Source organism: Mytilus trossulus, chromosome 3, assembly GCF_036588685.1.
Source record: "Mytilus trossulus isolate FHL-02 chromosome 3, PNRI_Mtr1.1.1.hap1, whole genome shotgun sequence".
NCBI lineage: Eukaryota > Metazoa > Mollusca > Bivalvia > Mytilida > Mytilidae > Mytilus > Mytilus trossulus.
The window spans coordinates 90,472,392-90,760,749 of NC_086375.1; the positions used below are offsets into that span (position 1 = coordinate 90,472,392).

Here is a 288,358-nt window from a genome sequence, read left to right on the forward strand (position 1 = left end):
TTAGTGCAAATGCTATAAATATTAGTGCAAATGCTATACTTGTTAGTCCAAATGCTAAAACTATTAGTGCAAATGCTATACTTATAAGTCCAAATGCTACATTTGTGATGGCAAATGCACCATTATATACTTTTGAGCCTTTTGATACGTAAGTATACAGCATTTGCTACAAATACAGGTAAAATACCTTTTGCTATAATAATTACAGCATTTGCAGTATTTATTATAGCATTTGCACTAATTATATAGCATTTGCAGTATTTAATATAGCATTTGCAATTGAAGATATAGCTTTTGCAACAAAATATACTTTTGACCCTTATGATACGCCATACATTTCCTATACAAAATAATTTTGACCTTTTGCATACAGTATTTGAAAATATAAACATAACCATGAATGTTTATATTGACTGATGAACATGTCTGGCAGGATTCATCAGTCAGGCATGTACACCTTTTAATCATTCCATACACTAAATAAACTTTTGCTTATATTATCTTAGAAACCAGACATAAAAAAATATTTCTGTACTCCATGTACTCCTTAAACATTATATTTACCTGTGTATGTGTATTTTATTTAACACCATGGTGTCCAAGGTTATAGGGTAGTTGTCTTTCTGATATTGTTTTACATCCACTCCCATTTTTATCAATATCTATTTTTAGTGTCATAGATCATTGTATCTTTACCTGTATTTGATTGAGTAAGCCATATTAATTAATATTTTAAAGATTGTCTTTCTATATTGTAACTTTACACCACTGTTTTAGGTTAGGGTGAAGGTTGGCACCTGTTAAAACATTCAAGCCCACTGCATTTGTTTGCACCGGTCCTAAGTCGTGAAGCTGTTCAGTGAATGTGGTTTGTTTATGTGGTTCATAAGTGTTTCTAGTTTTTAATTTTTCATATACCTTAGACTGTTGGTTTTCTTGTTTGAAAAGTTTTACACATGTCATTTTGGGGGCTCTTTATAGCTTGCTGTTTGGTTTGAGCCAAGGCTCTGTGTTGAAGGCAGTACTTTGACCTTTAATGGTTTACTTTTTTACAAATTGTCACTTGGATGGAGAGATGTCTCATTGGCTCTCATTCCAAATCTTCTTATAACTATAGTCTGTGTAAACTTAACCTTAATCACTGACCCATGATATGAAGTCAAGGTCTAGTGAACCCTATCTGATGAACATATAGATCTTCCAAGTTAGCAATAATATACCAGATATAGTTATCCTATTGATCATAGTGAGAAATTCATGACAAACAAAAATTGTGAAAATGAGGTCATGGATAAACGACATATAACGGACAGAAAGATCATAACATTAGGCATCTGTATACAAGATATAAAGCATCTAGGTCTTTTGAAATATAAAGCTTTTAACAATGGTTGATGCCATCTCTGCCAGATTGAAATTCCTATGTATTGCATTCTACAATTTTCATCCCAGGTGGGACAATCAAAAATACATGCCAAATCAGAAACTTATACTAAGATTTACAACAATAGTTGACCTTTTGTTCACTACAGTATTTGAATTCATCTTTCTCATCGTTATGTTCCTCAAATCCATTCCTACTGTGTCTATATGTCCCTTATCTTTGTCCATGTCTATATGTCCCTTATCTTTGCCCATGTCTATCTGTCACTTACCTTTGCCTGTGTCTGTGTCCCTTAACTTTGCCTGTGTCTGTGTTCCTTAACTTTGCCTGTGTCTGTGTCCCTTAACTTTACCTGTGTTTGTCTGTCCCTTATCTTTGCCTGTGTCTATATGTCCCTTATATTTACCTGTGTCTGTCTGTCCCTTATCTTTGCCCATGTCTATCTGTCCCTTATCTTTGCCTGTCTATATGTCCCTTATATTTGCCTGTCTAAATGTCCCTTATATTTGCCTGTCTAAATGTCCCTTATATTTGCCTGTCTAAATGTCCCTTATATTTGCCTGTCTAAATGTCCCTTAAATTTGCCTGTGTCTATATGTCCCTAATATTTGCCTGTCTAAATGTCCCTTATATTTGCCTGTCTAAATGTCCCTTATATTTGCCTGTCTAAATGTCCCTTATATTTGCCTGTGTCTGTCTGTCCCTTATATTTGCCTGTGTCTATATGTCCCTTATATTTGCCTGTCTAAATGTCCCTCATCTTTACCTGTGTCTGTCTGTCCCTTATATTTGCCTGTGTCTATATGTCCCTTATCTTTGCCTGTTTCTATATGTCCCTAATCTTTGCCTGTGTCTATATGTCCCTTATCTTTGCCTGTGTCTAAATGTCCCTTATCTTTGCCTGTGTTTATATGTCCCTTATCTTTGACTGTGTCTATATGTCCCTTATATTTGCCTGTCTAAATGTCCCTTAAATTTGCCTGTGTCTATATGTCCCTAATATTTGCCTGTCTAAATGTCCCTTATATTTGCCTGTCTAAATGTCCCTTATATTTGCCTGTCTAAATGTCCCTTATATTTGCCTGTGTCTGTCTGTCCCTTATATTTGCCTGTGTCTATATGTCCCTTATATTTGCCTGTCTAAATGTCCCTCATCTTTACCTGTGTCTGTCTGTCCCTTATATTTGCCTGTGTCTATATGTCCCTTATCTTTGCCTGTTTCTATATGTCCCTTATCTTTGCCTGTTTCTATATGTCCCTAATCTTTGCCTGTGTCTATATGTTCCTGATCTATGCCTGTGTCTATATGTCCCTTATCTTTGCCTGTTTCTATATGTCCCTTATATTTGCCTGTGTCTATATGTTCCTGATCTATGCCTGTGTCTATATGTCCCTTATCTTTGCCTGTTTCTATATGTCCCTAATCTTTGACTGTGTCTATATGTCCCTTATCTTTGCCTGTGTCTAAATGTCCCTTATCTTTGCCTGTTTCTATATGTCCCTTATCTTTGACTGTGTCTATATGTCCCTTATCGTTGCCTGTGTCTATATGTCCCTTATCTTTGCCTGTTTCTATATGTCCCTAATCTTTGCCTGTGTCTATATGTCCCTTATCTTTGCCTGTGTCTAAATGTCCCTTATCTTTGCCTGTGTTTATATGTCCCTTATCTTTGCCTGTTTCTATATGTCCCTTATCTTTGACTGTGTCTATATGTCCCTTATCGTTGCCTGTGTCTATATGTTCCTGATCTATGCCTGTGTCTATATGTCCCTTATCTTTGCCTGTTTCTATATGTCCCTAATCTTTGACTGTGTCTATATGTCCCTTATCTTTGCCTGTGTCTAAATGTCCCTTATCTTTGCCTGTGTTTATATGTCCCTTATATTTGCCTGTCTAAATGTCCCTTATCTTTGCCTGTGTATATATGTCCCTTATCTTTGCCTGTGTCTATATGTCCCTTATAAAATTGAGAATGGAAATGGGGAATGTGTCAAAGAGACAACAACCCGACCAAATAAAAAACAACAGCAGAAGGTCACCAACAGGTCTTCAATGTAGCGAGAAATTCCCACACCTGGAGGCGTCCTTCAGCTGGCCCCTAAACAAATATATACTAGTTCAGTGATAATGAACGCCATACTAATTTCCAAATTGTACACAAGAAACTTATATAAAAATAATACAAGACTAACAAAGGCCAGAGGCTCCTGACTTGGGACAGGCGCAAAAATTGGGCGGGGTTAACAAGTTTGTGAGATCTAAACCCTCCCCCTATACCTCTAACCAATGTAGAAAAATAAACGCATAACAATACGCACATTAAAATTCAGTTCAAGAGAAGTCCGAATCTGATGTTAGAAGATGTAACTAAAGAAAATAAACAAAATGACAATAATACATAAATAACAACAGACTACTAGCAGTTAACTGACATGCCAGCTCCAGACTTCAATTAAACTGACTGAAAGATTATGATTTCATCATATGAACATCAGGCACAATCCTTCCCTTTAGGGGTTTAGTATCATACCATCATAACATATATGAGAAGAACATAACCCGTGTCATGCCAACAACTGTTTTTAGAATAAATGTCTTTAGTTCCGACGCAAAGACCTTATCAGTGACTCAATATTAACGCCAAAATATGCAATCTTTAATGACTTGACAACAGTATCGTAATTATATCTTATATTTGCCTGGGTCTATATGTCCCTTATATTTGCCTGTCTAAATGTCCCTTATATTTGCCTGTGTCTATATGTCCCTTATCTTTGCCTGTTTCTATATGTCCCTAATCTTTGCCTGTGTCTATATGTCCCTTATATTTGCCTGTCTAAATGTCCCTTATATTTGCCTGTGTCTATATGTCCCTTATATTTGCCTGTCTAAATGTCCCTTATATTTGCCTGTGTCTATATGTCCCTTATCTTTGCCTGTTTCTATATGTCCCTAATCTTTGCCTGTGTCTATATGTCCCTTATATTTGCCTGTCTAAATGTCCCTTATATTTGCCTGTGTCTATATGTCCCTTATATTTACCTGTCTAAATGTCCCTTATATTTGCCTGTGTCTATATGTCCCTTATCTTTGCCTGTTTCTATATGTCCCTAATCTTTGACTGTGTCTATATGTGCCTTATCTTTGCCTGTGTCTATATGTTCCTGATCTATGCCTGTGTCTATATGTCCCTTATCTTTGCCTGTGTCTATATGTCCCTTATCTTTGCCTGTCTAAATGTCCCTTATCTTTGCCTGTGTCTATATGTCCCTTATCTTTGCCTGTTTCTATATGTCCCTTATATTTGCCTGTGTCTATATGTCCCTCATCTTTGACTGTGTCTATATGTCCCTTATCTTTGACTGTGTCTATATGTCCCTTATCTTTGCCTGTGTCTATATGTCCCTTATCTTTGACTGTGTCTATATGTCCCTTATCTTTGCCTGTGTCTATATGTCCCTCATCTTTGCCTGTGTCTATATGTCCCTTATCTTTGCCTGTGTCTATATGTCCCTTATCTTTGCCTGTCTAAATGTCCCTTATCTTTGCCTGTTTCTATATGTCCCTTATATTTGCCTGTGTCTATATGTCCCTCATCTTTGACTGTGTCTATATGTCCCTCATCTTTGACTGTGTCTATATGTCCCTCATCTTTGACTGTGTCTATATGTCCCTTATATTTGCCTGTGTCTATATGTCCCTCATCTTTGACTGTGTCTAAATGTCCCTCATCTTTGACTGTGTCTATATGTCCCTCATCTTTGACTGTGTCTATATGTCCCTCATCTTTGACTGTGTCTATATGTCCCTTATATTTGCCTGTGTCTATATGTCCCTCATCTTTGACTGTGTCTAAATGTCCCTCATCTTTGACTGTGTCTATATGTCCCTCATCTTTGACTGTGTCTATATGTCCCTTATATTTGCCTGTGTCTATATGTCCCTTATCTTTGCCTGTCTAAATGTCCCTTACATTTGCCCGTGTCTATATGTCCCTTATCTTTGCCTGTGTCTATATGTCCTTCATCTTTGACTGTGTCTATATGTCCCTCATCTTTGACTGTGTCTATATGTCCCTTATATTTGCCTGTGTCTATATGTCCCTTATCTTTGCCTGTCTAAATGTCCCTTATCGTTGCCTGTGTCTATATGTTCCTGATCTATGCCTGTGTCTATATGTCCCTTATCTTTGCCTGTGTCTATATGTTCCTGATCTATGCCTGTGTCTATATGTCCCTTATCTTTGCCTGTGTCTATATGTCCCTTATCTTTGCCTGTCTAAATGTCCCTTATCTTTGCCTGTGTCTATATGTCCCTTATCTTTGCCTGTTTCTATATGTCCCTTATATTTGCCTGTGTCTATATGTCCCTCATCTTTGACTGTGTCTATATGTCCCTTATCTTTGACTGTGTCTATATGTCCCTTATCTTTGCCTGTGTCTATATGTCCCTTATCTTTGACTGTGTCTATATGTCCCTTATCTTTGCCTGTGTCTATATGTCCCTCATCTTTGCCTGTGTCTATATGTCCCTTATCTTTGCCTGTGTCTATATGTCCCTTATCTTTGCCTGTCTAAATGTCCCTTATCTTTGCCTGTTTCTATATGTCCCTTATATTTGCCTGTGTCTATATGTCCCTCATCTTTGACTGTGTCTATATGTCCCTCATCTTTGACTGTGTCTATATGTCCCTCATCTTTGACTGTGTCTATATGTCCCTTATATTTGCCTGTGTCTATATGTCCCTCATCTTTGACTGTGTCTAAATGTCCCTCATCTTTGACTGTGTCTATATGTCCCTCATCTTTGACTGTGTCTATATGTCCCTCATCTTTGACTGTGTCTATATGTCCCTTATATTTGCCTGTGTCTATATGTCCCTTATCTTTGACTGTGTCTATATGTCCCTTATCTTTGCCTGTCTAAATGTCCCTAATATTTGCCTGTGTCTATATGTCCCTTATATTTACCTGTCTAAATGTCCCTTATATTTGCCTGTGTCTATATGTCCCTTATCTATGCCTGTGTCTATATGTCCCTTATATTTGCCTGTGTCTATATGTCCCTTATATTTGCCTGTGTCTATATGTCCCTCATCTTTGACTGTGTCTAAATGTCCCTCATCTTTGACTGTGTCTATATGTTCCTGATCTATGCCTGTGTCTATATGTCCCTTATCTTTGCCTGTCTAAATGTCCCTTATCTTTGCCTGTTTCTATATGTCCCTTATATTTGCCTGTGTCTATATGTCCCTCATCTTTGACTGTGTCTATATGTCCCTCATCTTTGACTGTGTCTATATGTCCCTCATCTTTGACTGTGTCTATATGTCCCTTATATTTGCCTGTGTCTATATGTCCCTCATCTTTGCCTGTCTAAATGTCCCTTATCTTTGCCTGTTTCTATATGTCCCTTATATTTGCCTGTGTCTATATGTCCCTCATCTTTGCCTGTGTCTATATGTCCCTTATCTTTGCCTGTGTCTATATGTCCCTTATCTTTGCCTGTCTAAATGTCCCTTATCTTTGCCTGTTTCTATATGTCCCTTATATTTGCCTGTGTCTATATGTCCCTCATCTTTGACTGTGTCTATATGTCCCTCATCTTTGACTGTGTCTATATGTCCCTCATCTTTGACTGTGTCTATATGTCCCTTATATTTGCCTGTGTCTATATGTCCCTCATCTTTGACTGTGTCTAAATGTCCCTCATCTTTGACTGTGTCTATATGTCCCTTATCTTTGCCTGTTTCTATATGTCCCTTATATTTGCCTGTGTCTATATGTCCCTCATCTTTGACTGTGTCTATATGTCCCTTATCTTTGCCTGTGTCTATATGTCCCTTATATTTGCCTGTGTCTATATGTCCCTTATCTTTGACTGTGTCTATATGTCCCTTATCTTTGCCTGTCTAAATGTCCCTAATATTTGCCTGTGTCTATATGTCCCTTATATTTACCTGTCTAAATGTCCCTTATATTTGCCTGTGTCTATATGTCCCTTATATTTGCCTGTGTCTATATGTCCCTTATATTTGCCTGTGTCTATATGTCCCTTATATTTGCCTGTGTCTATATGTCCCTCATCTTTGACTGTGTCTAAATGTCCCTCATCTTTGACTGTGTCTATATGTTCCTGATCTATGCCTGTGTCTATATGTCCCTTATCTTTGCCCGTGTCTATATGTCCCTTATCTTTGCCTGTGTCTATATGTCCCTCATCTTTGACTGTGTCTATATGTCCCTCATCTTTGACTGTGTCTATATGTCCCTTATATTTGCCTGTGTCTATATGTCCCTTATCTTTGCCTGTCTAAATGTCCCTTATCGTTGCCTGTGTCTATATGTTCCTGATCTATGCCTGTGTCTATATGTCCCTTATCTTTGCCTGTGTCTATATGTCCCTAATCTTTGACTGTGTCTATATGTCCCTTATCTTTGCCTGTGTCTATATGTCCCTTATCTTTGCCTGTGTCTATATGTCCCTTATCTTTGACTGTGTCTATATGTCCCTAATCTTTGCCTGTGTCTATATGTCCCTTATCTTTGCCTGTGTCTATATGTCCCTTATCTTTGCCTGTGTCTATATGTCCCTTATCTTTGCCTGTGTCTATATGTCCCTTATCTTTGCCTGTGTCTATATGTCCCTTATCTTTGCCTGTGTCTATATGTCCCTAATCTTTGCCTGTGTCTATATGTCCCTTATATTTGCCTGTGTCTATATGTCCCTTATCTTTGCCTGTGTCTATATGTCCCTTATCTTTGACTGTGTCTATATGTCCCTAATCTTTGCCTGTGTCTATATGTCCCTTATCTTTGCCTGTGTCTATATGTCCCTAATCTTTGCCTGTGTCTATATGTCCCTAATCTTTGACTGTGTCTATATGTCCCTTATCTTTCCTTGTCTTACAAAGATCAACAAGAATGTGTCCAAAGTACACGGACTTCAACTTCATCAAAAACTACCTTGACCAAAAACTTTAACCTGAAGCGGGATGGACGAAGGAATGGACCCACAGACTAGAAAACATAATGCTCCTCCGTAGGTATAATAAAAATTAAATGTTGGTCCAGATGACATTCATTATTTTTTAAGCTGAGTTTGACTTAAGGTGGCTCGTGGGTACAAAAATTTTAGCAAAAAATTAAACCTTTATTTTTTCATTACAAATTTTATTTATTACACTGTTAGTTGTTACTTTATGATATGGTACTAAAAGCAACCCCAAAAAATGATTTGGTTTGGCCCCAGATGACTTTAAAAATTGAAAAAGCTCCAAATTATCTCCCTTAGGTGCAAAAATGCCATTTTTTGGCCTTAAATTTGAAATATCTTTTTTAACTCATCGGGGACCTATATTTTTTAATATTGTTTTCAAATAAGCTGTACATTAATTAAAAAATTGTAAAATTTAAGAGATTTCTTATATTAGGTTATTTTTTTATTTTTTTATTTCCTCTTTTTCTCCTATTAGTTCAACAGAAAAAAAGGACATTAACAAAAATGTATGCTTCTTCCAGAGGCAGATTTTAGCTTAAATGAACGGTGACCCCATTTTTTTATTTCATTTTTCTTTTAAGTATATGATAAAGTTCATTTATGAAAAAATATAGCGAAATCCTATATTAGAAAAAAAAAATCATTTATACCCAGGAGCCCCCTTAATGACAATTTAGCGAAAATAGAAGGCGCAAAATGTGCAAGCTTTATTAAATTCTGTGACTCAGCTTTAAAGAATTGCCAAGAAAAACAGAAGTGATGCAAGAATCAAATGACCACATTCAAGTTTAAAATGAGAAGAGATGCATATCCCCAAATTATAACTGAAATTGCAAATGTTCTCTGGTCATCAACAAGCAGATAAGACAATGACCATAGCTGGAAAACATTTGGTGTTTAAAGATGTAAAACAATAACAAAGATTGTAAAATTTCATTGTTCTTTATCTAATTATCATCAGATAACAATTGCAACATAATGCATATAAAAATAACCATCTATACATGCTAACCTAGTATCAATACAATGTCATCAGACAATACAATTTCATGTTATTTAGTTACCAAATGCTCTGGATGAATTAAAAAAAGCTGTAATTAGTGGTGTAAAATGAAAAGCATTCATAAATTGATTTGATGTTTTCAATGACATTGCTTTCTTCATTAAGATCTGGTGACTAATAAGTTTTAATTATGAAATGGTAAAGATACATATTCATTAACAATATAGTTCTGTCAAACTAAATACTACCCTTGCTTGTATATGATTGGTTACTGTGATATCATACTGCACTGTAAAGAATGTTTATTGTAACTTGTGAGTTCAAGCTTATCATTGTATTATTAGGTCTAGCAATATACCGAGAAAACTGAATGATATTTACTTTCACAATTCTTGTGTTAGATTCAGCTCGTAAACATTGCCATTTAATCCCTTAACACCGGTCATCTATAATAGCACTGATGTTGCACTTAATAAAAACATCAACAAACAAATAAAAGTATATGGCATCAAGAGACTGGAAGATTGTAAACCTGTCACATGATACAAACAAATGTCATCACATAACTATCATGTTACATTGCTTCTGTCACATGATACAAACAAATGTTGTCACATTACTATCATGTTACATTGCTTCTGTCACATGATACAAACAAATGTTGTCACATTACTATCATGTGACATTGCTTCTGTCACATGATACAAACAAATGTCAGCACATTACTATAATGTGACCCTGTACAATATCTCCTTCTTTATTGAATGCACATATTTATCTCTCATGACATGATTAGTTCTGATGCAATAACAGGTTTACATGATAGAAGATCATATAAGCTATAGATCTAATAAATGTATTTCATTCTGTAATTATTCTTCCATCAATTTAAAATGTTGTAAAAGATTCAAACTGTTATCTGCTTTCCATCATTCTCTCAACTAACAACATATGAACACAATGTGTATATCTAATATAAAAACACAAGACTATTGCTATGATCTCTCTTTCTTTTTGATTGGTCGTTTACTCATATGTTTGTTTATAATCTCAAATATTTTGGTTTTATGGTCCAGCACTTTTAACATTGAAGTCTTTGCTTCGTCTAACTGATCCGCTATTAATTTGCTTCTCTGCAAGTTTGCCTGAAAAAAAGAGGAAATACTTAAGTTTGATTACACTAAGCAATAAGTAAGCTATAATGACAAACTTTGTTTTAAAACTGCTTTATATAATATTAAATGTCAATTGTCAGAAGTGTTTCATTCTAGTTTATTAAGATGAAATGAATGAATAACTTAAAAGATTTTTCAGGTATAAAGCACAAATATATCAAAAGATTATTTCTGTAAATTTTGAATGAAATTTGAGTCTTTTGTCTCACCTGAGTTAATTCGTGTAAGAGTCCTGAGTCATCCTCTGGAGCATGTTGTCGGACTGGTTGTGGAGCTATTGACTCTTGCAGTGACAGCACTTTCTGATGTAATGTTTTTTCTAGTCCTGTCTGAAAATGAGGAATTCTTAAAGATGTAAATAAGATTGCATTACTGTCATAAGTTTTAGAACTGAAATTTCATAAAATCTGGTTTTGTTTTAATTTGTGCAAGAGTGAATTAAATTGAGAATGGAAATGGGGAATGTGTCAAAGAGACAACAACCCGACCAAATAAAAAACAACAGCAGAAGGTCACCAACAGGTCTTCAATGTAGTGAGAAATTCATGCACCCGGTACATATTTAGCAAAGTTTGGTATTTTTCTGTGTTTTCCTATTGCTGAGATCAACTTCTGCCCAAGCAATCTTAACATTAATTCAAGTGGTTGGAGCTGTGTTTCTAAACTGGGTTATCAAGTTTAAAGACAAATTAGTAATATTAATAGTCCTTGCTTCTGCTGATGGAACACAAATCAATTATCATCTTCAGTGAAGCCCACATGCTATTCTTAGGAGTATTGATGACCATGTGATAAATAATTCTACATTAGATGGAATGGTATTGTTCATTCTTTTGCTATTGGAACAAATCAATTGTTTAAATCAAATAAAATAAGATTGCCAACTTCATATTTTTTGTATATTATCTTGTTTTTTAGAACCAATGACATAGAAACAATTGTTCCAATCTTTCGAAAACTATGTTTACCAGATCTTCCATCTGTGCAGCCATATGATATAACTTCCATCCACTGGCCTTTTGTGTCACCGCTCTTTGATTTGATAGCTCATTTACAGTAGGTCGCCTTTCATCTGAAAAAGATAAAACAAATTTCACTTATTATTATGATTTACTTCTGCAAAAACAAAGTTAGAGAAGTCATTATCGACAAATTGAATTGACTACGATGTCTATCATCTATATTAATTGAACCATAGTTTCATTGGATTTGAAAAGCATACTAATATCACTAAAATACAGAAGTACTTCACAATATATTAAATTTGTTATGGATTTGCTATAGAATATGTGTTTTCATGATTTAATATTATGCCTAGTAGATCGTAAGGGCTAATAATCATGTTTTTCTTGTCAACCAATATTAGTTTGTAATAATTTTACATGTTTAAATTGTTGCATATTTTAGTTAATTTCCTGGCAATTGAACAATTTGATCACTGTTAGTTTGGGTAAAATTAAGATAACATTCCTATCCAAATTGCTGGTAAAATAATTGATATTCATATGTCTAATATTAAATGTATAACCACTAAGGAAATATCTAGGTGAATTATTATCACAATAACTAATCCCTACATTTCACTGACATTTATCTATGCTAATCTACTGTTTCTCTCTTGTTCTCTTGGATTGTTATTTATTCATATAATGACTAAAATTTACCTTTTGGTTTAACATCAGTATATCTTTGGAAATGATTATTCCGAGACTTCCATGTAAAATTATAAAAGTTCAATAAAGAAATATTTGGTCTATTTTTTTCCAACGTCCACCGGACACCTTCATCATCCACATATTCTGAAAAAAAATCCAAATAAAAACTTAAATGATAAATCTTAATTTTATAAAGATTTTTAGACCAATTCAAGCCTTTGGATTTCTCATTAGAATTGTTGCACATTTTTTCATACCACAGCCTTTTTATAGCTTGCTATGCAGTATGGGCTTTGCTCATTGTTGAAGGCTGTAAGTCGACATAGAGGTTCTAACATCTGCATCATTTAGTCTATGGTGGATAGGTGTCCAATTGGCAATCATGCTACTGTACATTTCCTAATTTTAAATTGCGATTACAATTTTTGAATCATATTGGTGTTGGATCAACATCAAAGTTCTAGGCTGACATCAATATTTTTCAATTTATTGCTGAAACTTGAACTTTTAAAATTGAAATACATTTCCTGTTACTACACATTGAGATATTTGTATGTTGTTTGCCCCACTCTCTGCATGTGAAAGAAAACCTGTCTGAAGGGTTTATAGGTGCCCAGTCTGTTGCAAGGATAAATGTCTGTCCCTTAATAATTTACTAGAAGCAGTGCAAACAGCCTCCTTTCATTACAGTTGACCCCTTCCTTGCAAAAGCTTTTTTTTAAATTTATTATAGACTTCTGCAGAACATGCATAAAATTCTTGCCTCTAGACATAAAGCTCACAATAATCAATCAACGGTCTGTTTTTTTAGTTAAAACTATTTTACATGTTTTCTTTCTGTCTGTTACATTTCCATGAAAAATAAAAATATGTCGATTCATTATAAGTTGGTGTAAAGGAAGTTTTTTTATTGAAGACAAAAACTGTTTAAAATACAATGATAGTTACCATCTCTGAATTCTAAATCTTCCTCTCTTATGTCTATTTTATCTTCCTCAAAGTCATCATCTTCTGATGTTGAACTGTCTTTTAATTCTTCATTCACATGTCTATTTACATAGAAAGAATATGAAATGTAATGATATGCTTAAATCTTCAAAGAGGAAGAATATAAATTGGCTAAAATAACATCCCAGTAAACCATTGATTTTGATAACAAGAGATCACTAAGTTCACTAAGGACCCTATTATTAAGTTCAATGTTTGAAGAATAAAATATTCAATTTAATGTAAAGGCATATGAGAAAGTTAAATAGAACTATTTTTGAACTTCCTGAATAGAAATCAAGAATGTAAATTTTCAACAAAAAAGACATATTTCCTATCTAGTCATTGTATAAGCTATGAATCATTTTGATATTGGCCAATACATCCTAATTTGAAATTAGTTAGAACTAGGGCTTATTTAGGGACTTATTGAACCTACTCCTTTACAATGCTTTGAGAGTGTCCTGGTTACTATTAAAGGCTTCAAAGGGATATTCTGTAATATTACAGGGAATTAAAAATTTGTTTAAAAAATAACAGTTTTTTGTAATTTTAGTCCTATCATTACTGGTTTTTAAAATTTTAAATCAAATTTTAGGTTACATAATTTTATCTCATTGAACCTTGAAAAATGTTTTCTCTTAAAAAACAATGCAAAAAAAAAAGTTGTCTTTTTGAATTTTTAATTGAATTGTAATATTAAGTTACTTACAAAAGTTGTTTTCTAGGTTTCTTTCTAGGTGAAGTTTCTGTACTATTTGGTAATGAAGAGCTATTTGGAAAACCTGAAAAATAATCTTATGAATGAGAGATAATGCAATACTACAACCCTGTATGGAAGGCAGTAATTTAATAAAGTTAATGTAAGAAATTACTTTGTATTTTTGAAAAAAAATAAAACATAAAGAAGGCCAGGGTGTTTTAATTTGTTTTCCATCCATTTATATAATGGTATACTTATACAAGTTGTGACTTGGATGGAGTGATGTCTAATTGGCACTCATACCACATCTTCTTTCATCTTTAAATAAAGAAGAACTGTCATTCACCTAGGTCTATGTGAATCTTCAACAATATAAACTCTCCAACATTGTGGACTAGAATAGAATTAATGACAATAATCTCTTTTTCGTTGATCTTATATTGCTGATAATTATTTTCTGTTTAGTGTCTTCCTATCTTCTTTAATTTTTGCCCAAATCACAAAAAAAAATCCAATAAGGGTTGTGATAATTCCATTTCATGTAGGATAAATTCAATTTAATAAAAATCTTTACTAAACATATCTTTTAATCTTTTTAAGTTTACCATTTTCTATTGTATCTGGTGGTTCTTGTTTTATTCGTAAATCAGATAATGCATTCTGGGTAGGTGTGGTTGCTTCACTAGATAAAGCTGTATCTGTTGAAGACTGGCTTTCACTGAAAAATAAGAATAACCGGAACTTGAATAGTGGTATTTTTCATTTCCTTTTCATATCTCAATTTATATTACAGACAGATATGGACCATGATTCAAAAGAGTCTGAATACCTAACTTATCACAAGATTGCACATGATGAAATCTCTCCCCTTCTTTACTACTAATCATTGATATGATAGTCCTAATTATATTTTTTTTTACAACTGTCAAATAAACTTAACATTAACCAAGAAAAACTAAACATTGATCAATGAACCATGAAAATGAGGTCATGGTCAGACGAACCATGCAAGGCAGGCATGTACAGCTAACAATTCTTACATACAACAAATATAGTTGACCTATAGTATAGTTTTAAAAAAACAGACCAAAACACAAAAACTTAACACTGAGCAATGAACTGTGAAAATGAGGTCAAGGTCATATAAAACCTGCCAACTAGACATGTACACCTTTCAATCATTCCATACACAAAAAATAAAGAAAACCTATTGCATACAGTATAAGAAAAACAGATCAAAACACAAAAACTTAAACTATAACCACTGAACCATGAAAATGAGGTCATGGTCAAATGACACCTGCCAGTTGGACATGTCCACCTTACAGTCCTTCCATACACCGAATATATTAGACCTATTGCTTAAAGTATCTGAGATATGGACTTGACCACCAAATTTTAACTTTATTTACTGATCCATGAAATAAGGTCGAGGTTGAGGACCTTGCAAGGTATGAACATACCAAATATAGTGATCCTATTACTTATATTAAGAGAGAATTTAACATTACCAAAAATTTTAACACTGAACCATGAAAATGAGGTCAAGGTCATTAGACATGTGACTGACCGAAATCTCAAAACATGAGGCATCCATATACAAAGTATTAAGCATCCAGGTCTTCCACCTTCCTTGATAAAAAGCTTTTAAGAAGTTAGCTAACACCGCCACCAGATCACTATCCCTATGTCGAGCTTTCTGCAACAAAAGTTGCAGGCTCAACAAATCAAAGTGATGGATATCACTCATGGGAAGATTAGAAGAATAGTTTGAATTATTTCATATTAAGGTATGGTGGGGGGAAATGAACATTTATAAAGCACTATTGCTGAAAAATGCATTACAGCAGGTCTTTAGAAGGAAACTTGCTTTTCCAGTGTGAGGATAAAATGAGCTCAAATTAAATAATATGAGTCTCTAAATTTGCACAATTTTATTTAAACTGCAGTTTATATCTAATTATGTTGCTGATTCAGAACATGTTTAAAAAAAACCAAAAAAATGCAAAAATTCTTCTAGTAAATGTTGTCAACTATATCCTTGTATTAAAGACATAAATTTAGACCAACAGCTAAAAGCTTTAAAGTGCCATTGAACAAATATAATCTAAAAATGTTGTTTTGGGGCATTTTGTTCGTTGAAAGAGAGTGATATGGCATTGAAAATTAAAAGTTTTAGAGTGCCTTTTGATCAAATTTTAAAGTATTTTCAAACACAGGGCATTTTCAATTTTATTTTTCAACATAAACCAATTAAAAAAACCGATTTTATTGAAATGTGGATTCTTTCTTGATTGCAAAAATATATATTTACTTTTAGTAAAAATTTAAATGACTAAAATAGACACAATGTTTGATGGGAAATAAACTAATAAACAAAGGTTTTATATAATTAAAGTTTATAAATTTTAAAACTGTTTCAAGCCAATTCCTGATAAAAAAAATTGTTGATTAATTACAGATGATTATTGGGAATTTATCAAGTAAAACATAGGCCATACTTGAATACCTTTTATATATTCATATTTATATTCATATTTCATTTTTGTAAGATCTTGTTAATCCATTAATCATTTATCTTTCAGATATAATTTACAGAATCACTTTATGTAATGTAGATCAAAAGTAATTGGCAATAAATAAATCTAGCTATCATCCTTATAAATAGCAAACATCTAATATACACAATTGTATATTCAATTATGAGGTCAAATGCTTGTGTATTAAGAATTAGATGCATATTGGAGTGGTCTGTAAAATTATGTAAGACTGAGGTTGATAGGTAATGTGGTCAATTTGATTGGCAGTTTAGGAGGTGGGGCATTGTAATTAAAGGTCCACCTTGTCTCTGATTGTTTAGTGATAATGACAGTTGTCAATCATACTAGTGGAATCAATACCCTCATACCTAATCAAAATGTTTTTAAAAAAGCCTGCACATCAACACAACTTAATTACATACATTCTTGAATGAACTGCTGCAATAATATACCCAGTTTTTTCAATTTATTTGTGTATTATGTGCACATTCATGAGAACCATAGGGAACTATATTTTAGTGTGACTACATTTAGTAACAGTAGCTAACCTGTCCTGTTGTTAGGGAGGGTGGTGCCTAAGTAAAGATTTAGAACAAGTTCTAATCTTTCTAAAAACTGAAATAATAGGCAAACACTTAAAAACTAATATAAACCAATCCTCTAGTTTAATAACATATGTATATATCCAATGGGTTAGATAATATAAGCTTTTATTTATAGATCTTGTATTACTGATAATTTTTGACTGTTTCCACTTTCTACATGCATGACATGTATGGGCTGTAAGCGATTCATCTGTTCGTATATATTGGCATTTTTTTAGATCATTTTTCAAAGATAACAAGATAATATATGGTTTATTTAAGATCTACAAAATTCCTTAACTACTGTGGATTCATTGTTATTTGTTAAATACCAATTTTCATGGATATTGAGGGTACAGATGAACCACCAAATTAAATGTTCAACAAATAAGAAATTTTATATAGATTTGTATGCAGAGTTGGGAAAAAACACAAAGTTAAAAATCTACTATGATAGTTTTCCTTATTGGACGTAAATTGGTACCCGATAAAATAAATGAATCCACAGTATCTCTTTGAATAAGTTGTGTCTGCAACAGTCATCAAAACAAAATTATAATCTACTATTTTAAAATCTGACTGAAGACTTACCCTGCAGGTGTAGCTGGTGTTTTAGGAGAACTTGTATTTGATTGAGGGGCTGAGTCTGTCCGAGAATCAGGCCGAGGACTGTTATTGTCTGGTAACTTTTCTTGTACTGTATTTAAACCACACACTGGTTTCTTTACCACTGTCATACTGAAATAAGATTACACTTTATTTTTTGTTTTTGCAGCTATCAAAATACAATGAGTTAGAGACCTAACATTTAGACTTTTTCTTCCACCTAAATATACTTTGTTTTGATTGTCATTTAGACCCATTTCCCATTTCCATTACCTTTTCTATTTGGTTCACAAAATCTATATTGTTCAATATGATGTTAACGGTATATAAAATAGTTTCTTTAAAATGGCAATTCCTTGATAACAGTCTTATTTTTAGCCTACCCTTCGTTTGTGCGTTTCCTCAGTATACTTGGTCTGGGTGAAGAGTTGGCATTAGTTACAGGTATGTTTGTTGGTTGACTACTCTGAAACTGTGGAACATTTGTAGCCTGTGCTGCATTTATATACAAATTACTGGACGCTGTAGCTAAACTGTGAATATTACTGCTGGCTATGGCCATTGCTGATAAAGCTGGAACATTGACCGGTATTGATGCTGTTGCCATGACAACAGAGGTAGATGGGATAGATCCAGATGAGGAATCTTTTGGAGTTGTAGGCCTTATCACATTTCCTGAAATATCAAAACACAAATATTGTAATACAGGAGACAGTTAGAGGGATAGCCCATTTACCTCCAAATTTACTTTTGTTTTGGAATAGACAGACAAGGGATCAGATTTAATTTTTGACCTATGAATTTGATTTTAACTGCAACTTAAAACAACAGAACATAACAATAAATCAATTAAACTGTTAAAACATGCCTGAATTTTGAATTCACTATCCAGCTAATCTTAATATCTATGTATTATTTGTTTTGGTCTATCTAACCTGTAATAGGTTCCTTGTTTTAGACAAACTTTATAATAGTTCACCATAATTTCATCAAGAATATTTTTATTTTCTAAAAGCCATTTTGAATATGTTTCTTTTTATTAAATTCATAAGTATTGTTTATTTTGGAAATTTAAAAATTAAAAAAACTACAATTGGACTTACCATCAGAAGATGTAGTATAAGAAGTACCAGCAGAATGTGGAGTAAACAGAGAAAGAGGTCCCTGTCTCATTAACATTGTATTGTGGTCCACTAGAGGCTGGGTTGTTGACACTAAACCATGGACTGCTGCTTGTAATGTGGCAGATAAGTTTGGTGTTTGATTAACTGTAAATAAAGAAATAAAACATTGTCCGCAGAACTCTACATACTGGTAATGAGACAATAACATAACTTTTTCTTATGACATAGCATGAGTATATCAAAGTGAAAATTGCTCAGATGGTTTTTCCCTTGTTTGTTTTTCCTTTAGGACACTTGAAAAAGTAAACTAAAATAATTCATTAAGCTTAACCTTTGTTTTTATAAGAATTATTTGTTAGTATACTATTTTATGAGACCATTGTTAAATTTTGAAGGCCAATAGTTGTTATTTTCTGTGTTCATTTGGTCTCTTGTGGAGAGTTGTATCATTGGCAATCATACCACATCTTTTTTACTTTTATTTTGTTCATAAATTAAGCTGTTAGTTTTCTCATTTAAATTGTTTAACATTTAATAATTCTGGGCTTTTTAAAGCTGACTATGCGATTTAGGCTTTGCTTATTGTTGAAGGCTGTATGGTAACCTATAGATGTTAGTTTCTGTGTCATTTGTTCTTGTGGAGAGTTGTCTCATTGGCAATTATACGAAACATATCATCTTTTATATATAACTATATTTAAACATATATCTTCTTATTAATCAAAGGAAAATAAACTTACTGAGACCCGGTCTGACTGATGAAGCTGATGATATGGGTAATCCTGTTGCTTGTGCTGCAGCAGCTGCTGCCATCTGTTGGTACATTAATTGATGATATTCAGGGGAGATCATATACTGTAGCTGTAACTGTGACAAGTTCATTCCTGCTCCTTGCCTGTATACAATTATGTATCATTATTGGTAACTATTCCTCATAGACATTGTGACACTAGGGGAATTAATCATATCATCAAAGAAAAATAATAATAGTATAAAATGTGAACATATGTCAAACTTGGATCTTTTCTAAAATGAAAACAACAACAAAGTTAAAACAAATATATTGAAGTCAAAAAGAAAGAGCCAAATGCATTTAAAGTATCTGTGAAAATAAGTTGGTTTACAGAATAATGTCATCTTCTGTTCCTATAAATAAATAACCTCTCTCACCTTGTATCAACTCCAGTGACTGAACCTGGCAATGTCATTGTTGAAGTAATAGGTCGATGAGGTTGAGGCATGAACATTGCAGTAGATTGCACCTGTGTTAAAGGTTCTGTTCTGTCGTGTGTTGTCGTCACTGGACGTGAGGGTAAATGTGATGATATAGATGATGGTTGTTGTTGCCTAACAGGATTCACTTTAGCTAAAAATAAATACTCAAAATTTTAAAATGCTAAAATCTAAAGGTGGTCAAACCCTAAAATGGCAATGATTGTTAATGTAAAAGATCTAAATCATCTCTATTTGAAAACCAGCATAATTATGTGCAATTGAGATGCAGTACAATATCATACTTTGACATTACGTCTCATTCAATTAATTCTTTCTGTTTTGAACAAACTGATTTTTGTTTCACTTATAGGAAGATGCATTATGGTCTAACACGGTATGTTAAAACAAAGTGTATAACAGAAAGAGGAATAGAATTGCATCATCTTGTTGTCTATATAAATTAACTGAAACTGGTATTTCTTTTAAACATAAGTTGTTTTTATTGTCCTGATAGGAATACCAAATAAAGAGTAATCTCTAAACTGAGCTCTATTATTATATTTCTATTCTACTAACCAACTGGAATGATTGATGATGCTGCACTTAAAGAATTTATTGAAGATATAGGAGCAGACGTCAGATTACTAAGGGTAACTGCTGATGCTGGAAATGTGGCTATAGATGATACTGGGACTGTTGCTGAAATACAATAACAAATAAAAATAATAAGAACTGAGCAAAAACAATAAGTCTCCAAACTTTGTTTGGGAGACTTAATAATTGTAAATGTGATAGAGAGGTTAAAATATACAGAAAACATGCAGTGTAAAAACTGGACTATAATGGAAGATGGTTTTACATTTTTATATGGTTCAAAACTTTGTTATGTTGAAATGCATTGCTTGACTCCTAGTGACCTTTTCAGATGCTTGTTTTGCATATATGAAAATTGTGGTCTTGTGCAATGATTAGCAAATACTGGATAAATTCTCTGAAATTCTTACCACAAGTATCACATAAAATAACCCGTTTCAGCAACCAAATACAGTGTAAAAATGACTTAACATAGCATATTCCACAGAAACTGATCATACCTTTGTCTTATAACAGCAAATTTCCTGTTTATCATAAATTACAAAAGAATGCATATTTACATGTACAATATAGGCTACTTCTGAATATTTTAAATGGTAGGAAAATCTAAGGATTTTTAAAAACAGATGGATTTTTGATTTTATTCAACTGAATATTTTAGATTCAGATTCAACATTTTATTAAGATATAGATTATCATAGACGTTTTTTTTATATAAGGAAGTACATTGTTTGAATCTGATCAAAATATTGTTATTCTGCCAGGTATTACTATTAGTGATTAGCTTAATATCACCATGTGGTATTAAAATAAATCAATCAATCAAACAATCAATAAGTTTTATAGAACTTCTACAGTACATTAATTTTTACTTTTCATGTCTAAAAACTGAAAAATGCCATATGTTGAAAATATGTATTTACAATGAAACTCACACTTGTTAGTTTTGGATATGTTTGACAATACAGAATGCTGGGTAACGGAGGGTTGAGACATCAAAATTTTAGGGGATGATAATGCCATGCCATGTGACAGGTGAACTGGTTTCTGAACTGGTTGCTGATGAGTGATCATTTGTTTCTGGGTAATGTCAGGTCTGTTTGCTGTCTGTAGTGTTATCTGTATACTGGGAGCAGTGTTCATAGCTGTAGTACTTGGCAATGCTTTCATTTGTCTACAAAAGAAATCAAACATTTTGGAACATTGATACTATTTCTAGAATTCACTTAAAATTTTCCTATCTTCTATATTTTGTAGATACATTATCATTTGTTAAGACTCCAATTTTGGAGGTTTTCATACATGCAGGTAGATCACAAATGTCGAGAAGACCGCAGGACCTGAAACGTATCGGAAGTCACATTGTATCCAAGGTAGATGTCACACGGCGACGTCACCTTATCTTTTTCTTAGTAACTAGTAAATGTCAATCTACAAAGCTGTTGTGTATCAGAGTTATATTATAAGATATTGTCCCCACAGCAAATTTAAATGTTTGATGGATTACAAATTTTTAATAGAGTTATACACAGACTTTGGCAAATTTACAATATCAAACATCCATGAATATGCAAGTTTTATCATCAAAGAAAATTGATACCAACAAAAATAAACCCACTGTACATCTCATTGTGATCTAAAGGTACGTAAAAATAAAAGTAAAGGGCTGCGCTTTAGCGCATGATACGCCCGTTGCTCTTTTAACTTGTCTTTTATGCTTTAAATTAATTTATATGATCAACAAGAAATAGTGTGAGCCCTGTCAAATACCCCCCCCAAAAAATAAATAAATAAATAAATAAAAATGCACAAAAAAATTGGCACTATTAAGGTCAATAGATATAAACAATTTATCAAAGTGGCATAAAATTTTGTGAAAGTGTTAGTTATTGTCCCAAAATTGGAAAATCCCCCCTTTTCTAAGCATAAAAATTCATAACACGGAAATGTAAAATCTGAAATTTATAAAAATTGAAAGGGAGCTTACATCAATAGATATAAACAATTCACCAAAGTTTCATGGACATTGGTGAAAGCCTTTTTGAGTTATTGTCTGAAGTGTTGAAAATCTCCCCTTTTTTTATGAATAAAGCCCCATAAATCCAAAACTTAAAATCTGAAATTTATAAAAATTGAAACAGAGCTTACATCAATAGATATAAACAATTCACCAAAGTTTCATGGACATTGGTGAAAGCCTTTTTGAGTTATTGTCCGAAGTGTTGAAAATCCCCCCTTTTTTTATGAATAAAGCCCCATAAATCCAAAACTTCAGATCTGAAATTAAAAAAAACCGAAAGGGAGCTTACGTCAATAGATATAAACAATTCACTTAAGTTTCATGGAAATTGGTGAAAGCGTTTTTGAGTTATTGTCCGAAGTGTGGACGACGGACGGACGGACAACGGTATACCATAATACGCCCCGTCTAAAAGACGACGGGCGTATAATTACAAAAAAAACTGTAAATTCAGAAATTATTGTGTGCATTTATCATGTTTATAACTTAAATGCAATTTTAATTTTTACAATTTTCAGAGAAATCCTGTTGAATTTATATAAAATATTTGAAAATGTGAGTTTAAATTATTGCGATTACAACTCTGTTGCATTTTTCACAATAATAAAAACCTGGCAATAATTTCGGAATTTACAGTACTAATAAAAGAATTACATTATTCATTGAATACAATGCACTAGTAACCAAACTGTCAATATATGAAAGAAATAATCTTTTATCAATTGTGTAGGCATAGTGAAGTGTTTATCAAGAGTGTAGTCACAGTAAAGTGTTTAATGTCGAGTAGACTGTATCGGAAGTCACATTGTATCCAAGGTAGACATCACACAGCGACGTCACCTTATCTTTTTCTTAGTACTAGTAAACTAATAAACAATAATTAGTTTTACCTGTGGGTTTCCGAAAGTGTAGTTGCTACTGAAATGGCGGGAGAGATTGGTCTAGTTAATGGTGGGGTAGTTGTCCTTAGTGGAGTTGTAGTAATCAATGAGCCTCTAGCGCCATGGATTCCTGTGGCAGAACTTGATGTTGGCACAGCATGTTGACTGGGTCGTAACATTGGAACAGCTGTGTTAGACTTTGGTGCTGCTAAAACAGAGGCTGCTGCTGCGGCACCTAGAATAATAATAAATACAAAAGATATTATAGGGTTATTGCATGAATATTGGGGAATATTGTCCCGAGTAGAATTTTATATTGCATGAGCTTGCGAGTGCAATATATGTTCTACGAGGGACAATATTCCCCAATATTCATGCAATAATCCTTTTATTGTATAGCTATATAATATTTAAAAATAAAATTGGTTAACTTAGATTTTGTCGTTGATGACGTCATGAATTTTGATGATTTATTGCACTAGTGCAATATTAGAATTTATTGCACGCTAACTTTTGGTTGCATTCTGTGGGAAATTTTATATTGCTATGCAATAAATAAATTTACTGAATAACATGTATTATTCCATATCGATAAACTATTAGTAGGTTTTTCTATATGAATTGGATTTTGAATAAATAAGCATATTCACATGCGAAAAAGGATATTCACCCGGCGAAAAATGTCGCGTGCTTTTACGTGTATAATTTTGGTAAAAAACGTTTGATGTACAATTGGTTTTGGTCAATATTTTCCTTTACATTAATTTCTCTCGGAATATGGAATAAAACATTTACTGTCTTTTTTTTCGGTAAATATGTGGTTTTTATTGACTTTTGAAAAACTGATATTCACTTCGGCCGTTGGCCTCAGTGAATATCAGTTTTTCAAAAGTCAATAAAACCACACATTTACCTCACCAAAAGACAGTAATTGTATAATATTTGTTTTACTGTTTAACACATTTTGATGTAAACAAAAGGCTGTAATCTCCCTAAATATTTTTTGTAGTAAAACATTGAAACAAAGATACTAGCTTTTTAACATAAACAAGCTTCTGTCCAGATTGGTACAAATTCAGGATAGTTTAAGAAAGTTATTAAAATTTTAAAACTTTAGGCCAAATAAAACTATACGTGTGGTTCCAGTTACATCTTTAGAAGAAATAGGATCGGTAGGTCAACAAATGTTTTTATTTAATTTTTTATTTGTATTGTAAAAATCCGGGAAAAAAATCATGATTTCACCTAGTTAGATTTCGGTATTTTGCACATCCCAACCGGAAGTTCACCATTTTTCGTGTGTTTGGTTGTTAAATAAAAAAATATGTTGTATTTTTAGATAACTTTGTTGCATTTTAGCAATAGTGGATACTTCTGATAAAAATGCAGATTGCAGAAGTATGTGAATTTAATTATTTGGGTAAGACTGGAAATTCAGATTTTTTTAAAAGAATATTATGCAATTTTGATAATTGATGGCATACCTCTAGGAAGATGAGATGGATAAGCTGTATGGATATGTGGTTTTAGGATGGATCCATCTGTTCCATGTTGTGATGTTGATGTGACAGAGGTTGGAGCACTAATTTGTACAATACTAGGCTGTGACGTTCCTGGAGTGGCCACTCTTACAATCTGTGTTGAGGGCATCATAGTCGTGGGGGTTGTTGAGGCTGGGGTCAAAGTTGAAAAGTTAATAGGGTTTGCAGTAAGTGATGGTTTGTTCACATCAATATTTCCAGCCAGAAGACCTGCAGTTACAGAAGACATGTTATTATAAAACTATCTGAAATCAAAACTTTATACATAAACAAATAAAACATGATGTACATGTACATGTAACTTGAACAGATCAAAAATTATATTGGGTTCTCTTTGTATTGACTTGTATTGGATTTGCTACATACATTGACATCTCTTTATGCTTAAACGAGAGCCTGCAAAGCAAATAAACATGTAATTGATTCTGTACTTGAAGAAATGGGCTATGTTATTCATTTCTAACTGTGTAAGAAATGAACATGTAAAATAAATTAACAAAATTTACCCTGAGGAAGTCCTGCTGCTGCTGGCAAAAAAGATTGCAGAGATTGGGCTGAATGAGCAGGGGGAATAACTCCACCAACATTCTGCATCTGTAAAACTGGTCTGTTTAGTGTTTTAGATAATGTCTGCAATAGAAATACATGTACATACAATAACCATGATAACCTTGGAATTAATATATGAATGACTGAATTACCTTAAGTGATTCAACATTTAAACAAATTTGCATCTGCTTTTAAAATTGTAATCTAATTTACAAGATAAGAACTCATGAAATGTAGTGCTTTAAACTTTTTGTTGTTATCAGTTTTCTTTTTGACTCATATTAACTCAAGGAAAACTCTTGTATACAACATTTCTAGGTTCCTAGGTAAATGTTTTTATGTTCACCAAAATGAAAGTGCAATAAGTTGATACAAATGTATTTGTTACCTGGTATCATTGGTATGGTGAGTTACTTTTGGTATGGATAAATTAATGAATCAGTAAACAAAGATGTTACCTGGCATGGTGCTTTACTTTGGGGACTGGAGTATGGATAATGAGCCAGTAAAAAAGATGTTAACTGGCATTGTGCTTTACTTTGGAGACTGGAGTATGGATAATGAGCCAGTAAAAAAGAAATGATACCTGCTATGGCAGTCTTCACGCTGAATAGCAGCCCAGGCTTGTAAAATTGTTCACGGGCCTGTAAAAATCATATCCACAGGCCAACATGATCTAACTAAAAATTTCCAAAAATTGAACTGCTATGGTGCTTTACTTTGGGGACTGGAGTATTGATAATGAGCCAGTAAACAAAGAGTATTTTACCTGGTATGGTGCTTTACTTTGGGGACTGGAGTATGGATAATGAGCCAGTAAACAAAGAGCATTTTACCTGGTATGGTGCGTTACTTTGGGATGGTTTACTAGATGGAATTCTCAGTGGTTGACCAGCCTTCCCAGAATCATCTGGAGGTTTTTCACCACTACTCTGACTGCTCATCCTATCTGCAACATAAATCACCTTTTAGTTATTTGATTTCATGCTGGAAATTATAACATAAACAATACATATGCAGAATTAAGGCTATTTCATTAACCTTCACACTGGAAAGCCCATCTGTTCTTAATTTGAACAAATAGATTTTTAATCATTTTTTTTTAATCTATTACACATGTATTATTACACTGATGTTCATAAAACTAACCCATACAACATATGGGTGCAATCAACAGTTTTTTTCAATGACGTCATATTTTGAGGGACCATGCATATGTGACCAGTACTGGTGGACTGATAAATAAAGATACTTGTATAAAACTAGATATCACTGGAATCAGAATAATCTCTAGTTTATAATGACATAAAAAGAATGTGTACTTTTAATATATTATAAAAATTTCATCCAATAAACATGGGGGAAAAAAGGTATAATTTTAACATAAAAAACTTGAAATCAGGTCATGTGCACACCCATGAAGACATGATCCATGCACATTTTTCATAATCAAAACTGTATGAATTTTGTAGGTTTTTACCTGGCCTTTCATTGCTTTCAAAAAAATCTTGTTTCAGGGTACGGTCTCCTGCTCCGAAAAGAGTTACATTGGCTGCAAATAAGTTTTCAATTTTCACTGCTAAAAAACAGTCTGTTTACAGTGTTGTCTCCCCTTGAAACATGTAAATTTAATATAATTTTTAAAATTATTTCAATCATTCAACCTGTTTTAATTGAAAGCTAATTAACTAATTTTTACAATCAAATACCAAAAACATGATACTTTTTCACCAAGTAAGGAAATAAACAGGGGTTTCCCTCCATGGTTATTTCTAGTCGGGGAATAACCCCTAGTTTTTTATACGAAACTGTTTATAGCACCCTTATGATACAATGTACACATAAATTCATAATTTTGCTAGTGCAACAATCTGTAGCTTCCGCAAATATAAAAATAATCTTCCAGAAATAACAACAGAGAGAAACTTAGAATACTATCAAGTAAAACAACTGTAGAGAAGGATTTGTTCTATCCTAGAAAAACAATCAGAGAGTGGAACACCTTGCCCAACTTTACTGTCTGCACCCTGAGTCCTGAATCTTTCAAGGCTCAGCTCCGTCATTAGATTTAATAAGATTAACAATACCAATTTTCCTGCACCAGATGGGCATTTCGACAATACATGTCTCTTCAGTGATGCTTGTGGCCAAAATATTTCAAATACAAAGCTTATATAAAAGATGAAGAGCTATAATCCAAAAAGTCCAAAAAGTATAAGCCAAATCCATGAAAGGAATCTGAGCTTTGCATGAGGGAGATACGTTCCTTACTTTATAATAATTTCTTAAATTTTGTAACAGCAAATTTTAATAACACAAATAGTCCATATTTTCATGCCAATATAACAAAGTACTGGCTACTGGGCTGGTTATACCCTCAGGTACTAACAGTCCACCAGCAGAGGCATCAACCCAGTGGTAGTAATAACATTAACTGTTCCAATTTTCCGGCACCAGATGCGCATTGAGATTAAATGTAAATGACATGTTTTTAATTGCACCTGTATATACATTAAATTGCACACATTCTTTTAATTAAATTTCAAAAATATTTCATGCACTCGCTTCATAATGTTGCAGAATAGGCAATCAGTTGATAGTGGCCGCTTACCAGAAGAAGAGAAGTAGCACTGAATGACTAGTAGGCATTAATGTTTCTGGTCTAGTAGACAGCACTGAATTGACAAGTTTCTATTATTAAGTCTGTGGACTCAGCATGTTAGACAAGAGCTTTGCAAAGACTTCAACATACCACATTTTGAGATTGTCCCCCATTTAAATACCGACCACAACAACGTTTTCACCAAATGCCATAAACTACATTGCATTTGCCGTAATCATAGTAGTCATTCTGGGATACAACTTATTAACAGTATGTAAATAAAAATTTCAAGTATAAATCAGATAATTTATGTTATTCTGTATAAGTGAAAGAAATCTCATGTAAAAAAAAATCCTACCTATGTCTATACCTGTGGTTAATAATCACAAATATCTAATCTAGCACACTGTAAATAAAGCTATTCCAGTCTTCAAAAGTGTTCAATATGAACACGTTTGAAATTTACTTCTAATTAATGAAAATATCGTCAAATTTGGAGTCGTATTTGCCTCAATATTCTCAGGTCAACTGCTGCTCAAAATGTTTTGTAAGCAGCAATCTGATTGGTTGATCGACTCCATATGATCTAAATGCGCTTCCGGAATGCTGTAAGTTATAGTCTATTTCAAAGAGTACGCCTCAATCACGTGATTCAATCTACGCTAAAAATAACTATGCAATAATGCAGTTCGATAGTACAAGGGAAGTAATCAAAAGTAAAATCACAAAAAACTGAACTCCTAAGAAAATTCAAAACGGAAAGTCTCTAATCAATTGGCAACTCAAACACATCAAACAAATGGATAACAACTGACATATTTCTGACTTGGTGCAGGAATTTTTTATGTCGAAAATTGTGAATTGAATCTGGTTTTAAAGCTAGATAAACCTCTCACTTGTATGACAGTCGCACCAAATTCAATCATATTGACCAAGTATCGTAGCTCATTGCTAAAAAGTACAAATTACATTTTGAAACCAAATAGTAAAAATTCAATTCAACTCATTTCTCAATTATCAATTCAATTCTCAATCATCACTTCAATTCTCAATTCAATTCAATTCAATTCAATTCAATTCAATTCAATGTTGCCTTTATCTCAGTCAAATGCATATTTATGTCATGTTTAAATTATTTTGCGTTTCTACGAAATGTTGATGATTTCAAAAGTTGAAATAGCTATTTCCCTCTAACGGTTATTGAGAGGAAATCTCTACGAAGTGTATAATCACAAAGCTGAGACAGCTCTGTCCCTCTTACAGTTACTGATAGGTAATATATATCAAAGGGATAGTCAAGCTAAGAAGTTAAAAACGAACTGACGATGTCATGAACTATACGAAAAAAAATACTGAAAGGCAAACAACTTTCTTCCGATTGCGGGAGTTTCCGCTGCTTTGAAGATCCATTGGTGGTCGTAGGCTATTGTCTGCTCTTTGGCCGGGTAATTGTTTTCTCTTTGACACATTTCCCATTTTTATTCTGAATTTTATTCTCGACAATGAATCAAATACAACCCATTCCCAACTGATATTTACACGTTGCTCTTGTGTTGTTACATCAATGTACGGGTTTATTAGAGGGTTGAGCTCTCACAACATGTCTAGCCTCGCCCATATTCTAAATGAGCCTGCTTTTGGTGGTGCTGTAGTTCAGTGGTTGACGTTGGTTGCTGTCGTTGTCATATTTGCTTGGTTTGGTTTCTAGAGTTTTGTAACAAACTATTAAATATTGTATTTGTTTATCCTCTCAATGCAATATGGTTAACGACTAGTAAACATACAATAAGCCAATTATTTAGTACTGATACTATTATACTAAACTTAATAACTACTAACCGTATCTGTTATAATAGTATCAGTTAGAATTACAGCCGATTACATTGAGTGTGTAGGCAAAGGTAATATCTTTGGTGTTAGTTTGCTAGCTAGCTGAACCGTGAAGTGATTATAAGTTAGGTATACTACCCTTCTTTTGAAGTAGCCTAGTCCCACAGAGAGATAGATTGGTTATCGGTCGGAATAGTCTACTCTTAAATGAGGGGAGTTTACAGAACATAATAATAACTTCACGGTTCAGCCAGCAATCAAGCAAACCAAATATATTACCTTTGTCTACACACTCAATGTAATTGGCTGTAAAGAAATATTTATCTAATCTCGGTTACACTATATGTCTCTGCATCAACAATGTAAATTATTACACAACTTCCCTATATATTTGCCGACTTTACTTTACTGATACCACAGAAACAATGCGCCGAAACTTTTTTTTTTATATCTGCAGCAGACTGATATTTGCTGTATATTGCAGTATGCATGATCATAATCTATCCCTGTGTCACCAGCAAGTTAACGCACATTTAAAATTCAGTTCAAGAGAAGTCCGAGTCTGATGTCAGAAGATGTAACCAATGAAAATAAACAAAATGACAATAATAAATAGCAACAGACTACTAGCAGTTAACTGACATGCCAGCTCCAGATTTCAATTACACTGATTGAAAGATTATGATTTCATCATATGAATATCAGTCACAATCCTTTCCTATTCCGTTAGGGGCTTAGTAACAAATCATCATAACATATATGAGAAGAACATAACCCGTGTCATGCCAACAACAGGTTTTTGAATAAATGTGTTTAGTTCCGATGCAAAGACCCTATAAGTGAATCAATATTAACGCAAACATATGCAATCTTTAATGACCTTAACAGTATCGTAACTATATCCCTTCTTAATAAGTCTATTTAAAGGTTTTGTTAGTTTCTTTACAATACTGACATTTTTGTGCTTTATAAAGAATATTTCCATAAAAAAAATGGATGTGAAATACCTGAACGTATCAAAAGTCTGCATGTTGAGCTATATTTACGAATGATGTCCTTATACGATGATAAAATTTAGTAAATGTTTTGACTAGTTTGTGATATCGAAAACCCTGGTGTAATAACTTTTTCAGTAATACATGAATTTCTCTCGTTAAAATCTAAAAAAGTGTTACATACACGAGCGAATCGCACAGGTTGAGATATATAAACACTGTAAGATGGTGACAAGGAACGTCACCGACTAAAAATGGATAATTAACGATAGGAAATGAAAAATCATCTCTTTTATCATAAAATTTAGTATTACGCTTTCCGTTTATAGTGAAATAGATATCAAGATCAAGGAAAGGGCAGTGGTCATTGTTAGTCATTAGCTTTATTTAAAGTAATTTCAACAGGATAAATTTCTTTAGTTTACATACTGAAGTTGTCATTATTGAGAGCCAAAATATCATCCAAATAAAGATATTATTAAATTAATTTGTTTATCAGATGTTGTTTCGATGGGTCCTTGCTGATTTTTGTCATCAATTGTAACTGCATTCGCATATATTTGTATCAGATTCCCCCCCCCCCCCCCTTATATACCTTTATATAACAAAAAGGTGTATAAGAAAGAAAAAATCTGAGACAAGTGCCTGTGAGTCTTATCTATAGTCGTATAATCTCTTATATAACAAGGAGGTGTGGTTTGGTTGCGAATGAGACAACTATCCACCAAAGTCCAAAATGAAATAACGATTAGTGAAAGCAACATTTTAAAAGTAAAAAAAATAAGCAAGGTGCATTTTTTTATGAACTGTTCGATTAATATGTTTTATGTTTTATCAAAACTAAAAACTTTAATTACTGACTGTCACTGTTGAATTTTCTATTTTCCAATGTGTAAATAAGGTGTAGGCCCTATAGTTATGATAAAATTTGAAGGCAATTGTTTATAAAAGATACAACGTTTAAACAAATGTTTTTAACAATGATTCTAAAAGTATAACCAGGGACATATACAATTATATGTCTCTTATGGCTCTGCAAGGATTCGTATAGTATGTCTTGCTATACAAATTCTTGGTCTCTGCCTGGTAACACAAATGCACTAAACATCATAAAAAAATGTTTAGAAAAAAGTTGTTTTCCCACATCGTTCGAGACAACTACACTACAATCATTATTCCTTGATTTAGAGTGGAAAGCGGAAACGTAACAACTATATAAGATACCCTTATTTTTTAGTGTAGGTAGTAATCATGGATTTGATTGGGATTTGGAAGTTATGTAGTTTGAGAACGCCCAAATGTTTATCTGACCCCATAATTCGTCGCGCACCTGGTACTTCCGCTATGGAGTAAAGAATCACATCAATACACATCACCTGCTATTTAACGATTAATTACTTGATTAAGCAGTTAATTAAAACCTGCACGGTCTATTAACTCTGAAGGCAGTTAAAGGGAAGCCTACCTGACATGACACTGGCCATCAAATAACTTGTAAGTTTAAGTTTATGCAATGATAATGACAATACCAACTGTTAGGAGCATGCTAAACTTAACAATGTTTTGCACTTTTCATTAAGTGGAAAGACTGCCACTTGTTCCTGGTAAAACAATAGACTCCCTTTGAAAATTCCTAAAATTTAATTTTGTATACATTTGTTTTGTTACAGAACTTAAGCAAGTGCCTGTGAGTGAAAATTTTGATAGGCAAGTTGTTATACTAGTATTAAAAGTAAATACTGATCATAGCCTAGATTTCATTATTTTGTAGTTAGTACATACATTTGCATAAATAACATTTCTTGATTCTCTTCGTGTGAAAAGATTTTCCCTTTAGATACAATAAAGTGAGGTGATAATGAAGAAGAAATTTATAAATTTAAAATCCAAGCAATATGTCATGTAAATGTAATATAAAGAAAATAATTAAAACATTGACTCAATTTTATTTTAAATGTTAAGGGATATCAACATGCCTTCTCCCAAATCAGCAATAACATTATTATGATAAGACAAACTTAATGATTTCAACTTTCCAAGTGTCAACTCCCCATTTCTCAGAACCAACATAACCTCTGCTCCATCACAATATGTTTATTATACATCTCAGTTAATATGTTAAGCCTGTGCCTGTTCACACTATATGGACTTTATTAATCTCATGTGTGTACTCCTTACACAAAAACTGCTACAACAGTGTAAATAGCTTTGTAGACAGCCTATAGTCATTTGATTATAATTTTGAAAAGTGTTATATATGTAACTCTCTCATCACTTAACATCAGTCGTCCTTGTTAATTATTAATTTAACATTTTAAAAAATCTTCACCATTCAAACTACATTGCCAAATTTAAATAAAACTTGGCCACAATTGTCATTGGGGTATCTAATTTTAAACTTTCCAATGATCCTCCCTTCCAACCAAGGTGGCCAACATGGTTAAAAATAGAACAACAGAGTAAAATGCAAGTTTTTGCTATTGTATTGAAAACCTGCTATCAATAAAGACAATATGATTGGTCAAAAATGTTCAGAGTGTCAAGCTTTACCTATTGTCCATTCATGTCAAAACTGCCAGACAACTTAATACCCTTAATGACAAATTTACAAATAAGTCATCAGTATCAATTTGTCAGAAGACTTTTTATAAGAGTTATTGCCCTCTAATGATGTTTTTAGCGTGGCCGAGTGAGCTTTTCTCATCACTTGGCGTTCGTCAATGTCCTGCGTTCTTCGTGCCTGGCATTCGTCGTCGTCCAACGTCGTAGTTAACTTTTATAAAAATCTTTTCCTCTGAAACTACTGGAACAAATTTAACCAAACTTGGACACAATCATCATTGGGGTATCTAGTTAAGAAAATGTGTGGCGTGACCCGGCCAATCAACCAAGATGGCCTCCATGGCTAAAAATAAAACATAGGGGTAAAATGTAGATTTTGGCTTAGAATTCTGAAACCTAAGCATTTAGAGCAATTCAGACATGTGGTTAAATTGATTTGCAAGTCAAGATCTATCTGCCCTGAAATTTTCAGATGAATCAGACAACCAGTTGTTGGGTTGCTGTCCCTGAATTGGTAATTTTTAAGGAAATTTTGCTGTTTTTGATATTTATCTTGAATATTATTATAGATAAAGAAAAATTGTAAACAGCAATAATGTGCAGCAAAGTAGGATCCACGAATGTGCTTTGAATTGAATTGTTTGCCTATTATCTTGAAAACTTTAATAGATAAATACATGTAGAAACTTTGAAAAATGATCGGCAGGTAAGATCTACTACAAGTGAGTGACACAGACTCGTTTCAGTCTCTAGTTTATTTTCATACAGATTAATTTCAGCATCTAAAATTGAGAATGGAAATGGGGAATGTGTCAAAGAGACAACAACCCGACCAAATAAAAAAACAACAGCAGAAGGTCACCAACAGGTCTTCAATGTAGCGAGAAATTCCCGCACCTGGAGGCGTCCTTCAGCTGGCCCCTAAACAAATATATACTAGTTCAGTGATAATGAACGCCATACTAATTTCCAAATTTTACACAAGAAACTAAAATTTAAATAATACAAGACTAACAAAGGCCAGAGGCTCCTGACTTGGGACAGGCGCAAAAATGCATGTTTTCTAGTTGACAGGACATCTTCCATCTTTTATGAGGAATCTTTTGCTATCACTTCTTGTACAACAAGATTAAATTTATTAATTAATATGACAGTCTGTTCTAGATCTGTATAAAAATATGTAGGCTGTATGCAAAGCTTTATCCTTAATTATGATTATTCCACTTAGGATACAACCAAGACTGTATTCATTTGGAAAATTAAAGGAATTCTGATCCTATTTTCATCAGATATATACTAAATATTGATTAACCTACTTTTAGAACCATTTGAAGGAAACCACAAAAAATTCTAGACAGCAATGCACAAAAACATACATAAATAGATCATGTTTGATCGAGAAAAAAAAACCACCAATTGAGATGGGTTTTTTAAAAAACAAGAGAGGCAAAAGACACTTAAGAGATCATGAAATTTGTAAGTAAAAAATTACCTGACATGCCATTGCAAAAAACTAAAATATTACCAAAAGATAACAGTGAACAAAGCACAAAATAGAAAACTAAAGACTGAGCAATAGGAACCACACCAAAAAACAGGATCATGAAGGATCAGCAGATTCTGCTCAACATGTTGCACCTTTCATATCAACACAAAATTGTGCCCTTAGAAGAATTAATAACTGAATCAAAGTTCCCGAGTGCAGCATAATTGAAATAAAAAGAATAAAATAAAATTTATCTTAAAATCTACCAAGTAAGTGACTGAGAGATGAAGCATGGGGATTAACTGACATGACATGTCTCAGATAAACTAGAACAAATTTTAAATGCCTACAGTCATTTGCCTATTAAAAAAAGAAAAAAGAAGCTAAAATTAAAAAAAATAAAAAATTTTGTCTTGTAAGTTCACAAATTTTAGGTGCACTATATGCCTTGTTAGAACAAGGATTTGATCCTTGTTTAGAATTAGAAATTGATTCCTATTGACTGCATATAAAAGTCTTCGAATATAAAAAAGATGATGTGATATGATTGACAATGAGACAACTCTCCGAAAGAGACCAAATGACACAGAAACTTTTAATTTAAATTTAGTTTCTTGTGTACAATTTGGAGTTTAGTATGGCGTTCATTATTACTGAACTAGTATATATTTGTTTAGGGGCCAGCTGAAAGACGCCCTGGGTGAGGGAATTTCTTGCTACATAAAAGACCTGGTGGTGACCTACTGCTGTTGTCTTTTCTATGGTCGGGTTGTTGTCTCTTTGGCACATTCCCCATTTCCATTCTTAATTTTAACTATACATGTAGGTCACCTTACGGCTTTCAACATTGAGCAAAGTCCAAACTGCATAGCAAGCTAAAAAAGACCCTGAAATGACAAACGTAAAACAATTCAGAAGAGAAAACTAACAGCCTAATTTATGTATCAAAAATGAATGAGAAACAAATATGTAACACATCAACAAATGGCAACCATTGAATTATAGACTCCTGACTTGGGACGGGCACATACACTCAGAATGTGGCTTGGTTGAAAATGTTAGCAGGATTCCAACCACCCCTCTAATCTGGGACAGTGGTGTAACAGTACAATAAGAACAAACTATTAAAATCAGTTGAAGTTTTTTTTAAACTTTAAAGGAAATATTTAAAAAAAACAATGTTTTGTAGAAATAAGAATTTAAAATCTCTACTGTGCAGACAATAGGGAAGATGTTCTAATGTTTTAAATATATTTGTGTTAATTTCCCTTTAAATATGGTAGGCAGTCAAATTTGGTCTTGTAATTTATCAAATAGGATAAGTTTTACAGCTGTCATTTCTGATCTGTCAGTCCTTTTGTTCAATGATTAGATTAGTTGATTAATTCGGAACTGTGTTTCATTTTCCTAAGCTGAAGCTTTTTGTTGTGGTGGTCCAGAATTGATTAGAAGATCTGGTAAAATAGCAGGGTTGGTTCTATTTATAGTAATAACTATATAAGGAGAATGTAAAGGCCAGATTGAAAAAAAGGAAGGTTTCAAAATTTCCCTAATTTGCAAAATAAAAAAATTGAATCTATGTACATTGTACATTTAATAACACTTTGGAGTTATGGTTTTAAATTAAGCTTTAAAAATAGATAAGGCCTCACTTTCAGGAAGTATGTTATAAATCATTACAGTGACAAAAGAACTATCTACCTTTCTAATACTCTGAAGAAGGTTCTTAAGAAAAGTTCATAACACTAGTGGCTGATTCAGGGGTTTCAGGGAGTTTGACTCTTCTTTTTTGATGATGAATACTTTTGAATGGGTACATATGGTTGGAGCCCCCTTTATCCTGGATTGGTGCCCCCGTTATCATGAGTTGGAACCCCCTTTTAAATATGGCTAGATCTGCCACTGAAATCTGCATCAACAGTATTTTTTTTATTATCTTCAATCAGTTATTTATGTTCAATAAATTGAATAATGTGGCCTAAATATAGTAACTGAAAGCCTCTTGTTATCCAGACTTGAAAATCCTAAATAAACTCCATAAAACAAAGTACAATCAATCATTTAGATTTGGAGTAAATTAAATCTGAACCAGTAGAAAACGTCTCATAGGATTAATGTATTTGGGTTTTTGATTTAGAAATTTCATATTCCAAGACAATTCATTTCTCATTTAGATGAAAATAAATGAGCCAATTGAAATGTTTGAAGAAGGTTAAATAGGGTTTGTATTACTTTGTACTAAATTCAGCCCGATCTTCATTGTTACTGTCATTTTGTGTGTAAACTGTTTCTATATTGTCATTCCTATCATGGAATTAATCTTGTTACTCAGGTTCCTGGGAGGATTATTCTATAACTTCATTCAATTATTTCTCTCTTGACAACATGCAGAAGTAAAATCTATCAATTTCTACAGGAAACCATGGATCATTATAAGAAATGTTTGAGTTATTTTTGACACCAGTGAGAGGTAAGGTGTTTTACTTGTGTTGGCACTCAGTTATGTAATAGTTCACTCATGTAATACTATTTTTATTTTGTCAATCTTTTTACATGTATTTTTGTATTGCCATGGCTGGGAGATGTCATTGCATGAAATTTATGGTGTTGAAAAGCATGATAGGAGGAATAGAACAATTCTAAATATTTGACAAGTCATTAAATGCTTACTCCATCATACATAAGTCCAGAACTGAGGGAGGTTATTCCTAATGTTTTTCTTTCTTCAGATTTATACTGTGAAAATGAATGACTTGATAGAACTGTTAAGCAATCCAAAGATCTGATTTGATGATGGAACATTATATCATACTTTCAAGATTTACTTTGGGAGATGAATTCCAAGATTTGAGTTAGTGTGTGCGACATTGATAATGATGACTGTTTATTGGAGGTGGCAAGCTAAATGTCGCCCATCTTGAATTATTGTTTTAATACTATGAGTATAACAATAGTCAGATATATAAGAGAACAGATGGACTAGCAGGGTTTGAGAGGAGCTTGGTGTTTACCTTATATATCAGATGTAGGAAGCTCTGGTTTGGAGTTCAGGGGAGGGTTCAGCCATTTTAAAAAGGGGGTGGTTCCCAACCCAGGACAAAAGGGGGGGGGTCCAACTCTATGTCCCCATTCAAATGCATTGATCGTCCAAAAAAAAGGGGGGTTCCAACCCCGGAACCCTCCCTCTGGATCCGCCACTAGAGTTGTTGTAGTCTAGTAAAATTGATTCTGAATGTATTTTGATTTGTGTTTGTTCTTCTTCTAAAGAATGATGTAAATGTATAAAGGTCAAATTCACATTATACTCCTCTCTAATTTGGGGTTCATCTGAATCTGATAATAGAACTATAATCTGGAACTGATTTGTATAAAAAGTATTAATATAGAACTATGTTTTTTACACTTTCACTTAATGACCATTTATCATCCTAATGGTCAATCATTTGACAGTTATTGACGGATTAAATTTCAGTCTATTAGGAATATACCAATTACTTGTGCTTGTTTACTCTGTATAACATGTATAATATACAATAATTGTATAACATTTTTCATATCAAGTTATATCATTTATTTGTCTACTTTACACTTTAAAACTCAATTATTGGTTAAACTTGTACAGTAACCTGTATAATTTTTGTTAGTTGATCAGCAATCAAATGTCTCCATTGTATCAAAACTGTAATTATCACATGTTAAAAATGTCCCTAGTGTATTCAAAATCACAGGGAAAAATGACAGTTTGTGATATGATTCGAAAATAATAAGAGCAATATTGGTACGTTTTATTGAATGCATTTCATCGAGGAAGTAAAGATCAGTGTGTTAGGTTATTAGCTATATAATGAAACCATCTCTATGTTGGACATTCAGTGTTTGGACAAATCAATGATGGTCTCTATTTGTGACGGAAAGTAAATTTACTTAGTGCAAATACACCCAATTCTTGTGTACACTTGGGTAAGTCTGTATTAATTTAGCAATGTCATCTAATTGTTTTCTTTAATCCTTTAAAGTTGTGAAAAAATGTATATCTATCGCAATAATTTTGTGGTCAAACAATAGTATAGTTTTGTTTTTTATCTGTCTGCCTCTATCAGTAATAGTGAGGTATGTGATAACTTTTCATCTAAATGATTCTCACCACTTAATTAAGAAGAACTTTGATTGCAAAATGCATTCTGGCCCAACCTTTATACATGTACTCACAAATGTGGTCACTTCTATTGGTACTTTAGGGGGGATGTGTGCTGTCCTATTCTATTTGCAATGCATCAAACAAACTATGGCTTAGCTTTGGAATCAATTTTGTAGAAGCTTTGAGTAATCTTTCATAGTTCATACAGTTTCGGAAATAAGGAGTTACTATAAACAGAAAAGCAGGGTGACGGCTGCCGATGAAACTTTTCTATTTATGATACAGCTATTATATGTAGTCACATGGATTATAAGCCTGCCCCTTCCACTTGACCCTTTAAAATTAAAAGAAATAGAGTAAATTGAAGTAATAAGTTTAACAGTATACTCCAACATTGGTCCTTAGAATTATTTCAGATAGGTGTTATATTTTTGTTTATATAGATTAGACCGTTGGTTTTCCCGTTTGAATGGTTTTACACTAGTTATTTTGGGGCCCTTTATAGCTTGTTGTTCGGTGTGAGCCAAGGCTCCGTGTTGAAGGCCGTACTTTAACCTATAATGGTTTAATTTTTGAATTGTTGTTTGGATGGAGAGTTGTCTCATTGGCACTCACACCACATCTTCCTATATCTATATAGAAAAAATACAAATTTAGAGACAAGAGCCTGTCTGTTAAAGAGCCGAAACATCCAAATAACCTGAAGCATCTTCCTGTTATGGATCCTGTTCTGCAGTTCTGTATCATTAGTGTTTTACAACTTCTGGTGTATATAATTTATATTATTTCAATAATAATAATATAATAATAAATTCTTAATTTAAAGAGGGTAAACTCAGTTAGTTACAATAAACTAATCTTCCCTGAGGCCCTCACATACAAATTACAATACAATCAAAACAGATATTTACACATAGTTAATTTACAGTCATGTAGTTCAATGTATTGTTATTAACATAAGATATTATGCTGTTTAAGAAGTATACATGTAGTCAAAAAAATCAAATGAAAATAAAAAATATACATTACAAATGCATTGTCATGATTGTAGCAAACATTTCTTATCAGGATTGTGTTAGGTACTTCTTGATACTTTGCTTAAAAGTAAAAGTGTTTTGAGCCTTACGCATTTTGTGTGGTAGTCCATTCCATAATACTGATCCAGAATAAGCAAAGGATTTCTGAAATAGTTCAGCTTTTGGCTTAGGAACTATCAGATTACCTTGATTGACACCTCTTAAGGAGTAAGGATTATTATCTGATTTCAGTTTAAACTTTTGAACTAGGTACATTGGTGCTTCCATAGCATACATTTATATAGAAGTAAATATTTGTGGTAATTAATTCTATTGTCAACTGTCATCCACCCAAGTTTTTTAAATAAGGGGCTGAGGGGGATAAAGGATCTGCATCTAGAATTAATCTTGCTGCTCTTTTTTGGAGTTTTAAAATTCTTGTTTTCCCTTCATTTTTACATTCACCCCAAATAATACAGCAGTAGTCAATTAAGGGAAGAATATACCCATTGTAATATGTTTTCCTTGCATTTATATCTAAAAACTTCTTTATTTTAGAAAGAAGGTATATTCTGGATGATATATTAGCACAAACTTGGTCAATTTGATTTAACCATGGACATTCATTTTGAATAAATAGCTTTAAATTTACAAGTAAAATTAAGCATATGTAAGCTGCAGATGAAATCTTTAAGTATGTGAAAAATGCTCTATACAAATAACCAGTATCTTTGGTCTTTGACTGTCACATCAATGAGAGGGTGTTTAGAATCAAATTCTCTATTTTAATTTGATATTTTATTCAAAAATGTATTATCCAGTTGTAAAATAACAATGATGTTTTGATAACGATGTTTATTTTGAGATTACATTTCACTTTTTTCTTTCCCATGGATGAGAAACATGTTGCCAAATTAAAAGATGATTTGCTTAGCAGTATTAATTAAGTCAGTTAGTGTGTGAAGACTGGCTAAGAATTCAGCTAACCCCAAACTTAAATCTGAATGTACGAATAAGATTTCGTTCAATCTTGAACATGATAAAACTTTGTTTTAAGGTAACATCTGCATTTTAGAAAAATTACCTGAGCAAATACCAGTTTAAAAAATCTCTCTTAGTTTCGACAAGATTTTCTTTTTGTCACTAAGCTTATGATGTGACAGAAATCCAAATAACTTTGTAAAGCTATATATATAGAATGTTTAATCAATGAAACAGCAACCCCAAATCACTAACAAAGGGACATCTAGAGGTCAATATGTCATCTTCATTGTTACAATGTCTGTATTACATGTAAAGCTCATATTAGCTTTAGTAAGGCAATGATGGATCATTAAGGATTTTTATGATCATTCATAGAAACTGAAATACCTCAAGTCACAGTGACTTAGATATCTATTAAAAAGGTTGATTTTTGGTGTTTTAACGCCACTTTTAAGCACTGCATTTCGGCTATTTAGTGGCGGTCAGTTTTTTTTGGTGGAGGAAGCTAGAGTGCCTGGAGAAAACCACCAACCTTCCATAGGAAAACTGACCAATCAATTTAGATTGGAGTTGAGTACACCCCCACGAGCAGGGTTCGAACTCACAACCTCAGTGTTGACTGGCTAGTGATTACAGTAGTAACTACTTACACCACTTGGCCCCTGAGGCCCCCTCTTTTGAAAAGGAAAAGAAAAGATCGTCTGTAATTGGTTCATGATCCCCACAAAATAAATCTTACATGACAAAAATAAAGGAACATGTCTTTTATTGATATTATTAAGATGTCATTAGGTGATTGAATAGTTAAATGATTTTAAAGCACAGTCATAACCTCAAATCAGACCCAGTAACAGAAAACTAAGTAACTTTGTTAATTCTCTTTGCAGGAATAAGAAAGATGTCGTCTGATGATGAAGTATTGTTTGATGATGTTTATGAATTGTTTGAAACAATAGGAAAGTAAGTACATGTATTTTTGTCTATGCAGAAATAAGTGAGACATATCTATATTATTTTTTGGAATGATGATGCACTCAGTGGCATCTATACACATATATAAACAAGAGGCAGAAGACACCAAAGTTGTATTTGAACTCAATGACAAAATGACAATGTTGATTTCAGGTTGTCAGACAAAAAACAGATCCTGCTCCACATATAGGGCATTGACTTGTTGCTCATGCAAGTAAAATTAAACTTGGTGATGTCACATTTGAGGAAAGGAGTTTCAGATGATAAATTATCTCGACCATTGATGTTTACTTAACTATACCTTTACCATTTATGCACCTATCTAGCCCACTATACTGTGGGTCTCATTAGGGTCTAAGCATGCCGATTTTTTGTAAGCGTGACAAGTGAAAGTCAAATTATTGTGTAGTGAAAATGGGAAATAAGGTCTAGCTGGACCCGGAAATTGACAAAAAATATGAGAACTGCTTAAGAACATAGTGTAAGTGGGATACGGGAATCTGACAAAACAGTAAGCGGGATCTGGGATGGGAACCCCAAATGAGACCCCCTATACTGTATGGGTTTTATTTATTGATGAAGGCCATTAGGTGACTTATATTTGCATATATCTATGTCATTTGGTCTCTGGTGGATAGTTGTCAGATTGACAATCATACCACATCTTCTTTTTAAACAAAGGATCTACTTAGTTTGCTTTTTCACAAATTCAACATAAGCTGCCGTTAAGTGAGCAGTGCAAAATCTGACAACTCAACAGTCAGATTGAGGTGTCATTATTTAGTAATGGAGGTGTCATTATTTACTGGTAGTAGGATTATATCTTTCTGTGAACTGTTAGTTTGTGAGGCAGTACCCAGCTATTTACACTTCATAACTGTGAGCCAATGGGATATTCTAATGTACCAACAAGATATCCTTCAATCAGCTTAACATGGTATGGTCCTGTAAGGCTGTAAATGCATGTTATATATGCTACAGTAAGAGAAGCAGCTATCAATCAATAAGTTATATCTATGGAGTAGCACTTGTGATAGACCAAATGATATTTAGGAAGCTGGTACAGTATATAAACATTTATCATATGTTTAGTAGTAAATACAGTAGTTTTGCATATGTGATAAATAGGCTGCTGTTTAATCCATATCGCGCAACTTTGATGCGTACCCTTTATCGCATACCCTTTATCACACCCCTACCCTTTATCGCATACCCTTTATCGCACCCCTACCCTTTATCACACCCCTACTTTTTTTTTTTTTTTTTTTTTTTTACATAAAGTCCATTTTAATTTTTTTTAGCTCAAGAAAAATTTTCCTCAAAATTTTATTTAATGACGTCATAGTTTTGGTATGTGACGTCACGAACGTCGTTTTTACATTGTATGTGATGTCACGAACGTCAAATTTTCATAGTTTTTGGCACACTAAATGCAACTTTAAAAAACTTACAAAAATAAACAAAATATTTTTAAAACAACAGCACGCAAATTGTAAGGTAACCAAGGTGCTTCGGATTAGTAAATGAGCAGTTCTTTTAAGGCCTTTGAAACAAGACAAAAGTAGAACTGAAGGTAACCCAGTGCTATGGATCAGAAAACAGTTCATATAATACTCTTCTGTTGAAACATATGATAAAGCGTATAATACATGGCAAAATCCGTATCACATGTCGTATCACCCTCGACCAATATCATCCCTCGGACCTAAAGGCCCTTGGGCTGATATTGATGTCTCGGGATGATACGACATATGATACGGATTTTGCCATGTATTATTCTCTATTTATCAGTCGCAGGTCAAGCCTAAATACGAGGCTCTTACATCTATGTCATGCATCTATATTTTGGAATTATAAATTAATCAAATGCTATGTTCATTTATTAAGTGTGGGACTTTTAGTATTTTAATTATTTTAAATTCTACTTTATTGAAACCAAAAACTTTCAGAATCTTTCAAAGTTTAACTGTATAAGATCTCCTTTACTCCTCAATTGATTATCTTTTATTTATAAGCATTATAAATTTTTGCCCAAACATGGTCCGCCCAGACCAGATGGAAAAATGGTCCATCCAAATCAGACCATCTCTAGACTACAATGAATCTGAATCTGTAAGATTAGTAGGAAACTTTTGTTGTCAGCCTCATGAAACAATTTTTGTATTACAAATGTAATAGTAATATTTTTTTAATAGTTTTGAGGATTGGTTTTTGACTGATTTCAATTTTTCTATCAAATGTCATTTAATCCAGAAATCGTGTTGGTTTTGAGTAATTGATAAAATAGCAATCATAATTTGTATTCATGAAAATTTTGTGTAAAGTAAAATCTCGTCTTTCAAACATCAAGTAATTTTTTCTAAATGACATTGATTTTTTAGCAATTTTCACTCTTAATTGCGTTTTAAATTGTCATTTTCTAACCATTTTGATAGCAGCCAATTATTGTTATAGTTGGGCTGTGAAGATTAAAAAAACTATAGGCATAGTAAGCTTATGAAGCATGAAATATCCTAATAGGTCCTATAGTTATTGTAATTGCTGATGAAATATATTAATGTAAGCTTATTTAGTCACACTTTATCTAATAAAAGAATCTATTTTAGAGGTAGAAAGTCATATAAAAATGGAAGTAACATTAATTTTAATGCTCGCATACAATAATGTATAATGGAGAGCAATTATGAACTATAAAAATCCCATAAACTTGTGATATGTATGAAAGGATCGAGAGCACATGCTGTAATTACTTTAAATATTTTTATATACTGTAAACCAACGTATTTTCACGGGTACTTAATTTCGCGTTTGGTCCTATCTAGGTCACTTCGCGGCTATTTAATTTCGTGATTTTCTAATTTACTTGAGGTAGTTAAATAAGAAAAGATCCAAGTGATACATATTCGCGACAATTTAAAATCGCGTTATTTTTCAAATCGCGAAAGTCGTGAAAATAAGTTGGTTTACAGTATTAAACATGGGACTTCTGTTTGAAATTATTATAGAAAATCTTTATTTCAATAGAAACAAGAGTGCACATGCTGAAATATTGCCTTCTTTACTTGTCATTGATATCTATATTGTGTTTAGAGTCTTAAAAAATAAAATTTTACTACAACTATCACATAAATTTAATATTGTCAAAGAAAATGAGGTCAAGGTTAGATAAACCAAACTGGAAATACATGTTCACCTTACAAACTTTCCATACTTCAAATATGCTTAAAATATAAATGACCCATTGCACTTTGAAGAATCATATTTAACCAGAAAAACTTAACATTGATCAATGAACCATGAAAATGAAGTCAAGGTCAGATGAACTTTGTGGACAGTTGTCTCATTGGCAATCATACCACATCTTCTTTTTTATACTTGCCAGAGAGTCATGTACACCTCACAATCATTATATGCTTTAACTTAACTTTGTTCACTGATCCATGAGATGAGGTTGAGGTCAAATGAATATTGTCTGACAGCCATGAGTACATTGCAAGGTATGCAAAGACTAAATTTAGTTATCCTATAAGTCATAATAAATGAGAATACTAGAAATCTCAACTTTTTTCAAGCAGTCACTGAACCATAAAAATGTAGGTCAAGGACAATGGACATTAGACAGACGGAAACTTCATAACATAAGGCTTTTTTTTGCAAAGTATGAAGGATCCAGGTTTTCTACCTTCTAAAATATTTTAAAGCTTTAAAGAGTTGAGCTAACACTGCTGTCACCGCCACTGGATCACTATTCCTATGTCAAATTTTCTGAGAAAGAAGTTGCAGGCGCAGCGCGACAAAAACTATGCCATCAGGACAATATAAGCTTTACTCTTTTACTTGGCAGGTGTGGAGTTTGTGTGCTTGCTCAATGAAGTTTTAAAAGGGAAACTATCATTAACTTGGCCAATAAAAATAAATAAGCCAAACTATTTCAAAGTAATTTGAAATATAGTGGTATATCTCAGTTAATTTTATATAGAAGTTATGTAAAAAGATAGAATGCATTAATGCGCAATAGTGTCATTTAAATACTTGGGAATACTTGAGTACTTATGTTTTACATTGAAATAAGAAACAACTCCTTTAGGTAATTTTTTTTTTTAACGAGAGTTATGTCATGTAGATTATTTTGGGACATCATCCAAGATCACTTGTACAATGTATACTTTTAAAAGTAGAAGTCTTAAAGAGTTGTGATGTGAAAAATCAATGTTGAAAACTTTACAACACACTCCGTATACATGTTCACCCAAAATGAAATCGAATGCCAGCATACAACTGATCATAAAGATCATTTAGATCATTCATCAAATTAAAAATTACAAACTCTCATAAGTCAACAAATGTTCCCTCAATTTCAGTAAAAATGTACTGGATATTGTTGCCACATATTTCGGATTTTTCCAGTGCTATCAACAGACAATGATTTCAATGTAATGTGTCAGGAAATCTAGTCTTGTGTAACATTCCAATTACTTAATCTAGTAAACAAGTGTTTAGAATCACCATGAACGTTATAATCAATTAATCAGGATAATCAGACAGCATTATCTAATCTTTCTGTAATTATAATAAGTTTTTAGTAATCTCACGGTCACCTTCTTGGAAACTTAACTAGGACAATTCAAACAAAATTTGGTCATAGTAGTCATTGAAATATCTAGTTAAAAATTGTGTCTGCTGATCCAGCCTTCCAACCAATATGGCAGTCATGGCTAAACATTGGGGTGGATTTCAAGTTTTGTCTATATAGAAAATCACTATACTTAAGGCAGAAATGTTCAGAATGTTGAGCTCTATCTACTTGCCACTTTATACATCAATATTGTCGTATTTTCTGAAAGGAAGCAATATTTCACCTTTAAATTCAATAATGCTATTTTAATAAAAAAAGAGAAAAAAAAAATGGCTACTGTATGCCTTATATTTTGTGAAGGATTTATTAAACCTGAAATTCAAAGAGAAAAAATGATGAAAGTATCTGATCGATGATTACAGGATATTGTTATTACATTGTATGGTTGTCAGCCCTTACAAGAATATATAAGTGTAATTAAGTTCAAGTTTAGTGCCTGCTCTGGGTAATATAAGGAAGACAAGTATTCCTTCCTTAATTTTAAGTATGAAGTCATCTTATAATGACATTAACAAAATATTGAAAGTATCAAAAAAGACGAGTTGTGTACTTAAATTTTAGTAGAAAATTCAAATGACTAAATATTAGATGTAGAAAAACATATCAGCTTGTGTATAAAGATATATGATTCCAATGTTGATAATAATGTTAAGCATCAGGTAAACAGATATTCAAAGCCATAGATAACAATAAAGATCATGGGCATCACAGGCAGTTAATAATTTCTTTTTTAGTATTGAGTTATTCCCCTTTAACCATATATTAAGACTATCAATGCAAAAATCTTCAATAATTATTGTTTTAAAATCCACTGCAAAGGAAAAAAAAGATACTAAAAACATTATTTTTTGTTTAAAAAGGCCGATCCTACAGGGAAGCAATAGTTTCCATATAAGAAAAGAAGCTATGCATTCATATTTTTGATGTTTTGAAAGAACAGATGTTTCTTTTGGAATCTTGTACCTACACGCTAGCCATTTTAATCCTTTGTTTACCTTTGGAGCATATATTGATCCATCTGTCAGAGAGAAAGAAGAAATCAAAACAAAAATGATTATTTGTTCAATTAATCTTATGTAATATAAGTTATTCTAAATAAACTGATTTAACAGTAAAATCAGGATTGCAAATGAACGGAATTGACCCTTTGTGTCACATGGCTTTGTTTTCAATATTTAGATACTGTCCACTTTGATAATTAAATAAAACACCTTTAGACAAATATTTGACTCTATGATTTAACATTTTAATTAGCTTATTAGTCAATCAATTTAGTTTACTCTTACAATAAGGTAATGAAAGAAAAGGCGTTAAAGTTTAGAAAAAGAATGCTTCACAGTAATTCAGTTTTCTGGTTGGTTCATTGTTGTCTCTGAAATAAAGCAGTAAGCTTTACCAAAAAAAAAGGGTCAATAATTGTGAATTAAATTCTTCTGCATAGAGAACAATTAGTTTCTGTTGCCATATGGATTTTATAATAAATATAAAGTTATATAATGGAATAAGTAAATGTTTCTATAAAAGATTATTTACATTGGATATGCCATTTAACTTTGGAAGTACCTTGCTGTGGAAAGTGTCTTTCAAGTTTTATTTGTTCATATTGTGAAAAGATACTTAAAATAAAATACAGAAGAAAAATCATGAAGTTCATAGTGCCTCATTTGGAAAGTGTAGTAAATGATGGACATACACGGTGTAGATGTACAGAGCATCTATACACATGTCTTGGGTATGTATAAACATATGTACAGAGCATCTATACACATGTCTTGGGTATGTATTAGCATATGTACAGAGCATCTATACAAATGTCTGGGGTATGTTTAAACATATGTACAGAGCATCTATACACATGTCTGGGGTATGTATAAACATATGTACAGAGCATCTATACACATGTCTGGGGTATGTATAAACATATGTACAGAGCATCTATACACATGTCTGGGGTATGTATAAACATATGTACAGAGCATCTATACACATGTCTGGGGTATGTATAAACATATGTACAGAGCATCTATACACATGTCTTGGGTATGTATAAACATATGTACAGAACATCTATACACATGTCTTCGGTATGTATAAACATATGTACAGAGCATCTATACACATGTCTGGGGTATGTATAAACATATATTACGGATTACAAATGTGTAGGGGCTTGTGATTGGATAACAACACAGAGATGTCAGTGTATATTCAGGAAACTGCCGGGGTATATACGACGTTTTTATCCCCAATTGGAACCTCAAAAACGTCATCATAACACTGGTTACTATGTGACGTAGTCAAAAGCTATCAGATTGTCAGAGGCTCACAGAGGGAAAATAATGACGTGCTTCAGTCATTAATACATTTCTGATACAAAAACACGCAATTTACACTTTTAATACTTAAATTTAATGTTAAAAGTGTTATTATAAATTATTATATACTGCAGCTGTCCTATTTGAGCAGTCAAATTGCATTGACTGTATATTTATATGTCATATACAGTCATTGACTGTATATCACCTTGTTTATGACGTTGACAATGTGTTTCCGTAGAGTTTTATTTATGACGTCAATAAAACATACAGGTTCGCGGAAATTTTACGTCGTTCGCTCCAAATTTAAAAATGATTGTTTTTACACTAAATACTTCATTTAAAACACTTAAATGAGTTGCAGTATATTAAGGATAACCATACATTGTCTCGAAATATCAATCGGTTATTTGTACTCGGCTCGAAACAGGTAGAAATGCTCGGCACAGCCTCGCTTTCTATCTGTTTCTAAGCCTTGTACAAATAACATTGATATTTCGAGACAATGTATGGTTATTCTATATATATACACGATAAAATTATAATCACAGCAAATTATAAAATCTTTCACGTATGCCGAACATATTAGGGGTTTCAACTTATATATGTGTTGTGAACAAAAACCTTCACTGAAAAATAACATTAAGTCAGGGGTAATCCGTAATATATGTGTAATTCAGGTCTCAGAAAGGGTATATACTGTGACATTCCCGGCTTAGGGCTTATATCCCCTTCGCCTTCGGCTCAGGGGATATAAACTCTAAGCCGGGAATGTCACAGTATATACCCTGTCTGAGACCTGAATAACATATAATGTACAGGTTAAACTGCAGGTCTCTGAGGTCAAGTTTTTTTTCTTGGACACACACTGTGGCGGATCCAGAAATTTTCATAAGTGGGAGCCCACTGACTGCCTAAGAGGGGGCTCGCTCCAGTCACGCTTCAGTGATTCCCTATATAAGCAACAAAATTTTTTCCCAAAAAGGGGGTGCGGGGCCCCTGCCCCCCTTAAATCCACCTCTGACACATAGAAATCTGTTTTAAGCTGTTTCATTGCAAAGAGACTTTTAATTATATATCTTACGGTTGTGTTATATAAGTATAACAAGAGGTGCATATGAATGTGACAACATAACAACATAAATACTTCTTTGTTCTTCCCTTGCCGTAATGGGCCATTCCAGTTAATATCTGATAATGGGGGATGGATGGTCCTTTCTGGGGGGTGTAAAATTTATACATCTTAGGGGTGAAATTTTGGGTTTTTTCATCTGACAGGTACACTTTTACGCAACAATTTCTGAGGGGTCTTGCAACAGTAAATAATTAAATATAATTACATCTTAGGGGTTACAAAAAATTCCTATTTCATATCTTAGGGGTGCTTTGGAATGTAGACAGTTTCGTATTATGCATTACCTGGTATTGGATTTAAAATTCTGATGGGTACAATTCTTGCAGTAAAATTTCTGATAGGTCAATTTTTCCCATGAAAGCCCATCCACCCAATATGAACAGAAACTCTACATCTGATAGGTCTTAATTTATAGATCTGATAGGTAGTTTTTCATCATGTTAGTTTCTGATAGGTATGAACAAAAATCTCCCCATCCATCCCCATCTGTCAGAAATTAACTGGAATGGTCCAATGTGAACTCGTGCTGCTGAGATATCATTTCACCAAATCGCCTTGCACTATACCCGATGCGCTAAACCACTTGACCACCTAGGCTCCACAATAATAAAGCTTTCAGTGGCCAGGAGCTACCTTTTCTGTCAGTTTTAATCTAGCATTGTAATACAGTACATGATATATAAGGCATGAAGATGGAATTGTTAGGCAGCAACCATTTGATTTTCTGGGGGGGCTTTTTTTTTCTGGACAAATTTTTTTTTCGCCTTCAGCTAAAGACAATCTATTTTTTGGCCACAAGACGAAAACAATTATTTTCTTTCAATTTTAGCATAACATATAGTGGCAGCTGAGGGTGAAACAAACAATTTTTTTTTCTCTCCAAAAACTTGAAACAAACTTTTTTTTCCAAAAAAATCCATACCCCCTCAAAAATCAAATGGTTGCTGCCTTACAGATCAGATGAAATATCCATTGTAAAGAATCCTACAAATTAATGCAAGATGCAGTCACTTATATATAATAGGGTTAATTGTCATTATTTTGTGAACATCTATTTGAATTGAAATTGTGAGTTAATTTGTTGAGTGTTATAAATTTGAATCATTATTGAGAAGTTATTGCCCTTTGATGAGAAAATAACTGTTTTGTCAGCGCCATATTAGAGTATTAATCCTCTGTTGAGAGATAATATCATCATTTTACAAATTAAAGGCTATCTTTTACCTTTGTTAAGAAACGCCAGATAGATGCCTGCATGCAATTCATCTCCCTTGAGAGGATGTTATTGGTTCTATTCAATAAATAATCATGTTTGGGGTCAATCTCAGGGGTTATTTACTAGCATCAACAGTGAATGATCTTGAATCAATATTCAATACCAGGTATATACATATAAGTTTATGAAGATATTTTGTTTCTAAATGATTGGTGATGCAGTGAGTGAACTCGTCATGGTTCTATACCCTTCTGGAGCCTCTACAAACAGAAGGATTTGGACATTACATAATTTGTTTATAATAGTAAACACTGACCAAGTGTGATGATGATAGGTGATAATTAGATCTACATGATTATGAGGTTTTATCAGGTCAGATGTCACACCTGGATTATTATACATGTTTTGGGACTAATCTTAGTGTATTGATTACTTTCTTGTTTCTACTTTGGGGAATTTATTTTCTTGCAAATATGCACAAAACTAATTTTCTTAGGGGAAAATACATTGATATATGTTGGTATAAGTTTTGATGTCGGTGGATGTTCTTTAAAGTGTTATTGAATTTCATATATATTGTAATAGTGGATTTTGTCTTCATACAAAATTAAGGATATGTTGTAAATTCATATTTCAATTTGAACTGTTGTGAAGAAACATGATAGAAAAATGTCCTGTTTTGATTGTCGGATTGATGTCTTGGATTATAAAAAGCCACCTGCACCGTGCTCCTGTTCAGAACATTTACAGAGCTCACTGGGGTAAGCTGTTCTATCCATTTGGTAAAATTGAATTAGAAAGGCAAATACAGCTTTGAACTTTGAGCTTTTTTTATTTAAAAGTTCAGGACTTGTGAATGATAAGTACTAGTTTATATGACCGCAAAATTTTGTGGTCGTATATTGGTATCATGTCGTCGTCTTCAGTGTTGTTGTTTTCAGCGTCGTCGTCTTCAGCGTCGTAGTCGTCAGCATCATCCTAAGACAGATGGTTTCCAGATAATAGTATTAGTAAATAAAAATCAATAAAATTTTAACACAATGTTAATAACCACAAAAGGAAGTTTGGAATTGATTTTGGTGGTCATGATCTCTAAGGTTTAGGAATAAGGGTCCCAAAGGGTCCCAAAACAAGCATTTATCTAGCGTCAGTACAAAAAGTTGTGTATATGTATTTCAATTGTTCTGAAATTGTATCACAAAGTTTATTACCAGAAGTAGGAGGTTGGGATATATTTTGTGGGTTATGGGGCAAACAGTGTAGGGAAAAAGTGCCAAAAACAAGCGTTTTTGTAGAATCAAGACATTAAATTGGAGTTATCTTTCTTTGTCCAGAATGGTTGTTGAATCACCTAAAACCATTGCTTTATGAAATCTTTGAAAATTGGAGTTATCTTTCTTTGTCCAGAATAGTAGTTAAATCAACTTAAATTAATGCTATATACAATATATACAATGTAATATACACTTTACTACCAACTGATGAATTAAAGAGATCACCCCTAATTTTGGTGGGGTTCGTGTTGTTTATTCTTGAGTTTTCTATGTTGTGTCATGTGAACTATTGTTTCAGTGTCTGTTTCATTTTTAGCCATGGCGTTTTCAGTTTCTTTTGGATTCATGAGTTTGACTGTCCCTTTGGTATCTTTTGTCTCTCTTTAAAGCAGTCTTTATATATATAATTACCATTCAGGGATTATAAGCACTTTGATTACCATTCTAGGGTTATTAGATATAGGAAGATGTGGTGTAAGTGCCAATGAGACAACTCTCCATCCAAATAACAATTTAAAAAAAAGTTAAACCATTATCGGTTGGGTCAATGTACGGCCTTCAACACTGAGCCTTGGTTCACACCGAATAACAAGCTATAAACATGAAAAAGGGCCCCAAAATTACTAGTGTAAAACCATTCAAACAGGAAAACCAACGGTTTAATCTATTTAAAAATATATACTTCATACCAAGAACTCAACTCAATCAAGTAAAGGAAAATGTGTACAAGGAAATACAAGTGCCCTTGTGATTAATATCAATTTTGAAGCGGCACCTGATGTTATAAGAACAAAAGAAAAAAATATTGTTTTCAGTTTTTGGGAGCAAAGTTCTGCTCTTGAACACATTGTGAGCAATGTTTGGATTTATTTTATAGGTGTAGCTATAGAAATGATGTATATTTCCTATTAATGTCACCCTGCATTGAAGATGGTGGATCTATATGTTTTCACTTTGCCCCCTGTTTAATTCATTAAAAGATTATTTTCATATTAAGGACTTTTGACTCAATGTTCTATATATTTTTTTCGACAGGTTAACTTCTCTCTTACTTATTGCTGTTAAATGCAGTTTGATTTGACAATGTTGTTACTTTTGTGTGCACAAAATCTTTTGAGAAAGTTATTGACATCCAACTGCCCAATCAAGTCAGGGTTTTCTTCATTCATGACACAATTGATGACCACATTTTGAGAATATTTCCTAAATATAAAAAAAGAAGATGTGGTATGATTAAGTCTATTTTATAAATCTTATATTGTAGTTGATCCCTTTGCTTCTGTTGTTTTTACATCAAATTGCAACTTTTGACTGCTAAAAATGTACAAATTTGTCCGTCTGTCTGTATTGAAGTGGGGAAGTATGAATATCTCCAATGAATCAAATCACCATAAGATTGCATGAAAGTATCAGCTCAAATTAACAATGTATTAACGATTTAAAACTGCTTTCCATACTATATTTCTGATGAATCTTCTCTTTTATTTCCAGAGGTCCATACAGTGTAGTAAAGAGATGTCTGCACAAAGAAACCGGTCAGCAGTTTGCTGTAAAGATTGTAGATGTGGCCAAGTTTACGTCCAGTCCTGGCCTCAGCACAGAAGGTTTGACATGTTTATTCCCTTGTCACTAAGTGGCCATGACTGACCATCCATTTTCCCATCTTTCCAATGTTATTCAAAACAACTATAGAATTTTTTAAGGGTAGCTAATATTGACCAGATTTTTTATTCATAAGTGAGGACTTACAGATCCATATTGCTATACTGTTATTTTTTCCAATTTACTGGCACCTTACACTAAGAAAATTTCACACAGATTGTATATTTTCTCACTTTTTTAAAATTTGCATATATTCATAGGGATTAGGAAAAGTTTGCACTTTATTCTGGTTGACTGTCATTTCAGTAAGTCTGCAGACATTGATGGACAACATCACTTAGTCATTTATTATTGAAGTTTTGCATTGTGGATTCAGCCAGGTTCCTCATTTCAAATCTAATTTCATATTTATGTAAAAAAGAAAAAAGAAAAAAAAAGGGATAAATGGAGTGTTTAATTTTACTCTTAAAATATTTTATTTCTTTTTGAAGTTAGCCCCGCAATTACAAGTGAATAGTGTAACTGTATTTATTATAGATATCACACCATTTGTTTATCAATGGTCAGTTTTGTTTATTAACCTAATAGACTGGCATTCTGTTCTTATTGTTACAGACATAGATATATAACTATGTTTACAATAAAGTTGTCTGTTCTGGATACTTAAATATCCTATATGTAAATATTCCAAGACCAAGATGACATTCCCTTTAGGTCAATTAAAAGTATAGTTGGTTTGAGGGTTGCCTTACCTCCCCTGATGTTGAACTAGATGTAACACCTTATCAATTTAATGTATTTGTACTACTATAATTTATTATATCAAAATGCACAAAAGAATTGATTTAAGCTTATATACATATACATGTAAAAAAAAACACAGTCTATTGGTCCATCCAGGACACAAAATCAGCACATGCACAAAAAAAACACATAAAAAACAAAATACAATGCCTGTTTGCCCTATCATACCACTTTATTTTTTTCTATAAATTTTCAACCTTTTCAGTTGGTATTGTGACTTGGTAAAGCCTGTTGTAACAAATTTCAGTGCAGTTAGGCATGAAACGCCAGGTCACCTTTTTTGAGTAGATGATGTCTACTATCTATTCCAAGCTGGATGATCACAGTAGTGGTTTAAATGATATTTCATATATCTTATATTGAACATTTAAAGTGTATTGCATTATAATAGGAATAACAGTACTGTATTTGCCTGTAACAATATTAGAATTGACGGTCACAAATATCGATTTTACTAGTCCTGCTAGTATGGGTATCAATTAAACTGCATTTGCCACCATCAATTACCATTTGATGGTAGCAACTTTGCAAATACAGTTGCTTAGTTTACCGAAAAATCATCAGATTGACAATTGATGCTAAAGGGCATTCCTACCCTCAAGTAACAGCCTAAATTCTATAAGAACAAGGAATTATTTAGATCTGGAATAATTTTGAATTCTGGAAAATTAATTAGAAATATATGATGAAAACTAACACAGCTAAATAGGATTAGCCATGCACGCATGGCTAAGGTTCATTTTACTTTCCAATCATTTCAGTATGAACTAACTAACCCCCCTTAGCCATGTGTGGATGGCTTACCCTATTTAGTTGGGTTAGTTTTCATCATAAATATCTCATCAATTTTCCAGAATTCAAAACTATTCCAGATTCAAATAATTCCTTTTTTAAACCCTTTTTACAGTCACAGTCAATAATTTAGTGAAAACAACTGTTGTCACAGGTTCATTCAATTTATATACTGAATAAGTGGAGAATTGTTAAAAATTGATTTCAACTGAAAAATAAATTGCACAATGAATAAAACCTTGGTTAATATTAATGATAATGTTATATTATGGTTCTATTTCAGACTTGAAGAGAGAGGCTAGTATATGCCATCTACTAAAACACCAACACATTGTAGAGTTATTAGAGACCTACAGTTCAGAGGGCATGCTGTATATGGTGTTTGAGTAGTAAGTACATAGTAAAATTGTTAGATACTTACAGTTCAGAGGTCATGATTTAAATAATATTTGAATAATATGTATTGACAGAAAAAGTATCGCATGAGACTGAAATAAACATAATCAAGATGAACAATCTGTCATGAGCTTACATTATTTTGTTGATGTAGATATAAATGTCTCAGTAATTACCAAGTCTGGAATATTAATACCATATTACAAAGATATGTTTAAATGGGTATCTTAGTCTGTTTGTTATTTTATTTTATGTCTGCAGTTGGCTACAATATTTTGTCTTCATGGTCCTATCAGTGTCATTTTAGTGAGAAAAAAAAGTGCTGAGAAAAATGCCAAGTGAGAAAAGTGAATTATCTCCCTTTGTGCATAAATGAAAAGAATTTCCAGGTTTGAATGTTGTAAGAAATAACAGAACTATGATTAAAACTTGTAAGCTGACCGTATGAGGTCTGTAAAGCCAGTCAAGGTCGTTTAACACTTCCATCATCATGATATTAAGTCAAATTTAACAACAATTTAGGATTAGATGCCTGTAAGAAACGTCTTTCTTTCATTTGGTGAGACGAGTAATGAGTCTTTACCTTATACATGCAATTCCAGACAGTTTGGTTTGAAATTGTGGTTGAAATATAAAGTAGAAATGTAGAAAAATATTTCATTTAGTACTTGATGTGAAAAACTGTTGATGTCAAGAGAAATTTCTATGAAAGTAAGGACCATAACACTGTTTAAACTCATTGTATATTTCTAATAAGATATTTGTGGGGTACTTAAAGACATCAGATTTGGGTCAGGGATCTCTTTGAATATATTGACTTTTGAAGAAATAAAACATTCTGCTTTGCTAAATGGTTGTTTGAATTTAAATTTTGAGCACATAACACTGATGAATTTTGATTCTGAATTCAATTGCTAAGTGAATACCAAACATTTTCAGGCATTTTTTTCTATTTTCTGTGGTACAAGTTTGATGAATATAATATGATATAATTCCAATAGATTTTCCTTTTTATCTCTCGACCCACCTATTTTTCTGTATTGTATAAAAGGACCTAGAAGGTCTTTTTACTGTCATTATAAAGGTACAGTCGGTGAAAGATTTTAAAACTTGAATAACTTTGTCCATTCTTTATTAAATTTAACAAAACTAAAAAACTTTTCTAAAAAAAAAAAGAAATTGTCTGTAAAATAATGAAAAAAAATATTAGTTTATTTATGAAACTAGCGTATCCCTTGCTTTAGTTGAATAAATTTTATACAGCCGAAAAGATATAAGGAAGGGGAGAGAATTTTAATTTTGGGGTCAATAGGTAAAAGGTCCAGGTAATTGTTACTAAAACAGAATCAATGGTTTACTGATGGTAGATTCAGTTTTCATTGCTTGATTGAAATGAAGTTTTTACAGATAACTCCTTCTATAGGAAAGGAGTAAGTCTATTCATTTCAAGGTCAATTGGTCAGAGTTCAAGGTCAATGTTACGGTACATAATCAAAAATAAATGGGTACTTGAGTGTCTTGGTTGATTGGAATAAATATAATGCAGATTAGATATAAGACAGGCCTTTTGAATTGGGTTCAACTGGTAAAAGTCAAGGTCACTAAGTGAAAAATATTGTATTCCCGATATATCACCATGAACTGTTACTCTGTTTTAACAAAAAAATAACAATTTAAGTCCATGTTTATTTGTAGTTTTTGGTAAAATCTGTTTGCAGTGCCAGCCTTATTTATACTCACTTTTAGAAGTTAACAAGCAAACTAGATCAATTCTGATGTTTGCTTTAGGGCTTTGGAAACAAGTTCACAATTTTAATTGAAAATTTTCAATTGTTATTATGTAATACATATATCTGATACTGTCTTTATTCCATAAACAAGATTATGTGGTTATCTTTCTTCTATAATTGTGGTAACAAATACCACAAAAGAACTATCGTTTGTTTGGTGCACGGAATACATTTACTAAAGGATGTAACTATCTACATCAAAGAAACTTTTAGCTTAAACAGCATATGGTGATTTAAATATAACTGAAAATTGATCTCCATTTACTGGAATTTATTGATCAATTGGTTTGAAATTAACTGAAAAAGTGGTTGAGTTTGTAGGAAAAAGATCAGCTATGATTCAATGAGTGGAACTTAAGTTATTTCATGCATCGTAAGAAACTTTTATTGAATCTTTAAAATATTTATACAATGGAAAAGACAAATTATGAATGTAAATTATCAATTTAAATTAGTCTGAAATTAAGAACATAAAATGTACATTACAACATAATCTAACAATTCTGTTAGAATTTACATTTTGATGTTGTACTTATTTGGAGCATGTAATACAAGTTTGAGTTAAATCGTACCATAATCCATTTTATATCAAATATAAGAGTTGTTATGGTTTATAGGCCTTAATCTGCATCAACTTGAAGGTTTCATTTCCCTTCAAAACATGACTTCACAGATTTCACATGGGCTTTTTAACCTTTTATATCATTGACAAACTGCTAATTTTACTGAAGGTATTATGTTACCAACAGTCCCATAGCCAGGATGTGTCTTAAAAGGGTGGATTTATTTGGTCATGACACCTCTTCTTCATAGGCAAACTTCATCAGAATCTACTTAAATAGAATATTGTGTTTTTCGAGAGAGGGTATCGTATGAACCCCTGAACTTCTGGCTATGTACAGGCTTAATCAATATGATTTCCAAGGTACTAAATGTAATAGTAAATTCTATAAACCATCATTTATATTGGTTTCCATAGATTGGTTAATTCACCTGATTGTCATGCCCAATGATTCATATGTGGTCACTGACCCCTGACCTCAATGGTTCCATAAAAAATGTCTTCTGTAATATTCAACTAAGTTGAGGCTGTCAGTAGCATCTCATCATTTTTTCTAGAATCTGCATTAAAAAGTAAGGTTGAATGAGATGTGCAATTGTAAACGTTGATATAATAAATGAAATTCCAAATATTTTGATTTTTTCAAAGAATGAAAAAAAGGACTTTATTAGTTGTAAATAACTGGATATTTTATTGACTTTAGAGATGTAAGAGTATCTTGGAATAATGTAACTGTACAATTGTTTATAACGATCCATGATTTTTTTAGGGGGGATCTGATGGTTTCTAAATGATAATTTGAGTATCCCTTCATTCAAAGGACAGGAATGAATGAAACTTATACACATATGCAAGATATTTTAGGACAATAGAAGAGGCATATATATGATTTTTGGGTCAATCATTCAAAGGTCGAGGCCATGTATTATTTCTGGATGGTACTTGAGTTTCCCTTTTCTTTGATTGGAATGAAACGTATACCTATCAAAGAAAAGGGAAGACTTATTGATTTGGGTTCAATAAGTCAATTGTCAATGTCACTGTTTTTAGAAACGGAAAAAAATGTGGAAAATAGTTTCTGGATGTTAACTTGTGTTTCCTTCTTAATTAGAGGACACTTATACAGATCTAAGATAAAGGGACAGGGATTAAACCTTTTAGGGCCAATAGTTTAAAGAAAAAGTTCACTTAAACTAAAAATGGAAAATGTATTTTGATTTTCCCTTGCTTGATTGGTATATCAAAATCTTATGATTTTGCAATCAATAGGTCAAAGGTTTAGGTCACTGTTTAATAAGAATAGAAAAAAAACCCATGAAGAATGGTACTAGAATTGTATCTTGTTATCCTCACTTGATAGTGGGTCTCATTGGGGTCTAAGTGTGACGCAGGATTGCCAATTTTTTTGTAAGCGTGATACCTGAAAGTCAAATTATTGTGTGGTGAAAACGGGAAATGAGGTCTAGCGCGACTTGGACAATGACAAAAAAATGAAAATTGCTTACGTACATAGTGTAAGCGGGATACAGGAATCTGACAAATCAGTAAGCGGGATCCAGAATTGGAACCCACCAATGAGACCCCCTTGATAGGAATGAAATAGATTAAAAGTCAAAGGCCTTCTTACTAAAAGTTTTAAAAAAATGATTAAGTTGGTCAGAATTTTACAGGTGAATTACAATAGTGATAACAATGATTTTTATTTGTCCCTGCATACTGTAGGGCAAACAATATTTTTTCATCTTTTAGTTCAATAATTTAAGTAATTGTATCAAACCTAATATTTACAGATATCATGAAAATATATGGATTTGTGGCCAAAAAACATTAGCAGTTATTTCAGTGGCTCCAAAAAATGAAATATTTTAAATTCAGTGAAATTTTCACATTTTGTGTAACAATCATTGTTTAATAATTTCTATCTTTTCCAATAAAATTCTATTGTAAGATGATGAATTGATGCCAATCTACAGATGGGTAACTTGAACCAAACATTATCTGTAGAATTGTCTTACAAAATTTTTATCCCAAAATAATGAGATATTAAACAAGTAATTTTAATTGTTTTCTGTTAAAAAAAATTTAAAACATGTGATTAATGCAGTGATATGTGAAATAACACTATCTTTTCAAATATCATATTTGGAGTAATAATTATTTCATGAATATCTGATCTACCATAGAATCAATTTCACATGGAATAAAACTTCCAATGGAATGCATATGATCAGCTAAGGAAAGAGAATTGTATTAACAATGTACAGAATTGTTACGACAGAGGCATGAATATTAAAGTTTAATTTGAGTAACAGAGCTGGTACGATGGAGGCATGAATATTAAAGTTTAATTTGAGTAACAGAGCTGGTATGATGGAGATATGAATATTAAAGTTTAATTTGAGTAACAGAGCTGTTATGATGGAGGCATGAATATTAAAGTTTAATCTGGATTAGTGTACCGGTAAATTCCTGACAATAAGGAGACGTTCTTTAGACCACCATTATTAGTGTTCTATCCTGCTTTAATATTGTTTTTAGTAAACCCCATGAGTGCTATCTGTTGTAATGTATCTCATACAATTTATCAAATTTACACTTTCCACATCACACCAAACAAATTGTGTTTTGTTCCTGACAGAACTGATATCCTAGTAGACCATCAGTTTTTGTCCAATTTCAGTGCTATTATTTGCCAATCATCAACAATTACATAGATATAAATTGTACGTTGATTCTGATCACATTTATAACTATATTAAGTCTTGTACGATTGCTATACAGTTAATGTTAGTGTCGGCAGTTGATGCATGGCACAATTAAGTTTCCATTGTTAAATCGGAAGAATTTACAATATGTATGTTAGAGAAAAATGTGTTGAGTTTCAATGCTTAATAGAAGTGAGCATTAAGTGAGGAATAGGCTGTCATTCACAAATTATCATCCAGGAATAATTAAAGATGGAAAGGTAAGACTCAAGTATTTACTCTTTTAAAAATTGAAGATAAACTATAAAATTCATACAATGAGAATTGTAAGGCATCAATTTGATTGGTCTGTACACTGTACTAATGATATTGTTAATAGTTTTTAATCAATTTGAAATTAATTTTAAAGTCCAAAAGTACAGGTAAATTGAAAGGGCTTTTTACAGCAGAGAAAAGAAAAGCTAAGCTAGAAATTGAATCCATGTATTTTTTAGGGAGGAAAATGTATGATCTTTCTGACCCTATTAAATTTTAGCATGTCATTCCCGTTATAATCACAAAATTAAACCAATGGTTGTCACACAAATTAGTTTACCTGTGTCAAATATTAACTTGAAACTTATACAGACCAATAGTATATTATAGGAAATGGCTAACAATCTAAACACGAATATTTGATGAGAAGAAGAACACATGGAACATGTTTGTGAGCTCTCATAATCCACCCTACACCCTCCCCCTCTCCATTTTAGCTCAATGATTCATTTTAACCAAATATTTAAAGGCCTTTCTGTTATTTGGCTACTCATATTGATGAGAAAAGGGAATCCACATTTTAAGATTATAGAAGGATGTTTTCCTAATTCAGATAAGACTGCTATGTAACGTTAGAGGGACAAATTGTTGGTGTATTTGCATGATTAGAACTTTAGGTAATAACTCACACGACTGCACTGTATCATTTTGTCCAATTAACATTTACATAAATGGTAATTCATTTTTATCATGCAGTTTTAAATCTTGGGGACATTTTGCACAAAATCATGATAAAATGATTAAAACCATTATCATCTTCTCTTCTTTCTGAAATTCTAAAAATAAGCAGTTAACAACACCATCATTAAGAGTGTTACTTGAATTGGATAGTTATATAACTCATCTTGCCTCAGGTCCTCGTCAAAGAGGAGCATCAACAAAAAACTGTGGAAAAACAAAAATGCAAACATGTTCATACCATACATTAATATTAAAGTCAATGACTTAGGATACTTTTCAATAAAACTGAATATAATGTTATAATATAATAAACTTCATGTTATAATTCTGAGGTATGACAGCTAATGAGACCAGCAGTCAGATGTAAACAACTTTAGATAAGACTTTGCTTGCCTGTAAATTGAATGCAGGCAGATGTAAAAAAAAAAGTTGTGCTTTCACAATTTGGTTCCATTTTAAGACCTATCAGTTGTTTATGTATATCAGCGAGCACCATTTCAATGCAATCTGGAACATGTATTTAAGATACTGTAAGGGGTGAGCTGTTTAAAAAAAAAAAAGGAGATGTGGTATGATTGCCACTTAGACAACTATCCACCAGTTAAAACGAAGTGGATGTAAGAAATTATAAGCAATCTTATATGTCCTCCTACAATGAATAAAACCCATACTGTATAGTTTGTATAAAAATATGGAGACATGGTATGATTGCAAATGAGACAATTATCCACCAGAGGTGAGATGATTTGGATGTAAGAAATAATAGGCATCTGTGAGTCCTTAAACAATTGAGTAAAACCCATACTGTATCATCAACTATAAAAAGCCCTAATATGAAAAATGTTAAACAATTCACACAAAAAACTTGCGATCTAATTTGCAGCAAAAATATTTATGAAAAGCAAACTTTGACAGACATGAAAAACCACAACCACAAGACTCCTGACTTTGGACAAACCCATAAAGAATGTGGTATGCTTCAGCATGTTAGTTCATCATGGAAGCAGCTTTCAATATGACTAGAAAAATAGATTTGTTCTTCATTTGATATATGGGTTATTTGTAATTTATATTGTGTTAGTGACTCCCATGTAAATTTGACCCTGATATCAATTTTTAGTCATGATATTTGACGCCTCTCTTCAAAATCTCATCCCACCTCTTGGAAATTTCACACATTACTTTGTATCAAATGGGTCAATATGTGCAATTTATTTCAGGTAATAATTATAAGAAAAAGAAGATGTGGTATGATTGCCAATGAGACAACTCTCCACAAAAGACCAAAATGACACAGCAATTTTAAATAACTATAGGTCACTATGGCTGTCAACAATGAGCAAAGCCCATATAAGTAGGCTTTAAAATGACAATGTTCATGATGTAAAAGAATTCAAACGACAAATCAGCTTGCTTCTACAACACTAATGCAAAATAATTATAAAATGATAAATATGTACTATTTTAGTTTACATTCAAAAAGATGTTATTTATTTAGTGATAGTTTTAAATCACTTATGGCATAACCTGAAGTAGGAGGGTGTTTTCTCCTAGGTATTTATGATAAAAACCTGAAATTTAAATTTCCATTTGTATTTCAAGCCATAATGCATGTTTGAAATGATTTGAAATATTGTGATAACTGTTTGTACAAGACTAGTTGTAAATTGTTATTAAATGGATTTTAAATGGTTTAAGCAGTATGTTGATATCGTGGTAAATTTTGCTTAAAACAAATATATTGCTGTAACCGGTAATATTGTTTTATTTTGAATAGAAAACAGCATCATTTCAAAGCTAAACTAATTCAATAAGAGACATAAAATTTTATAATTTGTGCTTTTCAAGTATAATATCATATTATAGATTTTACAATTCCCTGTACATTTGAATATAAAATTTTCTCTGAATTTAAGAAAAATCTGCAATATTTGCTGTCTTACCTAGCCACAACTGTTGTATATTAATGACCATTATAAGTAATTATGTCTTAAGCTGGCCTGGACCAGGGCTCCCCATATAAGAAGTAACTTTGTCTTAAGCTAGCCTGGACCAGGGGTACACATATATTATATATAGGATTGGCTGGAGACTTAGCTTAAGATCTTTAATGAACGTAAACTACTTGAGAAGATGTCCGAATTAATACAATTATCTTACGGCTGCCCCTTTATTTACCAGTATATAGTAAACATCCACTTAGATTTTAAAAGAAACCTTGATGTCCAGTAGATAATTGAATGCATTACCATTATAATTAGTCCCCTAATGATGTAATGATTAGATGAAAGGTTGTACACAGACAGGTAATTATATTTCCAGAAGAAAAAGAAACTAGAAGATAACATGAACTGAATCTACCCAATATAAATATTTTTTAAAATGATGACTTGAGAAGGCAATGCATGTATAATAACAAGGAATTGTCAATACGATAAAGTATATATTAAGTTTTAACAAGATTATATGTAATCCTTACTGGAAGATAAATAGTTATGATTAATAGTATAGGTACAGTATAACATAGAGCAGTATAATTTGTCACTAATATCACAATTATCAGTCTGGTTCATTCTATATATACAGCAGTCTTCTGAAATAACCACAGTGGCCAAACACATCAGTTATATCACAGTTATATGTCTGGTTCATTCTATATATACAGTTTACTGATTCACATTTTTCAGTTCCATGTCTTTTAAGATGACTTTACATTATTGCTTTTATCTATTGTCGAAGGTTATATGATTGCCTATAATTTTTTGCATCCAAAAGGACCATTTATTTGAACTCAGTCAGTCAGTCAGTCAGGATTGTCAGTTTTCCTATCAAAGGTCTGGTTTTCTCTGGGCACTCCAGCTTACTCCACCAATAAAAACTGGTCCCCACGAAAAAGCCCAAAAATGGCATTTAAAAGTGGTGTTAAAACACAAACAATCAATCAATCTATTTGCTACTGAACATGAGTATCAAATATTTCATGTGCATTGAGCAAGTTAACATACTCTGACATGATATGGTAATGAAACATAATTTGTTCTAAACTGGGACACTTTGCCATATGTTAACAACCAAGAAGAAGTGTCACACATCATTATGATTCACAGGCAACCAGCTTCTGCTGTCCCTCCCAAATGAAGAAGCAGCAAAGACCTCTTTTTATATGTGAGTGAATAATGCCATAGATGTAATCATGGCAGTTTGTTACATAACTGAGGTAACAATTTAAAATCATCTTTTTCACCAATTGGTCGACTTTTAGAATATAATGTAGAATAAATACAAATATGGTAGCTATTAAACAGAAGGAATGTGAGGCATTATCACTTCTAATGTGAATAAAGTACAGAGGAATATCATCACCCAGAACCTATAGAATTATTGATCTATCTTATAGCTTTATAACCATGATAACAGTAGACATGAATGTATTCAAGTAGAAGCAATGATTCTTTATATTCAAACCATCATCATCTTCATGATCTTCCATTTTACAACTGATTGCATTGAGTGTGTAGGTAAAGGTAATATCTTTGGTTAGCTTGCTTGCTACGCTGAACCGTGAAGTCATTATTAGGAAAGTTGTACTACCCTCCTTTCGAAGTAGTCTAGTCCTACAGACAGATAGATTTGTATTCTGTCAGACAAGTCTACTCTTAAAGGAGTAACCTAATAATGAGTTCATTGTTCAGCTAGCAACGAGGCTAACCGAAGATATTACCTTTACCTACACACTTAAGGATGTTCCCTGCTCAGTTTCAAAATAAATAACTTTTCATAAAACTAGTATGTATTCATAGGGAATAAATTGAGGAATCAAAATAGCCAAAAAAATATAGGGGTCCATCTGCTTGTTTTCATGATATTAGCCATTGGAATTTTGGTGGGAAAATGTTCTCTCTTGATTTTTCATAGCTTTAACATTGACCAGTTAAAGTTCTCAAATACTATTAAAAAATAAATAAAATTTCATAAGACTTTTACAAATGACTTATAATTATACATGTAAAAGATTTATAAAAAGAAAAATTGGGGTTCATGGGCATTTTTTTTTTTTAAGGCATTCAAATGGATAAAACCAGGGGATCCGAAAAATCTGACAAAAAATCCAAAACATGACAAGCAGACATCCTTAATGAAATCTACTGTAAGCATCAATTGGCATCTTTTGATTTTTTTAAAATATGAAATTATTGCCCTTAGATAATTACATGTCAATAATGAAATTAAGATGTGGGAGGTGTCACTGAGTTTACAACTCTTAATACAAAAATAACCATAAGACAACAGTTTATTTTGGAACAAAGAAACTCCCGATATATTGATAATCTCCCTTGAGTAATTTATCATTGATTTGACCTTAATGAGAAACCAGACCTCTGTCAACAGCTTGCTGTTCTCCATGGTGATTCTCTCTTTGTTTGTATGTAACATAATATATTGTCAGTAGTATAAAAAGGTTTATGTCTCAAAACATGTTTTTGACCACTGAGAATGAAATTGCATTATTTTTTACACAAATGAAATTCAAATTCTAGTTTTATTTGAAGTTCCTATCAGCTTTCAAGTATTTAAAAGCTTTGCAAGAAATCCTATAGTTCGTTAATGACTATAATGTCATTTAGAAGATTTTCATTTGTGGCAGGAAGAGATTTTTTCTGAGATTACAGATATTTTCATGAAAAGGCTTCCTGTCTGGAAGTTTTTGTTCTGAAATTAATTAGGTTGTTATTAAAACCTTTGGTTTATATTGAGTCCATTGAAATTTAAGTGATCAGCTGAAAAAGACAGATGAAATTGGATAAAGCTGAAGATATTTTTCTCTTTGGGACAATCATTTGAGCTTTAGCTGTCACATAGAGCTATGCTTACTTCAAAGAACTCTATAAATAGTAACAGAGGATTGCTTAAATGCTTCAATTGTTGGTCTTGGTTATCAGAAAATACTGATCACTTTTTTTCTAATCAAACAAATAATGCAATGATGAAGGAACTTGTAGGAGGTTGGATAAAAATGTGTTTACATTTAGAATTGTCAAATAGCAACAAGTATGAGTGCCAATGAGACAACTCTCTTTCCAAAAGTAAACTATTATAGGTCATAGTAAAAGATTTATATATATATATAAAGTGAAATTTTGAACCTTAAATTCGTTGTTCTATGAGTGGTTTGAGTTTGATAAATTCCTAGGCAGTTTTAATTTCTGCCCTTACCTCTTTTTACACAATTACATGATGCTTTATGATTTTGATTACCATATGAATTAATTATTTGCAATTTCATGTAAGACTGTCTTTCCAATAATATTTCTATACTTTTTTAGAGCAACAATTACATTAATTTGCATGCTTGCAATATGGAAGTACATGGGTATACATTTATCCAAGCATTTCTATAATGATAATGATTTTCTGTAAGATGTCTTTAAATGAGGAAACAGTCAAACACTATTACAATAAGTTTCCAGTCATCAAATTCTATTAAGATCAGCTAATTCACAGCTTGAATTTATTTGGATGCCTTATGGTATATCATGGCAAAACATCATAATTTCTCCTGTAAAATCGATTGCTGTAATTAATTTACCTGAAGCTTATGATGAAATGTTTAATATTGTCATAAAAATCTCACTTTCTTTCCTGACTAAAAAAAACCCAACAATTGAAGATCAATTATATTTTGCTTGTTTTAAACAAATTACTACATTTTGATAGTGTAATAAAATGTTTATGTTGCTATCGCATGCTATATTTTAATTAAATCTTTTTACAGGAAGGAAAATAATGAGTTAGATACTGCCATAAATTTGAGTAGGAAATTCCATTTTTACAGATATGCATATTTTAAGTTTGTTGTATAATTTGTGAAAACAAATACTGATGAAAGAAGGTGTCTCTAAGATACTGTCAGTTAATATACAGAGAAAATTTCAAACATCCAAACCTTTAGAAAATTCATCATTGACATTGATCATTTAATTTGGTGGTTTAACTGTACCCACGAAATCCATGAAAATGGGTATCCAAAGAATATTATCGAAAACACAGTACTATTGAACATTTGAGCTCTGATATATAATAAAATTGAGTTTGGATTAATCCATTCCCTTGAGTACTCAGTAGGTTGAAGTGTAAAATATTCCATAACTAGCGTATGAAAAGATGAATATATATAGTTCTTGTCTTACATATGTCATTTATCATTGACCTTATTGAGTGTTTTGGCTGTGAACAAATTACTGGGCTTTTCTTATAAAAAGCAATGGGAACTTTATCTACCTTTTCATGTATTTCTGATCATTTTCCCCACCCATTCACAGTTTTTAAGGTGGAAAATGTAACTGAATTCCTTATGCCATATGTATATAAGAATTGATCCTCCCTGAAAATCCCCTCTTGTGTGTGTCCGTTAATTATTTGTACACAAGTTGCTTTTCAAAAAATCCTTTCAGTCAGCCAGGAAATTAAAATTGTGAATGAAAATGGGGAAGGTGTCAATGAGACAACAACTCGACAAACGAGCAGATATCAGCAGAAAGGCCACCAACGGGTCTTCAATGCAGTGAGAAAATAGTAAAATAAATGATTTTTCATCAATAAGCTGTTCTTTCATCTTCACCTCAATAAATGTAATAAGTCACTTTCTTTGATCTCTCCTCAGTGACTTTAGTTTTTTTATGTTTCCTTCAATACCAAGTTTTTAAAATTTTATATGTTAAACTAAAGGGAAATGTTTGTTTGGGAAGCTAATAAACTATGCAGTTGCATGAAAAAAAACTTTTTTCTCTACATCCGCCATAATGAATATTTGATAACCAATAATTGAGCAATCTTAAGTCTTGATAGTTATATTCTGTAATTATTGTGTGTTTATTAATTTATTGCCCTACAATAACCATAGAAAATGATGTCCGACCTGTTTAGGTGTTTTATAATGAAGATGAAAAGAGAATAGAAAAAGCAATTACTGACATGAAGTAAAGTCAAAGAACTGGGATATTGGATCCAAGCAATATTAATTAATACATTACTACACATTGGACTTGGTTAATTGAACTTTCATCAAAATGAAAAAAACAATCCATGTTTATTTCCTTAGAAGGATGGTTTGAAGGATATGAAATAAGATAAAATGAATAATGGTTTAAAGAGATGATATTTAGTATAGAAATTAACAAAAAATGTATTGCAAAAGTGCATTGATATAGCTGCCAATTATCAATGTCATTAGTAAGAAAACTATGTTTTGAACAGTTTTTCAAAACTTGCTATAATTCAATGAAAACTCATTGAATGAATATTGTTGAAAGTAAAAACTTTCGTAGAATTAATGTTGCTTGGGGTTGCAAATGCAACATATATAAGAGGGTTTCAACTCGATAATCTTATCCTCACCCACAGTTATGGGGGACAAAAAATTTCTAAAGATTCAGGTTTTTTTTTCAGTTAATCTGCCATTGTTATGATAGAAAATAACACTTGAATTAATCTGCTATTTTGCAAATGCTAATAACATAGAAAATAAGGCATGAAATATGGAGGTTATTGAAATCATGTTTTCCCTGAATGATAGAATTAATTTCATCTCTAGTGTTATCTATCTTGATAGAGCTATCTTTTAAGCTATTGTTATACATCACCGATTAATGTAATTGGAGAAATGTCCATTTGTGTCAGAGGCTTATCTGTAGATATGCTAATTCAGATCCTCTTTGGAAATTGACACCTTATATTAGTACCAAGCTTGGCAAAACAGTTCTCAGTGGTGTATTTTTCTAAAGTCTTAGATAGGTAATTATTTGAAACAGATATACAAACTAAATACAATCATTCACACTCCAATGATTGCCGGTTCTGCCTATTGGAACAGTAAAGACAATAAACGAGAGTTTAATCATGCAAACAAGATGGCATTTTTAGAAGGAGTTATAGAGTGGTGAAAAATTATTGAAAACCGTTTTCTTGTGCTAGCTATATTGATCTTTATAAATAAACTGTGATTTTGTAAAAGATTGGCAGTCGTAACGGGTTGTCATTAACACTTATAGTTTATGATATAATTGGTGGTTCTATGCTTTCATTATGTTTTTATTTTGGAACATTTTGTCATGTAATGGGACACATTAATTTGGTCCATTATGGTTTGGAATATTTATCTTAGGTTATTGGACATGTTTGTGAACTGTTCTGATATAGACATCTGAATATTTGGACATTTTTACCTTGCTGGAATCAGATTTCAGATTGTTTATATTTCTCCAGGTTAGCGACTTTTATATTATATTATTGTTATAAGGGGTATAGATGGGGATTTCTGTAAATATTCAACACAGAACTGCAAAAAAGAAATATTTTTTTTAATGAATACCTCTAGGTGCATTTTGATATTTTTATTTTTTAGGTCTGTTAACAGGACATATCACTGTTGTCCCTCCATCTGTCATCAGTACATTTGATTTCAGACAATAACTCCAAAATGATTTAACAAATTTGCATCAGACTTTTTTGAATTGTTTATATCTATTGATTTGTCAGCCTTTCAATTTTTATAAATTTTAGATTCTATGTTTCTGAGTTATGCGTTTTTTTTAATTAAAAAAGGGATATTTTCAAATTTTCCAGGGATTTTAGCAGTTTTCATGAAACTTTGGTGACTGCTTGACAGTAACGGCTCCCTTTAGTTTTTCATAAATATCTGATATGACATTGAGGAGTTACAGTATTTTATTCTTTGAGAAAGTGAAGGGTGTATCATCCTGCTCATGACACAGCTCTTTATTACTTTTTTTTCAAAAAAAGTGCAACATACCAAATTTGAGTTGTAATAAAAAGGTAAAACATGTAATAGATAGGCAAAAAGCTTTTACAAAATCACTTTCATATAATAAATACCTTTTAATTAAAGAACATAGAACCATATATTGAAAGGAGTATTTCGGTTTGGGTAATTGATGAAAAAAGTTATTTCAATTAGGTCAGTTCAGAAAGGAAATTGTCATACATCTAATGGCTTGTGTAAGGATTATCAAAATATCATATTTTGTTAAGTAAAAAGTATTTTATTATGTTATGTTAGTGATACTCAAACCAATGTCTTTAAACATCTTATTGACATTTAATTTTCCATTTTTTTCTTTTATCAATTTTGTCTTGCCTGCATGGCTTTCTTGGACTGGTTTCTGGTGGCATAAACAATTTGCAGAAAGGTTTTAGATAGTTCAAGGCCTGGATGCTTCATAACTTATATGCAGATAACTTTTTGAAGTTTCTCACTGTCATATGTTTATTGTCATGGAGTTATTTTTTTTGTATTAACCTTTTAGACATACCATTCTATCTGTGCTAAAAGAACTCTCAGCATTTTTCCAACTCTCATTATGTTACAGGGGAATCAGACATGTTGAACATTGAATTAAAAGTACACTGTGACATTCTTCAAGCTCACACTAATAACTCATTGTAACTTTTTGGCACATATTTTGTCAAATAAGTTAATTGCTATGTTTCTTTGGTGTTGCATAACGTAATGAAATATTGAACATTTGTAGATGAATGGATTGACCTTACTGACAATGTTCATCTGTTAAAATGACAGCAGAACATATAAGGTTGCAATTAACTAATGTACTGAAAATATGTCTTCATGTTTGTTTCCTTGTAAAGATGCTTTACTCTCATTTTAAGTCAGAGAGAGAGAGATGTCAAAAGGAAAATATAGTTCAACAATTCAATTTTTGAAATACCTTAATAATGGTATTTCAGAAAACATTTAAAGATCACTAATAATAATGTTAACTGTTTAATCCTGTAACAGAGGGTACATTGTGGTTCTCTTTTGTCACATGGTCAGGTCATACATGACCGGTTTACAGTGTATTGTATGTAGGTTTGGTGTAAGGATAATGTATATGTCTATCCTATAAGCTTCTTTCTTTTCAGATTTAATTTGTTTAGAGAAGTTCTTCAGCATCATATATGGTCAATATTTAGTTGTGTTTATCTTGCAAATCTCTGACCAAAACATGTCCATCTTATATGTGACATCAAAATTATGATCAAGCACCATCAGTCAAGTCCAGGGTTGACCATTAACAGATTTGAATGTCACTTATCTAACCTTTGGAACAGTTAGTTAAATTGATATGCAGCCTAAATATTCATGTTTATTCAGAAAAGTGAAAAATCATCTACTTGAATACCCCAGAGGCCTACCATTCTTATATTTTGAAGTTTAAAATTAAATCTGCCTTGACATGCAATTATTCTTCTGTATATTTATGGGACTATGGAGTGTGTGTAAAATTTAAATCTTTTTATCTGAAGCTGGAGTAGACTCCCTTGAGAGATTATATGTCATTTGTAACTAGAACAAGTCAAAACATTATAACCATAACATAACTATCTAGGACAACTCACACAGTTACCATAAGAATGATATGCTGTACTGATTCCAGTTTATTATTCTGTTTTTATTCCATGATGATGGCTTTTCTTTTATGAAGTAAGAGATGACTATTGACTAAGAAATGAGATATGTAAAATTTAAATTAGATTTCTAATTGGATGTATGACTCTTCATTCATTTTAAGCCGTTTCTTACAGAATTGAAGGAAGTCTACTGGATGTTTTAATGCATAATGGTGTTGTTAATAACCTCTGGTCAAAGTAGGTCACTCTGACCCAAATTAGATTCAGTTTTGTCTTGGATTAAGTTTATCTCCAAGTTTCATTCTATGATACTAAATAACCTTTTAAATGAATTCTTGTGCAGATACAAATAGTGAAGTATAATTTCCTTCAAAAACTAGGTCAATTTGACCTACTTACTACTCTGGCCTTTCCTGACTTAATTCAGCCTACTTACTACTCATTGACCTTTCTTAAAGTACATTAAAGTGATTGCTTACACAAGTAGATACCATAACATTATGTTTTATTTACATTGTATTTATAAAATAAAATTTCTATTTTGAGAATCTCCATTGTCTTGTAATTAAGTGGGTCACAGGCGGTAAGTAGTCTTAAGTAGTTATCACTACCCTGTCAACGCTAAGGAGAGGGAGTAGAGGGGTCCTGATCCTGAAATCCCAAGCTTTAAAACACCAGATCCCGAAATCTCGGGCTTAAAATCACGAAATTCCAAGGTCTCGAAATTGGAAAAAAGAATTCCAAGATCCTGAAAGGGTCAATCCCAAAATTCCGAGCCGAAAAACACCTCATTCTGGAGTCCAAATAAAGGTCCTATCCCCCTCACTAAGGTTGTGAGTTTGAACCACTCTGTGGCAAGAGGTATAACTCCAATCTTAATTGCCATCCAATAGGCCGTTTCTATGTACATTGGTGTTTGTTTTTGAAGCAGTCCAGTGTTTCTGTTGTTAGTTGTTTTCCTCCTATAGTTGATATGCTTCTCTTGGCTTTGGTTTGTGATCCTGATTTGTTTTTCTTTTGATTGGTTTATGACTATTGAAAAGCGGTATACTACTGTTGCCTTTATTTAATTGACTAGGATTGGCAGTTTTTCTGTGGAGTGCCCGTGGTTGACTCTATAATGGATACTCGGGCTTCCTCTACCAATAAAATCTGGTGGCCATGTTTTCGCAAAAGGGCTGGTGTTTAAACACCATCGTCCAATCAGTCAATCCTGTGATTAAGGTTCTTCGATTGTATTCCAAAGGTCTAAATTTTAATCCTGGTTTTTACTGTGAAAATTTTAAAGATAACTTTTAAATGTAAAATAGAACTTTTTGTAGAAAAGCAAATAAATGTAAAGTAGGAAAGTTTTAGAGGATAATCTATCATACACTACTCCTAATATTAGCAGTTTCGACGTAATACCATTTACATTTACACTCCTTTTTACATTGTGACCTTGTCATTGATCATGTTATATTGGTCTGTCATATAACGTAACCTTTGTTGTACGATTCCTACCTTGTTAACATGTTACAGTAAAGCTTTTATCTCCTATTGAAAAAAAGTTGTATCAATTAATTTATCTGTCCGTATTCTGCCTACAATAGAGTGTTACTATTCGTGGCTTCCTGGATTAATTTATTGAGTACCAGTCTCATAACATTGTCCACTGTTTTCCTTGACAGTATTCACATCATATATCTTTCAATGTATTGGTTGTGTCTTGAATGTAACTTCTGCTATTAGTCCTCTGGGACTAAATTTGCCAGTAAATTGATTAAAAGTAGAGAAAATGTGATTCCTGCTTGATTTGTATAAGGCCAATGAAAGTTGAAAAACCTCCTGAAAATTCTCCCTTACTACTTTTGAACAATGGGTTTATGGTTTCTTGGAATCATATTACTGATAATTATATTAAAGATTGCTAGTAAAAATAGTGTCATGGTAGTACTGTTTTAATTATTAGGGAATTCCAATTTGAGGGGGAAAGCCCTGGAGCTTTAGACTGTTTTCAAAGTAAGCATTTTTGCAAGTAATCATGTGTTTCACTTATTACACTCAGTAATCACTAGACAGCATTGTTTCTCTATTTTTTCGTATTTGATAAAATAGTTCTCAGTGGATTTATGTTAGAGCTTATAATATTAAGATGTTGCCCAACTCATTTATAAACTCTGGAGGTTGATAAGTTACTTTTAATTGGAAACTCCTCCCCCTATTGATGTTGATGAGGACTTTTATAGAAAGGACAGTGTAAGGTAAGATTGTGTAATTATTGTGTTCTTTCAAATAAATTATATTTTGATATAAATTTATATTTATGTAGATATGACACATGATTTGGGGGGAAATTTAGCCGTGTTTCATTATAATCCTACCTGTTTTGCTAATGAATTTAACTGTAAAGTGTTGTATTTGAGTGAATGGCTGAAAATTTGTGATGTTTGCATGTTTGTTTGCAAATTTTATAAAAAAAATGTTGAAGCCCTTGCCCATTTGTAAGTAATTTTTCAGTGGGCTCCTTCTTGGTCTTCTGTGTACTCACAGTCTAATTTTCTTTCTATTAAGATTGTTCATTGCATCTCCAAATTATATTATCTTTAATTCAAGTCATCTAAAACTTTATTTTTAAAGAATTGATTTGGCTTATTTCTGGAGGGAAAAATGTATTTCCATGTTGATTTACTATATAGGGGTTTATAGTAGCCTTTTCAAGATACAGACCTTTGAAAGTTAAATTTTCAAAACAAAACCTTGCTAGAATCAAGAAAAATTATATGAATAGAATTTTACATGCCCTCACCGTAGCATAGGGGGGGCATTAAGTTTTACCCTTGTCTGTCTGTAGGTTTGTATGGCCTGAAATTGGTTTCCTTTCTTTTATTTTATAAAAAAGAAGATGTGGTATGATTGCCAATGAGACAACTATCCACAAAAGACCAAAATGACACAAACATTAACAATTGTAGGTCACCTTACGGCCTTCAACAGTTTGCTTTAACCAAATGATATAAAACTTATACAAAATGCTTAATTACCACAAAACACAGATCAACTTTGAATTTGGAAGACACCACTTTTACTGTTCTAGAATTATGCCTCTTTACAAATGAAAAAAAATGCTAATTTTTTTTATTCCAATCTCTTTACTTTACTTTGCCTTAACTAAAAGTTATGAATCTTACTCATAATGCTTATTTTACCACAATACAATAGATCAAGTTGGAAATTTACTTTAACTGTTTTAGAATTATGTCCCTTTACAATTGGAAATCTTTCATTCTCTAACTTAAGTTTTTGTCACATAAACATTCAAGTTTATGAAACTTATACACACTTTTTATTACCACATAACTCTGATCAAGTTTGAATTTGGGTAGAGTCACTGTTACTGTTCTTCCCTTTATAATGTTGTATGCATGCTGTGACATCATATGGACACATTCTTCGTGTATTTAGTCCAAAAAATAAGTCCCCATTGTTTTACATATCACAGTTTGTATTTACTCTCTTAACTGTTACTTCTACACAACATGTGTATCATCACAGCATTTGATTTTCTTAGGGCTGTAAAGGGGAAGAACTCTGTAGTTTGTCACAATTCTTTTAAAATTATTCAAGTGTAATTTGATGAAATCTTACAAACATGTTCACTTTACAATCATTTCATACACCCTATAGTTGACTTACTGCTTACAATAATCCTTTAATACCTATAAAATAGATGGACATTTTTTTGTACAGTTGTGAAAACATATAATATCTGCTAATCAATAGAGACAAAATAGACTGACCAATATATTGATGATCTGCCGTTACTTATTATGATTTTGTGGTGTGATATCGTTTATAATTCCCCTATCTTTATTTTATTTGCTGTATAAATACCAAACTATCAACATTACTGCTTACTTTTATTTCTTACATTTAAGATTTTCTTGATCCCTTGGCTGTACCATGTACAATGGTTCTGATGTGATTTGACTGGATTATGTTGTAAGATATTGGAGTTAAGTGGTCACTTTTCTACATTCGATTAATGATGATACTTATAAATCAATATGCCTTACCACTGGCTTTCTGTCATACAGTTTTGTGAAGTGTGGATGTGTGCACTAAATCAGATAAAATATAAATTTGTATTATCCCTTCTCATTCAGTATGAATTAATTTCATCATTTTATAACAGAACAGATTTTCCTAAACTTTATTGAATTTTAGTTTATAAAAATAAATCACAAGTACTAAAGTAATATGAAAACTATACTTCGGAAATGGAATGATTTTTTACAGTGTAACATATCAGTTTGGCAGATTTCATTTGACCTTGACCTCATTTCCACTTTATATTATTCAAGATAAGTTTTATTGTTTTGGTCTGTATTGCTAACACTGAAAGCAATCGGTCAAAAAATTTATATTTGGTGGATGAAATGATTTTAATGGGTGCATGTCTGTCTGGCTTGGTTTATCTGACTTTGACCTCATTTTCATGGCTTACTGATAATGTTAAGTTTTTGTTATACTTGTACAAGTTGTAGTAATACATCCTTTTTAGGACTATCAACATAAAATTAATCATGGTTAGTAAAGCAGGCCGCATTTTTGCGCCTGTCCCAAGTCAGGAGCCCTTGGTCTTTGTTAGTCTTGTATTATTTTAAATTTAGTTTCTTGTGTACAATTTGTAAATTAGTATGGCGTTCATTATCAGTGAACTAGTATTTATTTGTTTAGGGGCCAGCTGAAGGACACCTCCGGGTGCGGGAATTTCTCGTAACATTGAAGACCTGTTTGTGACCTTCTGCTGTTTTTTTCTATGGTCAGGTTGTTGTCTCTTTGATACATTCCTCGTTTCCATTCTCAATTTAAAAGTTATTAGCTTTTGTGTACTCTTATTTTTTTCTCTCCAACAATTGAGAAAAGAGATAAGTTATGTTATTATATAAGTTGGAGGAATAATTAGAATAATTGAGTTGACAGTGAACTTACTAATGAATATCTTTTGTAAGCATAGCAATTGTTTATTAAGTAATGAAATGAGAAATGAGTGCAGACGTTTATAGCTTCTCTTGTATAAATGAAAAGTTAGACATATTTCTTCAAGTTTTACTATTATTTTTATTGGTTGTAACTCAGGAGTTTCCTGGTATGAGTTTAGTCAGTGTAATAAACTCTATGCAGGAGGTCTAGATATTTGTTTTAGTACAGAATTTGTTTGTGGATGAAGAATAGGTTGTAAGACATCCTAATGTTGATCTAATACAATTTACTTTTGTTAACAGCCTACTGTGTAGGTAATTGTTACTGCTGATACTAATGTCCCTGAAGGTCATCAAAATATTAATAATCATTAACTACCTCCAGCTAAAACATCTACTAAAAATCAAATCTTACACAAGGTTAGTGACTTTGTTTTCTTGGTGCGTTATTGGGAACAGCACTGAATTCCATTTCTCATTCCTTTTTTCTTGTGAAGAGCAAATATTTTATAAAATATTATAAAATTGCATAGTTGAAAAAGTTCTGTTCTGACTTGTGTAGCTATGTTTTCTTTCTCAAGTTGGTTTTTCAGATACTGTAAGCATGGAATAAATCCGAATGATGTACTTGTCTATCTTGCAATGTTCCACTGATCATGGGTCATGGTTGATTTTAAGTTTTGAGGATAGATCAGTAGATCAGCTGTATTTGATAGGGTTCTTCTGACCTTGACCTCATTTACATGGATCATTGATGCTAAAAACTAAATTTTCTGATACTTGCAGAAAACAACATAAATTCAATGATGAACCACAAAGAAAGCAAGACATTTCACAGTGTCCACTTTTGTTTGTATCTTTTTAATCAGTATCTAAGAACAACTCATATGGTTTATAATAGAGAAATAACTTGAATGTGACAGAAATTAAGTAACACAATTGATAAGCATGATATGTAATAATTTGTTTGTCTATTTCTTTTTTTTTAACAACAAATATAGTCTTTATTCTAAAGATATCTTGTTACAATTATACTTCACTGTCCAAGCGCCAGTGGAGTATTCCTGTGAAAAAACTTCTGAGTTGCCAGGAACATACTCAGAATATAATAAACAATATTACATAAACTATTACAATATTTTCAACTTATTCTATTAAATCAATTTCTTCAAATTTATGAAAAATACATTTTGAGAAATTATTTTGCTTTCCTTCATAACCCTTCTTAATTCCTTTATAAACAATTCATACACATCTATATATTTCAATTTTTGCTCTGAAACATAGTATGACTTGAAAATGCAAAAACCTAAAACTGTCAAAAAATAGTTAAAACCATAATAACCTTTATCTGATATTTTGTATCCAAATACTAATTGTTTAACTGATATCTTATTGTTTGTCTATTTCAGCATGTTCAGTATGGATGGAGCTGACCATTGATAAGCATGATATGTAATAATTTGTTTGTTTATTTCAGTATGGATGGAGCTGACCATTGATAAGCATGATATGTAATAATGTGTTTGTTTATTTCAGTATGGATGGAGCTGACCTTTGTTTTGAGATAGTTAAAAGAGCATCGCTTGGTTTTGTATACAGTGAAGCAGTTTCCAGGTAAAATTACATTTCCTGTCATAATCATAAATTATTCTAAGAAATATCGATTTTCATGTATGTTGTGGGTAGAAACAAACCAACAAAACACTGTAGAAAAAGACCAACAGCAGTCTTCAAAATACTATATAAAAACAAAAGGCTTAAAACGCCAACCCACCCTAAAAGTGGTGATGATTTATTGTGTTCAAGAAGGGTAGACAGATCCTGCTCCAGTTGTTGTATCTATCACGATGATCTGGTGAGAACAGAATTCTATTTAGTCTCATTTAGTGATTGCAAATTCAAAAGGCCAATAAAAACACCATGAAAAGAAACTACTAAAACACAAACAACAATAACAAAACATTAAACATTAAACATAAGGCAACTGGACATGGGATGAGGTAGGAAGGGATTAGTGGACTTTGTTTAGACTCAAAACAATAACCAAACATTAAACATAAGATCAGGCAACTGCACATGGGATGAGGTAGGAAGGGATGAGTGGACTTTGTTTTGACGCAAATTCAACTATCTAATGAAAGAAAAATGTCTCTTAGTAATAAACTTCCTTCTACAATTACTAACATATTTGGATTTGTTTACAGGACATATTATGACATATCGTTGTCCCGTCGTCTGTCCATCCATTTTCAACATTTAAAAAAATAACTGAAAAATGCTTTAACCAATTTGCTTTAAGGTCTATATTTATTGAGATGAGCTCCCTTTGGATTATGTATTTTGAATTTAATGTTAACTTGTTTTGGGGTCTTTAATCGTAAAAAGGGGGATTTTTCCAGTTTTCAGACAATAACTCAAATATGCTTTGTGCAGTTTTCATGTGTGGATGTCCATTGATTTTAGATTGTACTTTTCAGAGTTATTGAGGTTTTATTCATTTATTTAATTTTACAATACAATGAAATGTCAAAAAACACTTTTATATTGTAATGAAACACATTAAAATCCTTTTTATACGAAAAAGAAAGAAGATATTGACAATGATTTTAGAATATGTGTTTCTCATCATATGCTATTGTGATTATTGAAATGTGATTTTACTACAAATAAGCATGAGTATAGTATTGGAGTTATCTAAGATGCAAAGCCTAAGATCCCAATAAACTTTACAGTTAACCTTTTAGTTCTTTGCATTTGTAACCAGTATTTATCATGATTGAAATCTTTTAGCTGCCACAAACAAACAAACAAACTCTCAATTTGTAAGATTTTATGATACTATGTTGACAGAACCTTTTAGAGGAACTTGACTTGGCCTTTTAAGAATTTGAAATTTCTCCATTGATTTGATGTGAAGTTACAACAGAGAGAGAATAAGCATTAACAGACATCAGGAGATGTCATCTTACTAATGAGTTCATACAAATATCTCGTAAATAGAAACAGAAAACAAATGTACAATTAACCCTTTTTTTGGAAAAGCAGTTGTTGATGGATATAGTATATTAATGATCCTGTCCATGGACTTATATCTGGTGGCTCCTCTTTTAATTAACTCCATTTGTGTATTCATTTGGTCACCTGACTTGTGATATTGAATTGAATCTATCTCAGGTCTCATTTTATTCACATCAAATGATTTTTTACAGTGTATTCCATAATGTCATGAACCATCATGCATTTTGAAATGATTCACAATCACAAATGAGACCTAGATACAAACACAAATGATATCTTAGGTCATTATCTGACAGTCCATACAGAACATTGGAATTATTAATCTAGGAGATGATCTGAAATCGTTTGACTGTTTTGGTGTGTGGTAGTTAAAGATAAAATCAGGTCAAATTAAAAAAAAATAAAAAAAAAATTAATATAACCTTTCTAGAAAAGATGAACATTATTTATTTAACTGAATCTGTCTTTTGTAAATAAAAATGTACCAATGTTATAATATCCGTATGTTAGACTTCAACAACAGTAGGGCTATACGTTACAGTAACAACAAGACAAATGACTTTGGAGTATGAGCTATTAAGGTTACATGAAACAATTATTGACTTATGATGTCCAATCATACAATAGATGATTTTTCAGGCATTGATAAAGCTTAAAACCAACAAAACAGCAAACTTCTATAATTGCTTTATATTTGTTTAGTCGCTTAGGTCAAATCAAAGGACAAAATCACAGACAAAATCAAAATGAGGTTTACTGCTTTTCTTGCTAAATTTGGTAGTCCTGATAACCGATTTCAGATTAAAAAATATATATATTAGGTCAAAACTTCTAAATGTACTTATGTTTTTCTATATTATTTTGAAGTCACTAAGAACAATTGAATTCTTATTCCTTTCATTTCCAATTTTACTGGAATCTATTAATTGACAGCAGTTTCTTAATTTGAAGCCATCAAACCATAAATTGATGATCCTAATAGTTACATGTATATTGCTGATATTAACATTGAAATACAACTAATGATATCATTTATAATGTTAAAGTATCTTTAGATGAAGATATTATTTTCATTCTGATCAATTGTGAATTATGTGTCACTAAGTTCTTGAAATAATCCAATTGAAACTTATATAATGTTACAATTTATCTTGTAATAGCAGTTTTATTTCTTAAGAGCAGTGTAAGACCGTTAGAAACTGAAGTGATTATAACTTGGATGAGAATGCATTTATCATTTAATTCATTAATGATGCAGAGGAGCTTGGAGGTGTAAGCCATCTACTGCAAAGGATGGTAGCAAAAATGTTTTGATGAAGTGAACTAAAATCAAACTGATTACATTTTGTATTACAAAATAGTAAGATGACATATTTTAAAGTCTTTTTTATAGAACATAGCCCTTCTGTAACTTTCTGTCCTTTCATTTGTTTTAAAAGAATTAAAACTCGCCCTAGGGCTTTCTAAAGATGAATGCACATTAAAAAAACTCCAGATAATCTTAAGAAAGTACATGTAGAACAGATAGTTTTAACCAAGTCCTTAAGGCTATCTTAATTAGCATCTGTAAAGACAAACACTTCTCTCACTAAGCAAAACAACTACTGTTTATAATGGATTAGAAAACTAACATTGAGGCTATTCTTACGTAATTATTGAAACTGATTATTTTGTATATGCTTGTCTATTGTAGTCATTATCTGCGTCAGATACTGGAAGCCGTAAGATACTGCCATGCTAACAACATCATTCATCGGGACCTCAAGCCACATTGTGTGTTGTTGGCATCCAAAGAAAACTCAGCGCCAGTTAAACTCGGTGGTTTTGGTGTTGCTATACAGATACCAGAATCTGGAGAGCTATCAGGAGGTATATAAGAATGAAACTTTAGTTAAAGTTCAATCAGAGTCAAGGAATTCAGGTTTCTTTGAATCAAATTTGATAGAAATCCACCTGATAATCATGGTTCCTGAAAAAGGATACATGATAGAATAAGAAAGTACCAGAAAACCTGACTAACTTTGATCTCCTTGATAGAAATGTCAACTCCTGTCCATAGTGGTATTGCATTATATAATAAGTAGATTTGAAGAAACTGAAATTTTAAAAATTAATTACATATTGTAGAAAAGTAAACAATGTACCACAACAAAATAAATAGATGACATCATTATTTAGAATAGTAGTGACGTTAAAAAAAAAAAAAAAAAAAAAAAAAAAGAATAGTAGTGACGTTATGAACCCCATATGAAATTTACTACCCCTTAAGGATCCATAGGGGGTCACCACTTGGTGGTGTTAAACCAGTCACAATGGGATAATTTATCTGTGGTTTCGATGAAGTAGAGTAAAAGAGAGTGACAAAAGATACCAAAGAGATAATCAAACTCATAAATTGAAAATAAACTGACCATGCCATTGCTGAAAATGAAAAAGACAAACAGACAAACAATAGTACACATGACACAACATAGAAAACTAAAGAGTAAGCAACACGACCCCCACTAAAAACTGGAGGTGATCTCAGGTGCTCCGGAAGGGTAAGCAGATCCTGCTCCACATGTGGCACCCGTCTTGTTGCTAATGTGATAACAAATCCGTAAATAGTCTTATTCGGTAGGTCACATTCATGAAAGGGAAGGGGATTGAAGTTATGACGTAAAAACATATATCCGATATCATTTGTGAAACTGTTATTCCATAAAGGTCAATCAACTTGTGATGGTGTCCGTAAAATATATGAAGGGATGATTTCAACTGCACCATTTGGAACTCTTGCCTTGGTTCTATAGCTTCCTTGTGAGCAGCAACCCTTTATCAAGAAAATCATGATAGGAAATGCAAGCACAGGAATATTGTATCAATTGGGAGATATATACCCCGTATGAAGGTGCTGCTTGAATGTTGCTACTTAGAAATGGAAAGTTCACAATTGGAAAACTGAAATCATCTGTTTTGTCCTAAAGTATTTTTTTCACCCCAAAAAAATATGAGGTTATTGCCAGTACTGTTGCCAGGAGCATACAGTTTAAAAAGAAATTTATTTTTCCAAATTTCTCTTGGCATAGAGAAGATAAGTAAATAATTTATAATTAGAGAAAAAAAAAGAAAGGAAAAACTGAATTTTTAGAATATGGATTATGTCTTGCATGGTGCTTTCTTTTCCTGTTCATAATAATTTTAACATTAGCATGGTGTTTACTTTCACGAACTAACAATTGAAACATTTCTCTGCAGGGCTTTTAAAACCTTGAAACATACATTGAGAAAACAGCAGTTTGAAGTAGCAAGCAACAGCAGTTTGAAGTAATTAAGATTGCTTTCATCTGTTTGCATTAGCTTTAATATGGATTCTGGTTAATGTCCACATCTATTACAGCATCATTTTTATTTTTAAAACAAGATTAGAGATGGGTGAGGCAGTTGGGCCTTGTTTTGTTGAAATCTGTCATAAAAGATACCAAGTTCTTTTTGTGTGAATATTATATACTTAGGAGATAACTGTATTCTATTTTAAGCTCCGACGGCATCAATTGGGGATTTGATGGTCGCAAATTAAGATTAAGTTTACTGGCGACGCCTTAGCGGAGACAGTAAACGGGTATTTGCGACCATCAAATCCCAAATTGATGCCGTCGGAGCTCAAAATATAATATTGTTATCTCCATTCTAAAAAAACAGAGAGAAAACAACGTTAAAACATGTATTTAAAATCTGTCATATGCCGTCTGTGCTTGCACGTACGTCCCATAGCATCAATTGTCAATTGATGCCATGTAAGAAAGTGACGTTATCCAATCAAAATGAACATAACAAACTTTGTTGCATTAGAATATAGAATTATGGTGTTAAAAAGTGTCTATATGTTTTGTGCAGTTCTTGTCATTTATGTAAGGTGTACATGTCAGTCTAGAATGTATCATCTTACCTTGACCTCTTTTTCATGGTTCATTGGTCAATGTTAGATTTTTGTGTTTTGGTTGGTCTTCTTAATAATAATAATAATAGGTCAGGTATGTTTGATGTTTGGGATAATTATACGATGTACATGTCTGTCTGACAGGTATTATCTGACCTTGACATCCTTTTCATGGTTCATTGGTCAATGATAAATTGTTTTGTAATTTTGTCATTTCATCAGATGCAAATTTTCTGAAACTTATACACAATGCTTATTACCACAAACTTCTATGGTTCTTGAGTTATGTCCCTATATATCTTTGTATGCAAGTAGGGGCATCTTGTGTTTCCCATGAACACATTCCCAATTTATTTTCCTTTAAAAATTATACAGAGATTGAAATAAATGTTTTTTAACTTCTTACACTGGTCAAAAGACATTTTCAAAGTCATATATTTTGAAAAATTTGAAGAATTTAATAGGTTTGATATAGTTTTAGCATTTGCTATTTGGCCCTCACCTGATTTTGAATTAGGTTTATATCACTGAAATTTAGGCCAATAATGTAGAAAACTAGAATCTATTATAATCAGGAGATGTCTATATGTTAACAGTTCCTTGACTTTTGAAATAGTTGTTGTATATTAGTATTCATGCCTTGCTGTTAGGGGAGACATTTTAGTGGATCAACTCCTTCTTTTGGCTTCATGAAAGTAAAACATTAAGTCTGAGTGAGTGAGTAGTGCATTGTATGATAGACAGTTTATTGGGCCATTTAACTTTATAATGATGATTGAAGTCTTGAAACAGACAATAAGGAAAATAAACCTTGATTTTCAGCCAATATTAAGACACTGTATTTATCCTCTAAGACAAGAGAGCTTGTATTATGTTGGTTTGTCTGGAATACAAATTAATTTGACTATCCAAGCAGGTAGCTTTAGATCTAGTTTTTACTTAGTGGCTATGTAATTAAGTCCCTCGGGTCCAAATAATGCAATCTGGATTGAGAAGAAATAGGATGGAAAGATAATTCACCATTAAACACAGAAAATCATTTCATTCATGTTACTTAAAAAACTAAGAACAGATTAATAGAATAACAATATAAGTTTTTGTTGGGAAATATTACAATGAATAGTAATGGCAAATGGATGTTTGAAGGCTAAGATTTATAATGATTTAGAGTATAATTACTTTAGTTTTAAATGTTAATTTGCGAGTGTATATATAACTTAAGTGTTTGGTGTTGTCCTCTTTGTTGTAAAATAATATTTTTATATTTGAGTAAATTCCTTATTTTGTACTTTGAACCATTCTTGCGAGATCACATTTAAGTATTATTTATATAAAAAAAGGAGATGTTGTATGATTGCCAATGAGACAATTATCCACCAATAAATCAATGTAATCAATCTGAGGCAACCATCTGGCCTTCAACAATGAGAAAACCCATACTGTATAATGGGCTATAAAAAAGGCCCAACATGAAAAATGTAAAACAATTCATAAGAGAAAACCAACAGCCTGATTTATAACAAAACAATTTATTTTTATTTTTATAACATATATGACAGACATGAACTAGCAACAAGCACTTAACTACAGGCTCCTGACTTGGGACAGGCACATAACCAATGTGGTTGGGGAAAACATGTTTGTGAGGGCTCAACCCCTTCCCTGAATGGGGATCATTAGTTCAAATCAAATGGGTTTAGTGCAAATAGGCAATAGACAATCTGTGGAACACATGACCTTGTGCATTGCCAAAATATGAGTAAACAGTATCTGTATGTTCAGGAGTACTCCATAACTAAACATGTATAGCAGTATATATGAAGTTATGTTTTAATTTTTTAATTATATACATGATAACCTGTTTATCACTATTTTCTATTGCAATCTCAATAAAGTTGGCATACTACATCATAGTGTTCTCACTCTTCTCAACTTTATTAAATATTTGGATATATTACTGATGAAAGGACTTAGTTTTCTTTTTGCATTCAGTTTGTGGTTTTTAGATATTTAGTACCGGTAGTTATTTTATTTTACATTATTTAAAATTTAATGACTGGCAGAAGCCTTTTTTTTACGAATTGCAGGTAAATCCAGGGGTTGAACCTGTATTGATTTACCTGTTGATTTTATTGAGCCTATATATAATTGGACATAATTCTGTCACGATATTTAGAATGAAACAATTTGTTTTATCAACCCTCCCCTCCCACAGCAAAAGATGAATGGTTAATATGTTAGTTTTAGGATTCACTTATTTTAGAAATGCACACCATATAATCTGTTATAATTTCTAGATATGTTTTGCCATTTTGTTGTTTCTTTGCTTGTTATTTGTTTGATGTTGTAAAAGCATGTTATTGTGTTACAGAGGAGCCTATTCTTTATGGATTGGATCCTTGGGTTGATTTGAGACCTGATTATGTCGGTAAGACCTAACATTACTAACTGTATAGATCATTTTATATGGCATGGCTTATACTTTGGGTTAGGCAATAATGGCTCAATTGAACACAAAACTTTACTCAATGTTTTAAAAAATTAAATTTTTTTTTTTGGGGGGGAGGTTAGGGTTTTGGAATGTATTGGGCTGGAAAGACTGATGAGTAACTATAGACTAAGTATAGAAAACGCGTTAAGAGTGATTCCAACATTGACTTGTTTAATAATTATTTTCCTCTTTAACTGCTATTGTGAAAATTAATGAAGATCTAAAAGTCAGTTACATTTATGATCAACCCATTTTGAAACTGGTGCATAAATAGTTTGTGTAGTTATACAGTTCTTTTTCTAGTATTTGCATGCCAGTCTCCTTTGATTAAACAAATATGCTTGTATTTTTAACCATTAGTTTTATCACATAGTTTGTCACATACTAATGAATAGCACGTTTTATACAGCTCCTAGAAAATTTAATATCTTTCCTTACTAATACTCAGCAATGATAAAATACGATTGCTGTTTTTGGACCATTCTGCAATATGACATAAGTGCACTATGTGGCATTGTACATGTATTTGAGTATGTCTTTCAGGGCCATTATTATAATAATTATTGATAACTTATATATTAAATATCCTTTTCAAAGTCAGAATTCAGTTTGATTTACCCCTTAAAGAAATATCATGGTTGACTTATCTTTTCATCAAAATAGCTGACAACATTACCTGATGATGATTAATTGGTGTTTAAGGTTCAGGTACACATATAACATGCACATCAGAACAGGAGTATGGAAATGTGTTATGAATTATGAACTCTCCTTTGTACAAGAAGACCAGCTCAGGTTCGCTAGGTAATCTTTCCCAGACACGTTATTCTGACTGAGGCAACCAATCATTGCTCTTGAAACTAAATGCTGTGTGCTCAGTTTAAAAGCAGCAAATACTAATTGTGAAGTGTTTGGATTCACTCAGCCAGTAATCAAACCCACACCCAAGGGGAGCATACTACCATAAGACAATAGACCATATTAAAAAAAATCATTAACTGCCCATCCCTGGTTTTCAAATTATTGAAACAGATATTTTTTATATATTATTGTATTTTCTATCATTTTTACTTTATTATTAAGGTTGAAATTGCATTGCTAACTTTACTTCTTTTAGGATAGATTTGGGGAGTGTTACAAAAATTGAATTGACATATTTTTTATTTGTTTTTTCATAAATTGTAAATCAATTTTCTCCTGTAAGAATAGAATGGAACTCTGACAGAAATTTACATGAATTCAGTTATAAAATAAGTACAATGTTTAAGGATTGAAATTGAACAACTTGAATAAAAAGACCATCTCTAAATATAGTACATTGATATGATATGGTAGATATTAGATTATCTTATAAAAGTCATATATTTTTCATATTCCATACTATAAATCAATGGCAATTAGATTACGAACATGATACTTAATATATTGTACAGTGCAAAAAAGTATCAAAAGGAAATGGAAAAATGTTATCCTCCCAACTCTAATAAACTTTTGCAGAAATACCCTAAGGACATCAAAGCTGAAAATTTTGACTTGTGATCAGAAATAGAAAGCAAACCATTGAAAATGATTGAGAAGGGAAATGGGGTATGTGTCAAAGAGACAACAACCCAACCATAGAGCAGAAAACAACCTAAGATCACCAATGGGTCTTCAACACAGCGAGGAAATCCAGCACCAAGAGGTTGGCTTCAGCTAGCCCCTAAACAGATGATATAATTACACCCAAAAGTACCTGGTCGCTTGACTCAGACGATACATCACATAATTATAGTCCCTCTGATGGACAAAAGATCCCATCTTCCTTTAAACCATCGGTAAATTGTTCTAGAGGGAAGTGAAAAGTGTTGATGGACAGAAGATCCCATCTTCCTTTAAACCATCAGTAAATTGTTCTAGAGGGAAGTGAAAAGTGTTTTCCTGAGTATTGTAAACACAGGACTTCAAGAAAGTTGGGAGAGCTAACAAGTTTGCTAGAGTCGGCAACTACCTATATGGCGTTATTTTATTGTGATGTTATATTTTACTCTTTTCCAGCAAAATTGCATAATTCCTTAATCTGTAATAGATGAGGAGAAAACAAAAATCTGCCATAGCTTTTATTTGTTTGGCATTTGAAACGTCATGTTTGCCATAGATTAGGAATCAGGGGTAGGCTTCACAAAAAATAATTACGACTAAAATTGATCCTAAATCATGTACAATTCAGTTTATGATCGATCTTAGTAATAAGATTTTTTGTGAACCCGACCCCTGACATAGATTTAAGTCCTACAAATATAAAAAGGGTACACAGAGTTCTTGGTTTCGTATAATGCCATCACTTGGCTTCCACTTTCATTGTCATAAATGTGTTCTAGATCTTCTCTTCTAAAACTACTTAACTGATTTCAATTTCAATTTTGGGATGAATGATCCTAATGGTATCCAGTATAAGTATTGTGACCTAAATTGTCAATCAACTCTTTATAGAGTTATTGCCCTTTCAATGATATATTTTTTTTACAAAAAAAAGGTTATTGTTGAAGAAGCAGATGAGTTACACAGTCTCTTTATCTATATTATTATTCATACCTTATTTGTACCTTAAATTGAATTTCATATTTGTGCTTTCCTTGTTATAAATAAGAGTTGACTATCGTTCAAGTCTACTTATCCCTCTATAAATACTTATTTTAGTAATAAAGACAATCAGTTCTCAGACAATTGCTTTGTTTAAGAGTGCATTACTAATAAATGCCTTAAAGCATTGAAGATTTGATTTGGACTTTCAGACAGCTCAAGTAGTATATTTCTATAAAATACGACATCTGTAAAAGAAGGTAAAATGCATTTTATTACAGACTTTGTTGATGGGAAGAAAAGGAGAGTACTTTTGAGTAGCACAGTGAAGTGGTCGCCAAATTTCTACACGAATGAACAATTCTATCATGTTTGCAATATCCGGCATCCATCACGATTTGGAGTATCCAATTTTCTCACGATTACCCAATAAAACGTGTAATAACCGTCAGTCTTAACAAGCAGCATGAAGTGTTCATTACATAGTCCAACTGAAATGAACGATATATTTGATGATTTTTCTGAAAATCTAATTTCTAAGAGGATTTAATTGGAAAATAACAATATTTAGGTACTGCCAGCAGTTACAAAATACAATTATTGTAATTAATTGATATTACAACTGCTGACAGTTAGGATGATTTGGGGAAGATGTGTGTAGGATATCAGTCAGGCAGTATAACTTATCTCATAACCAATTATACAAGTTTCAGCTAGGGAAATTTATTAATTAAATTCTGCATGAAAAATTTATAATATGTAAATATGAATAAAGAGTTTAAGGTGTTGATAGCTCTAATAGATATGAATTATTAATATACACGACCTAAAACCTAATGGGATTTATATAGATAAGAAATAAAAGTACAAACTTTGTAAAATCTTGTTTTATTGTCTGGGACAGTTTGATTTATTTTGTCTGTAAATATTGTCCCTAGTGTGAATAATCTTTTGATGAGCCTGCGACTTTTGTCGTAGAGCCTGCGACTTTTGTCGTAGAACTTCATGACCAATGAAATACCAAATAGCCAATAGGAATATCACAAGGACAAACAACACCATGACCATCAGAAGACAGACATCTAAAAATAAGCTGCTCCTGTTCCAATGGTGGTGTTCCACTGATGGTGCTGACCACTGACGGTGCTGACCACTGACGGTGCTGACCACTGGTGGCAGCAATATTTTCCATAATTTTTAAATGAAAGTTATGAACATAGCTTAAATCAGTGAAACCCAGTAATTGTATGTCATGTAGATGTGATTTTGTTAATGATTCCTTACCTTATTATTTATTTAAACATGCCCTGAAATGATATAGATCAAATACAACACAATGATATAGATCAAATACAACACAATGATATAGATCAAATACAACACAATGATATAGATCAAATACAACACAATGATATAGATCAAATACAACACAATGATATAGATCAAATACAACACAATGATATAGATCAAATACAACACAATGATATAGATCAAATACAACACAATGATATAGATCAAAGGCAACACAATGATATAGATCAAATACAACACAATGATATAGATCAAATACAACACATTGATATAGATCAAATACAACACAATGATATAGATCAAATACAACACAATGGTATAGATCAAATACAACACAATGATAGAGATCAAATACAACACAATGATAAAGATCAAATACAACACAATGATAGAGATCAAATACAACACAATGATATAGATCAAATACAACACTTTGATATAGATCAAATACAACACAATGATATAGATCAAATACAACACAATGGTATAGATCAAATACAACACAATGATAGAGATCAAATACAACACAATGATAAAGATCAAATACAACACAATGATATAGATCAAATACAACACAATGATATAGATCAAATACAACACAATGATATAGATCAAATACAACACAATGATATAGATCAAATACAACACAATGATAAAGATCAAATACAACACAATGATATAGATCAAATACAACACAATGATATAGATCAAATACAACACAATGATATAGATCAAATACAACACAATGATATATATCAAATACAACACAATGATATAGATCAAATACAACACAATGATATAGATCAAATACAACACAATGATATAGATCAAATGCAACACAATGATATAGATCAAAAACAACACAATGATATAGATCAAATACAACACGATGATAGAGATCAAATACAACACAATGATAGAGATCAAATACAACACAAGGATATACACAATGATAGAGATCAAATACAACACAATGATAAAGATCAAATACAACACAATGATAAAGATCAAATACAACACAAGGATATAGATCAAATACAACACAATGATATAGATCAAATACAACACAATGATATAGATCAAATACAACACAATGATATAGATCAAATACAACACAATGATAAAGATCAAATACAACACAATGATATAGATCAAATACAACACAATGATAGAGATCAAATACAACACAATGATAAAGATCAAATACAACACAATGATATAGATCAAATACAACACAATGATATAGATCAAATACAACACAATGATATAGATCAAAAACAACACAATGATATAGATCAAATACAACACGATGCTATAGATCAAATACAACACAATGATAAAGAGCAAATACAACACAATGATATAGATCAAATACAACACAATGATATAGATCAAATACAACACAATTGTATTTTATATTCAAATTTAGCAAAATTGAAACCCCTTGTTTTAAATATATCAAGTATCACACAAGTTTTAGCAGAGTTTGATAGATGGCTTAATCTATTTTCTACCATATGAGTTGATGTATACCATTTAAGCCCAAATTCTGTAGATTTTAATAAAAACTTGCATTACTGAGTTTACCATTTAATGATGTTCATAAATATTGTTTTTTGAGGGTTGACAAAATGTATAATGGAAATTCATTTAGCTATTTTTTATACAAAAAACAGCTGTTTTTCTTGTCCTCTTACATCTAAACTGCTGCTATGGTATCTCTTCAATAAAACATAACTTTCAAATGTTTTTGAATATTCCAACATCGTTGAACTCTCCTGTTCACAATATTCCTTCATTTATCAATTTAAATTTAAAGATATCATAACCTTTTTGTCTCATTAACATCCATCCCATAGATTTCCTATTTCAGTATTGTATTTTTTTAACATTTATTAAAAGTTTGTACTGTGAAATAAGAGCAGAAATGTGAATGTACTAATGTAATACAAAGGTATAGCTGTTTGCTTTATATATCAATTTGGAAAGATTTCATGTATACAAAGGGCAAGAACAAATGAAGTGTATCAGTTAAGTATGTTTTCAACACTGTGTTATAATATTATGAATGAAATGGCTGCCAATAGAACATAAGTTTAAAGAAGAGGGGTACCTGCCTAAAACTTAAAGATTTTATTGACGAGGTCATGAAAAAAGTTTTTTAGCGCAGAGAAAGAAATCTGATGTATTACATGTATTAACAGTTAATGTCTCAGATAAGTGATTGAAATATCCTGTTTATTGTTTTCCAGGTTAGGTTGTTCATCAGAGGACTATTTATAATCTTCTAATATTCATGCATTATCTTTGTAATATTAATTATGAACAAAATTGACATACATATGACTTATTTTGCAGGTAGAATAGGCACACCCCAGTTTATGGCTCCAGAGATTGTGAACCGACAGCCGTATGGAAAACCAGTAGATATGTGGGGGTGTGGCATCATGATGTTCATACTGCTGGGTGGCTATCCACCATATGTAGGAACCAAAGACAATCTATTTCATCAAATTGTTCAGGGAAAATATCATGTAAGTTCTTTCTTAGGATCTTGAATAGACCATTGCACAACTTAAAGATTTTTCGAGAATTTTTCAATCTAGAAATACAACTGATCCCAAGGATTGGTGATTGTACAAATTTGAAAATGAAAAATAACAAAAATGAAAAAACAAAAATACAAAAAAAATGCTGTGTAAAATATTCAATCACAATTCAAACTCATAGCTGTTGTGTTTATACTTGCTCAACTGTTCCTGGTTTCAACCTCTGCTGGAAATTCTGGTTTGCTGTCACTCTGACAGCCTTTTGTTCAATATTTATATCAGTTCCACTTACTAAATATCATGACATGGATAAACTTGCCATTTATGTACCAATTGCTTGTACCATCTTTTGTCCATCACTTATTGTTCTCTCATTTCTTATGACTCATATTTCAACTTTTTTCATTTATTTATGCCTTCTATTTCAGCTAAGAAAACATTGGATGACAATATCCAATCCCGCCAAAGATTTGCTCAGTAAATTGTTGGATGTCAACCCTAACGACAGAATTACAATAGAGGAAGCTTTACAACATCCTTGGATAAAGGTAGAGGTTATACAATGTATTCAACACTTCATGTGGGATGGTGGGGGGGGGGGGGGGGGGGAAGTCATGTAAATACTTACAATAGAGGAAGCTTTACAACATCCTTGGATATAGGTAGAGGTGATACAATGTATTCAACACTTCAGGTGGGATGGTGGGGGGGGGGGGGAAGTCATGTAAATACTTACAATAGAGGAAGCTTTACAACATCCTTGGATAAAGGTAAAGGTTATACAATGTATTCAACACTTCAGGTGGGATGGTGGGGGGGGGGGGGGATAATTAATTACAATAGAGAAAGCTTTACAACATCCTTGGATAAAGGTAGAGGTGATACAATGTATTCAACACTTCAGGTGGGATGGTGGGGGGGGGGGGATAATTAATTACAATAGAGAAAGCTTTACAACATCCTTGGATAAAGGTAGAGGTTATACAATGTATTCAACACTTCAGGTGGGATGGTGGTGGTGGTTGGGGTGGGGGGGGGGAGGTCATGTAAATACTTACAATAGAGGAAGCTTTACAACATCCTTGGATAAAGGTAGCGGTTATACAATGTATTCAAAATGTCATTTATTGGGAGTGGAGGTTTTACGCTGTATTCAAAACATTGGCTGACCCGTGTTAAAAGAGATCTCTTGCACGTTAAAGACACCCTTGTAGATTTTGTTAAGAGCAGGTTATGCCGCTACAAGACAGCATTTCCACTCGCATGTTGGAAACGGATAAATATAAGTTGCGAAACTTGTTTCCTAATCCACTATATATAAATATGTTTAAATTAAAACGTTGGTGATTAGAAAGGGGGTATCAACACTGGTACTGTATTCATAATGTTGGTAAATATTAGAAGGGAGAGTTTACACAATGTATAACATCGTTGGAATGGAGGTGGAAAGTTATACACCTCAATAATTACATTAGATGTATGTTTCATTATAATACGTTATTCTGATTGGCTTATTGCACATCACATGTTATTCCGTGAGAAATTGCATCAGACAATAACATTTATCATTCATGATGACACGAGGTCCCACAATAAAGTGCACAGGTGAAATAAATAAAACTTCATAAAAATCGTGTTTTTATAATCCTAGCTAAAAAAATGTAATTATAAGAATTGAATGCTTCTTTTTGTAACTTTATAGGGTTGTAAAAGCGTTGACCGTGCGTACATACAAAATGTACTTCGGTCAACGCTTTTACACCCCAATAAATTTACAAAAAGAAGCATTCAATTCTTAATTGAATAATTTCATTTTGTCACAATAAGGCTATAAAACCTGTTACAACAAAAAGGAGTCATAAGTCTGATTTTGATATCAATTGTTACAAGGACCAGATACTGTCACACATGAATGTACACTTATTGACTAATTTATAAAAATTGTCCCTGAAAACAGACTTTAATGTTATACTTTTGCTGTTTTATAGCAAGAAGGTTATAAAACATGTGTGATGATCTAGGGAACTCATTATCACTCTGTCCTTAAATTCTGAAGACTGTCTTTCTTCTATATATCTAAATTTTTCTAGCAATAAATTACTTGAATATTTGCTGTACACTTAAAGTTTAAGTTTCAAATGTAGTACAAATGTAATTTTATTGTTTTTAAATTACTGTGTTAGGAAACAAGCTTAAATGATGCATACACATGAGCCACAATGGTGTATTTTATACTTATTATTCATTTTCACCCTTCATGATACATAAAAAAAACCCAGGAATTTCCAATAAATATTGGACAATACAACATAACATATTACACATGTGTAGAAACCTCCATTTTACTTGTTGTTAGACTAAAACACAGTGTTACACTAAAAATACAAACATGTAGTTAACATGAAATATTATATACTTTATAACTAGTAAACTGCTGCATGATATGTCAAACTATTTAGATTTAACATCAAGTTTATATTTTGTTTTATAGGATAGAAGTAGAATTCCAAAAGTTCACTTGCAAGAAACAGTAGAAGAATTAAAAAAGTTTAATGCAAGAAGAAAATTAAAGGTAACTGGTATCCCTGGGGTTGAAGTCATAAGACTTTGCTCAGAGTGTGGAGCACAAAAATCTTGATAGAAACATGAAATCCAGCACTTTAATTGGTTGGTTTTAGAGTTTGAGTACAAAAATCTGACTTGAAAGTGTTATGACTTCCAGGCCTGATATTGTTCAGTAAACCTTATAGACTTAATAAGGTGATTTTTTCCAAACTAAGTATTTTATATGCATATAACATAAGCTGAACATACTAACAATCAGTAGATCATCTTACAACTAAAAACAATACTGAAATGTTTATGATTCGTAGTATTTTTTTCTTGAACATCTTTTTTAAATTGATTTTAGATGAGTTTAGAAAGGAAAACTTTTTTTAGCCAGTCAATCTGGCTCCAAGTCAACAAATGGGTCAGAATTTTGAATTGAATTGAAAGCTTATAATCTATAACTATAGGAGATCTGTAGTCTCAGAGAAAGTATATAAAATTACTATTTTCAGCAACACACTTTACAAAGATGCACCAGTTATTTGTAATCAACTTGTACTATTTTTAACCTAGATCCATGAAATTTCACAGAAAGATTGCAAAGCACCTGCCATTATTGAATTGCTTGAAGAATTTGTACATACCTTTCAAGACTTGGGATCTTAGTGTATTTTGTTAAATAGGCATAATATCAATGGTAATTTGATTGAAATTTCACCATTCTAGAGTTATGCCTATTTACAAATAGAAAATTGCTGATTTTTTTGTTTCCATTCTCTAAATTTAGATGGTCTCAACCAAATGTCATTACACTTATACACAACGCTCATTTCCACAAAATACAGATCAAGTTTGAATTTTACCTTTCTAGAGTTATGTCTCTTTTTAAATGATCAATTGCCTAATTTTTCAATTCCTTTCTCTAAATTTAGTTTGCCTTATCTAAATGTTATAAGATTTATACACAATGCTTGTTACCACAAAACACAGATCAAGTTAGAATTTTGGTGGCATCACTTTTACTGTCCTAGTTTAATGCCCCTTTACAAATATTTTTTGTGAACACAGAATGTTTTTGGGAGGGAGAGAGGCTGAGCTGCACAACAGGCCTAACTTTCTAATTCTGTGGTAATATTTTGTGGAGAAGGGGGTGATGACCTATTTTGTGTAATGCTAGATTGATATTATATAAATGCTATGATGGCGTGTTTGAGGAGCATGTTCCCATTTTAGCTCACCTTGCTAAAAGGCAATTTGAGCTTTTGCAAACAATTGACATCTTAAATACTTTTTTTATGCCCCACCTACAATAGTAGAGGGGCATTATGTTTTCTGGTCTGTGCTTCCATTCGTTTGTTTGTCTGTTCGTCTGTCCATTGGTACCACTTCAGGTTAAAGTTTTTGGTCAAGGTAGTTTTGAATGAAGTTGAAGTCCAATCAATTTGAAACTTAGTATTTATGTTCCCTATGATATGATCTTTCTAATTTTAATGCCAAATTAGAGTTTTCACCCCAATTTCATGGTTCACTGAACATAGAAAACAAAAGTGCAAGTTTCAGGTTAAAGTTTTTTGTCAAGGTAGTTTTGGATGAAGTTGAAGTCCAATCAATTTGAAACTTAGTATTTATGTTCCCTATGATATGATCTTTCTAATTTTAATGCCAAATTAGAGTTTTCACCCCTATTTCATGGTTCACTGAACATAGAAAACAAAAGTGCAAGTTTCAGGTTAAAGTTTTTTGTCAAGGTAGTTTTGGATGAAGTTGAAGTCCAATCAACTTGAAACTTACTATACATGTTCCCTATGATATGATCTTTTCTAATTTTAATGCCAAATTAGAGTTTTCACCCCAATTTCATGGTCCACTAAACGTAGGAAATGATAGTGGGAGTGGGGTATCCCTGTCCTATGGACACATTCTTGTTTCCTGGTCTTTCAAAAACTAAAATGATTAGTACAAATTTGATATGGTGAAAAATAACAAACAGGTCAAGTCCTAATTCTTTTTGTTAAGATAACCCACTATGGAGTTGTTGTCCCTGTAATCAACTAATCCTGCAGTTTTATACCAAGATTCTTGACACTTTACAGACTGTTTTCACACTTATTGAAGTTTTACAGTTCCCTGTATGGAGGTGTTAAAAGAATTATTTTCCAAATTTTCAAATGATATTTCTATATTATTAAATGTTCATTATAGACTGTTTTACATTATGACATTTTTTGTAGCGTGGCAAATTGAGTCTTTAGTCCTTTTTATCCCTATTTTGTCTAAAATTTATTAGAATTGAAATTTTGATATATATTATGCCTAGTTGATGTCAACTTCAAAATATTATCATTTACCTTTTTACTTCTATTTTTAACTTATATTGACATAGTTTGTCTTATCTCTTAGAAAATTTCCTGTTACTAAATTTGAACAGAATGAGTCATTTTTGTGTTAAATGATTTCCTTTTATAGAACTACAAAGTATATTGGTTGTTTGTATGACAGTTTGTTTGTATTTCAGGGTGCTATAATGGCAGCTGTTTCCAGTTCTAAATGGAACACATTTTATAACGATCCTCCAGATATGGCGGAGGATGATATAACCTCAGCTGGTAAATATTTTTATCTTCATGTGTGTTTTATTTTCATGTGTGTTTTATTGTTTATCTATTTATGAGCAATTTATTTACCATATTATATTCAAGGTAGTATTATTTTCTTACCTTAACTTCTAAATCTTGGTATGTAATACATAAAACCAAAGCAGAAATTATTATTTTTTTTCAAAAGATAATTTTTAAATAAAAAACAAGAAAAATGTTATTCCTACACATTTAGACTAAAAATGTAATACAATTCTTCAGTTAATTCAAGAAGTTTTAATTAGTATATAATAAAACAAAATAAACACAGATTTCCTAAATTGGTCTCCAAGATAATGGTAATGGGTGTTAGTATCGGCACTACCCATCTGGTTTTTATACGACCGCAAATTTTGAAAAAATTTTCGTCGTATATTGCTATCACGTTGGCGTCGTCGTCGTCGTCGTCGTCGTCGTCGTCGTCGTCGTCCGAATACTTTTAGTTTTCGCACTCTAACTTTAGTAAAAGTGAATAGAAATCTATGAAATTTTAACACAAGGTTTATGACCATAAAAGGAAGGTTGGTATTGATTTTGGGAGTTTTGGTCCCAACATTTTAGGAATTAGGGGCCAAAAAGGGCCCAAATAAGCATTTTCTTGGTTTTCGCACTATAACTTTAGTTTAAGTTAATAGAAATCTATGAAATTTTGACACAAGGTTGATGACCACAAAAGAAAGGTTGGGGTTGATTTTGTGAGTTTTGGTTTCAACAGTTTAGGAATTAGGGGCCAAAAAAGGGCCCAAATAAGCATTATTCTGGGTTTTCGCACAATAACTTTAGTTTAAGTAAATAGAAATCAATGAAATTTAAACATAATGTTTATGACCACAAAAGGAAGATTGGTATTGATTTTGGGAGTTTAGGTCCCAACAGTTTAGGAATTAGGGGCCAAAAAGGGACCCAAATAAGCATTTTTCTTGGTTTTGGCACCATAACGTTAGTATAAGTAAATAGAAATCTATGAAATTTAAACACAAGGTTAATGACCATAAAAGGAAAGTTGGTATTGATTTTGGGAGTTTTGGTCCCAACAGTTTAGGAAAAAGGGGCCCAAAGGGTCCAAAATTAAACTTTGTTTGATTTCATCAAAATTGAATAATTGGGGTTCTTTGATATGCTGAATCTAACTGTGTATTTAGATTCTTAACTTTTGGTCCCGTTTTCAAATTGGTCTACATTAAGGTCCAAAGGGTCCAAAATTAAACTTAGTTTGATTTTAACAAAAATTGAATCCTTGGGGTTCTTTGATATGCTGAATCTTAAAATGAACTTAGATTTTTTATTATTGGCCCAGTTTTCAAGTTGGCCCAAATCGGGGTCCAAAATTAAACTTTTTTGATTTCATCAAAAATTGAATAAATGAGGTTCTTTGATATGCCAAATCTAACTGTGTATGTAGATTCTTCATTTTTGGTCCCGTTTTCAAATTGGCCTACATTAAGGTCCAAAGAGTCCAAAATTAAACTAAGTTTGATTTTAACAAAAATTAAATTCTTGGGCCTCTTTGATATGCTGAATCTAAACATGTACTTAGATTTTTGATTATGGGCCCAGTTTTCAAGTTGGTCCAAATCAGGATCTAAAATTATTATATTAAGTATTGTGGAATAGCAAGTCTTTTCAATTGCACAGTATTGTGCAATGGCAAGAAATATCTAATTTCACAAAATTGTGAAATAGCAAATTTTTTTTAATTAGAGTTATCTTTCTTTGTCCAAAATAGTAAGCAAGAAATATCTTATTGCAAGAATTTTTTTAATTGGAGTTATCTTTCTTTGTCCAGAATCAACTTAAATCTTTGTTATATACAATATACAATGTATATTCACTTTTTACTACCAACTGATAAATTTAAATAATCTTTACCATTCAGTGATAACAAGCAGTTTTTTTACATCTTAATATTTTATGATGTATTTAAATGAGTAGTTATTGTTGCAAACTCCATTAGAATATTTTAATTGAGATTAGTTTTGGAATAAGGGAAAGGGGGATGTGATTAAAAAATTGGGTTCAATTTTTCTCATTTGAAATTTCATAAATAAATAGAAAATTTCTTTAAACATTTTTTTGAGAGGATTAATATTGAACAGCATAGTGAATTGCTCTAAGAGAAAACAAAAATTTTAAGTTCATTAGAACACATTCATTCTGTGTCAGAAACCTATGCTGTGTCAACTATTTAATCACAATCCAAATTTAGAGCTGAATCCAGCTTGAATGTTGTGTCCATACTTGCCCCAACCGTTCAGGGTTCAACCTCTGCGGTCGTATAAAGCTACGCCCTGCGAAGCATCTGGTTAACAAATGATACATGTAGGTTGTACAGTCAGATATATAAAAAGTGTAAAGTAGGCATATAAATACTGTTTCTATTTTTGCATTACACTAAAATGTTCCAAGGCTAAAAAAAATGCATTTAATATGTTGAGTTTCACTTAATAATAGGTTATAAATGCAGTAATTTTATGGGTTAAACTAAGCATACAGTTCAAATTTTGTATACAATATTATTTGTAACTAAAAGGAATTAGTATTGTCATAATTGATAGGTTTACTCTATTGCTTTAAATTTGACAATTGAAAAAAATCATCTATCATAGGTTCTTTTTTTTATTATTTATTTATTAGCTAATGCTGAAATATAAAAACAAACAAAAATAAATGAAGGGGGAAATCCTCTGTTCAAAGGGAAATAACTTAAATTCTTTTTTTGCTTAAAGTTGCTGATAATCATGTTTTATTATAAAGTTATTACTTGATAATAATTAATTAAATATACCTGACACAACAACAATTACATAGTCATAAAAGTAAGCTTAAAATTTGTATAATTTGTATGATCACAAATAATAAAACTTATATACACACTCTTTAATACTAATACTTATAGTGTAAAATTGAGAATGGAAATGGGGAATGTGTCAAAGAGACAACAACCGGATCATAGAAAAAAACAACAGCAGAAGGTCACCACCAGGTCTTCAATGTAGGGAGAAATAATAGTAATGAAATAAATAATAATTACATAGTCATAATGGTAAACTTATAATTACAATACACCATGGTTTGTTAGGAGCCATGTCCTGCCATACATGCTAAAGTCTCATAGGAACACAGAAGATCCTGTTTTATTTGATGTTAATACCTGCATCTCAAGTAGTCTTATTTTACCTAAAAATTTGTGAAATACTGTGACTATGTAATGAGTCCTGTTTTATTTTGTGTAAGGAGCTGTGTCTCAGGTGCTAGACTCATTAGAAGAGATACAGTGTCTCACAGATTGTTCCGAACAAGAAAAAGACCTCATCGAAAAAGTTTTCCAAGATACCAAACTACATGCCTTATTAAATGTAAGTATTTTCATTACTGTTGTTGTAGACTAGTAGAAATGTTCCATATCATATAGAGTATTGGTGGTATTTAATCATTTCAGCCATTACTGTTGACAGTTATTTCAATGCTGATGTTTGATACAGATATTTGCTTATAAAATACTTTCAGTTTAGAATTACCTGTTATATATCCTTAAAATGTATCACAATTCACATTGTTTAGTGTAAATGACGTTTTATGGAATCTAAACATTAATCCAAATTCAGATGCTAAATACTTCAATATTCAAAATTATTTGAGTAATGTATTAAAAAAGATGCCAATAATTTTGATATACTCAGGATGACTTTGTATCTTTCTTCAGATCAGAAAGATGTACAATATTTCATTTGCTGAAAAGACAGAAATTAATAGTGTTAAAAATGTTCAATTTATTTAAATGATAAAATGATGACTTGATTTGTCTCCCTTTTCTCATACGATAAATTGTATTGATGTGTAAACTGCACCATTTTATTTGTAAATTTTACCTAAACGTCTGTTATGTTTTTCAGTACATTTTTGTAATTGGAATGATTATGTTAAATACACATTTGAATTTGCACTTCCATAAATGAAATGAAAGAAACATGTGACATGTATTTAGAATTGGTACAAGAAACAAAGATAGAAACATGGATTAGTTTACAAATATATACTGTAAATTCAGAAATTATTGCATGCAATTATTATTGTGATTTTGTCATTTTAGACTAAAATGCAATTTTAATTATTTGCGATAGTGAGATAATCCTGTTTAATTCATATACAAAATTCAAAGTGCAAGTTTAAATTATTGCGGTTATAAAACTGTCAATTCAATTCAATTCAATTTCAATTCAAAGCTTTATTTATAGTTGGCATGTCACATAACAAATAAACATAAGCTCTCTGAGCTTGTCGCATTTTTATATACCACTGAATGGAAAATTTGATTGTTTTTTATATTCAATGTGAAAATTATATATTGAAGTTCAATTAAAGTGCCATTTTGTAAAGATTTTCAAAATTAAAATGTTTTTGTGACTTCCTACTATATGGGAGACAACTCCATAAACAGCTGATTTTCACTTGTTGCAAAAAGCACTTTTATTTGTCAGGTAAGATAGTGCCTCTCGGAGCAGGAAAGCGTACCCTGAAACTTCATTATCTAAAATCAGCTGAACAAGCTCTTCGAAATGCACCTTATTGGAAAACTCAAATATGTGCACAGGTTATTGATCCATGAGCCCAAAGGTCGTATGTTATTAAGGTTTTTTACGGGGAAAATGCCTCATTTGCAGCTTATAACTTGTACCAATATGCATTTTCAACCCAAAAATTTTGGATATATTTTTATTTATTTGAAAAATTCATTGAATCATCTTTCCGTTGATGTATAGAAATCTATATAACTATGAATACTTGGCTACTATATGATCGGTCCAATATTTCATGCCCTGTTACGTAATGACATCACGAAAAAAACTATTGATAGCACCCTTATATAACTTGCTCTACAATATAGGTTTTGCTCATTGTTGAAGGCTGTGTAATCACCAATACATATATTGTAGTTGTAATTCTTCATCATTATATTCCCACTTTAAAAGTGGAGGGTATACTGTTTAACCTCTGTCTGTCCATCTGTCAGTTCCTCCCATCTCATCTTCTCAGGAACTACATTACAAGGACTTCTGAAATTTGGTTTTGGGTTTATATGAAGGAGCTATACTGTTTGATGGGTTACAGATTTATCATTCAACAACTTCCTGTTTATAGAACACTTACATCATTTTAAACATGACATACAAGGTGAAACTGTCATCACTTTTTTCTCAGGACCTACATTACAAGGATTGATGCAATGTTTTAGTCTGTAGTGCAGAGTTGTCTTGTAGGCAATCATACCACATCTTATTTTTACATGTGATATGATTACCAATTAGATATCTATCCATATTTCAATACTTTAAAATTGTTTATAAACTGCATCGAACAGGCTATTATTTGAACTTTGAATTATTTTGAATTATGTTATTTGTATTATTTCTTGTGCTTGAAATTGTTAATAGATTCCATATTTATTTGGTATTATAATGTTTTGAGTGGTTCATAACACTTTTTGTACAATTTATTTTGTAAAGATAGTGTTTAGAGCAGCAAAGCATATTCTATTGAAAATGTACTATCTTCTATGTAATAGAAAGTGTTGTTTGCAGTACAGAACATTAAAGTACAGAATAAATGTGGAATTAATTAAAAATTTCAAGCACAAAAAATTGTACAAATTCCTTAATTAAAAATAATTCCAAGTTTGAATAATAGCCTGTGTTACAACTGTTCACAAGATACCAAAATGACACAGATATTAACAACTATAGGTTAACGTACATCCTTCAAGAATAAATGTGGAATTAATTAAAAATTTAAAGCACAAGAAATTGTACAAATTCCTTAATTACAAATAATTCCAAGTTTAAATAATAGCCTGTGTTACAACTGTTCACATGATACCAAAATGACACAGACATTAACAACTATAGGTCAACGTACAGACTTCAACAATGAGCATAGGCCATACCGCATATTCAGCTATAAAAGGCCCTGATATAACAATGTAAAACAATTCAAACAAGAAAATTAACGGCCTTATTTATATGAAAAAAATGAACAAAAAACAAATATGTTACACATAAACAAACAACAACCACTGAATTACAGGCTCCTGACTTGTATATTGTTTCGTTATTCAAACAAACATTTGAGAAAAACATGGCATGGAATTAAAGCAAGATGGGAGAACTAAATTAGTTTGAAAGTTTTTAAAAGTTTTGTGAAAAACTTTTGATTTGACATATAGATTAAACCTGAATTATTAGAAAACAGATAGAAGTGAGCATATCTTGGACAGATACAATTTTATAACAATATTTCATTAATACAAAATATACCGAAGTGCCAAAGTTGATTAAAGATGTCAAAAGTTGAGAAGAAATCAATGATTTTAATTTGAATATTGACAAGGATAGATAGTTGTGGCTCTTTTCAATTCTTTGTAGGAATTGTTTGCAAATTAAACTTGCTATGCATTAACAGAAGAAAAAAGTAAATTAGTTGTATAGCTTTTAAAATTAAGAATTAAGGCTGATCTTTTGGGATTGACATGATATCTGATGCTGTTATAAAGTTAACAAAACAGTTTGAATGAGTGATGTACAGACCTTGAAACAGAAATGTTTTTTCTCAAATGATATTTATGGTAAAAAATGTTTTATTTAGATAGCAATATACAATAACCGAAAAGACACAAAGAATAAGGATATTGTGTATATGATTATGACTGCATTTTGAGTGTTAGTTTATAATCTTTTCACACTCAACAAATAAAAGCTGTAACATATCTGAATTCATTAACTATAACACATCTTAAAAAAAAGTAGTATCTCATCTAAAAGACAATTTCTAAATAGATTTTGTTTTTCTCGTTGCTTCATAAATGATGTAAATGAATAAATATTTGAAAATATATTATTTATATATGATATGATCTGTATACTAACTAAACCTGCTCTATAATCCCAAATAGTGAGTGAGTGTAAAAATAAGTAGCAGGAGAATAAACAATTTATCACAATAACACCTTACCATAGACCATAATTATTGTTTTCAAGAAAATTGGAAATGTCAAATCAAGGCTCTGAACCATAGATTACAAGATGTTATACTGGACTGAAACAAACATCTTATGTTTAAAGATAAACTAAGCGTACTAGACTGAAAAATGAGTCGATCTGTAAAATTTATCAATTTGTTGTAGAGATTGTTTAAACCACTGATTAGACCGGTTTAATTGATCATTTTATCCTGATGACTAATTACTGGTGAAGTGTAAAGGGTCACATCTCTTTTCTTTGATGAGAAGGTTTCACGTCTTTAGCTTTCCGATTGACTTCCCAATTAATTCAGATAAATGTAAAAATGTTACAGACTGCTTAAGTGTAGTCATGTAGAATACTAAAAGCTTTTTGGAATATTGAACATAATTTAATTTTAATTTTAACCAAATTCTGTCCTTTAATTTGTTTATGGGATAATTTGATTGTAAAAATGGCTTCAAACCAGTCAACACATTGTGGTTAGTTTGGTAATGCTGCTTTAATTGGCTTTAAAGATGCTCACATGGCTTTACCACCAGCATTTCTAATATTTGACATGGCATTATACAAAATTTTAAAAGTGTGTGGTTTCTTTTCTCTTTTAAGATAATTGTTCATATAGATCTTTTTGTAGAACGCAGTGATATTTCTAATTGTTAGAACATTGTAGTCTGTGCCAAATTGCTAAAGGGTTTATTTGGCCGAAAAAGAAATTTGACATTTTTTCACTGTATATTCAACTAACAAATCTGTAAATTTGTGTCTGTCCGAAAGACTTTTGTCTGACATTTTGTCTTTTTGTCTGACATCTTGTCGGTCAGAAAGACTTTTTGTCTAACATCATGTCGGTTAGAAAGACTTTTTGTCTGACATCTTGTCGGTCAGAAATACTTTTTGTCTGACATTTTGTTGGTCAGAAAGACTTTTTGTCTGACATTTTGTCGGTCAGAAAGACATCTTGTCAGACAGAGTTCGGGATACACTGTCATTAAAAAAATATGAGAATTAGAAAATCAAGGAAAAAATTGATACATATATGTTAGTTGTTACTGGGGTGAGAGAAAAAATGTCAATGCAAATTGTGATTAAAAGATAGGCGAAAAATATAAAATGGACAGTCAAACTCATAAATTGAAAATAAACTGACAAGGCCATGAGTAAAAAAGGAAAAGCTGTTTACATGACCTAGTCACCTTGTAACCTAATAACACTTGATGTGTTAGTTTGACCCTAAACTTTCATGTGAAACTCAGAATAACTCATTTTCTCTGTTATACTGCTTACATTAGAAGAAATCGCATTCAGTTATGGATGTTAACAAGATGCACATTAAGGGACTTCCTAATGAATTCAAGACACAATTTTATAATGTTCCATTGAAGCCTATAAATGCTTATTTGCATGCTAAGTATTGATATATACAGTAAGAAAAAACATAACCTTCTTGCTCCCATTGAGCACTGAGTAGGTTAAAGAATGATTTATATTTAAGGAGCCAGAGGTAGTGGTAGTGGTCAGACTGACCATAATTGACTTGACCCTTATGTGACATTATTGGAAGTTGTTAATGCTGAATAAATCTTGTTCATGATTGATTTTTCTGTATATGTAATGAACATGAATTATTTCTTAATTCTGGAGATATAAGATCATATAAGAAAAGATAAAAACAGTCCAATCGAATTTATCATATCTGATTTGATGCTGTTGGCCTGATCTAAATTTGTATCTTGTATTAGTATTTTCATTTAACTGAACAAAAGTGATCACTCTTTAATATAAAGGTGAAAGGTCAAGACCACACGTGACTTTGAAGTACAGTGTATTTGTATCCTGTATAAGTATTTTTATTTAACTAAACGAAAGTGATCCTTCTTTATTATTAAGGTGAAAATTCAAGGCCACACACGACTTTGAAGTATTTGTATCCTAAATAAGTTTTTTCATTTAACTAAACAAAAGTGATCACTATTTTATAATATTAAGTTAAAAGTTCAAGGCCACACATGACTTTGAAGTATTTGTGTCCAGTATTAGTTTTTTTCATTTAACTAAACAAAAGTGATCACTATTTTATAATATAAAGGTTAAAGTTCAAGGCCACACTAGACTGAAGTATTTGTATCCTGTATACCCGGTACATATTTTTCATTTAACTAAAGGAAAGTGATCACTCTTTGATATAAAGGTGAAAGGTCAAGACCACACATGTCTGAAGTATAAGTATATTTATTTAACTAAACAAAAGGGGTACTTCTTTAATATAAAGGTAAAATTTAAGGCCACAATGACCTGGAAGTTTTACTTTGTTGACAGTCAACACTTTTGGGGCTTTTACCAAAATCTTCTGTTTTTTCATGAAGTTATTATTCAGGCCCGGCTTTTAACCAAATTAATTAACATGTTTTATTAGTTTTTATTGTACAGCTTGTGGAATATTGATAATATTTAGCTGAGACTCCTAAGTTTAGTTATAACTGAATTTCTAGTAATATTAATATGAATTAACTAGATAATCACAGAATATAACAATCTATTGATTTCCGTGTTTTTCACCTGTAAATGACTTTCCTTAATTAGTGTTTAGGTGGAAGACTGCTGATGATGAGAGAAATTGAATCCTGTAGGAAAATTAGTTAGAAATAATATGATGCTGTTTTCCGTGATTTTGTTTGTGGGAGCTTAAATGGTTTCCTTTTCTTAGAAAGTTGAGTTTGTCAATAATGGCTTATGAATTTTGTTGCTTAGCAACACAATACAATCATCTTTAAAATAAGAGACAACATTAGTTAGCTGATGATCTAATGTAATAAATTCAGTGAAAAAATACAAATAAAATAAAATAGACAAAACTGAGGGAATCACCTGAAATCCAAAAGTACTAAAAAGTAGTGAAACTGTGTGCTTAAAGAGAGTAAGCACTTCCTGTCTACCCAGATTAGTAATAATCGTCAAGACCATTATTATCAGATTTCATTAATATAGATATATATATGTGTTTTCAATGAAATTTTAAGTGTTACTGTTATGCCAGCTCCAGACCTCAATTAAACTGATTGAAAGATTATGTCTTTGTCATATCATTTCTGAGTAAATATGGGAACACCCTGATGTAAATACAGCAATAGTTATTTCAACAAATATATTGGGCTCTGCTGCCTTACTTTGCCTTTGGGTATTTTCCCCCTAAAACTATTGGGCCCTGCTTACCTTACTTTGAATTTAGTTGTTGAACAAAAGTATAGGGCTTTGCTGTCTTTCTTTGCCTTTGGATTTATTCATTTGACCGAAAATAAAGTTATGTTTCAGTTAATCTTACAAAACTTGGATTTCAATGCATGCATGATGTAAGAAATAATAGAATTGAGCACAAGATTATCTGACCGTATATTTAACATGCTTCTTAGAATTAATTGCCATTTTAATCATTGACCAGTCTCAGAATCCATAATACATGGAAGTATTTGTTTAAAGGATTGGAAAAGCTTAATTATTATTTACTGGACATGATAATGTTTTATAGTTATGTTTGGGAGAAAAGGCTACAGCACTTAAACCTATGTGACCAAACTTGGTATTAAATCAAATTTTGTTGGTAGTATAATATGTCTGAGTAAATATGGGAATGCCCTGATGTAAATACAGCAAAAATAAATTACATTTGTGTGTCCACATATTAGTATAAATTTACATTAGGGAAGTTATAAATTATCAGGATTCTGCACATATTTCAATATTAGTGGTAATTTATTACAGTAATAATGTAAAGTTTCTGGAAAGGAGAGAATGGATGTCACTATTCGATACCCTCATAGTTGTTGTTAATTAGATTTAGATTTTGAAGAAGTCAGCACTTGTGAGGATATTTATATTGTAATCATTAAGCATACTGGTATTTACAAATTAGAGAATTCTAAACACTGGTTTTCACCAACAAAACAATCTTATAAGATTTGTATAGACTAGGATTCAGTGTGAAAGCATAAAAGTATACACATGATTAACAGCCCTTGATGATGTTTCATAGCCTGTCCAGTTTCTGTCCAAAAGGAACCTGAGTTTTCCTAGTTAAGTCATTTTCTTATAAACTATAAGCAATCGGTCAGCTTTATTTGGTGCATGGATTGATTGTAAGATTTACTTGTCTGCTTTGCAGGCTTTGTCTGACTTTGACATAATTTTCATGGTTCTTTGGTTATTATAACATTTTCATAGTTTGGTCTGTTTCTTCCATACCATGAGGGATTGTTCTACTATATGAGTTCAAGTCTGTCTGGCTTGATTTATATGATCTGGACCTCGTTTTCATGGATTTTATATTGTTAAGTTGATGTGATACTTTTTAAGTAAAACTTAAGGACTATTTACATAAATTTATTATAGTTAGTATAACACTCTTATTTAGTTTTACTTTAGATGCTTCTCCTTATTTCAATTTATAGAATAACAAAAGCTGCATAGATGAAAGTACAGATCAATTATTTGCCCTCAGATTTTCTGATAAATGTCTGTTATATTTCTATTTATTTAGTATTGTATTTACATGCCCTTCTTTGACCATGCATATTGAACTTATCTGCATTAAAACAAATATCACATAGTAGAACATCTTGTTACCAATCATAGAAACAAATAAGAACATTCACATTGGTAAACATCACGATTAATAGAAACACCAGTTTGTGCAGTTATCATTAGACTATATGCAGTTTTGACCTTTTCATGATACCAAATTTAATAGTTTATTTAGGATAAAGAAATTGGACATGTCACCAACAAAATAGATAGGTGAAGAATTAGTTCTTGGGAAGATATTCTTACGAAATTGGACTTGTCACAGAGTGTTGGAATAAATTACGATTGAACAATTTTAGAGGGAAAATTAATCAGGTTTTTGACATCTTGAAGGAAATGTTAGTCTTGATATTGGCTGGCTGGTCTAGACAAATGGTTCTTATATTGTATGAGTGATTGAATTTTAGTATGGTTTCTAGGCTCTAACGGAAGAGGCAATTGTCAGGCTGTTTTAAAGGATCAGTTCACAGAAAATTAACTATTATTTGGAACAATGAATTAACAGGGTGTAATTTGATCTGATACTTGGCAGCAGTAAATTTATATTAGAAGATTATTAGGATTGGTACTCATAAAACAGTATTGGTTTCCTTTATAGATAATTATGTAATAGTTATTGTTTACCTTCAATCCAAACATATTCATTGATGTTTTATAGTGCAGCTTTTTCTTATAATCATACATTTTATACAGCAGAATGTTTATGTTAAAGTAGGCTATCAGAATGGTACAAAGTTCTCTAAGCAGTCTTATAAGAATAAGGAAATGTGGTCATATAAGTATGTTAACATTGATGAGGCTATAATAAATTCTTTATTTAAAGAGGGTAAACTCAGTTAGTTATAATAAACTAATCTTCCCTGAGGCCCTCACATACAAATTACAATACAATCAAAACAGATATTTACACATAGTTAATTTACAGTCATGTAGTTCAATGTATTGTTATTAACATAAGATATAATGCTGTTTAAGAAGTATACATGTAGTCAAAAAAATCAAATGAAAATAAAAAAAAATATACATTACAAATGCATTGTCATGATTGTAGCAAATATTTTTATCAGGATTGTGTTAGGTACTTCTTGATACTTTGCTTAAAAGTAAAAGTGTTTTGAGCCTTACGCATTTTGTGTGGTAGTCCATTCCATAATACTGATCCAGAATAAGCAAAGGATTTCTTAAATAGTTCAGCTTTTGGCTTAGGAACTATCAGATTACCTTGAGTGACACCTCTTAAGGAGTAAGGATTATTATCTGATTTCAGTTTAAACTTTTGAACTAGGTACATTGGTGCTTCCATACGCATACATTTATATAGAAGTAAATATTTGTGGTAATTTATTCTATTGTCAACTGTCATCCACCCAAGTTTTTTAAATAAGGGGGCTGAGGGGGATAAAGGATCTGCATCTAGAATTAATCTTGCTGCTCTTTTTTGGAGTTTTAAAATTCTTGTTTTCCCTTCATTTTTACATTCACCCCAAATAATACAGCAGTAGTCAATTAAGGGAAGAATATACCCATTGTAATATGTTTTCCTTGCATTTATATCTAAAAACTTCTTTATTTTAGAAAGAAGGTATATTCTGGATGATATATTAGCACAAACTTGGTCAATTTGATTTTTCCAGTTAAGTGTGTTGTCAATTTTAACACCTAATAATTTTTCACATGAAGAGTTTTGGAAAACTTTTGAATTTATTATCAAGTTTGGTTGATAAGTCTGAATTGATAGTTTCTGTTTTGTTCCAGTAACCAAACATTTTGTTTTATTTGCATTAATGAACATGTTGTTCATTTTACACCACTCTTCAACCCTGTATAAATCTTCTTGAACATCATCATGTATGTTTTCTATGTTTTTCCCAGATTTATGAAGAGTGGTGTCATCAGCATATAGGTCTGTTTCACAATTTTCAATACATAAGGGAAGGTCGTTTATAAATAGTACAAACAATAGGGGACCAAGTATAGAACCTTGGGGGACACCAAATTTTATATGTTGTTGTTCAGAATAAACATTACAAATGTTTACCTGCTGTTTTCTGTTATTGAGGTATGACTTAAAAAAACTAACAGTAGCCTCACTAAATCCATAAATTTCAAGCTTTAAACAAAGAATAATAAGATCTACCAATCATCAGAATGGTACAAAGTTCTCTAAGCAGTCTTATAAGAATAAGGAAATGTGGTCATATAAGTATGTTAACATTGATGAGGCTATCAGAATGGTACAAAGTTCTCTAAGCAGTCTTATAAGAATAAGGAAATGTGGTCATATAAGTATGTTAACATTGATGAGGCTATCAGAATGGTACAAAGTTCTCTAAGCAGTCTTATAAGAATAAGGAAATGTGGTCATATAAGTATGTTAACATTGATGAGGCTATCAGAATGGTACAAAGTTCTCTAAGCAGTCTTATAAGAATAAGGAAATGTGGTCATATAAGTATGTTAACATTGATGAGGCTATCAGAATGGTACAAAGTTCTCTAAGCAGTCTTATAAGAATAAGGAAATGTGGTCATATAAGTATGTTAACATTGATGAGGCTATCAGAATGGTACAAAGTTCTCTAAGCAGTCTTATAAGAATAAGGAAATGTGGTCATATAAGTATGTTAACACTTGATGAGGCTATCAGAATTGTACAAAGTTCTCTAAGCAGTCTTATAAGAATAAGGAAATGTGGTCATATAAGTATGTTAACATTGATGAGGCTATCAGAATGGTACAAAGTTCTCTAAGCAGTCTTATAAGAATAAGGAAATGTGGTCATATAAGTATGTTAACATTGATGAGGCTATCAGAATGGTACAAAGTTCTCTAAGCAGTCTTATAAGAATAAGGAAATGTGGTCATATAAGTATGTTAACATTGATGAGGCTATCAGAATGGTACAAAGTTCTCTAAGCAGTCTTATAAGAATAAGGAAATGTGGTCATATAAGTATGTTAACATTGATGAGGCTATCAGAATGGTACAAAGTTCTCTAAGCAGTCTTATAAGAATAAGGAAATGTGGTCATATAAGTATGTTAACACTTGATGAGGCTATCAGAATTGTACAAAGTTCTCTAAGCAGTCTTATAAGAATAAGGAAATGTGGTCATATAAGTATGTTAACATTGATGAGGCTATCAGAATGGTACAAAGTTCTCTAAGCAGTCTTATAAGAATAAGGAAATGTGGTCATATAAGTATATTAACACTTGAGTAGCTAGGAATTGTATATTTTTATATATGTTTTTTTTTAATGTAAGACCATGTAAGTCATTTAAAGGAAGATTTGCAAGTGTTAGGAAATATATTTTTAGGAATTTTAGTGTTTTCTGTTATACATCACTTTATTTTTAGTGATATCCTGTTCTACTTGTTTTATGGTCAATTTAAGTAAGAACATTAGCAACAAATTTTGCTTTTTATGTAACAATACATTAAAACCAAGAATGAATAATGATGAAGGAAACACTTATAGACTGATAGAAAGTGGAACACAAAATGTTCACATTTATAAAAACTTTTGACAACAATTTAGAACATAGTAGAACACATTCCCCATTTCCATTTTCAATTTTAACTTAGTTTATATACTATAAATTCAGAAATTGTCCACCAACTCTTTATTGGAATTGTTGCCCTTTCATGATGATTGTAAACATTGTTTTGCATTTTGCCTTATTGGATTAAAATTTTAGCCATGACATTGTTATTTGACTGTGATAGGTTAACTCCTTTTCAAAATATTTAATTCTTAAAAAAATGCCTGATTCAGACTTTTACCTTATTTTTGTACTGGTAATATTTTGGTCTCAAATCAAAGATAAGAAATTTAGATAAAAATAAGAAGATATGGTATATATGCCAATGAGACAACTCTCCATCCAAATCTAGATTCTGCTTCAATTTCGGATATGACCTTTCGTGAGCTATTGAAGTTTTGTATGAAAAGAAAAATGGGTGTTATGGGTCAAAATATTTTACCCTGACTGGTAGGAAAAAACCAAGGAGTCCAAACATCTTCTTACAACAATTCTTCAACTTGACCTAAGTATATCCTTAAGATATGACCTAAATGGCTTAATATCAATTCAGAATTTTCTATAAATTATTCACAATTATAGCAAGTTATAGTAGTTGTTTGTTTTGTAATTAAAGCCATATGTTTTTGTTTAGAATTATAACCATTAGTATCATCTGTACCATTTACCAGTATTCCCACCCAAGGGCACACACAACACCTCAAACACCCCAAAGTGTTGAAAATGCTATACATTATTTATAACTTTGCACTTTCCAAGAAATATGCTGGGCAAAATTAGAAAACTTATAACCCTATGGAGAGAAGTAAAATTATTAATGTAAAAAGTAATTTTGGAGCCTGATGATTCTGAGTTATTTAATGATAACCAATAGCCAGGAGATTTCAGGCATTAAGAGAACAGCTTCGTGGATTTTTCCCTTAATATCAACTGTATCAGGGAATCAATACTGTCAAATTAGTCTGCTAATAAAAAAAATTAATGTAATTTGAAAATTTGTGTTGGATAGACAGAAATGAAGGTTTTGAAAGTTGAAGAAGCCTTTGATGACATGAGATGATATATTGGACCATACAATTAATAAATAGGAGATTGACAGAACTTCAAATTGAATCGCTGGATACTAAGTGTTGCTTGTAGAATTATTATATACTCTCAAGAACATCAAATTGCAGAGATTCAACTGTTGTGAAAAATATATATTTATATCCAATAAGATTTATAAAGCATAAAAATAATAAGCATTTCTGGGCACTGGAATATTTCATGTAACAAAATTAACTTAAATTGGAGCAATTGTTAGAAAAAATATATATAACCCTAAATTATGGATTAAAATATTTTGAAAAAGTTAACTTGACGAAAAAAATATAGATTTTAAACTTTATATTGAATTGAACTCTGAGAAAAAAGTTTTGAAGTGATCTTGCTTTGATCAAAGGCCATTGATTGGATGGGTCACATAATCAATATCTGAAGTAAGACAGGATAAACAATTCACAGATTATTCAGTGTTTCAAGTCAGTATCTTCAACGAATTACAAGTAATTAAAGATGATGGTCTTCAAGAAAGTCAAAAAAGTGTTTAAAAAATGTGTCTTTGGTATGAGATTATCTCCCCTGAAGGTCAAGCTACCTAAGATATCATTTCCCAAGAAAAAGAAGGTAAGGGCATTTTATTATTTAAGTAAAATTTTGTTTTAAAGAAACTTTGAAAAATCTAGTCTATTAAATTAAACTGTATGCAGAAATTGTTTTCATTGACTGAATAATAAAGCCAAAATCATAAGAGTTACTGAAACAAATCTTATTTTCTGGTCAATATATTGTGCAGTTTGAAAGATATAAGATTTAATAAGGCCAAATGTTTTATCCTTAATGTTTTATCTTTTGTTTTTGAAATCACATTTAGGATCAAATGTATATGAAATAGCATCAATTTGGATCATATTCACAAGACAATGGATTGTCAGGTTTCAGTTTGGTATATTTGAAGCTTTGTATGAAGTTTTGAAATTTTCTTCAAAGTGATAAATTTCTTTTTCTTTGAAGAACTGTCATCTGATGCAACCTGATTTTCTAGAGCAATTTAAGTTTAAGTTTATCAGTACTGACTGAAATACAGAAGTACTAAGAATTTGGGCAGAGTATAACTGTTGCTCAGATTAGTACCGGTTTGCTCATTGTTTAAGGCTGTACTGTGATTTTTAGTTCCTGAAATATGAGTCATTTTGTCTCTGTTGGATAGTTGTCTCTGAAAATCATACCATGTTTCCTAATATTATTAAAAACTTAGTTGAATGTGTCTTGGTGACAGCCTTATTATGTCACATAGACGTTGGACAATTTTATGCTTTAGTACTAAGACTGTCATTCTATTCATATATTAACAAAATGAACCTTATTTGGAAAATTATGAGAATTATTGTTTTCTAAGAAATTCAGCTGAATAGTTTGATTATTATCACCATGATCATCTTAACGTTATTCCAATGTCCAGATTCTGATATCTAATTGTGAATCTGCAGGTTCTGTTTAATAGAAACTGTGATTCCCAATAAGTTACCCTTCTACACCACAAACTGTGCAATTTATGTCCATTAGGTCTCCCTTCTACACCTTAAACCATGCCACTTTACAATACATTTTTAATAAGAAATCATATACTGGAGGGGAATTTTCAAATGTATCACATTTTTTAGAATGGGCAAAAGTAGAACTTTTTCCACATTTATTGCACCTGATTCCTATAAGTTACTATAAATATGTACTACCCTCCCTTTAGGTGTGTTTCTAATAGATGAAACATGAATACCAATTATATGGTTGATTGGTTTGATTTTTGGTGTTTTAACGCCACTTTTAAGCAACGCATTTAAACAATTTTGTATTTATTCAGTGGTGGAGGAGGCCAGAGTGCCCGGAGTATACCACTGACCTTCGATAGGAAAACTGACAATCCTAGTCAATGACACAAGTCAGAATATTGTACTTATACAGATTGAGAATGATTCAATGACACATGTCAGAATATTGTACTTATACCGATTGAGAATGATTCAATGACACATGTCAGAATATCATACTTATACCAATTAAGAATGATTCAATTACACATGTCAGAATATCATACATATACCAATTAAGAATGATTCAATGACACACGTCAGAATATCGTACCCATACCAATTGAGAATGATTCAATGACATATGTCCGAATATCATACATATATCAATTAAGAATGATTCAATGACACATGTCAGAATATCATACATAGAATGATTCAATGACACATGTCAGAATATTGAACTTATACCAATTGAGAATGATTCAATGACACATTTCAGAATATCATATATATACCAACTAAGAATGATTCAATGACACAAGTCAGAATATTGTACTTATATCGATTGAGAATGATTCGATGACACATGTCAGAATATCATACATATACCAATTAAGAATGATTCAATTACACATGTCAGAATATCATACATATACCAATTAAGAATGATTCAATGACACAAGTCAGAATATCGTACCCATACCAATTGAGAATGATTCAATGACACATGTCCGAGTATCAAACATATACCAATTGAGAATGATTCAATGACACATGTCAGAAAATCATACATATACCAATTGAGAATAATTCAATGACACATGTCAGAATATCATACATAAACCAATTGAGAATGATTCAATGACACATGTCAGAATATCATACTTTTACCAATTGAGAATGATTCAATGACACATGTCAGAATATCATACATATACCAATTGAGAATGATTCAATGACCAAAATCAGAATATACATATACCAATTAAGAATGATTCAATGACACATGTCAGAATATCATACTTATACCAATTGAGAATAATTCAATGACACATGTCAGAATATCATACATAAACCAATTGAGAATGATTCAATGACACATGTCAGAATATCGTACTTTTACCAATTGAGAATGATTCAATGACACATGTCAGAATATCATACATATACCAATTGAGAATGATTCAATGACCAAAATCAGAATATACATATACCAATTAAGAATGATTCAATGACACATGTCAGAATATCATACTTATACCAATAGAGAACAATTCATTGACACATGTCAGAATATCATACATATACCAATTAAGAATGATTCAATGACACATGTCAGAATATCATACATATACCAATTAAGAATGATTCAATGACACAAGTCAGAATATCATACTTATACCAATTGAGAATGATTCAATGACACATGTCCGAGTATCAAACATATACCAATTGAGAATGATCCAATGACACATGTCAGAAAATCATACATTTACCAATTGAGAATAATTCAATGACACATGTCAGAATATCATACATAAACCAATTGAGAATGATTCAATGACACATGTCCGAGTATCAAACATATACCAATTGAGAATGATTCAATGACACATGTCAGAATATCATACATATACCAATTGAGAATGATTCAATGACCAAAATCAGAATATACATATACCAATTAAGAATGATTCAATGACACATGTCAGAATATCATACTTTTACCAATAGAGAACAATTCATTGACACATGTCAGAATATCATACATATACCAATTAAGAATGATTCAATGACACATGTCAGAATATCATACATATACCAATTAAGAATGATTCAATGACACAAGTCAGAATATCATACTTATACCAATAGAGAACAATTCATTGACACATGTCATAATATCATACTTATACCAATAGAGAACAATTCATTGACACATGTCAGACTAAAATACTTACACCGAGAGAATGATTCAATGACACATGTCAGAATATCATACATATACCAATTAAGAATGATTCAATGACACAAGTCAGAATATCATACTTATACCAATAGAGAACAATTCATTGACACATGTCATAATATCATACTTATACCAATAGAGAACAATTCATTGACACATGTCAGACTAAAATACTTACACCGAGAGAATGATTCAATGACACATGTCAGAATATCATACTTATACCAATAGAGAACAATTCATTGACACATGTCAGACTAAAATACTTACACTGAGAGAATGATTCAATGACACATGTCAGAATATCATACTTATACCAATAGAGAACAATTCATTGACACATGTCAGACTAAAATACTTATACCAATAGAGAACAATTCATTGACACATGTCAGACTAAAATACTTATACCAATAGAGAACAATTCATTGACACATGTCAGACTAAAATACTTATACCCATAGAGAACAATTCATTGACACATGTCAGACTAAAATACTTATACCCATAGAGAACAATTCATTGACACATGTCAGACTAAAATACTTATACCCATAGAGAACAATTCATTGACACATGTCAGACTAAAATACTTATACCCATAGAGAACAATTCATTGACACATGTCAGACTAAAATACTTATACCCATAGAGAACAATTCATTGACACATGTCAGACTAAAATACTTATACCCATAGAGAACAATTCATTGACACATGTCAGACTAAAATACTTATACCCATAGAGAACAAATCATTGACACATGTCAGACTAAAATACTTATACCAATAGAGAACAAATCATTGACACATGTCAGACTAAAATACTTACACCGAGAGAATGATTACAGTGACACTTGTTAGATTGAAACAATCACATATCGGCAATTTGTTAATTTAAGTTTGAATTTCAATGGCAATGTAGCTGACATGTGCAGAACTGCTACTAACCAATCATATATGTGTTGAGTACATGTGTCCAGGCTAGCATGTGAATTAAAACCAAACAGCCTCAGCCAATCATAGTCTCAGGTGTCCACACATTATTTTAAAGCTTGTATGGAATTGAATTGTAAAGACAATTGATGCTGACTGTCTTATAACTAGTCATTAGGACCCATAAATGTCTTAATTGGTATGGCCACTAATTAGTTTTGTCTGCACAATTCTGTTTTTAATTAAATTACTTGCTTATAAGTATTACCTCTGGTCCATTGAGCATCAAATTATGTAATAAATTGGTCTGGAAATATCTGTATAAATGCTCAATATGGTAATTTGTTTAACTGTGGAGAAATGTTTTCTATTCTGTTATTTTCAGGTTTATGTGTTTTTATCACACAGATAGACAATTGACATTTGTAATGCCCTGCCAGAGTTTTACCCTTGTCTGTCTACGTCCATCTGTACGTCCTAAAGTTGCTTTCTGTTCTCTAACTTTTAGTTTGCTTCAACCAAATGTTATGAAACTTGTACACAATGCTTTTTACCACAAAAGACAGATCAGGATGGAATTTTGGTGTCATCACTATACCTGTTTCAGAGTAATAAAATTGAAAATGGAAATGGGGAATGTGTCAATGAGACAGCAACCCAACCATATAAAAAAAAAAAAACAACAGCAGAAGGTCACCAACAGGTCTTCAGTGTAGCGAGAAATTCCCGCACCCGGAAGCGTCCTTCAGCTGGCCCCTAAACAAATATATACTAGTTCAGTGATAATAAACGCCATACTTATTTCCAAATTGTACTCAAGAAACTAAAATTAAAAAATCCCCGTTTATAAAAAGAAAAATGGGTAAATTTTTTGTTTCTGTTCTCTGACTTCAATTGCCTCAACCAAATGTTATGAAACTTATCCACAAATAAAATTGAGAATGGAAATGGGGAATGTGTCAAAGAGACAACAACCAGACCTTAGAAAAAACGTGGTGAAACGTAAATTAATGCTAACCTATGAAATGTATAGAAGCAATGATGGTTAATGTGTCAGATCTTCTCACCTCTGTCAGAATCATATTAACACAATAAATCCTAGAAAGAATTTCTATTGTGATATTATTAAATTACCAGGATCTTTTGTGAATCACATAAACAAGAGAGGGAGATATTCTTTCAGGCAAAATAATTTGTTGACAAGTTTATACGAGACATAAGGATAAACAGGAGTTTTGTTCTGTTCTGACATGAGCTTTTGTAGTTGATTAGTTTACTATCAAGCGAGATGTACCGGATTAAGTTGATTAAGATATATTGGATTAATTCCTTATTCTTAATGCTCTACAGTGTTTGTCCAATGGACTCAATCTTCAATATAAGGTTTAGAATAATCTACCTTTTAAGAAGTGATTTATATTTTACAGCTCTTTATGATAATCTTGAAATGTGCAAGTATTTGACAAAAGCCTGTTGGCTGAACAATTAGAATGAAACGTCTACAATTATATTTTACATAATCCAACGATAATTGACTGAAACTTGAGTCTGAGTGATTTATCCCTCAATTCTGCACAAGATCATTGTAGACGTCTCACTCCAATTGTAAAACCCTCAAGTATAGGTCATATATATATATATATTGCTTTTTTATAGAGTTTTAGTCTAAAAAGCAATATATGATCTAGTGTTGATAGCATGCAAAAGTAAATTAGAATGACATAGTTACATTAAAATAACTATATTTGTGCCTGTCAACAGTTTCTAATTTGTTAATAACTAATATTAGATTGATATAAGGTATACACATCTGTACTATTCCAAAGAATTTTGTTTTTACTTCAAAGGGTTTGCTTGCTTACATTTTACTGTACACATATTTTTAATGATCTTCAAAAATATTCAGTACTACAGAAAGAAATTGAGTTATCCCTCTTTGATCGATTCTTTCAACTCATATCAATGTGCAGTTTTTGGAAGGTTTTCTTTTTCTGGAAGCACAGTTTATATACTCAATAGCAGAACACTTATGTGTTTTTCCATTGTTCTTAGCTTCTATATACATTGTAATTTAAAATAAAATTGTGAACAGATTCATTCTTTTATATCAAGATATTTAATGGAGTATTGAATTTTAATGATTTTCCATGCTATCAAGATTGTATGAGAGAACACCTGTTGCCAATGGGGGGAAATGTCAAAACATTATAATTTGTATGCATATTGGAATGTTAATATGCTGTAGCATCATAAAAATGGAAATAGTGACTCATAGTTAGATGTAGATCTTATATATTATGCTTACTCTTCTATAATCTAACATCATTTATGGATGGCATGTTGTAATCCAAAAGAGACGACACTCTATGGAATCTACTCTGACTTGGAATGTTGGGAATCTTCAAATTATTTAAAAACGGATATAAGTGAACATCTATCATGTTATGGAAATTATTTTAAATTAAGGAATGTATCTCCCTCATGCAAAGCTCTGATTCCTTTAACTGATTTGGCTATACTTTTTGGACCTTTTGGATTATAGCTCTTCATCTTTTATATAAGCTTTGGATTTCAAATATTTTGGCCACGAGCATCACTGAGAAACATGTATTGTCGAAATGCGCATCTGGTGCAAGAAAATTGGTACCGTTAATTTTATTATGGCAGTTATCTCTTACAATTGATGTACATGTATCTTCAAATTCTGTGCAACAGTGTAAAAGATTTAACAGTGTTGGAATAAACATTTTTCTCAAAATGATTTTCAAAATTTACTCTTTAATTGCGTAGCTTAAATGTTTTTACTCTATATAATTTTAATGCAGTATATTCATCTTTATAGCCATATTTAACTGTAGAGATATTTCTTTCCTTCTTCTAATTTTCCTCAAATATTTATATCAACAGATATCTAATATATATTTTTATTTCATCAAACTTGGGACTAGCTCCAAACAATCAGAGATTTTGAGTTGATACCTTATAGTAGTCTTAAACAAGATCAAACTCAATCAAAACAGAGATTTTGAGTAAATGGTTCCATTAAAGGGAAATCACACTATTGTTTATACGCATCGCTCTCGGCGCCGCTATAGTGTCGTAACAGTATTATGACGTCGCCGTTTTCGTACCCTCTCGGACAATTTTCTCGAAAACGAAGTTGGTGACAAATACTTTTCTTTGGCAGCGTATCGTTGCGATGCGGTATGTCGAGTTCATGGTATATTTTCGGGAGGAGGGGGAGGGGGTACAAATAGACCAAGAGTAGCAGCATGTAAGCGTACACCTTCCGGAATCTGTAGTTTTCAGTCGAACAGAGAGTTGTAAATAGGAACAATGAGTTTCTACAGTTTTCTCATAGCACATGCATGAAACGTCATAACTACAGTTTTTTATACTACATCTATAAATAATTCATCAAAAATCTCATTTCATATTTATATTTAGCCGGCGCAGCCTGTCGGGTCAATACAAAGCAGGGTCAAAATTAATATGTTGTAGTTATGAATACTTGTATGAACTAAACTTGCCACTGGACGTAAATAGTGTTTGAAGTGCTATTTGATCTCGTTTTTTAACGTGTGACGACAGAAATTATTCAAGTGTTGTCCATCTTTCCCGAATGTTTCCTTGGCATCTTATGTCTCTCACTTTTTTATTTATTTTTTTATGGGGGGGGGGGGGGGGGGGGGGGGGGCATGAAAACAAGTGATTTGTAGGGTAATCATATTTATTGAAATATTCAATTAAAAACTTTAACAAAATAACGAAAATCATCCAAAATTTTACATCGGTTGCTGGCTGTCGAAATCAAAGAAAATTTAGCACCGTATTGTGTGGTACATGATACTCAATCTCTCTTAAATGCTTTGTTCATGCTAACATTTGGGCACACAAAAATCATCTTCTTCTTCTTTTATTACAGAGTCGGACTCTTCTTGAGTGTATAAATGACTCTTGCTCGTGAATTCATGAACAAGCATTCATATTTTGTTGTATTTCTTCAAACTGTCGTTAGCGAACTGTAGGACCAGCAAGTTAGAAATAAGGCCACTAGACGTCAAATAATCTTGGAATATCAAACACTGTGCATAGTTATATATTTTGGTACTATTGATGACCTACACCAACAACAATAAAATGCTACACTGAGCGCAGCCTGATACGCCCGCAGAGGTTGAACAGTTTTGGCACGTTTGGCCACAATATCCAAGCTTGATATATATACTGAATTTGGACTGTGACCAAATTTTGACATAATATAGGTTTCTGACACAAAATAGATATAGTCGAAGGTCTTAAAAAACTATTGTGCAATTGGAGATTTCTTCTTTCTTCAGAAAAATATTATGACCTCCCCCCATTCCTTTTGTAGTAACCCTCCAAATTCAATCCCAGCCTTCCCTTTTTGGTGTGGAACCTTGTAGTACAATTTTAGATAGATCCATACACTCAAACACAGGTTGATGTAAAATAGTAAAACTAGTAAAATGCTTGTTTTTGAAACCTAATTCCTGAACGTTTAGAGCAATTACATGTACCCCAACCTAAATTTGTGATATGAAACCTTGTGGTACAATTTCAGAGAGATTCAATACTTCTCAATGTCATATAAGACATTAATGAAAATCAAAACGGAATTTACATCAACAAATTTAAACAATTTATCAAAGTTGTATGAAAATTGGAAAAAGAATCTTAGAGTTAGGCGTACGAAAATAAGAAAAGTCCCCCTTGTTAATGAATAAAACCCCATATCTCAGAATCGTACAATCGAAAATCTATAAAATTGAGCCTACACCAATCGATATGAACAATGCACTAAAGTTTCATGAGAACTGCTGAAACTTTGCACTTATTGAGTTATGTCCGAAAACTTAAAAAGACCTTTTTTAAAAGTAAAACCGTATAACTCTGACACGTAAAATCTAAAATTTATAAAAGACGAAAGGAAGCTCACGCCAATAGATACAAAAATTTCACCAAAGTTTTTTGCCAATTGGTTGAAGCGTCCGACATGTTGACGGACAACGGTATACCATAATACATGTATGTCCCGTAAATGGGCGTATAAAAATTTCTTAACACGTACTATACATTTGGCGTTAAAAGTCTCCATCAAGAGAAACATTCAACACACACACACATGCATGTATTTATGTAGAGTTACATTAGAGTTACATGTCTTACAGAGTACTGCTTATCATAACCAACACATTAATGGTCCGTCTGGAGAAGGAATATTCCACTCATATAGACAAAAGTTTTGTTCTGATGATCATGAAATATTCGCCACTGAAAAATTTGCAAAATTCATGAAAACAATAAAAGAAAACTAGTTATGCTAGTTCAAATCACGTGCCTGTCGACAGTGCCGGTACAGTCAGATTGTCGTATCATGATTGAAAAGGACAACTAGTTTTTTTAATACAAAGGTAGCAAATTAACCTCTCATTCTTTGGCTCTTTTAAAAAAAGAAGGCCAGTATGATATAGCAGAGAGTGCTTAAATTGACACACCGATTCGATCAGTTATTTTCAAATTAACTATCATTAATCAGTATTGGCAAATAAAAAGTACATATACCATCATAAAAGATGTGATTAAAGAATATACATTCAAAGAAAGAGAGTTGCACCAACGGAAAATAGAAACTGCAATATTTCTTACTCTTAATTTCATCGGATCTCAAAATATGTATGTACTCTTTCCAAAATTTTTACTCTATCTAACAGTATAACTCGAAAGTTTCTAAGTGTAACTCTAGCTTTGACTAAAAATCTTACTCGATTGATTGATTGATTGTTGGTTGCTTAACGTCCAGTGGCAAATCTTACTCGAATAAATGTTCGAAATCAAAATAAAACTCGAACTCAAAATTTACCTGGAAGTCGAACTTAATTTGGTTCGATTATATATACATGTATATTTTAGAGCTTGGCGTAATTACGGAAATTTTAACCAATTTCAAATTTCTTCCGAAAATGGTGTCATTAAGGACTTTTTTTTTTTTAAATGCCCAGTTTGTGGATTTTTAAACACGGCATATCTTCCCGGTGCGAATATATACAAGTTAGTGATTTTATTCTGTTTGTAGTCTACTGGAACGTGTTACTTTTCAGTCCGGATACCACCAGTCTTCTAAAGTAGAAGATTCTTTATCTGCAAGCTGTAAATTATTTCTTTAATACGGCATGAGGCAGACAATCGTTTACCCTATACAATGAATGCAATTAAAAAATGCAGATGATTTCAAGTTTGACAATTACTTTATAATAACTGTTACTGTATTTAATGTTTAACGTTTCGATAGATTGATAAAAATATCAATAAATAATCAAAATACCCTGAAAAAATGTTGTTATATTTTGTAGTGACAAGTTTAAGTCCAACCCGATAGTTCCAAGCTTTGCCAGAAATGCTCCTATGCTAGCAACGTCGTTCTATAACGTTAGCTATAAATAATTCCCGCCAAAAATCGATAATAAGATTGTTTCCGTTTTAGCGGATTAAAAATATCGGTGACCCCCTATTTTTATTTATGGTTTTAAAATCTTCCCTGAAGCTGCAACTTATGCAGAAGTTTGAAGGAAAAATCATTAGTAGATTTTTTTTATTTCAAGAACAATCTATAATAAATCGAAATTAAAAACGGCGGGAAATGTCCAAAGGCCTTGAAAAATAAGAAAACTGCGAAAAATAAATGTGTATAAGGTAAAAGTTACAATTGACTGTTATAGTTTTACCAATAAAACATCGTTTTTCAATAATTTTGCCTTCAATTAGCAATTTAGAGCGCTATTTCTATATTTCGGTATAACGCGATTCTTTACTTTTTGATGACGTCATATCTCGAAAATAACATCGGTGACCCCAATTTTTTTTTCGCCTAAAATATTGTAAAAAGTATGATCTGTCTACATGCAAAATTTCAATGAATTATTATTAGTAGTTTAAATAGTGTGATTTCCCTTTAAGTGGTTTAAAACAGGGAATGAGATAATCAACAAGAAAGGTCTAGGGGTTCCAATTTTCTAAATTTTTTAGATATAATCCTTATCTTTTTTTCTTTGGAGAAGCACACACACATAAATATGCAAGTCCTTAACTGTAAGTCATTATATAGCCCTTGATTTTTTATGAAGATGTTTTACAATGGAATTTTTAGAGAGGGTAAATATTCTGAGATCTTCCCTAAGAAAATGATATCAGCCCTGATAATCTGTGAGAGGAGTGCATTAATACATCATTTTTTGCACGATCTAAATTGGAAATTGTAACATAATGCAGATAAATTAAAATATGTTCATAGGTAAGAAAATAATCAACAAAAGTTTCCATATCTTGTTTCATTCTGGATGTATTTCAGTCTAAAAAGCTAATTTCTGCAATCTTTGGCACAACTTTGAACATCAGCTGTTGTCAAACTTTGAGGGTGTTTTGGCAAATTAAATGTGTTTCCTTTGATTTTGTACAGTGATTCAGGAGTTTGTTTATTTTGTTGATTATGTTGCGTAATTAGGGATAGGATAATTTATTTTACATGGGGACTGGTAAAACAATGGAAATGAAATATAACCAACAGCTATATGCCTCACTTTGGATTCTAGGACTCAAATGTGGGGTAAGTGACAAACTTCAAATATACAGTGCAAAACTTACTTAAATCATTTTTTGAAGTCATTGAATATTTAGTTTTGTGTGTTGAGAATTCAAAACTGAATGATGTAGTAATATCACATTTAGCATACAAATCTACCATTATGTATCTGTTGGATTGGGCTTTGAGCTCAACTGGTACAAAAGAACAATAAGTTTTCTCTCAATGGTGTCTGTCAGTGTCTGTCGTAATCTGTTAACTTTTAAAAGGGTAGAAAATTTTAATGTGATCTCCATTATGAGAATTCTTTTACTTAAAAGCAGTTTAAAATCCCTAAACTAGGGTATAGGTTGAGTATAATAATAAGGAAAATTGAGTATTCTAGCTAAAGTCTTTTATAATGAATATTTTATGTAAGCTTTTAGTTATTTGTGGTTTCAAAATAAATTCAAGTATAAAATGGTGTGATCTTAACACAATATTATCACATTTTAGTTGGATGTTTTATTAACTTCCCCTCAAATAAGTAATTTACTTTATCTGGTTGATACCATCTAGTAAAACATCTTAAGTAGAAGATTTGAACTGTTTATTATTGTTGTAGAGTGTTTAGTATATCTAATTGTTCCCCTGCTACCACTTTAAACAATTTTCACATTTGTTGCTAGTCAAATCCTTACTTTAACAGTTTCCTTGTTTTGTAAACCTAATATCTAAAGTAATGTTGCTTGTAATTTGGCACAAAACTTCATCTGGCAACACCATGTTTTGTATATTTATTTTCATCTTTTGAAATCTAATCCTTGTGATATTGTATGTATAAAAAAGAAGATGTGGTATTATAGCTAATGAGACAATTCTCCACAAGAGACCAAATGACACAGAAATTAAAAACTATTGGTCATTGTAGGGCCTTCAACAATGTGCAAAGTCCATACTGCATAGTCAGCTATAAAAGGCCCGGAAATGAAAAATGTACAACAATTAAACGAGAAAACTGACAGCCTAATTTAAGTACTAAAAGGAACGAAAAATACATAACACAGCAGCAAACAACAACCATTTAATTACAGTTTCCTGACTTGAGACAGGCACATACATATAGAATGTAGCAGGGTTAAACATGTTAGCAGATCCCTGCTATCCCCCTAACCTTGGATAGTGGTATAACAGTACAACAGGGATGGACCTCTGGGTCGTATCCAGCTGCACCTGCGGAAGCTATTTATTTAATGACAGTATTTGTCCTATTAAAATCAAAATTCTTGGAAGCCATAGATTTGTTGTTAATTTTCACATGTCCTGGGCTTTGATAATTGTTAATTGTATCCTGTGCTACCTCTCAGAATAAAATTCAAATATGTGTAAATTTCCAACAAATCTATGGCTTCCATGAATTATTTCTTAAATTGAACTTTTCATGCAATAACATATGCTACTGACTTAAGTGACACATGTTTCTGTAATATTATATTTGGTGTTTAATCCTTTTGTATTGTGAAGAAGAGTTATAATGTAATTATCTATATAACTTAATGAGGTAATTGATTCATAAATAAGTATTGGCTTGAGATTCTGTGTCTGGACAAAGATAGATAATAGACACAATAAATATGGAAATGTGATATTAAAACAGATAAGTTATAGCAAATTTTTCTTGTTTTCTTTGGTATTTTATATCAAACAAATGTTTTTTTCTGGAAGTTTAAGATAATCATTGTTTTTGGCATCTTCCATGTCTGACCTAATTTGTCCATCGTTTGTCTGTAAACATCTTACCAGTCTCATTGGAACCATGGAATTCTCTACTAAATTATTTTTTTCTGTCTATATAATGAAGAAATAGCCTTAAAAATGCAGTGCACGGTGAGTAACACATGTAGCAGGTTATTTAAAAGTGTGTACCACATTTTTAAGGTTATTTCTGGTAGTCACAAAAATATTAGGTCTTTATTTAAAATTTAATTCTAAATTCTATTTTAAGGAGTAAATCATTAAAAAAAAACGTTAATGATGTCATGAAAACATGAAAAAAATATGTCTATGAGCTGATAGACAAAACTTTCATCCAATCAGAAGAAGTTTTACAATCAATATTAAATTATTAACACATGGGCTCAGAAAAGAAAGATAACTCTGTTTAACTTGGGTTATGATTCCTAATTGTAAGGAATTTATGTTATTTAGATCAATCTACTCCCAATAATCATGTATTATAAAAAAGAAGATTTCATTCAACAGCAAAAATTACTTTTATATGAAGTCTAACATTGTTGATGTTGGTTTTTTTTTTAATTTATTGTGTGGGAGAAATATATTGAAATCATGTTTGGGTTTTGTTGCTGGTTAAAAAAGTTTTATTTGAAAAGATAGTACATTCATACTTGATAGATTTCTTTCAAACTTCATTTGGCTGACATTTAAAAGACATGACTAATTTTGTTTTAAAGTACAAAGATTGAAAACTACAAACCTCATCATCAAATTAGAAAGGATTACAGATCATTACAAAGTGCTTATATATTGGATATTCTTTTCAAACTATTTATAAAAGTAAAAATTGATTTTATGTAACAGCTTGTCAGTACAAGTTGTGAACATATATTTGTTCCGCATAATACTTGTTCCCCCTGGAACAAAACTATGGATAATAAAAGTTCTTGGGAACAAACATTACATAATATTAGTTCCACCTTCATAAGGTATTTTCCTGGAACTAAAATATCATATGGTGTCAAAATATTTGTTCCTTTAAAGAAAGAGTGTCATTTGATTTTTTTACACCTGATTAAATCTTAATTAATGTTCACCTCACATGATATTTACCTGTACATGTAGTACATACAAAGATGGAATCTGAGGAATACAACAAAACTTTTACATATTTAAACGATGGCTCTCATTCTAAGCAAGGTTAGGATATATATTTTTAATATTTTATCACTGCATGTCCCACTGTGACTTAACTAAATGGTCCTTTAGTCTGTACCAATGAAGAAAGATATGCTCAAACTTTAGTCAAGCATGAAGTTAGCCACAAATTTCAGGTGAAAATGTCTACTTTATTATTGGAAATTTAATTCCATACATTTGTAGCTAGAAATGATTTATGATATTGTAGTATATATTTCTAAAACTTTGATCATACAATAAATACTTCAAGAACTTTCATTATCTAATAATCATGATAACTATCCCTGGAACATTTATAATATAGCCAATATTCCAAATATGACTGGAACTTTTAAAATATATCAAATATTCCTAGAACTTTTATAATATAACAAATATTCCCAGAACTTTTATAATATAACAAATATTCCCAGAACTTTTATAATATAACAAATATTCCCAGAACTTTTATAATATAACAAATGTTCCTGGAACTTTCATTATACTATCATGAATATATAAAACATTGTCCATAATATTTATTCTAAGAACTTTTAGCATATAACAAAAGTTCCATTGGGAACTTTCCTTATGTAATATTTTATCCTTTGTGAAGGAAATTTTCTTATAGCATTGGATAAAATATTATACAAGTAAAGTTCCCAATGGAACTTTTGTTATATGCTAAAAGTTCTTTGGAACAAATATTATGCGGGAACTTATATTCTGTCACAAACTAACTTTCAAACTAACTAACATCCAAACTAACTTTTGTCCCTTCTGAGCTTAATCTAAGAGTAACATAGTTGAAGTCAGTCCCTACTGAGCTCAATCTAAGAGCAACATAGGTGAAGTCAGTCCCTACTGAGCTCAATCTAAAAGTAACATGGCTGAAGTCAGTCCCTACTGAGCTCAATCTAAGAGTAACATAGGTGAAGTGACAGTCCCTACTGAGCTCAATCTAAGAGTAACATAGCTGAAGTCATAATAAATTTCCTACTGAGCTCAATCTAAGAATAATTTGTACATGAAATAGCATTTTAACATTTTTTTGTTTTAAAACCACATAATAATTCATTAAATGTTTTCAATTTGCGAAGTATTTTGAGATATAAGTATCTTTTGAAAAATACTTACTCTGCAGAAAATATTATGAAGTTATCAAATTAATAGTCAGTTTTAAGTATTGTGGCAACATCCATATATACATACAACATAGTTTTTATTCCAAATGTAACTTTAGCAATAAACATCAAAAAGGCATTTGTCATTGTATTGGATCTGAACCTGGTGACATTTTACATGGCTATGAGTAGAAAAAAACTTTGCATTTTTCTGGACAATGTATAAACAATTTATTTCTAAAGTCTGATATTTATATAAATATTTTGATGGATAAAGTTTTTCATTTGGTTATTATTATTAATAAAACTAAAAGGATAAACTAATAAAAATTGAACATGTTTGAGACTTTGAGTGCTAAAATAAAAGTTCTTTTGAATTCAAAGACCATGCAAAAATTAAACTGTCCCTAAACATTTTAACTACTGGTTATGGGAGAAATGATGCACACTATAAAACTTTGATTTTTCAAATTTGCTGATAAGACAATTTTTCGGATACATATTTTCATCTAATCAATTAGAAATGAATCAGAATGCCTGAAATCACGTATGTACACAGATCTGAATACAAATTTATAATGGCAAAAACTATTGAAAATCCATGCTGTACTTTAACCAGAAATTCCAGCAGATTCTTTCTCTACAATCGGATCAAAATTAAAAGTAGATTTTTATAATTATTACATACCTAAGAATCTTTTTGTCAATATTGCTCCTGTAATTAATTGCCCCGTTATCTTTATTTAGAAGATATATGAGTAGATTAAGTATGTGATAAGGATGTTATTATTGATTTCATTGCCTTGAAAACTGATATTGATGAGCGTAGTTTGCTGTCAATTTTGTCTTACCTGTCTAAGGTTTTATAAAACAATGCATTTGTCAATAATATTAAAAACATTCTTTTAGTCATAACATTTCCTTCTTGATTCTTAACGGGCTGAGAATAGTATGTTAATTCATTTAATATGTAACAAAAGTTAATAAAGTACTAATAAGTTTGAGAAATTAATTTCAATTTTCCGTTATGTGTGATTGGCACCTGTGGTTCTTTGGATTTTTTCTGTAATTTCAAAATGATTAGATTGGAAAGGATTACTGCAGATGAAGACAAAATAATTAGTCAGTGGAAAATTACATGATGGAATTCGAAAGTATTCCGTCAGAAATTCAAACCACTGTAACTCAATACGGTTATGATGAATGAGTTTTTGAATCAGTTATTCATTGTTGGATATAGATAAAAATAAAAATTTAATTAAATTGGCACCATGGGGTTTAGGTGGGAAAAGAGGAAATTAGAACGTGTTCAAAATTTTATAAGGCAAACATACTATATGAGTATGATAAATATCTGTGAAATCTACTGCAGGTTTAAGTGTTGATTTTTTGGCTTTATTTAACTAATGGTATATGGTTATGTAACAAATCAATGAAGGACCTTTCTAATTGAACTCTTGATGATAAACGCATGGCAGTGTTTGGATGAAGAAACCAAGATTTTATTCCATTGATAGCAAATATGCTGTTATGAATTATGCTGTACTATATCACACAGTAGGCAGAAGAAAACAATACTTAGGGAATTGTCCGGAAACATTCATAAGAGCAGTTTGGACTTAATAAGCTTTATATGGCAGCTTCTAATGAAACACTCTTGGAAAGAACCATTTGTTTAAGGAACTAGGACCTTTTAAAAGGTGTCTTTATTGGACAATTATGTATTGAGTTACAAATGTTGAATGTTCGCAGAGGGACTTTGGACTTATAAACTTGTTATTTCACACATTTGCATAATGGTTTTTTCCATTTGCAATTAGAATCGTTACTTGGAATCGTAACTACTAGTTTATGTGAAAGGTCTTTTATTAAAAGATTTATATCCAATTTACAAGAATTACAACTTATATCTCTACTTGAAAAAGAACAGTGGATTTCTAGACTAATTTGTGATTATTTTTGCACAAGCACTGAAATGACTACAAGTTTAACTCGAAAATCAAATTCAGGGGATCGATCTACTGTTTCTTCATCTACTGGTTCTTCCAGTAAATTTCATAGAAGTGTGAAAGCTTTAGCTTCTTTCAAATCAGCAACATCAAAAAGAATCAGGTTCCATGGGCATGGAAATGAGAAACAAACTGCTCCATCTGTGAATAGTAAAGCTCGCCAAGGGTGGATAATCCCTGCCAATCCACGTCGTTTATTCCACTATGATGATCATGGCTGGGAGTGTTGGGTAGGTATTATATCATTCAGGCTATCTTTCTATTCTACATCTAATAAAAGTATAAAATTAGAAGTTTAATGGACTCGTTGGTGATTTAGCAAGTTGTGTTACTGGTTTTTTCGGTTCGTATAATGCTATGATGTCGTTGTCTGAAGACAACATTTCGTTTACGACAATAACTTAAGTTTAAGTGAAAGAATTTGATAAGAAGGTTCAATACCACAAAAGGAAGTTTTGGATTGATTTTTTGGGTTAGGGTACCAGCAGTTATGGAATTCTAAGGGGCCATAGTTTCAAGACAATAACTTGTGTGTAAGTGTATGGATCTGTTTGACAATTTTCCACAAGGTTCCATATCACAAAGGGAAGATGAGGATTGAATTTGGGGTAACTGCCCCAAACAAGCAGGAATAAGGGGCAAAAAAGGGACCAAAACCAAGCATTTTTCTAGTTTCCAAACAATAACTTTTGTTTAGGTGTATGGATCTCTCTACAATTGTACTACAAGATTCAGTACTACAAAGGAATGGCTGGGGTTGAGTTTGAGAGTAATTGCTACATTAGGGAAAGGCGGGAAGGGGGTCAAAAAGTTTGGTTGGTGATTTTTTCATGGGGTTAATTTTTTCCAATTTCAATTTTTTTAAAGTTTCAAGAAGGCATCTTCAAAACCACTGTATTACACAATAGATTTTTATGATCTTTGTCTGACCGTATTTATTTTGTGTCAAGAAACCTATATTATACCAAATATTTGATCACTATCCAAATTCAGACAGTATCAAGCTTGAGTATTGTGTCTTAATTGCCCCAACTGTTCATGGTTTGACCTCTGCGATCCTATCAGGCTGCGCTCAGAGAAGCATTTTTTTTTAAATATTTTATAAATGATTTAGAAATTTATATTGAGTATGTTTTCACTTTGTTTATTCTAAGATGAATAACAGGTTAAATCTGCTTAATTAATTTACAGAATGAAATTTATTTCATGGAATAGATTAAGCTAATTGATTGATAGTTGCTATAATTAAGATTTATTGGTTTTTAAAATTAATTAGAAAGATGCAGATCGGAAACAAAGTGATTTTTGTGACTCCATTAAGATCATATTTAAAGAAGTATATTTATTTATATTAATTATATTTATCAGTTTTAAAAGGAGTCTATCTAATCGACCATTGTGTTTCACCCAACCTTTTCTGAATTTGGAATTTGAACCCAAATTCCAGAAATGATGCATGGATTGGTTTTAAATATTATATTCCTCATTTGTTCCAATCTAATGACACTGGGTTCCTCAGTAAAATGTTATGTAATACACTCTGACTGTATGAGGTTTTGGGTTGACTATTGGCACACATTTACATATTCACAGTCATTCCTCAGAAGCAATAAAACAAATACAACTGGTGGCTTTGGTGTTGATATACATCTTGGAGACATTGACCATGTTCCAAAAGATGGAGGGAAATGTAATTAGTACATATAGTGAATTCTTGATATCAAAGTCTTTGAAAATTGTTGATAACTAATTTACGGATTGACATAATATGTAGCCATGTGTCTATTGTTTCAGACAATATCTTCATCAAATAGATGTGATATGGATTCTGTGTTTGTGTTACCGTCTCAATATTGTATACCCCACATCTCCTTTCTTACATATTCTTTTTTTTTTGGGGGGGAGGGGATTAAATTGCAAATACATGATAGGTTTTATGGTACATAAAGTCTGCATCTGAACTCTGATCCCCATTTTGACAAGGTGTGTACAGAGACTTTACCAACTGTTTGTCTCTGAATGGTATTCATAAAGAATAAGTTAGCTCACACCATTGTATAATGCGCGAATGGATAGTATATTAAATATTGGACAGGACTACACAAAAATCTTCTTTTGTGTGTTCAGAAGGGTTAGCAGTCCCTTATTTTAGTTAGACCATTCATGAGAAGTTGGAATGCCAGGCGTCAAACTGTTTGGGTTAAATTAGTTAACAATTAATAAGGATTCTTCAGAAATCTCAAGTAATTGTCCTTAACCATAATTTTTGGAAAAAATTTAACTTGATTTGTCAAAATAAGCCGATTTAAAAAAAAATATCTGTACTGTTTAAGTAACATTTATAAAATGATATATTTCACAGCCGGGAATATTATTGCAGAGTATTTGTTAATAAATTACCATAGCGGAATTCTAGCCTGAAGAATATTACAAAGTGCTAATTAAAAACTACAAAGCTCTAAGGGAAATCTTTTTCAATGCAAATATTATTGTCAGTTTGAGATCATAAAGCTATAATGATGGTCACAGGTTTTTTGCTCATAAAATATTAAATAATGGTGTATACAAATAACGTCAATAATTGTGAATATTCGCACTTCCATTATAACTTTAAAATTGAATTACTACATAGATTTTCCATTGGGAATTTATGGTTGGGTACAATAATAGTATAAATGAAAAAACTAGATTGAATACGTGATTACATGAACTTTCCTACAACCCAAACTTTTCCCTTCATTCCTATTCTCTTTCCAGTGGTCAATTCTGTCTCAGCAAATTATTAAAACATTATATTAAAAATATGAATCCTAGTTCAGCAAAAATAGACATCACACTAAACTCTAAAAAATTGTAAATGAAAAAAGGTATTTTGATTCTTATTTGGCAAACTGTAAACAATGGTAAAGGAAAAAAATTGTAGAATCAATTTCTATTTTCTTTATCCGTCTTCTCTACATAATTTCTTCTTGACATTATTTAGATTTGCTGTATATTTCATTTAATTATTAATAATGCTGTAGAAACAAATGTATAACTTGTATGCATAATGTATCATTCATTCTGATAGTGTTAGGTATAACATCGATAAATAAAAGATTTGTTCCTACTGGAATAACAATACTTGACCTTATGTAGAACTATTTCTATTGAAGCAGCCATGGTATGTGTTATATATAATGAGGAATAGATATCTTCAATGTATTGGAATCAGATTCTTGTTCCCAGGGTTCCATTCAATTACCATACATAAGCAATTTCATTCAATTGCTAATCTTTGCTGTATTGAAAAAGGATGGGTTTATGTATCAAATACTTATTGTTTTATTCCATAAATATTCTTAATCGAATGAAACTAGTGAAAGAATTTGTATGACTCCGCCGTGGCAGAGTGGGCATTAAGTTGTAACCCTTGCCTATCTGTATGCCCTGAAAATTGGTAACCTGATGATTCTTTTAACTTTATTTTGCCTCAATCAAATGTTGTGAAAGTTATGCACGATGCTTTTTAACACATAACACAGATTAAGATATAATTTTGGTGGTGTCACTTTTACTGTTTTAGAGTTACGCCATTTTACAGATGGAAAAATTGCGGAATTGTACATATCAGTTCTCTTACTTAAATTTGCCTAATTCAAATGTTATGAATTTAAACACAATGCTTATTACCACAAAACACAGATCAAGTTTGAATTTTGGTGGTGTCACTTTTACTATTCTAGGGTTATGCCATAAGATGAGTTTTCTTGGTTCCATTCTAAACATTAGTTTGCCTCAACTTAATGTTATGATTACCACAATGCACAGATCAAGTTTGACATTTTGTAGTCACTTTTACCATTCTTGAGTTATGTCCCTTTATAATGTGGTATGTAAGTAGGGGCATTATCTTTGTGCATTGGTCACATTCCCCATTTATTAATTTTAAGTTTTTGCAGTTTTAATTTCTAGAAATGATTTGTTCCAATCAACAGGCTAAGCAATAAAATAACTTAAAGTCCCTTTGAATGTTACTTATAAATATATCTGGGTTATGAAAACTGTTGAAACTGCCAAAATCCTGCATGAACATTTATCAGCTGTTAATGTAAGAGGCTCAATTGACATTGAAAAAAAATTGTCCTCAGAAAATTTTAATCAGATTAATGTAACGAAGAATACATATGCATGTGACTGACTTTGAGATGAAGAACAGCAATAAAAAGCAAGGTTCCTATGGTTTTTGTGTATTTTTGCTGTGGATGTAATTATAATTTGTCATTGATACCCCAATATCCTTTGTTTTTCTATTATATGGTGTAATGATATAGAGTTTTGTCAACTGCAGTATTGACAGCCCTGATAAATCTGAATTCAATCCAAAGTAAACTATATTGTTGTTGATAGGCAAATTATTATTTGTACTGTGTCTCTGATAAAATGTGCTTTTCCACATTATGTCATTTGTCTCTTTGATCAGATTTTACAATGATTGATATAGCTGCTACTTTACCAGACAATTTGTTCTGAACAATCCATCAGTGGTCAGTTGACCAGGATCGATGGCTGTGAGTGAGTGTCCTTTGAAATTATGTTTAAACAGTTAGTATACAAGAGAAAATCAATAGTTGCTACTCTTCATTTTGGTGCAATTGCCAATTTAGAATATTTTGTTCTTAATTTGAACTTTTTGTTTTCAATCTTTTCTGTATTTTGATATTTAACTTAACAGTTACAGATTGTCAAGTAGATGTCAGTCTGGAAGTTGAAAATTGTTTCATGCTTATTTAAGATCATACAGGAGTTCCACTTATTGTCATATTTATATGACACTTGAAAATCCAAAATTAAATGAAATAATTTTTGTTCTGCTCAGTGGTATTTCTGAATGAAGCCGAGAGATAAAGAAATAAAATCTTACACATTTTTAAGGGAATGATGTTATCAGATTTCTAGAAATGTTCTCTTAAAATGAAAAAATTATAAATGCTAGTATAATAATTTTATAATTAGCAACTCCTATCATATTACCAATAAACAATATTTGACTTTTCAGGAAATATTATCTGAGCCATTCTTTGAAGTGAATGAACAAACATAATTTGAGGCTAATTTCCAGCTGACATATTATCAATAGGTTTCTTCTTTCAAGTAGGAGATGTGACTTTTATAGCTTCATCAAGAAGAAAGGTTTACCTCAGGATTCTTACTGAATGACTATAGTTGGTTTATTGTAAATCAAACCTTATTTGGACAATAAGCATCTTTGCCATTTTCATTACTGCTAGTGACAACCTTCAAGTGAATAATTAGTTGTATCCTTATGTGAAGTGTTCATGTCACTTATATATTATTGCACTCAAAGGTTTTCAACATTTATATTTTGTGATACCATAGAAATACAGACAGGTTTTTTATATTGGGGTAAATTATATGTACTTGATATGCACCAGACATTTTCAGGAAATATAGGGATAATATCTACATGGCTTTTTCTTTTCTCTTCATTTTAAAGGACGGGTATAGTATATTGTAGCCAGTCTATCTTTGTCCAACTGTCCATATCTTCAGCTCTCTCAACAACACCATTTGCGAGTATGGTCTTGAGAAACAATTATAGTCGTGGAAGGGGACGATAAATGACTGACCGGTGTTAAGAGAGATATAGAATATCCATACATTGTTTCAAAATATAAATGTTATGTGTACAAAACTTAGAAACAGGTAGAAAAGGAGACTGTGCTGAACATTTCTGCCTGTTTCAAGCCGAGAACAAATATGCTAAATGAAATATTAGGAGTAAAAACCATCATTTTTGTCGAGCCTTCGACTTTAGTCGAAAAAGCGAGACATAGCGATCCTACATTCCGTCGGCGGCGTCGGCGTCGTCGGCGGCGTCAACAAATATTCACTCTGTGGTTAAAGTTTTTGAAATTTTAATAACTTTCTTAAACTAAACTGGATTTCTACCAAACTTAGACAGAAGCTTGTTTATGTTCATAAGATAGTATGCAGAAGTAAATTTTGTAAAAATAAAATTCCATTTTTTCCGTATTTTACTTATAAATGGACTTAGTTTTTCTGACATACCATTACATTCACTCTGTGGTTAAAGTTTTTGAAATTTTAATAACTTTCTTAAACTGTACTGTATTTGTACCAAACTTATACAGAAGCTTGTTTATGATCATAAGATAGTATCCAGAAGGAAATTTTGGAAAAATAAAATTCCATTTTTTCCATATTTTACTTAAAAATGGACTTAGATTTTCTGCCAGGAAACAATGCATTCACTCTGTGGTTAAATTTTTTAAAATTTTAATAACTTTCTTATACTATTTTGGACCTGTACCAAACTTTGACAGAAGCTTGTTTATGATCAAAAGCTAGTATCTGTATTTTACTTATAAATGGACTTTTTAAAAAAGTTTTTGAAACATACTGTATTTTTACCAAACTTGGACAGAAGCTTCTTAGAATCATAAGACAGTATCAAGAGGAATATTTTTATTGATTTTATTCCTCTTTTGTTGAGCCTGCAATTAACAGCATAAGTAGGCGAGACACTGGGTTCCGCGGAACCCTTAAGAATTTTTAATTGGGAGCGGATGGCGTAAAATTTCTGTGAACCTGTTTGTTTTATTGACGTCATAAATAAAACTCAAGCGAACCTGTATGTTTTATTGACGTCATAAATAAAACTCAACACAAGCGCATTGTTTTATGTAACATCATAAACAAGGCTATGTACGGGTCATTGACTGCATATCACATATGAATATACCGTCAATGCAATTTGACTGCTCAAATAGCACAGTTGCAGTATATAATTTTGAAAATTTGCAAATATTTAAGTTTCTGAATTGGTTTCACAAAAAAACTTATGTCTTAGATTCATTGTTAGTCATGAACATTTCAGTATGCTTAAGATCAATGTTATTCGTAAGGTTTTTTGTGAAACCAACTCCTGTTCTATAACTTAAGTTTACCTCACTCTACCAAACATTATGAAACCTATACAAAATACTTATTACCACATTAAATTGGCACAAAACTCAGATCAAGTACAAAATTGGGTAGTGTCACTTTTATTGTTCTTGAGTAATGTCCCTTTATAATGTTGTATGCAAGCAGGGGCATCATCTATGTCCATAGGGACACATTCTCCAGTTATTATGTTGCATATAACTCACTTATTATAGTAGGCTTTGATTGATTGGCACCAAATTATTCTATGAAACAAGAAAATTTGGTTACCACATTTTACCTGTATGCTGATAACTTATTTTAATCATGTCCCACAAAGCGTCATAGAAATCTATTGCTTCACATACAGCCATTGTAGGAATTTAAAAGTTGGTCTTTGATTTTTACGTCAATAAAGTTACAGGCAGATCACTGACATCTGTACCTTAATATTTAAAACATGCCCCCTTTATCCTGTAAGCCTCTGAACAGAAAGTCATGACATCAGCCTAATATGTGTGACATTGTATTGTCACTTTTGATAGTTTTGTGGTGACCTTATTCTGTTGTATAACCATTAAAACACTTTAACACTTTTAAATCTTGGTGGAAATTAGTTGTGATTTTCCATTAATTATCATTTGCTATTTCGTAAGCTGTTATAGTTCAATATATATTGACATTGATCCTTCACACATTTTTTATTCGTAATTGCAAAGAGATGTATTTCCTGTCATGTGTGATTTAAAGGAATAAGATTTCTTATTGAAAAATATGCTAAAACTATGGATTTGTTTTCTGACTCTATATTGGAAACGTTGGGATTTACTCTTCGACAATACTATGCCCTGTCAGTAATATTTAAATAGACGGGATCAATCAAGTTTGTTGAATAGTTGTGCTTATATATGGAAAAACAGATCTATCCCGTCATAGATGATTATTTTTGAGTGTTCTCTAATTGCGCTGAGGTACAAAGTCATGTGATGTATTTGTCTGCCGAGCAACAACATTGAAAAGGTTAGCGATTTCTTCCCAATAACTAAATCATATATTTATTGACAATTGCCAAGCAAAGGAACTCTATGGTGTTGGTAATTGTTTTTGGTCAGTTAAGAACGACTTCTTATGGAATTGGTTTTTCTATAGTTCAAGGTTGGCGATGGATATTGTTTGATATAATCCTAATGTCACTAATAGACAACTTTAAGACATATAAACATTGTGCTGTTGTTATCAACTGTCAAGCGGTGTGTTAACATGTATTTGTTGGATCTTATTTTATCCAAACTGACATTTCTCTCAGAAAATTTCACTTGCTGTCAACCAATAGAAGTTTCAAATACCATGTCAAACTTTCATAATACTGACCCTATTGACCATTACCATAACTCAAGACACGAACGATCTATAATAAGAATGTGTGCGTTGTTATGGGTTTTAAAAGTGCATGAGGATAATAATAAAAGGAGGGAATCACAACAGAGACCAAACTCGCGTACACAAAGTTCACATGTCACAAATACGGTAAGATTTATTTTACACATCATAATAGCAATCCAATAATATGAAGATGAAGATAATTTTGAATTTCATTTACTCTTTTCATATTGTTCTGGATTTTGAAATTAATGAAAAGTCTGATACCTATTCATTTAGTCATAAGAATATGAGAAAAGTTAAAAACGGATATTAAATTTAAGTTGATTGTGCAACATGTGTATTCTGAAAAGAAATATTTGACCAGATTTCTTAAGACTTAAATAAACTAACATTAAAAACTATTTAAGAAATATCATTCGAAGACAGCAGCATGATGATCAATCAATGTCTCTTTATTCTACCTTATGAAATCATAAAGACTTATTGTAATTAGCTTTGCTAATCACCTCCCCACCAGTGGCGGATCTAGAAATTGTCATAAGTGGGGGCCCACTGACTGCTTAAGAGGGGGCCCGCTTCAGTCATGCCTCAGTGATTCCCTATATATAATCAACCAAATTTTTCACAGAAAAAAATTAAATCCACCTCTGCCCACTCAGGTACAGCCCAGTCTGATATGTCCTTTTACCAAGTGCTACAAATTTGAGGGCTAGTATTTCATTGGCTAATGGAATAGATGGATCAGGGAATACTTGATAACTTTTAAACAGCTGAAAAGATATAATTCTGAGCTTTAAACCATACATTTTGTGTATACATGTGTGAGGCAGTTTACACTGGTGTTAATTTTAATCTCAACTAAGTTCATACTTGTATTGCAGTAGATTTTATCACAACTGACTTTACATCAATAGTAATGTTTAACCACATTTAAATTTACTCAGTTGTGACAGGTTTTATCACATTTCAGTTTACTCAGTAGTTAGGTTTAACCACAATTCTGTTTATATAGGTGTTAGGTTTTATCTTAACTCAGTTTACACTGGTGTTGTTTTTTTACCACAACTCAGTTAAACAGGTTTTAACTTATGTTATTGCTAATGTAACACAGGAACCATAACTCTGTTTACACAGTTATTTTGTGTTATCATCCCTCTGATTACAGGGGTAAATTCAGTAAAAAATCTCCCATTGACTTTAATGCTAATCTATGTGTGGAAATAAATTAATACCTGATTTACCTTTAGAAATTAAAATCTTTCATATATCATTCATGAAAGTACAAATGTAGCCCTATCTTTTGCAACAATAAAAACATAGGGTCATGAGGCATTTTTGGGCATTCACATGGCCTTGCTTACAAACAATGTAGATTCGCACTGAATTCCTGACCCCCATTACTTTTCAACTCCGAAGGGAAAAAAATTAGTACATTCAGCATTTATTTTTTTATTTTTTTCAACTCTAGTTTTGATCCATCTACCAAAAAATATTTATTACAAACATTATCTGCCAATCATATAACTTCAGTGTTATACAGAAAGCTCTCCCCTAAATGGGCGGTCCCTGATGACGTATATTTATTTACTGAATTTACCCCTACACATGCTGTTATTTGGTTTTCCGATCTCAGTTGTAATGTTTTAGAAAAAGGCTGTTAAAGGATTGAGAAGTTTTACAGGATCATATCTAATTTTCCTGGCTCAGTAAACAACATTGCTGTAAAAATTAGGATCAGCTATCCTGTTTGCAATGTATGATTATGATAAAAGATTTGACATATTGTTATGCTAATTTGCAGGTCTGTAATTTCTATGAAAATGTCTGTGAATAAGATGGTAATTTTTCTGTTGTGCTTATTTCCAATACTTTAATAATTGTGAAATTAGAATGAACATTGTATGCTGAGTCTGTATATTGATAAATGTATATCTGATTTGAAAGGAGTATTGATTGGGAATAAATACAGTAAAATGATCATTTAAGGAAATATGATGGTTTTCTGTTTGTACATGTCATGCTTAATGCCTTGTATATTCTAGTTATTCTTCATTAATAACCATCAATAGAACATATATTACTGTTTAGTGTTTGGTATCTATACCTGACCCTTTAGATATATGTGAACTAGAACAGAATTAAAGCTTGTTTAGTAAAACTGAATTAATTTCTGTAAGTGTGTTTTTTATATTAGGTTAAATTGGATGCAATTTTTCCATGTTATAGAATAAGGAGTTGTGATATGATTGCCAATCAAACTACTACACACCAGAGACCAAATGATGCAAATGTTTATCATCTTAATTTTTGGTGAATATGTTTTCCTGTGTTTAAGATTTGTTATAGCTCTTACCACTTTTAGAGATGCACAGACCTAAAATTTGGAATTATACTTCAGATTTAGATTTTAATAGCCCTAAACAGTTTGGGTTTTTTTTCTTACAAAATTGTTTTTAGAAAATAGTGAGGCAACGGAAATCAAATGCATAAAAGGGGATGTTACTGCAAATTTGATCCAGAAAGTATTTTGTTATCTTAAAAGTTTATTTTGTTAACAATAAAATTTGAAGATTTTAGCTGTTGTTGAAGAAACATACTTCTTTATTGATATTAAAACCAATCAATCACATCAATTGCATGGAATAGTAAATTGGTACCACAAAGATCCAACCCACATAATGCTATTAGTTCTGATTTCCAGCATGTTTTTTATACAAATCGTATCGATTCTGTAATAGAGTCAATAGCACCTTTTAGACATTCTATACAGTATTAAGATTGATTTGAGAGGCCAATTGAATTTTCACTTGGTTCTCATAATTTACAGTTAGTCTGGGCTGAGCAATAGAAACATGAAGAGAGAGCTGTATAAAATTACTTTAAGTAATTTTGAGGGTAATTTGTCAGGATAATGTGTTTTCTTTATTTAACATTGAAACATCAGTATGCAGCCTTGAATTGAAAACAATCAGAAACTCTTGAGATGTTTATCTCATGTTTACTTAGTAGTCTGAAAGATTTTGGTTTGTAAATTGATAGAGCTGTTGTTTCTAATATTAAAGGCCAAAAGTACAATATCCATACAGTCAAAATTTGGAAAACAGTTTTTTTTTGTTTTGGTTAATGGACAGAAAAACATGCTTTAAATATTTTTGTTTATGAGTGGTTACAATAGTTTTATTATACCACATATAATAACTAGCATCACCCCTTTAGCTCTTGTTTTTTTTGTCCAGAAATTTGTTGTGCCCAAAAAAAAACAGGATTTCAGTGCTTTGACATTTATAAATAAGTGAGATTTGATGTAACTAAAGTTCAATTTAACTGGATTGTGGTTGATAATTAAATAATCAATACGTTTGCCTCTAATTCAGCTTCAGTGTACCACACCTAACACAGTAGGAGAATTATGTTAGCTTAAGATCTGGTTTCTGTTGAGATGTTTCATTAATGTGTCTGTGTCAAGGCTAACAAACAAGTCCTGTCAAGTCAGAGTTAAGTGAGGAATAAACTACCAGTTTCTTCTTTTAACAAGAATTAATTGAGTTAAAAATTTGTAGATGTTTGTTTCTTTTTCAATACCAAGCCTCATACTTTAATTTGAGTGTCAAGCAATTTATTATATTCGTAACCAGTAAAGGTGTGTGAATTAAAGTTGGTAGGACTATCCAAACCAATCATTTCATCAGAGTTATCTCTCTTGCTGTTAGTTGAAGATATAAGGAAAACAAGACCTGCTTTGGGGAATGATATGTCATGTTTAATTAAAAAAACAAAAAATGTAGCTATGATCTATATAAAATTTTATGTCTATGGAAGAAATTTAAACAATTTATTTTAGGTTTTTGCTGTATTTTTATAAGTAATCCTATCTTTACTTAGAAGTTATATTTATATTCTGTTCTTTTCCCTTACATAAATCTTGTGAGGTAATCAATCTAATTTGGTATTATAGTTAACATTACCAGCTCTCTAAGGATTTGTCCTATTCTACTGAACCTAATTAACTGCTTAAAAGAATCAAGACGACTTTGATGAATTGGTAGAAAATGGAATGTTTGAATATTGAGTAACAAATTAGCCAATATTTCATATTTGTAACGAGCAACCACTAAAGATGTTTCTGCATATAATTTGTTAAGTGCAACATACATTCTTTCTGTTACATCATAATTGATTTCATTATAAAGTTTAGACGTACTGAATATTATCAGTTGAAAACATTCTTTTTATGTGTTATTGAAAAATTCATTCTTTATAATTGAATAAATACAATACATGTATTGTAATTTTGATTGCCAGACACGATCCTGTGGAACTCCCAATATCATATTTTATTTTGATCAGCTGACAGCAATTGTGAGGAACTCCCAATATCATATTTTATTTTGATCAGCTGACGGTAATTTTGAGGAACTCCCAATATCATATTTTATTTTGTTCAGCTGACAGCAATCGTGAGGAACTCCAATATCATATTTTATTATACCCCCACTTTAAAAAAGGGTGGGGGTATACTGTTTTACCTCTGTCTGTCTGTCTGTCCGTCCGTCCGTCAGTCCATCCGTCAGTCAGTCCGTCCCATGAAACTTTCGTCACATTTTTCTCAGGAACTACAATACAAAGATTTCTGAAAATTAGTTTCAGGGTTTATCTAAGTCAGCTATACCGTGTGATGTGTTTTCAGATTGATCACTTGACAACTTCCTGTTTACCGAACACTTGTATGATTTTACACATGATAGCCAAGTTAAAAAATTTCGTCACATTTTTCTCAGGAACTACAATACAAGGATTTCTGAAATTTGATTTCAGGGTTTATCTAAGTCAGTTATACCGTGTGATGCGTTTTCAGATTGATCACTTTACAACTTCCTGTTTACCGAACACTTGTATGATTTTACACATGATAGCCAAGTTGAAAATTTTCGTCTCATTTTTCTCAGGAACTACAATACAAGGATTTCTGAAATTTGGTTTCGGGATTTATATAAGTCAGCTATACCGTATGATGCGTTTTCAGATTCATCACTCAATAACTTCCTGTTTACCGAACACTTGCATATTTTTACACTATTAATATTATCCACTTGCCGCGGGGGTATCATCAGTGAGCAGTAGCTCGCAGTTTCACCTGTTTTGATCAGCTGACAGTAATTGTGAGGAACTCCCAATATCATATTTTATTTTTGATCAGCTGACAGCAATCGTGAGGAACTCCCAATGTCATATTTTATTTTGATCAGCTGACAGCAATCGTGTGGAACTCCCAATGTCATATTTTATTTTGATCAGCTGACAGCAATCGTGAGGAACTCACATTATCATATTATATTTTGATCAGCTGACGGCAATCATGAGGAACTCCCAATATCATATTTTATTTTGATCAGCTGACAGTAATCGTAAGGAACTCCCAATATCATATTTTATTTTGTTCAGCTGACAGCAATCGTGAGGAACTCCCAATATCATATTTTATTTTGATCAGCTGACAGCAATTGTGAGGAACTCGGAATATCCTATTTTATTTTGATCAGCTGACAGCAATCCTGAGGAACTCCCAATATCATATTATATTTTCCTATGAAATACAACAGCTTTGACTGACTAGGCTTTCCTTGACTATGTTAAAATAATGTTACGGTTAACAAACAAAAACTTGATGCAACTCTTTAATTTCATGGTTGAAGCATAAAATGTAATTTTAAGAATTGTATGCTTTTTTTTATAATTTTATAGGAATTTTATAGCATTGATAACAATTCTGCTACAAAATGTGCTTTGATCAACACTTTTAGGACGCAATAACATTATAAAATTCTGAGTAAATGTTATTATTTTTGGGGGTTTGAATATTTGTGAAGATTTAGGTTTCCTAAGGGAGTGGTGTGATTAGATGATATAGCTGCATTAAAATAGTTTTATAGGTTAAAGTATGGTCTTCTACATGGAGCCTTGGTTCATACTGAACAGCAAGTTATAAAGGGCCCCAAAATAACTAGTGTAAGACCATTCTAATGGGAATACAAACTGTCTTATCAATATAAAAAAAAAAAAAAAAAAACTTCTGAACATCAGATTCCTGACATAGGACAGATGCAAACAAATGCAGGGGGTTTAAACATTTGAATAGGTACCAACCTTCACCCTTATCTGAAACAAAAATGTAACATTACAACATAAAAAAGAAACACTAAAAAATATCAATTGAAATGGCTTAACTCAGTCAAAAGAAATATGTATATGAGACTCTATAGGTTTGTTGCATGTAATGAAGTAATTACATGAAACTATATGGATTTGATACAGTTACATGACACTATATAGTTTTGATACAATGTTATGAAGTAATTACATGACACTGTACATACCCGTAGCCAGGGGGGGTTCGGGGGGTTCGGACGAACCCCCCCTTGAAAACAAATAAGCACTGTTAAAGTCAATGTTCTGTTCGAATTGTGACTGTTAAAGTCGAGTTTATGAGTCCAACGAACCCCCCTTTGGAAATTCCTGGCTACAGGCCTGCTGTATAGTTTTGATACAATGTTATGAAGTAATTGCATGACACTATATAGCTTTGATACAATGTTATGAAGTAATTACATGACACTATATAGCTTTGATACAATGTTATGAAGTAATTACATGACACTTTATAAATTTGATACAATGTTATGAAGTAATTACATGACACTATATAGTTTTGATACAATGTTATGAAGTAATTACATGACACTATATAGCTTTGATACAATGTTATGAAGTAATTACATGACACTATATAGTTTTGATACAATGTTATGAAGTAATTACATGACACTATATAGCTTTGATACAATGTTATGAAGTAATTACATGTCACTATATAGCTTTGATACAATGTTATGAAGTAATTATATGACACTATATAGTTTTGATACAATGTTATGAAGTAATTACATGACACTATATAGCTTTGATACAATGTTATGAAGTAATTACATGACACTATATAGCTTTGATACAATGTTATGAAGTAATTACATGACACTTTATAAATTTGATACAATGTATGACACTAGATAAAGGAGTAGGTCTAGTAAGACCCCTTTTTGGCCCCAAAATATAGCAGTTTTACAAAATTGTTAAAATGTAAACTTTTAGTCATTTATTGGATAGTAGAATGGTTCTGCTACATAAATATGGGCTGTTTTTGATAATACAATGCACACATATTGAGCACTAGCACCATTAAGTCATGCTAAATTACTGAATACGGTTTCCGTGTAAAACGAAAGTGGCCGCATTCGTGTTCATCCAAAATATTGAAATGGAAGTTGTATTTGATAATAATACATTACATGTATAAAGATTGTGGATGAACACGGCCACTTTCGTTTTTGACAAAAACCATCTGAAAAGTGACATTTTTTCACATATTTGTTAGATTTTTCATATTTGAGCCTGCATCAGATCGTTTTTAATGACTAAATAAGTTAAAATCTTTCACATAAATTAATTAAATCATATGAAATAGACACTTAAGTGTTGAAATTTGAGGCCATAATCGGTCCTTACCGGACCTACTCCTTTGATACAATGTACATTATTGAATCTACATCCATTAAGCCTAGTTTATTGAAAAGATTATGCTATGGTAGACAATGGACATTTAAGAAAGTTATTTTATTAGCATTTGAAAATTTCTTTTTAAAAAAAGAAATGGGAACTGGCAGTCACTTGCTTGTAAGTCTCCTGATAATTTGAATTGATGTCATGTTTGTGATCAGTTGAGTTTTGAAAGTATTTCCCTGAGATAATCAGTCATAGCTAGATGCAGTGAGTTTATTTTCCCTCAGTTTCTTCAATTTTTGCTATGATGCAAAGCAGTTGTTTATCTATGGAAAATGTTTTAGATAAAATTTTACTTCAGTAATGACCATAATGTTTTTCTATTTCAGTTATACGATAAAATCAACACTCAAACAGCTACTCCAGTCCGCCCTCCACCCTCCGATTCTGTCCATAAAACAGTGGAGGTAAGTGGTGACCACAAAACAGCTATTCCAGTCCGCCCTACACCCTATGATGCAGTTAAACAATCAAGGGAGGTAAGTTAGAGTTCTCTCCCTTATTCCTATTCCTGCAACAGATTTTATGTTGTGTATGGTGCAAGTTAGAAGTTTTAGTTGTTTTGAGAATGTCTTAGAGCATTTGGTATAGTTTTAAAACTAGTATTGGTGTTTGAAAATGAAGACGTTTTCTGGCTAACAGTTGATTTAGATTGTGTACTGCATATGCATTGTTGCATGGAGAGAACTGAAAACTTGTGTAGTCAAAATTGGAAAATGGCATCTAATGAAGTTACCTGCCAACTAAACCTCACTTTCATTTTTGGATATTTTCAGATTGTAGTTTCAGAGTTACAGGACTTGAACTGTTAGATTTAAGTCAGGTTTTCTTGAAGTGGGATAAATATAGGTTAGCTCCCTTCTGATTTAGAAATTTTCAGTTCTTTCCAGAGTTGAATGGTATAATTCTTAGCGACAAAAAAATGTGTTTTTACCATTGGAGAATAAAATGTGGAAAAACTTCAGTTTACATAAACATCTAAAAATTTTAAGGAACATTTTTTTCCTACGAATCAATAAATGTTGATATTTTGGTACACTATTCTATTTAAAATGATTCCTGGTTTCAAATTTGGAGTAAAAGCTTCATTGTTTTTAGCTCTCCTGGCCCGAAGGGTCAAGTGAGCTTTTCCCACCTCTTTGTGTCTGGCGTCTGGCGTTGTCTTTGTCCGTCGTCGTTAACTTTTTTAAAAATCTTCTCCTCTGAAAATACTGGGCCAAACTAAACCAAACTTGGCCATAATCTTCATTGGGGTATCTTATTTAAAAAATGTGTCCGGTGACCCGGCCAAACAACCAAGATGGCCACCATATCTAAAAATAGAACATAGGGGTAAAATGCAGTTTTTGGCTTATAACTCAAAAACCAAAGCATTTAGAGCAAATCTTAAAAGAAGTAAATTTGTTAATCAGGTCAAGATCTATCTGCCCTGAAATTTTCACAATCGGACAACTTGTTGTTGGGTTGCTGCCCCTGAATTGATAATTTTAAAGAAATTTCTGTTTTTGATTATTATCTTGAATATTATTATAGATAGAGATAAACTGTAAACAGCATTAATGTTCAGCACAGTAAGATTTACAAATAAGTCAACATGATTGAAATGGTCAGTTGACCCCTTTAGGAGTTATTGCCCTTTATAGTCAATTTTTAACCATTTTCAAAAAAAAAATTCAAAAAAATTTTTAAATTTTTATTAACATTTTACACTGAAACTACTGGGCCAAGTTCATTATAGATAGAGATTATTGTAAGCAGCAAGAATTTTTAGTAAAGTAAGATGTACAAACACATCACCATCACCAAAACACAATTTTGTAATGAATCCATCTGCTTCCTTTGTTAAATATTCACATAGACTAAGGTGAGTGACACAGGCTCTTAAGAGCCTCTAGTTTAATTAATCTCAAATTGTGGAAACATCTTATTGTGGAAGGATTTAAATCAATATTAATATGTAGGTATAGCTTGTTATTCCAGGTTCCTCACTTAGCACAGCCTTTTTGTTTTTTTTAATTATCTGAATTAAGTTTTGTTAATGTGCATTACACAAACATATACCAGCAGGCCTGTTCTAACATCTTTTGTTTTCTAGTTTACTCTTTTTGTCAGTAAATATGTATATTAGCTAGGAAGGATACTTCTACTATTTAGATTTGTTGAAATTGAATCCCAAATTTAACAAATCACCCTATTAAAGGAGGTCATAAATTTGAAAAGCAAGCACCAGATTAAATAACTTCCTGGACTCATCTAGGTAAGTAAAAAAAGCATGACCAAAGAATATACATAGAATCATTTTCATAATAGCGTGGACAACAGCAATATATATGTTGGTAATAATACTGAATCATTTACCTTGTTTGTCATCGGCTATCGATAACAATGATTATACCCTCAACCAGTCTGTCAGAGGCCTTCAAATGGGGATTTAAATAGTATAAAAGAGGAAAGTACACACAAGGTTTAGTCCTCTTCTAGTTATTCATATTATTTGATTTAGAAATTAAGAACCTTTGGCGACCCCACAGTTTAAATGTCTAAAATACGTACTATATGACAGGAGAGCGTTACAGACGAAAGTTAACCTAATCTGACCCAGTCAATTGTAAACCTGAGCACGCCAAGAAATGGTCTTGTCCACACTGTTATGAAAATGATTCCAATACTTGCTTTCAGTTAAAGCACACTACCATTTTTAAAACAACAATCATTTAGTAAAATTGGTAAGTTACCTTTCCTACCTTTCAAAAGTACTTACAAAAATGATATGTACTGTTAAAGACTAACAGAATGATAGCTCTTAGTGTACATGTACTGACTATTTTTGCATTTTGATCAAGCTACAGTAAAATAAACCTATCCTATGAATGTGGAGGAAAGCACTTAAATTATCCATATTAAGTTTTATTACGGATCAGAAAAAATCATAAAGGCAGTTCAGAGAAGGGTTAATTATTTCTCTTTAGAAATGGTCAAGTTACTGTCTTTGAAATTGATGCTAATGTATTAGGCTTTATTGCATTGATTTTGTGGAAAATATTGAATACTATTCATTAATTCTAGAGTTACTTCTTTTTGAATGATTCCAGTGAAAATCTATAAATAATATTGAATCTTAAACATTTAATGTAGATGTTTTTGTTAAGTATTTTCTTTTTTGTATCACATAACCTTAAAGTAAGCAATTGCCTTTTTTTTTTTATCAAAACATAATTAATCATAGCTCAGCATTCAACCTTTAAGTTAAATTTAATTACAGGTTTTGGAAACAATCAAGAAACGTCCATCAGAATATGCAACAGTCTGTGAAGAATTATCACAAATCTTATCCAAGCCACATATCACGGTAAGTCATGGTTCTTATCCAAGCCACATATCACAGTGAGTCATGGTTCTTAGTCAAGCCACATATCACGGTAAGTCATAGTTCTAAGTTAAGCTATATATCACAGTAAGTCATCTTCTTGACAACTGTCTGTGAAGAATTATCACAAATCTTATCTAAGCCACATATCACGGTAAGTCATAGTTCTTAGTCAAGCTACATATCATGGTAGGTCACAGATCAAGTCGGGTTTTATAGTATGGTAAGTCACAAGATTGTCTAAGATCTTATTTATCACATGTTGTTGGTCACCAGATTGTCACATATCTTAGTCAAGTCCCATAATATTGTTATGTCCCCATACTGTCGAGGATCTGAGTAAAGTCTCAAAGCATGGAAAGTCATCAGATTCTCACATCATGGTAAGTCTTAATATTGTCAAGGATCTAAGTCAAGTCACATATCATTATAAAATCATCAGATTATCAAGGATCTTAGTCAAGTCACATATCAGGGTATGATAAAATTTTCTTCTATAAGCATGAAGGAAATGTACTACAGGCATGACAAATAAGTTTTTATAAGCCCAAAAATATCAAGTCTATGTACTCAAGGAAAAATGAATGAGTTATTTCTTTTTTTCTTGCTATGTTGAAGATCCATTTGTGGCCTTAGACTGAAATCTGCTATCTGGTAGGGTTGCTGTCTTTTTGACACATTCCCCATTTCCATTCTCAATTTTATTACTATTAGTCAGGAAGTATCGAGTACATGTATCCCACGTAGGATAAATTAGTTTCTGTAAGACATAATACATAAAGTCTGTGTACCTCCACCAGGATGAATAAGTTTTTTCTATGCGTAATAAAGTATGAAGTTTATGTACCTCAGGCATGATAAACAAGTTATTCTTTAAGAGCCATGATTTGTATCAAGCGTATGCACCCAATGCAGTATAACTAAATATCTAGAGATATGGTATATGAGCCGTGAAGTAGCAATAGAAATTGGTCCCTATATGGCTGTAACTTCTTAAGGGAAATTAGTCATGGTCATTCTTTAGAATTACTTAACTTTAAAAGAGATAGAAATATTTTATATCAGATATTGGATTAATCTTACTAAAGATAAACATTAGAGTTGTTCCCCTTGCACCATACTTGGTCCTGCTGTTAGAAAATTTTCATATTTCAGTGAAACTAACTCCACACTCTTTATTGATCAAATTTAATGTAGGGGTCATAAGTGGTTAAAACATTAGTGGGTATAATATCCACAGCATGAGATATTCAAAAGTCAAAAAAATTGATGGACTGAGTAAAGGTCAACAATTTATAATCATAAAACTATATAAGTAAATATAAATGATCACTTTGTATTGGAATTATATTTTTAGAGTTGATAAACATAATCTGATTGGACTTTGTTTGGTGAGTTTGTACTTTGTAGGATCAAATATCTTAACATATGTCTTAAATCAGTATTCTATATATTGGAAGTCTGTTTGATTTCTCATGTCTTTTATCTGTTTGTACAGTTGTAGTTGAATGTTGAAGTGGTATTGATGTGTGTTTATTTAGGCTCTATATTTGATCAAATAGAAATTAGATGGTTTATTATCTCCATAAAAAGAATACTTTGTTGTGGATTATCTCCATAAAAAGAATACTTTGTTGTGGATTATCTCCATAAAAAGAATACTTTGTTGTGGATTATCTCCATAAAAAGAATGCTTTGTTGTGGATTATCTCCATAAAAAGAATGCTTTGTTGTGGATTATCTCCATAAAAAGAATGCTTTGTTGTGGATTATTTGTGTAAAAAGATAATGTTTGATATTTTGTGTAAAAAGATAATGTTTGATATTTTGTCATGTTTTGCTGAGTTGTATGTTTTTGTTTATGTAACACTGAGAATCACGTCAGAAACAGTTGCAGAATAAAGGATGCAATCTGATAGGAAAGGGATTTAGGAATAATTTCTTTATTAGTAAAAAGTCAGATGTATTGTCCTTGAGACCACATCCACTTTCCAGACCTGCAAGAGAATCTATAGTTCCTATCTTTTCTGATGTCCCTACTATTTGTATCATCAAGGTGAAACAAAGTTATATTTTGTGCATGAGAGACAATAAAGGCCCCCCGAGGATGGAATTGGGGTTATGACAATTGGAATAAATCCACGGTCATCTTTCAAACAGATAGTACATGACAAATATATCTATATACTAATGGGTGATGGCATCTATAAATTCTTAGAAAGGATGACTTGAACTTTATCATTTAGAACCCTTTGTGTAATAGCTTCCTTGTAAGCAGTAAACCTCTATAGCATTTCAACAGCAGATCACGCTTTAATAGATTATTATGTAACCAATAGGTTTTCCACTTAGTTTTTAAATGTGTTGCATATCTTGGTAATAAAGCTAATTAGAGAAGACTGTTTTATGCAGATGCTATAGCTGTATAATTAATATTTTAGAAGCACAGACAATTTGTTTTCTTTCGCTATAGAAAATAACTTCCCTAAGCCAACAGAGTTACCGAAACATAACATAAAAAGCGTGAATGAATTGATTATATAGTCCGTGTTTCTCGCCATCGTTTGATGAATCTTGACATAATTCCCATCATTCCCCATTAATTAAATCAACATCATCATCTTTGAGCTTTTGTTCGTACCTTTAAACTGTATCATCTGTCAATGATAAAAAACCTGTTGATAAAAACTCATCTTCTGTTGCACATGAAAACAACACTATTATCTTGTGTAATGTTTGCACCATTTCATAGGAGGTTGTTTTCTGTTTGGTATAAGCAGCAGATTGGTGATTTTTAGGAAAAACTATTAGATATCCTTGCTAACCTATGAGGAGTATAATAATTGTTGGCTCAGGTGTTCAGATATAGATTTTATTTAAATCCCTTTATTGTGAGATTTAAACAATCAATGGCAGATGCTATAGAAGACAACTTTAGGAATCAGCAGGTGAGATCATTGCATGCTCTTTATTAATATTTTAAAAATTTCATCCAAAGATTTATCCAAACTCATATTTTGAAGATTTTTTTTAAGAAACCATGTTAGATCCCATTTCCAAACATAACTTTCTTGCATTATTCCTGCATACATGTATCAAAGTCTCTATAGATAAGCTTCAAGATAATTTCAGGAAAGTTCTGTTCACCTGATAGTCTACACTTTTTAGACAACTTTCAACTTCAATGCATTTCTGTCAAAAACTTATGTTTTAGTAAACATCATTTAGGGGCTTCAACACTTTCAATGTTATAATGCTAGTGGTTGGAAAAATATGATCCTATATTGCATGAATTATTCTGGGAATCAAAGTCTTAAAATTGACATACAGTGTGATAGGTGAAATGTAATTTCATGCAAGAAATAGTTAACAGGGGCCTCAACCATAAGAGTAGAGATAATATATGATAGAAATGATTTTTCGTTCTGAAGGTTGTGTTCTTTCAAAATCTTTAAACTATCAAATGACAAAAACAAGCTTTCTATGAAGTCTATGGTCTACCAGAGCTGCTATTAGATCTGATGAGCCATTGTGATCCTCATATCAATGATAAGACCTATCTTATTTGAAACCAATTATAGTCTTGATTCAGAATAAGATGTATGTAATGAACCATTATGGAGTAAAATTGGACCTTAAGATGTATGGATCTGTATGAAATGGGAGGTTTATTGTAATTTGGGTTGCAATCAAAAGCCTTGATAGTTATCAATTTTCCAGACTTTATCTCTACTGTTGCGATTTTTCTACTGTTCTTTGTTATTACAATGCATATTTGATTTGTTGTCTGGTCTCATCTTTGTGTTCACACTTTAGACCGTTGACCACATTTAATTTCCCTATCAGTTCATTAAAATATTTTGTCATATTAAAAAAAAAATGGAACTTTGTTATTTTTCCCAATCTAAAATGCACGACTGGTTTAACAATATCTTTTATTCCTTATTTTTGTCGGATGGTATATTAGGGTTTTCCTTATGATGTTTTGTCAGTCTTTAAGTGTAGAACTGTTACACCTGGCCCTCATCAATTTACATAACTGATTGTATTTACATGAAACTTAATTAATATTGTTGATATTTTGTTCCACTGTTATGGCATTCTAACTCATTTCAGTAACAACATTTGTCATTGCTATTTTGATGTTGTCAAGGCTTAGAGAATGGCCCAGTTTCTGAAGGTTTTCTGGAATAGGATTAAGTAGGGTTTAGTCTTGCCTAATGGTCAGTCCCTAATTAATATAGAGAAATATTATACTGTTTTCATCTAAATCCTTTTTAAGACTGCATGAAATTAAGTCTGTTTAGATGAGGAAGTAATATATATTTTTTAAGATCATAAGTATTACTTAATGATAACAGATGATGAAGCCATTTAAAGGCTGCAAATTGAGGGTGTAAATGGGGGCAGATTTTGTTTTTGTCCATTGAAAATATATATACTGAGGTATTGCTTCTCCACTCATAACTGTGACTTGACATGTTCGAAAATTATGTCAATCATTAAAAATTAATGTTAATGCTGTCTTTTTCAAGTAACAATTTTATTACACTATTTATTTACTGAAGAAAGGATTTAAATTTTATTTGTTTTTTACCAGCTGTATTATGTGATCTTTCTATACCCTCTGCCATTCTCTGTTGTTTTCTCAGAGAAAATCTATCAGTACCAAGAAATGGATTTGTAAAGATATATAATTATTTTCTATTGATCTTTGTGGCACAAAAGAATTCAGCGTAACTATATTTCAAAATTATTTATCTTCATATTTATATTGCTTTATTCCCTCAAGTATTTTAGACAGTAATTGCTAAAGAATAGCTAAAGTGCTATGTTTTTCTTAGGAAATGTCAGCTCCACTATTTCCATCATTTTCTTCAAAGCAATCATACTAAATATGAACTCCATACTTCTTCTGTAAACAATAACTGTTTTTAAAAAAAAAAATTGACAATTTATTTTCATGTTGATTATAAATCACTAATTTGAACTATTGTTTTTTCTTTTCTTTCAATTGGATTTAGTATTATGTCCATTTGATTACTCTGAAATTTTATTTTTATAAACAGATTGGCAGGCAGTTTCTATAAGTTATAAGATTGAAACCAGGTAACAAGGGACTCTCAATTTTTGAGTCACATAACTAATTCTTTGTGGGAAAAGGAAGGGTATCAAATGTTATTTTCTATGAAAATGTTTATGACAACTTTTGGTAATAACTTCTAGAAATTGGATGATTTGATTATTTATCATTAATTTAGCCTCTCCTTGATTGGAACATTTTGTTCAGTTGATTAGCTTTATTTCAAGAATTACTTAAAGAATACAGGAATTGATAAATAAATCAAATTATTGGAACCAAACAGAGTAAATTGCTATTTAGTGAGGCCAAGTCACGTTTCTGTAAGAGACAGGATCAAATCAACAAATTCCTTAATTGCAACTGGTTCCTTGTTGTTATTGCTGCATTTTACGATAACCTCCCTACTGACACTTGAAGTGGGTTTTTTTCTGGGTTTTTTTTTGTGGAGTCTGTGACTTTTGTTGAGCCTCTGACTCCTTTAGAGCCTACGACTTTTGTTGCAGAAAGCTTGACTTAGGGATAGTGATCAGGCAGCTACGGTGGTGGCGGCAGCTTTGGTAGCAATAAACAGTTAGGAAAAAATACTAAAATTTGCCCTTATGAATTTTACCATTCCCTTTTCATTGCTGTCATATATGGGCATATGCATGTTATCAGAATCTTCCATAGATTTTATTTCCAGTATATAAAATGGTAAAATATAATTTCTTTTTGGTGTATCCATGGCAACAATCTGCATTTATTTGTTATGAAAAATTGCAAAAAGGGGGGGAAAGATGTCACATATTTCCCCAAAATTTGGCTAAAAGTAGAATTTCAATCATTTGAAGAAATACCTTTTCTGAAACTGTGTACACATATCATTCAGCAAATCCAGTGAAAATCATATGTCTTTCGTCTCATTTTTTAGATAAATTGCGTCAAAAACTTCGTGTAGAAAAAAAGTGTTTGTAAACAGTACCTTAATTTCTGGACCGATGGCCGGTCTAGCTATGAAAATACAGACTGTCAAACAGAAAACAGCCCATAAAACATGTAAAAAATAATCTTGATGCTCTTATAAGCCATCTTTGAAGGCTAAATTAGCACTCATCTGTCTAAAAATGAATTTTATTACACAATAACTTTCCTATTTGAAAAATCCACAGGGGCCATAATGCGAAACTAAACTCCTAACTGTGTATTGCTACCTTTATCTAACTTTTTAAAAGCTTTATATTTTAAAAGGTGGAAAACCTGGATGCTTCAGACTTTGTATATAGATACCTCATGTTCCGAAATTTCTGTCAGTCACATGTCCAATGTCCTTTACCTCATTTTCATGGTTCAGTGGCTACTTGAAAAAACAAGTTAAGATTTTTTGTAATGTTAAATTTTCTTTTATTATTAGTAATAGGATAACTTTATTTGGTATGTGCGTACCTTGCAAGGTCCTCATGCTCGTCAGACAGTTTTACCTTGACCTTGACCTCATTTCATGGATCAGTGAACAAGGTTAAGTTTTTGTGGTCAAGTCCATATCTTAGAGACTGTAAGCAATAGGTCTAGTATATGTGGTGTATGGAAGGACTGTAAGTTGAACATGTCCAACTGGCAGGTGTCATCTGACCTAGACCTCATTTTCATTGTTCAGTGGTTATAGTTAAGTTTTTGAGTTATGGTCTTTTTTTTAAATACTATATGCAATAGGTCAATTATATTTGTTGTATGGACATATTTTTTTATCTATATGTGAGTTGTACAGGTTTTATTTGACCTTGACATCATTTTCACGGTTCATTGCTTAGTGTTAGGTTTTTGTGTTTAAGTCTTTTTTTCTTAATCTATAAGCAAACAATAAACAAAAACAAATAAGAGAAAAGAAAAAAACTTAACCACAACCTCTTAGTGACAGGCTCTCAACTTTGGACAAAGACAATTTCTAAACCTTTCTATGTACTAGTAGCAATATAGCAGTTTATTAATGTACCGATGATTTTGGTTTAAGTTTTGTGTCAAAGCAAACTAGACCTGTCTATTTTGTAACCACTTTATTGTGACATTTTACTGGGAAAAATTAAGAACTGTTTAACCCCATATTTCACTTGTGCGACATAAGATTCTGTTGTCACACGTCAGCCAATCAAACCACAGATAACTAGAGTGGCTTTTCCTCCACTTGACTTCCTCTTCTGAGATTTTTTTCTATATATTATTAGAAAGCCCATAAAGATAATTTTTTGAATGTCGGTAAGATTCATTACTAGTGAGATATCACCCAGTATTGATCTGATCATTGCTAGGCAAGATGTGTAGATTTTTGTGTGATTTCTGCTGAAGTTTATGATATTTCACTGTAAAGGACAATTGATATAAGGTGATTAGGGTTGATGGGAATTTAATTAAGGCTGTAACAGTTTAATTAGAGGATGGTTAGGAGGTAGACTTGTATAATATACTTAACAGGTAAATATTGGTTATTTTTCTTGTGATTAAGACAAAGATGACTTAATTGTTTACTTTAAATTGGTAAATTAGACTTTCCTTTAATGCATCTTTAGATCTGTAAGTAAGTCTTCTCTTGAAGGCAATATTAAAATGCTGTGAAATATGTCAGGATAATATTTGTATTCACTTGTTATGTTTTATAAGTAAGCTTGGTGCATTGTGGATTCTCTCAACAGACAATAAGGCATGTTTGTTAGTCATGCTGCTTTCTTAAGATTTGTTGATTTACTAACATACAGACCTTGATGCATTGTAGCTTTAGGTTTGTATAGATGCACTACAGACACTTGATAATAGACTTCAACTTTATTTCTTTCTCTAAATCTTTATTTGGTAATGAGAAAATTTATGTTCACTCATAATCTCTGAACAGACTAACAGTTGACAAAACCTTATTCAGGTATTGAGTATTGAATTAGAACAAACACTTGAAAGCTAGTTTACAAAATTTGTACAGATATTGTCAGACAGTGGACAAAAGTTGTGTATGGATGCTTGACAGATAGTCTACCTATAATAAATATGTGTAGAATTTTGATGGACAGTTGATAAACTGGTTTAGATTCTTAGTGGTCAGTGAACAAAAATGTGTGCAGATACTTAATGGAAAGTCGACAGTCTACAATGTTTGAACACATAATTTGTAAGAGTGACAGATTCAACAAGATTTATACAGATACATGACAGATTCAACAAGTTTTGGAACAGATAGTTGACAGATTCAACAAGTTTTGGAACAGATAGTTGACAGATTCAACAAGGTTTGTACAGATAAAAGACAGATTCAACAAGTTTTGGAACAGATAATTGAAAGATTCAAAAAAGATTTGTACTAACAATAGAGTTATTCAACAAGATTTGTACATATTCTCATAATAGATGACTAATTCAACAAGATTTAAACAGATACATGACAGATTCATCAAGGTTTGTACAGATTAATGACAGATTCAACAAGATTTGTACAGATTGATGACCAATTCAACAAGATTTGGACAGATACTCAACAGATTTAACAAGATATGTACAGATAGTTGACAGATTTGACAATATTTGTACAGATACATGACAGATTCCACAAGATTTGTACAGATAGATGACAGATTCCACAAGATTTGTACATGACAGATTCAACAAGATTTGTACAGATACCACAAGATTTATAATGTACAGATACTTATAATTGATGACAGATTCAACAAGATTTGTACATATGCTCATAATAGATGACCCATTCAATAGGATTTGTGCAGAAACATGACTGGTTCCATAAGATGTGTACAGATACTCATCAGATTCAACAAGATTTATACAGATACTCAACAGATCCAATAAGATTTATATAGATAGTTGACAGATTCTACACGATTTGAACAGATACTCATAATAGCTGACCCATTCAATAAGATTTATACAGATACATAACAGATTCCACAAGAATTGTACAGAGAGATGAGACAGATTCCACAAGATTTGTACAGATAGATGACAGATTCCACAAGATTTGTACAGACAGATGACAGATTCCACAAGATTTGTACAGACAGATGACAGATTCCACAAGATGTGTACGGATACATAACAGATTCCACAAGATTTGTACAGAGAGATGACAGATTCCACAAGATTTGTACAGACAGATGACAGATTCCACAAGATGTGTACCGATACATAACAGATTCCACAAGATTTGTACAGATAGATGACAGATTCCACAAGATTTGTACAGACTGATGACAGATTCCACAAGATGTGTACAGATACATAACAGATTCCACAAGATTTGTACAGAGATGACAGATTCCACAAGATTTGTACAGAGAGATGACAGATTCCACAAGATGTGTACTGATAGATGACAGATTCCACAAGATGTGTACCGATGCATAACAGATTCCACAAGATTTGTACAGAGAGATGACAGATTCCACAAGATGTGTACCGATACATAACAGGTTCCACAAGATATGAATAGATGACAGATTCCACAAGATTTGTACAGACAGATGACAGATTCCACAAGATGTGTACCCATACATAACAGATTCCACAAGATTTGTACAGAGAGATGACAGATTCCACAAGATTTGTACAGATACTCATAATAGCTGACCCATTCAATAAGATTTATACAGATACATAACAGATTCCACAAGAATTGTACAGAGAGATGAGACAGATTCCACAAGATTTGTACATACAGATGACAGATTCCACAAGATTTGTACAGATAGATGACAGATTCCACAAGATTTGTACAGACAGATGACAGATTCCACAAGATTTGTACAGACAGATGACAGATTCCACAAGATGTGTACGGATACATAACAGATTCCACAAGATTTGTACAGAGAGATGACAGATTCCACAAGATTTGTACAGACAGATGACAGATTCCACAAGATTTGTACAGATAGATGACAGATTCCACAAGATTTGTACAGACAGATGACAGATTCCACAAGATTTGTACAGACAGATGACAGATTCCACAAGATGTGTACGGATACATAACAGATTCCACAAGATTTGTACAGAGAGATGACAGATTCCACAAGATTTGTACAGACAGATGACAGATTTCACAAGATGTGTACCGATACATGACAGATTCCACAAGATTTGTACAGAGATGACAGATTCCACAAGATTTGTACAGAGAGATGACAGATTCCACAAGATTTGTACTGATAGATGACAGATTCCACAAGATGTGTACCGATGCATAACAGATTCCACAAGATTTGTACAGAGAGATGACAGATTCCACAAGATGTGTACCGATACATAACAGATTCCACAAGATTTGTACAGATAGATGACAGATTCCACAAGATTTGTACAGATACTCATAATAGCTGACCCATTCAATAAGATTTATACAGATACATAACAGATTCCACAAGAATTGTACAGAGAGATGAGACAGATTCCACAAGATTTGTACATACAGATGACAGATTCCACAAGATTTGTACAGATAGATGACAGATTCCACAAGATTTGTACAGACAGATGACAGATTCCACAAGATTTGTACAGACAGATGACAGATTCCACAAGATGTGTACGGATACATAACAGATTCCACAAGATTTGTACAGAGAGATGACAGATTCCACAAGATTTGTATAGACAGATGACAGATTCCACAAGATGTGTACCGATGCATAACAGATTCCACAAGATTTGTACAGAGAGATGACAGATTCCACAAGATTTGTACAGACAGATGACAGATTCCACAAGATTTGTACAGATAGATGACAGATTCCACAAGATTTGTACAGACAGATGACAGATTCCACAAGATTTGTACAGACAGATGACAGATTCCACAAGATGTGTACGGATACATAACAGATTCCACAAGATTTGTACAGAGAGATGACAGATTCCACAAGATTTGTACAGACAGATGACAGATTTCACAAGATGTGTACCGATACATAACAGATTCCACAAGATTTGTACAGAGATGACAGATTCCACAAGATTTGTACAGAGAGATGACAGATTCCACAAGATTTGTACTGATAGATGACAGATTCCACAAGATGTGTACCGATGCATAACAGATTCCACAAGATTTGTACAGAGAGATGACAGATTCCACAAGATGTGTACCGATACATAACAGATTCCACAAGATTTGTACAGATAGATGACAGATTCCACAAGATTTGTACAGATACTCATAATAGCTGACCCATTCAATAAGATTTATACAGATACATAACAGATTCCACAAGAATTGTACAGAGAGATGAGACAGATTCCACAAGATTTGTACATACAGATGACAGATTCCACAAGATTTGTACAGATAGATGACAGATTCCACAAGATTTGTACAGACAGATGACAGATTCCACAAGATTTGTACAGACAGATGACAGATTCCACAAGATGTGTACGGATACATAACAGATTCCACAAGATTTGTACAGAGAGATGACAGATTCCACAAGATTTGTATAGACAGATGACAGATTCCACAAGATGTGTACCGATGCATAACAGATTCCACAAGATTTGTACAGAGAGATGACAGATTCCACAAGATGTGTAACGATACATAACAGATTCCACAAGATTTGTACAGAGAGATGACAGATTCCACAAGATTTGTACTGATAGATGACAGATTCCACAAGATGTGTACCGATACATAACAGATTCCACAAGATTTGTACAGAGAGATGACAGATTCCACAAGATGTGTACCGATACATAACAGATTCCACAAGATTTGTACAGATAGATGACAGATTCCACAAGATTTGTACAGACAGATGACAGATTCCACAAGATGTGTACCGATGCATAACAGGTTCCACAAGATTTGTACAGAGAGATGACAAATTCCACAAGATTTGTACAGAGAGATGACAGATTTCACAAGATTTGTACAGAGAGATGACAGATTCCACAAGATTTGTACAGAGAGATGACCGATTCCACAAGATTGGTAAAGAGAGATGACAGATTTCACAAGATTTGTACAGAGAGATAACAGATTCTACAAGATGTGTACAGATACATAACAGATTCCACAAGATTTGTACAAAGAGATGACAGATTCCACAAGATTTGTACAGAGAGATGATAGATTCCACAAGATTTGTACAGAGAGATGACAGATTCTACAAGATGTGTACCGATACATAACAGATTCCACAAGATTTGTACAGAGAGATGACAGATTCCACAAGATGTGTACCGATACATAACAGATTCCACAAGATTTGTACAGAGAGATAACAGATTCCACAAGATTTGTACAGAGAGATGACAGATTCCAAAAGATTTGTACAGACAGATGAAAGATTCAACTAGTATATTATTGCATGAAGGTTTCTTCAAAAAGTTATAGGTCAAATTGTCACATGTCATTGCATGATGATTTCTTTGGAAAGTCCTGAGAAGAAAAGAACTAATGTTGTTTATTTTGGTATGATTATGTATACTGGCAGAAGTCTTGGTATTTTACATTTATTTTATTACATTTCTATTAAGAAAAGACAAAAATACTAAGATTTAAAATTAATTTGGATTTAGATTGAAAGTAAAAAAAAATCACTTTCAATCTTATATTTCTATCTATGTAGACATTTCTCTTGATTCATTTAATTTTGGTGTATTGTTCCCATAGAAATTGATTGACACACCAATCTTGTAATGGAAAGAAATTGACATTGATATCTGCTGCAGTAATATGAAAGACAATTTTATGTGTCTGCAAACTTTCAACAGAGTTAAATGTCATAGAATGTTCAATTCTTTTTCTGGTTGATTTTATCCCTGATTGTAAGAGCTGGTTACTGATTAGTCTGATCTAGATTGGTGCAGTCCTTATGTTCTTTATATACTTTCCTTTGCTTGCAAATGGCAGAGGGGTGAAGGCCTTTATGGTCCACATTAAAGATATGTGACTCATATAGGTTTCGATTTGGCAGTTTGCTTGTAAACCTACTATATCATTTGATCTCTGGTGAAGAGTTGTCTTATTGACAATTGGTTTTTTTTTAAATTAACGTATCAATATCTTTATTGCATATATACTGTAACCATTTACTATGTGTACAGCTCATTGGCAATTAAACCACATCTTCCTTTTTTGTTTAAAATAAACTTCAAAAGTAGGACTCAGATGACAATGTGGAGGACTTGGAAATCCTGGCTGTCCATCTGTTTATAGGCTTTTAATGCTTATATTTATGGTCTAAGATGGGTTTGAAAACATGTACTGATCCATTGTTTTTGAAGGAGTTAAAATTGGCAATAATTTAAACACACATTATGTCTAAGAAATAAACAGGATTTTGCTCAATATTGCACGAAATAAAATTGCATCTTAGTCTAAAAGGACAAAATCGCAAGAATAAATGCACACAATAATTTCTGAATTTGTTTATATGTATGGTATAAAGATATGTCATATGGGCTAGACCCCTTGTTTATGCTTCAATAAGCCTGTCCCAGTTTTAGATAAGTATAAGTTCTGTTTATTCTTCAATAAGCCTGTCCCAGTTTGGGATAAGTATTAGTTCTGTTTATTCAATCTGAATAAAATAAAATGGAAGATTGATGTTTTCCCGTAACAGCAGAGAATAAACGATAATTGCTTGACAGATGATGAAAATAAAATTTCTCAAACATTTAATGATGTAAAATTGTGTTTTATTTTAGCATTGATTGCTGAAAGGATCTATATGTCTGTCTGTAAAGAATATGATTAACTACGTAATTACATTGTTCCTATGATTATATTCCAGTAAATGTATTTATTAGATCTGGTCATTGGTTGAATCAATATTTATTAGACTTCTAAAGACTTGAGGGATGTAAAAACTCTATCCATTATTACAATGAATAAGTATATCATTTGATTATGGATTACATATTTCATGTGTAAATAATGATTAATTGTCTCTCTAGAAGAGGCTGAACTTATATACAACAAGTATTTTATACAGAAAAAAACGGGAATTCTTCCTATTTTTTACTAATTACGTGGATAAAAAAGTTCTGAGAACGAAAATCTAGCAATAAGATTACACTATGTTCATCCAAGTTTGTTGTAAAGAATGACAGTTGTTAATTATGTAGACCTTTTGTCAATGCAATAAACAGGCGACTTGTCACGTTAAAAGATCTTGTTAAGAACAAAGAAGACGCAGGGGAATATAAAGACGATTGGGAAAGTGATTATTTTGAGATTGTATGATTTTGTATCTGTAAAGGAATCTCGTTCTTTTATTCAACTGTAAGGTATGTTTTTAATTAGTTATTTCAAATGGAATGGATGATTGGATAACAAATGGTACAAATTCAACTGAGACAATTTAATTTTGCCGATAGAGAGAGGATAAAAATAGATGTCTTCACTTACTGTTTTTTCAATATGACCTATATTTTCCTTCAATTAAAGAAAAAGTTAATACAGGATTTTCAAGAGAGCACTATTTCTCATTTACCATATAAGAATCTTATTCATATTTTCGTATATATCAAAATATCCTTTAGCTACGAAATAGCTCATATTTTAACCAAAAAATGGCTATCCCCTTCAATGTTTTGTTCCTTTGAAGTTATGGTGACAATTTGTTATATGCTAACAGTTTTATTGGTGAGTTAATCCACTGATTAAGGCATATTTCATATTATATGTTAACAGTTTTGTTGGTGAGTAAAAGCATTGACTAAGACATTTGTCAAATATGTTAACAGTTTTGTTGGTGAGTAAAAGCATTGACTAAGACATTTATCAAATATGTTAACAGTTTTGTTGGTGAGTAAAAGCATTGACTAAGACATTTATCAAATATGTTAACAGTTTTATTGGTGAGTAAAAGCATTGACTAAGACATTTATCAAATATGTTAACAGTTTTATTTGTGAGTAAAAGCATTGACTAAGACATTTATCAAATATGTTAACAGTTTTATTGGTGAGTAAAAGCATTGACTAAGACATTTATCAAATATGTTAACAGTTTTATTTGTGAGTAAAAGAAATGACTGAGACACATTATGTATGAATTGTTATATTGTTGAGTTAAAGCATTGACAAATGCACATTTTGTATGAAAAGAGAACATTTTTTTATTCTGACAGATTTTATTACAAACTAGAATTTTTACCTAATTTTTTTATGACCCACTTCAGGGCATTTTAATATTTTGGTCTGTTCATCAGTTTGTTCCTCCATCTGTTCCACTTCAGGTTAAAGTATCTAGAAAAGTTAGTTTTTGATGAAATTGAAGTCCAATCATTTTGAAAATTAGTACACACGTTCCCTATGATGTGATCTTTCTAATTTTAATGCCAAGTTAGTGTTTTTACCCAAAAAGTCCACTAAACATAGTAAATGATAGTTTTGGTGGGCCATCCCACCCATCCATGTACTGTGGACATATTTTTGTTTTATTCTGTAATGGTTTCATGGAACAATATAACCCTGTCACTAATATTTATTTTATAGACTTCATTACAAGCAAGTGTTTGTATTTCTAATATGAAGTCAATCATTTTAATATTTTCATTGTTTTATTACATGAACTGTTTCACAAATTTATAAGCTAAAGTTTGCTTCACTTTAAGTGTTATCATTATTTCATTTGCAGGCTTTATTACAAGCCCATGATGTTGTGGCCCATGAAGTCTACAGTGAGGACGCTGTACGTGTAACTCCCCCACCGCTTCAGCCTTATCTTAACGGGGACTCTCAACCGGAAACCCCTGTGTCAGAAATGGAGTCTTCCAATGTCACACGTGTAAGAATGGTACAGTTTCAAAAAAACACAGATGAACCTATGGTAAGAGATTAACCTTTTTGAAAAAAATATTGTAAAATTGAGAATGGAAATGGGAAATGAGTCAAAGAGAAAACAACCCGACCAAAGAGCAGAAAACAGCTGGAAGGCAACAAATGGATCTTTAATAAAGCAAACAAAATCCTGCACCCAGAGGTGTGTTTAAGCTGGCCCAAAAACATAAATATGTACTTGTTCAGTGAAAATGGACGTCATTTACTTAACTTAAAAATCTTACAGGACTAACAAACGCCAGAGGCGACTGACTTTGGACCAGTGCAAAAAAGAGGCAGGGTTTAACATATTTTTTTGAGATCTGAGATCATCTCAGGTGTACACTAATTTTCGTCATATTTCTTCTTGACATCCACCTTTGATTTTGATGCTTTTAGTTAATTTGATCATTTCATAAATTTTCCCTGTTTAGAGCTATTTTCCTATTGCTTGTGCTTGTAAACTTAAGGTTTGGTTGGCTGGCTTGCTTTGGTTGTATTAGTGTTTGTTCTAGCATTGACTGAGTGTAATTAAGATTGACATCTGCAATCCATAGATAGGTGGTGCTTCAGCTTGTATACATTATACTCGGCATTATACTTTACATCCAAAAACATTTAAGTATAACGTATACAAGATTGAAGCCCCACCTATCTTTTGATTGCAGATACCAAATATTTAAACGGATAGTAGCTACTATTTTCATTAATATTATTTTTTAATCTATATGCAGAATTTGTACAAAAATTTTAATAAATATGATCAAAACCACTACTGGTTACTTCCATTTAGCATTTAGACGCTTTTCAACATTTTTAAACACCTGATTTTATTTTTTGTCTATAGACAATAACTTGATGTTAAGCCAACCCTCGTTCATATGTCCTATATTGACTTTCATTTTTTTACCTAAACAAGGCCGTTAGTTTTCTCGTTTGAATTGTTATACATTGTCTTATCGGGGCCTGTTATAGCTGACTATGTGGTATGGGCTTTGCTCATTGTTGAAGGCTGTACTGTGACCTATAGTTGTTAAAGTTTGTGCCATTTTGGTCTTTTGTGGATAGTTGTCTCATTGGCAATCATACCACATCTTCTTTTATATCTTAACTCCTCAGTTCCAATGTGCCATCACACATTGTACCTCGAAGGGAAAATTGTCGATCAGAGGAATGTTATCGCGGGATTTAACAAAATCGTAGCTACTATCCCTTTAAACTACAAGCATTAGGAAAATAGCTCAAAGGATTATGATTAAATTACATGTATGTTTTATACGAAACTACTTTCGATTGACTGACAATAAGGCATTTCAAAAATGCTTTTATTTCCCAATAAAACACATAATTTATGACAGCACATGCTTCTCATGAATTTTTCATTCTGATAGTTTTTGCAGTTTCTCAAAAAAGAGGTCTTGTTGATAAAATTATCAGTTAGATGATGGATGTCCAATAAATAATTCTTCTTGTACAATTATATTCAGCATTACAAAGTTATTTTGATAAATCTGATAACTATAGTATTCTTGGTTATCAGATTTTTAAAACCTTACTTAAGATTTATCCCAATGGACCCTCAAACAGTTTTATTTCATAGCATTGTGATGTTGTATTCTATATTTAACTTCATCATCTATTGATCACTCCTGATCATTCCGTAAACTTATTTATATTAAGTTAAATATATCATTCTGGATTATTTGTGCTTTTAACGACTCTTATTTTTCTGTAAATGTAAAATTTATAGTGTGGTTTAATGGAAAGTTTTCCCCAAATAAGTCAAGGATTGGTTAATAGGTTTGTTTAAAGACAGATTAATTCACACAAGAGGATCATCTTCCTTCAGAACATACTTATAAATATTATAAAATGGACTTATTTGATTTTGATTTATATTTAGAGATTTAACGTTATTTTTACAATTGATGTGTTTTAGGGAATAACATTAAAGGTGACAGAGCAAGGAAAATGTTTGGTTGCTAGGATTCTGCATGGAGGCATGATTCATCGTCAAGGTAATAGTCTGGTTCCTTGTTTAACTGGAAGTCTCAAGAGCAATGCAATCAGCAAACACTTTGACATATCAATTGATTTCAACAAAGCTAAATGACATCTGTTTTGTTTTGTTCAAATATTAATTTTATTGATATGACACATGTACTACAATATTAAATGTTGTGTCAGAGTAAAATTTAAAAAATATTTTTTTGAAGTGTTTCAAAATTTGAATATTAAAATTTTCTTGTTAAAAACATTTTGCTGCACGTTTGGTAAGCAAAAGAAACATAGCAGAAAACTTAAAAAGCCAAAATAAGAATATTAGCCATGTAGATAAAAAAGATAACAGAGAAGCTGAAGAAAGTTAATGTCTGAAGCGTCTAAAATAAATTGTTAGATTATTACAGTGAAATAAGATAAACAAAACTAATGGTGAGCCTAGCAAGTTAAGAACCTTAATTTTACTGCATATGAATGAAACAAAAAATATTTATATTTCTAATTAATTTCAGAAGTGCAACAAGAAACAGCTAAGATACTGTGGATTCATTTATTTTCATGGGTACCAATTTTCGTGGATTGAGGAAAACTTGCATTTTCGTGAATATTTGATTTCGTGGTTTTCAAAAAGTCTGCATTTAATCATACAGAAAATTTGCAATTCGTTGAACATTTAAATAAGTGGTTTCTCTGTACCCACGAGGTCCACGAAAATTGGTAATCAACGAATTTAATGAATCCACAGTAGAAGAAAAGATGCTTAGATTAATTTGATCCAAATGAAATTAATTTCCCAGAAAGTAAAAACATTTCTGATTTTTCTTCATTTGTGAACATGTATACAAAATACAATTTATTTATCTGATTTAATTTTTTGTTATTTTTTATAGGAACACTTCATGTTGGTGATGAAATACGAGAAATAAATGGTGTAAATGTATCCAATCAGACAGTAGACAACTTACAACGACTATTGGTAAGACATAAACAGGTCATAATCACAATCATACAGTGAAATAGTTAGTAATGAGTTAAACCTCAAATTTTGATGGGTTTCTGTTTTGTCTTCTATGAGAGTTTGAGAATATGAGACAGGGATAACTATCTGGCAGCCTAAATATCAGAAGGTAAAAGACCTTGATGCAGGTACCTTATGTTCCTGTCTGTCCTATGTTAATTGTCCTTGACCTCATTTTCATGGTTCATAGTATTTTTTGATCATGTGAATCCCTCACTTATGATGAGTAATAGGATAACTATTTGTTACATCAGGGTCACTTTGAGGTTTTAACGTCTGTCAGACAGGATTCACCAGACCATGACCTCATTTCATTGATCAGGGTTATCAAGATCAAAGTTACATGATTACATCCATTTCTCAGATCCGACCCAAATCAAATTAAATGGTGAAAGAACTATACATGGGAGGTCCCAAATAAATATTATTTTATTGAAAAGAAAACATGGCTTCTAGAGACATTTTATTATTGAGGTTTGTCACACTGATTATTGCGAGATATTAGCAAAGATTGCTTTCATTATGTTTAATGTGTTTTACACCTTTGGCAACAATATTAAAACAGACCAAACAAGACCCTTGTACTTGTTGGACATGTAAACCAAACTGTTGCCTAAAAATCTGTTCTTTGTTTCATATTGTAGAAGTAAAAACAATATCTACAGGGCTTTGTTATATCTGTCTGTAGATCGAAAATACAACTCTTAAGCTCTTTAACTTCGGGTATTAAATCAAAATATTAATGAAAAATGCGCTCATGAGCAAATTCAAGATTCAAATAAATAAGTGTCAGAGATATTTGTTCTCATTGTATATGCAAATATTTAAGTTACAAAAGCATAAATGTTGATCTTTCTGTTGTTATTCAATGGAAAGAATAAAATCTGATATTATTGCTCACCACAGAAAACCTTAAAAGGACATGTGACCTTTAAAGTACAACCACATGCAACCTCTGGCTTGTTTGCTCAACAGCACATGAATAATAATCATAAAAAGGTATTTAATTGGTTGATGTTGTTGTATAATATAATCAGACATTTTCATTGGTTGGTGCTAATGTTGTCATAGACTTTTCATTGGTTGATGTTGTCACATAAATTCTATTTCTTACTTTTTACTGATTTATCATTGGTTGATGTTGTCATTTATTTTTATTACTGGCAAATAAATTTTAAATGTCTAATACCATAAAAAGGTATTTTGCATTTTGTTTAATTTCAACGTTTACCAAAAATTTGCAATCTAATTTAAAATTTATTTGCCATTTTTACTTGTTTATTTATTTTGACACTACAAATGTTGTTTATAATCCTTATAAAACACTTAAGCCTTTTTACCAGTTGTTGTCACAATATATTTTGCACCATTGGCACATTTTCAGAGAGAAGCCAGGGGGAACGTCAGCTTGAAGATTGTCCCCAGTCATAGAAATAGCCCAGCCCAGTGCGAGGTTTGTAATTATTATAGGGTGAAGGCATTGTTAAATATGTAATTGTGTCTTCTTGTATAGTGCCAAATATTACTAATTTAAAAATTTAAATGTTGAATAAATACAGAATCTGTAAATTATATAATATTTGGCACAATACAACCTGATTGCATTTAAACAGGAGAATTTTCCAAATATCTTAAACAACAAACATTTCAGACATGTTTAAATTATTTCCTATTTAAATGCAATATGTTGATGCTTTGACAAACTGAAAGTAGATGTTTATTTCCTCTGTCTGTGTTTACATGTGAAGCTTTTAAGAAATATAAACAGAACATCTTATATACTGTGTTGTCTATTGTGATAGTAAGTAAAGCTAATTTGCATAAGTTTTCATATGAGCATCGATTAAATAGCTGCAATAGTTAAATTACATTTAAGGAATAACAGTGCTGTAGTTGAAAAGTTGGGCCTGTCTATTGTTGATTTGAAGTTTAATCGACTACAGGAAGCAGAGCCAGTAAATTAGATTTTGTGACACTCAAAATCAAATTGTCTGCAGCAACACTTTTCAACTACAGTACTGTTACTTAGATTCTAATGCATTACAAAAAAAATTGACATGTTAGATCTTGCAAAAATCTCAAAATTTGATATCATGCCAAAAGTTCATAAATCTCATGGCTAAACATGACTAACACAAAAGAGAACTTTCAAACTGAAATTTATTCCATAATTTGTGTGATACAAATTTGATTAAAATCTCATGAAACACTGTTTGTGAGGTGTTGTGGAACAAAAATCTTATGAAACACTGTTCCTGAGGTGTTGTGGAATAAAATCTCATGAAACACTGTTTGTTAGGTGTTGTTGAATAAAATCTCATGAAACACTGTTTGTTAGGTGTTGTTGAATAAAATCTCATGAAACACTGTTTGTGAGGTGTCGTTTATTGACAATTGTGTAGAAATGGAATCTTATGAAACAGTTTGTGAGGTGTTGTTGAATAAAATGTCATAAAACACTGTTTGTGAGGTGTTGTTTATTGACAGTTGTGTAGGAATGGATTCCCATGAAACATGAAGATTGATACATAAAGATTGCCTGTTTTATTTCGAAGTTATGTTTAACCTTTAACTAACCAATTCCAAATTTTCTGTATCACATTTTCATCAGTTTTACAAAGAAAATAAATCATAAAATAGGGTTTCTTTTGAATCAATAGAATAAAAACTTTAATAAAGATTAAAATGTAGAAAAATGTTTTTTATTAATTTCTGATAGGGAAATGCTCATATCTAAACTGTGTATAATAATGCATGTATATTCAATTTGCTAGATTTAGTTTGTTTGGTTAAAGATGTTGTTTTTATTTTTAAGGATAAATAATGTACATGCATATGTTTAAAACTGTGACATTTATTCAAAGTCAAGCAATGTTCAGTTTAGTAGAACCAATTTGTTTTGTAAGGAGGGAACAAGTTGGTATACTGAAGATTAACTATTATAAAAAAATTTGGAAGTGGATACAAAATTTAAGTAACATGGTAGGACTAAGTTGCAGGATCGTAACAATATTTTGACATGACATTCAATATTTCTCCTCCTTTATTTATCTCATTTGACTTTTTTGAGATAATGCCGGTTTATTATTACAGTCAAACCTTGTTGTGTCCAAGTGGAAAGGGCAGTCAATATCTCTTAGAATTAACCAGGTTTTTGACTTACAAGAGGTTACTAATCTTTTTGTAAGTATGCTAGCATGTTCTCATTAACAAGGTTTGATTGGCTTTAAACATGTCTTAACAGTGTTACAACCACTTGTTGGTGTGCTCTTATATGTACAATTTTCAGTCTTTTAAAAGTAGTGAAAACACTCCAAATAGAGTGAGGAAGGAATATTTCAATGTACAGTGCTTGAAAAATTATGAATGGCTCCAAAATTTATGAAATTGTGAATATTATTAAAGGGTCAGATGAGTTACAATTTTAGATTACGATTGTTAGTTAGCATTAATTTGTGTTATTTGTTTTGTCACGAAATTGTAATAGATTTTCAAGTTGTTTTTTTATTTTTAAATACAGTGTTTACAATTGCTTTACATGTGTTATAATAAGTCTTAAATGTTTTTATGGTATGTGCTTGAATATTACTATTTTCTCTCAGTGACAAGCTCTAAGTTCTGACATGCAGCACACTAAATCATTCACAAGCATGTCACCTTAGACTGACACATATTTATATTTTATTGTCATAATTATACATAGATTTCTAGTGAAGCAATGCTATATCACATAGTAAAATACTTTCAAAACTTGTACATTCTGAAGTAATTGCTTTCATTATCCTCTTCTTTAAATTACAAGACTGAAATGTTTTTTTAGAACTCATTATTGTTGATTCAGTATAAAAATCAACATATTTCATTGTTTATGGATGCATCTTGCTGTCAAATACATAACTTTTGCTGTCATCTGTTGTTTTTTAACAGCAATCACATTGTCTTAATTTTTACAAAAATCTACTCATCTGAAAACATAAGCAAATTGGAACCAAACTTGTTCATTATTAGCTTAAGAGTATCTAGTTGAAATATATGTACTATGAACCCAACATGCAAAGCTTAAAATAGAACATAGGTGTAAAATGATATGTCTATTAGCATGTCAACTGTTATATATATGTAAAAAAAATGAAGGACTGAGAATGTGCATAATGTTGTGTATTACCAGTAAAACCAAATCTTATCACAGCAAAAGTTATCAGTAAGTCACGATCAACAAAAAAGTCAACATGGCTGAAATTATCAGTCAACTCCTTATCTCAAGAATTCATTGCCCCTCGTGACAATTTAGAGGTAAATATTCCATGAAAAAAAAGGTTTGACTATAAGGCCACACCAATTTGATTCCTTGTTCGACGGACCCGCCCGCACCTATTTTTTTCAAAACAGATTTTTTTTTTTTTTATTATATTCCCGCTTCCCGCATCCGGAAATGAAATCATGTCCATTTCCCGCACCGTTTTTTTGTAAATATTATATAAAGATCTCAACATTTGTTTTTTAAAATCACAGTCTAGCCTTTATATAACGATTTTAAACCTATCAGCACCCCACAACACTGTAAATATCTGCGAGAATATTTGTTTCAGCATGAAACCAATTTATTCCAAGCGGGAGTGCTCCGATATAAATAGAAATACCAGTACAGAACAAAACGTTGGTTTCTTTCCCCCTAACTTATATTCCCTATAAATAAATGTTCGTTGTTAAAATAAAGTACAAAGAACTTCTGAAAGGATTTGCCTTCAACTGCAATTATAATGTATGGTTATGGTCATACCCGCTGCAGGTTTGTGCACCTGTCATTGTTGATTCACGGACCTGTCGTTCAGCAGTTATCGTTTGTTGATGTGGTTCATTGGTATTTTCCCGTTTGGAAATATAATTTAGATCGTTGGTTTTCCTGTTCGAATTGTGTACAATACTAAGTTGTGGTTCCTTATAGCTTGCTGGTTGGTCTTGATCAAAGCTCTGTGTAAAAGGCCGTACTTTGACATATGTTTGTTATTATCATGTTAGGACCAACCCTCCCTCATACAAGGGCCTTGAAGGGGTCATTTTACCATGTTTACTGTTGTAGAAAAGAAAATAGAAATACTAAGGTTTTGTACAGTGCTACTATACAAAACCTTTGACAACTTAGAATTTTTTACTCAAAAAGAGGAGAAATACATTATATATAAACAACTTTTCTAAAGGAGGGATGGGTCCACTTATTTTGAATAATATTAAACTGTTAAAGTAAATGTGTTAACATGGTTAAAGTCCAGGAATATTACAAAATTCTGGGACATGTTTTGACAATTTAATACCAAATATTATAGTTCTTTGGGAAAATATAAGCCCCTTTGTACTTGAAGTGTTTTTACAAAAAAAATATATTATAACTTATAACCCCTCATAAAAGGGATATTCATAACATTAAGGGGTTGTTCTGAACCTGATTATGACTTGGATGGAGAATTGTCTCATTGTCAGTCACACATACATAGACCAGATTTAATTATTCAATTATTTCTTGTGGAACAGGGAAAAAATACTTCATAAATTAAAGAAATGTCAAGGTATAAGTGATAAATCAAGTTTCAATATAGTCAAAACCTACTATTTTATGTTTACAAAAAAAAATTATAACGCTCGCCTTTACTTTTTACGCTATGCCTCAAAAATTTGCAAATTAAATATTTTTTTATCAAAATTTTCAAATCGCTCGCTCGCCCCAATTTTTGGAGTCCAAAAATCCGTAGAACAAGAAATAAAATTGGTGTGGCCTAAGGGGTGGATATAAGTTTTAAAAATTCAAAGATAGTCAAAAACAAGAAATAAGCAACTGTATAAAGCAGTGGTCCTTTCCTTCAATGGTTACAAAACTCTTCTTCTGAAAATTCAGCAATTACTTTTTATTCAAACCTAAAAAACAATCATTTATTTTTAAATCTATAGGAACTATTCCATACATTCTGGCAATTTTGTTTAATAATAAAGTTCAAAGCTATCTTGCAATGACATGAAGGATGTTATTTTTCCAGATATATGTCCGAGCATTATTTGATTATAACCCAGAGGATGATGATTTGATTCCCTGTTCACAAGCTGGTGTTTCTTTTAGAGTTGGAGATGTTTTACAGGTAAGACGTCAGTAAGGTCAACTTGTACAGGATATAATTACAGGTAGTAGTGAGATCAACTTGTACAGGTTACACTTACAGGTAAAAAGTCATTTCCATAAGTCAAGTGAAGTGAAGTTAATAATATGGGAGACAACTCTGACTGTAAATGCAAACAAAAGTCTTGTTATTATATTTATTTATAAGTAATATTTCATTAATGAAATGAATTGCCTATACATTTGTATGTTTCTTTTGCAATTTTGATTAAAATCTGTTACGCTTTGATTGAAGAAAGTATTTAATTATGTAAAAGCATTTAACTACTTTTAAAATAACATGTTAATATTTGATAACCCCCAAAACACCTGTTACATTTTATAGTAATTGCTGTTCCTGACCTGTTTGTTGACAAGTATTTCTATGTGAGGGTAATGTTTAACACTTTTAACCTAATGCTAAATAAAAAAATAGATATTTCCTTCTAGATTATTAGTAAAGATGATTCCAATTGGTGGCAAGCCAAAAAAGTTGGTACCTCCCCGAACTCTACTGACCCTGCAGGGTTAATTCCTTCTCCAGAACTCCAAGAATGGAGGACAACAGTTTCTAGTCGAGAAAAACTCAAAGAAAATGCAGGTAAGACTGAATAATTCAATGTTTTAAAAGACAGTGAGGAGAATTGTTGAAGTTATCTCTCCTGTTTATGTCTATTGTTGAAAAGGAGTGGGGTCCCATTAGGGGAAAACAGTCTTCAACTCTTGCCATAGTTCATTATAAAGGTTAGTGTTAATACATGAATTCCTAATAAGGTTCATTTATTGGAACCAAAAGTTCTTGATATTTACTTATTAATGTGGTTTCCCTGAAATGTAGTTCAAAATGATAGAATGGGATAGTATTGAGTTTTTAAAATATATTATCTGACAAATACATCAAAAGTTGAACAGCTTGTACATTTTTGATGTTGTGAATTGTAACACAATCCTGATATTGATGCATCAGGTTTAAAATTCCAATAAAAAGGGAAAACAACAATACCATGTAATATAAATTACAAAGCTGATATCATTTATTTCTGTCAAGTTTTGAAATTTTTCTGAGAAAAATAAATAAATTTCCAAATAAGGTAAAAGGCAACATGAAAGATGTACACACACCAGATGTGGTACAAAAGCCAATGTGAAATCTATCCAACAATGAATAAACTATCCAAATATGTTTTAAATTAGATATGCATCTAGCTGGTCTGATCTTTGTAAAAATCACAACTGTGTAGAAAAAAGATTTGTTGATTAAATACAGTTGACTTTTATGCACAAGGTACCATCTTCATCTCATCTGGAGGGGAGTCCATTTGTCCCATTCAAAAAACGAAATCAATTTAACTGCCTTTTTGCAGAGAGAACAAAGGGAGGATAATTTAAAACTTTTCATGTCTTGTCTTCCACAACTAAGTAAAGGAAGATAATTCAATAATGTTCTTATTTCCGCAATAATTCCCTTAAAAGTCTCACAGAAAAACCTACTGCTGTCTGTCTTTTGAGTCATGAAAACATTCAAATAGTAAGATTTGAATCTTAAAGTGATAATTTGATCATATTATATTTGTTTTGTATTTCAGTACATTGTTCTTGGTTTGGAAAGAAGAAAAAAGACAAATATTTAGCAAAACATAATTCCATATTTGACCAATTAGATTTAGTAACATATGAAGAAGTAGTTAAATTACCTGCCTTTATGAGGAAAACATTAGTATTATTGGGTAGGTATTTAGATTACCTGCCTTTATGAGGAAAACATTAGTATTATTGGGTAGGTATTTAAATTACCTGCCTTTATGAAGAAAACGTTAGTATTATTGGGTAGGTATTTAGATTACCTGCCTTTATGAGTAAAACATTAGTATTATTGGGTAGATATTTAGATTACCTGCCTTTATGAGGAAAACATTAGTATTATTGGATAGGTAGTTAAATTACCTGCCTTTATGATGAAAACATTAGTATTATTGGGTAGGTAGTTAACTTACCTGCCTTTATGAGGAAAACATTAGTATTATTGGGTAGGTATTTATATTACCTGCCTTTATGAGGAAAACATTAGTATTATTGGGTAGATATTTAGATTACATGCCTTTATGAGGAAAACATTAGTATTATTGGGTAGGTATTTAGATTACCTGCCTTTATGAGTAAAACATTAGTATTATTGGGTAGATATTTAGATTACATGCCTTTATGAGGAAAACATTAGTATTATTGGGTAGGTAGTTAAATTACCTGCCTTTATGATGAAAACATTAGTATTATTGGGTAGGTAGTTAACTTACCTGCCTTTATGAGGAAAACATTAGTATTATTGGGTAGGTATTTATATTACCTGCCTTTATGAGGAAAACATTAGTATTATTGGGTAGATATTTAGATTACATGCCTTTATGAGGAAAACATTAGTATTATTGGGTAGGTATTTAGATTACCTGCCTTTATGAGTAAAACATTAGTATTATTGGGTAGATATTTAGATTACATGCCTTTATGAGGAAAACATTAGTATTATTGGGTAGGTAGTTAAATTACCTGCCTTTATGAGGAAAACATTAGTATTATTGGGTAGATATTTAGATTACCTGCCTTTATGAGTAAAACATTAGTATTATTGGGTAGATATTTAGATTACATGCCTTTATGAGGAAAACATTAGTTTTATTGGGTATGTATTTAAATACCTGCCTTTATGAGGAAAACATTAGTATTATTGGGTTAGCTTCCTAGTTAGTTACCTGCTTTTATGAGGAAAACCTTTACATAATAGAATAAAGTTTCTAGTAAAATAAACCTACCTTTATGAGGAAAACATAAGTATTATTGGGAAAGGTTTTTAGTTCTATGTATTGAGGAATTTTCTGGAAACATTAGTGTAGCCTGCTTAATTTCTTTAGCAAATAGTACATGCCTATTCAGTCTAGTATGCTTGGCCAATGAGAAAACTACAGTTTGTTTCACATACAATGATATGATACAAAGTTGCATTGCAAAACGTAATTGATATCAATCAATTGTTAACAATATAAACATTGAATTTGTAATGACGCTTTGATTGATATTTAAGTAAACTAAAATTATTAACTTATATTTGATAGGTGCTCATGGTGTTGGAAGAAGACATATAAAAAATACATTAATAACAAGTCATCCTGAGCGATTTGCATATCCTATACCACGTAAGTTGTGTGCATATACTTTACGATTTATCTTCATTTAGTAAGCTATAAATGAAACTCTATATGAGCTATGAAATAAAAAGATAAAAAAATAAATCCTTATCATAGTTGTTTAATGGTTATGTCAAAACAAATGCTTTTTGAGAGATTAGTATTTAACATATATACTTTATAGATATATTGAAGTCAAGCTATATTGAGCATGAATTTGATATTTACTTTTAAGAAAAAAAGCCAGAGAAGAAGAAAGTTACTTTATATCAATACAAAACAAGCATTCAAATCATTATGGAATAAATCCTATCTTCATGTGTTAAACATAAACATTCCATTTTTGTTTCCAGATACAACAAGAGCGCCAAAGGAAAACGAAACAAATGGCAAAAACTATTTTTTTGTGACACATGAACAAATGATGAAAGACATTGCTAATAATGAATATTTAGAATATGGTACACATGATGATGCCATGTATGGAACAAAATTAGAAACAATTAGGCAAATTCATGTTCGGTCACAAATGGCAATTCTAGATGTGGAACCACAGGTACATAACTTAATTAAAAACAATTAGACAAATTCACTTACGGTCACAAATGGCTATTTTAGACGTGGAACTACAGGTACATAACTTATTGAGAAACAATTGTTTGTTAAGAAATCATTAGATGGCTTGGACTTTTTAAGCAGACATCTTTTGAAAGATTTTTTTTACCCAGAAACTGATGATTTGATACTTGATTTGAGTTCATACTTTGCATATGACAACAGTAGCTTCAAGTATTTAAATATCTAGTTATTAAAGTTATATGTAACAAGTTTCATGCAATTATTATGTTATTGAACTTTGAACTAAGTCCATGTACACATGTTTTATAGTAAAAGTTAGCCGTTCAAGTATATTAAAATCATATTCAACTTTTTTTTTAATTTGGAGTATCTTTTGGCTTTAAGACTGAAACAATGATCAAGAATGTTGAATTGTTTACATGAATTTGCACTTGTGATCATCATTAATTGCCTTTATAGATGATTTCACTACAGTTCTATGAATGCTACCTTTATGACAAAAACTGGGATTGTAAAACAGTTTGATTCCTATACATATAGAATAATAGGTAGTTTCGTTTTTGATACTGACTATATCATGTGAAATATCTAGACGAGCCCGTTAGGGCGAGTAAAGATATTCCACATGATATAGTCAGTATCAAAAACGAAACTACCTATTATTCTGTTTATCGATAATTATGACATCACACAATGTATTGCCTAATATTTTCAGTAATACAGCCAATACGTTGATACTCGAAAATATTAGGCAGTAAGATCAAAGGGAAAATATATGAATTGCCAATAAAAACAATTAGAAGATGGGTAAGGCTCCAAAGTAAACAAATAAATATGTACTGTGTTCTTTATAAACCTTTACTGTTGTGAAAATAGAGTAAAACTGTTCTATCATCGTTCTACTCCTTTATATCTACTGATTGCACAGCTGAAACACTGTGTTATGCTTTGGAAAAATGTACTTCCGAAACCATGAAAGAAGTTGTTGAAATCAGTCAGTCATTTTGTACCTTAGAAACTTGAACTTATATTCATATGCAAAGAAGGCTACAGGTGTTAACGTATAAATAGAGAGCCAGACAACTCTGCAAAAACATCTTGAACACTGACAACTTATAAAATTAATTATGAATATTGTTTTGAAATCTATAATGACACTTTACAGGCAATAAGAGTATTAAGAACGGGTGATTTTGCTCCAATTGTGGTGTTTGTAGCAGCACCTACAATAGCTGCAATACATGAGGTAAACATTTATTTGGTGGTGTCATGTGACCATGACAAACAACGGTGTTTTATTTGTAGATGTATATCCATTCATTCAGTTTAATATGTGATTAGTTTTTCTAACAAAAACATAAATATTTTTTTATCATCTATAAAAGTATTTCGACAGTTTTCACGAAATTCCACTAAAGTTTTTAACAGAGATCTGTTATGTGTGGACTTTCAGATTGTTTAAATGTATATTTTTTTAGCTGGAATGAAGGTTACATGTACTTTTATCTTTGTTTAAATTGAATGATTGGATTTTTCACTAATATGTAGTATTTTTCAGTCCTTTGTTTACTTTTGATGTCATTACACATTTTATTTCAGTGCATGACGATATATTGTTTTTTCACTAATACCATTTAAAAATTCTGCAAATTATCTTCTGTGCATATTGTCAATATCTTTTTGATTTATATATAAATGCATTTTAGAATGCCATTGTCATAAAAAGAAAAAAATGAAAGTTAAACTGTAACAGAAGGATTTGCAGAATTTTGACCTTGATAAATATATTTATTGTCAATCATTGCATGCATTTTTATTGTCTTTTGTCATTGAAGGCTTTGAAAATATTGCGCACTGCTGAATTTGCCCCATATGTTGTGTTCATAGCAGCACCGAGGATTTTTGAAATTTTACCACATCATAAATCCAAAGATGTCAATGTAAGTGCTTGTAGAAGATTTGTCTTGTCTTGTAGATTTGTCTTGTCTGCTTTATTGTAGTGATAGGTACCAGTAAGTCTTCAGACTCCAAAGACCTGGCATGTCAGCACACAAAACTTTGAAGTAGTGTGTTGTAATTGGGTAAAGTTTACATGAAATGCAATCAAACCTTATGTTATTGACTTGATATCTAAATCTTCCAAGGTTTATGACTATCTTTTTGATACAAAAAATATAGTGCATTGATCATAACATTCTACACATCCTATCCATAAATAATTCCTGAAATTTATCAATGTAATATATGCTAAGATATTCAAGTCACAAAACAATGTTACACCTTTCAAGAAATTACATAACTTTTGAGGAATCTTATATCTGTTCTTAAAATATAAATGATATAATTGTTAAAAGTTGTTGTTAGAAATTGGAGTTATCTCCCATTGTCCAGAACTTTAGCTGAACTAAATACAACCAATGCTTTATTCAATGAAACATTTAATTTTACTTCACACTGATAATTTAATGGAATCTTTATCCATTTATGCTAACAAGCAATTTGATTACAGTTGTTGTGAAAGATGTTTTTTATTCATATAGTGGTGTGCCAATAATGACTGTCCATTTGTTTACAGTGGCTAAAAAATAATGCCAATGTAAATTTTATGCTTCTCATGTCAAAATTTAAGTTTGTGTTTAAATTGGAACATACTACAGAATATACCTTATAATTTAAAAGAAAACATGATTTAATTCTTACCATGAAGTTGACTTTCAGCACAAAACTATACTCATGGAAATTTACAAGTTAGCATGAGGTTTCTGGTATCAGCTTTCTTTTCTTTTTTACAAGATAGACTAACGCTGTTAATTTTGGTTTTATTTCTTATACCATATCTTTACTTTTAATGTATTGTTCACTTAACCCTTGAATATTGAAACATAATATAGACTTTCAAATGAATACATGTTTTGTTTTAATTGTTATCTAAGTAATCAGAATGGCTTGCTGGACAGAAAAATACATACTAGAAAATAATAAAGAGATGGATCATAACACCTAATTAATGATTAAGGATTGATACACATTCAGGAAAATTATTTAGGGGCATCTTGAGACAGAATAACACCAAAATATAGTTGGTGCTGAAACACAAGACAGAACACCACCAAAATATAGTTGGTGATGAAACACAAGACAGAACACCACGAGGGGGAATCATGAAACAATGAAATATAACAGAGAACCATGAGAGGGAATCATGAACCAAAAAAATATAACAGAGAACCATGAGGGGGAATCATGAAACAAAAAAATATAACAGAGAACCATGAGGGGGAATCATGAGACAATAAAATATGTAGGATTACAACTAGGGAGTTCCATTAAGGTATCCCCTTTAGGTCTCAGGGTCATGTTTTTGTTTGGATTTGATCATTTTTAAAGGTCCAAGGTCCATTTAATTTGGACATCCGGTTGCAAGATTGCAGGTCAAATTTGAAAATGATGTATCCACTGTAAGGGGAAATCAGTAAGACAAGAAACATGAGAGCAAGTCAATAATATTAAAAAATAAAAAGCAAAAGTACTTTACATCAAATAATGATTTTGCATAAGAATAATCAATACATTTCCATTATTCCCTTAAGCATAAGAATAATCAATACACTTCCATTATTCCTTTAAGCATAAGTATAATCAATACATTTCCATTATTCCTTTAAGCATAAGTATAATCAATACATTTCCATTATTCCTTTAAGAACAAGCATAAGCAATACAATTCCATTATTCCCTCAAGTATTAGTATAATCAATACATTTCCATTATTCCCTTAAGCATAAGCATAATCAATACATTTCCATTATTCCTTTGAGAACAAGCATAAGCAATACAATTCCATTATTCCCTCAAGCATAAGAATAATCAATATATTTCCATTATTCTCTCAAGCATAAGGATAATCAAGATATTTCCATTATTCTCTCAGGCATAAGTATAATCAATACATTTCCATTATTCTCTCAAGCATAAGAATAATCAAGATATTTCCGAGAAACTAGAAAGACTTATGGACCACATAAACAATTGACAACCACTAAACATCAGGTTCCTGACTTGGTATAGGTGCAAACAAATGCAGTGGGTTTGAACTTTTCGAAGACTACATGATTTTGAGTTATAAAATAAAAATTATTTTAAGATATAGACTAATTATTCTTATCATAATTTTATTATGAACGTTTTTTGTTTTTTTTGTGAGAATAATATCTTTTGTAGGTTTTTCCTCTTATATATATACATTGTTGATATAAATGTTTTGGATTTTATTTCAGGATGTCAGTTTGGAAAAATTAGCAACAGAAAGTGATCTCTTAGAAAAGGCCTATGGACATTATTTTGACTTGAAAATAGTGAACAATGACATTGAAGAAACAATTAGAACTTTAGAACAAGCTATAGATGAAGTGTGTTCATCGCCACAATGGGTGCCTGTAAGCTGGGTTTATTGAAACAGATTATAGTTAATAATAATGCCAAAATATTTATATATCAAAAACCAAATTTTTATAAAAAGTGCTTTTTGTTCAAGGTATGCAAAAATGAAGGAAGTGTTATAATTGTTGATAATACTGTTAACTGTTGACTTATTATACACGTTAATTAATGTTCACAGAGTTACAGGAACAAAAATTGACTTATTATACACGTTAATTAATGTTCACAGAATTACAGGGAAATGTACATGGTGCCATAATAAGGAGCTATAGCCGAGAAATCAAGAATCCATATTTGTGATATGTACATGGAAATTGTATATAAAAGTATCAGTAATTGAACACTGAGTTAATTTGTATACAATAAAACAAACTAATATTCAAAGGAAAAAAGTGTCTTTTAATGGTATAATATTTTAAGATGATAGTTTTTTTAAGACTTATGAAAAATTCATTGTAATTTCGAAATAAGATATCTTTACTCAAGTTTTACAATTTATTTAATTTAAAATTGAAACATTTTCTATCTGCTTGGCAGCATTAGTCAGGCTAAAGTATTCTATTATATTAACAGAAATTATGTATGAAATCAGAATGTTGGTTCAAGTTATCAGATGTCAGTTACTTGTAGAAACTATACCTAGATATACATTTTTAATTGTTTTGTCAGTTAAAATATTTTATTAGGAGAAAAAAGAATTATGAAATATCAATTTTTATTATGTTCAAATTTGTGTAACTAGTTTATTATTTTACATTTTAAGTTATTCTTATCTATATATAGTTCACTATGTGTATTTCTATACATAGAAAAACACATATTTTCTTTAGCTGTCTAATTTTGGCTTTAACTTATTTTGTCTAAGTCATTCTGCTTACACAAATTATTATTTGTTTATTTATTTATGTCAATCACCAGATATCAAACCCTTAAGCTGGGCCCTTAAGGCTACTTTTCAAATAATACAATTACACTAGTCGTTTTTGGGCCCTTTAAATCCTGCTGTTCGATGTGAGCTAAGGCTGAAGGTTGAAGGTCATACTTTGATCTACAATTGCTAATTTTTTATACATTGTGATTTGGATGGAGAGTTGTCTCATTGACACTCATACCACACCTTCTCATTTATAATTACATGTACTTTAAAATGATTCAATGCCAAATCTGCCTCTTTCGCATTGAATTTTAAGCTGAAGAACAAAGATTTCATGGAAAGACAGGATTCATCATTTCATGGACCACTGATCAACATTAGGTTTTCATTGTCAAGTCTATTACTTGGATACTATGGAATGATTGTGTAGCATATATGCCCGTTTGGTTGGGTTAATATGACCTTGACTTCATAATCATGGTTTAAAGGTCAATGTTAAGTGTTTATGTGTTCCAAGTCAGACACTATAAGCAGTAGGTCAACAATATGACCTTGACTTATCATGGATAATTGATGATGTTAAGTTTATCTGATGCCTGTAAAAAAACCTTGATCTTAAAGAGTTTCCACAGAAAATTCTATCAATATCATTTTAGCAGGCAATACATTTCAGCATGAACACTCTTATTGTGTTTTAAAACTTTAAACATGGATATTGTTTGGCCCTGTACCTTCTGTCATGGTTCTTTAACTGATTATTTTGCCTCTTTAAATGTTAAAGTATTGCTATAGTAATTTCAACATTAGTACAAAATTACTATCAAAATAACTAAAAGACAACACATATCTCTGTGTTAACAATACTTTCATCTTATTATAAACAAGTGTTAAAAGTTTATTATATTTTCATCTTATTATAAACAAGTGTTAAAAGTTTATTATATTTTCATCTTATTATAAACAAAGAGTACTTCTAAATTCTGATAAAGCTATACAGATAGAATAGGGTTTGAGATAAACATGGCCTTCTAAGGTACCATTTGATATAAAGAATATAATTTACTAAAAAGAGGGTGAGGGTTATGTAATAAACTAAACAAGAATTTTATTTGAAATGGCTGTCCGAAAGAATTTTAAGATTAGCCTTAAAATCCTATATATCATTTCATTTAATATTCAAATAGTCATTTCACATATGATTTTAATTTGTTTCAATTTCAACATAGAAAAACCCATCCACTGCCCTTTACCTTATTCCAATGTGATGAAATATATAATATAGAATAATGTGATTTTTCAATTTCAGAATATAATTGACATGGAAGAAAGTTGTCACAATTAATAATGTACAATTTTTACATTTACGCACACAAACACACACTGAAATTAATAAAGTGTGTTTGTGTACCTGTAATGTTTTCTTTGTTGAACCAGAAAACAAGTTTTGGTCAAATGAATATAGAATGAATTATCTGATTATATGTGATAGTTATATAGAGACAGTGAGTTGTAACAGATTAGTTAATAAAGGTTGTTATATATTTACTGCTGATATACAATAAAAATATAAAGTATTCTTGTTATTTCTGAGGTTGTCCTACCTTTATTATTCTCAAAACAAACTATGGAACATATGTACATGGATAGATGTAAGAAGATGTGGAATGAGTGCCAATGCAAAAACTCTTCATCCAAGTCACAATTTGTAAAAGCAAACCATTATAGGTGAAAGTACAGTCTTCAGCACTAAGCCTTGGCTCACACCAAACAGCAAGCTACAAAGGGCCCCAAAATTGACTAGTGTAAAACCATTCAAACAGTAAAACTAGCAGTCTAATGTTTATAAAAAACAGTATGCTTAGGGATATTAGATGTGGCTAATTGCTTGGAACCCCCCTGGATCTGCCACTGAAAAGATAACAAAGTCATCAAGGAAAAAAATCTCAGCATACCTGAAATACAATAAAATCTTAAACATAAACTTCAAATGGAAAGGAAAGTTATAAACTATGTACAGATACAGCCCTTTACAGAATATAACCATAAAATTGAAAATGGAAATGAGGAACATACCCGTAGCCAGAGGGGGTTCGGGGGGTTCGGACGAACCCCCCTTTGAAAACAAATAAGCACTGTTAAAGTCAATGTTCTGTTTGTATTGTGACTGTTAAAGTCGAGTTTGTGAGTCCAACGAACCCCCCTTTGGAAATTCCTGGCTACGGGCCTGAGGAATGTGTCGAGACAACAACCCAATCATAGAGCAGACAACAGCGGAAGGTCGCCAACAGGTCTTCAATGCAGGGAGAAATTCCTACACCCGGAGGCGTCCTTCAGCTGGCCCCTAAACAAATGTATACTTAGTAGTTCAGGGATAATGGACATCATACTAAACTCCGAAATTGTACACAAAAACTAAAATAAAAAATATACAAGACTAACAAAGGTCAGAGGCTCAAGACTTGGACATACATATAAATTAAAAAATTACATCACCTTTTCTTAACATATTAAAGAGATACCTGCCTCAGTCAAGTCTGGTGAACTCTATCATGCATACATTTCTTGTTACATATTCAGTATTAAAAAGTATTTTGTATACTGCAATATGTTACAAGAAATGTATTTTGAAGTTATTGCCATAAAACAGATAAGTTGGCACTATCCAACACTGAATAGGAACTGATTTTATGTAAAAGTTGAACAAAAAAAAACGGTTGCATTACCGTCTTGTAGATAAAGGCTTTTCACTAAAATGGTACAAGATAGTCAACAGAGAAATTACCTTGTTTGGAAGATAGAGCCTTTTTTACTATAATGGTACAAGATAGCCAACAGAGAAATAAACTTGTTTGGAAGATTTAAATAGAGCCTTTTCACTATTATGGTACACACTGACCAACAGAGAAATTACCTTTTTAGCTCACCTGGCCCTAAATTAAACCAAACTTGGCCACAATCCTCATTGGGGTATCAAGTTTTAAAAATGTGGCGTGACCCACCAAACCAACCAAGATGGCCGCCATGGCTAAAAATAGAACATAGGGGTAAAATGCAGTTTTTGGCTTATAACTCAAAAACCAAAGCATTTAGAGCAAATCTGACATGAGTTATATTTGTTTATCAGGTCAAGATCTATCTGCCCTGAAATTTTCAGATGAATCAGAAAACCCATTGTTCGGTTGCTGCCCCTGAATTGGTAATTTTAGGGAAATTTTACTGTTTTTGGTTATTATCTTGAATATTATTATAGATAGAGATAAACTGTAAACAGCAATAATGTTCAGCAAAGTAAGATTTACAAATAAGTCAACATGACCAAAATGGTCAGTTGACCCCTGTAGGAGTTATTGCCCTTTAAAGTCAATGTTTAACCATTTTTCGTAAATTTTATATATCTTTTACTACCGGTAACATTTTCCACAGAAACTACTGGGCCAAGTTCATTATAGATAGACTAGTGATAATTGTAAGCAGCAAGAATGTTTAGTAAAGTAAGATGTACAAACATATCACCATCACTAAAACACAATTTTGTCATGAATCCATCTGCTTCCTTTGTTTAATATTCACATAGACCAAGGTGAGCAACACACAGTGGCGGATCCAGAAAAAAATTTGGGGGTGGTCCCAAATGAATATTGAATGGTATGAAAAAGGTTAAAAAATATCTTCGACATTATGGAAGATCATGAATTTGGACAACACCATGCGATGCACATAATCCTAGGTAAAGGAATTTAAAGTCATGTAAAACTGATTTTTATTTAAGACTCTATATAATATCTTGCAAACTAAAATAGAACAACATACAACTGTCATCTGAATGAGGCAAGATGTAAAAAAGGTTTAGCTCAAATGTTTCGAATCGGTAAAAATAGTTTTACGTAAAATTGTTCAAAATTTACAAATTTAACAAACTTAAGAGTCGTTTATTAGGTCATTCAACATCATGCTTTGCGGGGTTTCCTTGCAAAGTTATCTATAATTTGTTTTATGTTTAGTTCCAAACTGTAGTCCACATGCATCAACGCAAGTCCGTTTAAACGCGATTGTCCCATAGTTGTTCTCAGGTACAACCGGAAGTGTCAAACTTTTAAATATGGCGTCTCCCATTACTGTGCGGAAGACAAACAGAACGATTGTACGCAAAGAGATATTCACACCCAGTAGAAATGAAACATCGATGAAATATAAACTTAATGAAAGAACAGCATTACTTAAAAAGATAGATGCTGCGAAAAGAGATTTTGATGTTGAAATCGAACTTAAAAGAGGTACTTTGGTGATGTCGTTTACACCAGCTGCATATGAAGTATATAAAAGGGCTATAATCAAATATTATGATGAACATCAGAATAAAACATACATTAAAACTGTCAAATCTAGTAAAACTAGCAATAAGACAATTGGAAAAGCAATAGTAGAGGAATCGTTTTCAATTAGACCGAAAGAAAATATGAATATTAAATGTAGACAATGGTATAGAATCAACATGTTCAATACTACTAGTAGAATGGATATCAATGGGCGTCAATACCAGCAATTTATTTGTGAAGACCTCCCAGAAATCATAAAGACTATAGATATGGCAAATGTGAAACAAATCAATGAAAAGATAATAGAAATATGCGAGCTTGTACTTTCAAATCAGGCAGTGACTGAATATAGTAGTAAGAACCATAATACAGAAGATAATGATTTAAAATGTGAAAACCCAAACAAGTTACAAATAATAGGTAGAAGAAAGAACATTACTACGCCTGAAATTGAAACTAATAAAACACAAAGTGAACAAGAAAATATTGACCCACAAATTAATCATATCAAATGTCCAGCATGTTTTTATGATGTCAACAATGAGGACTCTGTTGAATGTACAAAATGTTGTATGTGGTTACATAAAGAATGCAGTAATCTAACTGAAGAAGAATTTGAAAAACAATCTGAAGACACCAACCTGACATATACTTGCCCATTGTGTGAAAACTTAGAAGATATATTTATAAATGAGAGTTTTATACAGTTTGAACTAGAGAACGACCGAGAGGGAACAAACACACCTCTAAATATAACATTCAATATTGAAGAAGAAGAAGAAGAAGAAAATGTGCACATAGCTATAAACAATAGCAATCAACAACAAGAAAATGAATCAAAAACAGAAGTACATGTATCCTATAATCAACGAGACAATCAAGAACAACTGGTAAATGATATAAATGAAGAGGAAACTAAAGTGAAAACAGTGGTGCCAGATGAACTAAATGAAAACTTACCCACTCACGTAAGCGACCATCTTTCTCATAGCCCGATAAACCTTAAACCGAGGCCAAAAAAAGGGAAAAAGAAAGAAACTATAGAATTAGAACAACAACTCACAGCTAGCAGAGCAAGAATTATCATGCTAGAGGAGCAAAACAGGGACTATGAAAATACAATCAGCCTCATTCACTGTAAATGGAAACAACAAACAACAGGCAAAGAAAAAGATGAAATTCATCAATGGCAAAATTCTGCCTTACAGGACATAAAAACTAAAGTGCAAATGCTAGAAGAATCAATATCAGCCAAGTTTACAACAATGAATATGGAATTCCAGCACAAATTAGACATTCATGAGATAAAACTAAAGCATGAACTTGAGATCAGAGATCTAAAAACTGAAATAAACATGATGAAACTTCATGATAATAGACCGAACTATGAACAACATGAGAGTAAATGTGCATGTAAAAATAACAATGAAAAATTAGTGAACAATTCTCAGCCAAGCTTACAAAATCATAAATCGTTGATAACTGAGCACAAGACAGAACCACTAATAAATCAACAAAGATATGTACAAAATATAGAAAATACTCAAAACAAGAACCAACATTATATGATGAATCAGCCACAAATGCCTGCTGCAGGACAAAATCAGTTGGGACCTATATTAACAAAGGTATTTCCATTTCAACATTCACATGTACCCATGCAAGGTCAATATCAATTGAGACCAATATTGACACAGAGATTTCCAGGGCCATATCAACAACCACAAGAAATACGTAATATTCAAGGACAAAATCTCATGCACCAAGTGAATTCTTATAGAATGAACAATCAACATAGTAGTATACAGCAAGCAAATATGCCTATGGTAAATCACTTTGGAAATGTGCGACAAAATGACCACCAAAAATACCATCAGCAAAATAAACGAGATTTCCACCAGATACCAACATTTTTAAATCAACGCAAGGTGAAAGCACCAGAAAGTATGACACGGCCAAATTTAGAGAAATTTAAAACGCAACAACCACGAGTTATTCCGACAGGAAAATATCCAAGAGAACTTCTTAAAAACAATACACACAAGTTGAAATCAAACTGTGATAGACCCAAACAGAAACATTCAGACTCAAGTGAAAGTGAGCAAAACACTAACATTCAAAGTGTAAAAGTAACTGAAAATAATGCAAACTCAGGAAATCAAGAACAAAGAGATTCTACTTCTTTTTTAGAGCACGGCCGAGCCTCAACCTCGAATCATCCGCAAAAAAGGAAATCACTATAGGTACATTAAATATACAAAATGCTAAGTCAAATGAACTTTATTTGAAACAAGTACTAAAGAGATGTGAAATTTTATGTATTCAAGAACATTGGTTATATTCATCTGAGAAACATTACCTGAATGCTGTCAGTAATATGCATGAAGTAGAGGCAAAATCAGTTGATGACAATATCGACACTTCAGATATTATATGTGGAAGAGGTTATGGGGGGGGTGGCTACGTTCTGGAGAAAAGACATTGACAATGCAGTGAAATATATGCCAGATGGAAATGAACGCATAATTGTACTAACAGTGAATACGAAAGAGCACCCAATATGCTTGATAAATGTTTACATGCCATCAGGAAATGAAAATTGTGATGAGAAATATAAAGATATGCTAGCTCAGCTGGAAGAGATAATTGAAAAATATCAGGAAAAATATCAAATAATGCTTTGTGGAGATTTAAATGCGTCATTGCATAGAGACAATAGATCAAGAGATATGATTTTAAAACAATTTTTAACCAACAACGAATTGGAAATGGTACACAACTATCCAATTAAACCAACATTCTATAACCATAATAAAATATCTAAATCACAGATAGATTATTTTCTTCACAAGAAAGCTGAGAAGAATATAAGGTACACAGTATCTATATCAGACATGGAGCCTCTAAATGTTTCTGACCACACAATTGTCATAGCGAAAGTTGTAGGAACATTGAATAGAAAACAACGGCAAATAACAAAAATAGTTAAACGTCCTGATTGGAGAAAATGTGATAAACAAATATACCAAGAAGCCATCACAACTAAACTGAAAGAAATAGATCTAACTGAAATTCAAACAACATCAGAAGCAATCGAAAATTTAGAGAATATCCTACATCATGCAGGAAACCTTTCTATCCCAAAGTATAGAAAACAAACAGTTGTTACAACAAAAGGCAAAAGTATTTGGAACCAAGATATAAACAATGCTTCTCGAAAATCTAAAGAAGCCTTCTACATGTGGAAGCAAGATACGCAAAATTACGAACTCAAGAATGAAATGCAAACTGCAAAAAGACGATTAAGGAGTGCACAACGTAGGGCACATGCTTCGCAAAGAATAGCACTTACAGAAAAAATTATGAAATCAAGCCAAAGTGATAACAAACTATTTCATAAATTAATTCAAAACCAACGAAGATCTGATACTTCAAATCCTGACATTATGGTATTCAATAAAAACGCCTTAGATAACCCAGAGGAAATTTCAGATGGATGGAGGGACTATTTCTCAGAACTTTTTAATAACAACATTGAGAATGAGACTGGTGCAGAAAAACTTAACCTCGTAAAGATCCAAAATGAAATCATTGAATCTATAGAAAAAGAAAATCTACAACCAATAGAACGAGCAACTGTAGATGAGGTCCAGTCATCAATCTGTAAGATGAAAACAGGAAAGTCACCAGACGTTAATGGAATTAGCTCAGAGCATTTCAAGTATGGACCAGAAGAGATTATACCATTTATAGTATTTATCATCAATTTAATCTTTGACAATCTAGATGTGCCAGAAAAAATTAAATCTGGAACAGTTACTCCAGTATTAAAAACCGGCAAAGACAAGATGTACCCAGAAAATTACAGGGGTATAACAGTTACGAATACTTTTTCAACTGTACTTGAAAGCCTATTAAAAGACAGAATTGAACCAACTCTACTTCCAAAACAAAGTAAATTACAACGTGGTTTCACAGAAAAGGCATCATCTCTAAATACAGCGTTTATTGTTACACAAACAGCAGACTGTTATAAGGAACTTTTGAGAGAACTTTTTCTACTTACCCTTGACGCCCAAAAGGCCTTTGATAAACTCAATCATGAGATACTTTTTAATAACTTATATCATGACGGAATTTGTGGTGGAATTTGGATACTTTTACGTAATCTATATAGAAATATGTCTATACAAGTGAAATGGAATAATAGTCTCTCAGGCGAAGTGAAAGTAACACAAGGTGTAAGACAAGGAGCAAAATTGTCAACAATGTTATATAAGAGATATAATAACAATATACTGAAAGCATTAGAAAGATCTGAAATTGGAGCTGAAATAGGAAACATAAAAGTAATGGCCCCAACGTGTGCTGACGACATAGCTGTATTGGCAGAAAACCAACATGAAGTACAAGCATTATTAGACATTGTTGAAAACTGTACAAAAAGAGACCTAGTAACTATAAACCCAGACAAGTCAGATTTGGTACCGATCACTAAATGTCAAAGTAACTTTTCGGTATACCTTGGAAAAGATGAGATAACCCAAAAGAGTGAAACAAAACATCTAGGACTAATACGAAATAGTAAAAACAAGCTGAACACTGAAGATCGACTAAAACTAGCAAGGAAAACTCTGTATGCTTTACTTGGACCTGGACTACATGCAAGGAAAGGCATGTCTCCAATAGTAGCCTATAAAATATGGAAAACATATGTCATACCACGAGCATTATATGGAATAGAAGTAATGAATTTCACTGAGTCAGATATCCTGAAATTAGAGCGACTACAGTTGAAAGTATGTAGACAAATTCAGGGTCTTCCAGACAGGACAGCAAATATTGCCACTTACTCACTCCTAGGAGTGGAGCCAGTCGAGGTTGTAGTAGACCGATTGATATTAACATTTCTAGGAAATCTCCTTCACAACAAAGAAACTTTAGAATTCAAAATTTTAGAAAGACAATTAAGTATGGCAAAACGCAATGGACAAAGTTACATTATTAAGGTTATTCAGAGATTAGAGAAATATGGTTTACCAGAAATTGAAACATTATTAGAGAAGGAATTAGATACTCTGAAATGGAAAAAAACAGTAAAGAAACATATAATACACTACTGGGATGTTAAGTGGCAAGAAGAGAAACAACAGAAGTCAACCTTGAAACTACTAAATATTCAGTCATATGCTATAGGAAATGCTCATCAAATATGGAAATCTGTACCAAACTGTCATATTGAGGTGAAAAAAGCTGAAGTAAAAGCCAGACTGCTTACAGGAACTTATACTTTACAAGTTAATAAAGCCAAGTTTAGTAATAATAAAGAAACAGCAAAATGTAAAATGTGCCAAAATGATACAGAAGATTTAGAACATTTTTTATTGATATGTGATAGATTAGAGGATGTACGAAGAAATCACTTGAACACTCTAAAATGCTATCTAGAAAACATTAAAAAAGGAACATACGAAGATCTTGATAATAGACAACTAATGAAACTTATTCTTGACTCTACATGTGAAAGTGTGAGAACATCTATTCGCTTAAAAAAGGACAACTATACTGATATTGAACAAATAACAAGGACATTATGTTATGGACTACATGTGAGGAGAACTTATCTCCTAAAAGATGAAACATAAGAAGTAATATTATAGACAGTGTGTAAATAGACTTAAAGTATGCCAAATGAACAATGCTTTTAGTATACGCAATAGCCAAGGGTGGTGGGAAACTGTACAGTTTAACGTAAGTTGTAAATATATATATCCTTTCTTAGACTATACTTTAAAATTTATGTATCCCTTTGGGAGTGCTCCTGAGAGAGGAGGAAATTACCAGTAACAGTAACAGGTAGGTTTTTAGAAGTGATAACTCATTGTTGGATCGCTCACATTCGCAACCCGTCACCCCTATGGTAGCTATGATTTTTAAGATAACAGAAATAATTGGAAAGTCGGTTATGTAACATTCTTTCAGAGCACCGTCTACAGTTTCTGGTTTTGAAAGCATTGACTCGCAAGTCTTTTGCCACAAACGCAGTACAGAAGGCATTGTAGATGGACTCGGCAAATCAGTATGGTAAAAGTCTACAAAATGTTTAATTTCATCAAATGTTGCGCTTTGTACAGATTCCGGTACCAACTTCAGTGCTTGAATTGCTGTTGATGTTGGGGGAAAAGGGGGAGGGGGGCTCAAAGAGATAGATAAACAAATTTAATTTAATTCATTCATAATGATTGTTTTTTTTCAAAATGTACATAAATGAAATTTAAAACCGAGACTCCGTTAGTTGGAGAATGGAATTATATATGGAAATTTCACTTAAAAATACAAAAATAATTTGTATTTACCTTTCAAAATAAGAAGTCAACTTCTTCATATTGACGAGCTATTTTGACAATTTAATTACATGTATACAGGTGAAACGCATTGATCCGTATTCTATCATTGTGACACCTCCAGGTAATCCATAACCAATTAGTGCAATGAAAGGATTAATCTTAAGTGTTAATTTGTTAATTAGCTAGTTATTGAAAAAATAGACACTTTAAAAAAAAATGAGGTTCGTCATGGGGGTGGTCCGGTGCGCCGTGGGACCACCCCCTGGATCCGCCACTGACACAGGCTCTTTAGAGCCTCTAGTTTGGAAGATCGAGCCTTTTCACCACTAATATGGTACACGATAGCCAACAGAAAAATTACCTTGTTTGGAAATTAGAACTTTTTCACTAATATGGTACAGAATAGTTAACAGAGAAATAACCTTGTTTGGAAGATAGAGCCTTTTCACTATAATGGTACACGATAGCCAACTGAGAAATTACCTTGTTTGGAAGATATAGCCTTTTCACTATTATGGTACACGATTATAGCCTTCAGAGAACTTACCTTGTTTGGAAGATAGAACTTTTTCACTAATATGGTACAGAATAGTTAACAGAGAAATAACCTTGTTTGGAAGATATAGCCTTTTCACTATTATGATACACGATAGCCAACAGAGAACTTACCTTGCTTGAAAGATATAGCCTTTTCACTATTATGATACACGATAGCCAACAGAGAACTTACCTTGCTTGAAAGATAGAGCTTTTTCACTATTATGGTACACGATAGCCAACAGAGAAATGACCTTGTTTAGAAGATAGAGCCTTTCCACTTTTATGGTATACGATAGCCAACAGAGAAATTATCGTGTTTGGAAGATAGAGCCTTTTCACTAATATGGTACACGATAGCCAACAGAAAAAATACCTTGTTTGGAAGATAGAGCCTTTTCACTAGTATGGTACACGATAGCCAACAGAGAAATTACCTTGTTTGGAAGATAGAGCATTTTCACTGGTGTCTTCCCGATTGTCCCACTTTTTGAAATTACAGGTAAAAAGGTAATGAAATTTTGTGGGACAATCGGGAATATGTTTGTGGGACAATTGGGAAGTTTAAATGTGGGACAATTGGGAAATGTTTTTATAATGATTAATTTGTTTTTATAGCGTGTTGCAGTTAATCAAAGGTTACTAATCAAAGTAACTTATAAAATATGAACAAAATCAGAACAAATAATAATATTTACATATTTTATTTTGCTCATAGTAGGTACAATTGAAGTATCATATAATATAATATGAAGTCTTTTAAAAAAAAAATTCAGTCTAAGATGCTTATTTATTTTAAATATTTTTTATTGGCTTTGAACTAGCAGTCAGTACTGCGAGTACTCTCAGATCTGTACTTAGTGTCTTTGTTGTGGTGATGTCCCAAGCCAGGAGCTTGTAAGTCAGTGGTTGTCGTTTGTTGCCGTGTAACATATTTGTTTTTCATTCCTTATTTTGTACATGAATTATGCCATTTGTTTCTCGGTTTACATAAGTCATTTTGGGGTCTCTTGTAGCTATGTGGTATGGGATTTGCTCATTGTTGAAGGCCGTATGGTGATCTATAGTTGTTAATTTCTGTGTCATTTGCTCTCTTTGGGATAGTTGTCTCATTGACAATCATACCACATCTTCTTATTTCTTATGGAAGTCTGGCTCTTCTTTATAATTGGTGAAGAGTCCTGTTGACTGCAAAAATAATGGGAAAATTGGAAAAACAACTTTTAATAGTGATTCTTGGTAAGGCTGATCTGGAAAAATTCTAGACAGCAGCAAATTTAGAGAAAATAGATAGGGGTACAAGAAATGGTTTTACCAGAAGCATGTGCATCCCATATAAAAAAAATCTTTCAAATTTCTCAAATATGTATTTTTTCAATCAATTATAACTAAGAAGTTGAAATAATAAGATTTGTGCTCTAAAAAAAAGAAAATTCCAAAATTGACTTTTAGTTTTTTTTTAAAGTTATATCTATTCAGATTGATCCACTCTATCTTTATTGAAAGTATGAAAAAAAAAGTTTAATTGTGAAACTGTGATTTTTTTCATGATAATAGCCCAAAAATGGATAACATTTGATGAAAACTGAGAAAATCATCAGAATTGGGTACTTTCAAATGGCTGTAGCAAAAATAAATGCACCACCATATGATTTTCGTCACAAATTATTTTTCTAGAGTCATATATAAACCCAAAAATCAGGTTCAGAAAAAAAGTTTTAATAATAAAAATAATAAAAATAATAATTTATTTTATTATTGTGTCACATATTGATTGACATACATATTATACAACAATATTAAAACGTACATAGAACAATCAATACCCAGCCATATCATTTGGCTTATGAGACACATTGCACAAAATATATATACATTTTCTAAAAAATCCAACGATACCTTGAAATACTATATTTTTAAAAATAATAACTATGATTTAAAGTATTTTCAACATGATGAATAAAACTTAAGAAAAAATATTTAAAAATGTTTCGTAAAAAATATTTACTTTACATACATCTAAAACTTCACACATATAAATGTGAAAATATTTACATTAAGATATTGCGAGGGGGAAAAAATCAACTGATATGCATAATTTAAGTAAACTCAATGAGTTAAAATAATTCTCTACGGTTAAAAATTTAGGTAAAAAATTTCTGTAGCATGAAAATAGTTAAAAATTATGTAAATAATTTACGTCGCATAAAAAACTTATGAATACTTTTACATAAAAATGGCTGAATCTCGGAGCAATTCATGATTTGTATAAATTTTAAATCGTCATTCAAATTTTCAAAACTATTAATATGTTGTGAACATTCTGAGTAAAGGTCAAATCTTAAGTCATTATATAGACAGCAGTTCAATAAAAAATGTTTCTCAGTTTCAACACTATTGTCAGAGCAATAAACACATAAACGGTCATCAACAGGTATTGGCGGCTTGGTGTATCTTCCAGTCTCGATGGCTAACGGGAGCGAGCCTGCACGAAACAGGGCCATTACACGTCGGTGCGACCGTGGAATTATTTTTAACACATACGGTTCCACGGAACAGTTGCTTTTGTATTGCCTATATGTTCTAAGTTTATTTCCATTGTCTTTTCCGCGATCGTTAAATAGTTCTCTCTGCCATTCTGTATTATTTAAGATATTAACTTGTTCAGTGACTTTTTTCATGACTACTTTTGTACTTAATGATACATCACTAACAATGTTCCTAATTTCCAATAAGTTCACCATCTTGTTCACCTCGGTATTCCAACCTTTTCGTCGACGTGATGTCCAACTCCAAATATCATATACAGTTCTACTTTGATCCATTCGTGTTAGTTTACACAGAAGCCGAACGCATGAAACGCGCTGTTTATTCAAACATGATGTCCATCCTAAGTCGCCCATAGTAGAAATATTGGACGTATTTCTACCAACTGATAAAAAGTACTTACAGGCTTTATTTTGCACAGAGTTAATTACGCTAAACGATTTGGTTCCCCAAATTCCACTTCCGTACATTAAGATCGGCTCCACCATTGAGTTGTACAACTTTGTATAAACTTTATATGACATACCACCAGATGAAATAAAACGTCCAAAAACAGCCCCCAAAGCTCGGCTTGCTGATTTTGCTAGTTCCTTGGTGTTTTTTGTAAATGTAAGGTGTTCGTCAAGCCAGATCCCAAGGTATTTATAAGAATCCGTTATTGTTAAATCACAATTACTACATGCAAAATTAAAGTCTGAAATGTTAAACGATTGCGGTCTGAAGTGAACAACTTTAGTCTTTTCTGGGTTTATAGACAACTTCCAAGATGAGCACCAGTCTGTCAGGACATTGAGCATGCGCTGTAAACTTTGTTCGTCCGGTGCGATTAATGCAATGTCATCAGCATAAAGCAAAATGCTTAATGTTCTTTCACTTAAAGACACTCCACAATCAAGACTATTGATACGGTCGGCTAAGTCATTTATATATACAGAGAATAATGTAGGCGAGAGAATACATCCCTGTTTAACTCCAGATGACACATCAAACCACGGTGTTAGCATATTATTCACTCGAACCGTGCACTGAACATCTTCATATAATGATTTTATTGCATTTAAAAATTGGCCACGAATTCCCATAACTTGAAGCTTGTACCAAAGCAAATTTAATTCAAGACCTTAAAAGATCTATTTCATAAATCAGAAATACTATATTTTTTTAATCAAAAGTGTATAAAAAACATTTTATTTATACTTTTATAAAATTAATATTAAATATGCAATAATTAATTCTTGTTTATTTAGCAAAACAAACAACAGTTACCTTGTTTATCTAAGAACATTTTAATACATAAAATAATGTGGGACAATCAGAACTTTTCATGTGGGACAATCAGAACTCTAAAATTTTAAAAAGTGGGACAATCGGGAATAAACCTTTTCACTATTATGGTACACGATAGCCAACAGAGAAATTACCTTGTTTGGTAGATAAAGCCTTTTCACTATTATGGTACACGATAGCTAACAGAGAAATTACCTTGTTTGGAAGATTGAGCCTTTTCACTATTATTACGATTCTCTTTTTTCCGAGTTACGATTATCGTCCCGAAATTTTCAACGGCAATTTTCAAAGCGCTTATACGATTCTAGTGCACCGTTACGATTCAAATATGATGTAATGGTATAGAAAAACCTTGCAGCTGAGTAACTATTGACAAAAACATGCTACATTTGAGAAAAATGACTCCAAAGATTTTACCTATTATATCTGCCGTCGCCATATTGGGATAATCGTAATTGCAGTTACGATTATCTCTTTAATACCAGTGTTGTTTGGAAGATAGAGCCGTCTTACTTTTATACGGTACACGATAGTCAAAAGATACATTAACCTGTCTGGTAGGTAAAAGCTTCCAACAAACGTATAGCGTGGTGAAGGATACCATATTCAACTTCATTAGAGAAGTGCCTATATTGACAGAAATTATGTCGATACAGATATTGTACACAATTACATTGAGTCGTTACCTCATATGAATAAACATGGTCTAAACCAGAAAAATCTTATGGTAACATTGATATAAAAAAAGAAGATGTGGTATGATTGCCAATGAGACAACTGTCCACTAGAGACCAAAATTGGTCTCAAGTTTTACAGAAATGTTCATTGCTAGAGTACATTTTTTCTCGTACGTACTTGATGGAATGCTGTAAAGTCAAGTTTTTTGTTGTTAAACAGCTACATGAGTATATGCGTAATAAAGAAACAACTCGAATCAAGCAACAAAAAGCCGTTCCAAGAAACTTCTGATCTACTAAACATGTTTGTATAGTATCAAATATATTTTTAATGGGTTCGTATTGATTAAGGAAATCCGATATTTATTCTGTGACATTTTGAAACTTACATGTATAATTTCCATTTAACTAATTATAGTTGAGAACAAAAGCTGTACAAATATCACAAGGTAAATATAATTTAACTTCAATGAAAAAGATAGATTTTAAAAGAAATACTTACAATATAGGCCTACAAGTAATTATATTCCACCTTCGAATAAACTACATGGTTTTTTTTTAATTGTTCTGTTTCAATGTCAATTGTTTTTTTCTTACAAAAAATAAGTCACCTTAATAAGAAAGAAAAAGATGTGGTATGATGGCCGACAAGATAACTTTACCCCCAAGGACCTAATGACGTAGATGGTAGCAACTATAAGTCACCATATGGCCTCAAAGGCAACAATGAGTAAAACCCAATTTACAAAAGAGCTCACTGAATTAAAAGGCAAAAATAATCTATGAAATTGACAATGAGGGTCGGTTGAAAACAAAACTTTACGACAAAAGAGAGGATTTCAGCTTCCCACTTGTGAACTTTCCATTTTATTAGCAACATTCTAGCAGCGCCTGCATGCGGAGTATATATTTCTCAATTGATACGATATTCCCGGGCTTGTATGTCCTAGCATGATTTCCTTGATAGAGGGTTGCTGCTCACAATGATGCTATTAAACATTTCCAAATGGTGAAGTTGAAATCATCCCTTCGTAAATTTTTCGGACGCCATCACCAGTTGGTTGACCGCTATATATATATAAATATGGAATTACCGTTTCACAGATGATATCGGATATGTTCCTTATGTTGTAATTACAATTTCCCCTTCTCACGAATGTGACTTACCAAACTATACTATTTACCGGGCCTGTAATAAAATGAGCAACATGACGGGTGTCACACCACGGTGGAGCAGGATCTGTTCACCCTTCCGGATCACCTGAGATCACCCCCATGCGCGCAGTTTTGGTAGGGTTCGTGTTGCTAAGTCTAGTTTTCTATGTTGTGTCTTATGAACTATTATTTGTCTGTTCGTCTTTTTCTTTGTTAGCTATATCATGGCGTTGTCAGTATATTTTCGATCTATGATTTTGACTGTCCCTCTGGTATCTTTCGCACCCTCTTCTATGAGAAAACATCCGAAATTAATGTGATTCATTTGCAGAACAAAAAATCGGAATTTGTAAAAACATGGCCAGCTATTTAGCGAAAAGGTCGGTTACCTTAACAAAGCGCTGGTATACGTATCGTGCAAATGATCTTTTAGAAATCTTACGGTGACCTATAGTTGTTTTAACATTAATTTCTGTGTCATTTTGGTCTCTTGTTGATAGTTGTCTCATTGGCAATCACACCACATTTTCTTTTTTTTTTATATTAACATAGGGATAACTTCTTCCTCAGTATACCAACATAATAGTAGTCATCATTTAAAGGTTCTTTGAAATAGTAAGTGGACAGTTTTGACGTAACTGACTATTATTATGTTTTTGTTTGTTAGAAAATGAATTCCAGACTTCTAGTTTTGCTGCTGATTTCCATTGTAATAATTGGAACAGCTGACAGCTCGTTTTTAGGAGTAGGAACATGGAGACTTGAGGGCTGTAAAACCGTATGTCGTGATGTCTGCCATAAAGTATGTCCTGGTGGAAATATGAACAGATGCGAAGACAGATGTAAGAAGGAATGCAAGAAAGAGTGCACACCGCCATCATAAATGACGGTAAGATATCTTCTATGGACTAACCGTCAAAAGTTATTTCTTATTAATTGTTTCTTTTGGAAGGCTACGGTTTTATTTGAATTGTAAAAGATGACTTTAAACGAACAGTCTCGGTAAAATGTCTTTTGAAAAGCGAATCTCCGTGACCCTATCAAATCATGGCGGATAGTCTTCAATAATTGAAGGATCGCTAGAAACTTAAAGAAGAAATAGAACCGTCAATTGTCATCAACTATTCCCACCATAAAAAATGAAAACATCACGATATAAATGTCTTGCGTCCGAAGCGCTTTTCTGGTTTGACCTTCATCAGGACGTTCAAAGACGAATATTTGAAAGCCAAGGATTTATAAGGTACATAATTTAAAAGGTAGCCAGAGGAACCTAATCGTCCAAAAAGGGGGAAATAACTATATCAAATAACGCCAAATGGTATCATCTGGTGTGTATTCTTTTATAGTTTATAGTTTCCTGTGTGAAACTGAACTATCAAAATTTAAAAAAGAATGACAATTGCTGTGACTGTCTATTAATATTGTATCATATTTTATTTTTTATAGCCTTTCTAATTTTATTTCTTAATTTTCAGCTCCATACATGTCATACATGTACAGAACAGATAAAAATGATGTGTCAAAATAAAATAGAAATTTGAAATATTATTTCCTTAAATTCTATCTATCGATTAACTGGTAAATTTTCCAATACATATCAAACAAACAAAAAAAACTATCATTTTGCAGGTGAAATAGAATGGAATATGATGAATTGCATTGAACTAGTTCACAAGTAAATCCGGGTAAATTTCTGCCAATATCAAACGAGAAATGTTTTTAACTTTAGCTGCAGGTTGTCGGCATTAAGTTGTATTTATTATAATGCATATAAGTACTTTCTAAAAAATATTAACAAAGGATTGGACTTATCATCCCTCTGATGTGCAGCTGCTGTGTAAGAGTATACAGTCCTTGAAGTTATACTCGGAAAAATAAAGCTTCTTCCCACAAAAATCTAAATCAAAAGCAACACAAACGGAACCCAAGTAAACGAGGGTTCATTAACTGAAATGTCTAGTCTGGTTTACTGCAACCATGATAGCAATGAGGTCAAGGTCTTATCAAACCTGTCAAACAGACATGCGCACCTTACAATCACTCCATTTACTAGTACTAATACTACATATTGCTCTTAGTATCAAAGAAACATACCAAAGCATAAAACATTTCAAATGAGGTAAAGTGTTATTGAATCTAAGAAACAAACTTCGCCTGGAAAAATTAATATTGACCAGAGAACCATGAAAATGAGGTAAAGATATCATGATACATGCTAGACAGACATGTACTGACTCTTACATGGAGTATATGGCAAACAATGATTGCAAGTGTACATGTCGGTCCAGCATGAAATTCGTTCACAAAATATAGTTGACCTATCGATCGTAGTATCTAAGAGACGGGATTAACCAGTCAAACTTATCTTTGGTAAATGAGGTCAAGGTCAGATTAATTCAGTAGAACCGAGATGTACACCTGACTACCATTTTATACACACACAAAAAATGTTCATCTTTTGCTTAAAGTATTTTAGAAGAAGACAAGTAGAACTTTAAACATTTTCCGATGACCTTGAAAATGAGGTCAAGGACAGATGACAATGTACAATCATTCAATACACCAAATATAGGTGATTTATTGCTTAAAGTATTAAAAACAGACCAAAATCAAAAACTTATCATTGACCAACGAAAACAGAGGCCAAGGTAAGATGATACCGGCCAAATTGACATGTTATTTTATGATCATTCCACACACCTCATAAAGTTGACCAACTGCTTACGGTATATGAGAAACAAACAAACTCATGTAAGTTAACTATAACATGACCACCAATTTTGTTAGTGTACCCCGACTTATTTTACATAAATTGTCATCATGCCTTTATTTTACTCAAAACTCCTGTCCTACCTTTTTCAAATTTCATTACCCACCCCCATTCCCTTAAAAATCAAATGGTAGCTCCCTTAGTTTTCTGTTTGTTTTAAAACATTTTTCAAGTGAATTTTACAATGTGTTCTTGTGTGTTTTTAACACAACTATCCTAGGTTAGGGAAGGGCTGAGAACTCATAAACCCAATCCCATTCTTTATATCCCTTTTCAGATCAATAATTCAGTGGTTGGTTGCTGTCTGCCATATTTGTTTTTCATTCATTGTAGTATTAACCTACCTGTTGGTTTTCTCTTTTGAATAGTTTCACACTTTGGTCTTTTATAGCTTTCCTTGTAATGTACAGTACTGGTGTTGCACCTTGTTGAAGTGTTGTTCTGTAATTGTTCACATTTTTGTCATTTACTTTTTAGTCTTGTGGATAGTTGACTAACTGACAATCATACCTTCATCTTTTTTATAGTTATAGTAAACACAACAAGAGTGCACATGCGAAATGTCTCACCTTCTTCACTAATCATTGATATTATCTTGAGTCCTAGATATAAAGCTTTATTACAACTGTCAAATAAACTGTACATTAACCCAGAAAGCTAAAAATTGACCAATGAACCATGAAAATGAGGTCAAAGTCAGATGAACAATGCCAGGCAGACATGTACAGCTAACAATTCTGCCATACAACAAATATAGTTGACCTATTTCTTATAGTTTAAGAAAAACAGACCAAAACACAAAAACTTAAAAAACTGAGCAATGAACCTTGAAAATGAGGTCAAAGACAAACTCTAAAACAGGGCCACAGATTTTTTGTACAACTGATTCCTTTTGTAATATAATTTTTGAAATGACAGCCTATATTACTGAAAATTGTAAAAAAAAGATTTACTTCAGGAGCAGTAACTCAACATAAGAAGATAGACTTTTCTCCAATTTTCATGTAGGTACATCTTTTCATGCTGAACATTTTGAAAAACACACTGTTAACCTAGCTCCTATGGTTTTGAAAATAATAGCAAACCAGATGCTCCACAGGGCGTAGCTTTATACGACCGCAGAGGTTGAACCCTGAACGGTTGGGGCAAGTATGGACATAACATTCAAGCTGGATTCAGCTCTAAATTTGGATTGTGATTAAATAGTTGACACAGCATAGGTTTCTGACACAGAATGAATGTGTTCTAATGAAATTAAAATTTTTGTTTTCTCTTAGAGCAATTCACTATGCTGTTGAATATTATTCCTCTCAAAAAAATGTTTGAAGAAATTTTCTTTTTATTTATGAAATTTCAAATGAGAAAATTGAACCCATTTTTTTTTAATCACATCCCCCTTTCCCTTATTCCAAAACTAATCTCAATTAAAATTTCTAATGGAGTTTGCAACAATTACTACTCATTTAAATACATCATAAAATATTAAGATGTAAAAAAACTGCTTGTTATCACTGAATGGTAAAGATTATTTTAATTTATCAGTTGGTAGTAAAAAGTGAATATACATTGTATATTGTATATATAACAAAGATTTTAGTTGATTCTGGACAAAGAAAGATAACTCCAAATAAAAAAAATTCTTACAATTAGATATTTCTTGCTTACTATTCTGGACAAAGAAAGATAACTCTAATTAAAAACAAAATTGCTATTTCACAATATTTTGCAATAAGATATTTCTTGCCATTGTGCAATACTGTGCAATTGAAAAGACTTGCTATTGCACAAAACTTAATATAATAATTTTAGATCCTGATTTGGACCAACTTGAAAACTGGGCCCATAATCAAAAATCTAAGTACATGTTTGGATTCAGCATATCAAAGAACCCCAAGATTTCAATTTTTGTTAAAATCAAACTAAGTTTAATTTTGGACCCTTTGGACTTTAATGTAGACCAATTTGAAAACAAGACCAAAAATGAGGAATCTACATACACAGTTAGATTTGGCATATCAAAGAACCCCATTTATTCAATTTTTGATGAAATCAAACAAAGTTTAATTTTGGACCCCGATTTGGACCAACTTGAAAACTGGGCCGATAATCAAGAATCTAAGTACATTTTTAGATTCAGCATATCAAAGAACCCAACCGATTAATTTTTTGTCAAAATGAAACGAAGTTTAATTTTGGACCCTTTGAACCTTAATGTAGACCAATTTGAAAACGGGACCAAAAGTTAAAAATCTACATACACAGTTAACTTCGGCATATCAAAGAACCCCAATTATTCAATTTTGATGAAATCAAACAAAGTTTAATTTTGGACCTTTTGGGCCCCTTATTCCTAAACTGTTGGGACCAAAACTCCCAAAATCATAACCAGCCTTCCTTTTATGGTCATAAACCTTGTGTTTAAATTTCATAGATTTCTATTTACTTATACTAAAGTTATGGTGCGAAAACCAAGAAAATGTTTATTTGGGTCCCTTTTTGGCCCCTAATTCCTAAACTGTTGGGACCTAAACTCCCAAAATCAATACCAACCTTCCTTTTGTGGTCATAAACATTGTGTTTAAATTTCATTATTTTCTATTTACTTAAACTAAAGTAATTGTGCGAAAACCAAGAATAATGCTTATTTGGGCCCTTTTTTGGCCCCTAATTCCTACACTGTTGAAACCAAAACTCCCAAAATCAATCCCAACCTTTCTTTTGTGGTCATAAACCTTGTGTCAAAATTTCATAGATTTCTATTAACTTAAACTAAAGTTATAGTGCGAAAACCAAGAAAATGCTTATTTGGGCCCTTTTTGGCCCCTAATTCCTAAAATGTTGGGACCAAAACTCCCAAAATCAATACCAACCTTCCTTTTGTGGTCATAAACCTTGTGATAAAATTTTATAGGTTTATATTCACTTTTACTAAAGTTAGAGTGCGAAAACTAAAAGTATTCGGACGACGACGCCAACGTGATAGCAATATACGACGAAAATTTTTTCAAAATTTGCGGTCGTATAAAAAATGCGAAAAAATAAATTATTAACATTTCAGGGGCAATACAAGGGTAGATAGAACTTATGGTAATGACCATTGTTACCATGAAATTTTTTGTCTAGTTGCTATACATTTGTAATTTAAGAATATAAGCCAAATCTGTAGTTTGACTCCCACGGTCTATTTTCATACACTATAGCAATGTTGGTTGATCAACCTGGATGACAATCACAAAACTAGACTAGTACATTGCACATTTGTAGTTGTAACATAAATTGGATTTTTTCCTTTGATATTTAAATGAAATAATTTACTTAAAAAGTGTGGTGAGGGAAAACCATGGTATATTATATGCAAATTGATGTTGTACCATACTTTGCTAATTAAATATACAACTCAACTAGAATCCAATGGAAAGAAGGCGGAGCTTAGCTATGGTACAACATATTCATTTTCATGTTATTCCATGACTGAAGCTCCATCTTTTTTTTTAAAGGTATCCGCCTCTAAAATATTTAGGAAACTGAAAAATGTACTCAAAGGTCAAGATCTGCATTTGTTTTCATTCGGATTCTTTTATTTTAATATGTTAACTCGTAAGAACCATGGTATATATATAGTAATTGACACACAAACATTGGGTTCCAAATCATTGAGCATTGTCAGAGAAGATTTTTAGGGACAGCAGATGGAGGGATGCAAAGTGATGGCAAAAGTTCATAATTATTCCAGCAAAGCTAAAAATTAATCTCCTTTTTCGTCTTTAATTTGTGTTTTATAAAAAGTTAAGCATGATTTGGGTCCCACCTTTTATAGCCAGGGTAAGCTACATGTACATTAGCACAAACTGAAGATATACATTTAACAAACATAATAAAATAACATGCACTTCAAATATGATTTGTTTTTTTACTTCAATTAATATATTATAACAACATTTTTTCACTTGCTAGCAAACTGTGATGAAACCCATGCCAACCCCCACTTTAAATTAGTCAACATAAATTTTAAGGCTTTTGTCCATTGCTCTTCCGAATTAAACTGTATTTTAATTGAATAGGATGTTCCTGTGCTATTGTCTTCTATTTTTCCTTTTTCCATTCTATAAGGAAGACAAAATCCTGTATCTCCCTTTTCTACCTCTTCTTTAAACTGCTGAAGACAATCAAGAAAAGCAACCATTGCTTGATCAAACTTTGAGTCCCAGAAGAATCTAAATCCTCCTGATCCGTACAAAGGCAATTCTTTAGATTTGTCAGTCAAGGATTCTATGTATGAATGATTTCCATATGGAACTAATCTGTATCTTTGAAATGTCAGGTTCATCTTCTTTGCCAAGGAATGTAAGAGTAGGACAGTCTGTCCCCAAGCTGCATTAATTTCATGCCATTCAACAGGTACACTAGGAAGCCTTCCCAGTCTAAAATTGTTAATTGTTCCAAAATGTCCACTATGCCATATATGAAACGTTGCATTGAAGACATTTGTTTTCTTCAGTCTATCTAGCTGCATTTGTGCATATTTCAATTGATTATCTACACTTCTGTGTTCATCTTCTAAAGAAAGAACTTGACGTTTATATTCATTGTACTCTTTCCAATACTTTTCTTCTTCGTCGTCCAATGTTTTTGAAACTTTCTTCTCATCTTCGATCTTTTCAGTAATTTTAATTCTTTCTATTTCAACATCTTCAAGCTGCTGTCTTAGTGCTTCTTCTTCAGATTTAAGTTGTTTCAATTCATCGTCAAGAGCATTGTCATCAATATTTTCTTGTTTAGTATTCAAATTTTCTAAGAAATCCTTGTAATCTTTGCATTCATCTTCAGTAATTTTAAGTTGATGATCAAGCTGGTCTAATAGTGTGTCTGTACATTCTTCACAGAGAGGATGATCAACCTCAGATTGGCCAGACATAATGTCAAAAAGTATGCTAGAAACTTTAATTTTGTGTCCCAAAACACCAAGTGATTCTGGTCCAGTCTCTCCAAGCAGTAAAAAATCAGTGTCTTCTTCATCATAGACAGGAAAATTTGGTGAAATTGTTCTTCTTGATATTGCTTCAGTCTCTTTCTCATTCTCATGCTGTGTGTCTTTGAAGATGTTTATGGTTTCATCAGCATCTTGCTTATGAACTAAGGGGGTGGTCAACTCTTGGATAAGCTGTGGGTCAAGAGTGTTAAACGAATAATCAAGCTTCAGAGGCTGTCGGCATCTTTGACAAACAAAGCTTACTTGAGTAGAACTGCCATTTGCATCCATTTAGATGATGGGAGGAATAAAAGTCTGTCAAAATTGCTTGTCGACTGCTTGTCAAAAATTACTTCCGGTAATCATATGATTATGTGAAGAAAATGTTACATAAACGCTGATTGGATGGAATGTTAAAATTAAGCCAATCGCTGAACGCGAAACAAAATTTTCGGAAATTTCAATGTTATGATTCGTTTTGGTCGCCTCGGACTTTATCAAGTAAAAATATGACAAATGGCAAATTGAAAAGAAATAAGAGTCATCAGAAATGGACTTTCTAACAGAAGGTGCATTATCTTAACAGTCTTTTCCACAGTTCTACAATTGAAAACATGATATTGTTTCATTCTATGTACAAAACTTTTAATAAGTTCATGATTCTTTTCAAGTTCTTTGTATATCTCTGACAGTTACAAGAATAGAATTGAAAGAAACAGTAATCAGTATGTCTCATATAAGTATGATTTTTACACCAAGGTGAAAATTGAAGAAAAAAAATCACAATTATGGTATAACGGGTAACGGGACTTTTACAATAATGGTTTCCTGCAGACGACAATTTTTCCAGTTTATGTTTTAGTTTAGTATACTATAACATAATTGAGAAAATTGGTACCCTTAATGTTATTATATGTATTTATAGTGGATTAGCTCCGATTAGGTAACAAGTTAGTGCAACTTATATCGATCTCTGTACACTTTTATGGGTCAGAGTGCTGCTTGTAGTGGCATTAGCCTGCTCTTTTTCGAAATGTATAAGGATGTCTTTTACTTGCAAGAGATATGACTCTCTTTTAACATGGGTCAGCTATTTGTTGTCCCCTACAGACAGACTATCATTGTTTCCTGAAGACCATCACAGGTATTTGGGGCATGGACCCCTGTTTTTTGGACCTCACTAAAAAAAAATGTTTGGTGTTTTTTATTTATTTACAATTTTCTACTATGTATAAACATATATCAAGTCTCAACAATCCATTGCTAGTTGATTACAATACCTTTTTACTATCCATACAAGCCCCAAGTGAAAATGATATCCTGAAAACTTTATGTTGTTGCTTTAACAGTCATTTGACAGTAAATAAAGAAAACCAACAGAGAACAAATAAACAAGTGCAAACCCATACAACAAAACCAATAAGTACCAGTCAGGGTTTCTCTAGGGTCAATTTTCTCAAAAAACTCGTGTTTTGAAAAGATCCCTGTTAATGACCAAAAAAGTAATTTGCGACATTGTGGTCTCATTTAGTATTATTCTACACATCTTTTTTATGAACTACTGTGTAAAACTCAACAAGTACAAAAATTCTTAACATTTTTTTTCTTTTTTACAGGAACTGTAGAAGTAAATTTGAATTTCAATGAAACAATCATATTTGACTTTTGAAAACATGCCATTAAGTGATTGTTCTTCAATCAGTTTATGTTGTGTTTGTATAATGATATCTTTTGTGCTTTTTTTGATTTTTGCCATGATGATGTCAGTTTATTTTGGACTCATACATGTAGGTTTAAATGTCACTTTGATGTCTTTTGCCTTTATTTTATAATTTAAGAAATCTTGATTGTTTTAGTCTCTGTTTTAGTCTCAACATTCACCTATGAAGCTGGGCCTGTGAACTATGATGAGTTCCCACCAACAGAAGAACCTGTATACCTTATGGGAACCCCATACAGTACTCTATATGGTAATAATTATGTTACAAGAAACCATTCATTCTATTTCTACATCTTTTAACATGCTTGATATGGAATATTATTTAAAAGTATATTATTTTATTTACAATATCTAGGTCATTGAAGATATGAAATTGCATTTTTAAGTTCAAGAAGATGTGTCTAAATTAATTGTAAAATTGCATAAAAAAACAAGGCCGACATTGCATCATTTAATAGATAGATATACATGTACATGAAACAAGATGTGGTATGATTGCCAATGAGACAACCTTCCATTCTTGTCAATGCATCAAACAAATTATTGAATTAACTAAGTTCAGTCATTATCAAAATTTATATCAATTGATTTTAACACTTTTTGTTATGTACCTGTAGATTATACATGTACATGTATATAACCTATTGCATATATTTTGTCATGTTTTTCTTTTTACATATTTTCAGATTTAAATGAGTTAAAACTTGATTTCTTGTCCAGAATTTGGTTAACATACAGGAAAAACTTTCCAGCCATAGGTAATATATAATTTTAATTTTATCCCATTTATGGGCATTATGTTTTCTGGCCTGTTTGTCCATTCGTCTGTCTGGCTTCATGTTAATGTTTTTGGTTAAGGTAGTTTTTTATGAAGTTTAAGACCAATCAATTTGAAAACTTAGTACACATATTCCCTATGATATAATCTTTCTAATTTCAAATGCCATATTAGATTTTTTTAATTCTCCATAAAAAAAAATCAGAACATTTGAAAACTAAATTAGAAGACTTATTTTGATTTGATGAAGCAAAGAAAAAGTGTTTCATTATTTAAAGTGTGCAAGTACATATAATTTTGGAAAGATATAATTGAAATTCATACATGTAGTGTCAGTGCAACTCCCAAAGAAAAGTCCAATTTGATCTGTATGTGACCGTTAAGATTAATTGACATTGCAAATTCAATTGTGATGTCAAGTACTTGTATCTTATGTATTGTGTGAATTATCTTTTTCTCTGGCAGATTCAACAAGAAAGTTTACTTTTAAAACCAATGATTTTCAAGTATGGTGAACCTTAAATTGATGCAATGCTTTTATTATTTTAGGAGGAACTGGACCAACATTAGACACAGGATGGGGTTGTATGTTGAGATGTGGTCAGATGATGTTAGCCCAAGCTTTGTTAAATAGACATTGTGGTAGAGGTAGGATAGATCATCTATTGTTAGAACTAGGAGATATTTACTTTTATTTGAAGCCACCCTATAAGAACTTTTAATTTAGATTTTCTTGTGTGCATTTCCTATTGTTATAAATTGTTGAACAATGGACAAACCAAAAAAACACCTGAGATTTATTGTTTGGAAATGCTCTATGGGAAGAATGCTATAAAAATTTATTCTTTTACAGCCGATTACATTGAGTGTTTAGGCAAAGGTAATATCTTTGGTTAGCTTGCTTGTTAGATGATATAATATTTGAAAATAAAAATTGGTTTAAACTAAGATTTCGTTGTTGATGACGTCATGAATTTTGAAGATTTATTGCCAAAGTGAAATACTAGAATTTATTGCACGCTTACTTTTGGTTACTTTCTGTGGGAAATATTATATTGCTATGCATTAAAAATACAATTATTTTCCATATCAATCCCAATATATTCCAGTAACAAAAAATCCGATGTTTGACTATCAATAAGTGGGATTCTTGGAATGAGATTTAAATAAAAGGAAAACTTGTTATAAAGTTTATTCATTTCCCGAGTCATTTATCATAACATGTCTTGTTATTTTTCAGATTGGAGATGGACAAGAAAAATATATGATGAAAAATATAGAAAAGTTTTGGAAATGTTTCTAGATAAAAAGAATGCATACTATTCAATTCATCAAATAGGTATACATTTACTTTCTGTATAGTTTGGAAATGTTTCTGGATAAAAAGAATGCATACTATTCAATTCATCAAATAGGTATACATTTACTTTCTGTATAGTTTGGAAATGTTTCTGGATAAAAAGAATGCTTACTATTCAATTCATCAAATAGGTATACATTTACTTTCTGTATAGTTTGGAAATTTTGTTATTCAAGACCAGAAAAAACATGCAAAGTTCAAAGAGAGATCAATAAATGTCTTGTTCTAGTTTATATACTACACATGCAATATTTAAAGTGTTGGCTAAGGAAAATTTATTTCTTTTACAGTGATTTTACTTGACTTGTTCTTGTTAAAAAAAAGTGTTTAATTTACAACATCACTGTATTTATTTTTTCCAGCTTCCATGGGTGTATCTGAAGGTAAAAATATTGGTCAGTGGTTTGGTCCAAATACAGTGGCACAAGTTTTAAAGTAAGTTGATCTGCTTTCACATTAAGAAAATGCATCAGTATAAACAGAGGTCTGAAGTAGGGACATAAGTTGAATAGTACTTTAATTTAGGACTTTTCAGACTTATAATACAGTTGCAATTGGTAAACTTATATATGTTTTACTTTTGAATTGTTTCGAGTTTTGACTTTTCTAATAAATGGGAGATAACTCAATAGTTTCTGTATAAAGATAAGAAGATATGGTTTTATTGCCAATGATACAAATATCCATCAGAGACTGAATGATGTAGATGTAAGAAACTGTAAGTCACTCACCATCCAGTCTTCAACAATGAGAAAAAACATCATGTGACTGACAAAACAAAATGTAAACAATACATATAAGAAAAAGCCTGATTTGTGGAGACAACAGAATTCACTGAATAAACATAAATATGAGAGAAATATGATGATGTACAAACTACTAAGAATGAAAGATTTCATACTAGATTGATATGTATTTCCTCAAATGTTGACCTTAAGAACAAGTTTATATAGACAGCATAATTCAGTAAAAGTTTGTGTGCAAATATTTTTTTATCTTTCAAGAAATTTAAATTTGAATAAAAGTGTTGTATGTTTATTTTTTTGTAGAAAATTAGTAGTGTTTGATGAATGGAGTTCATTGGTGATTCATGTTGCTATGGACAACACAATTATAGAACATGATATAAGTAATGTATTGAATTAGATTTTTCATAATTATCAAAGTTGTTAACAACATACTTGTATCTAAGGAATTAATAAAAACAAATCAGAAGAGAAAAACCAATAGCCTGGTATGCTACAACAATAAACATGAATCAAATTTAGCAGACAGCAACCCAATAGACCTTATCGCTATTTAGTCCAGTCCCGTAAAAACAGTCATTTACACAACTTCCTGTTTGGGTCATGCCGCCAAAAATAGAGGTCATCAGTAGTGAGCTGAGGGAGGAAAAACTTTAGAAAGCGACCATTAAAAAACTTTGATAGAGTATTATCCACTTTTTTCCAAATTAAAATTGAAGTAAAAAATATTTTGATTGAAGTATTTACGGTAGTTTAAACAGGTCTTATTAAAAAGTATCATGCATGGGGCATTGTATAAACAGGGTCCAAGTTAGTTTCAACTGGATGAAAAAGTTGAATAATTTTAGAACTTATCCGGAATAGAATAAATAGCGATTAGGTGTATGATACCCTATTGATAACAGGTTCACGACTTTAGTCAGGCTAAATTAAATGATTTGTGGTTTACCTTGTTTGTGAGCTCTCAACTCAAAGGGGGTAGTTGTGTAGAAATACAATTTGTGGTTTACCTTGTTTATGAGCTGTCAACTCGTGGTGTAGTTGTGTAGAAATACAATTTGTGGTTTACCTTGTTTATGAGCTGTCAACTCGTGGTGTAGTTGTGTAGAAATACAATTTGTGGTTTACCTTGTTTATGAGCTCTCAACTCGTGGTGTAGTTGTGTAGAAATAAACTTAAGAACAAGCTATAAAAGAGAGGGTTTTACTTGTCAAATGACATTTTAATTTTTACCGTAAAAACAAATAACAAATAAAAGATAATCAATTAGTTGATTTCATGTAAATGCCTATTTTTACAGTATTTTTCTTGCTGTATGAGCTTCAATTGCTAAATTTCATGGTAACGGACAGATTTCTAAAGTTTTGGTCATACTTACTATGGTAGTTGTACATTCTTAAGTAACAGTGTATTTAGATTGCACCTTATATTTTATGAATTTAAGATGAAATTGTGAAAAAATTCAAATATACTTTTATAAATATAAGTTATATAAAAATCATATGCTGTTTATTGTTGATTTCAGAATGTGTCAAAGAGACAACAACCCAACCATACTGCTGTTGTTTTTTCTATGGTCGGGTTGTTGTCTCTTTGATACATTCCCCATTTCCATTCTCAATTTTAAAGAACAGATATGTGTTCATAAGCTCAAACATTGATAAATATAAAATTATATGAAGTTTATTCTTTCCTTCAGAATGTTTATGTAAACCTGGTTATGAGAAGACAACATGTGATATATTAGGAATGAACAGTATGAAAGCTGGTGCTACAGGATGTAGTAGTCGTGCAAAACCACAAGATAAAAATAAATCTAGTCATGTTGATCCCTCAAAATGGAAACCTTTATTATTGATTTTACCATTGCGACTTGGATTAACAGATATAAATGCTGTTTATATAGAAAGTTTAAAGGTCAGTATCAATATTTACAGAGGATAGATAGAACTGTTTATAGATGCAGCATTTTCTATGATTTCCCAAACAATATGGTTGCCACCATTATCAATAGAACATACAGGTTAAATATGGAAATCTTTATCATGCAATTCTAAAGAAATAATTCATAGGGGCTTGAATTTATACTGATTCCAGCATGGGTTGGACTTTAGGCTATATATTTTAACTCGAAGTGATAGCAAGGGGTAAAATATTGACACAAAGGACCCACCCTTGGTAAAATCAGTATAAACTTAAGCCCTCATGAATTATTTCTATTCTAATAGGACAAATACAGCAATTCTTGCAATCCATGCACTCAAGGTGAAGACAAATATTTGCCATTCTCATAAATGAACACACTATTATAATAAGTTAAAAAAACCAGAGCAAACTGAATCAATGACAAGACATGCTTTTAAGAACTATTTATAATAAGGTATCTAGATAGGTTTTGGTGAATTTAAATGACAATGTGTTATATGTAAAACATAATTGCTTACAACTCATTTTAGTATTGATTGTTTATGTTTCCTTGTTGTGATGATTTTCAGTATCCTGATCGGGCATTTTCCTGTAAAATGCTTATATTCTTTGTTTACATCATTATTCATTCACGTAAGATAACTCATTTTATAAAAATGCATATGCTGGGGGTGTATGATTGGAAAAGCCCAAACAATATATTCATATTTTACCACGGGTGTGTACTCGAAACATTTAAAGAATGTAATATTAGAATTGTAAATATTTTTTCTTAACAAATCAAGAATATTAATTATATAGAGTGGGGTGCTCATTTTCTTTGGAGTATATTGATACTTCTATATGAAGATAACTTCAAATGCCAAATATTCTTAAGCTTGAAAACCTGGTTGTTTGAATATAATCATCTGAAAAGATAGATTAAAGGGTGTTTGAAATTTCCTGATTTTCGGTCTATGGGGGGCACATATTCGCCGTTTTTACACATTATTTAAAACCAAATAACCGCAGCTTTAAAAAACATTGATCAAATCAATTTCATTATAGATGTATAGCAGACATTTCAAAGGTGTTAAGAACTGAAATTTAGGGCATTCGGTCAAAGAATTACTGAGAAAGACTTCTTTAAGTTCGTGTTTTTCTTTAGGAAATTGGTTGATAATCGTTGTCCGTTTTTCGGTCCTTTGCAGTAGCTGCCGCAATTTTGTCTCAGTTTTAAAAAATAATCATATTTGTTATATAATATCATTTACCGGTATATTTCTTCCATTTCAGCCACCCTTTGAAGCTTTTACACCTCAAAATCATAAAACGGCGAAATTGTGTCCCCGGCGAATATGGGCACCCCACTCTATATTTTATAGAAAAAAGATATGTTACATAAATCTCAATGTATATTTTCCAAAAAACAATGATATAATTTTGACAACAATTGTACTGTTTGAATATTCTAACTCAGTTTATGATAAAAGTTATTCATTAGCAGATAGAAGTACAATATACAATTCATAATATATAAACATAACCAGCACAAAATACTAAGTTTGATATATACATTTGTTTAAACTTGTGTAGATTGTATATAAATAACTTGTCTATTTTTTTGTTTCAGAAATGTTTAAGTTTTACCCACTCTGTAGGTATAATTGGAGGTAAACCAAATCAGGCTCATTGGTTTGTAGGTTATGTAGGTAAGAATATAAAAAAAATTAGGCCTCATAAGTTTTGCCCACTTTGTGCTTATAATTTTTGGGTAAACAAAACCAGGCTTTTTAGTTTGTAGTTTACATCGATAAGTATATGTCCAAGAGTTGGGTCCAAAAGTTTTACCCCCTTTGACGATTTAATAGGAGAAAAACCAAATCAGGATCATTAGTTTGTAGATTGTATAAGTCAGAATATGTCCAAGATTAGGGCCCCATAAGTTCGAAACAATCTGTAGGTATAATTGGAGGTAAACCAAACCAGTCTCTATAGTAAGAATATATCAACAGTTGGATACTCAATTTCTGATAATTCTTGTAAAAATATAGCGATGTAGAAATATTCAAAGGGTATTATTTCCACTCTCTGTTTGCATTATATAAGATGAAAGTAATATAGTATCAAAGAGACAGCAACACTAAAGTTACATAAAAAGACCAAATAGATTTCTAAAGCTGTGGTCACACTTTACATGATAGCTCGAACAGACGCCAAATGGATGAAAATAAAGTTTCTTGTGACAAAATTTGTATCAATTGGGTGTCCGTTGGTATACTGACCAAATAAAAAGGACAAGTAACCAACACTCTAAGGATATGCAACGTATGAGAAACTGAAACGAAACAAACAGAACTGATGTTGAAAGTAATACCAGTGGAAGAGTACCGCATAAAACAGACACCTGACGGAAGTGTATGGATAAAACGGATGCACAAGATAAGCGGAAAATTAAAAAAGATAATAATAATACATATCTTTTAAGACTAAGCAATGATGTTGCCCACCATCTCCTTTGTTTTCTCCTTCTTCTCCTTTCAACAAATAGTAGGTTTATATTTGCAACATTTAAGTCCTGTTGGACCTGAATAAGAGCTGCTTGATAGTGAAGAAATGCTCTTACTCTAAGATATATCATTAGTAATAGACGTTCATGACACTCAAGAAATCTGAAATATCAATAATTTTCATTTCTGAGTGACACGAAATTTTCAATTGGCATTTATCCCTTTTACATTGGGTAGGTATTCGTTATCCTTCCATTCCTGTCCATTTCCAATATGTTCATCATCCGTTTTTAACCGTTAAACTTCCCGTAGAAGTTCCTTGGTGAATTTGTCTACCAGAACTGCAACGGATGTATAACTGACAAGTAACAAAAACAAAACGAAAATGAAACGGAGAGGACTGTTCAAAACGGACACCAACCAGATGTTCTAAGGACACTGTGTTTTTCAAGAGACAAGTTGATATCCTTATATGGACTCACTACACAATAATCTGTACCACACACTACACATGTATCTGTATGTTTCAGGTGACAAGTTGATATATTTGGATCCACACACTACACAAGTTTCTGTAGACCTAAATGACCACCTAAGTAATGATGACAGCTTCCATTGTCCTCACCCTTGTATGATGAATATTTTAGAACTAGATCCTTCAATAGCAGTTGTAAGTATTTAATGTAAAATGGGTACTGATAAAAGCATCAACTTTCAAATGAATATGTAGAAGATTGCCAATAAACAGAGTTAAACCAAGTTGTAAGCAATAATTCACTGAAACAATGACCTGATCGGATTAAAGGTGTTCAGCAAACTATATTTTAACTTGGCATTATTCCTCAATGCCAGCAAATAAGTTGGCTTGTAAGGACATACTGCAAAACTAATCATAAAATAAAGAGTTCTATCATTGTGATACTATGTTTTTTAAACTTTTTGAACCTCCAATGTGGAGACTTCATTAAAACAAATCTTATCAGAGACAATTAAAGAGCATTATGCCCAACACGGTCAGAAAGATGACTAAAGGGGGCTCGCAGGTCTAAATCAATTTTTTCCCCTAATATAGGATTTCTCTTTATTTTTTCATAAATGAACTTTACCATATACTTAATAGAAAAATGAAATAAAAAATGGGGTCACCTCGCATTTAAGCTCACAATCTGCCTCCGAAAGAAGCATACATTTTTGTTAATGTCTGTTTTTTCTGTTGAACTAAAAGGAGAAATAAAGGTAATATCGAAATAAAAAAAGAACATTTTACAATTATTTATTTTACGTAAAGCTTATTTGTAAACCATAATAAGAAATATAGGTCACCGATGAGTTAAAGAAGATGTAGTTAAATGCCAAAAAAGGCATTTTTGCATCAAAGGGAGATAATTTGGAGCTTTTTCAATAATAAAAACATTTCAAAAGTCATCTGGGGACAAACTGAATCGATTATTTTGGTTGATTGAGGTACCATATCATAAAGTAATAACTAATAGTGTAATAAATCAAATTTGTAATGAAAAAAACAAATATATTATTTTTTGCCGAAATTTTTGTTCCCCGCAAGCCTGCTTAACTATTTTTGAGACATTTTATTGTAGTAATTGGTACCTGACCTATTTTCAGTGTTGAACTGTTGCACAGAATAGGAATTTTTACATTTATTATTTTCAGGGATTTTATTGTGGAACAGAATCAGAATTTGATGATTTATGTACAACAATAAGAAAGTTTATAACCTGTGAAAGTCGAACACCAATGTTTGAATTGTACCAAGACAGACCACCACACTGGCCACCATATGAACCATACAGTGGAAAATTTCCTTCTTCTTCTGGTAAACACAAACTTCTTGTTATAATCTTTGGTCTTAGTAGCCACTATCAAATTACGATATGTATATAGCACAAACAATTTCCACTTGAGTAGACAGACCTTAAATTGATTACCACAATAAACAAATAACAACAGAAATCATCTAGAATCAACAATTGCTTGAACAATCGATTAAGTTTGATCTCAAATCAACCCATCGCAAAAGTTGTGAAGGTCTACCATCAATGCCAAATAAGAAAAAAAACTAATATCACATGAGACCAGGGGTCGAAATTAAGCTTTTTTGTGTACTGGCCAGCCGGACCAGTGAACCTTAAACCTACTGGTCCGACACCAAATCTACTGGTCCTAAATAATGGCATTCATTCCACAAACACTAATATAAATAATAACATCCCTGTACAGTGAAATTTGTTTGCAGGTATTTTTTGTTTGTTAATAAACTTAGATAGTGTTGCAATAAGTGATTTTTATCAACAATTTCTACTGGTCCTTCGGACCACCAGCTAACAAAATCTACTGGTCTGACGTAAATTCTACTGGTCTCGGACCACTGGACCAGTGCTAATTTTGACCCCTGCATGAGACAACCACTAGTTCCTGAATGGGACAGCCCTATGAACATTGATGGTTTAAACTAATTTGTTATATCTTATCTCTCCCTCTTTCGATTTTCATCTTGACGAAGCAGAATGCTGTCATACTTTTATGTTCATTTTTTAATACACCATTTATATAATTTGTAATATTACATATGGTGGAGCATTCTACTATTTTCATTGGATATTACGATCACATGTTTCATAGGAAAACTGCTTTATTTTGAGGCCAAAAAGGGGTCTTACTGAACCTACTCCTTTGCAAATTTATCTGGATATTTAAGAATACAAGAAAGCTAATCAGACTCGGACTTCTCTTGAACTGAATTTTAATGTGCGTATTGTTATGCGTTTATTTTTCTACATTGGTTAGAGGTATAGGGGGAGGGTTGAGATCTCACAAACATGTTTAACCCCGCCGCATTTTTGCGCCTGTCCCAAGTCAGGAGCCTCTGGCCTTTGTTAGTCTTGTATTATTTTTATATTAGTTTCTTGTGTACAATTTGGAAATTAGTATGGCGTTCATTATCACTGAACTAGTATATAATTGTTTAGGGGCCAGCTGAAGGACGCCTCCGGGTGCGGGAATTTCTCACTACATTGAAGACCTGTTGGTGACCTTCTGCTGTTGTATTTTATTTGGTCGGGTTGTTGTCTCTTTGACACATTCCCCATTTCCATTCTCAATTTTAATGTAAAAAGATATGAAGTTGTTAAAAGCATATTGATATTTTCAGTAACATGTTAAAACTATTGCAAAATACAATTTAAAAATACACAAAAAGAACATTGAACACTATTTTCCTAATACATTATTTACATATGTAATATATAAATAAAGGACTCTCACTCAGTCCATATGTTGTATAAAAGACCGTCCAGATTATATTGACTTCATCCTGGTTAATATAATCTAAACAGTTCCCCATTTCCATTCTCAATTTTACCATTTATAAGTATTGACCTTGTCAAAAGTCCATACTTGATAATTTTTTTATTTTGTAATACACCATTTATATAATTCCTATTGTTGTTTTATTTTCAGAATTTGCTGTATTGGATGGCACAGGTTGTGAAACAGATGATGAGTTTGAGCTGATAGGTTGATGATAATGTCTGTGATATGTAATATTAGGACATAGTATGAAGATGTGTTCAATGTTCTCAGCAACTGATTAGAACAAGATTTCACGATTTTGCCTCAAGCAGCATCCATGATGTTTCATATTTTAACTGAATGAAAATTGTTACAGATTATTATTTTTCATATTAACATTCAACTTTAATTTATTTTTTAAACCATGATTGTATAATTTGATATTAAGTTGTGAATATTACATGTTTTAGAGAGTATGTCGACTATAAAATTCTATTTGGATTTTCGTATGTCTATTCATATTTACCAGAAGTTTATTTTATGAATCTGGAAGTGAAATTGAATATTTAAAATAGATTTCTATCCTATATCATAATAAAATGTATTTGTAGTGAGATGTGATAGTGTTTCATCCTATAACTCTTAAATTTTCCCCAATCAGTCCAGGAATTTGGAAAGTAAAGACATAAAGCAAGATAAAAATTGTGAAAACAAAGCATAAAATGAAGTTAGCAAATAAAAGAACCAGTTACTGATATACATATCAAAACTTCATAATTGTTCCCAAGTTTGCCAATAGTTTGGTTAACCCCAAACTTTTTTTCAAATGAAATTATTTACAGGAAATTATGGGTATGATGTTTGAATCTCACAAATGTTTTGAAAAAGGAATATAAGCTAAATATTGTTATAAATGAAAGTTAAAGATCATACATAATTTTGTGAAAAGGGAATTTTAGGTCTAGTTGTTTGAAATTAGTTCTGTTAATATTAACATTGCACCCCACAACTATATGCTAAGTGCAACAGCATGTGTTTCTCTTCTACACAATTTCTGCTCATTGTTTTATATATTTATTTAAAAATATGTCTTTTTCTTTTTCAAAGAGTTACTGTATAAATATTATACCATATATAAAACAGTTCCAAATTATTGTCATATACTTTTATTTCCATTTTTAGTCTTAACTACCTTTTAATAGTAACCTTTTACCATCTTACTACAGTGTATATAAACTTAGTCTGTGCAAAATAACTTTATTCCTTCTAGCAGAGAAGCACTTTTCAAGATAATTCTAATACAATGTATCTGTCTTCCAATTATTTAAAATATTCACTCATCTGAACCTACCTTTTACTATGTATAGACTAAAGGATAATATTTTTTTGCACAGACTGTTTAAAACTTATTATTTTTATTTCCATCAAATATGGAGGAGACTTTGTAACTTGTGAGCTGTATATCTGCTGCTTCAAATGCTTTTGTCATTGTACATTTAGACTTAGTAATTGTTTAACAAAGAACAACCATTTATGTATTTCATTTAACATTGATTTGATACTTTAAGTATAAGGACTGATAATTTATTAATATCTGCTGTTTCCCTGCAGTACCTCTAGAGCAAATTTATTTTTTATTATATCCCCGCTTTAAAAAAGGTGGGGTATACTGTTTTACCTCTGTCTGTCCTTCCGTCAGTCCGTCAGTCAGTCTGTCTGTCCCATGAATATTTTTCGTCGCATTTTTCTCAGGAACTACAATACAAGGATTTCTGAAATTTGGTTTCAGGATTTATATAAGTCAGCTATAGGGTGTGATGCGTTTTCAGATTCATCACTCGACAACTTCCTGTTTACTGAACACTTATTTTTACACTATTAATAATATCCACTTGCGGCGGGGGTATCATCAGTGAGCAGTAGCTCGCAGTTTCACTTGTTTTTTTATTTTTCTGTACTTCAGTATTAATGAATGAGGTTTTTTTTGCTGCTAACTTTAAAAAACAGTCTTGGATTAGATTGATCAGACATCAATAACTTTGTCAAATCTTTATAGAATGTGATGAAAGCTTCTTCAAGTTAAAAAAAGGTTTTATATATTATATCTGTTTTCTTTACTGATCAATTGAGTTAGTCTTTGTCAGTCAACATTAAACAGTTATTCTGACAGCAGCAATAACAGCTCTGGGGAACCTGTTAAAAATATTTTTTTTGTCATTTGTGATATTTATTTTTATTTATATACTTCAGAGGAGAAAGGGCTGCTTGTGTTTTACCCTTTGAATTAGAAATTTACAAGTAACATCATTCAGATAGACATAAGTTTGTTGAATTATTTGAATACTGCCTAACATTATTTTTTTTTATTCTTGCACTCAAAGAAAACCTTTTGTAACATTCATAATTGGTTCATTTTGAAAGGTTCTTGTTAAAATTAGATATTTGATTCGTCCCATCTTTCTGTTTGTTCAAAGTCAAAGTGTAACAAAATCTCATTTTGTGTTCAGCTGTTTCTCATTTTTAACTATGAAGTAGATTTCATTTTTTTGGTCAAATACCCTGGTACATAATTTCTGCTTTTCCAAGATAATCATACTTCTTTCATCTTATTCATTTAGTGATAAAGTTGTCATATATTTTAAAAGATTGAATAATTTTCATATTTTGTCATTTCAACAGTCATATTTTTTCTATATCTCTTTCTTTCTTGTGATTGGTATATGTTGTGAATATTTTGTTATATAATTTCTGTGAAATATTTATTTTTCTGATATTGATGTGTACGTCATCTTTAATGATGATAGTTGTGATGAAGTAAGACATTAACCTTTTTAATCGTCTCATCAAGAATTATAACTCTTATGTATGAGACGCTGATTTAGTCAAATTTTCTGTATATAAGAACATCCTGAAATATTTCAGGACCTCAAATATTAAATATTTGAGAACCTCCATAATTCAAATTTAGGATATCCATAAATCATTGATGACATCCTAAAATAGAAATGGACGTCCTGAAATTGAATTGAAGAGATCCTGACATAGTCTGTAAATTGATTTATGGAGGTCCAAAGATATATAAAGACTTAATGGTTTATGGATTAAACTGAATTGTCATGAAATATTTTAGGATATCCTCAAGTACAACTTTTGAGTTTGAGCCTCATACATTTGTCAAGTTTTCCTCCATCTTCAATTTTATTAAATTATCTACTAATTGCAATTGAAAATCATTGACCTTGAGTTTAAAATAAACTGTGATATTATATCTTGGTTTTGATTTATTTCAACAGTGTGTATAAATGCAAAGCAGTTGATTGGCTTCACTGATAACATAACCTTTTATAATCTCAGTTCACTTGGAAGTACTGTGAAAACGTATCTTAGGGGCCAGCTGAAGGACTCCTATGCGTGCTGGAGTTTCTCTCTGCATTGAAGACCTATTGGTGGCCTTTGGCGGTTGTCTGCTCTATGGTCTGATTGTTGCCTCTGACATATTCCCATTTCCATTCTCAATTTTATCTTTTATTTTTTTTGGTAAAGATTGCATGAAATGAAATCAAAACCTTATATTATGGTACTGACATGATATCTAAATCTTCCAAGGTTGGTCACTACCTTTAAGATACACAAAATATAGTGCATTGATCATAACATTCTATACATCCTATCAATGAGAATTTTTAGAAGTTTATCAATGAAATATGTCCTAAGATATTCAATTCACAAAATTATGCTATACTTGTCAGGTATATTACATACAGAGTTTTTGCCAGGCAAGATGAGCAGCAATCCAATATCTGTTCTAAAAATTTATTTACAGGAATCTACATATTTTAAACATGAAGCACTCATAGTATGATGGCCAATATATAGATTTGATATTTAAAAGCAATGTCTAGCTAAATAAAATCTATGAACGATTGTCACTGATTCAAAGTACTGTTAGGGTCTCCTCCACGACAGTCTTAGACATTAAAACTCCATTAATGATAAAAGACACTGCTATTTTCAGTGTTTGGTACAGGTTGGCTGTCACTGTGCACAACATAGAACTCTATGGGGAAAAAAACAGAACTCTTTTTTGTCAGAAACCACTGTCAAACATCCAAACACACTAGCCACACTGATCTGTGTCCACACTTGTATCTGCTTTGTAAGAATCAATGATGACATTGTTAAAATCTTTTTTAAAAATTTGAGTTATCTTCCTTTTTCCAGAATTGTAGTTTAATCATCTGCAACCAATGCTTTACTTCCAATTGATAAATTAAAGCAACCTTTACGAATCAGTGCTAACAAGCATTTTGACTTTTAATTTGTTTCATTTATATGTATCTGAGTTTTGTGTGGTGTGTCATCCATTGTTGTTGTGTTGATGACAGTTTGTTGTCCTATACAGTTTCCTTTTTCTAAGTTTATCCCACTTCTCATTTTTATTCATATACAATAACACTTTAAAAAACTTTAAAGTAGCTGAGGGACATCCTTAGGTAACCATTCCGAGGGCATTTACAAAATGTATATAGAAAACAGTAGTTTACATTCAGATATTTAGGTTAAAATATGAAAGTATATCATGTGTTTTACATCAGAGGAAAACTAAAAAGTCTGGAAAAAAAAGTATTTCAGAATAAACAAAAGGAGGTATGAAACATAAGGCCACTAATTTGACATCCTGAATTCGAAAAATCAAAAATTATTATAAATCAACCAACTACACAAATGTAACAGGCTTTAAAATTTCACAGGCCATTAGGCAATCACACATCAGTATTTCTGTTTCTATATTTATTCTTACATGTTAACATTAAAGCCCCTAGCATTTTGTGCAAAACTACCAAAATAACCTCATTTTGAGATCTTGTAGTAATTTAGATATTTCTGTGATACCAAACTTACCTTTCTGCACTAAAGTGTCTGGACTAATTTATTCTGTTCATTATAAATAAAATTAAAAAAGTTTTGAAAGTCTTTAATAATTTTACAATTGGGCCAAATGATGTCCAGTGGTGGATGGGGGTTCGAACCACCCCCCCCCCCCCCCTTTTTTTGGACGATCAATACATTTGAATGGGGACATGTAGTTGGAACCCCCCCCTTTTATCCTGGGTAAGAAACTACCCCCTCCTTTTTTTATATAACTCGATCCACCCCTGATGTCTTTTATCATGCCTTTATTTTTTAGACAATCCTAGGGTTATACTTTGTGTTAAAATCCAATCATTTAAGCCTTCGTAATCCCTCTTCAAACCTTTTCCAAAATTGAACTACTGAATTAACTAAATTTGGGGTGAATGATCCTAATGATGTTTAGTGTTAAAATTACGTTTTTGTTCCAGTTAGTTACTAACATGGCCACCATGGCTAAATTTTTTGTCTTAAATTTATAAGAAAAAATCAGTAAGAGCAAAACTGATCAGTCAGACAAAAAAAAACAGAAATACAGAAATTTCAAACCACAAACAATTTCAGCAAAGCCAAAGGAGTAGGTCCGGTAAGGACCGATTTTTGCCTCAAATTTCAGTTTAATCTGACGAAAGATTTTGACCACTTTTTAAACACTTAAGTGTCTATTTCATTTGATTCAATTATTTTTTGTGAAAGATTTGAACTCATTCAGTCATTAAAAACGATCCGATTCAAGCTTAAATATGAAAAATCTACCAAATTTGCGAAAAATGTCACTTTTCAGATGGTTTTTGTTAAAAATGAAAGTGGCCGCATCCGTGTTCATCCTCAATCTTTATATATGTTATGTATTATCATCAAATACAACTTCCATTTCAATATTTTGGATGAACACGAATGCGGCCAATTTCGTTTTACACGGAAACCGTCTAAAATTTAACTAAAATGCTGGAATTGTGAAGATTTCAGTAATTTAGCATAACCTAATGGTGCCAGTACTCAATATATGTGCATTGTATTGTCAAAAACAGCCAATATTTAAGTAGCAGAACCATTCTACTATTCAATAAATAAATTAAAGTTTACATTTTAACAATTTTGTAAAATTGCTATATTTTGGGGCCAAAACGGGCTCTTACCGGACCTACTCCTTTACAAAAAAAATCAACATTACTGAAATTGCTAATTGATCCCTTATAGGAGTTATTACCTCTGAAAGATGATTTTTACCAATGTGTTTTAATATTTTACAGAAACTATAATAGATAGAGAGAAACTTCAGACACAATGTTCAGCTAAGTAAGACCTATAAATAAGTCAACTTGACAGATATTGTCAATTGATCCATTATAGGAGTTGCCCTCCAATTAATATTTACCCCCGAAACTATATATGATAGAAGAGAGACAAGAGTTACTGAAGGGAAATTCAAACTTATAAGTTGTAAATAAACTGACAATGTCATGACTAAAGAAGACAAACCAATAATAGTACACAAAACACAACATAGACAACTAAAGACTGATCAACACACACTGGGTGTGATCTCAAGTGCTCTGGGAGGGTATTGGTAGAACCTGCTCCACATAAGGAACATTTGTGTTGCTCATGTAAGTACTAACTTGGTGATAAGTCTTATTCATTATATTAGGTCACATTGGTGGGGAAAGGGAACAGTATTGTAGTTATGACAATTGGAACATTTCAGTTATCATTGTGAAACAGATTTTTCTTAAATTGATAATGATCAACCATCTTGTGGTGGTGTATGTTAAATTTACATAGGAATAAGTTTAATTTGGAACATTTAGTTTATTGGTTTCTTTGTTAGTAGCAAACCTTTATCAGGGAAATCATGATAGTAATTACAAGCACTTGAATATCATATCAACTTTATTGGAGTGATTGCCCTTGGAAGAAGATTTTAACCATTTATATTAGTTTTCCGAGAAAATATGATAGACAGAAAGAAACTTCAAACAGCAAAACTATTAATAATTGTAATTGTAAGACCTGCAAATAAGTTAACTTGAACGAAATTGTCAGTTGATTCTTTATTAAAAAGGAGTTATTGCCCTTGAAAGATGACTGCATATTACCAAATTTTAAAGTTTCGTTCAGAAACCATGATAAATAGAAACTTCAAATAGCAAAACTAAAACAAGAACTACAAAGAAAAACAACAGAATTTTCAGTCGATTCTTTATAGTAATTTTTGCACCTGAAAGAAGATTTCTGCTATAACATTGTTTAGTTTTTCCCTCACATAGATAGAGAGTCAAACAGCAAAAAATTTCAGCAAACTACAAAAAGGCATATGTACAAATTGTCAATTGATCCCTTACAGAAGTGATTGTCCGTCAGGATTTATTTCCAAATTTGTTACTTTTTTTCAAAAACAATAACTTCAATCAACAAAAATATTAGGCAAAGTAAAACCTACAAATAAGTCACTTAACCGAAAATATCAGTTGATTCCTAATAGAAAAGAGGAGCGAAAGATACCAGAGGGACAGTCAAAGAAGTTATTGTTCAGGCAAGATGATTGTTACCAAATTTTAAATTTTCATTGGTTAAAACCCCAAACAGCAAAAATAAATATTATACAATACCTACAAATAAGTCAACATGGCCGAAATTGTCAGTTTAACCCTTGTAAGAAACATTGTCCTTGGAAGATGAACTTAAACATGTTTTGTTTTGTTTTTAACAGAAACCATGATAGATAGAAAGAAACCTCAAATTGTAAAAATGGATAACATAGTCAAACATACGAAAATTCAATTTTACCAAACTTGCCAGTTTATCCCGTTTAGGAGTTATTGACCTTTAAAAATGATTTGTATCACTTTTTGCAGTTTCTCACAAAACTTTAAATTATTAATAAATACTAGTATTTTTCAGTATGATGAATATGGATAGTAAACAAATAACAAAATTTGAGGTAACAAATAACAAAAAGGTCAGACGAACTCTGTCGGGTGGAAATCTAGGGGTTGGAACTCTATTTTTTTGGACGATAAATGCATTTGAATTGGGAGTCGAGACATTTGGTTGGAAATTCCCTTTTATCCTGCGTTGGAACCCCCTTTTGTAAATGACTGGATCCGCCCCTGACTTTTGATATATTTCGTATAGTGTCTGAGAAAAAATCAGGTAAAATGAAGAAACTAATTAACTATCAAAATCAGGTCAAGGTCAGATGAATCCTTTCTGACAGACACGTGACAAAAAGAGAAAAGCTTTTGTTATCTATTGGTATTACATAGAAAACTGACGAACAGATAACAGTGATAAATAGGGATACGCTTATAGCATTACACAAAAAACTGAAGTTATAGCAACAAGAACCCCACAAAAAACGGATGTAAACTCAAATGGCCCTACGGTTTACAGATTGCTGGTCCACTGAGGACATCCGTCGTGTTACTCAAGTTACAATTCACTAGTTCGCCTTCGATTCAAACTGCACAAGATAGCGATCAGTAGATGTCTATTCCAGAACATTTAAATTATCTAACCCTATAAGATGACAGAATGCGAAAAGTTTGCGATGAAAGTATGGGGTGTTTCCAAGACAAAAGAAAGACATGGCCATGATAATCATTGGACAATCATCTATTACAACCTATTTAGCAGTAAGAACGGTCAACCCAACACAAAGCTTGGGTTACTTTTTAAGAACTCTGAGGGTATGCAGTTTATGCTCTACTAATGCCAATATAAAGGAGAAGATGTGGTATGATTGCCAATGAGACAACTATCCACAAAACACCAAATTCACAACTATATGTCACCGTACGGCCTTCAACAATGAGCAAAGCCCATACCGCATAGTCAGCTATAAAAGGCACCGATAATACGATGTAAAATAATTCAAACGAGAAAACTAACGGCCTTATTTATGTAAAAAAATGAACGAAAAACAAATATGTAACACATAAACAAACGACAACCACTGAATTACAGGTTCCTTTATCTGTATTTAGAAGAAGACGACTTCAGACCGATCTTAGTCGCAAGTTTTTTTATTATTTTAATTTTTTTTGTTCAGGTCTAGTAGAATTCTAGTGCCAAATCAATGGTTTATTTGTACTTCAAGAGTAGGAGTCACATATCTGTTTGCCCGTGTACGCCGCCAACGGCACTTGAATCTAAAAAAAAACTCCTATTAAAGTATACAAGTGCCTGTGTACTCTGTGTGGAACTACTGGGGTGTATAGTTTGCAGGGTATTTATATTTATCTATTTGAAATTCAAGGAGTATGTCTAAACCCAGAGTGACGCAGAGCATTTTATACCGGTGCAGACACATGTTCTTTTGTCGAAGGTGATGTGCTTATCTTTATTTTGGAATGCTGTCTCACTGGTGGTTAAGTCACATCGCATGTAGTTCATATACATGGTGACCATTAGACCATTAGGATAGATAACTAGATAATAGTACTACTGGATGGTTTCGTAGGATCTTCGGTGAATTAGATGGACACAAATAATTGATTTCAAATAAAAGATAAATATTAACAAGTTTTAATTTTTATAAACGAACATATATACAGTGGAATATATTTTGTAGACATGTAATACTGGCTATGTTTATAAACAAATGCATCCGACGGAATAACAAAAAATATCAACTTTTATATATAAAGTTCAACACTAAAATATTCAACATTTGTACAGAAAGTTTAAAATGTATGTATACTGTACACTTTTACCACATTACACATTCAAAATGAAGTGATTTAAATAGTTAGTTTACAAGTCCTTTACTATTGAATCTACACACGAGATGTGAAGAAAGCACCATACGAAACAAGCTTTGTCCCATATATAATGAATGAATGTACAGTATATACAATCACAGTGATAAGAAACAAGCTTTGTCACATATACATTGTACAATGAATGTACAGTATTTACAATCACAGTGAGACGGTTCTGTACATGTATACACTGAATACTAGAGGAATTGTTTCTAAAAAGTTACGTTTAAGTAACCATTTTTTATGCTTTCGGGAAACGATCTACCCTGTAGTAACTTCGACTTTTCCGACACAAGTTTAAGTGTTTGTAATATGAGCACTGTATGCACCATTTAGTCACATGTACAAATAATTAAGTGTATTTTAGCATGTAAATTAACCATTATTCAATATGACAGACAGAATCAATAAGTTATTTTCTATGATTGCATTTTATGCGTAAAATCATGATGCTCTTGCAACAGCACAGGACTATTAAACACCTCGCCACAGATACTACATGTATAAGATTTTGTGTTTATTTGTGATTCACTGTGGGTTTGTCGGAAATGCTGTTTCAAAATTGTCAATAATCTAAATCTTTTACGACACAACAGACATAAGTATGGTCTTGTGAGGTTAGTTTTGTCTTTACGATAGTGGACAGAGAAAGTTGGAACGATAGAATCTGAGATATTATGGGAACTGTCTTCTTCCTCCTCAGGTTCTTCCTCCATTTTGACAGCTGGTTTAGGTTCATTCCAAAGTTTAGATATTACATCTTGTAACTTGTGATTGGGTTTTCTGAAACCTTGTACATTGTGCTGTATTGTCGGACGAATAGGTTCAGGTCGTTCTATTTTTGGTGCCTGTTTGTTCTGAAACTGTTGCACAAACGCCATGTTAAACCGCGCTGTGTCTGGAACTGGCTGCGGGTTACATCCTGTCAAATGATTTTGTGTGTGTTTGGTCAACTCATCAACACTACGTGTCCTAAAGAAGCATAAAGCACATGCAAACGGACGGGAAGCGAAATCGTCGAAATCTGAAACTAATTTTGCAAATCTTCCAGTTGTTGGCGGCTCCATCGTTACACCCGGTTCCATTGGACGTTGGATTGGTGGATGTTTCTTTCGTTTCGAAGGAACTACGGGACAAAAACTTTTATTTGCGTCTGCGTGACCATTTAATGCTACGGCCTGATAATTAGCTACACCGGATTGAAAGGGTCTATCGTTATCTCGCTTAAAGGCCATTTTAAGAGGCGGCTTTCCATTGCCATTCATATCATCTTTTCCTGGTGAAATGCCTTTTTCGGAATTTGACTGATTTATCATACTAAGATGATAGTCTGGATGATTGTCACGGATATGACGCTGCATGTGTCCATATGTAATAAACGGCATTCTACAAACGTGACAAATATGACACTCTAAGTCATGTTTCTTTACGTGACGGTCATATGTACTTTTATAGTTGGTTGCATATGCACAGAATGGGCACTGATGACGCATGTGCTTGTAATCTTCCCGTTCAACATGTCTAGGAACTTTTGCCTCTTGTGTAGAAGATTCATTGTTTTCAAGTTCCTGGATAGACATATCTAATGCTAAGTCATAGTCGTCATCATATTCTAAGAAAGCACTGTCGTCTTCCCTTATTTTCATCTTATGAATGTTTTTCAAGTGATAGTCCAATACAAGTTTCCGGCCGAAAGATTTGTTACAGAACTGACATTTGTGTTTGGCAATACCATCATCACCTTTAGATTCATCATCAAACCCATTTGTTAACGGTTTGTTCTGTAATCCGTTCACCATCTCATCGTCTTTACTTTCTAAATCATCGCCATTGTGGAATGTATTGCCGTTTGTTGCTACCGCTGCATTAGTTTTGGACAAACCATTGGTGTTTCCATTTGATTGTTCATATTCATTATTCATTGGCTTATTGTGACTATCAGCTGTTTGACTTTGTTCCTTGTTTGTACTGGTCTGGTAATTCTCGTCATCACTTTCTATAATCGGTTCCGTGTGATCGCCATTATGTTCAGCAGCCGGGTCGCCGTTTTCGCCATTCTGAGGGTTGTCTTTGTTATTCATATTATGATAAGATCTTTCGTGGTGTACAAGACTACCTGACGACATGAAAGGACGATTACATAAAGTGCATGTGAACTTTGCAACGTAATGTTTTCGAACATGACGAGTGAGTTCCGAACTTTGCATGGTTCCAAAAGTACACAGTTTACAGTTAAATTTTGGTTTTTTCTCCTGTTTTGTAGCAACATATGTATCAGCATGTTCTCTTCTTTTATGAAATTCTACATTTCCAACTGTTTTAAATGGCATATTACATATGTCGCAATTATATCCTGCAACTGCGTGCTTCCGGACATGACGGTTCAAATCAGATTTATATCTAGTTTTATAGGCGCACATTGCACATTTGTAACGTTTTGGAAGATGTGCTTTTTTGCCAATCGGTCTAGCTGTTCCTGGATACGTCAGATTAAGTTTAGAATCTGGTTCATCGAAATCGTTCCCATTTGTTGGAGTTTTTAACATCATATTGATTTTAGAGTAATTGTTTTCATTAAAAGAGGCGTAGCTATATATACTATCACCTAGCATTGATGGTGGCGCCCCTTTTGCCATATGATATGAGAGTGGAACGCGCGGTGACATGTTTTCCTTTATCGAGGGTGTGGAGGTGTTATAATTAGAATCCAATGAAGACATTCCACCTTTTAGTTCATCTGAGAATGCTGGCGATGAAGGTTTTCTCAGATTATCAAAACAATTTGACTGACCAAAACCAAAACCAGATCCCGAAAATTCAGACGATGAATGACTGTATGAGGGTGTTTGTCGTCCATTTAAATCATGCATATCTATAGCAACTTTTTCATTGTGACCTGATGTTGAATATTCGCTTGTTCCATTTTCGAAAGCTGACTTTTGGCGGGAGAAACTTTCATCGAATTTGGTATCTTTTGACATGACTGCCGGACTGTGAGGTTCTACTTTAATACACACTCCATTAATAGTCTCCGGGTAGTTCTCGTCCATTTCTAAAAAGAAAAATGTAAAATGAGACCAGGTTAGATCAAATACGGTGAATTCTGTCAAATAAAATGATAGTGGACACGTGTTTTGTCACTTTGAACCTGGAGATGTACACATTGCAATGCTAGTATTTGTCAAATACAGTTGAGTTACTCATGATAACTAGGATTGATAAATGGTTGCTTATTAACGTCCAGTGGCAAATATTTCATGCATGTTCAGGACGACATGACAACTAGAAAGAAATTATGTTGTATGTATGCGTAAGGTTGGACCATGAAACAAGGTCAAGAATAACGGACAACCTTAAATCATTAGGCATCTGTATACCAGATATTTATAAGTATCTTCTATCGGGTAAAATGGAAAGCTTTATACGAAAAAGCTACCACCACCACCACCACCTGCTCAGTGGCGGATCTAAAAAAATAAGGGGAGTCCGTGGGTATTATACCATATGGTATAACTTTTTCCCTGATTTAAGGACTATGAAACCCTTTGCTGTTTCGATCCTAAACATATGAAAAATTTACAGAAAATATAGCTTTCCCACTGTATCAGCTCGATCTAAAAATTCGATACTAAATCATTAGAATAATCGTATGAAATGCAACATATGATGTTCCTATTAAACATGTTTTTGAATACAGTAACAGTTGTTGTACTAGTATTAATTAAAAAAAGTGAGTTATTATTATTCAAAATCTGATAGAGAAAACCCCTGCAAATATAAATTAATTGGAGTTACAAAATCCCAATTGTCCATCAAATGCAACCTTTCTAGTACTGACGATTTCTATATATAAATGGTATATATGTTTAAAATGACTGGTCTATAATATTCAAAAAATCATTGTCTGTTTTTAACTGTTTTGGTAGTATTGTACTATCAAAATTCACTATACTCTTTCTTGGGTAGGGACAAAAAAACCTTAAACATACAACTTACTACGAATAATATGTTAACTCAGATATATACACGTTACTTGCTTGGTGTCAAAACTTATTTAAAAGCCGAATGCTTAAACTCTACAAATATTAAAGTCATTTGAGAAAATGGTCCTTGCGGTGGAGGCCTCCAGTTTGGTAGATCGTGGTTCCGTTTACCGGCTTGGTCAACCCAAAAGGAATTAATATTAACTAATTAGTTTGTATTTGCGGCTTCTCCGTTTAACATGTGGCATTTAGGAGTACTGACAAAAAACGGTCAACTAAGAGTGACATATCTTAATGCGAATTGTTACTCATATATGAACTAGCACATTATTGACATATCTGAATGTGAACTAGCACATTATTGACATATCTGAATGTGAACTAGCACATTATTGACATATCTGAATGTGAACTAGCACATTATTGACATATCTGAATGTGAACTAGCACATTATTGACATATCTGAATGTGAACTAGCACATTATTGACATATCTGAATGTGAACTAGCACATTATTGACATATCTGAATGTGAACTAACACATTATTGACATATCTGAATGTGAACTAGCACATTATTGACATATCTGAATGTGAACTAACACATTATTGACATATCTGAATGTGAACTAGCACATTATTGACATATCTGAATGTGAACTAACACATTATTGACATATCTGAATGTGAACTAGCACATTATTGACATATCTGAATGTGAACTAACACATTATTGACATATCTGAATGTGAACAAGCACATTATTGACATATCTGAATGTGAACTAGCACATTATTGACATATCTGAATGTGAACTAGCACATTATTGACATATCTGAATGTGAACTAGCACATTATTGACATATCTGAATGTGAACTAGCACATTATTGACATATCTGAATGTGAACTAGCACATTATTGACGTATCTGAATGTGAACTAGCACATTATTGACATATCTGAATGTGAACTAACACATTATTAATGGTTTGATTGAATGTTGTTATTTGCTTCGCATCCATTGGCAAATCTTAAAATTGAGAATGGAAATGGGGAATGTGTTGACAACAAACCGACCATAGAGCAGACAACAGCCTAAGGACACCTATGGGTCTTTAGTGTAGCGGGAAACTCCCGCACCCAGAGGCGTCCTTCGGCCGGCCCCTTAAAAAATATGTATACTATGTTCGGACGTCATACTAAACTCCGCATTATACACAAGAAACCAAAATTAAATTAAATACAAGACTAACAAAGGCCAGAGGCTCCTGACTTGGGACAGGCGCAAACTTGCGGCATGCATGTTCAGGACGACAACAAATTAACAAACCATCCAATTGGTTGTACTTCTAGTAAACGAATATGGGGGTCTTTAGCTGAAGATCTCGTGATTTCAGTCCAAAAGTCATCAAATGAATCGATATCTAAATTCCCTATTTCAAGTAAGATGCTCATTGTTTCCTGTAGCTCTAAAGGTTTTGTGTCCAGATATGTGTGGCTATGACAAAATGTTTTGGTTTTGTTATTACAAGTGTACTTTTAAGCGAGTTCTTTTGATTCTCTTTTAGAATTTAAGAATTTTAGAATTTTAGAATTTTAGAATTTTAGAATTTTAGAATTTTTTCAGCCAGCTTTCCTCCTAGATCTGTACAATGTCATAGATTCTGCGTATAAACACTTTTTATATAGTCCTACGTGACTATTAAGTTGAATTTGGAAAAAAAATCAGCTCGATATTGCTAAGAAGAAACAAAGTTGCAACGACTCTGTCATCGCCCTGTTGGCTTCAACATAAAGCAAACCCAAAATACATATTTTTATATAACCCCGCTTTTGGTTGCTTATTCTCTTTATTTGTAAGATTCGATCTCAAAATTCTTTAACGACACCTTTCTTCAAATCAAATAACGTTTCAAAACATTGGTCTCAAGTGAATGTACCTGATGACTCTTGACAAATATGTCGTACTTTAGTTATAGTTTTATGTATATCTATATCCCATGTTCAGCAGACCAGTATCAAAGTTATGATAACAAAAACAAATTCATTAACCCTACTTGTATGAGTATTTATGATAATGGATAGTGTTTAAGACAGAAAGTTCTACATGTGCATACGTCTACATGTACTTCGTTTTAAATGTACTTATTCAATAGGTCTTAATATAGACAAGCTCTTTAAGTGGGGCTACTTGCCACTTCGTTCAGGTTTCGTAAAAGAAACACTTATATGTCATAATTGTCAAAAAGTCACGTTTTTTCAAATGTGAGCTCTTGCTAAAGAAAACAAAAACATGAAAATGTTTGAACTGTCCAAAACTTGAAAATGTGAAAAGTATAGATGATACTACATGGAATAACTATATTATAAAATTTGTTCAGTCCGGCTGTTTATAAAAAAGAAGATGTGGTATGATTGTCAATGAGACAACTCTCCACAAGAGACCAAATAACACAGAAATAAATAACTATAGGTCACCGTACGGCCTTCAACAATGAGCAAAGCCCATACCCCATAGTCAGCTATAAAAGGCCCGAAATGACAAAGTGTGTTTGATCTACTAATATAATATGTATTTAGATAGACATTATTGAGTTCGAAAAAAGCCCCAAAGAAAAAAGTTCTGAATTAATTTTTTTCAAGAGTTTTAGCTCTATGTTGTTTTACGAGATATCAAATTTAAAAAAAAACCAAACACATGAACAACCAATTGTTTTCTTAGTTAATATTACATTGTATTCATAACTGAGTTTTTATCTAATTTTTTTTTCTCTTTGCGTTGTACATGTTGTATCAAACTTAACTATTTGAAGAAAAAAATAATTCTAATAAAGCTTCTTTTTTTACTGACGGTTGACAAACGATTTAGATATATAACATCAAAAGAGACACTTAAGACTTATTATTAATTTATAGGGAGACATAATTCAATTGAAACATATGAAACAAAACCAACTGACATGATGTCAAAACTAAATCAAACATAAATCATAAGTTCGAGCATATAATGACAAAAAAAAACCCGTTTAAACAATATATTGAAAAGAATATTAAAAAATCTAAAATTTTAATTAACAATAGGAATAGAATACCTATTAAACGACTTAAAATCACAATTGCATATTCGGTCCCTTCTTCGAAAAAAATAGTCTATAGATTTACTGTCATTTTTTTGGCAGTTCTGTTTTTTCACTTACGAGTCAGTTTACCTTTTATGTTTTTGACACAATTTAAGTGCTTTAGTTATATGCTTTTTTTTTAAAATCAATTACGTAGTATACTTATAGAAGGATGATTTTGTCCTCTCATTTCAATTCAGATTACGAACCTTTCGGGTCTTGTTTATAGGATGGTTTAGTGCTATTTTCATTTGAAGTAGTAACAATTGTTAATTGTAACCAGGAACTGGGTCGTTATCGGCGAAAACGTTATATAATTCGCCCAGCGGAACGAGCAAAATGGACGATTTTTCACTATTTTTTATTTTATTTTATAATTTCCAATCAAAGGGACGTTTCGTTCTCCACGCACGCCACAGGAATCCATCAATGTGAGTTGGGGTACCAGTGTTCGGCTTGTTAGGAAATATTTTGTTAAATATATCTTTCGGTGCATAACATTATAAGATATTTATTTACTTTGGGTGTAATACGATTAATTTCACTTTGACTATATGTCCATACATAAGAATAACTGGCTTTTCGTAAAAACTGGCTTATGACTGAGAAAATTAAAGTGTTGTTATAACTCTTAATATTAAGGCAACTCCAAAAATTATTCAAAATAATAGTAATAATCGGTTGACATAGCTTAAAGCTTATTTATTAATCACTAGTTATATAGGTGTATGTAATTTGATTGAAATATCAGGAACAGTATTAAATGACAACTTGTCGTAAAATAAATGAAATAAATCATAATGTCGGAAGTTATTTTGTTATGTCATAAAAATGATAATTTATAAACACCCCGTGGTCAAATGTTCTTTTTTTACATTACTTTAGTACTACGTTATCTAAGCCAATTTTTTAAACGGTATTGGTTGTATATTGATCTCGCTTCGGGAAATTTCAAGTTTGCAAAAAAACTAGTTTAATTTTTCAGAACTGGTTGTCTATGAAAATCGCCAGGCGAATTAAAATAGCTTGTATTAACGGACAATATCAAGTATACTCGAATAAATAAATCAATTGAAGCAGCCGATTTAGTAATACAAATCATAGAGAAAATGTTTTCGTTAAACGAAATATAAATAAAAGCAACACTCAAATATAAGCATTGGGGCTCTTTTCACAAAAATCTTTATTAAAAATGTTTTAAGATGTTAACCTAAAACCTTCATGACTTATGCGTAGTTCTTCTCTTATGTTTTTTTTTGTGTCTGGTTCTAGCGAGGGTCCTAGTGAACGTTTGTAAGTGTTACCAAATATCTTTAATAACACAATAACAATACACCTATAGATGAACATATTTATAAATCAATGTAGTTTATACACAAAAGAAAACAGATCGGCTTCTTAAGTTAATGAACAATGAGTAATAGCCCGTAAATAATCCATTTCTATTCGACAACATAAAAGTCAAGATGACATATTTCTGCAATAAACTTTTGCTTTTGTAAATGTTTGACTTTTTGTCGCTTATATTTGCATATAGAAATCGCATATAATGCTGCAATTAATATAATTTTTCAAGACGTACACTTAAGACCTCTAGAAACATTATAACATAACAATTGCATTTACTTGTATTTGTAAACGCATTACTTGTTGACAACTTCGTATTAAAGTTATTAATGACCTTTGTCGAATCAATATGAAACGGCCTCTTTGCCAAAAATAAAACTTAAGCAGCTTACACACTCACAAATTCAAAAGCGAGGTCGTGACGTATAGAGATATGTCTGCTTATAATCAACTTTACAGCAGACGTACCATATGCTTTTACGCGCCAGATCATATTACTTTATCAGTGCACGCTGTAAACTTTTTATCTAAAGTATCATTCTGAATATATATGTCTTATCCCATATAATGTTTAGTCAATAATAAAGACAAAGTAGCTCAAAATTCTTCAGAAATGAATAACAAATAGCTTAAATATACATAACGTCCTCGAAGCACATTGATCTATATAAAAAATATTGTAATACATCGACCTTAATAAATACTTTGTACAACACATGAATTAGTGAGCAGACTTTAATGTACTTTACAACTTTACCTATCTGAACTACATCAGAACTTTATTGTTTACTATATAAAACAAATCTTTTTAAAGTATCTGAAAACAAAACAAAAAGTATGTAAAGTTCTAAAATAATGTTATAAGTATCTTACCGTTGATGGATCTAGTAGTGAACTCTGCTGACCGACTTTTTCGTTAATAGTGTTTGCTCTGTTCTCACTTTATTCACCTATATCGTTCTCACTAGCTAAGTAGACTGAGAGTGTACAAGTATTAGCTTGGCATTATATCAAATCATGCTGTTGTACTGCGCACAGTCGGTTGATTGGCCCCAAGGCAACACGCGGAAACCTAGTCGTCTGCTTGTGAATAAAATGATATTGATGGATGGCTTATAGTCTTACTTAGAATCAGCTAATATTGCTTTGTATAAGCTAGCAAATCGATTATTCTACTCCACAAAAGAGTGTCTTGAATAAGATATTGAGGATATTGGCAAAAAATCAGTCGTCAGCTTGCTGCTTAAAGATGTACTTATAAAGTTTCTTAATACTGTTTATGAGTTTTTGTCAAATTGAACAAGCTTTTTCAGCTTTTTCATCGATTTTTTATGCACAGATGATGAAACAGTTGGGATTTTATGAATTTTCTCGTATAAACTGTTAGAACTTATATAACATGTTGAAACGCACTTTATAATGTAATAGAAACGTCAATTGATATTAAATACTTTTTGTATTGAACTGTTCAGTAGAAGACCCCAAGGGAATTACACGTATGAACATATGATTATCAGGCCTTCAAAGTTTGAAGTTTGTATTATAATTGCAGTAAAATAAAAATGATAGTGATCTCAGTCTGCAATTAACAAAACTATCCATTCTTAAATCGTACCCTTAGAGAAGCTTATGTTTGTTCATATTCTAAGATGCTTTCAGCAAGACTTCTTTGTGAACCCCCCCCCCCCCCCTTTTTTTTATATCGTGAATGATTGAATATATATGCTTATTCTGTTTAAACTGGTTTAGAGGGAAGTCTTACCTGTATTGAGTTCGTTAGGTTGATAAATAGCGTATTTGTTTGTTCGTACGTTGTTTTTTTTTAATAAGTTGTCATATGAGCATTTTCTAATTCCAAATTATGAGCTCATGGCATTCTTTGTTGAAAAAACTTCCCTTTGTCGTGAACGTTTCACTATATGTACGTTTACTAGAATGTGCTTAAGCCTTTAATGAAAGTAACATTGCATTAACACAAAAATTTCTTTTACGGGTTTTTAGATAGCTCAAGACTTTTGATTACTTTCAAATACATTTGTTAGCTGCGTCTGTAAAATAATATACCACTTAATAAATTTGGTGTCCGATGCTCTTTTCTAGATTTAGGTTCACCAAAGCTAGAATATGTAAACTAGAATAAAAAGCAGAATATGAACAGGAAAACAATCGTTAACAAGAGATAAAAGATGAAGAATAATAGGATGCTGAAATATATAGAATCGGTTAAATTAAGCAAATTAAGAGAACACATTTTAGAAAATCGCCGAAAGAAAACGAATAATGGAGAAAAAATACCTGAATAATAAAGAATAGAGAAAAACGTACCTATAAGTTATCAAGTCTGATATAGTAAACCGGTATAATAAGAATTTTCAAAATTACACAAGTACGCGAGAATAAAGTGACCGAACGGGGACTAAAAGGAATACCAATTCATCTAAGGAAGACTTTGCCTGAGGAAATTTTAACTTCAGATTCAAAATAATTTGTACAGATATGTTACTAGTGAAAATTTAACAATATTTAGTACTTTGATCCTACTTTTTATTGTGATGTCGTTGATAAAACTTTGTAAGACTAAAACAGACTTTGACTCGAGAACTTCTGAAATATCTCACTATTCGGTGGAATTATTCTCTCTTTCAATCGACGACCGATTTTAAATGCTTACTTGCCTCTCACAAATGCTCCGGTTGCAATTAAATTTGATGATTGAATATAAGTCCCAGGTGACATGAAACAGACAAATTTTATGGAAAATCTAGAAGCCAAAAACTACAGATAATTTTAAACCCTAGTTTTTGGTGGGGTTCGTGTTGCTTATTCTTCAGTGTTCTATGTTGTGTCATGTGTACTATTGATTAAAGATATAGGAAGATGTGATGTGCGTGCCAATGCGACAACTATCCACCCAAATAACAATTTATAAAAGTAAACAATTATAGGTCAATGTACGGCCTTCAACACGGAGCCTTCGCTCACACCAAACAACAAGCTATAAAGGGCCCCAACATTACTAGTGTAAAACCATTCAAACGGTAAAACCAATGGTTTGGTCTATATAAAAAAAAACAAGAAACGAGAAACACGTACAAATTACATTAACAAACGACAACTACTGTACATCAGATTCCTGACTTAGGACGGGTGCAACTATTTGCAGCGGGATTAAACGTTTTAATGTTACCAAACCTTTTTTCTGAAACAATAGGAGACGGGTCTAGATCACTCATCTGCTGATATGGCACCTGCTGATTTTGCACCATTAACCTGCCAATTTTACCCCTACGTAGAACAATTAAAGTTGCTTCCCTTTGTACACTAACGGGTTGTAAATTAAAAATTAATGCCATGTTACTTTATTAATTAAGTTAAATAACAGCTAGCATTGGTTATGTAAGATTGCAGGAAAGTATGATTTAAATGGTTTGTAAAATTTGAATTTACTTTTAAAAGTTTTGTCTTTTTTATAGTACATAAAATATTGATTTGGGAAACAATAAATTGTAAGATTTGTATTAATCTTGCAACGATAAAAAAAAACAACAAGTGAAATGAAATTATTTAAACTAAAAGGAGGAAATAGGTTATTTTTTTCTTAAAATTTTATTGTTTATTAAAAGAAGTTTGCCACACAACTAATATAATTGTATCCATGATTTTATAATGAATGCAAAACGATGATTTGAGTAATTTACAAGATGTAAAAAGGGGGAGGATAGTCATTTTAAAATTTGACTTCGTTCACAGTGAACATGATTATCATGATAAATGTAGGTTATCCTTACACTTTCAATGTAATCATGGTGTAAATGTATTTTATAATTTGTATCAATACATACAATCATTATGTATTTTATTCACATATATTTTTATAGAGGAACCTTGATATCACTAGTGTTAATTTGCTTTATCTTCTTTTCTTGTGTTCCAAGATTTGCTTTTTTAATTAGTAATGACTCATTTCTTCAATTATTCAACATAAACTGACTCTCAGTTTCGCTGTGGTGTTGTCCTAATACGGGTGGAGACAGGACGCTACGAGAGTCTTCCAATAGATCAAAGAACTTAAAAATTGTTTTGTTTGTGACGATATAATTGAAACGGAGGAGTATGTATTGACTGTATGTCTGTTGTACGATGATCTTAGAGACGAACTGTATAAGATTTTAAACTTTTAACGAAAACGAACATTTTAGTCTATTGCCGAATTCCTTGAAACTTTCATTTATTTAAGCGAGTGAAAATATTAATGTGATACAAAAATGTGTCAAAACCTGTAAACTTATTTTAGATCGTAGAAGACGGGTTTTTATACCTATAATTGATGTAAATATGTTTTAATATTTAACTTTTGTTTTATAATAGCTTTTTGGAAATTTGTAAATACTTTAGTTCCTTTTTAATCCGTCTCTCATAATTCCTTTTAGAATGGCATTAATAATTTTAAGGTTTCCTTTTATAATGTGAATTGTGTATACTGTATTATTGATGGTGAGATTATTATTGTATTATTGTATTGTACAACACTAGCAGAAGAAGTATATTTAATTTACACTGATACAGTAATATTAAATTAATTGATTGTGGTTTGTTTTACGTTCAGCATCAAATATTTCATGCATGCTCATATTGATATCAAATCAATAATCATGAATACAACCGGAAGGTCTTTAATCGAAATCAATGTCGACAAAGGACTAGGGGCTATAAGGGCCATTTTTAGCCCCACCCCCAAATTTCATTTAACTTGTTATGTTGTAAGTCTATACCATAGACCTTTTGAAAATAATTGAATTTTGGGTCTAGCTCGTTTATTATGTTGCCTAGCAACCACTATAATGGCGGAGTTTAACTCATCAAATATGATTATTATACAGCTTTGATATATCTATATTTGAAATTGAACCTGTTTAGCATGTAGTGAACTTTACACGTGTAAACTATTTAAATATTACATACTTAATTGTGAAATTACACTGGAAAATGAGGGTATATTGGATAGAGAAATTGAAATTCAGCCTTGACACAGCCCACCTCCATATCCGGCAAGGAGAACTTCTTCCAAGGGCTATTAACGTACAGAGAGCCTGGCACTTTATCTCATCACGAGACAAAGGATGCAAAATCTCCTTTCTGACTAGACGTGGCTGCGTATTTCTTCATCCAAAGAACGCCCAACATTCTCAGGGACTTTACTGTCGGTTCAAAGACAAAAGTGATCATATTTCTGCAGTTCCTGAGTCACTTTTGGGGTTTAACACAAATATAATCATTCTTTAAAATATTAAAAGGGGTCTTACGGGACTTTGCTTTTATATCAGAATAAATTCAAATACAAATACAAATACTTTATTGTAACAAACACAATTACAATAATTGGCAATGGCCCATACATATTTCAGTAAATTATAACAACATAATTCAATATGTTATAGTTTTAAAAGAAGCCAAATACACATTTCTATATACCAGATATTTATGTAGATAAGAACTTGTCACTTTCAGGACTTTTAAAGAATTACTATTAATGCAGCTTTTACGATATTAAGCTGATTTTCACAACAACATGTAGGAAGTATATTTAATATAATAGTTTTAAAGTTTATTCTGTAGTCGAATTACTTTTTTTTCACATTTCAGTAAAAAGTTATTTTTATCTTCTACCTCACCCGATTTACATACATTACAAACTCGTACATCGGCGCATGGGTAAAACTAAATGTCGCCCTTTTCAATAGCAAGATTGTGTGCACTTAATCTTATTTTACACAGAGATGACATTTCTAATTTATTACTTAGAACAACAACATAAGACCAACGCTGACTTGAATTATGAAATTGTTGATAAAGTTTTAGTTTGGCTGAATCGTGCATTTTTGATGATTGATCAGGTGTGCACTGATCAATAAATCGTTGTTTAAAATACTTGTTAAACATTGTTTAATATAGACAACTTCCCCCCAGCTAGGTTTGAAAATCCTAGATTGTTTAAAATAGAATGCATTTATTTGTGCACGGGTTCTTTTTTTTTCAGTTGCCAGAAAAATTTGGATACAAGTGTGTTTTCAGACCTAAACATATGTTAAAAAAACTTAATAAATAAAATGAGATTTTTTACCACAACGGTAGCGTGCAAAGTTCGGCTCTACAATAAAACAGCATTAATTGCTTCGCAATGAACACCTAGAATTTCTTTTATGATTTCATATGGATTTTTTTCCAAAATGGAATTGTCTCCCGAATTATCAAAAACACCACAAATCTGACTACAATACAGCAATATCGGATTTACTAATAAATCAAATAATTTTTCTAAAAGTTTACAAGGATTATCCAATCATGTTGTTTTCTTAATCTTAAAACATGCTTTCCTAGCTTTTTCCATTGGTAAGGATTCCGCTAAATTTAAGTTGCCATTACACTTTAACATTATTCCCAAGTAACAATTTTAAATTGGGATAAAAGATGACACCATGATGAAGATGTGGTTAAATATTTTCTGCACAAGACATGATGAATATTTTGTAAAATTATTCTAAATTCTTTCGGTATTTTTTGTGAAAGATGAACCACGAGACGGCGTGCACAAAGTTGACGGCAACTGTAAAATGCGCTTTTTAATAGCTTAAAGCATATAATATTTATATGTATTTTTAATATTTTTTTAAGAAGATTTTTTTTCATTATAAAATGATGAATGCATGCCATAAGAATCCTCATTACTAGTAAGGTAGATTAATATTTAATCTATAAAGCAAGAAACGGACATATAGAAAACGGCAAAAAATCGGTGTAACTTGTAACATTAACTTAGCAAAAAATAGAGTTTTTGACCTAAAACTTATACAAATTAAACATTTTATCCCACATTTTCGTATAATAGAATTGTATAGATTCAGACTCTGACATTATATGAAATTTACCGCAAAAAAAATCAAAAATGACCATAGTAGATGTGCTTGGAATGATCTTCGTTATGTGTAAGAAGTAGTAATTTGGAAGGACTAATAATCAAAATGGAAGAATCGGTAAGAAACAATATGTAATTGCTATCTTTTTATTTTCAAAATAACTTGGTATTCGTAATGTGAAAAACCAGAGGTATAATATTAAAATCTGCAACATATGAATGATTTGATAGTCCAGACTGAACACCTGGGGCCGTGTCAATGAAAGTATCCTAGGATATGTCCTAAGATAGGTCTTAGGACATTATTTATGATGGTCTTAGGACGTGTCTGAGACATGTCTTAGGATGTAAAACAAAGCTGTCCTAGGACTGTCCTAACTACGATGGTCCTAGGACCATCCTAACGCATTTATTTAATTGAAAATATATGTAAAGATTTGTATGACATAGATTGAATTGTATTTTATATGTAAAGACAATATATAGAAAACAATTAACGCAAAATAAAATTTTAAGTTTTTACGGAATACTAATAAATACGTTATTAAATATGATAAAAGATATAAATGAATTTAATACGAAAACAAAAGTAAATGGTCACAAAACTTTGTGATATTCGTGCTGCAATTTTAGTACATAAACTAGTTTTGTCCTTAGGTCCACTTGACTACATTACATGTATCGAATCAGGATTAGGTATTTTAAAAGAGAAGTAAACGTTTTCCCATATTTGAATTATTCAAAATATATTGCTTATGAGGATAGTATTGTTTAAGCTTCAAAAAAGGCAGCACGAAATAATTTAATATAATACAATTAAATCTTTAACAAACATTAAACAATATTTTTTTATTATTAATTTTATCTAATGATAATTTAATATTGTATAAATATTTTTAGTATTGAGTTTATGCCATATTTGTTGTTTTTATTACATTTTAGGACATCTTAACTTTTAGGACTATCCTAAGACACCTTATTGTATATCCTAACTTTAGGACCAAGTTTAGGACATATCTTAGTTTAAGAGACTTTCGTTAACCCGACTTAGGACTAAGACGTGTCCTAAGACCATCCTAAGACATGTCTTAGTCCTAGGACAGCTTCGTTGACACGGCCCCTGAATTTTTTAAATGTCCAGCTATGATGTTACAATCTAAAGAAATGGCGTTTTAACTCTGTTATCTGAAAAATATCCACGACATCGTCGCTAATTATTTCCATTATACTGCTCGTAGCAAATATTTATTTATATTTTCAAAATGTGCATTTGCTGCACATTTTGTTCGAAAAAAACGAAATATGCTGAACGTAAATGTTAAGAATTATGTGATAAACTAAGTGTCCAGTGTTTTTGTTACGCTTACGTTTTCTGAGGGAAAATACCGACGTCATAAACGCCGTCTATATATATAAAGTGTCTCTTTTGGCCCTTTCTTTACTTCTAACCTCATCGGCTGAAATGACTTCTTCCTATAAACAATTCTGAAAGTTTCTCTATTGATCCTTTCTTTATTTATGATATCATCTGCTGATATGACCCCTTCATATAGACACCATAGAAAGTGTCCCTGTCGACCCTTTCTTTACTTATAAAATCATCTTTTCATATGGCACCTTCGTGAAGACTCCAAAGACAGTGTCTCTATTGACCCTTTCTTTACTTATAACATCACCTGCTGATATGACCCCTTCCTATAGACATCTTAGAAAGTGTCTCTATTTGACCTTTCTGTACTTATAACATCACCTGCTGATATGACACCTTCTCATAGACATCTTATTCAGTGTCTCTATTAAACTTTTCTTTACTTAAAACATCCCCGGCTGATAAAACCCTTTTCTATAGACACCATAGAAAGTGTTTCTTTTGATCCTTTCTTTACTTATAACATCACCTGCTGATATGACACCTTCGTATAGACACCATAGAAAATGTCTCTATTAATCCTTTCTTTACTTATAACATCACCTGCTGATATGACACCTTCCTATAGACACCATAGAAAGTGTCTCAATTATTCCTTTCTTTATTTATAACATCACCTGCTGATATGACCCCTTTCTATAAATATCATAGAAAGTGTCTCAATTATTCCTTTCTTTACTTATAACATCACCTGCTGATATGACCCCTTTCTATAAATATCATAGAAAGTGTCTCTATTGATGCCTTCTTTACTTATAACATCACCTGCTGATATGACCCCTTCCTATAGACACCATATAAAGTGTCTCTATTGATCCTTTCTTTACTTATAACATCACCTGCTGATATGACCAGCATAGAAAGTGTCTCTATTGATTCTATCTTTACTTAATACATCACCTGCTGATATGACCCCTTCCTATAGACACCATAGAAAGTGTCTCTATTAGTCCTTTGTTTACTTATAACATCACCTGCTGATATGACCCCTTCATATAGACACCATAGAAAGTGTCTCTATTGATCCTTTCTTTGCTTATAACATCACCTGCTGATATGACCCCTTCTTATAGACATCTTAGAAAGTGTCTCTTTTGGCCCTTTCTGTACTTATAACATCACCTGCTGGTAAGTCACCTTCTTAACGACATCTTAGACAGTGTCTCTATTGAACTTTTCTTCACTTAAAACATCACCTGCTGATATGACCCCTTTCTATAGACATCATAGAAAGTGTCTCTATTGAACCTTTCTTTACTTGTAACATCACCTGCTAATATGACCCCTTCCTATAGACATTTTAGACAGTGTCTCTATTGATCCTTTGTTTACTTATGACATCACCTGCTGATATGACCCCCTCGATATAGACACCATAGAAAGTGTCTCTATTGATCCTTTTCTTACTTATAAAATCACCTGCTGATATGACACCTTCGTATAGACACCATAGAAAGTGTCTCTATTGATCCTTTCTTTACTTATAACATCACCTGCTGATATGACCCCTTCCTTTAGACACCATAGAAAGTGTCTCTATTCATCCTTAAAGTTTCCTTACTTATAACATTTTCTGCTGATATGACCCCTTCCTATAGACACCATAGAAAGTGTCCCTGTTGACCCTTTCTTTACTTATAACATCACTTGCTGATATGACACCTTCCTATAGACATCATAGAAAGTGTCCCTGTTGATCCTTTCTTTACTTATAACATCATCTGCTGATATGACCCCTTCCTATAAACATCATAGAAAGTGTCTCTATTGATGCCTTCTTTACTTATAACATCACCTGCTGATATGACCCTTTCCTATAGACATTATAAAAAGTGTCTCTATTGATCCTTTGTTAACTTATGACATCACCTGCTGATATGACCCCTCGATATAGACACCATAGAAAGTGTCTCTATTGATCCTTTCTTTACTTATAAAATCACCTGATGATATGACACCTTCGTATAGACACCATAGAAAGTGTCTCTATTGATCCTTTCTTTACTTATAACATCACCTGCTGATGTGACCCCTTCCTAAAGAAACCATAGAAAGTGTCTTTATTGATCCTTTCTTTACTTATAAAATCACCTGCTGATATGACACTTTCGTATAGACACCATAGAAAGTGTCTCTATTGACCCTTTCTTTACTTATAACATCATCTGCTGATATGACCCCTTCCTATAGACACCATAGAAAGTGTCTCTATTTATCCTTTCTTTACCTATTATATCACCTGCTGATATGACCCCTTCCTATAGACAGCATAGAAAGAGTCTCTATTGATCCTTTCTTAACTTATAACATCACCTGCTGATATGACCCCTTCCTAAAGACACCATATAAAGTGTCCCTTTTGATCCTTTCTTTACTTATAACATCACCTGCTGATATGACCCCTTCCTATAGACACCATGGAAAGTGTCTCAATTGATCCTTTCTTTACTTATAACATCACCTGCTGATATGACCCCTTCCTATACACACCATAGAAAGTGTCTCAATTGATCCTTTCTTTACTTATAACATCACCTGCTGATATGACCCCTTCCTATAGACACCATAGAAAGTGTCTCTATTGATCCTTTCTTTGCTTATAACATCACCTGCTGATATGACCCCTTCTTATAGACATCTTAGAAAGTGTCTCTTTTGGCCCTTTCTGTACTTATAACATCACCTGCTGGTAAGTCACCTTCTTAAAGACATCTTAGACAGTGTCTCTATTGAACTTTTCTTCACTTAAAACATCACCTGCTGATATGACCCCTTTCTATAGACATCATAGAAAGTGTCTCTATTGAACCTTTCTTTACTTGTAACATCACCTGCTAATATGACCCCTTCCTATAGACATTATAGACAGTGTCTCTATTGATCCTTTGTTTACTTATGACATCACCTGCTGATATGACCCCCTCGATATAGACACCATAGAAAGTGTCTCTATTGATCCTTTTCTTACTTATAAAATCACCTGCTGATATGACACCTTCGTATAGACACCATAGAAAGTGTCTCTATTGATCCTTTCTTTACTTATAACATCACCTGCTGATATGACCCCTTCCTATAGACATCATAGAAAATGTCTCTATTGATTCTTTCTTTACTTATAACATCACCTGCTGATATGACACCTTCCTAAAGACACCATAGAAAGTGTCTCTATTGATCTTTTCTTTACTTATAACATCAATGGTGATATGACCCCTCGATTTAAACAGCATAGAAAGTGTCTCTATTGATCCTTTCTTTACTTATAACATCACCTGCTGATATGACCCCTTCCTTTAGACACCATAGAAAGTGTCTCTATTGATCCTTAAAGTTTCCTTACTTATAACATCACTTGCTGATATGACACCTTCCTATAGACATCATAGAAAGTGTCCCTGTTGATACTTTCTTTACTTATAACATCATCTGCTGATATGACCCCTTCCTATAAACATCATAGAAAGTGTCTCTATTGATGCCTTCTTTACTTATAACATCACCTGCTGATATGACCCCTTCCTATAGACATTATAAAAAGTGTCTCTATTGATCCTTTGTTAACTTATGACATCACCTGCTGATATGACCCCTCGATATAGACACCATAGAAAGTGTCTCTATTGATCCTTTCTTTACTTATAAAATCACCTGCTGATATGACACCTTCGTATAGACACCATAGAAAGTGTCTCTATTGATCCTTTCTTTACTTATAACATCACCTGCTGATGTGACCCCTTCCTAAAGAAACCATAGAAAGTGTCTTTATTGATCCTTTCTTTACTTATAAAATCACCTGCTGATATGACACTTTCGTATAGACACCATAGAAAGTGTCTCTATTGACCCTTTCTTTACTTATAACATCATCTGCTGATATGACCCCTTCCTATAGACACCATAGAAAGTGTCTCTATTTATCCTTTCTTTACCTATTATATCACCTGCTGATATGACCCCTTCCTATAGACAGCATAGAAAGTGTCTCTATTGATCCTTTCTTAACTTATAACATCACCTGCTGATATGACCCCTTCCTAAAGACACCATAGAAAGTGTCCCTTTTGATCCTTTCTTTACTTATAACATCACCTGCTGATATGACCCCTTCCTATAGACACCATAGAAAGTGTCTCAATTGATCCTTTCTTTACGTATAACATCACCTGCTGATATGACCCCTTCCTATAGACACCATAGAAAGTGTCTCTTTTGATTCTTTCTTTAGTTATAACATCACCTGCTGATATGATTCCTCGATATAAGTAAAGAAAAGGTCAACAGGGACACTTTCTATGGTGTCTATAGGAAGGGGTCATATCAGCAGGTGATGTTATAAGTAAAGAAAGGATCAATTGAGACACTTTCTATGGTGTCTATAGGAAGGGGTCATATCAGCAGGTGATGTTATAAGTAAAGAAAGGATCAATTGAGACACTTTCTATGGTGTCTATAGGAAGGGGTCATATCAGCAGGTGATGTTATAAGTAAAGAAAGAATCAAAAGAGACACTTTCTATGGTGTCTATAGGAAGGGGTCATATCAGCAGGTGATGTTATAAGTAAAGAAAGGATCAATTGAGACACTTTCTATGGTGTCTATAGGAAGGGGTCATATCAGCAGGTGATGTTATAAGTAAAGAAAGAACCAAAAGAGACACTTTCAATGGTGTCTATAGGAAGGGGTCATATCAGCAGGTGATGTTATAAGTAAAGAAAGGATCAATTGAGACACTTTCTATGGTGTCTATAGGAAGGGGTCACATCAGCAGGTGATGTTATAAATAAAGAAGGCATCAATAGAGACACTTTCTATGATGTTTATAGGAAGGATCATATCAGCAGGTGATGTTATAAGTAAAGAAAGGATCAAAAGGGACACTTTCTATGGTGTCTTTAGGAAGGGGTCATATCAGCAGGTGATGTTATAAGTTAGGAAAGGATCAATAGAGACACTTTCTATGCCGTCTATAGGAAAGGGTCATATCAGCAGGTGATATAATAGGTAAAGAAAGGATCAATAGAGACACTTTCTATGGTGTCTATAGGAAGGGGTCATATCAGCAGATGATGTTATAAGTAAAGAAAGGATCAATAGAGACACTTTCTATTGTGTTATAAGAAGGTGTTATATCAGCAGGTAATGTTATAAGTAAACAAAAGATCAATAGAGACACTTTCTATGGTGTCTATAGGAAGGGGTCATATCAGCAGGTGATGTTTAAAGTAAAGAAGGCATCAATAGATTCACTTTCTATGGTGTCTATAGGAAGGGTTCATATCAGCAGGTGATGTTATAAGTAAACAAAAGATCAATAGAGACACTTTCTATGGTGTCTTTAGGAAGGAGTCATATCAGCAAGTGATGTTATAAGTAAAGAAAGGATCAATAGGGACACTTTCTAAGATGTCTATATCGAGGGGTTATATCAGCAGGTGATGTTATAAGTAAAGAAAGGATCAATAGAGACATTTTCTATGGTGTCTATAGGAAGGGGTCATATCAGTAGGTGATATTATAAGTAAGGAAAGGATAGACTCTATCCAGTTATTGGAGAAAAAAATTAAATTGATATTCATCTCAAATGATGTACAGTATACTCATATCTTTCACAATATTGAAATATACAGCAATTTCCCCCCAATTTATTTAAATAACTATACATGTATATGTTGCTTTGGAGAGGAACCAAGAATATATTAACAAAATTTCAAATGCAGAATTTTTCAGGAGGACATTTGTCATAAATTCGGTAAAAGGACAACAAGCATTCCTAAATTTGGGTTTAAAAGCGGGTTAAACACACGTCATTACCATATAACTTTGTAGGTTTAACTGCACGAGAACTCGTTTAAAGTTTAAATATATAAAATTATAAATCTATGTAGACTTTTCATTTCTGTGTCATTTGGTCTCTTGTGGACAGTTTTCTTATCAGCAATCATATCGCTTATTCTATATATCTGTTGCACAATCACGTAGCTTCTTTGATAACAGATAAAAATCTACAAAATCTAAATCAGACCCTAATTATATGCAATGGAAAGTATGATTATTTTGTATTCGGTTGCATACATGGTGCTTATCATAGTGGTCAGAGATGAGCACCTGTTACAGTTGTCAGCTAATGAAGACATTATTAATTACTTCAATGACATCTTTATTACATCTGTGTCTTGATATGTATAATATTGGACATTAAATTGCATTTTATTTGCATTTGATTGCTTTATTATTGAGAAACTTAACAGATGATTAACCCTCAGTGAAGTTAACGTTGTTACGCTTATTCGCCAATAGTTTCCCCTTTAATGAAATAACTGTTTATAAAACGTCTATATCCAATCCATACATCAAGGTGAAAAATTAAATAATAGTCCATGCGCGTATTATTTTGATATGATGTTAGTATAATAATAATGAAGTATGACCGTTTATTCATACAAAACGTTTTTGTAAAGAAATAGAAAAATCCAAAATAGTTGAGACACCAACTGATAATCTATTCAGTATAATTTTTTTTAAGTTGATGTCTCAACCAGACATGTCAAACGATATTTGAGATGTTTGTCAAAGAATGACAAAAATAAAATGAATAGATAATATGCTATATGCAGCACTTTCCCATTTAAAAAAAAAGACATATTCACCCTCGTAAACATAAAAGATTCAGTTTTTATATTTCTATAGCTGGGTAAAATGGCGTTCCGGCTAAATGTAAATCAAGAAGGACTATCTCGCTCCTAATCTTTTATTTTAGCAGTCCGGCAAGATAGAAAAACAAACTCCAAACTAAATGCAATATAACATGCAAACAATAACAATATATATAAGCACAAGCAATTAAAGGATTAAGAAGATTAATATATATATTTATTTCTCAACAAACCAAATTACAACGGTATAGAGATACACACACAATAATTACATAGTGTATATGTACAGACATACAAAAAATATACGAAAGCAAGAGGAGGTACATATAATATATTACGATATACATATCAAACTAAATGATATCAAGTACATGCATTACCCAGGAGAGCCTATATGAATATTTACAAGTCTTATATATTTGCACAAGTTATTAAGATCAGAAAGAATTTTACTATTCACCAGTTCATTAAATGTCAGGTTGATTTCTATATTTTTTTCTCAAAAACTGTTTACGATCATCATTGAATACAGAACACATAAAAATATAATGAAATTCATCTCCGATGTCGCCAGAATTACAAAGTAAGCATTTTCTATTTTCTCTTGCAACATTTTGCCATCTTTAGTCTCAATAGGAAATCTATGACTTAATTTTAATAATGCCTACCCATGTTATAACAACAATAAAGAATAGCTTGCATCAATTATTTCGATTCTGAATAGGAAAATTAAGGTAATTTCTATGTCCGATAAGTATAAGTGTAAAAGCGTTCGTGTAGGCTCTTCGATGAACCTCCCTTTTTTGTTTGTAAAGAAGCAAACGGCCTTACTGTGATTTTTCAGAGGGAGGAGTTTGAACAGCCAGCATGATTGTAGTATCTAGGCAGTCAAGTATGTCATTTTCGGAATGCAACTCATTACGGTCATATTAAATGAATTAGTAAAATCATGTGCACCATTTAAGAGTTTGAAAGTGTTTTTTAAAAAGTTAAGGAAATATATTAAGTGCATGATAATTTGATAAAATTCATTATTCTGAAGAGATCAATATACGCATGTGCAAACAAATTTTATTAGATTTAGAGCATGGGTTTGTTCACAAAGCGAAAGAAGCACGTCAAATTAGAATATAGTATGAAGTTATATTACTAATGCCTGTTTATCGAAGCAGTCTTATGACAATGATATGTCCGAAGGCCATCGTAGAACACATCAAACGTGTCGCAACCAGGAGAGCCTATATGAATATTTACAAGTCTTATATATTTGCACAAGTTATTAAGATCAGAAAGAATTTTACTATTCACCAGTTCATTAAATGTCAGGTTGATTTCTATATTTTTTTTCTCAAAAAACTGTTTACGATCATCATTGAATACAGAACACATAAAAATATAATGAAATTCATCTCCGATGTCGCCAGAATTACAAAGTAAGCATTTTCTATTTTCTCTTGCAACATTTTGCCATCTTTAGTCTCAATAGGAAATCTATGACTTAATTTTAATAATGCCTACCCATGTTATGACAACAATAAAGAATAGCTTGCATCAATTATTTCGATTCTGAATAGGAAAATTAAGGTAATTTCTATGTCCGATAAGTATAAGTGTAAAAGCGTTCGTGTAGGCTCTTCGATGAACCTCCCTTTTTTGTTTGTAAAGAAGCAAACGGCCTTACTGTGATTTTTCAGAGGGAGGAGTTTGAACAGCCAGCATGATTGTAGTATCTAGGCAGTCAAGTATGTCATTTTCGGAATGCAACTCATTACGGTCATATTAAATGAATTAGTAAAATCATGTGCACCATTTAAGAGTTTGAAAGTGTTTTTTAAAAAGTTAAGGAAATATATTAAGTGCATGATAATTTGATAAAATTCATTATTCTGAAGAGATCAATATACGCATGTGCAAACAAATTTTATTAGATTTAGAGCATGGGTTTGTTCACAAAGCGAAAGAAGCACGTCAAATTAGAATATAGTATGAAGTTATATTACTAATGCCTGTTTATCGAAGCAGTCTTATGACAATGATATGTCCGAAGGCCATCGTAGAACACATCAAACGTGTCGCAACCAGGAGAGCCTATATGAATATTTACAAGTCTTATATATTTGCACAAGTTATTAAGATCAGAAAGAATTTTACTATTCACCAGTTCATTAAATGTCAGGTTGATTTCTATATTTTTTTTCTCAAAAAACTGTTTACGATCATCATTGAATACAGAACACATAAAAATATAATGAAATTCATCTCCGATGTCGCCAGAATTACAAAGTAAGCATTTTCTATTTTCTCTTGCAACATTTTGCCATCTTTAGTCTCAATAGGAAATCTATGACTTCCTGTTCTCAATCTACATAATGTTATAATATTTCTATCATCTAAATTTTTAAAATAATATTCAAATTCACAGTTTTCTTTATACTTACGGTAGTTTATAGCTTTTGGCGATTCTTGCACGTTAGTGTGCTATTTCTGTTTAAATTGATCAACAAGATTTTGTTTAACAATAGTATATAGCCATGTATCGTTTACAAAATATTGGGTATCCCACACAAATGATAAACCAGATTCATCAAGAATGGATTTAACATGTTTCAACCAAGTAATATCATTTTTATATTTATACAATGAGTACTTGTATAGTATTGCAGGAAGTTTTTCTTCTTTTCCAGACAACCATTTAGTCCAGTAGTTAATTATACGGAGTTTTATATCAATTTCCAAAGGATATCTGCCCAATTCTCCGTATATCATGAAATTAGGTGTAGAATTTTTAACCTTAAGCAAAAGTTTGCAGAATTTCATATGAACCCTTTCTATAACCGAATTATTAGCAAAACCCCAGACTTCACTCCCATAAATTAAAAAAGGTTTAACAATCTTATCAAATAATTCAATTTGACATTCAACTGAAAGATTGTGCAATCTGCCTTTTTTTATAACGTCGTACATAGCACACATTGCTTTATTTGCTTGTGCTTTTTTAGCCTTTAAAAAACTTCCTGTTCTACTGAATAAGACACCTAGATAAGTAAACTCATTAACAATTTCTAGTACAATATCTTCATAATTAAACTTAATATTATTATGTAGTCTACAACAACATTATCGGAATTATCATGATGACTTTCTGAAATCTCAAAAAAATCTGAATCAGTACTGGTTCTACTGTTAAAATCACCGGTGAGCAGGATATATTTATAATTCAGAGAAACGTTTAGAAATTCCTGCTCAAGCTCGATAATAACATCTTGAGTTTTGTATATAGAGTTTTCGGGCGGAATATAAATACAGCCTTCCTAAGTACCAAAAATTTCTGAAGATATTTTTAACCAAAGCACCAATTTACTTTCTGTTTCAATAAGATGTACTTGTTTTTCATGTTTTTCTTTATAACCAAAAGCTATGCCACCAGATTTTACTTTTGACTTAGTTTTTCTATTTTGCATAATAAATTTATAACCCGGTATATCTTTCATATCAAAGTCATCTGTTTTTGACTCAGATAAACAAATAAAATCATGCTTATGAATAAGTTCAACAAATTCCGGATATTGCATCCTATTTTTTAAACCACAACAGTTTAATGATAACACATCACATATTACTTCGTTTACTTTGTTTTTTTGTTCATTTTTTATTGTCCCTCCGTGGGGATCCTAGTAACCTTAATAGATGCCAAATTAGAAATAACCGTAGATTAAAAGAGTAATAAGTGTCCGACACGTATTTGTAAATTATAGTCCAAACTGTCACAGAAAATAAATAATAAACTAAATAGAGTAAATGCATTTAAGACCTTCGTCCAAGATTATGACACATAATCCGTGTAAAACGCTAGCTTAGCCTAAATTTACGACAATATCTAGACTAATAAAATAAATGCAAAACCTAAACATACATTAACAACAATTGAATTAATAAAATGTTGTTTAAAAAATTATTTCACACGCCTGCACAGTCCAAATAGTCCGGTCATGCATGTATTTCTACGGAAACTTGCGATTTGTGTTAATGTTTTGGTGAATAAAAAAAACGCTAAAAAATAATTTTGACACAATGAAAGTATCATAACAAAGTACGCAAATCTACAGATATGATATAAATTATATTAAACAAACGATCAATAGAAATAGAACACTTTTACTGAATGAAAACATGGATAATAACTGCAAATTTGAGATTGTTCACATTTTTTGAATTAACTGATTGAGCAGTTGTAAAATTTAAGAACTTTCTGTATAATACACTGATTAGAGCATAAAATTGAGAAATGATTGATGCAGGCTATACTTTATTGTAGTTTCTTTTTGCCCGAGCGATAGTGAGGGCTAAAATAACACGAATATATGTTGTTTATTCTTTAGTTTTCTATGTTGTGTCAAGTGTACTATTGTTTGTCTGTTTGTCTTTTTCAGTTTTAGCCATGGCGTTGTCAGTTTATTTTCGATTTATGAGTTTGACTGTCCCTTTGGTATCTTTCGTCCCTCTTTTTTTTTTTAATAATGCCTACCCATGTTATAACAACAATAAAGAATAGCTAGCATCAATTATTTCGATTCTGAATAGGAAAATTAAGGTAATTTCTATGTCCGAAAAGTATAAGTGTAAAAGCGTTCGTGTAGGCTCTTCGATGAACCTCCCTTTTTTGTTTGTAAAGAAGCAAACGGCCTTACTGTGATTTTTCAGAGGGAGGAGTTTGAACAGCCAGCATGATTGTAGTATCTAGGCAGTCAAGTATGTCATTTTCGGAATGCAACTCATTACGGTCATTATAAATGAATTAGTAAAATCATGTGCACCATTTAAGAGTTTGAAAGTGTTTTTTAAAAAGTTAAGGAAATATATTAAGTGCATGATAATTTGATAAAATTCATTATTCTGAAGAGATCAATATACGCATGTGCAAACAAATTTTATTGGATTTAGAGCATGGGTTTGTTCACAAAGCGAAAGAAGCACGTCAAATTAGAATATAGTATGAATTTATATTACTAATGCCTGTTTATCGAAGCAGTCTTATGACAATGATATGTCCGAATGCCATCGTAGAACACATCAAACGTGTCGCAACCTAGAATATATCACAGGAATTTTCCGGAGTGAGGACGCAAAAGGGACCAAAATTTAAATTACCAGGAATTATAACACTTAATTATCCCGTTTTTACGCAAAAAAGTTATGTCCAACGTTTCATTTTGTGTGCAAAAGATCAGAGTTCCGTTTTTTCCTATGGTATTTTTTCTCTGATCATTGTAAAACTTCACAAGAATATTGCTATTGTTATAGATATTCGCGTATTAAAGCAAAATCAATATCACTGAAACCGTTATCCGAAAAATATAATATTTGTAAACGGTCTGAAAAATGTCCAAGCATAACAAGGTTATACATAACAAGGTCGATACCTCTGCTGGTGGACTATCAGTCCCCGAGGGTATCATCAGCTCAGTAGTTAGTACTTCGGTACTGAGACGATTTAACAAACTTTACTAAAATTGTCCGTTTATAAATTTTGAAATTATTAAGAAACTTAGGTTTCAACTCCCTCATGCAAAGTTGGCTTTAGATGAATTTGGCTGTTTATTTTTGGTATTTTTGACATAGCTCTTCAAGACAACGGTTTCGGTACTTATACATCTTCGGATTTCAAATGTTTGGCTTTGAGCGTTTCTGATGAAGGTAAATCCAGAAAAGCGCTTCGGACGCAAGAAATAATTAAGCGTGTTGTTTTCAATTATTTTATTCAAGTTCGAGTTTGCTCATTTATACTGTTATATTGAAAAAGCTTAGAGGAAACATATTAATTATATTTTGAAAGTTTTTTTTACTTTTCTCCTGGTTCATGGTATTTTTTGCTGGAAACCATGCGTAGAGTTTCTATTGCAATGACTTCAAAAAAAGTATAGCCATCTTGTCCCGACTTCCTGCCGAGAGATATCGAGTGGCCCATAGACACATCAAAAACTCGCCGATATATACGCGAGAACCCCTCAAAGAAAACTTGCGAATAAATAAGCGTGGATTGAGGATGAACACGGATGCGGCCAATTTCATTTTTGACAAAAACCATCTGAAAAGTGACATTTTTTGGCATATTTGATAGATGTTTCATATTTAAGCTTGAATCGGAGCGTTTTTAATGAGTAAATCAGTATAAGTACTCGAAATATGTTTTTTTTTCCCAAATACTTAAACTGAATACTTTAAACGTTCTTTGTTGAAATATATCTGGAAGCATTTTTTAATAATTTGCTTAAAATTGAAAGCAATGTAACGCAATTGAATTTAAAAAAAAATATACTGAAGAATTGTATTTTGTTCTTGTCTGTTATATTATTAAAGTACTGAAGTACTGAACATCGGATGACTGCATGTTAAAAAAAATCACATATCTATACCTGAAAGCGAGGTTGAAAACCAGATATATTTTTTTTGGAGACAAGTTCGAGAAATAAATGACAGGGAATTCAACCTCATCGTAATAAGTATCATATTGTAGTGATACAAATCAGTATACTCTGGTTTGTTCAAGTGTTATATATTAAATTAATATTTGTATATCATAGTTATTATCATGTATATAAAATTGTCATCCATTTGTATATCCTTCTATTCTACTATACTAATCATAGTGCAGTGCAAGTGCATGGTGGACACTCTTCTGTAATAATTCGATTTTCTAATAGATTGGATTTGAGTAGGCATTCATATTTTCCCGCAAAACGTTCAATGTCACATGCAGAGTTATCGGTCTTTGAGAGAGAGCAAGGACCAATAACTCTGCATGGGAGATTGTTAACACACGTTTTCTTTGCGTGTGCATAGATATTAAAAAGATTTGTTACTTGTATATATATTTCTAACGACACCACATTTTCATATTCTTAATTTATGTTCTAAAAAAGTATTTTTTGGAGTATATCCATTAAAAAAATGAAATTATAACAAGCCATAGGGAATGTTATTTTGCACTTGATAATGTCCGCGTATTTTTCATGGATCGGTTACAATCCCAACACGAAAGTTACGTTATGGAAATCTAGGCGACATCAATACCCTGGAATGCCATCACGGTTATCCGAAGTAAAAATTATAACAACACGTTATAAATGTATTTGCCTCCAAACACATTTTATTAACTCACCGGGGCACTTCGGGCCAAACGTGAGCTTATTTCAATACTTTTCATCCGTCGTCGTCCGTTTTCTGTCGTCTGTCGCCGTAAACTATTAAAAAAATCATCTCCTCTGAAACTACTGGGCCAAATACTTTCAAACTTTAACTAAAATGTTCCTTAGGATCTTGTTTATTAAGTTTATCCGAAGTTTTGATCCATCGACAAACATGGCCGCAATGGCTAAAAATAGAACATAAGGTGACATGCAGTTTTTGGCTTATATCTCAAAGGCTTTAGAGCAAATATGACAAGGTTTAAATTGTTAAATTGGTCAAGATCTATCAGCCCATAAATTTTCAGACGAATCGAACAACCCATTAATGAAATTTTGCTGTTCTTTGTTGTTTTCTTGACTATTATTATAGATATATATTAACTGTAAACAGCAATAATGTTCAGCAAAGTAATATCTACAAAAAAATTATGTGACCAATATTTTGAAATGACCCCTTAAGGACTTATTGTCCTTTAAAGACAAGTTTACAAAATTTGTTCATCAGGTTTGCTAACATTTAAAAATCTTCTGCTCTGAAACTATTGTGCCTAATACTTCTTAACTTATAAAAATATAAAAAAGAAGACGTGGTATGATTGCCAATGAATGAGACAACTGTTCACAAGAGACAAAAAAAACCCACAGAAATTAACAACTATGGGTCACCGTACGGCCTTCAACAATGAGCAAAGCCCATACCGCATAGTCAGCTATAAAAGTCCCCAATATGACAATGTAAAACAATTCAAACGAGAAAACTAACGGCCTTATTTATATAAAAAAAAAATGAAAGAAAAACAAACATGTAACACATAAACAAACGACAACCACTGAAATACCTGAGGCTCCTGACTAGGGACAGACACATACATAAATCATGAATATGGCGGGGTTAAACATGTTAGCGGGATCCTAACCCTCTCCTAACCTGGGACAGTGGTATAACAGTACAACATAAGAACGAACTATACAAATAAGTTGAAAAAGGCTTAAGTCATCAGATGGGAAAAAATATAAGTGGACGTGGAAAGAATGTTACTTTAGTAATTTAGTTTATGAATTGTGTCTGAATATTTAGATCCATCAACAAACATAGCCACCAGGGCTAAAAATAGAACATACGGGTCTAATGCAGTTTTTGGCTTATATCTCAGAAACTAAAGCATCTAGAACAAATCTGACATGGGGTAAATATGTTTTGTACGTCAAGATTTATCAGCCCTGAAATTTTCAGACAAACCGAACGCTCATTGTTGGGTTGCTGCCACTTAATTAGTTATTTTAAGGAAATTTTGCAGTTTTGGGTTATTATCGTGAATATTATTGAAAATAAGAAAAACTGTAAACAGCAAAAAAGTTCAGCAAAATAAGATCTACAAAAAAGTTTGACCACTTATTGTACTTATTGTACTTTAAGGACAGTTTTTCACAAGATGTATATGTTTTTTAAAACTTCTCAAATGAATCTAGTATAAATTTTGTATTTTATTTCCTTGTACGTCAAGAAACATACACACTTTGGCTAAAATGGAACATATGGGTACATTATTAATTTGCTTTTGAAGAAAATATGACAAATGCAATGAACATTTAAATGGCATTTTTAAGCCACTCATTAATATATATTGAAAAGCAAAAATATTCATTAATGAAAGATTTAAGCCAAAGAATAACATGAGCGATTCAGGCTCTAGAGAGCTTCTTGTTTATTTAATGTGTAAGAACTGAACAAGTTGAAAAGATATACGACCAAAGGTATAGGTGCTTGAGGACATGCAGGGTCCTATCTTGAGCCGCATAGTCCCTTCCTCTTTTTTTTTTATGAATCCCCGATTTCTACTTGAGACCATTAACGTTCGTCGATCATGCGATTCACTATAGTCTGTTCGACTTTTCTTATTAAAACAAATTTTGGATATGTTTGATAAACGTCAATAACCTGAGACATATAATATGTCTCTGATTAGACAATACTATTAATCCAACAACACAAACAAATCTATATACGGCCTAAAAAGATTGAAATTCGCCTCGATTCTAGTTAGTTTGTCGAGTAATTCATTTTGGGGGAAAGATATTTTGTTATCATATCAGTGTTTCTTTTTTTTAATGCTTCTAATTATGATTAGTGAAGTGGTGTATCTTGTGTTTTTTTCTGAATTGGTGATTTTTCTTGCTTAATGAAAAGAAAACGTAAAAAAATCCCGATGGGAAAAAAAAGTATTGACAACCAATAAAAAAACATTGGAACGATACATAGAAACTAGGATACACTTTATTTTTATGTAAAAAATGACCGAACCCCACAATTTATAGAGTCTTTCTCGTCCGATTACAATCCTGACGAACATTGTTGGTATTAACGTCAGAAAAGCATTATCATATATGCTCTACTAGACTTTGAAAATAATAAATACAAATTCAAAGTTGATGTGATGTGATAAAACTGGCGGAAAATCTGAAGCCTGCATGGATATACGATTCGAACAACGCTCTTTTAAAGTTAGCTGTAGTCAAGTCCTACGGTTTCTCAAAATTAAATTGTCCACAGAGCTTTGAATGTAACGCGCTTAATTCTTCTCTGAAAATTCAATCTTTTAGTCGTGGATTATTTTTGTATAATAGAGAGAATTAGAAATATCGTCACTCATTCAGCAAGCTGTTTTACTATAATTGAAAACACATAAGAAGCAAAAGATATCTCAGGGGTATTCAAACTAACAAGTCAAAAATAAACTGACAACACCATGGAGAAAAGGAAAAAATGACCAACAAACAAAAGTACACAAAACACACACATACAAAACTTAAGACTGATCAACACGAACCCCACAAAAAACTGAATTTGTTCCGTATTTAGAGTGCATTTCTTTCTAACAAAAACGATAAAAACGGTTCAGCGAGCACACGTTTATATCCTTTGTTTCTAACATTCGTTTGCAAAGTTTGCATAAACTTTGACAAACTATAAATTCGCGAAAAATGCGTCTATAGTTTCACTGTTGACAAGCGGATGATGGTAACTGTAGTTTTTGTCTGAATAGAACTTATCACCTAGTTAGTAAAATTGTTTAAGATACCGTGAAAAAAAACCTTACAAGTGTTATTTTTAAGCGGTCTTGATTTTTTTCCGATTGTCTTCTTATTAGAATAGTTGTGGATATCCAAGTGTGTATTTATTGAACAATCTAGCTTTAGAAGCAGTTATTTCATTGTGCTTTAAATTCAAATAGAAAAAAATGCTCCTGCTCTATCTATATGTTCATTATATTTTCTCTTCTTCCCCCTTCCCCCATATTACTATCTATTCATTTTTGTCCATTCTGTCTTCTATTTCCATTATTTTCTATTATATCAACACCCCATCCAGACCTTCATGCATGTGTATGACAGGCACCATTGTTTGTCTAATTAGAACGAGGTTTACATTTTTGTCTTTAAGTTGTTGTTTACATATATTATTCTCTATTGTTATCCTATTGTTTTTTATTCCCTTTTTGTGTCCATTCTGTTGTCTTTGTCTATTATTCTCTAATATATATAAACATCCCATTCAGAAATTCATTCATATATATTTGACGGGGCAGGCATCTTTTTTGTAGAGTTATATGAAAAATATTAAGAACGAAAATTAAATCTTATTCTTTTAGCTTATAGTTTACATATTATTTAAATCTAAAGGAGATTCTACAAAGCCAATTACAAAATACTTACATTTTCAAAGAATTTATTCAAATAAATCCCGACAAAACAATTTAAATTATCTTAAAATGAGAAGAAAATAGTTGTAAATTAGATCTGTTTGTGAAAATACACATTTGTGGATATATGTTATTAAGTTTTAAAATGGTTGTGGAAGAACACAATGCTTTTTTTGGCAAATAGTTAAATTATATCAATAATAGTTTTTCTCTGAAAACTTAAGACACTGTGCAAAGGGAGGCAAATCAAATTTTCCCAAAAAGGTGCCGTATTGCCAGCTGATGGTGCTATATCAGCAGGTGCTTAATCAGCAGGTGAGTGATCTAGACCTTACTGAACAATAGTATAACATCACAACATAGAAAAATACACGATTGTCTGTTTGTCTTCATTTTTAGCCATGCCGGCGTTGTCAATTTATTTCCGATTTAGGAATTTGACTTCCCTCTGGTTTCTTTCGTCTCTCTTTTAAATTAAGAAATCATAAGACAGCTAAACAAATTCAAGTTTTTTTCCAAACACACAACACATGCAGCGAAATGATCTTGATGGTGACAGTTAATTCACGGTTTCGGAGCTATCCTGTAACGACTTCATATGTGCATTTAATTAATGTCTGCTATCGAATTCTTATACATATACAGATGCACAGTCTCTGTATATAACGTACATACTCAGTTTTGAATTATTAAACGGTTATCGTCACATGATACAAAAAAAAACACAAATTATAATACTATAATTCTTGATCTTATTCAGAGAAATAACATATCATTAAGGAATATATACAAGTAGGTGAATACAAGTTCTTTCAATGTACAGATAGTATACAGTATAAAAACATTATCTTTTTAAAGTTGGCAGAAGCAAAGACATATAATATAAAGGAGGCATGGCCGGCCGGTTGTTACATATAGTTTTATTTTCGACATGTGAGTTTGCATATTCCTCTTGTATATTTTGCCTCTCTTCTATAAATGATTTATCCACATATAACCTTATACACCACCAAGGATTTGTATTGTCCATACAAATCGTTGATTTCACCTAAAAATGGTGTTTCACTCTTCAGTGGTGTAACAAATGTAAATTTACGGAAATGAACCCACGTCGTTTTTGCTTTTAGTATAACACTTCCGGGATTCCAAAATATGGCGATTTTGCAATTTTGTGCAGCTGACTAAAGTTGTCGTCAATTTATTTCCCTGAGAAACAATTTCCCCGGGAAACAATGTAATTTAAAAAAAAATTAAAACCATACGCACAAAATAGTGCACCGTTATTCTATTTTCGCAGACACTGTATACTGATTACATTACGTAACACAAATCACAGATAATTTATTAATAATGTTTAAATTTTAAGAAAAGGGGTCATATTCATTTTTCATAGATTGATTAATTATTTTCTTAATGATTCTAGTATATAGAAGGGGAAACATTGTTTATGTCAAACAAGTATGCATTCACTAGTGATTACTAGTTTGTCATTCTGTCCGTCAGTACAATTTTCCAAACATTTTATCCTCATGTTTGAATATATTTATTAGATATTTGATATAAACTATGAACTCTCATAATATTACTAGGAGGGGGTCATATTTTGTGTTTCCAGTGGAAACATATTTTTTTTGTGTTTCCAGAGGAAACATTTTGTTATGTTTCCAGGGTTTGTCTAGATTTTTTTTTAACTAATTGTCAATGTTTCCCCCTCCTAATTTATCTCAGAAATTTTTAGTGTTTCCAAGGAACGCATTTCATTCTTTTTTATGTGTTTGGCACGGGGAACAAATTTTTTTTTTGTGTTTCCAGACTTGTCTAGTAATTATTGTTTAACTACTTGTTAATCTATAATGATGTCGTCTAGTATTGGTTTCTCTGCTTCTGAAAGATTTCATTTTCATGTTTTAAGGACAGATTTAATTCTAATCAGTTTCCGTGTTTCCAGGAGGAACATTTTTTCTTTGTTTCCAGGGGAAACATTTTTTTAGGGTGTTTCCAGGGCAATCTATTTTTTTTTGTTTTTCCAGGGGAAACATTTATTTTTGTGTTTCCAGGGGATACCTTTTTGTTTGAGTTCCAGGTGAAACATTTTTGTGTTTGTGTTCCAGGGGAAACATTGTTTATCATGGTGTTTTCAGGGCAAACTGTTTTTTGTGTTTTTCCAGGGGAATTTTTTTTTGTGTTTCCAGGGAAACTTTTTTTGTTGGTGTTTCCAGGGGAAACTTTATTTTGTGTTTCCAGGGGAAGCATTTTTTTTTTTTTGGGGGGGGGGGGGGGTTTCCAGGGGAAACATTTTTTAGTTGGTGTTTCCAGGGGAAACTTTATTTTGTGTTTCCAGGGGAAACATGTTTTGTGTGTTTCCAGGGGAAACATTTGTTTTGTGTGTTTCCAGAGGGCCGGAAACTTTTATTTGTGTGTTTCCACAGGAAACATTTGTTTTATGTTTACATTTTTGTCTAGTAATAATTTTTTAACTACTAATACGAAAGATTTCATTTCATGTTTCCAAGGGACACATTCAATTCTATTTTTTGTTGTTGTTATTTCCAGGAGAACCTTTTGTTTTTGTTTTTACAAGGGATACATTTTAATTTGTTGTTTCCAGGGGAAACTTTTTTTGTGTCTCCAAGGGAAACATTTAATTTATTTCAAGCGATGTTTAGTAATTATTGTTTTACTACATGTCAATTTAAAAAATGGAATTAAAATAATGCTTTTATAATAATAAAAAAAATCTATGAAATAGCTAAAATACCCAAGAAAGCATTAAAACAAATAATTGTAGACAACCGAAGCGCTATCCAAAAAGCGTACCAATCAATGGATAAAATACAAATCAGTTTTGGTTAAGTGTCGTAAGTTTAAAAATTTCCCTTGAAACTTTGACAATATGCTTCCCCTGTAAGAAAAGCCAATACTTTGAGACACAATTATAAATTGACATGTAGTTAAACAATAATTACTAAACAACGCTGGAAACTTATAAAAAACAAATAAAATGTTTACCTTGGAAACACAAAAAAAAAAGATTCACCTGGAAGCACCAAAAAATAATAAGAATTGAATTTGTCCCTTGGAAACATGGAATGAAATCTTTCCTAAGTAGTTAAAAAAAAATACTAGACAAAAATGGAAACATTAAAAAAAATGTTTCCCGTGGAAACACAAAAATAAAAATTTCCCCTGGAAACACAAAAAAGCATGTTTCCCCTGGAAACACAAAAAAACATGTTTCCCCTGGAAACACAAAATAAAGTTTCCCCTGAAAACACCAACAAAAAAAAGTTTCCCCTGGAAACACAAAAAAAAAATGTTTCCCCTAGACACAAAAAAAAAAAATACTAGACAAAAATGGAAACACATAAATAAAAGTTTCCCCTGGAAACACAAAAATAAAAGTTTCCCCTGGAAACACAAAAATAAGTTTCCCCTGGAAACATAAAAAAAGGATGTTTCCCCTGGAAACACAAAAAAACATTTTCCCCCTAGAAACACAAAATAAAGTTTCCCCTGGAAACACCAACAAAATAAAGTTTCCCCTGGAAACACCAACAAAATAAAGTTTCCCCTGGAAACACCAACAAAATAAAGTTTCCCCTGGAAACACCAACAAAAAAAAGTTTCCCCTGGAAACACAAAAATAAAAGTTTCCCCTTGAAACACAAAAAAGCATGTTTCCCTTGGAAACACAAAAAAGCATGTTTCCCTTGGAAACACAAAAAAACATGTTTCCCCTAGAAACACAAAATAAACTTTCCCCTGGAAACACCAACAAAATAAGGTTTCCCCTGGAAACACCAACAAAAAAAAGTTTCCCCTGGAAACACAAAAAAAAATGTTTCCCCTGGAAACACCAACAAAAAAAGTTTCCCCTGGAAACACAAAAAAAATGTTTCCCCTGGTAACACAAAATAAAGTTTCCCCTGGAAACACCAACAAAAAACGTTTCCCCTGGAAACACAAAAAAAAATGTTCCTTATTTGTATTGTAGTCCTGTAATATTATGTTGTCATTTCAATGTTATATTTAACTTTGCCATTAAAGTGCGAGGTTTGGCATGCCATAAAACCAGGTTCAACCCACCACTTTTATTCCCCTTTAAAAGTGTCCTGTACCAAGTCAGGAAGATGGCCATTGTTATATTATTGTTCGTTTCTGTGTGTGTTGCATTTTAACGTTGAGTCGTTTGTGTTTTCTCTTATTTTTTAGATAAGATGTGGCACGGTACTTGCCTATCCCAAATTCATGTATTTGGTTTTCATGTTATATTTGTGATTCTCGTGGTGTTTTGTCTGATGCTTGGTCCGTTTCTGTGTGTGTTACGTTTCGGTGTTGTGTCGTTGTTCTCCTCTTATATTTAATGCGTTTCCCTCGGTTTTGGTTTGTTACCCCGATTTTGTTTTTTGTCCATGGATTTATGAGTTTTAAACAGCGGTATACTGCTGTTGCCTTTATTCCTCCTGGAAACACGAAAATTAAATGTGTCCTTTGAGAACATAAAAATGATATATTTCCTAAGAAAACCCATGCTAGGCGACATAATCATAAATTAACAAGAAGGTAAAAAATAATTACTAGACAACTGTGGAAGTACTTGAGAAATGGGTTCCTTGGAACCATGAAAATTGTCTAAGATAACCCCATACTAGGAGGAAGAAAACATTGACAATATAAAAAAGAAGATGTGGTTTGATTGCCAATGAGACAACTATCCACAAAAGACCAAAATGACACAAACATTAACAACTATAGGTCACCGTACGGCCTTCAACAATGAGCAAAGCCCATACCGCATAGTCAGCTATAAAAGGCCCGATAAGACAATGTAAACAATTCAAGCGAGAAAACTAAAGGCTTTATGTTAGTAAAAAAAATATGAAGTAGTTAATTTCTTTTAGACAAACCTGGAAACATAACAAAATGTTCCCCCTGGAAACACAAAAAAATGTTTCAACTGGAAACACACAAAAAAATGACCCCCAACCCCTTAAAAATATCATGAAATGTTCATAGTTCATATCTAATAAATATATTCAAACCAGGGTTTCAAGTTAGGGGGGGCGCAAAGTTGTTTTTGGAGGTAAAGTTATTGAAATATTTTTCTAAAGAGGGGTGCAATGTAGATATCTCGAATTATTGTGTGGTAAAACAAGGGAGAAATTAAAGTTTCAAGCTGAAACCGCATAAATCCTCCCCTAACAACGTATTCGAACAACTTACAGTCGCCATATTTAACAAGAAATCTTTTAGGTTCCATTCATTGAGACTACCCCCATATATTTCCCAACAAACTGAACTGAAGACAATAAGGATAGAGACAGAACTCAGTCCGGAATACACAAGCTGACTCCATATAAAAAATATAGCGATGTTATGTCAATGGTTGCTGGGAAAACTTGTGTTGCATTCACAGTAATCAATCAAATATCTTCAGGGGGAAAACAATCACTATTTTATTAGATTTGTATACGTCCTATTGGTTTCTCCGTACCAAATATCAATTAAGTGACTGACTGGCGGATGGACGGACAGAGGTAAAACAATATGTCCCTAATCCACGAAGAACCTCAGAGTAGTGATGGCAAGGTCTCCTACAAATTGGAAAAATCTACAACAATCTCCTAAAACCCACTAAGGAATTCATATTGCATATATGTGTTTATGAAGCTACAGTTATTAAGCTGCAGCCCTAAAAACAGAAGCTGAAGATTATGTGAACATTTTATTTTGATTCTGTTTTCCTATGCAAACCAATCTACAACCAAGACACCAGCACTTGTTGTAAAATTGTCTATATAGCAATATCGGGTAATATCTTAACTAAACATTGAAAGACAAGGTGCGGGTAGTTGTAACATAAAGAAATACAGGAACACCACAAAATAACTGTTGTTTTGCACATCGTCAGTGTGTCTACATAAGACTCATCAGTGACGCTCAGATCAAAATAGTTATAAAGCCGAACATTATATTTGTTAAAAACGCAACTCCGCGTTTGACACCTTTCATTGAAGTATACAATATTTATAGAACTTAAATAAATCGTAGGTAAGTTGATTTGTAATCACGCTTATCCTGTTAAACTATCTGTTTTATATACTTGAATGTTAAAAAGATGGAATGGTCTCGTGTGATACTTAAAAAAAGTTGAAGACAACCCATGCTTTGCAAATTTTAGGGGGGGGCGCACGCCCGCCACGCCCCCGCCTAAATCCGCCCCTGCCAAACATGAGGATAAAATGTTTGGAAAATTGTCCTGACGGATGGAATGACAAACTAGTGATCACTAGTGAATGCAAACTTGTTTGACATAAACAATGTTTCCCCTACTATATACTAGAATCATTAAGAAAATAATTAATCATTCTATGAAAAATGAATATGACCCCTTTTCTTAGAATTTAAACATTATTAATTAATTATCTATGATTTGTGTTACGTAATGTAACCAATATGTATATATACAGAGAGTCAGTGTCTGCGAAAATAGATGTATGTTGAACTATTTTGTGCGTATGGATTTAAAAAAAATTAAAATTACATTGTTTCCCGGGGAAATTGTTTCTCAGGGAAATAAATTGACGAGAACTTTAGTCAGCTGCCAATTTTGTCAACATTAACTTTGCAGATGATTTAGAGACTAAAATCCTTAATCTGACAACAGTTAGTTTATTGAGAACATAGATTTGACATTCATAATAACTTTTTCTGTCTTTTAATTCAATTGTTCGACTTAAATTGTGAAAAAAATGTGTAATTTCAATTTCCCTTTCTGCGAGGGTACATTAAAAAGTATTTAAATCATCGTTATACTCTCATAGCTATCATCATTAATGTTATTTAAAATAGTTCAATGAAAAAAAATCACCACAATTATTTGTTCACTTATTTTAACTGTAACTGTACTGCTCCTGGGGCTTCTTGATTGACAAATACAACTTGTTATAAAATAAACTGATAAATATATCACTCAAGTCAATTTTATTTCATATTGGACATTGAAAGTATGGGCAAATAAGGTACTTTTAAGCCATAAAAGGTTGAAACAGTTGCTATTCTCTCAAAGTGTTATAATTACCTTTTTGTGGTCAATAAATATCCCAAATGCCACGCCAATGGGATATAATTTTACAGTACAAATTATTTTCATTTGCTTCAATCGATCAATAGCAATATATTTTGTGAACTATTTTTGTGTAAATGGAGAAATTGATTGGTTGATGAATACAATTTTTAATTCCAATTTAAATTATACTATTGGTTTAAAAATTAATGTGTTAAAATGCATCTCTCATTCACAAAAGTAAATTTTCTATATACATTTTGTATTTATTTTGAGCATCAGTAAGCAGAGAAAACTTTAATGTAATGCTTGTGGTTGTATGCAAGGCACATTTTAATAATAATGAATTTCACGCAGTAAACAATAAAGGGAAATAACCCATCAATAATCACACATGTAATGGCACATGTAATGGCACATGGAGTAAGGGAGATAATACAAATCAATGCATGTAACTATCAATTCAATACACTGGCAGAGCTATGTCTTAGATTTATTTTCAGGTACAATTTTGTGTATCATGTCAAAGCAATTTTCTGGAGTGTTGGTCAGGGGTGGTAACTCTGCAATTACATGCACCTCATTATATATTTATTAATGGCAGTTTCTATCAATGAAATCAAATTTACATTTGTACATGCATGAAAAATGGACACTGATTTGATGTAATCTAATTATTGAAACACAAATATGGTATTTTCTGCTTGAATTATAGATTAATTTTCTTCCATTGTCAATTGTTACAATAGCTGTAATTTTTGCCAGGATTGTCAGATTTGTCTGCTTGTGGTCGGACCCTTCCTTCTCTAGAGTAACAATCAGATGATCCTTTACGAGAAAACAGTCAGATAGATGCTTATGGTTTGCAGGATAGAAAGCCCCTTGTAAAATATTTTTTGTCATGACTGCAAAATTTAAATTACATGTAGCTATAAATCATAGTTATAAGGATCTGTAATTCATGTTTACCAAAGTGTATTCCTATAATTGTTATATTGTTGGCTACTAGATTATATATTTGTATCCTTACTACAATTAAGATACTGATGTGATGATTTAGCCATTTTCTGTTTGCTTTCTACATTTAAGAAACTGATGTGATGTTTCTGTAAAAAGATATGCTGTGGAGAAGAGAATGGTGAATCATGCTAAGCTACAGTACTATAAACAGAACTATTGTCTTGTTTGTATGACAGGACTGTTAGGATGCAGATGGCACCGTTACAAACAGTCAACACGAGACAGTCGCAAGGTGATTTATCCTCTTTAATAGGTTAACATACATTATAAAGTTTTGGGAAGGAAGAGGGGGAAACAGACAAATTTTCATTATCATTGGTACAGAAAATAAATTGAACGAATTTCTATTGAAAATTATAAAAATATAGAAGGGACGGATCCAGTCATTTTCAAAAGGGGAAGGGTTCCCAACCCTTGGAACCTCTCCTCTGGATCTGCCTCTGTTAAGACAATTTTCAAATCACCTATAGTCTAAGAAAAGCCTCATTGAATTTGACAGGTATCAAAGATCAACACTAAATTACCTGAGGGTAAAAACAGTAAGATTAAAGATCATTAAACTGAGGACTACATGTTGTACATACAAGGTTCAGAGTTCCCGAAAACTTCGTTTGACCCGTCGGACATTGGACCGACAAAGCAAAATTATTTGTCAGTCCTACAAAATTTTTGCCAGTCCTAAAAAAATCTGTCAATTTGATCCTAATATAAAATAATAACATATTTTATCCAAAAATATCTTTATTATTATTTTTATTTATATTTCACGGCCACGGACAAATTAATAATGAAGGACACGTTCTGTTCTTCTGATTGTTCTTATAGTCATCTTAACTATCAATTTCATCAACTGAATCATTTTCTCAGTATTTGTTATCTCCATTTAAGATTTCAATCGCCGATTGTTTGCCAAGAACAAATTTAGCAGGCCACGTGTAGATAGGCACTAAGTTTTCCATAGGTTTCAGCTTGTCTATAATAACAGGAATCCAGTACCGGAAATAACCTGCAGGTACATCTGAAGACCGATGTAAACACGTATTGGAATTAGTTGCGATACAACTAATTACCGATAAAAAGGGAACTACAACGGCCGTTTTTACATCGGTCATCAGGACCGGCACTAGGTTTCAAAATACTGGTCCGAGCCTCATTTTGGCGGTCAGGACCGACAGGACCGACCATTTTCGCGAACTCTGAGGTTCCTCAATAATGAAACTGGGTCAAACTTGGTTGAAATGACTTAGTACAGCTATCTAAAGGTCTTTATATGTTAATTTTTATCATCATATCATTATCATTATACATATTCAACTATTGTGTTTTAAATAGTATCTTCTTTTTTTCTAATATACAATATGCTATAGCCATATTTAAATGGTTGCTTCACACATCAAAAATATTCTTTATTTGGGGAAAAAAATGCTTTTAAGAAAGGGGATAGCAACAAAAAAAAATCGCATGGAATCCTGTCTCCTGAGAAGATGTGTGAAATATTTTGGAGTAATTCTGAAAAAGGTCACAAAAGGAGACTCAAAAACTTTTTGCGCTTATGTCACTGATGATAAAGGTAAAACAAATCTTTTGTTTTGGCATGAAATTCTTTAATATTTGTATGCAATTTTTTTTTTATAATTAGTAAAACTAATCAAAATTCATGTGTATTATAAATTAATCATGTAAATGTTTGTTTTTTCCAGAGAGATTTGGTTGTGTTTACACTTGTACTGCTGACATTCCTGTTTATAGATTTTCTACTTTATTATGTCCTCATAGCTAAGAATGATGTTTATAACTTGAACTGGTAAGTTGCTATTTTTGGTATAAAGTAAATACTCAATGTAAATTCATTATTAATCTTTGGATACCAATTTTTTTGTTTTTTTTGGTGCGAATAGAACAACCACAAAGTTAAATGTTCAACAAATTACAAATTTTCAATCAAGGTGTATGCAGATGTTGGCAAAACCCCAAAATAATATATCTATGTAAAGGCAAGTTTTCCACAATCCACAAAAATTAGTACCCAAAAAAATTAATGTATCCGCAGTAGTCTTATAATTGTTTTGCTTGAGACAAATGTTTCTGAAACCAAGATATATATGCCAATACAAATGCAGTTTCTTTGTCACATCATGTATAAATTGTATCTAAAAGAATCTATATTGAGCTCACATAGGCCAAATGTCCATGTGCGTTATTGCCATAACTTGCTGTTTGTTCTCATCATAAGTCTTCATAAATCTTTTTTTCCTTGTACTACTGGCTCATATTCAACCACACTTGGCGGAGACAACCTTTAATTATGGTGTCCTGTATAAAGTATATGTTTTGTTCCTGCCAATTGGAACCATACTAGATCAGAATTGCCTTTGAGTATCTTGTTTAAAAAAGTCCACCTGCCAACCAACATGGTAATCATGACTGAAAATAGAACATGGGGATTAACATTGTTTTTTCCATTTCCTATTGATAAAATGTTTTTTTGTTTTTCAGGTACATGTTTTGGGAGTTTAAGAAATGGATCTCAATGCATACAATTCTGTTAGCTGTTGTTGTTACTTTGTTTTGTTATTTATTTTTGTTAATGGTGAGTAGATTTTAAGAACAACTGCTCCTTTTTGGGAGCTCTTGGACATACTTGGGAATTGCCTCTTATAAGGCAAGATGGTGATCAGTTGACCTTTTCAAACATTTGGCAATCTTTAACAGTTGCATATCATGATTACCAAGGAACTCAATTGCAGGATTGTCCATAGTATATGATTTCTAAAACAAATTCCTAGCAATATGTAAACAAGGGTATGATATTTGCTTAACATTTTTACATTAATTGAAATACAATAGATTTTCAATAGATTAACCAAATTTCTTAGATTATGATATCAATACCAATGCCTCCACAGATATTTAGGGTATTAAACTGTGAGTTGTGAACTATGATCATGTCCATATAACATTTTCATTGCTGTCATGTTTAATTTATACATTACAGATTTTATCGGTGTGCCATGTGATTAACGGCCATCAGCTTTATACACATCCTGTCCATATAGTGTTTGTTGTGTTGTGTCTATGTTTTTGTATAGCAGTTACTGTTGTTTTAGATGAGTTATGGAAAACAGAATGGGCAGTTGTTTGGCTGTCTTTAAAGGTAACTTATATATTTTGCTTGCTACATGTTTGTGCTCTGTAATACTAACCAAATTGATATAACCTTTGATTGGTAAACTTCCCGGAATGTTTATTACCTTATATGCAATGAAATGTTATGTGAAGTTTTGGCTTGACAGGGAAAAAAAATACCAATGCCGAAAACAATGGAGGTATTACACCTTATAGAACAACTGCATTTTGTCATAAGAATTATTACAAGTTACATGTGTATACATTTCCACCTGACCTTGATCCCATTTAAAAGGCTCATTGTTCAAGGTTTAAATTTTTGTTATAACTGTAATATCACTGTATTAAATGTTGTATTTTATATTTACAGATTACTGGTCCATTCCTTCAGATTGGAGTAGTTACAATGATGACTGCATTAACATGGATCATAGCCAAACAGTGGCTTACTTTGTCTACGTGTTGTAAGTTGCCATTTATTTTTGCCTAGTCTTCAACTAAATCTATCCTATTTTGTCTTTTTGGTCATCTTTTTTCTGTTTAAGGTAGTTTGATTTGTAAATAAATGTAATATCTACTTTCAATTTCATTAGTTTATACATTGAGGTGGTTTGAAGATTAAGTATGGAAGGATAAACTTTGAGATTTAATTGTTTCGGGTGTATATATGAGATTTTTTTTTAGTTAAGATAGATTTGCTGTACTGTATTATATTAAATAAACCACCCATAAATCAGTCATTTGTAATAATAAACTGCAGTCACAATTTTTATGATTCCTTTATATATATATTGTAATGCTTTTTTTGCTTTTTTTTAGGTGTGCAATTTGTTTGGTTGACAGTTTATTTAATTGTGATGTCAGGACTGTACATATCACCACTATTTATAGAATCACCTTGTGTCAAGGTTATTAAAGATATACCTCATAAACCAAATATAATAGGCCATAGAGGAGCACCAGCTGTAAGTTTGTTGTTATAATTTTCAAATTATCTTTTAATAATAAAGCTTGTAGCTTGAATTTGCCATTGCACAAAATATGGAGCAATATATACCAAAAAGTCAAATGCTGATCCTAAGTTTTAATTTGAAAGGGGGCAATTTCAAGATTTGTTTCACACACTATAAGAATATATATTGCAGAGACTAAACATTCAGTATGACAATATAAGAAATACATTTACAAGTTTGGATGGAGAGTTGTCGCATTGGCACTCATACCACATCTTCTTAAATCTATTGTTAGTGTAATTTTGAACATAAGAACTTAACTTTTTTTATCTTTAGCCTAGAAGTGAATCAAAAAATATCCAGTATCAAAAAGCTAGGTAGGTGAAACCGACATACTCCCAGATTTTATGAACTAATTACAGTTTTTTTTATCAATTATTTTTGTATATCTATTGCAGTTAGCTCCAGAAAATACTCTAATTTCATTCCAAACTGCCATGAACTACAATGTATATGGTATAGAGACTGATATAAGATTAAGGTAGGCAATTTGTCAATAAAAATTCATGCATTGTTTTATTTTTTTCATACCTCTATGTAATATTTTGATTTACACTGTATTAAAGCTTATTATATGATAATGATACAATGTTGTTTGTCATATGTATTATTGTTTTTGTTAGAAAAATAGTATTGGTTAATAATAAGACAAAAAAGTTTAACCCAGCCTAATTTTTTCAACAAGCTTGATGTGAGTATGCTGTACTGGCAATCTTTACATCTAAGACTATTTAACTTCCTGCTAACTTCTTATGGATTCTTACTCACAATGATCAAGTAGGAAATTTTCATCATTTTCTCAAAAGTTACTAATCAGAAGTCGTTTCACCAAAAACTTACGACTAAGATTTATAGTAATTGCACTGAATTGTTCATGACTTACGATCAATCTTAGTTGTAAGTTTTTTTTGTGAAACCGACTCCTGAGGTTTTAGAAATTTGGAATCAAGCTCCTAGGGATCATGCTAAACGATATGATATGTTTCCTGATCCATTGCTCAGTAACTTTCTGTTTACCAAATACTTATATAATCTAACACATAATCATATTTTCTCTAACCTATGAATGTGAGGACTCTTCAGAATAATCTCTTTGTGAGCATGCTATGCCATGTGATGCCTTTTCGCTACCATTTCTCATCAACTTCCTATCTACATGTACTGAATAATTATATTTCTCAAAGTTCTTATGTCAATTTGTTGTATTCATTGCATTCTTTTATTTGATTTGATAAATGAGTTTTTCCTTTGTTTTTCAGTTATGATGGAGTGCCCTTTGTTTTTCAGTTATGATGGAGTGCCCTTTGTTTTTCATGATTCCACATTCTTTTTCAGTTATGATGGAGTGCCCTTTGTTTTTCATGATTCCACATTCCGTCGTACGACAAACATTGCTGATGTCTTTCCTGATTATATTGATAGTTCTGTATCAGCATTTAACATATCAGAAATAAAACAACTCAATGTTGGGTCATGGTTCTTAGAGGCAAGTATTTCTTATATGATAGTTTTAATTCTTAAGAGTATTTAGTTTATTTTAGTTCTAACTAAAACAGATTCAGTCAATTTATTTCCTGTCTTTGTAATACTTATGATAACACATTGTCAGTTATGTTATAAAGTGTTTCAAAAAAATATATTTTGATATGATTCCATTTCTTTTTATATCCCCGCTTTAAAAAAGGGGGGTATACTGTTTTACCTCTGTCTGTCCTTTCATCAGTCCGTCAGTCAGTCCGTCCGTCCCATGAATATTTTTCATCGCATTTTTCGTAGGAACTACAATACAAGAATTTCTGAAATTTGGTTTCATGGTTTATCTAAGTCAGCCATACCGTGTGATGTGTTTTCAGATTGATCACTTGACAACTTCCTGTTAACCGACACTTGTATGATTTTACACATGATAGCAAAGTTGAAAATTTTCGTCACATTTTTCTCAGTAACTACAATACAAGGATTTCTGAAATTTAGTTTCAGGATTTATATAAGTCAGCTATACCGTGTGATGCATTTTCAGATTCATCACTCGACAACTTCCTGTTTACCGAACACTTGCATATTTTTACACTATTAATATTATCCACTTGTGGCGGGGGTATCATCAGTGAGCAGTAGCTCGCAGTTTCACTTGTTTTCCTTGTGTTGTGGGAACAAGTAATAGTCTCCTCCTTTATTCATCAAAAAACATACAGAGATTACAGAAATATTTTTTTGTATGATTTTAACTGTTATTTAATAAATAGCTTATGATCGTTATGATTGAACAGTGATATAAAATTTAGTTTTTGATTTAATTTGTTTGATTAACAGGAGAATCCTTTTGGAACTGTTGGAGATTTGTCTGATAAAGAAAAGAACATTTACAACAGTCAGAGCATTCCAACGTTTGAGGAATTATTGGTGTTGGTAAACAAGACTGAATTGATTTTAATGATGGATATGTTCGGAACATCAGAATGGCATCCTGAACACAACAGAACTATGGACATTTACATTGAGATGATTAGAAACAGTGGTATTCCAAAATCAAGGGTATGTACATTAAAAGACCATCTGAGAGTATACAATGTAGCTGTGATCTGTTGTTTTGCTTTCATATATGTGTCATGATAGGTTTCATATGGGTAAGATCTTTAATATACATGAATTACAAATATGTGTTTTAAGATGGGATAGAACTGAATTAGAATTGCAGTATTGAAAAAAGTTCCATTGTTTGGTAGACTTGCAGGATCACAGAAAGCTATTTATAGAATCAGAAAATAAACACTTCAAATCTTATAGAAGAAAATGAACATTTATATATTTTTTGTGATTTTGTAGGTATGGGTAACAGGTAACCACAAAGACTTTAATGTAACAAGCATTCCATTTCCTGAAACCAATAATCCTGTACAATATGTGATGAGAGATAACTTTACACATGTCAATTTTGAGCACCATATGCTCTCTGGAGAGGAAATTAAGTAAGTAAATGATATAGGTAACTAATGTTTCAACTTCACTTTTTTATAACCTAGAAGATATGAATTATAAATGTATTATATTTTTTGTTTTTGGCAACAAGTATTGATATAAAGATAAGGTGATGTGGTTTGATACCAATGAGACAACTATCCAACTGTAACATGGATGTAAGCAAATAAAGAGACTGTACAGCTCAAACTTTGAGCAAGGAAAAAAACATTGTATAGTAAATAGAAGCCCTCCCCCATTCATTACAAATGTAAAAACAATTTGAAAGAAAAATTAAACAACCAAATTTATGAACAAAGCATTATAAAAAAAACCTAATACGATAGAAACCACACAATTTTTAAATTTGTCTCATAATAATTCAAAAATTGTGCATGGTGAATGTTGTTAGTCATATTTTTAATTTGAGTTATCTCCCTTTGTTGAAGTAATACTGTTTTTAAAATTGTTTAAACATCCTCTTTTTCTTGAACCAATTTGATATGTAGATTTATTTCTATAAAAAGTTGATAATAATTTAAAATTTCAAAATATTATTGTAATGCCGTTAAATATTTTTTTCGTCCACAGGGAATTCCAGAAGTATAACATTACAACCAATGTATTTCAAGTTAGTGCAGTGTGGTTGTACTCCTTGTACTGGTGTATGGGGTTGTCCTCAGTCACTTCAGATAAATGTCATGTTTTAGAAAGCCTGAAGGAACCTATCTGGCATTTAGTAAGTATGACTGTGAAGAAATATAAATGAAAGGATGAATATGAAACACAGGTTATGTTTCTCTCTTGGATTTTATGATTAAAAAAATTGCTCTCACTACATAAAGTTGAAAACATTGAAATGCATAGATGACCAAAGATCTGTTATGAGTTCAAAACTTATTAAAGGACAATTAAAACTATTAAATATTTTATATTGTGGATAGACATAGTAGTTTATCATCTGATTTAACTATTTTCTTTCTATTTTACAGCCACCAAGGAATTATTTGATATTATGGATAGCAGTGGATGTTCTATCAGCATTAGCTGTGATAACAATATTTATAGTTCAAAGGTAAATATTCCAATCATAAAAACAAAATATGTATTAATATGTCTTTTATGGGTGATGAAAGTCAATTTAACAGTGTGATATAACAATACAAAAAGAAAAGTAAATAGATTAATGTTAGTATTAAGATAAAATAAAAACAAATCATTTTGTTGATGATTTTTTCAAATTGATCATATTTTGATGTGAAAAATCTAGAGTTGGTACTTATTTTAGTCTATTTAAAAAATTCTACAGAAAATTGTTACATATATCAAATGAAGTTATTAAATGTGATCCATTTATCTCCAATTACTGGTTCTAAATAAAATCTAATGAAGTTTTGATTAATTCTTGTAGAAGACGAATTCTGAGATCTACGTTCAGTCCTAAACAAGTATATTTTACTGATGTTATTATTGGTCCTAAAAGACCAGGAAATTAAGGTATCATTCAAAGGGTTTTCAATAAAAATGGAGAAAATTCGAAAAAAAATTATAAGACAATTTATTATTTGTCTCTGTGCATTGAACAACTAACTTAAACAGAGTTATCTCCCTGTAGTGTTAGGTACCACCTTAAACAAATATAAAATAGTAAGTGTTGTTCATCAAGGTGAATTTAGGTTCTGTTTTCATTTACTTACATTAAATGGCAAATTAAAAGTAGAATTTAAAATAAAGTTTATAGCTTGCCTTATTTAACTTCAGGGAGACTATAAGAATACCTCTATCAGTTATGCTTTTTTTCCCCAATTTAATTTTTCTTTTTATATCAGCTCTTCTTTTTCAACAGTAAGAATCTAAAGAATTTGTATGTCATGTACTATAAGGAGCATGATCATTCTAAAAACTATGAACATGATTTAAGCTCACTAGATATTAATTTTGAAGGTGTTTTATAGAATAAACATTAGATTATTATAGGCACATGTTTCATCAAACTTTTTCATTATTTTTCAATGACATAAGGGAGACAAACTTTGTAATCAAAGAATACGTATGATTTGAAACCATAAAAGAACTGTATAACAATACAGTGTGACCTAATTTACTAATGACAATGAAGATTTTTTTTATTGAAATCCCTATTATAGCTGTCTATTTAACACCCTATTCTAATGATATCTAACACATGTTTCCTGTTGTTTCTATCTAAACTCCACGCTCTAATGATATCTAACTCATGTCTCTTCTCTTTTATTTCTGTCTAAACTCCATATTGATGTTGTGTACATCAAAATTGTAAATAATGTTTCTATGCATAATAACATCCCTGAAAGCTGAGAAAACAGGTGGATTTTAAGTTGAATCTTTGCAATGGAAAATGTCATTTCTGTATTATTGTATGGCAAATTTATTCCATCAGATAAGGTGAAATGTTTTCAATTTTGTTTTGAAATTGATTTAAAATTTTCAGAAATCTATATAATACATGAAAGTAAAATACATTATAATTTCATATTTTTATTTTGCAAAAAGAGTTCATAATATTCCTGTCATTATTGTTTTTATAATACAAGCTTTCTAGGTCTGCATAAAAACCTTCTGCCTTGCATGCTATCACTTTTAACATGTTCATTTGTTTAGCAGTATTTCAAAAGTGGAGAAAATATTAAAGAAAATCAATAAATTTCTATTTTTTCATTTTTCAAATAATTCCAGAATTTCCTTATTATATAATATATTAACTAATATCTTTTACAATTTTCAAACTTTGTTCTATAAATCTTACAGTGTAATCATCATTGACTGATATCGTATATCGTTATAATACATATAGTTCATATATAATATTTGTTAAAAATCAAAGTCACTAATGTTTGTGTTTATTGATGAAAATAATGATAAAAAAAGTTTTCATGGCTATAATATAATCATAAAAGTTTGTTTTTTTGTGTGTTTGAAATTTTTATATTTTTTCTATCTTTACTCCAAATTTGGGTAAGAAAATTGATTCCACTTATTTATCAAATGTTAATATTAAAACTTTATTATTATTTGATGTGATTATGCAATAAGGTGTTGAGTCAAATTTCTACTTAAAGTTGTTGTTTAATTAACCTACATCATATATTAAATACTAAATCTCAACCCCATTGTCCCCTGACTTATAAATATTTACATTTCAAAGTTTGTAATAAAGTCAGTTTAACAGGAACCAGTTATGGTAAGTCAGTGATGTTTTGTGTGCAGTTGCTGTATCATCAGATTCGCTGATGATTAGTTTGTTATAAAGATACTTTTGACAATGGCAACATTTAGTCCAGTTTTATGGTTGTTGAATTTACCTATGATTTTGCTAAAATTCAGAATTAACATGTTTCAGGTTTCAGTAAGTGATACTTATTTTTTGGGGGGAAATGGGAAATAAATATAAGAAGATGTAGTATGAGTGCCAATGAGACAACTCTCTATCCAAGTCACAATTTGTAAAAGTAACTATTACATGTCAAAGTACATTCTTTAACTAGGAGGTATTAGCTCACACTGAACAGCAAGCTGTAAAGAGCCCCAACAAATTACTAGTGTAAACCCATTCAAATGGGAAAACCGAAGGTCTAATCTATTTAAAAAAAGAGAAAACAAAAACCAGAAACATGTATGAACCACATCAACAAAAGACAAGCATGCTTGATTTTTATGCCCCACCTACGATAGTAGAGGGGCATTATGTTTTCTGGTCTGTGCCTCCGTTCGTCCGTTCGTTCGTCCCGCTTCAGGTTAAAGTTTTTGGTCGAGGTAGTTTTTGATGAAGTTGAAATCCAATCAATTTGAAACTTAGTACACATGTTCTCTATGATATGATCTTTCTAATTTTAATGTCAAATTATAGTATTGATCCCAATTTCATGGTCCACTGAACATAGAAAAAGATAGTGTGAAGCTCAGGTTAAAGTTTTTGGTCAAGGTAGTTTTTGATGAAGTTCAAGTCCAATCAACTTGAAACTTAGTACACATATTAACTATGATATGATCTTTCTAATTTTAATGCCAAATTAAAGAATGGACCCCACTTTCACGGTCCAGTGAACCTGTAAAATGATAGTGTGAGTGGGCATCCGTGTACTATGGACACATTCTTGTTTTGGGAGTTTTGAATTTATTATTTATTTTTCCAAGAATTTCAGATGACACCTCATCCTACCATTCTTCAACAATGTATTATTATTCATACTTTTTTTTTATTCAGAATTCATCATAATGACGATGCCATTAATCCAGAAAGTGTTTCACTAAACAGCAGAATAAGAATTTCGGAAAATTTCTCCTCTACTAGAAGTAGACGCTCTATGAAAGAAAAACTTTTAATGAAAGATGTAACAGCTGACATTTTTGATGACCCAGAAGGAGAGGATTATGGGATTGAAGCTAATTATACTGTCCAGTCATTAGACGGTCAAGCAATGGCCAGGGAATTAAGGTCAAACAGACAACAAGATGACAGAATTGAATTAACTTAAATTTAGGAATATATGTTATATTTATTTATATAATTGAAATATTTGTATTTCACACATAGATATTATTATTTTTGGCCTGTATGAAGCATTATTGTTTGTAGGAATATATATGCTCGTTTAAAAAAACTGTGATAAAAAATGATATTGAGAATAGTTTGCTGAATATTTTACATTATTTTATTATTTTAAAGTAATATTTTTTTAATCAAAATATGATGTTTTCTGAAAAATTGTGAAACACAACTACTATTGTTACTTCTACTATTGGGTGTTTATGGAACAATAAACCCATGCAGGTTTGGTACAGTCAGCCCTGGCTTAAGCCTTTTGGGCATTTAATATAAATTATTTTTATCTTTAGGTATTGAATGTAATGTAAGATGCTGAACTACAAGGAATTTTTGAGTGATTCTATTCTATTTAAGGGACATTAACTATGAGATATAAAAAAAAATCAAAAAATAATATATTTTTTTGTTTGATCATCAATGAAAGGAAAAAGGTAAAATAATAATTACGCTTTTAACAGCCAGTTAGGTTAATAATTACGCTTTTAACAGCCAGTTAGGTTCAATTTTGTCAAAAATAAGGTAAGAACAATGCTGATGAATTATTCACTTCTTAAACCGGTAAAAACGATGATTAACTTTTTTGAATGCCCCACCTACAATATCCACCTACCATTGTAGAGGGGCATTAAGTTTTCTGGTCTGTGCATCTGTTCATTCGTCTATGTGTCTGTCTGTCTGTCCTGTTTCAGGTTAAAGTTTTTGGTCAAGGTAGCTTTTGATGAAGTTGAAGTCCAATCAACTTGACACTTAGTACACATGTTCCTTATGATATGATCTTTCTTATTTTAATGCCAAATAAGAGTTTTTACCCCAATTTCATACATTGAACATAGAAAATGATCATGCGAGTGGGCCATCGGTGTACTGGAGACATATTCTTGTTTTCAAACTAAAA

General features: G+C 31.8%; 8 protein-coding genes across 25 annotated transcripts in view; 4 read left to right on the forward strand and 4 right to left on the reverse strand.

Moving 5' to 3' along the window:
• Positions 1-4,604: 4,604 nt before the first annotated feature.
• On the reverse strand, positions 4,605-8,465 carry LOC134711140 (uncharacterized). The gene is made up of 7 exons (XM_063571583.1): positions 8,402-8,465; positions 7,451-7,693; positions 6,942-7,292; positions 6,007-6,303; positions 5,685-5,954; positions 4,962-5,339; positions 4,605-4,909 (listed from the first exon to the last, which is right to left on the reverse strand). Exons 1-7 carry the CDS (start codon positions 8,463-8,465, stop codon positions 4,605-4,607), a joined length of 1,908 nt encoding a protein of 635 aa, XP_063427653.1.
• Positions 8,466-9,307: 842 nt separating this feature from the next.
• On the reverse strand, positions 9,308-28,730 carry LOC134712809 (histone deacetylase complex subunit SAP130-A-like). 4 transcript variants are annotated; one of them, XM_063574701.1, is made up of 19 exons: positions 28,522-28,730; positions 26,398-26,510; positions 25,519-25,642; positions 24,956-25,222; positions 23,481-23,706; positions 21,506-21,744; positions 20,553-20,675; positions 19,932-20,127; positions 19,502-19,656; positions 18,741-18,905; positions 18,021-18,312; positions 17,623-17,769; positions 14,513-14,625; positions 13,917-13,989; positions 13,166-13,266; positions 12,227-12,361; positions 11,531-11,634; positions 10,772-10,891; positions 9,308-10,532 (listed from the first exon to the last, which is right to left on the reverse strand). In XM_063574701.1, exons 2-19 carry the CDS (start codon positions 26,503-26,505, stop codon positions 10,383-10,385), a joined length of 2,838 nt encoding a protein of 945 aa, XP_063430771.1. In that variant the 5' UTR covers positions 26,506-26,510; positions 28,522-28,730; the 3' UTR covers positions 9,308-10,382. The 4 variants fall into 4 exon arrangements, with proteins under 4 accessions (XP_063430771.1, XP_063430774.1, XP_063430772.1 ...); XM_063574704.1 differs by having other exon boundaries at positions 26,398-26,506; positions 28,534-28,725; XM_063574702.1 differs by having other exon boundaries at positions 28,534-28,725.
• A 3,589-nt stretch (positions 28,731-32,319) lies between these two features.
• Positions 32,320-188,320, forward strand: LOC134712810 (peripheral plasma membrane protein CASK-like). 13 transcript variants are annotated; one of them, XM_063574709.1, is made up of 26 exons: positions 32,320-32,482; positions 42,062-42,134; positions 54,214-54,326; positions 56,204-56,309; positions 79,301-79,378; positions 82,476-82,651; positions 87,073-87,129; positions 93,424-93,599; positions 94,043-94,162; positions 96,106-96,186; positions 98,680-98,770; positions 102,035-102,156; positions 149,588-149,737; positions 152,521-152,607; positions 168,327-168,518; positions 170,448-170,526; positions 171,400-171,485; positions 172,912-172,980; positions 174,621-174,710; positions 177,557-177,655; positions 178,123-178,273; positions 179,259-179,399; positions 180,780-180,860; positions 181,205-181,407; positions 182,596-182,676; positions 185,708-188,320. In XM_063574709.1, exons 2-26 carry the CDS (start codon positions 42,073-42,075, stop codon positions 185,882-185,884), a joined length of 2,868 nt encoding a protein of 955 aa, XP_063430779.1. In that variant the 5' UTR covers positions 32,320-32,482; positions 42,062-42,072; the 3' UTR covers positions 185,885-188,320. The 13 variants fall into 13 exon arrangements, with proteins under 13 accessions (XP_063430779.1, XP_063430776.1, XP_063430782.1 ...); XM_063574706.1 differs by lacking the exon at positions 182,596-182,676 and adding an exon at positions 183,266-183,370; XM_063574712.1 differs by lacking the exon at positions 182,596-182,676 and adding an exon at positions 183,266-183,370 and having other exon boundaries at positions 149,588-149,665.
• A 2,523-nt stretch (positions 188,321-190,843) lies between these two features.
• LOC134711141 (putative uncharacterized protein DDB_G0282133) lies at positions 190,844-193,303 on the forward strand. Its single transcript, XM_063571584.1, has one exon. The coding sequence runs from the start codon at positions 190,844-190,846 to the stop codon at positions 193,301-193,303; it is 2,460 nt and encodes an 819-aa protein (XP_063427654.1).
• Positions 193,304-210,133: 16,830 nt separating this feature from the next.
• On the reverse strand, positions 210,134-211,713 carry LOC134712812 (beclin-1-like). The gene has a single exon (XM_063574719.1). It carries the CDS (start codon positions 211,641-211,643, stop codon positions 210,327-210,329), a length of 1,317 nt encoding a protein of 438 aa, XP_063430789.1. The 5' UTR covers positions 211,644-211,713; the 3' UTR covers positions 210,134-210,326.
• An 86-nt stretch (positions 211,714-211,799) lies between these two features.
• On the forward strand, positions 211,800-226,948 carry LOC134712813 (cysteine protease ATG4B-like). Its single transcript, XM_063574721.1, has 12 exons — positions 211,800-211,921; positions 213,221-213,322; positions 213,759-213,830; positions 214,400-214,498; positions 215,091-215,189; positions 215,573-215,645; positions 216,260-216,339; positions 217,656-217,873; positions 219,495-219,573; positions 220,902-221,041; positions 222,043-222,205; positions 223,849-226,948. Exons 1-12 carry the CDS (start codon positions 211,903-211,905, stop codon positions 223,908-223,910), a joined length of 1,206 nt encoding a protein of 401 aa, XP_063430791.1. The 5' UTR covers positions 211,800-211,902; the 3' UTR covers positions 223,911-226,948.
• Positions 226,949-233,098: 6,150 nt separating this feature from the next.
• LOC134712814 (zinc finger protein 423-like) lies at positions 233,099-243,222 on the reverse strand. Its single transcript, XM_063574722.1, has 2 exons — positions 242,680-243,222; positions 233,099-236,409 (listed from the first exon to the last, which is right to left on the reverse strand). Exon 2 carries the CDS (start codon positions 236,405-236,407, stop codon positions 233,777-233,779), a length of 2,631 nt encoding a protein of 876 aa, XP_063430792.1. The 5' UTR covers positions 236,408-236,409; positions 242,680-243,222; the 3' UTR covers positions 233,099-233,776.
• Positions 243,223-274,300: 31,078 nt separating this feature from the next.
• The window catches only part of LOC134712815 (glycerophosphodiester phosphodiesterase domain-containing protein 5-like), a 16,518-nt gene continuing 2,460 nt past the window's right edge, over positions 274,301-288,358 (forward strand). The window contains exons 1-15 of one of the 3 annotated variants that reach the window (XR_010106327.1): positions 274,301-274,361; positions 275,851-276,013; positions 277,482-277,585; positions 278,278-278,371; positions 278,777-278,935; positions 279,278-279,371; positions 279,727-279,872; positions 280,319-280,401; positions 281,256-281,406; positions 282,234-282,455; positions 282,747-282,889; positions 283,470-283,617; positions 283,871-283,953; positions 287,122-287,929; positions 287,961-288,358. The exon at positions 287,961-288,358 is cut by the window's right edge and continues 2,460 nt beyond it. Coding sequence is in view for 2 of the 3 variants with exons in the window: in XM_063574723.1 (XP_063430793.1) it covers positions 275,897-276,013; positions 277,482-277,585; positions 278,278-278,371; positions 278,777-278,935; positions 279,278-279,371; positions 279,727-279,872; positions 280,319-280,401; positions 281,256-281,406; positions 282,234-282,455; positions 282,747-282,889; positions 283,470-283,617; positions 283,871-283,953; positions 287,122-287,392 (1,815 nt within the window). In the remaining variant the exon portion in view is untranslated. Of the gene's footprint in view, positions 274,362-275,850; positions 276,014-277,481; positions 277,586-278,277; positions 278,372-278,776; positions 278,936-279,277; positions 279,372-279,726; positions 279,873-280,318; positions 280,402-281,255; positions 281,407-282,233; positions 282,456-282,746; positions 282,890-283,469; positions 283,618-283,870; positions 283,954-284,289; positions 284,376-287,121 lie in introns of all 3 variants that reach the window. The other 2 variants (XM_063574724.1, XM_063574723.1) reach the window with 2 other exon arrangements.

Bases quoted from the DNA above. Each gene is read 5' to 3' on its own strand.
- LOC134711140 (XM_063571583.1), bottom strand. From the start codon at position 8,465: ATGTCATCTGGACCAACATTTAATTTTTATTATACCTACGGAGGAGCA. The intron at 5,955-6,006 runs GCAAATATAAGG...ACATTTAGACAG, and splicing joins TGAGGGACATATAGACACAG to GCAAAGATAAGGGACATATA. The intron at 4,910-4,961 runs GCAAATATAAGG...ACATTTAGACAG, and splicing joins TGAGGGACATATAGACACAG to GCAAAGATAAGGGACATATA.
- LOC134712809 (XM_063574701.1), bottom strand. From the start codon at position 26,505: ATGAGCAGTCAGAGTAGTGGTGAAAAACCTCCAGATGATTCTGGGAAG. The intron at 20,676-21,505 runs GTGAGTTTCATT...ATTGTATTTCAG, and splicing joins CATATCCAAAACTAACAAGT to CAACAGTCCCAGTATCATCT. The intron at 10,892-11,530 runs GTAAACATAGTT...CCTCATTTTCAG, and splicing joins CTGCACAGATGGAAGATCTG to ACAGGACTAGAAAAAACATT.
- LOC134712810 (XM_063574706.1), top strand. From the start codon at position 42,073: ATGTCGTCTGATGATGAAGTATTGTTTGATGATGTTTATGAATTGTTT. The intron at 152,608-168,326 runs GTAAGTCATGGT...TTTCATTTGCAG, and splicing joins TATCCAAGCCACATATCACG to GCTTTATTACAAGCCCATGA. The intron at 168,519-170,447 runs GTAAGAGATTAA...GATGTGTTTTAG, and splicing joins AAAACACAGATGAACCTATG to GGAATAACATTAAAGGTGAC.
- LOC134711141 (XM_063571584.1), top strand. From the start codon at position 190,844: ATGGCGTCTCCCATTACTGTGCGGAAGACAAACAGAACGATTGTACGC.
- LOC134712812 (XM_063574719.1), bottom strand. From the start codon at position 211,643: ATGGATGCAAATGGCAGTTCTACTCAAGTAAGCTTTGTTTGTCAAAGA.
- LOC134712813 (XM_063574721.1), top strand. The intron at 217,874-219,494 runs GTCAGTATCAAT...TTTTTGTTTCAG, and splicing joins TTTATATAGAAAGTTTAAAG to AAATGTTTAAGTTTTACCCA. The intron at 219,574-220,901 runs GTAAGAATATAA...TGTATGTTTCAG, and splicing joins TTGGTTTGTAGGTTATGTAG to GTGACAAGTTGATATATTTG.
- LOC134712814 (XM_063574722.1), bottom strand. From the start codon at position 236,407: ATGGACGAGAACTACCCGGAGACTATTAATGGAGTGTGTATTAAAGTA.